General features: G+C 41.1%; 1 protein-coding gene and 1 long non-coding RNA gene across 13 annotated transcripts; both read left to right on the plus strand.

Moving 5' to 3' along the window:
* Nucleotides 1-8,562: 8,562 nt before the first annotated feature.
* Nucleotides 8,563-188,145, plus strand: LOC135233742 (formin-binding protein 1-like). Of its 12 annotated transcripts, none has more exons than XM_064297570.1 (18): nucleotides 8,567-8,869; nucleotides 49,816-49,931; nucleotides 90,668-90,724; nucleotides 92,998-93,145; nucleotides 97,494-97,556; nucleotides 118,340-118,444; nucleotides 118,732-118,860; nucleotides 131,683-131,829; nucleotides 132,403-132,507; nucleotides 143,484-143,645; nucleotides 147,548-147,754; nucleotides 177,808-177,822; nucleotides 182,687-182,796; nucleotides 183,596-183,728; nucleotides 183,852-183,964; nucleotides 184,405-184,541; nucleotides 184,936-185,094; nucleotides 186,234-188,142. In XM_064297570.1, the coding sequence occupies exons 1-18, from the start codon at nucleotides 8,837-8,839 to the stop codon at nucleotides 186,239-186,241; spliced, it is 1,947 nt and encodes a 648-aa protein (XP_064153640.1). In that variant the 5' UTR covers nucleotides 8,567-8,836; the 3' UTR covers nucleotides 186,242-188,142. The 12 variants fall into 12 exon arrangements, with proteins under 12 accessions (XP_064153652.1, XP_064153649.1, XP_064153651.1 ...); XM_064297572.1 differs by having other exon boundaries at nucleotides 8,568-8,869; nucleotides 147,578-147,754; XM_064297571.1 differs by lacking the exon at nucleotides 177,808-177,822.
* LOC135233769 (uncharacterized) lies at nucleotides 98,195-103,370 on the plus strand. The gene is made up of 2 exons (XR_010323926.1): nucleotides 98,195-99,476; nucleotides 99,692-103,370. It is a non-coding gene; the product is annotated as an uncharacterized LOC135233769 (long non-coding RNA).
* Nucleotides 188,146-288,358: the final 100,213 nt, after the last annotated feature.

A 288,358-nucleotide genomic window follows, 5' to 3' on the forward strand; every position in this document is an offset into this window, starting at 1 on the left:
TCAAACATGTATTTTTTCTGAATATTATTATTATTGTTGTTGTTGTTATTATTAATTTGTTATTATTATTTCTTAGTATCTATTCTCAGTAAATTAATTATATTTTCTTATTTTATTCCTACTACATGATCTCAGAGAGTAAGACTTTATCTACCAAGCTTCCCTGTCCGTAAGAATTTGGTGGTGAAAATAACTACAATGCGCTCTGACGCGTGACTAGATGACACACTCGCTCGCAATAACGCATTAGCTATTGACACAGCCTCATTATTTCTTATTATATATTCTCAGTAAGTTAAATGAATTATATTTTCTTATTTTATTTCTACTACATGATCTCAAAGAGTAAGACATTATCTAGCGGAGCTAATGAGTGAATCAATTGTAACGTTAGATGAAATTAAATTGACTGGATGAAATACGTGAAAAAAAACTACAATGCGCATTTGTGCAGGTTACCCGTGCTAACTGTTGGTTGATTCACTTCTCCAACAGCAATCCTTCTCTCATGTTATCACGACAAAGCTAGATAACATGGCTTAAAATGATACACGTTAGAAGTGTTTTATCGGTGTTTTTACTGTCTGGTTAGCTTGCTACAATGACGCGTGACTAGATGACACACTTGCTTGCAATAACGCGTTGGCTATGACACAGCATCATATAGTAGCTAATATCATTAACTCAGATAAAAAAACAAATGTGTGATGCATTCAATCACCATTTTATTTTGGCTGGTTATTTATTTGAGAATACAGCGATGTCCTCTGGAAATGTAGATCCTACGCTGCTTATGTGCTCACTGCCACTTCATAAAGGCTTGCTAGCCAGCTAGCTTGCTAAAGTGAACCAAATATGTTAGCTAGCTCGCTCGCTTGATAATGAGGATTGATAAACATAGTGGTTGTATAAACTCATTTTACTAAAAACTTTCACTAAATATACATACCTTTATTGCTGCAATCAAATCTGTGCAGACAAGTCTTGCAGTGGAGAATATTGGATGAGGCACGAGTGACAAGCGTCTTATTACAGAAGTAGCGGGTCAGCTGCTGCAGTTCACATTTGTATTAGCGCTCCCTCTACTGGATAATTCTAGTAAATAGCAATTACAACGTTCGAATAGACAAGTACAGATAAATAATCAATGTTTTTTTTGTTTATTATACTTATTTAAAAATCGGGACACATCGGCTGCATAACTGCCGATCCCGATGTCGTCAAAAAAGTCAAATAATGGCCGATATATCGGCCAAACTGATATATCGGTCGGGGTCTAATTATTAGTGAGGGTAAAAGCAGGTTAAAGAAACGTGTTCCTAGCTGGGTTTTAACCTAGGACCCTATGTTCCCAAGACTGCAACCTTGCCCACTAGGCCACAGGCAGACTAGCTGTTTAAACTGGAAATGTTTCAGAGTAAAAAGGTATAGGTATTTTGCGTGTGTATGCAAGTTTTTGATTGGGTCGTGTAGGTGAAGATTTGACTGGTGTCGGTAAAATGTCCAATGGGGAGACATTTTGTTTATGGGATAGGTGGCAGGAAAAATAAGAAGAAGAAGAAGAAAGAGAAGAAGGAGAAAACGCAAAATCCCCTTAGTTTGGGGCTTTATTGTGTGGACATGTGAAGTTGTTTATGAAATCTGTCTGCTGAAATGGGGTCAGAATGTACAGAATGTAATGTTTTTAAGGGCTGAGTGTCTGTGGCTGTTGTGGTTATTTCTGTGGGGAACCCTGAAAAGTGCCAAACTCTCGGTGCTGTAGCTATAGGTATGGAGCATGCCCCCACCAAGGCGTAACTTGGCGGGATGGCATATACATCGGGCTGACATCGGCAAGACGTATGTGTGCTATCTGGGAAGTGAGTGCGATGATAAGAAAATTTTCGGTTACGCTGACCTATAAAACGCTATTCCAAAACCAAAATCAGACATGTTATACATCGTTAGAAAGCTTATACTCTCACCTACTGAATAAATGAATTGTCAATCAAGCCAGGCTGTACTAAAAAGGGCGACAATGCCGTAAACAACAGGTGTGGTATTACGCACAGCTATTTTTGAAGGTACCCAGGCGGCGGAAGACCGAGGCCGCAGAGATGGCGACGGGCGCCGACCTGCAGAGCTCGGTGGTGCAACGAGAGAGGGCCCCCAGACAACCAGAGGGAGCCAGTCCTGTTCGACCTACGCGCCCGAGGGAAGCTAGCGTGAGCATGCCAGCCAGCGCTAGCATGCCAGCTAGCATTAGCATGACAACCAGCATGCCAGCTAGCATGCCAGCTAGTACACAGCCGAAGCTAGCCCGGTTCAGTGGAGCAGCGCAGTGGGAGACGTACCTAGCCCAGCTGCAGCTGGCTGCCCGTCACTGCGGCTGGAGCGAGAACCAGATGGCGACGCACCTAGCACTCGCCCTGGAGGGCCCAGCGCTGCAGGTCCTGCTAGACCTCGATGCTGCCGAACAGGGCGATCTTAAGGCGCTGACGACGGCCTTGGCAAGGCGTTTTGGCCAGAGGCGGTCGATGCAGAGCAGCCGGGAGAAGCTCAACAGCCGTGAAGGAAAAGAGAGCTGGGGGACCGTGGCTGCGGACGTGCGGCTCCACGCACGGCAAGGCTACCCGTCCCTCGACTCGGCAGGGCAGGACGAGCTCACGCTGTACGCCTTCCTCCAGACCCTCTCCCCGGAACGGCTGCGCCAGCACGTCATCCTGACCACGCCCTGCTCCCTAGACGACGCTCTCAAGGAAGTAGAGAGGGCGGAGGACGTTCTCTGCTTGGCTCCAGGGCAGACAACCTGGCCCCGCGTCCGCGAAAGCGACTGCTATGAGGAGGAAGAGGAAGAAGTCCGCTGGGTACGCTCACCCCCACAACAGCGGCGACAGCGCCGACCACCAGCACGACGCGGCGGCTGCTATCGCTGCGATGAGCCAGGGCACCTGGCCCGCAACTGCCCAGCACCAGCGCCCAAGCCCCGATCGCCACGGCCGGCGGGAAACGACGCGGGGGTGGCGTTGTGAGGAAACCGCTGCGCCAAGAACCCATCCTCAATCAGGAGCAGCCTGCTGTGCCTGAAACCAGTTCGGTCCCACTCGCGAAAGCAAATATTCCTTTCTGCCTTTGTGAAGGCGGGAACCGAGCAAAGTCCTTCCATTACGAGAGCCAAAAGCAAATTCCAGCCCGCCCTTTTCAGGGCAGGAGAGCAGCCTGCCCTTCTGAGGGCAGAAGAGCAAACCATCCAACAGCGAGTGGGCCGACTGGGGGAGGCGGGCGGGCTATACCTGTATTGTAGGCTGGATGGGCAATCCTGCTGGGCACTGGTCGACACGGGGGCGACCATCTCCCTGGTGCGACCAAGAACGCTCCCCAACACTGCCTGGTCCCCAACAACCACTCAGCTGCAGTCAGTGACGGGGCAGAGGCTCGGCATGCGGGGCAAGAAGATGGTGGGCGTGGAGGTCGGAAACCGAGAGGTGGTGACGCACGAGTTCTGGCTGGCCGACATCAGCGACGCCTGGATCGGCCTGGATCTGCTGGTCCACTGGGGTGCCACGGTGGACGTCGCCAACGCCAGGCTCTCCATCGGTGCCACCACCCTCGCCCTCCACGCCACCCCCAAGAGGAAACGCACGTCCAGGAGGACCCGTCGCCGAGCAGCCTCAGCCCACCCTCACCAGCCGCCACCCCAGCTAACCAACACAGAGCGTGGCTCGCCTGCCCCACTGTCACAACCTGCCCCCCCCTCTGTCGAGACGGTGAGTGCTGTCCGCGAGCTGTGGCGACGCAGCTGCAGCGGCCTCAACCCTCACCAATGCCAACAGCTTGAACGCTTGCTGAAGGACAATGCAGACCTCTTCGCTGCCCGCGATGAGGAATGCACGCAGACTGAGCTAGTGCAGCACGCCATTGACACTGGTGACGCTACACCGGTTTGTCTGCGCCCTCACCGGTTGTCACTCGCAAAGTGGTTGGGGGCAGAGGAGAAGGTTAGAGAGATGGCCGCTGCAGGCGTCATTGAGCCCTACAACAGCCCGTGGGTGGCCCCTGCTGTCCTAGTGCAGAAGAAGAACGGAGAGTGGCGTTTTTGCGTGGACTATCGGCGCCTCAACGCCGTAACGCGCAAAGATGCCTACCCTCTCCCCCGCATCGACGAGGTGCTAGACCACATCGCGGGGTCCAGTTGGTTCTGCTCGCTGGACCTCCGGAGTGGCTACTGGCAGGTCAAAATGGCCGAGGATGCTAAGGCTAAAACCGCTTTCACCATCGGGCAAGGGTTGTGGCAGTTCCGCGTGATGCCGTTCGGACTGTGCAATGCCCCTGCTACGTTCGAGCGGCTGATGGAAATGGTGTTGTCGGCCTTCCCCCAAAGCTGCTGTGTAGTGTACCTGGACGACCTCCTAGTACATGCCAGTAGCTTCGAGCACGCCCTCGCTAACCCCCACGACGTGCTCACTGCGATTCGCCGGGCTGGGCTACGGTTGAATCCCCGGAAGTGCCAGCTGCTCCGGAGGGAGACGCCCTTCCTGGGGCACGTTGTGAGTGAGCAAGGAGTAGCCACCGACCCAGCTAAAGTGACTGCTGTGCGGGATTGGCCGACTCCAGCAAATGTAGACGAGCTGCGCAGCTTCCTGGGGTTGGCGAGCTACTATCGGCGGTTCGTGCGGGGTTTCGCCTCCATTGCCAGTCCCCTCCATCGCCTCACCGACAAGTACCTGCCGTTCGTCTGGACCACCGAACGCGCAGAAGCCTTTGCCCGGCTCAGAACGGCTCTCACGGAGGCCCCCGTACTGGCGTATCCCGACGTGCACCGCCCATTCATCGTCGACACCGACGCCAGTAACGTGGGGGTAGGATCCGTCCTCTCTCAGGAGGACAGCGACGGAGAGAGAGCTATCGCCTACTACAGCGGCGCCCTGAGCCGGGCAGAGCGAAACTACTGCGTGACCCGCCGAGAGCTGCTGGCCGTAGTCAAGGCACTGAGGCACTTCCGACCCTATCTCCAAGGTAGCCACTTCCGCCTCTGCACTGACCACGCTTCGCTCACCTGGCTCCTAAATTTCAAGCACCCAGAGGGCCAAGTCGCACGGTGGCTAGAAGAGTTACAAGAGTGCGATTTCCAGATCGAGCACGGGGCGGGGCGGCACCACACCAACGCTGACGCCTTGTCCCGCCGTCCTTGTGCTGAGCTGGATTGTCAGCACTGCCAGCGACAGGAAGATAAGAGCCAGGTGGAGCTAGCGGTGGCTACCGCTAACATCAGCGAGGCGGGGTGGCTGCCAGTGTCGCAAGAGCAGCTGCGGGAAGGCCAGGAGGCCGACAGCACGCTAAGAAAGGTGAGGGGCTGGCTGGAGGCAGAAACACCGCCGCAATGGGCTGAGGTCTCGGCTGAGGGGCCCGAGCTCAAGACCTACTACGGGCAAAGGAGGAACCTTGAGCTGTGGGACGGGCTGCTATATCGGCGGTGGCAGGCACCCGGGCTTGGAAGCGACCTCCTCCAACTCCTCGTTCCCCGAGCGCTCCGCCCCCAAGTCCTCGGGTTGGTGCATGGCTCGGTGGGGGCAGGCCATTTCGGGAACAGCAAGACCTTGCGACGATTGAGGGGGCGCTTTTACTGGCCTGGATGCCGCCGGGACGTGGAGCTGCACGTCCACTGCTGTGACTCCTGTATGGCATGCAAGGGGCCTACCAAGCACTCCCGTGCCCCTCTGCAACGCTACATGGTGGGGGCCCCGATGGAGCGAGTGGGGGTGGACGTCCTCGGCCCCTTCCCTGTCACCGAGGCCGGTAACCGCTACGTTCTGGTGGCTATGGACTACTTTACGAAGTGGCCCGAGGCGTATGCGGTGCCGGACCAAAGTGCTGCAACAACAGCGGGGAAGCTGGTCGAGGAGATGTTTGCCCGTTTCGGGGTCCCCTTCCAACTCCACAGCGACCAGGGGCAAAATTTTGAATCGCGGGTGCTGGCTGAGGTCTGCAGTCGGCTCGGAGTAGCTAAGACCTGCACAACTCCACTCCACCCCCAGAGCGACGGACTGGTTGAACGGTTCAACAAGACCCTGACTGCCAACACCAACGAGATTGGGACCGCAACCTGCCCCTGGTCCTGTGGTCCTACAGAACTACCGTACAGGAGTCCAGCCTCTGCACGCCCGCCGCCCTGATGTTCGGATGGGAGCTCCGGACGCCTGTGGACTTGGTGTTCGGGGCCCCGCCCGAAAACAGGGAACCAGCCCGTACAGAGTCATGCTACTTTCGCCAGCTGCTGGAACAACTGCGAGTGGCACACAACTTCTCTCGCCAGGCCCAGGACACTGCAGGACTGCGACAGAAGCGCGCCTACGACCAGTGCGGCAAGGGGCAGGCTTTCAAGCCAGGTGATAAAGTGTGGGTCCATTGGCCAGTGCGTAAGAAGGGCCTATCCCCTAAGCTGCAGTCGCATTGGCGCAGGCCTGGCGAGATCTTGGAGCGGCTGAGTGAGCTGACGTATCGCATGCGCATGCCAAATCGAGCCAAATCCACCAAGACCGACTCGCACCTTACCAACCACTCGCCACCAAAGACACAGCTGGCGGACAAGAAGGTAGCAGCCCTGTCCCCTCCCCACCACCGGCAGCAGAGGAAACGGCACAGCCTACCATGGGCCGACCCACTCGGAAGCGACGGCTACCAAATTATTTAGTCGACTACGAGGTAAATCGCGTAGAAATTGTGGGTCGTCGGAGACTAGCGACCCTTTAGATGGGGGCTGTGTGGCGATCTTGCCTGTGTATAATGTAAATAATTGTGTTAACTTGTTAGTGGTTAACTTGTCCCGCTCCGCGATCGTGTAAATACTCGTTTGTCATTTTAAATGTGTAGCCTGCTAGGAATCGCTTACGTAGCGCTAGCAGCCCCTCGGGTTTATGATTTGCACCGTCATGTTTCTGTCCTTAGCCACCTAGCCACTACTGCTGTGTTGTATTCCTTGCCTGTCTCCCCTGTTTTGCGTGTGTCTCGCGCTGCTGTTTCCCGCTGTATGCAAACTGTCCAACCTTTGTGTGATGTGACGTTAAGGCTGTGTGATTGGTTCGTCTACGGTGCTTTGGTAGCCAATCACGGCAACCCGGGGTTTCGATAAAAGCAGGCTTCGCCCAGCTATGATGGTCAGTCTACGAATTGCTGTTTGGAAGATATGTCACAAATAAAGCAAAGCTCCCCGGGAGCGATTCGAAAACAGCCAAGCCCGTCTCTGTCTCTGCTTCCTGGCGAAAGCGCCACAATATTCTGAACATTATGAAGTCCAGACCCTCCCCTCACTGATAAAAACTAGACCCGACGGTGTCGGATTACTTATTTTTCTGGTTACGTCACCATGGATGTCTTCTAGCCCCTTGCCATAATGGAGATTACTAGATGTCGTAACACTTTAGATGTTGAGCTAAAGCTCTTCCGCACCGCAACTAATAAAAAAGTCCAAGGCTGCGTCCGAATAGTCAAAAAAATTACGTCCTATGTCTTTTCATAACCACTTTTCCTTGACCTCGATGGAAAACGTCATGAGGTTAAGGAAAGATGTGAAGGAGAATTCATAAGGACTTAGGAAATGACAACCGCGGTGCTAAGAGAATCCGACTGCACTTACACTAGGCTACGTAATTATGCGACGGCGGATGTTATTGACGTGGGTCTGCAGTGGTAAAACTACAATGTTCCGAAGATGGACTACTAAAAGCGCATTTTAGAATGCCCCGTGCGTTCTTACCGTGTTGTTCCATGCAGGCTATATAAACATGGACAACCTGGTGAAAAATATTACTTCATTACCAAGGTTGTAACTGAAATAAAAAAGGAATAGGATACCAGTCACAAAAGTGAAACAAAATGGTTGTCACATTGAGAATGGTTGCTCACGCTCACCCTCCTGTCCACTCATATTTATCGACATGAATCCCAATTAGTATGATTGTATGAAAATAATTCATTAAATTTAATGCAAGATAGACATAACATGTTAGGCCTACAAATTTACTACTGTACATATCATCATTCATAAGTTTCAAACATTGAATTAAAAACATAATCTGGCTAAAAACGTCTCATATCCCTTTTTCTTGAAAGACAGACTTCTGTGTTATGGTTAATATGCTGATTATGATCTGATTATAAGCCTATGCATATAATAGCTTAAGAACCACGACACAACTCAGTCATGTTGATCGTTTGTTTTCGTGAACGGCCGATGGTGCTTCGCTTTAAATGTTGCTGCCGTAAGGAATTGTGGGACGGCATTATCTCCTTTCCTTTCGTAAAGGACGGTCCAGCTATGCTAAAGGAGATAAGATAGGAAGCAATGAAGCACCTTTCCTTAGCATTTAGAGAATTCGAACAGCTTCGCTGCTTGGACCCTTAATTATATATAATAATAATAATAATAATAATAATAATAATAATCCTAACAGATACAATAGGGTTCCACCAGCTTCGCTGCTTCGACCCCTAAATATAAAGTATGATTGTTTAACTTTATATCCTGCGGAGGGCAGTAATACGCCTAGTAGCGTCTACACTGGCAAAATCCGACAGGAAGAAGAAGAAGAATTACGGAGACTCACGGCTTCCTTAAAGCCCTCGTGGTGCGCGGCGCCGTTGTGCAGCTGTTAGTGAGGAGGCGTGTGCACGCGCTCAGTGGTAATAATGGTCATTTTATATAATGGAGGAGTGAAAGTATGAATCAGTCTTTTCTACCTATAACAGCCACGGCATTGCACGGCGGATTACATATAGTACATTATTAATTTATGCGATACATCGTGAAGTAAAGGGTTAAATCGCGTGGGTATTTTATCGTCTCGCCACGAGAAACTGCATGGAAACGATGAGCTGGGGTGCAGAGCTTTGGGTAAGATTGCTGGCGAGCAGGTCATGTAGCCTTCAGCTATCGTATTTCAATAGCTAATTTAGCATTGCTAGATAGATATTCTGGTGCACGATAGATAACTATAACCAGTGTCGGGATGTGGTTGATCAATGTCTGTTAGCGCATGCAGCACACAAAACAAAATACTAATAGCCAATATGTATGTGGGTCGTCAGCTGGTCAAGTCATTGTATAACGGTAGCGTTAGCTTGTTTCCCCGTTCATGAAATAATTTAGCTCGTTAGCTAGCTGGATAAGTATACAAACATTTTTTAAAATTTATTTAGCATATGGGCTACGGCAATGATTTCTTGCCACATTACATTTAATGACACAGTTCTGTACACTACGTTAAAGTGGATGTTGGCGAGTTAGTGAGACAGACAATATAAATGCTCCTGTTAGCCTATATTTAAGTAAGTGGCTAGGTAGCGTGCTGATATTGTATCAGTGCATTTTCCCTGGTATCATAAAAACCCACCCCTATTCTAAGCGTTACTTAGTTTTATTATCATTCACATAAGAATAATGTCGATGCGTTCAGATTCTGGTAATGTCAGTTGCTGGATGGCTCAGAAAATAATTTCAGACTAAATAACTACGTTGCTACGTTTCTGATTTGTGTACCACAATGGTAGTCAGACAGTAGCCTACATTATGTTGCGTACATCTGTGCTTGTGCATGCATTTGTATGTGCAATTGCAGAGGTGTGGCGGACCAGCGACCTTCCTGACATGTGTTGTACAAGTGTATGACGTGAGGGTTTTTATTCCGGCAGTTCAAAGTTTGCATATTAAATTGTGTTTGTGTAATATTGTTGAGTCAAAACCCCAAACCTCTTTCCACCCTTACATACACACCACCCACCCACACACGCACACGCATATGGATATACGGACACACACACACACACGTGTTCACAATCAGCTCATAATAAGGGAGACTGTCTTTTGCTGTGTATTTCTCCTATATTTGTGTGCAGCATAGATTTATGTGCTGATCGCTAGATGTGTCCTATAATCAGGGGTTAAATTGAGGGTGAACGTGGGTGGACGGCGTCAAAATTATTTATTTATTTACCAAAGGTGGGTGACCTTTGGAGGAACAGTCGTTGACAGGCACAGAAAGAAAAATATTGTTGATTTTATTGATTGTTTGGAAGCGGACGCGGTAGGTAATTTCATTAACATGTAATTTCATCTGTGCAACATTTTAAAGAGAGATGAATGAACAGCCCCCACGAACACCGGCTATTATTAACGGCAACTTTGATTGCTTGAGCAAAATCATCAGGTTGCTGGTCAGCAGCTCAGCTAGGATTGAGTATTTCCCGCATAGCCTACATAACGTTTTATTCAACGGCGACTGGTGAGCTGAAAATCGGTGGGGCGCAAAACTTTCTTTTAAACTAATCATTGACCTCAACCTGTTTTCATTAGTAATTTTCTTTTATTATCAAGCCTGCCAACAATCAGACTAATCAAATGGCAAGTAGTCTAACACACAGCGTCTTCATACCGTGTTAGGGGGATTAAATCATAAATTCAATTTATCCGTTAAAAATCCGTTTTAATCACCAAGTAGTCTATACTTTACAAACAAGATACACCAGTCTGTTATCTACCGTGTCAGCTTTCAGAATAACCAGCAAAAACAAAACCTGCACTTCAGTTTTGTTTACAGTCTACGCATTGCAGATATTTGCCATGAATACGAGTGCGGAGAAAGAAGTGCATGTATCCGCAAATAATGTTGGTTAAGAACGTGCACAATTTTGTACTGCAAATGAAAATAAATGAAGGCAATAAGGCCTAGGCTACTCAATAAAACTGCCAATTTGGGGAGAGCTGGCTATATATGAGTGGCTATATAAGTATTGAGTAGCCTATTTTGTGGATTAACCCCTTTGCGCAAGCCCCCTAGTGGTCGGCACGCAGGCGTGCCCAGATTACTGAACTCAGGCATTCAGTGCTACTGCAACCAAAGTACGACTTAAAAACAGAAACACGTTTTAGTTTCATAAGTAGGCGATACACTATAACTATGCCAAATACGGAGTTTCGCAGCACCACCATTGTGGCTCTGGTCATTCATTTAACACGCCCCCCTCCCTGCAGTCTCATCTACAACTACACCCCCACCTATGACATAATGGACAATATTGTTTATCTTGGCATTCATAAAAATATTCTTTCACCACTAAAAAATCGTATTCTGTCATAGCAACAAGATAAACCTGACAATAGCCCAAAGGTATGCCAATACAGCAGTGAAAACGCTGCTCAATGAACTACGAAATAAAAGAAAAAGTTTTTAAAAATGATACCATGTCATTCTACAGTCAATATCTGGGACTAAATATTGAATAAATATACAACCTTACTGTTGGTTTTACACATACAGATGTCCCTTTTGAGACTGAGTGGTCATATATTGTCTTGGACAATCCGTTTGTGAAATATACGCGCATTTGTCATGCCTGGGTATCGTCCAAAATAGCTGTGCGTAATACCACACCTGTTGTTTACGGCATTGTCGCCCTTCTTAGTAGTCTGGCTTGATTGACAATTCATTTATTCAGTAGGTGAGAGTATAAGCTTTCTAACGATGCATAACATGTCTAATTTTGCTTTTGGAATAGCGTTTTATAGGTCAGCATAACCAAAAATTTTCTTGTCATTGCATTAAATTACGCATTCACTCTGTGGTAGCAGTAAAACAAGGACGCTGCTAATGAAACGTTGTCAACTATTGTTCATAATTTCTTGGAAAATACTATTATTATTGAGGGCTTCTGAGCATAGCCAAGCCATATGTTTGCTGACAGACCTAGCTGACATCATTTATGAGCCCATCATAAGGGGCTCATTAATATGCTTTATAATGGACAAAAAGCATTTTATTCATTTTTGGAGAGATTTTGGATATGTTTCTGGATGCCTAGATATTTTAGACCACTGTACTGATGGAAAGCTTGTAATTTCCACTTGAAAATGATGCAACAGTGAGGTTCTTGAGACAAAACAGTTGATTTGCAGTGAATATGTGGTGATTTACAGCAATGCATAGTTTAGACATTTTGGGTAGATTTGGAGACACTGGGTACACTGCTTAGTTTTTGCTTCATACATTGCTTTTTTATTATTCAGTCATTTAAATGTATTTTAAAACGTATTTTTCTAAGCCTAAATTTCCCACTATAAAAGTTCACCCGAACTGTCTTGGCGTGGTAATGAGAACTGTCAGTTAGCTATGATTGACAGATTGTGCCCCGTTACCATAGCTACCTCCATGATATAAGCTCATCTTCGGAGACTGAGTTTTCACAAGCTAGCTAACTTAGTATATCAAGTATCGACAGCTAAGGACGTTGACTTATATCCAATAATAATTTTTGCTAGCTAGCTAGCCAGCCAAGTTGAGATAAAACCACAACTATAACGTCCTTATGAAAGCAAACTAGCTAGCTAACGTTATTGATAACATTACATTATGAAAGCAAACTGCATAGCTAGCTAACGTTGGCTAGCTAGCTATAAATTAATATAACCAACCAGAGATAGTCTAATAGTCCTTAAAAGGCACTCTAATAAGTGAACCTAACATTAGTCAAATATTTGCATTGTCTTGCCTGTAAGCCAGCGGCACAAACTATGGGTCACGAGTTATCCATTTAGAATGAGCTATCACAGCAATCTGACTGACTGTAGCAAAATGTAGTTTTAGAATGTCACCAGCAGTGTATTCGCGTGAGCTCGACAATACATTTCTCTCAGAAAAGGTAGTTTGTCGCCTTTTTTTTTAGTTCATTACAGTGGTGATAGAAGTGACAATAATTACGTGGTGCTGTGCTGTTAGCCTTTACTGATCACCGTATAAGGTTAATGTGAAGTAGCTAGCACAATCGGACAGCACTAACCCATAAAAATGTACTTTGAATGATACTTGCTCAATCGAAAGGTAGCCTAAATCTGAAAAACATTTGATTATAGTCAGCGGCACACCCTCAATAAATGGCACAAGTCCCAGTAGAAGATTGAATTAAACCTTTTAAAGTTATATATTTTCTGAAACGTTATCGATTCCGCTTGGCCACAGTGAGTGAAACTAGGCGATCTGAGCATATAGTTTTTATGTAAATTACGTCAGAAGGATTCAGCCTTGGTGTTTGCTACCTAAACTTCACAGCAGACTTGTAGCAGGATGGTGTCTCCAGTCAGATTTCTTTACGGGGCGTGGAAAGGGGAGTGGTTACTGTACTTGTGATGCACTAAGTTGATAACATTCTCAACCGGCTGAAAATAGGACGATAAATTTAAAACGCATATTTCTCCAAAAATAAAGAACGGACATATTTCATACTTTACTCATCGTGTTTCTTCAATGCCTCTTGTGCAAATAGCACATAAAATCGAGAAAGTGTGAAAACCACCATGTTACTCCTTGAAAACATTGATTTCCTTAATTACAATTATGTGCACAATACATTAAAGATACAACTATTTTGAGCTGAGTCATTCATTAGTTTGTACCTGTTTTCACCCACCTCTCACCGGATCTCAGGGTCCACCCACCTCCCAAATCCCAATTTAACCCCTGCCTATAATGCATGGATTTAACATAGACCTAACAACAGCAGTTACTAATGTGCGGTACTGATGACTAATACCAATAATATTGTGAACTCATAAAATACAATAGATAAATAAACAAATGATCAAATCAGATAAATATGAAAGGGGAAAAGTGAAAATGAAAAAATCAAAGGTTATATCTCTTCTGAGTATGTGGTAGTCTTGCATAATTGTTAGGCAACTATGCAGTTGTAGGTTTGATTCCCAGGTGGGGCACTGCTGTTGTATCTTTGAGCAAGGCACTTAACCTGAATTGCTTCAGTAGTGAAATGTAGGCCTATGTGAAAAGAATGTAATGATATGGTGTTCCTAACATGCATGGATAGTCTCCCTCTTTAAACTACAGTGTATTCACAACTCCGGTTGTACAGAGTGAAACCTTTGTGTTGTACAGGGCAAAACTGGTCTGCAGTACAGATTGAAACTGTTCTGCTGTACAAAGCAAAATTGGTCTGTTTGACAACTGAAAAAGGGGGACTCTCCATGTAGCTACACTACAATTTTTGCTTAAATAGCCTACACCTTTATGCATTTATATAAAACAATTATTATTTGTATTTGTGGTGGTGGTTTTGTAGACAGCTCTGAGTTCTACTGACCATTGAGTAGATTTATTATAATTATTGTTAAGGAGTACTGAGAGAGCTCTGAGCTCTACTGACCTAGGATTTAAGCATCCTCCCTGAAACTACATTACATTACATTACAGGCATTTAGCAGATGCTCTTATCCAGAACGTCTTACACAACTACCACAGGGATTTGATTTGAGTGGTCTATAGAACAAGGTGGTAAAGGTAAAGGTGGACATTAATTTCACACTGCTAGTTGGAAACATCCCCCCCCCCCTCACAAAGTGTACTGCTCTAGCACATTATAGTGGATAAGATCAAAGTGGAGCACATGAATACAAAGTTTAGCCGATGTTGTGGTATTCTTGGCCTGATAATTGTTAAATATGTTTGAATATAAATTACAATACATTTTCTCAGTGAACCGTGTGTGTTTGTTTATGTATTTGTAGGGCAGAGGTCAATGATGACATTGCAAATAACTATAGCTTTGTTAATGCATCAGCTAGTTCTTTCACCTTCATTCACTTGGAAAGTATGGGTGTCGTGGGTTTTAGCCTGGAGATTGTGATGTCAAGTAGAATCCTCTTCATTTCCAGAGTATTATCCACAGCAGACTGATGAAATCCCCATGCACAAACACACCTGTCACTCCCAGGAAACTGTAACCCCACAACATGCACAGTCTCGCCTCACAGCTGTAGAGTTGAGACACTTCTATAGAATATAAAGGATGCAACAATCAATTCTGTTTCCATGGGCTTTTTACAGACAATCTCTCCTGTCTCAGGTGCTGAGGAGAACAACTAAGCTAAAACTAACATTACCTCTTCTTGATCCGGAAACTAATCCTGCCCCTCGCCCCCCGCCCCTTTCGTGTTGTAAGCCCATCTGTTTGGGTCAAGATTTTCTGTTCACTGCCAATTAGATCCTGCAGTTCCCTGCTGCCACCTCCCAGTAGGCTACAGGCAGAAAGTCCATTGCTCCTGTTAACCCCTTTGTGCAGATTCTAAATCTGGCCAATGCTTGCCCATTTAGGAGTTGTTCTATTTAAGTCTTTTTATAACTTGGTGAGCATCACAGAGACTTGAAAAATGGTTCAAGTGAAGCCAGACACTTGTACCACACGGGGTAATATGTAACGCAGACTTATTAGGAAGATTCATTGAGCTTGAACGACACATTTTAGGTTAAACATGCTGAATTACTTTTTGTCTCCAACGAACATCAGGAGAATTCAATAAATATTTTGGGAGATATTGCCAAAAAGTCTGTTTTGGCTACATGCAATTGCATTTTTTTATCGGAAGTGTTTATTGGCTACAGTATTGTGTGTATATGTGAAGGAATCTAAATGTATGTAGGCTAATTGTAAACAGTCTTTTAGTGACTAACACATCTCATAGTTTTGATATAGCATGCTGTAATGTCGTTTGGACATCTATAGAAATAAACGACATGAATCCGTCGGGTTCTCTTAGTGTCGCGAGTTTATTAACGTTCTCCATAAACCATCTGGAGTCCGCTCTAATGCCAACTTCTGGTAGCGCAGCCTGACATGTGCAGTAGACTACTGAATATATGAATTCCTATTCATTACACATGCTAGAATGCTGGGATTGCTAGCCAGGCAGAAGTGCAGACACCCCCCTGCGGCATTGTTAATTTGTTGTCATTAGACTATTAATTAACCAATTGATTGGATTTATTTAACTCAGATCAGATCTTTGTACATATATTTAACTCAACCTTACCTTTATGCTGTGTGGTGACGTGACATCGACTGATACAGCTTTCTGGATCAAACAGACATTAGACGGGAACCGAAGAATAATGTACAGTCTTGTAATAGATTTTCACTGATACACAGTTGAGGCCAAAAGTTTACATACACCTATGCTAAAGACATTCAAATTCAATTTTTCACAACTCCACACATTTCATGTTACTATACATTTTCTGTGTTAATTCAGTTAGGGTATCTACTTTATTTCCATAAAAGGTCATTTCAAAATAATAGCTTAAGTGACAGATTTATTTCAGCTTTTATGTACTATATCAGATTTTCAGTGGGTCAAAAGTTTACATACACTTTGGTAGTATTTGGTGGCATTGCCTTTTAATTGCTTAACTTGAATCAAATGCTTGGGATAGCCTTCCACAAGCTTATCACAATACTTTGCCAGTGCTTTCCCATTCCTCCTGACAGAACTGGTGTAACTCCATTAGGTTTGTGGGCCTCCTTGCTTGGACATGCTTTTTCAGTTCAGTCCACAAATGGTTTTTTATGGGATTCAGGTCAGGGCTTTGTGATGGCCACTTCAGTACTTTCACTTTGTTGTCTTTAAGCTGTTTTGTTACAACTTTAGAGGTATGCTTAGGATAATTGTCCTGCTGGAAGACCCAGTTGCATCAAAGTTTTAACCTTCTAGCTGATGTCTTGAGGTGTTGCTTCAGTATTTCTAGATAATCCTCCTTCCTCATGATCCCATCTATTTTCCGAAGTGCACCAGTCCCTTTTCCTGCAAAACACCCCCACAACATGATGCTGACACCCCCATGCTTTACAGCTGTGACGGTGTTCTTCGGATTAAAAGCCTAACCCTTTTTTCTCCATACATAGCACTGATCATTATGGCCAAACAGTTAAATTGAGTTAATTCAAAGGCAGAGAGAAGTGAGGATGAAGAATGCCACTGATTCGGCCTCTGATTACTGAGTGATAGCAGACACTACCTGATTTAATTTACCCAGCTGTATGTTTAATGTTACTGTCATGTCAGTTCACCTCATCTGTTGTGATGGACCTTAATCTTGAAGTAAACTTTCACAACAAAGGACTTTACCTTCTTAGTAATACAATTTTATATATGTATATATATATATATATATATATATATAATTTAGGTTACAGGTCAAATTAGGGATGATAATTTTTTAAGTAATTTCCTTGATCGATTTCTGTTACCATTAATGAACAGTCATTGATTAATTGTTAACAATACATATAGGCTATATGTTATGACTAAGACTGGGTGTTTGTTATGGAAACTAATGGCTGAAATTGCAGATAAGTCATGGAATAGTTGTTGAAAACCACGAAAAAATGAAACAAATGTGGAAGAAATTAGGGAGTTTAAAAAAATGTTTATTTATCCTATTGAATGAATTGATCTCATGCACACAAGTGGGAAACGATTGAAATGTGACAGGTGCTGGTGTTTTGGTCCAAGTAGAGCAAGGTCATTTTTTAGTTTTTTACAGATTATAAAAGTGCAGATTGTAGTCTTTCAAATGATGTGTCATACATTGAAATCTGAAAATAGTTGAAGATATGCTTATTTTAATGTTGGTACTCCTTGAAAGATCTTGAAATTTTCACACTTCTCACAGGGAGGGAGATAATGGGTGGGAACAATAGCTGGTTAACTCCACCTCCAACCACTCCCCCACTAGAGTACCTGTCATTATCTGTCAGTGGGGTACCCTCAGGAAACAAACTTGCAGGGCTGACATGTTTAAATTGCTAAATGTACATTAAAATAAACTTTAATCGCAAATGTAAGCACCTTAAAATGTGAAAATGTACGTCTTATATCTAAGGCTTTTAAGCCAAATGTATTAAGCCAAAATGTGTATTAAGTTTTTAAGCCAATAGACACAGTCAGCAAAAATCTTGCACAATTGTGATGTGATTAATGACAGACAAAGGATATAAATTCTTTGTAATTTATTTAAAAAATAACACCATTAACAGATGTGCTTTTCAAAGAGAATAAAACATTTATTTACAAGAGAATGAAACAGCTGGGGCAATACAGTTGAAGTGAATCTAAAATCGGACAGTATTGTTCTGAGGTACTGCACCATTCTCCATGTAGGATTGGAGTATGGACTGGAGAAGATTTTTGCTGATCCTGAAACAATAACAAAAAACAATGGTCTCAGACTGTGGTCCAACTAACTGTGCTAGCTAGCCAACAACCTAGCTGGCTAACAAAGAAGGCTGGCTAACAAAGGCATGGCTCTAACAAAAACAGTCATGTCGATTCTCTGCATGTGTAGCAAAACAAAAAAAAACAATGGTCTCAGACTGTGGTCCAACTAACTGTGTTAGCTAGCCAACAAGCTAGCTGGTTAACAAAGGCATACAAAGGCATGACTGTACCAAAAACAGTCATGTCGATTCTCTGTATGTTAAGCAAAACAAAAAAACATGGTCTCAGACTGTGGTTCAGCTAGCTAACACTTGCTAACTGACAGTGCTAGCTAGCTAACGCTAGCTAGCCAGCCACCTAGCTGGCTAACAAAGGCATGGCTGTGTAACAAGAACAGCCATGTCGATCTCTGCAAGTTTAGCAAAACAAAAAAACAATGGTCTCAGACTGTGGTCCAACTAACTGCGCTAGCTAGCCAACAACCTAGTTGGCTAACAAAGGCATGGCTGTAACAAAAACAGCCATGTCGATTCTCTGAATGTTTAGCAAAACAAAAAACAAAAACAAAAAAAGAATGGTCTCAGACTGTAGTCCAACTAACTGCCCTAGCTAGCTAACGCTAGCTAGCCAACCACCTAGCTGGCTAACAAAGGCATGGCTGTGTAACAAGAACAGCCATGTTGATTCTCTGCTGTGGTCTCAGGCTGTGGTCCAACTAAATGCGCTAGCTAGCCAACAACCTAACTGGCTAACAAAGGCATAGCTGTATCAAAAACAGCCATGTCGATTCTCTGCATGTTTAGCACATAACAACATGAACATGCTTGCCTACATATAGCTAGATGGTCACACAGTCCCTAAACAGGACAGACAGGTAGATTATCAAACTTACCCAAGTACAAAACAGAATGTTTCACGGCAGACAACGGTGTTGTGAATCGTGTACGTCGTTCTGATGCTTTCGTTTGGTAGGCACTTTCTTCGTCGATTGAGTCATTTCTGAATCATTAATGGAAGTCAGTATAGTTCCAAAAACAAGCATGCCCTTGTTGTCTGCTGACAATGAGGCTGTGGTCAGTCTGGATTTGTAGACCAATTCTGTAGACAGTTTTTGGCTACACGAGACAGCCGGTTGTTTCGTATTCTCTTTTCGCCTCTGCTGGCACTTGCAATAAAAGTTATGTATTTTGTCCATGTCCTTTGTAAAATCGGTGGCCCCTGTTACCGCATCAACTGATCTTAAAACCATTTCAATGTCAACAGTCACAGAGCCATAGCCAATGTCCTCTTCATCGCCAGAACACAAACGCGGCTTGATTTATGGGAGGCGGCTTGACCGAAACTAAGTGACAATAGCCAACGAAACCAAACATGCTAATCAAACTGCACCCCCGTCACGCCCCCAAAACCCCACTGTTAGAATCACTAAAACAAGCCGACTTTGCTGACAAATTATGAGTATTTAGCGATCCTAAAAATGTTGTTTATTATATTGAGTGACTTCTTCAGCACTTTAACTTTCATAATGTGGAAAAAAAGGAAAACATTTTTTGCCTCCTAGCGTGATTTCATGATTTGCGACTTGCGGACCTTTCCTCCAGCACCCGTCACAAATAACATGCGCCGTTGTAGCAACCGTAACAAATGCTTGAAATTTCAAATGATCAACAGACAGTAACTGGCTACTAGGAACAAATCGCCTATGTGTATAATACATTGATAGAGTACCGTGAAAAAGTATTTGCCCCCTTCCTGATTTCCTTTATTATTGCATATTTATCACACTGAATGGTTTCACATATCCAGACAAACTGTAATATTAGGCAAAGGGAAGCTGCGTAAACACAAAATGCATATCTTAAATGATCACTTATTTAATGAACAAAGTTATCAAACACCCATATCACCCATGTGAAAGATAATTGCCCTCTTAGCTATGCAATTAACAAAGTTTAATTGATAATTAGATTCAGCTGATCGAACACAGCCAGGCATGATTGCAGCTAGCCCTGTTGAATGTAAACTTCATTTGTATTGAACCTTACCATCAGAATGAAGTAGTTGCCACAAGGTTCTACCAGCACTAGATCAACAGAATTCCAGAAGAGATGAGAAAAAAGTTGTTCAAATATATCAGTCTGGTGGAAAGGGTTACAAAACCATTTTCAGACTCTGAGCAAAGTTTCTCCAAGGGTGTAGCTTATGGTTTCTCAACGGGGGCGTTCTGAGATTGGAAGGGGGCGCTGAGGCACAGTGGATGAGAGGGGGGCGTTGTGGCCATTACGGGGGGAGTTTGCCCAATATTAATGTTAAAAGAGCATATTGCAGGTTGGAGACCCCAGTGAATCAATGTGTAGAAAAATGATGTAGGAACTAGATTTTCATAAAAAATACATTTATATATACACTACACTACAGTGACTTCTGGAGTCGTTTTTGTGAGAGAATTTTACTTCCGCATCTAAAAACGCTAAACCGGAAGTGACGTAACAGAAGGGAGAGTGGTCAAGTTGAACAATAAAGAAGAACAATAAAGAAGAATGGATCTCAACGCTAATTTCGGACACTGAAGAAGTTGCAAATGTTTATGCAAATGCATATGAAGGACCACAGCCTTATAATTATGAACCTGCTAGGCGTCCAAGAGACCAGGAACAGACCAGGGTTAGAAGGAATAACGGTCAGAGGAGAGAAATTGAGTTGTGGTGTGAGGAGAACCAGTGGAGAACTGGGCAGGTGTCTTGGTGAGTCAGCGTTAGCTTATAGATATATCCACATTATATAATACCACTAACCTGTTTAAAGACACTCAATTTTAAAAATAACGTATCCGAAATATTTTGAGCAGTAATACTTGCATAGCAATGATGAAATCTTATGTTTTCGTTAGATAGAGACAGTAAATCAATGATACAGTATCCGCTTCTGTCTTCCTCCAGAAAACGTCGGCTAGGTCTATCAGCAAACAAATGGCTTAGCTTTGCTCAGAAGTCCTCAATAATAATAGTATTTTCCAAGAAATTACGAAAAATTTTGTGAAATTTTTTTGTCATTATCTGTGTCTGTATCTGTATTCGGATAGAAGACTGGAAGTGGGCGTGGTTTATACTGGAAGTCACGTTAAATCGGGCAAATGTTGTATAACCTATTCATTGGCAATTCAATTGTCGTGCCTTCGAAGGATCAAATTAATTTAATATTGGCATATAATTAATTATGAAATATATTTCCACATTCTCATACTGTACTATTCATCTTGTTGAAGGGAATAATTTTAAATTTCAATGATGCTGCGTTCACGTTTCTTGATGTGTTCGCGTTACTGCAGTTCGCTAGGGAAACGTGAATTATTACTTTTCAACAGTAATTACATACCAGTAATAGCCTACACTAACTTTTTTTTGCTTGTTTTAGTTTTATTTATTTATTTTTTTCCCCTACTGAACTAAGTTTGGATAGACTGCAAACCATCTGATGTCCTCATATTTTCCCTTGATGGCAACTGTTACCATGAATGGATTTAGTGTTCATTGTAGCCAAGACCTATGGCTGATACATACAGCATGTTACATCTTAAACGGATGAATATTGACTGAAATACAAGGTAAAACGTTGTTTTTTTCAGTATTCCGACTGGGTTTGGAGGAAATTAACACATACAGCTAAAAACTACAGGCTCTAAGCTTCATTTTGGTTTATAGGTTGTGGGAGTTTGAAATAAATCCAGCTGGCACCCCAGGCTTGTGTCTCGCTAGCTCCCGCACCTCCTCCTCAATGCGAGAGTTTCCCTGAGTGATAGCCGGGAATGGTCAGATCTCAGCCCGCTGCTTGTTGTGCGCTGACTCGGTGGAAACGACTACAGAATATAGCGATCACTTTTCAATAACGTGTAGTAAATAAAATTCTGTTAACTTAGCGTGGAAATCGAACAAACTAACGTCTGCTAGCTTTTGTTTAATGCGATATCGGTGTAATAATGAGGTGCATTGTACCCGGTTGTTACAATGCCCCCGTTAAACTTGCCTTGAAAGCACATTTTCATAGTTGTCCACGCGATGCAACTTTGTGCCAGACATGGCTGGATGTAATCAGACACCCCAACATAACAGCCAAAGAAGTTCACAAACGAGGACTAAGGGTATGCAGTGACTACTTTGAAGGCACCGACTACCAAGGTGACTGTCTGAAGCCTGGAGCTGTACCCACCATTTTCCCATCGTTGGTCGAACCGTTCGAGGTAGGTGTACTATGCGGGCTGGCTAACGCTATCGCGTCTGTCTGTGATACATAGGAGGTCTACCACCAGTTGCCGTTTGTCCAGGGAATAGCCTGTGTTCCTCAATCTCGGTCCGCTCCTGACTCAACAATCCCATGATCAAAAACAAAATCTTCATCCTCAGACATTTTCGGTTTCGCTAGCTAGTAGTCATACAACACTATTTCTAACATAGACATATATATGTATATGATTTCTACGACTGACCTAATGTTACTGTACCCCCACATCAATGATATGCATCCTCGAGTTCGACACTAAACTGCCTGGGTCTACTTCCTGCATTTGTAAAGGAAAACAACAAAACAGCGTAAAATATTAACATAATGAAATAGCTAATTGAAAAATGAAGGGCGACACATTCATTAGAATGACAATTTCAGTCATGAGAAGCAGAAGTGTTATAAAGTGTAATTCCCCTGTAAGACCACGCCTGGAGCTGGAACACTAGAGGAAAAGTTCTTAAAACTTTAAAAGCAGACATCATTTTCTTACAGGAGACTCGTATTAAACAGATTGCAAGCACCAAATTATTATGCATAAGTTGGGCTTCACATATTTTTCAATCAAACTTTGGGGCTAAGGGTAGAGGGGTAGCAATAATAATACGCAAAAATGTACCCTTTGATAACAGGTGCACTATTTCAGATCCCAATGGGAGATACCTCATTGTGTCGGGTGTGATGGACAGTATACCAGTCACATTAATAAACTTGTATGGTCCAAACTTTGAGGACCCATTGTTTTACCAGATGCTCATAAATTAAATCCCTTATAATGAAAATACTAATATCATAATGGGAGGAGATTTCAATTTCGTGCTAGTTCCCATTTTAGATAAACAATCCTGCTCTACAGTTGTTAGTAAATCCAGCACTGTATTGATTAACGCCATGACTAGTTTGAATCTAGTGGACATTTGGAGGCTGTTAAATCCCTTGGGTAGAGATTACTCTTTTTATTCCCCGGTTCATAAATTGTATTCTAGGATTGATTTTTTTCATTTTGGACTAAATTACCCAATGTAGTGTCATGTCAATACCGTAATATTTTCATTAGTGATCATGCCCCAATGTCACTTGACATTCAACTAAATAATGTCGGTAATAGCTATACATGGCGAGTCGACAACTCTCTTCTAAGTGACAGAAGTTTTCTAAAATACATGTCTGATCAAATATGTTTTGTTGACAGCAATGACAAGGCGATGTGAACGACTCACTATTATGGGAATCTATGAAGGCAGTTTTAAGAGGAAACAATTTCATATAGTGCTTCAAAGAGGAAGCATGGCAAATTAAGACTAAAGGAGATTGATGAGACAATATCTAAGTATGAACAGATATATAGAACTATTCAAACCCTGATACTCTGAAATCTATTGTGGCACTGAGACATGAATATAACACAATCCTTTCAGCCCAGATACAGAGACAGCTGTATAGGATTAAGCAAAATTTCAGATTGGGGATAAACCCCATAAACTACTTGCTCGACAATTAAGACAAACTCAAGCCTCACGTGCAATATTAAAGATAAAACTGAAAAAGGTGATATTCTAACAAATCCCAAAGAAATTAACAAACGATTTATGGAATTTTATTCTACATTATATGAGTCTAAATGTAACCACAGCCCTGAAATTATTAATGAATTCATGGCCAATCTGAATCTCCCTCAGCTTAATATTGAAGCCGAGGAAGACTTGGACTCAGAAATTACTAGGGCTGGTGCCCGACTCAGAATTTTCTTAGTCGAATCGGATTTGGCAGTTCAATGCGACAATTCGTTTTATGTATAAAGGTCTATAAGACTTTCTGGCAAAATAGTACATTGGCATGCATTTCAGTGCTGATTTAGACCACGTTACATAGTCAAGTGCAACAAAGTCATATGAACATTTTGAGCATTTAAAATAAAAAATCCGTTAAGACAACTTCATATGAGATATGACGCCAGATGGCTGATTTGAGTTTCCGGCAATTCATTGGCATGCATGCGGATTTGTCGGAATCATGTGTCGTAATAATGAGACTATACACAAGTATTTCTGGTTAAACCTAGCTCTTATAACTTCTTTATTTTGCTTTAAACATTAAAAATGAACAAATAAATGAAACAGTTTAAATAAATTCATGGTATTGTCCGCTTTGAAATAACGGACATTTTCTTCAACATGATAGGAGCCTAGGCTACTTATTTATTTCTCTTTGAATATAAGAAGCCTAATATAGGCCTATACATCTAAACAAACATGTAAAAGAATAAATTAGCAAATTAAGCAATTTAAGCTTTGAATTATTTTAGTTGAAAATAATGCATTTGTAAACAACGGATTAAATTAATGGTATTGTCAGCATTGACATAACTGATGTCTGGTCTTCAATGAGACCCTTTTTATTTCTCTTAAATAGCTTACAAAAAAGTAATACATAAATCTAATAAATGTGTAAAATAATAAATTAACAAATTAAGCAATTTAAGATTAGACTGATTTTAGATTAAAATAAATGCCAACGGTTTAAATAAATTCACGGCATTGTCCGCATTGAAATAATAACTGACCTCTCGTCACGTGGAATATTTCTAGCACATGCAGGTTGCAAGAATATAAACAATAAATTTATAATTACCTTTATTTTATTTATAATTCAATATTATAATATAACCACTGTCCATTTTTGTAAGATTCTGTCTAGGCTATAATGATGTGTTCCGGTATCGTAGTGCACATTGACTGTCTGAAAAAAAAACCGACTGCTCAACTCAAAGAATCTCAGTCGACTGAGGGGTCTCTGACAGATGATTTGAATCATCGACTTTCAGGGGGAAGCCCTAGAAATTACACTAGAGGAGATAGAAGAAGTGATCAAACAGTTCCCCAATAATAAAGCTCCTTCGCCGGACGGCTATACCATGGAGTTCTTCAAAGCCTTTTCCAAATCGCTAACCCCTTTGCTATTATGAATGTTCAAACACTCCACTTCTTCTGGATTACTGCCCCAATCACTGTACAAAGCTAATATTGCACTTCTACTGAAGAAGGACAGAGATGAATTAAACCCAGCATCATTCCGCCCTGTGTCATTGCTCTCAATAGAAACAAAATTGATCGGAAAAATACTAGCTAACCGGCTGAAGAATTATATTGACACTATAGTGCACCCTGGTCAAACAGGATTTATCCCTAATCGTCATATGTTTTCCAACCTGTGATGCTTGTTTAATGTTTTATATAGTAAACATGATGCTGAAACAGTAGTTATATCACTGGATGCCAAAAAGGAGTTTGATCAAATTGAATGGCCATATATGTACAACACATTGGAAAAATTTGGTTTTGGTAATAAATTTATAAATTGGATCAAAATACTATATGCTCAACCTACAGCATGTATCATCACAAATCAGGATGCCCCCCCCCCCCATTTCGGCTACATAGATCGACTCGCCACGGTTGCTGCCTATCCTCTTTTCTTTTTGCACTGGCTATACAGCCTCTTGCTACTAGTATCCAGCAACACCCAGATATAACTCCGGTGGTTATTGAGAGTCAGGAACACCAGATCAGTCTATATGTGGATGATTTACTTTTGTTTATTAGTAATCCTACAGACTCGGTTCAGGCTCTTTTAAAAGTTTTTTGGTACTTTTTCGGGTTTTCAGATTAACACTAGGAGCGCTGTGACAGGTCATTTGACCTGTCACTGAGATATTTCGGAGTTTAGGATTTTTTTCATTTAGTTACTAGCAAGCTACATCATCCGCATTCACTGACTTTTCCTAAATATTTGTTCTTTACGTACCAGCGTAGTAGGAATGTCAAAGTCCCGTTTGGAAAATGTTAAAAGCACCTTATTTCACTTCCGTGTGTGTTATAACAGTGTTGTTAAATTACGGCCGTCTTCAGACTAAGGAGTCAGTTTATCCTTCACCACACCAGGAGGCGCAAGGATATACTTTTCATCGCGGTGGACACGCATTTATATTTGTACGAATGTTTTATTTATTTTGTTATTAGAAATATTTGTTTATGTTTATTTTGAATAATACATTATATAATGTTTTAAATATGTGATCTTAAAAAATATTTTTATAGGCTATTGCGTTCGTTTTGTGATCATTTGTTTATGCCTATGCCTTTCCCTTGTGTTCTGAAATCATAGCCCTACATTTTATTTTTACAGTTATTATACAAGTGGAAATTTCTAAATAAGGGTTAAAATAAAATTGATCCGTCTTCAAATGCATAAACAATTTTTTTTTTTCAATTTTATGCATTATCATTCTCGTGCACAATGGCTGCATGCGACACGTTCACGTACAACAACAATGCTGCGTATGATATCGCAAAAACTAAATCTAAGCTAAAGAAACGACTACAATATAACAAGATAAAAATATATTCGAAGCGCTATTTGTTTCGGCTGTTAATTTGTTTATTCATAGAATGTTACAGTGAATACGTCTTTTTGTAGGCCAACCCGGACATTTCTTCCGCCATGGGTTCCCTCGGCAGATTGCCAATGCATTTTTCCAATAGGGATTTAGTTTTCTTCCGAAAATAAGACCTATGGTTAATCTATGCCTAAAACAGTTTCACGTTTTGTTTTACGAGTTCTATGGGTTCGCCGCTCACTCACGCTTAGCGTTCGACGCTCAGCGTGCGTGCGAGCTAGTAAAACAAGAGTGGTTATTGCAAAAATGTGACCGCTCTTGTAGTTTCAATATATAAACTTAGCCTACTTTTCAAAAGCACATGACAGCTTAGACATCCACGGTTGACAAACAATCGTGAAGCTCATTTAGGCTTACGTTCACCACAAACCTTACTTTCGGCGGAAAACTAAATCCCCACGGGAAAAATGCATTGGAAATCTGATGAGAACCCAATGCCAACTTACTTCCGGGTTTTAGGACTACAAACTGTAACACTATTGCAAAAACAATCTAAAATAAAGAAACCACTACAATACAGCATGATAAAAATATATTTGAATCATAGCGTAGTTTGTTAGTTTATATTTAGTCATGGTTTGTTTCGGCTGTTAATTAGCTTATTTATAGAGTGTTTCAGTGAAGACGTCTTTTTGTACACCAACTCGGACGTTTCTTCTGCCATCGGTTACCTCGGCAAATTTCCTATGCATTTATCCCAGACGGATTACGTTTATTTAGTGCACTTGTTATCAGTGGACTTTCTGTGAGTTCTGATCAAGCATACCTTGCTCGTTGATGTATACACACACACACACACACACACACACAAACATATATATATATATATATATATATATATGCCAAATTACAGATGATGGTGAACGTAGGCTACTTTTCAAAATATGCTAAAAAAAATTATAGCTGTATCATATCCTATTTTCTGTTAGGTAAAAATGTGACGTGACACATTTGGCTTTTGAGGGACCAGGAAATAGGGGACATTCGTTTCAGGGAGTAAAGGTTTTGGGGGGGGGAAATCATTGTGGAAGCACGCGAGTGGTGACACGATGTCCGGTTAGGCTAGGCTTTGCAGTTGCTATTATGTATAACTCCACAATTTTTTAAAAACGTAGTATTAACCTTTAGGCTACTTGAGAGAACAATAAATGTAACTATTACATAGCCTACAATCAAAAATGATTTCTCAAATGTGAAGTGTCTTGTGATGTGTTCGTGTGGTGTATGCTGTTATTCCGTTGAGTAAACTAGTAATAAAAATCATTTTTTAAAAACAGTAAACTAAATAGGAAAAAAAAGAATAAAAATGTAGAAAAAAGTATAAGCAAGAGCGAGAGATTGCTGCGTAACTAAAAGTAATACAAGGCATACTTTGTAGCGTAACGAATTACGGCTAAGCAAAATACTTGTATTATTTTTGAGTCGGCTAACATAACATAATAATACTATGTGCCGGACAAATAGAACATTTTATCTCTCCCTGGAGAGATATCAACTTTCAAACATTCACACGTGGCACAAGTGAACCATTCTCAAGTGGGACATTCACATGTCAATCTAAGGGTAAGGGTAAGACCACTGATCTGTATGGGACATTCAACGCTCACCCCTCCCCCACCCGAGAACACAGAAAACTTCAGATGCTTTAGCGAAGCATGGCACAGCATGGTTATGCTGACCGTAATTTTTCACTTACTTAGAAACGAAAGCACATATTCATGCATGCACGTATAAAGATGAGACGGCATCTTGAGCAATGTGCTATCGACCAAACTTGCAATGTCAAATCACATGATGGCAAAGGCAGCTAAGCTTACAAACTCCGCGGCATATAGGCGACCAGCAGCTCTTTAGTTTGTTGGTCAGTTGGTCCACAAAAGTGTCCTCCTGTGGATGCATGCGCGGTCGCAGCTATTGCGGATTTGGGCTTGTTATTACTGATGTTTTATGTTTACTATTAACATTTAGCCTACTAATGTTTTATATTGATTTTCTTGTTTATTGATTTGATATCAATAAATACATTTTCTTATCCATAGATTGAATGGAAATTTTTAAATATTGTTTTCACAGTTGAAAATGTAGGTTTTGAAAATATAAGTTAGGTCTATTGAGGTGAAGTCTCCAATCGCCATCACTGGTGTCGTGAAGAGGAAGAAAATCACACCCCTCTGCGAAGCTGAACATTCACACCTACTGAGTTTGACTCGGGGCCATAGAGAAAAAACTATCAGCTCTGGTTTCGCTAAAGAATTCAGTATTCTGGTGCTGGGGGAGGGGTGAGGGGGCGATTCAATAGATGAGCGTGAACGATCGTGCGTGAATAGCTGGTCGTTTTTTTGAAGCTATTATCATGAGTAGGCCTTTTAGGCCTACTGAGTAGTAAAAAGATACATGCCCAAAACAAAGATACAAGTGTCACATTTTTACTTGTTTTTTAAGTTTTACTTATTTCTAGTCAGGTTCGGACCTTGTTTCATATTCAAAAATTAGAGCCTTGCACGTTAGGAACTGTGTTAGAAGACTGCTCACGCTGTCTGCGTAGATGCAACAGCACATGCATAAACTATCGGGATGCGTTGCGTGGGAATATAGGCGTCTCTGTGCTTTACCATGTCCACGCAACCATTGATAGGGTTTATGGAGTTTATGAAACTAATTGCCCACATAATTACTATTCCACTTTCAGCAATACATTTACAGTTACCAATCGGGAGAAACAGGTCGCTACCACTAATGTTACTAATGATCGGCACATGTAATGAACAATTTTCTTACACTATCATAGGATTGTCAGCCCAAGCAAGAATCACGTCAAATAACCAGGAATAAATGTATCATTATTTATATTCTTTTAAAATATTTTAAATATTGCGTGTGTGCGCTGAAGCGATAATCAGTTTTGAAATCCCACTTGGTTGCTAAGGTCTTATGTACAGTGCGGTATTATTCAGTGTTACGAATGAGTGTTTTTTGTAATTACGATGAATAAGAGACTTCTTTGGATTTCCAGAGACTTCTTCTGGATCCCCAGTCGAATAGTCACAGCTAGCTAGGCTATGACCTGCTTGCCTGTATAGCCTACATGTTTTCTGGTCACCGGAAAAAACTCGTTTGAACAACAGGATTCTTGCATGTATATATTTGCCATGGTCTTATGTACATTGCGGTATTATTCAGTGTTACGAATGGGCGTTTTTTGTAATTAGCCTACGATGAATAAGAGACTTTGGATTTCGAATCCCCAGTCGAATAGTCACAGCCAGATATGACCTGCTTGCTATGAGTGTAGCCTAGCCTACATGTTTTCTGGTCACCGGAAAAAAACTCGTTTGAACGACAATATTTTTTACATGTATTTTTATAAAACAGAAAAGCCGACCCTAAAATTCGCACGGGTGATGATGCGTTTCCCTCCAACGACAGTGATCAGTGATCACATGCGGAGGGAAGCGGCTAATTTTAAAAATCGTATTACAGTTATATTCTGGCAAATTGGCGATTTATATGTTGTTAGCCTATTTGATTATTAGCATTTATGATATTATGCATGAAGAATAAACTGTCAAATTTGTTTTTTGAAAAACAGGTTTGACCTCCCTACAATCTGTTTATTGTTAGCTTTTCATGACTCATTCTCTTCATACAGACATACTGTTTATTCTAAATACATTTATATTGCAACAATGTGTTGACTAGAATGCCGAGCCGTAACTAAAACATAACTTACTCTGATACTCTGACAGTCTAAAATCTCGCAAATATTTCATTAGGACAATGGGCTGGCAACCTTTGTCAGCTCGTGTCTAATAAGCGCCATCTAGCGAACAATGCGAATATTTCCAGTTTGAAGGCTAATGTGCCATTTGACCCTGGCCGCGCGAAAAGTTATTTGAATGCCAGGAAATGGTCCGGCGCTCCTGGTGTTAACTGGGAGAAAAGCGAAATTATGCCAATTCAGCTGAGGCAGAATAATCCCCTTTTAAACTCCACTCCATTTAAAATAGTGAATGAGAAATTTACTTATCTGGGGATCATTGTCACCAGGAAGCAAAAGTTGCTGCTTCGAGTGAATTGGCAACAAAAAATTGAACAATTGAAGTGGAATATAGAGTTTTGGAAGACACTATGGTGGTTCTTCTGAGGTTCCTCTATCTTTTACAGTTGATCCCTTGCTTTATACCACAAAGCCTTTTCAAGGAAATTGACTCCATCATCATCCCCTTCATCTGGCAATAAAAAACAGCCCGTACAAGTAAAAAACATATTTGTAAAGTGAGGGGGGTTGGTGGATTCGGTCTCCCTAATTTTAAATATTTTTATTGGGCAGCACACCTAAATATACTGTCATATTGGAGGAATTGTACTGGCAACACCACTGAGGAGTCACATGCTGAAGCTAGAACAATCTGCATGCAGAGGGACATCTCTCCCAGCCCTTTTAAACAGCCCAATTAAGATTGATAAATCACTATATGGAGCAAACATCCTGATGCACAATTCACAATTCAGAGTGGAAACAAATTAGAGCACATATAAAAGCCCCAAATATGTACATTGACAGCCCTATTGTAGAGAATCATGCCTACATCCCTCCTAGGGATGATGCCACATTTATACAATGGAACCAACTATGAATCTCCACATTAGCGGACCTATGTGCGGATAATCACTTTGCATCATTTATGCAACTTAGACAGAAATATGAGATTCCAACCTCACATTTTTCCCACTACCTACAAGTCAGGAATTTTATCAGGACACACATTCCAAACTTTGGTAGCAAGCCACACCATCTCACATTAGACAAGATTATTGCCATCAAACCTGGTTCAACTTGTGCTGTGTCTATCCTCCATCAAGGCCTACTAGAATGGGAAGACATTAACACAGATAAGGTTAAAAGAGAATGGGAAACTGAATTAGGTATAGACATTAATGTAGTAGATTGGAAGACATGTTTAAAGAACATACGCCACCTTTCAATTAATTCTAGACATAAACTAATTCAGTTTAAGACTGTTCACAGACTGCACTATTCTAAAGTCACAATAAATAAAATGTTGCCAAATGTCCCAGCAATATGCAATAAATGCAATATGGAAGAAGGTACACTTAGTCACCAATATTTCACATGTACCAAATTGAATTTATATTGGTCATCTGTCTTTGACTTTTTTTCAAAAGCCTTTAAGAAAAAATGGGATCCAGATCCACTAGTGGCCATTTTATGTTGTACAAATAATATTGTGTTGGACTCAGGAAGTGATAAATGGGCTGTGTATCTAGGCATGAAACTAGCCAGAAAATTGATACTGCAATTATGGAAGGCAGATTCAGTTCCTTCATTTGAAATGTGGCATAGAGAACTCGGAGAAGTAGCCTACTCCATTTAGAAAAGTTGAGGTTTAAGCTCTGGGAGACTGAAGTCATTTGATAAAACATAGAGACCTGTTTTCAATTGCGTAAGTGAGGCAAGAGACAACTTTGATTAGATATTTAAAATGGACTTGTGTGACCTGGTTTTTCTTTTAATTCTGTTTTTTATTTATTTTTCTTATGCTTTTCCTAATCTGTACCATCTAATAACTGTATATTTGTGGAAACTTTTTTTTTTTTTTTGATATAGTCATGTGTATGTAAAAATTTGATTTGGTTTTAGGAGATGGGTAAAGAAAATGTGTTGTTTTTTGTTTTTATGTCTGTTGTGTTATGTAAAAAGAAAAATATTGACCGTACAGATTGTTCCTGCAACCATCATGGGTACAATAAAAATGTTTGAGAAAAAAAAAAAAAAGCTGTCTTTTGCCTCAAACCGCATAGTCAACAATGACACCAGAGGGCCATCAGTTCTGGATAATGTTCCAGAAAATTATGTTTTGGGATTTGAGTTTTTCCTGTGGGAAAACCTGGAGAAACCTGTGTCTGTGCTCAGATATCTTACTATCTAAGTAGCAAATAGTATCCTGTGTGGACTTGATTTACAACAAGCTCAACAATGTCTTTGAGCACAAGAAGCACTTCCCATGCTGGGTCACCCTCAGGGATTTTTGGTCCAACCATGAGCGCCAAGAGTCGCAGCAAAGTCTAGTTCTCATGGGCATTCCCGCCAACACTTTTCCATGCAGCAAAGTTTACAGGGACAAGCTGTGGTGCATCTGTCTTGTCTGACCATGTATAAGGGAACTCTTCGATGCATTTGTTCAGCTCTTAAAAAGTGAAGTATTTACTCTGAATGAACACTCTGAGGCACAGTGCCATTTCAAGGGGCACTATACTTTCAAAGGGATCGGGTGGATAGCCAGACAAAACATTGAAATATTTCAGTTTTCTTCACTCCACACACATGAGTCAAACTGGCATTCTCCTGTACAGCCTGAATATGCAGTGTGTGTTGTTCTTTAGTTCTGGGTGGGAATGCCCCTGTTCTCACTTCTTCTATTTGAATCTTTGACTGCTCACCTAGACAAAATCTGCATACGTATGAACAGGAAAAGCTCTCAACAAATCCCCCGATAGAATGGGCCTCGAGATTGTCTGCAACAACACTGAACACTGCCTTTGACTCTTCTGCCCAATGCTGGAACATACAGTCCTTCCTCCTCTAAAACCACAAGATCTTTGAGCAGTGGTTCCAACACAGCACTGTAAACAAATCTCTTCATATCCCCAGCCCTGCACAGAATGGGTAAGAAGTTTGGTAAGTTTTTTCTTAAATTTGTTGTTGAGAAAGGTCCTAAGAAAAGTGTACGTCATATTCGCAGAATTGTTCACATTGGTGTTCTCATAATGATGAATCTCATTGTCTTCATAAGTTGAAAGCGCATGCCAGTTGTTCCTAATTAGCATAGGTAAATGCCCCGCCAATCCCCATAAAAGGGCATGAGACTGCAGGGCCGTGTGCACACACAGAAATTGAAAAGAAAAGTTGAGAGAGAAGTCAAGAATGCTGCAGGAAGTGAACAGCAAACGACCTGTCATATTTAGTAGCGTCAGTAGTGGATATAAAATTACACACTAAAAAAAAGATGCATGGGATGCTATTACTCATTCAGTGAACGCTGTATCCGGAGAAGGGCATTCAAACGACAAAGCGCTTGTCACATTAATACTGCTAATTAAATCAACCGGCAGTAAACTGCATTGGAGAATTTAGCTGTTTCAACCCGTCGCTACACGAAACACTGCACAAAAAAATTTGCCAGTCATTTCGGTGTCACCCCCCTCTGATGGTGTCACCCGGTACGGTCCACACCTCCCTAGTGACGCCTCTGAATAAGTGTTCTCTTCTTCAACATGTCCATGTGTTTAAAAAGTGTTACCTAAGTGCTTAGTTTGTATTCAAAATTTAAACATTTGCTTTTTCAGTATAGACCAAACATTGCATAATTGAAACCCCCAAAAACAAAAGGTCACTACAATAGTTTGATTTTTATAATTTATTTACAGATAAACTCCCGCTGAGACAAGCACCCTCTGAGGCAGAACCTGGCACCTTAATGCTAATGCACCTTAAAATAATGAAAATAATTATTTAAAAAATATTATTGTACTTTAAATCCTATAATATTATACAACTGAAGAATTGAAGAAAATGCAATTACCAATTATTTTGCACAAAAATGTCAGCACAAATGTGCGTAAGTGTGCTCTTGAGTGTGCGTAGATTCTGTTCTTACCTAAGAACAAATCCCAAATAAAAAAACATTGGTGAATGTCAGAATCTTTGTGAAAACTCTGTAAGTGGGTTTTAAGAAGAAAATTCTTCTTAAGAACGGTTGGTGAATGAGGCCCATTGAGTTTAGTGCAGATTGGAGCAATGAGGGGACATCAGCTAACATCCAATACACAGCTGTGTTTTTGTGCTTTTTCCTGGATGTACCAATAGGATTGCATATCTCAAAGTCATCCACATAGAGAATGAAAGCAATGGTAAGGTCACCTCCTGAAAACAGCTCATTGGTTTTGTAATAAGTGCCATCATAAAATGACTTATACAGAGTACTCTGAGCTTCTCCCTCATGCAAGATCAAGTCCTGTATATCTTTCCTACTCAAAACCTGAAGTAATGTCTTCAGAATGGGGACATACTGGAAGGTGTTCTTCTCCCTACTGAGAACATACTCAATGGGTTCAACCACAGAAAAGTTCTCTTTAAAATACGTTCTTATTTTGTAGGCAAATGAAAGACGACCGCCACTACCCAGAGCAGAGCTCATGGGGTTAGCACCACTAAGGTCCTTCACCATTTCTGACACAATGGCCTCATCAATTTCACAGTTGTTTCTCCTCAAGCAAGACTGTAAAATGTCTTTCATGATGGGAACTGAGGCTGGATGAGATATAAAATGCAACTCCCCTACAACCTCATCAATGCATCTTTTGGGTACATTAAAGATGCTCTCTAGTTTCAACATCAAGTGAGCCAAGCTTTTTTCAATCAACTCTGGCAATTCTCTCACATCACCATCATCTCCTCCAATGTCATCAATATCAGACTGCTCACCCTCCGGATTAACTCGATCACTGCAATCATCTGTATTTGAAGGGTTTACATATCTCTTTAGCAAGTCTTCTTTGAACTGATCCAATGAGTGGGGAGTATGCTTGCGACTTCTGTGGGAACCAAACGTTCCATAGATGTTAGTTTTGAAATTGCAGTTCTTGAAAACACAGGTGACAGTTTCTTGCTTTTGCAAATGTCGACCAAGATGTTCAAAATACTCTCTTTTGGTGGAGATTGTGCCTACACTTCAGCACTGGCAACAGAAACTGAGTATTTCAGAAGATCTCACTCTTTCTTGATTTGAGTGTTTTCTTGACAGATGTGAACTGACGCTACCACATGTTTTAAAGGAACAAAAACAATCCAGGTGAGGACATGGCAGAGGTTGCCCACCGTGGCTGTGACCTATAATGTTTCAACAACTCTGCTTTGGTAGAGATCTACAAATTTTGCAAGCCCAATGCATTGTGTTAGATACTTAAAAAACACACCACATTTTTGTTATATATGCCAACTTCACAAAACACTTAACAAAACAATGTATTTGCAATGCAATTACAATGAAGTGGTAGCTAAATTGCAACAGGTTTGTCAGACACACATTTTATGCAAGCTTACCATGAACTGATTTCTATTAAACATTAAGGTCAGAGTGAAACAGGAGTAGTGTGATTTTAAACAATTAAGACCATATTGCTTCAGAACACACTGCAAAATGTAACCATTTAACAATTTGTAATTCCGATTTAAGATTCAGAATCAAATTAATCACATATTAGGCTATTAAGTAACATGTCAAAACATGTATGGTGTGGATTAATGTCAACTAAGCTGTAAATATGTCCAATTATGATGATGATATTTAAGGCTACATGAATGCAGAATGGCGCAAAGGCTATCCTACATGATACACTGAACCTAAAAAAATTCGACAAATTGTATGCTTTGCAACAAAAGACTAACGTCTACTTTCATAATACAGCACTCAATGGATTTATATTCTAATATGTTTCAATTAATGGTTGTTTCATCCCCTCCAATATGCTCCCGTAACATTAATTAAGTTAGTGGTTGTCTTGTTCTCCTTTTTAGCTACAGTAACATTTCAGGGTAGACTTGCCAGAATTTGATGGTTTTTTTTAGCTCACCAGCAGAATTCTGAGTCAATGCAAATAATTTTAAGCATAAAATCACCCCCTTTTCACTCAACGGTAGATTTAGAGCACCTGCTGGTCTTTCGGACTATGGCAGATTTACGAGAAGCTAGCTAATTGGCACAGAGTGTCTGCATTCAACACAGCCGCTAAACGGGCAGTGTATGTTAACATATCACCATCAAAAGGAAAAATACCCAAGTCGTTTTGGGTCGTAAAGAAAATATGTTTGTAATTGTTATAACACTTAGGCTACCTTATGTGAAAAACGTGCTTTGCTTTTTTGCGCTTTGTCCGTGACAGGTACGCTAACAGTAGGCATATATTTGCTAATTTATACATGGGAAATTTTGAGAACAAGTTCTGAATGTTATATATAAACAACACATTCCTGCCACACATTAAAGTCTGGCGTTGGTATATTGATGATATATTCTTGATCTGGACATGGACAGAATCAGAACTCCTTGATTTCAGTTGGTACATAAATAATCAGGATGAGAATTAACATTTTACAATGAAATTTGATGAAACTCAACTCAGTTTCCTGGACATTTTGATCATTAAAGAGAACAACACAATCAGTACTGATTTGTTACGGAAGCCAACAGACAGGAACTCTTTTTTGAGAGGAGATAGTTTTCACCCCACACCCCTTAAAAAGAGTCTTCCGGTTAGTCAGTTCAGTAGGGTAAGGAGAATCTGCAGTTCAGACAGTCGTTATACGAGCCAAGCACAAGAACTGAGCAGGAGATTCAGAGACTGGGGCTATCCAGACAACTGGGTGGAGAAGGCATCTCAGAATTTATTATTATCCTTTATTTTAGCAGGGGGGGACCCACTGAGACCGAAGTCTCTTTTCCAGGGGGGCCCTGCGGCAATACAAGTCACAGAAAAGAAAATTTAAACATATACGTGGGCACATTCATACGTATACACATACGCACACTCACGTGAAGAAAGTGAATGTATCAAAATATACAGTAATAAAAGTAAACTAAAGGCAGCCTTAACCCAGTCAGTCCTATATCTTGGTAGTTTTAAAGTGATCCATTCCTGAGATCTAGTAGTATAATTAGAGATGTTCATTGACAAAAGATTGGTTAAATACAGAAGACGTTAAGCGAGTAGAGCTTTGTAAATAAACAGAATAAGTACTGCTTCCTCCGTAGACCCAGAGAGGACCAACCAACTGAGTGATACAAGTTACAATGATGAGTTTGATACCCGTTGCCCATGACAAAACGCAGAGCACTGTGGTAAATAGCATCCAGTTTTTTTTTAAACAGTGATTGGAGCATGCATATATAATATGTCTCCATAGTCAAAGACTGACAATATCGTAGCCTGCACAATCTTTTTTCTGCTGTCCATAGAGAGGCAGGACTTGTTCCTATAAAGATGGCCACTTTTAGGCTTAATCTTGTTGGATAAATTTGTAATATGTGACCTGAAGGACAGATCATACTCTAACCAGATTCCCAGATATTTGTATTTTTCAACTCATTCAATCTCATCATTGTTAAAAGTAGACAAATGTGCATCAATAGGGTCAGGTTTTAGTATGGAAAAAATCATATTCTTTGTCTTACTGGCATTCAGTACCAATTTAAGACCGGCCAGTGCTCGTTGAATAGTGCAGCCTGTAAATATGAAAGAGCTTGTCTGGTCGAGGGCGCTGAGGAATAAAGTACTGTATCATCAGCATAGAAATGAACACTACAGTTCTCTGTTTTGGTGGCAATATTGTTTATATAAATAGTAAACAATATAGGGCCCAGAATAGACCCCGGAGGTACTCCTTTATTGACCACTAGGAAGGGAGACTTAACGTCATCAGTCACTACAGATTGAGTCCTGTTAGTTAAATAATTTTGGAACCACTTTCAAGCATTATTATCTAACCCAATGGAGGCCAACCTGTTTAATAAAACTGAGTGGTCGACCATATCAAAGGCCTTAGATAGGTCGATGAAAAGGGCTGCACATTTTTTACCTTTATCAATTGTATTTATGACCAGAGAGGCTGCCGAGATGGTACTATGGCCGGGTCTGAACCCAGATTGATGTGGGCTTAAAATGTTATTAATTGATAAGAAAGTGCGCAGCTGTTGATTTACCAGTGATTCCAGCACCTTAAGCTAAATAGGAAAGTTTGGAGATTGGTTGATAGTTATTTACCTCACTAGAATCACCTCCTTTAAATAATGGTAGAATGTGCAGCTTTCCAGACATTCGGAATAGTCCCAGTAAAAAGCGATAAATTAAAAAATATTAGTTACTGGTTTAACAATCAAAGGGGCAGCAAGTCGTAAGATAGTTGATCCTCCCCCATGGATTTCTTTTCATATATAATGAGTAACGTATTTAATACCTCCTTTTCCGTAAATTCTCTGAAGGAGAAGATAGCTCCAATTTCAGATGGCCTAATGGTAGACCCAGAATTGTGGTCAGCTTGTTCTTTTAATGCAGCAGTATGTTTTGAATTCTCAAAAATATTTCCTGCCGCTATGAAGCGATGATTAAAGACACTGCCCATTTCTTGTTTATCAAAAACAGGACCATTATCGGAATGTATGTGCTGGGGGAGGGATGCAGCAGGCGTATGTTTCAGTGACTTCACTATTTTCCAGAATTTTGAGAGATTGCTGTCACTATTAGTTAGTGAAGTAATATAATAATTAGATTTTGCTTTCTTTATTGAGGCAGAGCATTTATTTCTAAATTGTCTAAAATGCTGCCAGTCAGTAAGTTGCCATGGCTTATCTCTGTTGTACATTTCATTAGATAAATCATTTGAAAACCAGGGGTTTGATCTGTTCTTCACACTGAGTCTTTTAAGTGGGGCATGCTTATTTAATACAGAATTAAAAGTTGTAGAGAAGTAACTAAGTGCTAACTCCAGATCAGGGATGTAAGCAGCACAGTTTATGTCACTTGAGTGTAACTCATGTAAAAACCCTTGTTCACAGAATTTCAAAAAATTCCTTTTGATAATAAAATGGGATGGCGCTTTAATAGTTCTTTCATCCCTGATGCAAGCGATAGGGCAATGACCAATCGGGAAAACTCCACTAGAAATATACTTATGTGGTCTGTTTGTTAAAATGACATCAATCAGGTTAGATTTTGATGGGTTTTTTCTATTAGGTCGTGTGGGTTCCGAGATTAATTGTGTGAGATTCAGATCATCGCAAATAATCTTGAGATCATCTGAGGCTCTTGATAGCCAATCCAAGTTTAAATCTCCCATAACCAGTAATTCAGAGTGGACAAATTTAGACAATAATCCAGACAGAAATTTGAACACACCTCCCAATCAGAATGTTTACAAACAAAGAGAGTTGAAAAAACTACTACACCAGTCCAATGTTTCACACAATGCACCCCACTAGGAGTTGAGTTCCAAAACATTTTAAAGAAACATTAGCACATTGTAAATTCTGACCCACTTTAAAAAATATATTCAATGAGCCGCCACGTATTGTTTTTAAGAGAGCACCGAACCTCAGGGATATGTTGGTGAAATCTGATCTGCCACCCCCTAAACAAAAAACTTTCCTCAATGATGTTAAAGAGGGTAATTAAAAGTGCGGTAAATGTGCCCAATGCAATTTTACATACAAATGTAATTCATTCAATCACCCCCATTCAGGTACAAAGATCAAAATATAATGTATTATCTCTTGCTTCACAGCTAATGTCATCTACCTTCTGAGATGCCCTTGTGGTTTACCCTACATAGGCAAGACCAGCAGAAGTCTAAAAACACACATAAGTCAACATAGGAGCAACATTAGGACTAGAGATATAAGAAGTCCAGTAGCTGTCCATTTTATGCAGGCGAATCACAATGTCTAGTCCAATACATAGCTATAGAAAAAGTGAGAATCCCACATAGGGGAGGAGACATTAATAGATTGCTTTTGCAGAGAGAATGCTATTGGATTTATAGATTAAACACACTATCCCCAAAAGGTCTTAACGAAAAGTTTGATATTTCTTTGAGCCTTTGTACCGCTTGCCTGATGTCCTTGCTGTCTTCTATGGTCTTACTCTGAGCATATGTTACTATTTTTACTGTATCTATGAAGCTCCATGAGCTATTACAAGTGTATGTACACCTGATAATATATCTTTAGCTATTATGTAACAGGTATATTTGAAAAAGCATTTAACGAATGTGGAGCTTCCTACATAAAAAATGTAATGTCAGTAAAATTTGACAGTCTTTTTTGTATGTGTTTTTTATATTCCAGATATATAATCACCTGTGTGTATTCCCAGGACTACTTGCATGATGACCGTCCGGTGACCAACATGTATTGTTACATTATCTTGAATTAATTATGAAGGCGTTGCTGACGTGTCACTATTGTCTACTTACACAGGTGTACTCACATGACCACCTTTATCTGAGAAAGACCAAAATGGTCGAAACGCCACTGCTCACAGATTTTAGTTGAATAAATCACTTAGGAGCGTAATAGCAGTGTGCTGGTATTATTTTCTTTTGTCCATAATGAACACCATGTTCGAACACAAGGATGTTCATAAGTGTACATTAGTGTACCAGAACACCTTAGGCCAAACTCTGACCTCAACTGGGGATATTGTTGGAAGATTACATTACATTACAGGCATTTAGCAGACGCTCTTATCCAGAGCGACGTACAACAAGTGTATCAGTTCAAGGTGCAGAGGTGCAGAAAAACACACTAGAGTGAAGTAAAGATCGTAGTGCCAGAAGTGACCACATAGATCAGGACTCCAACCCTGTAGGGTAACCTGTTCATCAAACAAACAAACAATCCTGCCAAATACAAAACTAACGTGATCGCATTAGCCTAACTAGGTACATTGAGCTAAACTAGAGGGTAGGGAGGGGTGGGGAGAGGTGCAGCCTGAAGAGATGAGTCTTTAGTCTGCGCTTGAAGGTAGTCAGATTCTCTGCTGTTCTGACCGCCACAGGAAGGTCATTCCACCAGCGAGGGGCCAGGACAGACAGCAGACGCGAACGGGAAGTACAGACACAAAGAGGGGGAGGTGCCAAGCGTCCAGAGGTGGCAGAACGGAGAGGTCTGGCTGGTGTGTAGGGTCTGATGATCCTCTGGATGTATCCTGGTGCTGACCCCTTAGCTGCCTGGTATGCAAGCACCAAAGTCTTAAATTTGATGCGCGTCATAACAGGCAGCCAGTGGAGGTCAGTGAGCAGGGGGGTGACATGGGAATGTCTGGGGAGGTTGTAGACCAGACGCGCTGCAGCATTCTGGATGAGCTGCAGGGGTCTGATGGCGGATGCTGGCAGTCCAGCCAGTAGCGAGTTGCAGTAGTCCAGGCGGGAAGATTGAAGGAACACTTTGAGGACCTCTTAAATCTGACAAATTCCTACTTTTTGGAGGCTGAGCTAGAGCAATCTGGGGGGATCAGAGTCCATTTGTGTGGCAGAAGTCACTGGAGTGGTTGGAGAACTCCTCAGTGGCAGAGCATCTAGAAATGTTGAAGGCTCTGGATGTTGGTGGAGTGTTTTGATACTAATCCTCAATATCGCGTGAAACTCAGGAACAGGGCCTTTGGAGTGGCAAACCGGGGTGGTGGTCCCCATTTTTAAGAAGGAACACACCCTAATTATCGGGGAATCACACTCATCAGCTTCCCTGGGAAAGTCGATGCCAGTGTTTCTCAACCCTGGTCCTGGGGTCCCACTGCCCTGCATGTTTTAGATGTCTCCCTGCTCCAACACACCTGATTCAAATGAATGGGTCATTATCAGGCTTCTGCAGAGCTTGATGACGACCCATTCTTTTGAATCAGGTGTTTTGGAGCAGGGAAACATCTAAAACATGCAGGGCAGTGGGTCCCCAGGACCAGGATTGAGAAACACTGGTCTATGTCAAAGTGCTGGAAAGGAGGCTTTGGCCAATAGTTGAACCTCAGATTCAGGAAGAACAATGCAGGTTTGGTCCAGGCTGTGGAATAACAGACCAGCGTGATACCCTCTCACAGATATTTGAGGAGGCATGGGAGTTTGCCTATCCAGTCTACATGTGTTTTGTAGATTTGGAGAAGGTATGTGACGGTGTGCCCCAGAGTATCTTGTGGGAGGTGCTGCGGGAAATATAGGGTGCTAGGGTTGCTGTTGGGTGCCATTTGATCCCTGTATACTCGGAGCGAGAGCTGTGTCCGGATTCTCAGCATTAAGTCAAGCTTGTTCAAAGTGGGTGTCGGACTTCGCCAAGGGTGCGCTTTGTCTCCCCTACTGTTCGTGGTATTCATGGACAGAATCTCAAGGCGCAACCGAGGTATGGAGTGTGTCCAGTTTGGGGACATAGGAGTGGCATCTCTGTCATAGGAGTGGCATCTCTGCAGATGACGTTGTTCTCTTAGCCTCATCATACTGTGACATTCCATGCGCACTAGAGCGGTTTGCAGCTGAGTGTGATGTGGTCAGGATGAGGATCAGCACCTCCAAGTCTGTGGCTATGGTCCTCTCCTGGAAAAAGATGGTTTGCCCTCTTTAAGTAAGGGAGAAGAAACTGTCCCAAGTGGAGGAGTACCTTGGAGTCTCATTCACGTGTGAGGGAAAAAGGGATTTGGAGATCGACGGCTGCCTAGGTGCAGAGGGCACAGTAATGCGGGCATTGTATCAGACGGTGGTGGTGGTGAAGGAACTGAGCCAAAGGCAAAGCTCTCGGTTTACCAGTTGATTTTCGTCTCTACTCTCACGTATGGTCACAAGTTATGGGTAGTGACTGAAAGAGTGAGATCGCGAATACAAGCGGTCAAAATGGGGTTTCTCCATAGAGTGGCAGGGCTTACTAGGGTGAGGAGCTCAGCTATCCGGGAGGACCTCAAAGTAGGATAGGGTGCCTTCCTCTGGAGGTGTTCTGGGCTCGGCCACCAGGGAGGAGATTCAGGGGCAGACCTAGGACACGTTGGAGGGATTATATCCAAAGGCTGGCCTGGGATCGCCTGGGGATCTACCCGGATGAGTTGGTGGAAGTTGCTGGGGAGAGGGACATCTGGGCTGCTCTGCTTGCCCCTTTGCCACCGCAACCCTGACTTTGACTAAGTGGTTAGAGAATGGATGGATGGTTGGTAAGTTATAAAACTCCCATATGGGTTGCACCACATTTTGCAACAATAACTGCAACCAAATGGTTCCTGTAATTTAATATCAGTCTTTCACATCGCCGTGGAGGAATTTTAGTTCACTCTTTGCAGAACTGCTTTAATTTGGACAAATTGGTAGGTTTCCAAGCATGAACTGCTCATCGCTGGTCCCACCACGGCATCCATGTTGTAATCAGTTTAAGCCACTCCAAACTTAAATTTAGTTTCTTTTCAGCTATTCAGACATGGGCTTGGTTTTATGTTTTGTATTTCTGCATAGTCTAATTACCCTTCAGCTTCACCTCACAGGCCGATGAACAGACATTCTCCTTAAGAATTTTCTGGTACAGAGCAGAATTCATAGTTCCTTCAATAATGATAAGTAATGATAAAGCATCCCTAAACCATCACACTACCACCATGTTTGACTGGTAAATGGTAAATGGACTGCATTTATATAGCGCTTTTATCCAAAGCGCTTTACAATGGATGCTTCTCATTCGCCAGAGCAGTTAGGGGTTAGGGGTTAAGTGTCTTGCTCAAGGACACTTCGACATGCCCAGGGCGGGGTTTGAACCGGCAACCCTCCGACTGCCAGACAATCGGTCTTACCTCCTGAGCTATGTCGCCCCTGGTGGTATGATGTTGTTACTGTCAAATGCTGTATTTGCTTTATGCCAGACATAATGTCATCATGTCGTTTCATGCCAAGAAAATCAAATTTTTATTAATCTGTCCATAGAATATTATTCCTAAAGACTCGGGGACCATCAAGGTACTTTTTTGAAAATGTGGGACAAGCATTGGCGTTCCTCTTGGTTAGCAGTAGTTTCCGCCTTGGTACTCTCCCATGAATCCCATTTTTGCTCAGGCTCTTTCTTATTGTGGAGTCATGAACACTGACCTTAGCTGAGGTTTGAGAGGTCTGCTGGTCTTTGGATGTTCTCTGGGTTTTTTTTGGACTTCCTGCACCCTTAGAAAAAAATTTGCAAGCTGACCACTCCTTGGAGGATTCACCACTGTTTCAAGTGTTCTCCATGGGGAAATAATGGCTCTCACTGTGGTTCCATGGAGTCCCAGACCCTTAGAAATGGCTTTGTAACCATTCTAATATTTTAAAGGAGTACCATGGTGGTTGAACGTGACACTTCCCAGTTGTCTTCAGGCAACAACAAAACAAATGTGCATAATTTTTTTATTCTTCAGTCATTTCAATGTACTTTAAAACGTATTTTTCTAAGCCTAAATTTCCCACTATAAAAATTCACCCGAACCGTCTGGGCGTGGTAATGAGAACTGTCAGTTAGCTATGATTGACAGACCGTGCCCCGTTACCATAGCTACCCCCATGATACGCGCTCTCTTTGGGAGACTGAATTTTCACAAGCTAGCTTGCTTAGTAGTATATCAAGTATAGATAGATAGCTAAGGTAAGGACGTTGACTTATATCCAGTTATAATTTTTGCTATCTAGCTAGCCAAGTTAAAATAAAAGCACAACTATAACATCCTCATAAAAGCAAACTAGCAAGCTAACGTTATCGATAACATTGCCTTATGAAAGCAAACCTTCTAGCTAGCTAACGTTAGCTAGCTAGCTAAATGAATATAACCAGAAATAATCTAAAGGCACTCTAATTTAAGTGAACCTAACGTTAGTCAAATATTTGCATTGTCTGAACAGCAGGACGGTGTGTCCTGTCAGATTTCTTTACGGGGCGTGGAAATAGGAGTGGTTACTGTATTCGTGACGTAGCAAAATGACAACTTTCTCAACCGGTTGAAAATAGGACGATGAATTTAAAACGCATATTTCTCCAAAAATACAGAACGGACATATTTAATACTTTGCTTATTGTGTTTCTTCAATGCCTCTTGTGCAAATAGCACATAAAACCGAGAAAGTGTGAAAATCACCATGGTACTCCTTTAAGGAATTTCCTTTGATTGTGTCATAGTGTGCTTATAGAAACTTTGTGGTGATTACTTCATTCTGCTGGTAAGGTTCAATATGGGTGAAGTTTAGATTCAACAGGGCTGGCTGCAATCAAGCCTGCATGTGTTCAATCAGCTGAATCTATCAAATAAATTTGGTTAATTGGTTGATTGAGTTACTAAGGGGGAAATTACCTTTTGAAATGGGTGATATGGTTTGATAACTTTTTTATTAAACAAATGAAATTATAATTTTAGATATGTGTTTTGTGATTACTCAGCTTTTTATTTGCATATTTCACCATTTTTAAAGTGACTGTAAAGGTAAATCCGTGAAAGGCTTCAGACTAGAGTGTATGGGAATATTATGGTATGTATTAACCCCTTTTGTGCAGATGGAGAATCTGGGCAAACCCATTTAGGGGGTGTTTTATTTAAGGCATTATAATTCCAGATGTGAGCGTTACAGAGACTTGGAAAATGGCATAAATGAAGCAAGACACTAATACCATTTACAATAATAACATAGATTAGATAATATTAAAAATTTAGGTAAAAATAAAGTGCCACAAATATAATTATCTTCCATCTATCTTTTATGTATACCAACTTCTTATTCGCTCACCATTCACTCACACACTCATACCTATGGGCAAATTAGAGTCTCCAATTAGCGTACCCTACATTTCTTTCGACTGTGGGAAGAAACCGGAGTACCTAGAGGAAACCCACGCGGACACAGGGAGAAACATGCAAACTGCATCACCATGCCCCCCACAATTATCTTGAAATTGCAAAAATCAAGTTGTTCTCCTTGAAATTAAATACTGAGAGGTCATGCATATATTACAGGTAAAACTATACACGTCCTAGATCATAAAGTCCATGACCACAAGTGTGTCTGAGGGTGATATGCAGTACTACTAAACTACTACCTTGGTGTCCCTTAGTCTCCAAATCTGTCCAAAACGTCTAAATTGTGCATTGCTGTACATCATCACGTTTTACAATTATTTTCATCATTATACGAGTCTAAGATATCTAAACATATATAAAACCTCTGGTTTTAGCTGAAACATTGATATCACATTGAAAAATAATGCAAAAACATTGTGACACTGTGGTACACATACGTAAAATGTAATCATTCACTCTTGTAAGTTGTGTCTGTACTCTATAGTACGTAATATTTTGTTGCATGGGGATGGGAAGACAGTTTACAAATGTTACTGTTTATGATAACTTCAAAGGAAATCTTACATTCATCTTGCACATATCAGCACACAGAAAATTGGAATGCATAATTCACATACCCTAAGTGGCATGTGTAGCCGATGGAGGTACTAATACAATAAGATTACAATAGAATAATATTCCACCATCAAATTGAATTTTAACAAAACAGGTACTATGAGCCACTACACTACACTGCCCAGGCTATGATTACAATGTCCCTATACGAACAGCTAGGCCGGTTAATTAACCTCAGTACAAAAGTTCTGAGCATTATTAGGAAAGGCTAACAGTTGTCTCTTATGACTAATGTGAATATAATCAATAAATCAATCAATTTTTATTTGTATAGTGCTTTTAACAAAGGAGCTTTGTCACAAAGCAGTTTTACAGAGAACCGGCCCCCAAAGAGTAAGCCTAGGGCAACAGTACCAAGGAAAAACTCCCTGACTGATAACAGGAAGAAACCTTGAGTAGAACCGGACTCAGAGGGGGAACCCATCTGCCCCGGGCAGGCACCGGTTTGTTATAGAAATGACTTACATGAAAACAGATAAATTATAATACATAAACAGCCAATCCAAAGCTGGTCTAGCTGGTCTAGGGCTGGAGCTCCAGGCCGTGTGGGGGGGGGGGGGTGCTCAGCAAACTTGGACTAGAGCTCCGGGCAGGTGCCCAGAGCCAAGGAAAACGAGAAAAAAACATTGTTAGGGGGTTCAAATGGTAGATTAGCAAGCAGAGCAGAAGAGACAGAGGCGTCGGCATGCGATAAGGAAAACACTGGCAGAATAAGGCTATGGCAGCATAGCTAATGGAAACAGAGGCAGGGGCCAACGCAGTCATGAGGGCAGTGTTGAGACAGTCATCTCCAGACCATGACCGGTTCTGCTTAACACAGCACTACCAATAATGATCCAGTGACAGCACTAACCGCTCAGTCCACCAGAGACTCTATAGCTATGCCCGCCACCCACTCCTGCCCCTCAAATATACGAGAGACTAAAAAGATACGTTTTGATCCTAGCTTTAAATAAGGTGACAGTGTCTGCGCCCCGAACATGGGCAGGCAACTCGTTCCACAGGAGGAGAGCACGATAGGAGAAAGCTATTCTAGGAATAACAAGGAGGCCTGCACCCTGCAAAGGAAGCATTCATGAGGGAATATAAGGAAGAAGTAAATCATTTAAGTACAAAGGGACAAACCCATGTAAGGCTTTAAAGGTAAGAAGTAGTATCAGAGATTAGTATTAGAGATTTCGAGAATAAAGTCGTAATATTACGAGAATAAAGTCGTAATTGAGAAAAAAAGTCATAATATTACGAGAATAAAGTCGCAATTTTACGAGAAAAAATCATAATAGTACGAGAATAAAATCGTAAAATTTTGAGAAAAAAACAATTTTTAGGAAAATATATTACCAGCAACCAACAAAACGGGTGAGAGGACAGTCTAATGGCAGCCTGAGCCTGCAATTAACTCCAAGTCCGTGTGGTTCTTTCTTTGGAATAGACAGTTTCTTGCACAATCTTTTCAATGTCCTGATACTTATGATAAGCCAAAAGATTTTGTTATTTGTGAAACCTATACTAAAGTATAACTTCACAAGATGCTCCACCTTCCTCATTTTAATGCAGGTGGCAGGCTGCTCTTCTGATATTTCCCCTCTAAAATAACACGTAGCCTAAAATTACGACTTTATTATAGTAATATTATGACTTTTTTCTCGTAAAATTACAACTTTATTCTCATAATATTATGACATTTTTCTTGTAAAATTACGGCTTTATTCTCGTAATATTACGACGTTATTTTCTCCAAGAAGCACTGAATACTTTGAACTGCTATTAAACGCATAAGTGCCAATAACAGTTTTCCTCACCGTCACACGCAGTCACATTGAGGCAACCCTCTTGTCCACTGCAGTAAACTCCAAATGAGCGGCTGGGAACTCATGAGTATCCCCACTCCTGCCTGGCGCCCCTCTCCCTGAACAACTCCTGAGTAGGAGTTTGGTTCTAGAGCTATCACTTTGTGTAGAGGTGAGTTCAGCTATATCCAGTTGGTACCTCTCAACCTCACGCACCAGCTCTGGCTCCTTCCCCACCAGTGAGGTAATGTTCCACGTGCCAAAGAGTTAGGGGCTACTTCGCTCTCGCCCCTTGCCCATCGGGCATTGCATTCAACGCCTACCCTGAACCTTGTGTAGTCTTTTTGGTCTAAGCCTGGGCAAGGTATATGGGCTGCCCAGCCAACAGGCACTTGCCTGTGGACACCACCACCAGGGCTGGTTTTAGGGATGTGTCCCGGCAACCCTATTCTGGGCAGGGAAAACTTAGCTGTATTTTTGTTCACCACATTCAGAATGGGTCTATTAGATCATATTTGTCTGGGTCCTCACCCTAAACTTCTTTGCCTTGGGAGACCCTACTGGGGGGGGGGGGGGGGGGGATAAGGCCCCAATGACCTAGCTCTGGTATCATAATACCTTGCGAGCCTTCTGCCACGACAAGGCCATGATCCAGGAAGGAAGGCTAAGGTTAGAAAAACCGTTCAATTCTGTATTACCTCCTCAAGTGGTCAAACTTGATCACAGGATCATGTAGTTGGTGCCAAATAATGATTGTGAAGATGTATGTAAACGTTTGATCCACTGATAATCTGATATAGTACATAAAAGCTGAAATAAATCTGTCTCTTAGCTATTATTTTGAAATGACCTCTTATGGAAATAAAGTAGATACCCTAATTGACTTAACACAGGAAATGTATGGTAACATGAAATGTGCGGAGTTGTGAAAAACTGAGTTTGAATATCTTTAGCCTAGGTGTATGTAAACTTTTGGCTTTAACTGTACCATCCTGTAGGTTTTCATTGCAACCCTAATTTGTCACTTCTGACTCTACTAATTTCTCAATGAAGATCTTTAGCTGTTCAGTGTGGTGTCCTTTGTTAGGGTTGGTGTGAAAACCTATTAAATGGTAGATCTCCAGGAACCAGGTTGGTTGCCACTGTGCTAGACGTTACTACTGTGGGTTTTAGATTAATGTGTTCGTTTTGCAACACATGTCTTTTTTCTAATTTTATACCTGTTTTTCTCTCTGTTCTAGGATCAGTTTGACAGTTTGGAAAAGCACACGCAGTGGGGTATTGAGTTCCTTGATAGGTACACTAAATTCATCAAAGAGAGATGTGAGATCGAAGTCAACTATGCAAAGCAAATTAGGTAAGAGGCAAAAGTCTTTTTATCGTAATATTGCAAAATATATACAAGAGATTGTGTAAATATTCTCCCTCTGACTGAAAGTGCTGTCCAAGTGGTAGTGTTTCTATGGTGCCTCACTCACTGCTATTCAAGGTGACTCGCTGTTATTCACACCTGTTATACAGCTGGTTTCTACTAACAAAGCTGTGATTGTTAACATGAGTACAGCATGAGTGTCCCATCTGGGATTTGAACCTGCAATTTTCCACTTAAAGGCTAAGCTCCTGAATGGTCCCCGGGTCATTGAAAAGGACATTTTACATGAATCCGTGGTTTTCAACTGGTATCATATTTTCATCTTTCAAATGTACACAACATGACCAAAAGTATGTGGATACCTGACATCCAACATCTCACCCAAAATTATGGGCATTAATATGGAGTTGGTTCACCCTTTGCTGCTATAACAACCTCCACTCTACTGGGAAGGCTTTAACCTAGATATTGGAGCACTGCTGCAGGGACTTGTTTACATTCAGCCGGAAGAGTATTAGTGAGATCTGGTACTAATTGGGTGATTAGACCTGGCTCGCATTTGGCTTTCCTGCTGATCCCAAAGACGTTGGATGGGGTTTAGGTCAGGGCTCTGTGTGGGTCAGTCAAGTTCTTCTGCACCATTCTTGACAAAACCATTTCTATATGGACCTCACTGTGTACCCGGTGGCATTGTCATGCTGGAATAGGAAGGGGTCACTGGAACTAAGGGGCCTGGCCCAAACCATGAAAAACAGCCCCAGACCAAAGGGTATCCAGATACTTTTAGTCATATAGTGTATTATTAAAAATGTTAACAATATGAATTATCATGGTGTGTGATGCTGAATGCACTATATCAGGGAAAGTGTTCTCAGTGATCTCTACAGTGTGCCTAATTTTCATCAAACAAGATGACCTCCAGGACCACCTTTTTAACTTTGAATAGGCTCTGAATTGCTTGTAAGTGCAATGGCTGTATGAAGCAAATGACTTTCAATGCAAAATATCAATGCACATTTTAAAGAGCATTGTTTGAACTTAAAGGCTAAGTGCTGTTTCAAAGTGATAGACTGTCTCACTCTGTTCACCATCAGGTAAATGTTCTGAGGTAACAACATAGATTGAGTGGTAGAGAGAGGATGTGTTACTGTGGTAATTGAGATCCATCCCTAGATTCAGTTAACACTTAACCACTTCGCGCGATCCCCCCTAGTGGTTGGCATGCCGGCATGCCTAGATTGCTCAACCCATAAATTCATGGCTCCTGCAAGTAAACTATGAGTTGAAAACAGAAACTATGTGTTCTAGTTTCATTAGTAGACGATACACAACAAATATGTTGAATTTCACAGCGCTCACCATTGTCCCGCCAATCGTTCATTTAACAAGCACCCCCTCCCTGCAGTCTCATCTGCAACTACATCCCCCACCCATAACCCACTGGACAATAGTGTCTATCTGGGCATTCATAAAAATATTCTTTGACCACTAAAAAATCATATTCCGTCATAGAAACACGATAAACCCAACAATAGCCCTAAGATATACCAATACAGCAGTAAAAACGCTTCTCGCTGAATAACGAAATAAATAAGAAAAATTTTTCTAAAATTATACCATGTCATTCTGCTGTCAATATCTTGGACTAAATATGGAATAAATATACAACCTTACCATTGGTTTTACGCGTAAAGATGTCCCTTTTGAGACTGAGTGGTCATATATTGTCTTGGACAATCCATTTGTGACATATACGCTCATTTGTGACACCTGGGTACCTTTAAGAATACCTGCGCGTAATACCAAACGTGCTGTTTATGGTGTTGTCGCCCTTTGTAGTACAATCTGGCTTGATTGACAATTAATCTATCCAATAGGTGACAGTACAAGCTTTCTAACGATGTATAATATGTCTAATTCAACTTTTGGAATAGCATTTTATTAACCTGCATAACCGAAAGTTGTGAATCATCATTGCCGCCTCATGTCTTCAGTCTGTGGTAGCAGTAAAAGACACTGCACCGTTATCGATCAGTTTCATCTTATTTTGTAAAATATAATTATCTTTGAGGACTTCTGAGCATAGCTAAGCCATATGTCAAGTCAGAAGAGGAGACTGAAGCATTGATTCTATGTCTCTGTCTCTATCTACTGCACACAAATATCGTTTCATAATCGCTATGTAAGTATTACTGCTCAAAATATTTTGGTAATTTTTTAAATTGAGTGTCTTTAAATAGGTTAGTGGTATTTTATAATGAGAATATTTCACACTGTAATGTAAGCGTTCGTTGGTAGGTCAGTAGTGTTTGTGTTTCATGCACCAGATATGACGTGAAAGCTGGAACATTGGTGTGTGGTTGAATATTGTTTTAATGTCGTCACATCCCCATACAAAAAAAACATTACATATTGTTGAGTACAAAAATACATACGAGAGTTAATTATTACACATTTAGGTACTGTACCACATTGAGTAAAATGTTTTAGCATTATTTGTTAATCTGATATCAATGTTTCATCTTAAACCTTCATAAGCATCTCATTTATATGCTTTATAATGGGCAAGAAGCATTTTATTCATTTTTGGAGAGATTTTGGGGTTTCTGGACCCCTAGGTATTTTAGACCGCTGCACTTGACGATCTTGTAATTCCCACGTGAAAATGATGAACAGTGAGTTTCTTGAGTCAAAACGGTTGATTTTTTAGTGAAATACATCAATCAATCAATCAATCAATCAAATTTTATTTATATAGCGTATTTTACAACAGTTGTCACAATACGCTTTACAGACAGCCCTAGCCTAAACCCCCACAGGAGCAAGCCTAAGGCAACAGTGGCAAGGAAAAACTCCCTGTGGCAGATGGGGAGAAACCTTGGAAGGAACCAGGCTCAAGGGGGAAACCCATCCTCCTCTGGTCGGCTCAGGGTGCCGACTGGTGACCAGCATGTCAGCCAGTTTATACAGAAGATATGATAAGTGATGTGGCTCAGATGATGGGTGGGGCCAGGTGGCGGTGATGGGGAACAGCAGGTGGCGGCAGATGTGGGCAGGGTGGAGGCAATGACGAAGGAGGGGCTGGACCGCAGAGGTGGGGGAGACCAGACGACTCTCGAAGCACTCTCGAGGGTTGGGGCAAGAGCCCCGCCGGCAGCGTGGGGAAGAGGGTGGAAACAGCAGTTAAGGGATTTGCAATATACCAGACAGTGAGTAAGTGCCAGTGCTATGTATTGTGGGACGCCGCCAGGAGTAGAATATGGCTGCATATCTACTAGGACAGGGATGGAGAGCCCATGCAATCATGAGGGGTAGACAACCATACCCGCCTATCAAGAGCCAGCCCATGTAAAGTCGGGTCACAGCTGATTGACAGGTGACAGTAAGGAAAGGATTGCCACCTAGAAAGCTCTATGACTACAGGCTTCTCGCACCCTGTCTCCAGACTATAACTGATTGTAAGCTTGAGCATAGAGGTGCGTTTTTAATCTAGATTTAAATATTGAGACTGTGTCTGACTCCTTTATAAATAATGGAAGCTGGTTCCACAGTAGTGGGGCCCTGTAGGAGAAAGCCCTACCACCTTTTAGGTTCTTGGAAATTCTTGGGACTACCAAGTAGCCTGCGTCTTGAGATCGGAGTGACCTTGTGGGCTTATAAGGTAGGAGCAGGTTCGATATGTACACAGGTGCACGTCCATGCAGAGCTTTAAAAGTCAGGAGCAAAACCTTGAAGTCTATCCTATACTTAATGGGTAGCCAGTGAAGCGACGCTAGTACTGGTGTAATGTGCTCATACTTCTTAGTTCTGCTCAGGATACGAGCAGCTGCATTCTGCACAAGCTGGAGACTCTTTAACGAGTTATTAGGGCAGCCAGAAAGCAGGGCGTTACAGTAGTCTAACCTAGACGTAACAAATGCATGGATCAATTTTTCAGCATCCTCGACTGACAGGAAATGTCTAATTTTAGCTATGTTGATACATACATGATATACATGATATACTGACCTCTCCTGCTATCAAGCCAGGTGACACCCAAGCATTCAAAGATTTCTCATCTGCTCTGAACACACTAGTGGGGATGATGATCAATATGGATGGTCAGAGCCAAACTGTGGTTCCCATGTGGACACACCCCTCTGCAAACTGCCCACCAGCTACAGAGAGCGGTTTACCAAATATAGTCTATTCAGGGGCAACATCTGCAGCAGTATCAACAAGACTTACATGCTTCCTGACCTTGCCGTGTGGCTTGAGAGGAAGTCACAAGCTATCCAAGTCTCCAGGCGAGTGACTGAGGCCAGCCAATCAGAGCATATACAAACTGAGCACAAGGAACAAAGACCCTCCAAGTCTCAGTAGGCCAAAACAGCTACTGTCTAACTTGGCAGTGATCAAGAGGTCAGGAAACCCCTATGGGCCTCTGACTCTCCCCCCACTGACTCCAGCTCAGGTCAGCCTTCATCCACAAAATGAGGGCGTTTCAAGCACTACTGTCCTTACTGTTCCATCAGAAACATTACCTCAGTGCCTGTGCTGAGTTTACCAATCTCAACACTACTGAGAGGGCAGCATGGATAAAGGAGTAGAAAAGGTGCTGGAGATGTGTACATGGCCACAAGCAAGAGAGTTGTACACTCAAGAAGCCTTGTTCAACCTGTAATGGGCAGCACCTTGTTATGTTGCAAGATGTGGCACTCACAGCCAGCGTCCACATAGTAAGCACCTCAAACACAGTGTATATGGACTAGGCCAGCCACTTAGGACTGCTCAAGGTCATCCCAGTCCAACTCCAAAATGGAAGATGGACCCTGACCACACATGCAGTGCTGGACAACGAACCATACTGCTCCCAGGTGCTGCCCAGCACCTCTGCCTAAATAGAGATGAACTCTTGACACTGAGGACCATCAGACAGGAAGTGGTAAAGCTCTGAGGTGTCACTGTGTCATTTGAAGTCTATGCTCTTTCAATCCCACCACTGAAACACCACATTCAGCGTGCCTTCACTGGCCAAGAAGTCATGTCCAATGGAGTCGCTAAAGAAGAGTATATTCATTTGATAGACGTCCCACTGCAAACATTCAACCAAATGCAGCCTATGCTGCTCATAGGATCCGACCATGCCCACCTAATAACTCCCATACACCCTATAGGTGTGGGACCCCAACCCAGCTGTGTGCACACTGCCATGGGGCTGCCTCATGGCAGTGTGCACACAGCTGGGTTGGGCTATACAGGGACCCACCAACTCCATCATTCAACAAGTGAGAGCTCCTGTCTGAACACATCACTGGTCTCATCCAGTCCCCGTTTGCACCAGCATGTGGAGATATTATGGAAACTCAACACACTGCCATACAGACATGAGGAGGAGGCAACACGTTCAAAGTTGCATCAGGAAGCCGTAGACATGCTGGAGAAAGGGACAGCTCGCCTCACAGTGGATGGAATTTCCCGCTATGCCACTCTACTGCTTCACAAGAAGCTTGCATCAAGCCTTCAAGCTGCTTCCACAGCGGTTATACCTCTCCTGAGTGCCACGGAGTGCCGCCTAGCTAACAGCCCCGAGCTAGCCAGTGTGTAAAACCGGGAGACACAAAAGCTAGAGGATGCTGGCTATGTGGTGAAGATAACCAGCAAAGAGGCTGCCAATCAAGTGAGTCATGGTATATTCCACACCACATTGTGCATCACAATAATAAGGCCAGAGTAGTGTTGAACTGCTCGTTCAGCTATCAGCAGAATTCCCTGAATGGCAACCTGCTTCCTGGGCCTACACTGGGCCCACCATTGCTGGGTGTTTTTCTCAGATTCAGAGAACACACCATCGCCATCAGTAGAGATATACATGCTATGTTCCACCAGATCAGGCTCCTCCCAAATGATCAGCCACTCCTCTGCTTCTTGTGGCGGTACATGACCTGAGATCGTAGTCCAGACATCTATGAGTGGCGTGTGCTGCCTTTCGGCACAGTTTGCAGCCCATGCTGTGCTGTATACACCCTCCAAAATCATGTCAGAAAGAACAGCACTGGCAATGAGGATGTACGTCTGTTCTCACCGGTATTTATGCTGACATATGTCTCCAGTCTCTCCCATCCCAGCAACAACCGAAGCAGCTCATAGACAAGATGAGGGCACTCCTCGCTACTTGAGGGCTTTGAGATACAACAGTGAGCAAGCAATGTGCTAGAGGTGATCTCCCATCTCCTCACAGACGCAAGATCAGAGGGATGCGAGCTGTGGCTTACAGCAGACAGAGCCGACCCCCAGGAGTCACCACTGGGCCTATGGTGGCACTGCCCCACTGACACACTGGGCTATAAGCTCAGTCCAGTGACATCCACAGAGCCGAGGTGCACTATTCCGTACACAATGCAAGCTAAAGTCCTGGTCCGAGGAAAAGAAAGAGGATGGGATAAGCCTATTGCAGATTAACTTCTCCCAGTATGGCAGGTGTAGGAGAGTGAGCTCAGGTGTTACACACCAGCCTGCATGAATTCTAACATTTCAGACCTCCACATCTTCTGCGACTCATGGGAGAAAGCCTATGTGTCTGTAGCCTATCTGCGAGTAGAAGATAAGGCAGGGGGAATACACGTGTCATTTGTCATGGCCAGGTCACGTGTCGCACCCAAATGGCAGCTTTCTATGCTTCGCTTAGAGCTCTGCACTGTGCTGACCAGGGCACTTTTGACAAAGGTGCTATACATTGAGCTAACTTTTCATATCAGGCAAACCACCATGTAGTCAGACTCCACTACTATGCTGGGATGGATCAAGTCAGAGTCCTACCAGTACAAGGCATTTGTTGGGACAAAAGTTGCTGAGATACAAGAGCTAACGAGCATTGAAAACTGGAGGCATGTTGACGCTCATCAGAACCCTGCTGACGATATATTACCCGGGGAAAGACCCTGCTCAATCTGTCTCAGCCAAACCGACAGAGCCCAGGACCAGTATTTCCCACACCAGTCTCCTGATCACTGGCCAGTCAACCCTTTGCTGAAAACAGAAGACGGAAGGAGAAATTCTGTGGTCAGCTTGTAGTCATTAGCCGCGTTTCCACCAAAAGTACCCGGAACTACTTTTCAAGGAACTAAAAGGTTCCTTCAGCCCATTGTTGTCTGCGTTTCCACCGCGGTCTAAAGTCCCGCGAAGATTAGGCAAATTAGCCCACTGACGTATGAAAAAGCGACGTTGTCGTGGGTCCATCTGTCCTATGATTTCTTCTGTAACCCCATACTACCACCGAAGTAGCCTACATTATTTTCTAATAACCGGGACAGCCCGGAGGGGTTTATTCCACTTATATACAACGGATTACCAACAATGACTATATATGGTTACTTTTGTATTTATTGATTTTTATCGATTTAATCACCTGGAATTGAAATATTCTGCAGCCGTTTGGGCATATTTTACCGTTGTCAAGCAAAACTGTCGTTGGTAGTTGAACTTGGACCGTTGATATGCAACAAATAGGATACAACAGACTAATAGTCAGATTGTAACTGTTTTATATACCCTCTCAAACACATTCATTATGTTTTTATGCGAACATTCACTTTCATGTCTTGACATCCGAGGCGACAGAATGCATTCACATTTCCAATATAACTGGCAACAACAGCAGAAAACATGCACACGTTGTAAACAATTTGCTGTTTGATTACTTTCTCATCGTCAATTCCATATAGGCTAATCGCAAAATGACAAGAATAGAACGAAAACTCGGACTTGCGTGAAAATTTAAATTAGCAGTGGTACAGCCACCGTTTGCTTTCCTTCGAAGTTACTGCTAGCCGATCAGCGAAGTGTGCCCTCCAGATGCAAACCATGCACCATAAATTAGTCCATAGTCTTCCTGGTCTTTTTGTGGAATTGAAGAATGGCAGAGTAAAATTACGGCAGTCTGAAAAAGCTAAAGGGACGATTACTAGAATTAATCTGTTATTTTACCCTGACAAAAAGTGCGGAAGGTGATTTCCAGTTTGCTTTTACTGTATCACCAATGTGAATTACGCAGAACTACCGCATACCTCACATAACTGTATCAAACGTTAATTACGAGTCAATTACAACGGGCTAACAAAGAAAATCCGGAAGAAAATATTCAGCAACCGAATTAATCCGTTTGAATGTTTTGGTACGTAATATGCTGTCCCAGCACGAATGCTTAGCATTTTATAAAACGAATACTAAAGCAAGAAAAGAACAGAAGAGCACACGTTATAATTCCAAGACGTTGGCAGGCTATAACCAAAACTAGGCTACTGCGCCGCATAACATACAAGTTTGATTTGAAGTTATTATGAAAATAAATCGGTTTGCTGCTGCATATTTTTAAACATGGCGGTTGAAATAAAACACTGCAAGTAGTCGACCAATCAGAAATTTTCACTGCTTGCGCCCCACCCCAAAGGTTCCGGTACTTTTGGAAAGTACTACCCCCCGAGCAGGAACTTTTTTGGGGATAAAATAAAGCCCCCGGAACTAAATTTAGACCCTAGTTCCTGCGGTCGAAACGCACTGAGTTCCTCAAAAGGTTCCTAGTTCCGGGGTAAAGTTCCTGCGGTGGAAACGCGGCTATTGTCACCTCTCCTGATCCTGGTCAGTACACCACATGGCATGTCAGTCGATTCACGGGGCAGCAGCGCCACTTATGTCTGCCTCCACACGTCTAGACACAGAGGTTGCCCTCCTGAGAAGAGATCAGTCTGAGAGTTTTCCCAATGAAATCAAAATATTACAAAGTGGCAACCCTGCACGCCCAGCCAGCCGTTTGAGTCCATTCTCCCCAGAATATGACCAGACATTGGGCCTTGTCATGGTTGGAGGTCGACTTTGGGAGGCTGAAGAGCTTAGTGAAGACACACTTCATCCCATTGTCCTGGCACCGGATCACCCAATCATGCAGCTCATAGTGCAGGATTATGATGACCGCCTACTGCACGCGAGTCCCGAGCGAGTCTTCATCGAGATCAGAGGACCTATTGGATTCTCCGCAGCCGACAAGCAGTCAAGTGTGTCTGGAGTGTCAGAAGTGGCGCTGCAAGCCTGTGGTCCCGAAGATGGCCGACCTGCCTTCCGCACGGCTTAGACCCAACCAACTAGTTTTCTGGTCTACCGAGGTAGACTGCTTTGGCCTGTACATAGTTAAGCTAGGAAGGCAGCATAGTGTTTAAATAACTTACCACCAGATGCATCCACCTCAACCTGCTTCCTAGTATGGATAGCGACTCCTTCTTGTTAGCCCTTCATCGCTCCATAGCAAGTAGAGGCAAGCTCAATGAGGTCCTGTGTGACAGAGACACAAACTTCCGTGGAAGTGAATGGGAACTCCGGGATGCCTTTGAGGCCCTGGAACCTGCACTTAAAGCTGGAAATTGGAAATTGGATTGCTTTTAAGTTCAATCCCTCTCTCACCCCCCACTTCAGTGGGGCATGGGAGAGGGAGATTAAATCTGTAACGGCCTCCTTCCACGTTATCCTCAAGGATCACACTGTTTCAGAAGAGGTGTTGTCAACTGTCTTCATCAAAGCAGAGGGGATCTTCAATTCCAAGCCCCTAGGGTATGGCAAGCCCCTGAATTATCTGACCCAGATCCCATCACACCCAATCATTTGTTGATAGGGTGGCGGGATGCCTTCTTTCCACAGGTCGTCTATGGTTCCAGTGATCTTTTTGGACGTTGTCGCTGGACGCGCAGCCAAGTGCTCGCTACCATTTCTGGTGTCAGTTCACCTGCAGGTACCTCCCCAGTCTCCAGCTTCGCCAGAAGTGGCGGAACAACACTCCTGACCTCACCATGGGCTAAGTCATCAGACTGATGACGAGGTTTTATAAAATACGATGGCTGTTTTGTCCAAAAACTATTTTAAACGTTGACTCATCGGACCACAAAACAAGCTTCCATAAGAGCTTCCATGTGTTACTGTCCATCTCAGATGAGACCGAGTCCAGAGAAGTCGACGGCGCTTCTGGACAGTGTTGATGTATGCCTTCTGCTTTGCATAATAAAGCCTTAACTTGCATCTGTAGATGTAGCGGCGAATGGTGTTGACTGGCAAAGGTTTACCAAAGTATTCCCGAGCCCATGTCATGATATCTATTACAGATGCATGACGACTTTTAAGACAGTGACATCTGAGGGATCAGAGATCATACGTATTCAGAAGTGATTTTCATCCTTGCCCTTTACGCACTGAGATTTGATCAGATTCCATGGTTGCATCCCAAATGATTCACTTGTTCACTCATTCACTATTCCCTATATAATGGAAAATATGTGGCACACTAGATAGGGAGCGAGCGGCAGAACGAACGTTTGCTTTGGGACACTGTTGTCATCATCCTGCACCGCTACTATCATTAGAATATCTATCGCACAATAATGGAAGTTGCGTTTGTTATTGATGTGGCAACAAAGCGACGTCATCTTCGGTCCCTGATAAAATATTTTTTGAACGTAATCTGTACGTGTATATATGAAATTCTGAAAATATTCATTAATATTGGCATCGACCAAATGTATAGCAATATACCGTTCAAAAATCTTTTATCAGGGACCGAAAATGACGTTTTGCTTGATTGCACGGCTACCGAGATTAGCTAGCTTCTTAGCTAGGAAGCAGCGCTCCAGAGAAAAACCGTTAGAGTGAGAGCACCTATTATTGACCACCTTCGTTTGACAGACAGGAAAACATATTGCAACTATATATGACATAGGTGAAATATTGGTAACAACCTGCACCTAGTTATGTAGGAAAAAATGTCCTTCTTATCCTCCATTGGTTATTTTTTCAGTACTTTCGTGATTTTTTTTTTGTGCCAGCAAATAAGTCAGAAGTGGTCCAGCGCTAGTTTTTGGTTTCTAAGGGGATGTGTATCTACCACCCCATATAAATTAATGGAACTTGATATAAATTTGTTAGCACACTGTACAAGTGTCCTGTCTTGCGTATTTGAGGTTAATATGAGAAAGGGTGGTCGCTATCACCACGTCTAGGAATCCCTACATATTAACTGTTGTAACCCAAGTCGCAGGACGCAAAATAGCCATTAGGAAAGCAGTTTGACATTATGAAGCAAAGTCTGCGCTATTGCATTTAATGGGTCGCCGATGAGATAATTCCAAGCGTGTTGCTTGTCTTAAAGTTGATATTGTAAATAAAGCTGTATTAATACAATTAAATGTATATGTATGAAGTTGGTTTTTTACATTTAGACAGTTTATGTGTATTTTTACAGGACTTACATTTTAATAGGTAACAATGTCCAGTTCTCTATAATAAACGCGAAATAAATACACTAGCGGTTAGGGTGGTCGATACACGGCCCCCCCCTCGGGTGGTGGATAATAGGTGCTCTCACTCTAACATTACACTTGGCACTCCAACGAAAATTGGTGACTTTTTTGTATCGAATATGCAAATATAATTCATGATTTGACATAACTATGGACAACTTGCATTTATACAAGTAGCTACCACTTGCTTGTTCCAACCGCCATCTTTGTTGAAATAAAACTGTAAAGCCCTACCGCAGTGTATTGCGGGATTTTGGGCTTCCGGATAGCATACAGAACTTGTACCCTACATTTTGCAGTGCGTTGTGGGGCAGTAGTTCACTATATAGTGTGCTACAATTTTGTTTCTCAGATGGGACGCACTACAAAATGGCTGGTACCAAAATTAGTGCACTGTATAGGGAATAGGGAGTGAAGGGACGCAGCCCATGAATCTTTTTATTATATTGTGCACTGTAGAGGGTGAAATGCCCAAAATCCTACGGATTTGTCTTTGGGGAACGTTCTCAAAGTTCTGGATTATTCGCTGATGCATCTAGCAAATTGGCGAGCCTCGACCCATTCTTGCTCATGAAGGACTAGGCCTTTCTTGGAGGCTCCTTATATACTATAACACTATTGCCTTACCTGTTTAACATCACCTGTATCACATCGTGATATTTCAACTTGTCACATCGTTAGTAGTCCTAAATTGCCCCTATCCAAACTTTTTTGGAACATGTTGCAGGCATAAATTTTGTAAACGTATATCTTCAAAAAACAATGAAGTTAATTAGGTAAAACATGAAATACCTTGTCTTTATACTGTTTTCGTTTGAATACAACTCAAAGTAAATGTACAAATTACTGCTTACTGTTTCCATTTGCATTTAATTTACCGTCCGAGATTTTTTGGAATTGGGGTTTGTGAGCTACACTGCCGTGCAGGAGGGTGTGACCAGGATTTAGCGGGGAACAGAGTCAGGAACCACGTTTGAACAAAAAAATTGAAGGACTTTTATTTTGAACAGAACGCCCCTTCGCTGGAAACAGAGCAGGAAAAAAAAAAAAACTCTTATTTAGAAAAAAAACGGTCCTCCCTTGGTCTTGCTTCCGGTTTGCGTCCTCCGGTTTCTGCCTTAGGTCTCCCTCCGTGTCTGTAACAAGCGGCCAAAACCAGACTTCGTTTTTGAAGCTCATTTCCTGGTGTTGTAGTTCCTGGTTGCTCACTAGCGCCACTACGGATGGCTCCAGTATAGGTGTTTTCATATCCGGTTTCCATGTAAGTCTACGGTACAAATGCGATCAAAATACAAAGTCAATAATTTTTTCTCAAAAGAACAAATAGTCATAATAGGTGTATTTTATTGGTCTTATGACTGTCCATGGGTCGATTTCATGATTTATTGCGTCATTTGGGCACAGTGCCAATATTTGTTCTGGACCAATGAGGTACAGCTTGCGTCACTTCCGGATTACTGCGGAGGACTCAGCTACAGTAGGGGCTACAGTCTATGGTCACTGGGGTGGGCGGTGGCGCTTCTTGGCCTTGCCATTGCGGCTCCGGCTACGGTCCGCCTGTGCTAAGTCTGAAAATGCAGGCATCCCATTTCGTGGTGATTTCATTATGGCGTGTGCTATTTACAGCTGCTCTAGACGACCATAAAATAATCCTCCTCTTAAGTTTTCGGTATCCGAGTCATTTTTACTATTTCCTTTAGCCTACTTAACCAAATAATTACTTGGCAGAAAGCGTAATCAGCTTGCTATATTTGGTAGTCCAGTAGTAGCCTGTGCTAAAACAGTTCGCAACTTCGGCTACCAAGCCATTTGACTAGCTAGCTAACCTTAACCGGCAAACATTCAATCTGTCAAACGTGTTTGGCGGCTTGTCAGTCGTGTACATTCCGTAAATGTCTACCTGGGCCATGCTTCACGCATGTGACAAAGCTACTATAATCCCGATTTTGGGATAAACACTTTTTCAGTTTCACGAAGCGAATTAAGAGTTTCAAGGTTCATTTGCTGAATATACAACACACGATGAAATCACACACACAGAATTTAACGAAATTAACCATCTTGGCATTTAGAAAGGAACATGTTTTTAGCATTTAAGAGACCGACAAGCTAGGCATTTAAGACAGTGGTTCTCAGAATCGGTTCTGGGGGCTCCTTGCGTATATTGGCTTTTCTCCATTGGTTTTGATGATTTACAAGAAAAAAATAATAGCCTAATAATAATTAGAAATTCAACGTAGGCTACATTATTTTTGTCTTCATGCACCAGGTGGAAAACTTGCCGTACAAAGTGCGTTGTCATATTTACACGCCTGCAGATCAGTTATTAAAATACTTGGTAGATTTGTTAATCACCGCTGAGTGTTAATTTTTGTTCGGTAGAAAGTGCTTTGCGAACGATCGGTCAGCTAGCGTCACCCAGCAAGTGAACACCACAAACGGCGATGGAGTAGCTAGTAGTAGCAGGCTCATTATCTGACTGGCGAAAACCCACGACGATAACTTGCTCGGTTAACAGCAGATCTACCAGACAGTTATACGAAAATTTGCCTAGTCAAATCACCAGTAGCCTACACATCTCCGATTGATTGACCATCAGTGTAGTCAATGTTCTTCCCCTGTGGTTCATATTGCTAACGCGTGAGCTAACCACGGACAGCCTACCTAGCTCACTGGCAAGCTGATATGCTAGCTAAGCATATTCGTTTTGCTGAGAAACATAAATTGAAGATAACTGAACATAGCCTAATTGTATTTTTAATGTCATACATAACGTGATTACATGACACAGTACAGTCACGGATGGAAATTAAACCCCGTAAACATCTGATAATATATTTTAAAACATAACGGCAGACAGTCAGCTAGCCTCGTTCAGGTTGAGGGGCTTTTCCGCACCGGACTGTCAATCAAATTGTAAAAATCACAAGACCGCTTAACTCTATGGTTTTGGCTCCAAATCGAGAAAATGGCCGCGCCCGCCATTGAGCTTCAAAACGTGTTTTAGAGACCCACGGAGAGTCAATGGGTGACGTCACAGTAGCTGTGTCCATATTTTTTTACAGTCTCTGGTCTGTAACGGGAACCAAGAGGTTATCCGGCACAAACGATACGACACATGGAAAGGGTTACGGGGCTCACAGCGCCCGTAGTCTCTGAGGAAAGAAAGGAAAAAAACACAACGTTTTATATTGTGTGGATTATAGTTTCAAATAAACGACGTTCCTGCTGGGGTGAAGTCACCGTCTTTCTCTCTTCACTTTGCGGCTCTCCTAGCCAGCTGTCCTTCCCTCTTCTCACCTGCACTCCTCCTCTTATGAGAGGGGTTGGGCCATTAGGTTTAACTGGTTTCAGGTGTGCGCTGCATTCCTCCCGTGCGCTCTTCTGCCACGTGAAAACAAACCAGCATTTCACGTGGGAAATACCTGTAATCAACGACTTCTCCTAATGACAGGCTTGTCCACGTGTCCGTGGAGCGCCGAATGTAGGTCGGGGCGCCACAGGTTGTACATACCGCTATACTTTAGAAATACGAATGTTGAAATTGATTCTTTTGTGTCCATAGATCTTAGTTTTGCAATATATGATTTTGTTATCTTTATGAAATTTGGTCATTGCTGGTGCAGAAATTGATGCTGTAATGCAGGATTAAGTCTGAGGCTGCTGGACATCACAAAAAACGCGGCCTTTCTAGAGTTAAAACATTATAGGCACACCCTACAGTGGCTCATGTGGCTCTAAAATATCTGACCTGCCCCCCAAAATGCATTAACAAAGGTGATCAAGGTCTGTAGCAGTATCATAGGTACTCAATAGAAAAGTCTGTCTGATTTGTATAACAAGCAGTTGTTAAAGAAAGCAGAATCCATCCTGTCTGACAGCACCCACCCCCTGCACCTAGAGTTTCCGACCTTGCCTTCGGGTTTCTGCTTCAAATACCCATTAGCCAAAACCAACAGATACAAACACTCCTTCATACTGTCAGCCATTTCACTGCTGAACTCCAATAGGAAAAGGTAATACCAGCTGACCACCCAACCAGGATTGATAGTATTATGCACTTTATGTTTTTACAAAAATGTATTTTTATGTTTTTACTGTATTCTATGTTTTTTACTGCATTTTATGTTTTTACTTGTATTCTTTATTTTAACTTTTTATTAGGGGTCCAAGCAGCGAAGCTGGTGGAACCCTATTGTATCTGTTAGGATTATTATTATTATTAGGGGTCCAAGCAGCGAAGCTGGTGGAACCCTATTGTATCTGTTCGGATTATTAGGGGTCCAAGCAGCGAAGCGAAATATATGAATAATTACTTTTCTTTGGCATGGATCCATTTGAAGACAGTATCGGGTGAGTTCGTTTAGTCTTTGAATCTGTCATTATGCTGAGAAATAGCTAAACCATTTTATTGATAGTATTTGAGTTTCTGTGCAAACGCGCGATAACACGCTGGTATAATATAACAATGACGGTAACACATATGTAGTCCGTTTCGTTCCGTTGCTACCATAACATAACACACTATCTTGTGTCTAAAGCTGCAGTTTCTCGCTGCAATTTCTATTATTGAATATAAACAAAAGACCCAATTTATGCTGTAGTCTGCCAATGTCTAAATAAATAATACGGTCCATTTGAAGACAATATCGGGTGAGTTCGTTTAGTCTTTAAATCCGTCATTATGCTGAGAGAAATCGTATTCTCAATTTAATCTCTAAATTGACTGTAAGCTTAGGGTTGTAACTAGGTAGTTGTTTCGTAGGTGACTTAACTCGTCTTAACTATTGCTTGTATTTTTGCATAGACTGCGTTGTTGCTGTTTGTGTTAGTGTTAATCAGTTTAACCTACAGGGTCCAAGTTAAACTATGCGGTTGTTCCCTGCACGTAGAACGGTAGGCTACTGCCCTCTAGGGTTTTCGACACACAGGTGAGAGTATAAGCTTTCTAACGATGTATAACATGTCTGATTTTGCTTTTGGAATAGCGTTTTATAGGTCAGGGTAACCAAAACTTTTCTCATCTGCCAATGTCTAAATAAATAAAACGGTAGGCTGCTCTGTGCGTAGGTCGCGACTTGATATCTCGTCTTTTGTTTCGTTTTTCTCAATGTCGTATTTATTATTTGAAATGTGTATTTATGTGTTATTATTCTATCTGTCTCTGAGGCGCTCTGAAATGTGCATTCTCTGCTAAGCTGAGCCATGGATTGGTAAACGTTTGTGTCTGATGTAGTGTTGCACGGTACACCGAAACTTCAGCACTTTTTCGGTACGTAAAAAAAAAAAAAGAAACGGTTCGGTATTAGAATTTCCGACGTTCCGTAGTTTTGCGTAAAATGTAAAAGCCAGGGAAAAGTGTCTTCCGCATTACCGATTGAGAGGATGAAAAGTGTAATTTGTCAGAATCTTTGCTAGATGGCAGTAGCAACTAAGGTTGCCAAGCGAGGTGACTTGCGCTTGTGTACTCAGCTCTTTGATACAGCGCAAGCTTTGACTCAGTTCACTTCAGTAGCAATAGCTGTTCCAATTTGGAAATATTTTATTATAGATAGATGCTGTATTGTTATTAAAATATGCTGTTTTTAGATCTATTTAAAGGTGAAAGACCTGTTTTAAATATTATTTAGTTTACAACGGTTTAATTTTTGAAATATATTTCACGTATTTTTCTATTGTTCAGTGTTGTAACACTATAGGCCTATGCATATTAATATGTTGACGAGACTTCAACTTAAAGGTTGTTAATGAACCAGGTTGTTCATAAATCATGAATTCGAAAATGAGGTCAACCCTTGTGGACATTACGTTTCTGATCTATTAAGGTAATTTCAGTATCGTTAGGTACCGAGTACTGAATCAGTATCGCTTCAGTATTGAGTATCGTGATACTAAACCTGGTATCGGTATCAAAGTCAAAATTTTGGTATCGTGACAACACTAGTGTGACGCTTTTTTTAGTTGCGGCATGGAAGCGCTGCAGCTGTACATACACACTCGGCCATCTAAGTGTTACGACATGCCATCTAAGTGTTACGACATAGTAAAGGCCTTTACGGGAAGCGGCCAGGACACATCCATGGGGACGCAACTAAGTCATCCACCAGCGTCTCTTAGCACAAAATTGGCCATAAGTCATCAATATTTTATACGATCATCATGATATTCAGTAGATATGTTGGGTGAAGGCATATGATCATGAGGACAAAGCCATTTTAAAATCGCTCCATAGGGGGCGCGATGGTGCCAATGCTTGGACCCCTCCCAACACCGCTTGCGGCTTTAATTATATGTTGTATTTAATTGCCTTGGTACTGTTTTCACTGCTGCACAACCAGTTGCCCCACTGGGACAAATAAAGTTCTACTTGAGTGTTTCTGACAAGCAACTTTTTAGCATAGCAGGTGTCTCCCTATCGCACTAAACAGCTCCCAGCTCCTTTGCAGAAGTGGGTCTTCACAAAATACAACTTGGGGAGGTTTGAGCTAAATAGCTGAAGATGTATTCCACCCAGGGAAGCTTTTAAACTTGATTTGAATGTTTGCTTACCTCAGTGTTATAAAAGCGTGCTATGGTTACACAGTGCCTTCGGAAAGTATTCAGACCCGTTCACCTTTTCCACATTTTGTTAGGTTACAGCCTTATTCTAAAATTGATTAAATTTGTTTTCATTCTCATCAATCTACATAACCCATAACGACAAAGCAAGAACAGGTTTTTAGAAATTTTTGAAATCGTACCAAAATGCGGAAACGTTCAGGGGTCTGAATACTTCCCGAAGGCACTGTATAACACATAGGTTATTGTGTGTTGAGCACAGTTTTAAAAAGAAAATAACCTGTTGTTAAACAGGATTATTATTGATGAAGTTGCAGTGCCAGTGATTATTATGGTAGACCTATTGTGGGTCCACAAGAAAATATTAAATATCAGAAACTTACTTTCACTTGGAGTTTTGTTGGAGAAGAAAGATAAATGCCAGCATGTCTAGTCTCATCATGTCAAATGTCTACATAGAGGTTGACTTATGTTTTGGAACAGCACCCCACAGAGGCTCCCAAGTGCAAATGATGATTTATTTCCAAATTAATAGATATTTGGCGTTATTTTTGTGCATTTTAAAAAAGGATTTTGTCGGTCTCGCAGCAGTTATAAGAGAAACAATGAATATTGAAAATAAAGTGCAATTATTTCATATCTGATTGGCAAAACAACTCTGATTACAAATAAACAATAGTCTTTTTCCCCCTTTGATTGACAGCATAATCTGACATAAAACAGACTATTGTGTTGTTTTTGGTTGTTAATTTATGGGTAGGTACTGATCGTTGGCTGATATATGGATGCATCCCTATATAAGAATGACACAGATGGGTGAGAAATTAAAGGAAAAACATGAATAAATGAGTGGAGAAACAAACCAATTCAGGTGCCTCCATACAGGTGTATTGCATTATGCAATTAAGCAATCAACATCCTATTGTAGGTTACTCAAGATGTTACCAAAAACAGGTAAAATGACCGTTAGCCCAGGAAGAAGCAGATCAAAAGTTTGTAGTAAAAACAGGAAGATTTATTACGCAGCCGGCTACGGGAACAACTCAGCAAGAAAGTTCAAAATAGTATTGGTGGATGATTAGATTTATACAGTTTCCAATAGATTGGTATTGGCATATAGTGGAATTCTATTGTTAGAAGCACTGCCTCTGATTGGTGATAAGAGGCTGTGCTTCCTTCCGATTGGACCATTCAATTCAAACCCATCCTACCTATTCAAACAGGTTCCATTCACATTGAAATTGAAATACAACAGGGGGGCTCGTCCCCTTCCCCCCCGGGGCCCAGCGGAAACTTCCCAAACGCAGAATACACAAAACTGTCTGTTTCCCAACACTATCATGCTCTGTGGCATGGAAAGAAAATGAGCAGGCCCAGCTGACCTCTATTTTGGATCAAGATAGCAAGGGGAAAAGATCTAAGTGACTTTGAAAGAGGGTTTATTATTGGGGCACAAATCTATGCAAGGCGCACTGAATCTGTTGTGGCAGCTTGTGGTGGCTCAGTACCTTACTAAGACACTTCGTGTTGGTTTTTCCTTTAATTTGTCACCCTTCTGTATCTCTAAAGTTGCTGGTAAAGCAAATAATTTTAAAACATCTGCAGGAGTAGCCTGCATACATGCTTGCTATCGAGTTTTCTAGGGACAAATGTGTCATTATAACTATTTACAATACTGACTATTAAATTAATTGATAAATTGTAACATTGGAAGCCCTGGCTGCAGCTACTTCCCGTGTTGGATTGTAGTCTAGTATCTTGTTTTCAACACAGTCTAGCTCAGCATTAATTGTTGAAATTACATTGTTATTAGTATGTGTGTGTGCTCATTTATAATGCTGTTCACATGCTTGTTAGGCAGGAAAGTTATCTAACCAGTGTCTGCTGACTTATTAGCCAAACAAGACCTTAATTCAAAATCACGAACATCAGTTAAGAAGTGTTTAATCAACAGCAATCTGTGAGGAGGCATTCTCATTATTAAAAAGAATCCTTGTATACAGTGCAGTCATAGGCTACACATATAGCCTGCATGTGTAGGCTGCCCCCGACTGCTCTTAGAAGTTTTTCCACAATAGTCTGTCGGCATCCATTCTAATCTTTAACGAATGTGCTAGCTTACAGGGTCAGGGTTCAATCTGACTTATGTCAGACCAAGATCCTCAGCAACACTCTGTCGCTGGACAATAAAACTGGTCTTTAGACATGAGTAAGGGAATATGGAAAACAATCAAACAAGAATTAACTTTTTTCAGCTTCTGTAAAAGGAATCTTATGGTCATAATGTTCCAACTTGTGCTTCTAAGGGCTGAAAATCCAGGGAATAGAAAATATACAGCCTGAAATCTGTGCTGCCTGGGCTGGAAACAGGAGAATTTTATATTTAGCTGCATCTACAAGGCAGTGCCTACGCATTTCCGTTAAAATATAAGCAAGTTTGTTTACTTTTATTCTTCGTTGACAGCTTACACTGACAATTTAACTTAGCTAGCCAGCTAACTCACGAGTTAACAGGATGCACTTGTTTTATTTATTACAATAAAGTTACTTTTTGTGTAGAACTACTTTTAAAACACATCATTAAAACTTACATTTTATTAGGCCTTTTCAACCAGAGGAGGCTGGTCCATAGAGGCAGAGGAGGTTGTCCAAATTTCCTTTTTTCAAATTTACGTTTTTTTATCGAGTAGTAGCTAGCTACTTGCGTTAGCCAACACAACAGTTAGCTTGTTATAGCAGCCCTGAAGGACTGTTAAGCTAACGGGGCAATTTAGGGCAGTGTGAGTGAGGGGGTCACAGATAGAGTAGCCTTGTTTAACAAATAGTCTGATGTCTGTAGGCAATCATAACCTTTATAGCACAAGCTAATTTGTAATGTTTATTAGATCTAATGATCAATAAGCTCGTTAGTTCTTAAAATATAGGCTATTGCTGGTTCTGCTCTATCATAGCTTAGTCGTGTTTTAAAAAACAAAGTCCATGGCCCAAACTGTTTGTTACTGCTGTTTGTTACTACTGCTACCTATTAGCCAAAAGCTTACCAACGTAAACGTCGTCCTAAAACATTAGTTTTAAAACTTCGTGCATATAATTCATCCTACATTAGGTTGCTTTAAAAAGGGACGTAGGCTATACGTGAAAATAAGAATTACTAACAAATGGGTGGAGCTACATTCATTAGATATATTGCAGCTCTATTCTGTAGGCCTAGTTTATATAAATATATGTCAGGCTCTTTGCGTTATTTAAAACAAATGTTCATGTCTAATAGCCTATTTTTTTTGTTAATGCCTGGAGACATAAAGATAAAAGGATTGCCAAAAATGCAAAATCCGCTTTTCTTGAAACCGTTGCTCGTGCTCGTATGGCGGTTTCAGATAAGATTTCATTGTAGGCCTTATCTAAGTAGGCTAACATCCTGTTAAAAAGTTTGTGACAATATCATAGCGTATCTGGAAAGATTCCTCAAATTGTTGAAATTAAAAAACCCGTCCCCTCAAAGCATCCCTCCCTTCATGGTCTCCCGACACGCGTCACATGACAAACCGCAGCCTACACCACACCCCTCACCGAGCCTCTGCGGGACCTGGAAGATCTGACAGTTGCCAGTCCGCTCACAGACTCAGGACATAGAGCAGCTCACACTTTTTGCTCTCTCAACAAACTACGGACTTCTATCCGAAGAAGGCTTTCCACAGAGAAAATAACGAAAGAAAGTTTTGCTCGTTTCTGTATCTAAATGTCTCTTCTGTTAGTTTTAAAAAAGAAAACTCTTTTCACACATAGCCTGATAACTGACACCTGTCACGCTTTGCATTTGCTTTACAGACAATGCTAAGATGTAACTATTTGCTAATTTCACTTGTTTTACAATTTTAACACGCTTTCGTTTCGCTTAAAACCTATTTTACACAAAACGAATTCTCATACACACAGTGCCGTCTCCTCATCTAACTAATAAACTAATCTACTTTACGAACCAACTACAAAACTTTTCTAACATAATTTCCATTTGTTTTAAACATTTTTAACACATGTAACCCTATTAACGCATTTATTTGCCTGATGTTCATGTATTTGGTGGCGGATGGTGTTTCAAAACAATAAAAATAATAAAATGTTTTAAGTTGCTTAAGCACTTTTACACAAAACTCCCCTTTTCAAACACCTTTAAAAAGCACAAAGATCTTCAACACTTTCCCACACGGATTCTTTTAAAAACAAACATTTCCATTAAAATAAAATATAAACCAAATTAACACGTGCTATGCTAAAAACCAAAAACCCTAAATAAAAAACGAAACCTGAATATAAAAACAATATTAAACAATGACTACATAATATATATATATATATAAAATTACAAAATGAACAACTCCGCAAAGGAACAGGTTCCAGGGGGCGGGGTTTGAACTCAAGTGACCTCGTCAAAAACCGCAGGGGGCGGGACAAGGGTTGGGGTTTCAATCCATCAAACTTTTTGACATTTACCACATGCCATATATATATATATATATATATATATATATATGGCTTCACACGATGATCTGCGTCAGCACTTTATCTTATGAGACATTTCAGTGCAATGATAGATGGAATGACGTCTGCCGCAGTTGCTGCGTGTAACGTCTCACTGAGATTGCTGGACCCACTTTAAGAGTTGACAAGGCAAAAGGGTTCAAACTGAGGCTTTACTTGAGAAAATGAAAATGCACTCACAAGGAACAAAGAAAACAGAGACAAGGCTCTTAAAAACTGAGAATAGCAAATACTGAAAACAGAGTGCTCGAGAAACTGTGTGACATAGAGTATCCATAGAATATCAAGATCAAGCAAAGAAACACAAAAAAGGCAGGGTTTAAATACTGTAACTAATGAGGGTAACGAGTCCCAGAATGAGGCACAGGTGTGGCACAGACTTCTTCGCTGGTGCACTCCCTAGGATGAACTGCATTCTGCTGCCAGCCGTCTCCTGGGATGCCTCATGACACTACGGAAGAGTCATTTTCTCTAGTAAGCTCTTCAAAAGATGCAGGTAAAATCAAGAGTGTTTTACCTTTAACTTATTACCTTTCTAAGATAATGGTGAAAATCTAAATCCTGAACATGTTGCACTTGCTAATTATTCATCAGAATATTATGAGGATGTTATTGAGCCTCATCACTTTGATGGGCAACTATATTTATTTGAACCAGAATAGACAGACAAAGAGCAAAATTAAATTTGTGTAGGCACAGAATAGAATAGCTTACGATCAATTCTTCAAGTTTAACAAGAATTGTTTTTTATTTCGGCAAATAACTTTCAACATTCACATTTTCACTTCCCAATAACAGGTTTAGATAAACTGGACTTGCTTGAAGGTACAAAGAACCTGAAGCCTATCTTGATATGCCCCATACACAATGTGGTGAAGCTACTGGCATAGGAAAAAAAAATTCTAAATAGACGAAACTTGACAATGAAGCAGGTAAATAAAATACTGTCAGAACCGATAGGATTGATGAAAAATATTACGAAAAATAAGACCCAGGTTTAAAAAACAGACCTTTAGTGTCCACTTCACATACTTTTTTGTGGCCAGACGGCAGACGTTTTGGGAGAGATATAGCAGCAATCCTTCTAATACAGCTTGCGCATGTTCACATTTCTAACATCATAAAACTTTAGGTTACTATCATAACTCCGGTTCTCTGAAACATCGAGTGGAGAGATCCACCTATGGGGAATGACATCCGGTCATGACTCCTCAGAAGCATCCATTTGGAACAAGTCTGGCTTTGACAGACAGTAGCGTGTCCAATGCTACAGGAGGCACTGTCCTCCTATAAGAGCATATAGGACGCTGCAGCGCTACTACTCATCAGTGAACATATTCGCTTCTCGTGCGTGGCAAGCAGGGCAGTCTTGGTGGATTCCACTCAATGTTTCAGAGAACCGGGGTTACGATAGTAACCTAAAGTTCTCTTTCATCATCTCGTTCCGAGATACACCTATGGGGAGATATGGACAACTCCCAGATTGCCTTATGCTCACAGCTGAGAAACTGTCAGGCCAGCAAGGGCAGCCTCCACCCTTGAGGGGAGGGCGTGTCTGGAACATCCTATGTAAGGAAGTACTGAACACAAAGCAGGTGAGATGCGTGAGCTTCACACAGAGCTCACCCCCAGAACTGTTTGGGCTACCGGAGTCTGGTGACGTCCAGGTGGTAGAACCTTGCAAAGGTATGTGGAGAATCCCAGCCTGCAGCTGAACAAATCTGCTAGGAGACCCCACAGAATAGGGACCACGATGTAGCTGTAGGATATGTAGTGTTTAGATTTTGGCCTTAGAGAGGAAAACAGTAAATAAGAATGTGGCCTGGCCTCCCCGTCACAAGCATCAAAGCAAATGTAATTGGGGCAATTTGAAATCAAGTCATGCTGGGTAAGGTATTTAAGATTGGCACAGGAAATGTTTGTTGTGTTGCGTTGGTGTCGGAGCCTTGAAGAAGAAGTTTTCCTCTTTTTATTTTGGTGGTGGTTCCTTGGTTGTGTGCTTTTAGCTGGTTTCCTTGTGGCGCTTATACTGGAAGTGGGTGATGCTTTGGCAAGGTCTGGTCAATCCGTTTCTCTCTCTCTCTCGCTCTCTCTCTCTCTTATCCGTCTCTCTCTCTCTATTTTCTGGTATTTCTAGGTTAGTTGTTTAATGTTTTGCTGTATGTCTTCTGTTGTGTAATTTAGAAGTAGAGTGCCTGCATTCAATAAAGAATGTATGTTTTCAATTCATTAATATAATTGACTGCTTCTTATTGAATTCAATTATTTAATCTTAAAACCTGGCATAGAGCTTGTTTTGACTTGTTGGTTGATTCCACCAGTTTTCTGTAGACTGACCTATCAAATAATTTGGCAATTTAATTGATAATTCTAATAATTTTAAACATAATTATCAAATTAAATCAAATAAAATATATTTTACATGTAGGTTAAGTGAGGGGTTCTAGCATGCAATATCACTTGGTTCAGTATTCAGAGTGCTGAACATTTTAACAAGGACATTGATTGTTGGAACCGCTGGATTCAGAAAATAAACACATTTTTAATTAATCCTTGCTTGTCTGTCATAGCCATGCCCCTCTTAGAATGTGCCCTCAGGCCCGAGGGGCGTGTTATCCCCTTTGAGTCATATGCCATAGCAATAGCTTCCACAAGCCAATGGGACAGCCGCTGCTTAGATATGGCTTTCCCTTTGCAGGGTGGGCCCCAGGCGACAAAGAGCTGGTCGGTCATTCTGAAAGCCTTAGTCCTTGTTATATACGTGTGGAGAACATGCAGAGTACATAGCATATGCAGCCTTTGATCCTCTTAAGAGGAGTAAGGTGGTGGGTGAAAAGCAGCAAGCTCCAACACCGCATACCAGAAAGCTGGGAAGCTTTTAGGCATGAAGGCTGGATTGGGCTTAAGAGAAACCCTATCCATATTAGGGGAGAACATTGCACACGAGGGATGCACTGAAAGCGCATGGAGGTCACTGACTCGCTTAGCCGAAGCGAGCAGCAATGCTGTCTTGAGACACAGCAATTTTAACTCTATGTCATTTATAGGCTTGAATGGCCGTAGAGACAGAGCTTCCAGCACCAGTGATAAATCCCAAAATGGGATGGGCTTTTTAGCAACAGGCAGAGAACGGAGACCCCCCTTCATAAACCTGCGAATGAGGGGGTGTTGCTCCACTGCATAGTCTTTGAAACCAACGTGACAAGCAGTGATAGCTGCCAGGTAGACCTTAATGGTTGAAAAGGATTTCCATTTATCCATAAGGTTCTGCAAAAAGCACAGCACGTCAGTAACAGAGCACTGGTAAGGCACTGACTGACGAGAAGCACACCATCCATCAAATACCTGCCACTTATTTTCATAAAGTGACCTGGTAGAGGGCGCTCTCACGCATTAGATGGTAGCAGCCACATGACAGGGGACCCCTAATGCAATAAGGTTATACCTCTCACGGGCCAAGCCCAAGGAGCTATTCGCTCCAGGAGGGGGTGGTGTATTTCCCCGTTCGCCTGAGACAGTAGGTCCAAGCGTAATGGGAGTGCGCATGGCTATGCATAAAGGAAAGGGATAATCTCTGCCAGCCACGGTGATTTCGGCCACCTCACCTGGCTAGAGAGGGAGAGATGAGTGCGAGGGAAGGAAACGCATAAAGGGGCTGGAGGGAGCGCATGCCACCTTGCCAATTGACATATGCAACCGCAGTTGTGTTGTCGCAGCGGATTAGCATGTGTAGCAGCCAATAATGTAATAACTACCGTTAATGTAATAAGTGCCAATAACGTAATAATTTTTCTGTTCTTAATGTAATAAAAGCCGATAATGTAATAACTGACCAATAATGTAATACATTTTCTGAACCAATAACGTAATAACTTTTTGCATATAATGTAATAAGTTATTACATTATTGGCTGGTTATTACATTATTAGCTGGGTTTTTAAATAAATCACAAAAAATGTAATAACAGGAGCCGATAATGAAATAATATACTTATATCGCTTTAAGTTTTATTTATTGGCTATAAAGTGTCACACTTCTATGACACTTACCCTTGCTTCCTATTTCAAATAGCTGCTCAAAAACCTGACCACACACGCGCGCGCGCACACGCACACACACACCTACTCTCTCTCTAGGAATTATGACTATTTATTTGTTTGTGGTGCTTGGTTAGACTTATCTCCAGCCCTGCCTTCTACTCCTTAACCATTTGAGTACCAAATGAAGTGCAAGCACATATGTTTGCAAGCACAGACAATTACTCTTATGTTATATAATATGAAATCTATACCTCTTTGAAGATGCTTTGTCCACGAATACAAAGACCGCCATTTCTTTTCATGAAAAATGTCATCTTTAATTAAATGTATTTAAATAACTTTTTCAAGCAAACTGTTTCAACCACACTATTATAGCTATTCAGCACTCTCTCTCTCTATGTATATATACCAAACCTGACTCCTGAAAGGTTACATGAAAATGTATTACCAAATCAGAATCCTTGCCCTATTGACATCCCTGGCTATTTGAATACAGTCATGACAAGCTCAACAAAGAGTCTAAAACCCGAAGCAAATGATATCTATAGTTCATTCTTTTTTATTTTTGCCATTTTCTCCAATTTTAGTTGTTATACCAGTTCTCTGTGTGTATCACGGTCCTGGTCGATGCGCTATCCTCTGTTGGTCTGGGGAGGGTGTAGACTACCACATGCCTCTGATACATGTAGAGTCGCCAACTGCTTCTTTTCACCTGACAGTGCGGCAGAGGTGGGAGTAAGTCACACTTGTGCAAGTCACAAGCAAGTCTCAAGTCTTAACCTTCAAGTCTCGAGCAAGTCCCATGTCACTGTGTTTAGACTCAAGCAAGTCAAGTCGAGTCACCATGAAAGAAGTGCTTAAAACAAGAGAGAAAGGGACACAAAGGCAAGCCATGTCATAAGAAAACTGCACCTGTTCGTGAGTTAGTTAGTTTCTACAACTAGGGATGGGCATGGTTCGGATTTTATCAATACCAATACCACTATTGATACTGCTTATCAATACCAATACTTATCGATACTCTTATCGATACTTCCTAATTTGGTGTGCAAAATACATGTTTTTAAAAGAATTATCAGTACTACTTTTATATTAGTTTGGGCAAAAAATGTTTAACAAAGTAGTTCTGTTGATAAAATGAAACATATTGTTTTCTGAGACAAAACATGATGCTGGGACCAATGGTATAGATACTGTAAATGTAATGTGTATCAAGAGAAGTTTAGTTCTTTAAAAAAAGGGACGGTAAACCATCCTTTATTATTATGATACAACTGAAAGATGTGTTACCAAAGTTATCTTTGTAGGTCATGTTATATACTATATTTTACAGTTTAGAATTTTGCATTAAGAGGTTGAGCACAAGGGATAATAGTGCCAGTTTGGTTGAAGAAGTTATTTAAATACACTTGATTAAAGATTATATTTTTCATGGAAAGAAGTTGTGGTCTTTTTTATTTGAGAACACAGCATCTTCAAAGAGGTATAGATTTCATATTATACAACATAAGAGTAGTTGTCTGTGTTTGCAAACATGCGTGCTCCCACTTAATTTGGTACTCAAATGGCAAAGGAGTATAAGGCAGGGCTGGAGATGAGTCTAACCATCAAGTTACACAAACAATTAATTCCTAGAGAGAGAGAGAAGGTGTGTGTGTGTGTGTGTGTGTGTGTGTTTTCTCAGAGTTAGGACTAAGATTCAGGGGTCAGGATTGGCCTGGTTTTTGAGCAGCTATTTGAAAGAAGCAACAGTAAGGGTAGGCCTAAGTCTTATGGAAGTCTGACACTTGATAATAAATAAAACTTATACATAGTGATACAAGTATATTATTACATTATCGGCTCCTATTATTACATTTTTAATGATTTTTATTAACCCAGCTAATAATGTAATAACCAGTCAATAATCTAATAACTTATTACATTATGTGCAAAAAAGTTATTACGTTATTGGTTCAGAAATTTTATTACATTATTGGTCAGTTATTACATTATCGGCTTTTATTACATTAAGAACAGAAAAATTATTACGTTATTGGCAGTTATTACATTAACGGTAGTTATTACATTATTGGCTGCTACAGCATGATATCCCCTTAGTAGCTCCAAATAATTGATGTGAGCTGAGCGTTTTTCAGATCGATTGATGTAAACCAATCGTTCTGACGTATTGAGCGTAGAAGAGTGCTGTACGTTAACATTTTGAAGTTGTATTGCCTCAAATGTTTGTTCAGCACCCTGAGATCCAAGATCGGATGTAGGGATCCGTCCTTCTTTGGAAACAGGAAGTAGCGAGAATAAAAGCTGCGTTGGGCTTGATCTCACGGAACCACAAGGATCACCGCTTTGTGTAAGAGAGAACAGATTTCCTCCTCTAAAACATGGGCCTCAGAACTCTTTGGTTCTGAACTGGAGTCTGTAGCCGTTGGCTATTGTGCTCAGGACCCATTCTGGGGCTGACGCAGCCTGCCAAGGTACGAAGTGGCTTGTGAGTGCCCCTGGAGGACCGTGGGGAAATTTGGCCGGGTGATGCCAAATCGAATAATGGTGTTGGCGTTCTACCTAGTGGCGAAACCAGGGGAGGCCTCATGTGTTTGAGAATCTTTTCACATGGTTTTTTATTTTTTGGCCTTTCAGGGTGGAAGCCTTTATTAAAAATGGCCTGGTGTTGTTCTGCGCACTGAATGTGGGTAACACTACCTGTGTGGCTAGAACAGAGTCTCCCTCTCGGGACATTGAGAGGGGGGACTGAGGCTGGGGGACACGGGAACTGGTGCCCTGACCACAGCGAATATAGGGGTGGGAACCCCTGGGGGGAGAGGGACCGTCCCCCTGAACTTAAAGTCTCCTCTTCTTGGAGAGGGGAGACAAACTTGTGTCCACAGGGCTGGTCGCCCCAGAACATGGACTTAGCCCCCCCAGCGGGGAAGCTGGGCAGGCAGGGCACTTCCACTTGCGGTCAGCGAGGGTGGGTGATGGTTTCTTCACTGCGGCCGCAGCGAAGGTAATGTTACCCTAAGGCCTGGGAGGGGGGTTACCCTGCTGGCCTAGGGTTTTTCCCTGGGGCTTGGCTCTGCCCTAGCCCGGTTGGGCACAGCGGTTCACAGCTGGAGGCTGTGGGGGTCGCATGGGAGGAGGCGGCTGAGGCGTAGCCCTGCGGGGGAGGCAGAGTTTGAAGGCCTCATCCTCTTTCTTTTAATCATCGCACCACTGCTGCATGAGAGTCAGCGCAGGGCAGAAAAGAGGCTGGCCTGGCTCAACTGGGGCACCTGCGATGCGCCTCTTCTCACTGTCCGGCAGACCAGAGAGATTAAGCCACAGGGTCCGCTCACCAGCTACAGCCAGGGCTATGGAGCGACCACAGGCCTGGACACACTGGCAAGCATTGCGCAGAACCAGGTCGTTAATCGTGACAATCTCTTGCCACAGTATGGGGGAAGGGCTCCCCTTCTCGAGCTGTTTCCCCATCTCCTCAATCAGCTTGGCTTGGTAAACCGAGAATAGAGAGGAGACACTGAGGGCTTGAATAGTGAGAGCTGAGGACCTGTAGGAAGCCTGGTGAATGGAGGTTGTAAAGCGGTCCATCTTATTTGGTAGGGTGGGCTTTGGTGGCGCCAAAAGCCCTCCCTGCTTGGGGTTCAGGTGTCGAGCTATGGAGGGTTCGACAGCAGGGGGTTCCCCCATGGCATAGGCAGCCATGTCTTTGACTTCTAGGCCGGAAAAGCCGTGCTTGAAGTCAAGGGGGTCCTTCCAATGGTGCCTTGTGTTTAGCACAGGCAGGAAGGACTGGGAAAAGCTGTCTCCGAGGGCTCGGGGGAGGGCCTAGGAATTTCCCGTCATAAACATCCCGCTCCTCAACGGTGGGGTTCTGGAGAGCTGGCAAAGCCGGGCAGTGGCTGCAACTCTCCGGAGTGTCAAGGGCATCCTGGGCATGTTGAAAACCCAAGCACATGACACAGAGAGGATGGGTATCTTTGGCGGCGATGAGAGCACCGCAAGCTGTCGGGCAGGCTCGCGAGCGTAGCTCTTCGGAGAATTCGAGAGAGACGGGCTTAGGAAGAGCCATGTAGCAGGGAGCTAGCAGTCTGTTTAAGCGTAAAAAGACAGCGTGGGCAGCTGGCTTTAAGTACTAACAGGCTAGCGTGGTTAGCTAGCAGTCCTGTTCGGAGTTCGTGCGAGCAGGGAGGTGCATCGAAGGCGTGGGCTGCCCGATACAGAAGGGAGCTAGCGAGTGCGAGCGGCAAGCTAGCGAGCTTTATAGAACTGATTGAACTCTCGAACCTTTCATGTCCGGCGGAGGCTGATCCGATATGTCCTCCTGCGGATAGTTAAGTGATAAGGTTCTTGTGAGATGCAAGGTCGAGGCTGTGAGCTCAGTTTGGATGATCGCGAGAAGCAAATGTCAACTGATGAGTAGTAGCGCTGCAGTGTCCTATATGCTGTTACAGGGGGGCGGTGCCTCCTGTAGCATTGGACGCGCTACTGTCTGTCAGAGCCAGACTTGGTGCAATTGGATGCTTCTGAGGAGTCACGACCAGATGTCATTCCCCATAGGTGGATCTCAAAATGAGATGATGAAAGAGAACCGGAAAACAGATAGGCCAAAATAAAAATAAACCTGCCATTCACCAATTGCGTATTATGGACGAAATACCAGCCGGTACACCCCTAATGAAAAGGCAAATATGTTTATGCTGCATAAAGTGCCCCCTTTAATCCCATCTAATCTGATTGGTTAAATACTGACCAGATGGTGAAGACCATACAAGTGTGTTCTGCCTGTGTTACAATGAGAGGGATCTACCTGACAACAGAACAGGGAGCTCTTGAACTGTGTCAAGACAGGGAGGAGAGGAATGTGTTTCTATTCTGAATCCAGTGGTTTTAATGGCTAACACGCTCATTTAATATTTGAACGCAGGTGCATCAACACTTCCAACATATGAAATATATTTATTTTTTATTTATTATGCTGTACTCTTACTATTACTTTAACATTCTATTCTGATGAGCATTGTTTATGTATGAAGCTAAAGGTTGCTATTTTGTATATTATTATTTAGTTTAGCTTTGGAGCAACACAGTTTCTTACCATATCGTTATTTCTTTGCTGTTGATTCATTACTCCTGTCTTATGAGATAGATTAATTTGAAATCTTTACAGCTAAAGAATCTGTAAGAGTACAGGATCAATGGGAGTACAAATGCTTTACTGTAATTGATGAGAGTACTGATGCTGTATTTGGATCATAACATAACATAATGACGAGAACAGGCCATTCAGCCCAACAATGCTTGCCATTTTACTGACTAAATTAGTGCTGTGATTACCAACAGACTAGATTGTATCTAATGCCGTATCAAGCCTAGGCCTAAAAATTCCCAGTGTTTCTGCCTCAACTACGTGACCTGGCAAGCTATTCCACACTTGGACTGCTCTGTGTGTGAAGAAATTCTTCCCAATGTCTGTATTGAACTTACCTTAAGATAATTTCCATTTATGTCCCCGCATTCTACTATGATCAGTGGGCCTTCAGAAACTCTCCTGGGATCAGTGGGACGCCTGATGCTGTACTGGGATCAATGAGATTAATGGTGCTGTACTGATATCAATGGGTGTACTAATGCTATACTGGGATCAGTGAGATTTCAGTGAGTACTCCCACTGATTTCAGTACAGAGGGCTGATGCTGTATTGGGATCAATGGGAGTCATTTTGAAGTACTGGGATCAGTGGGAATACTAATGCTGTACTGGAATCAGTGGAATTACTGACGCTGCACTGGTACAAGTCGCTGTGTTGTGTAGTTAGAAAAAAAAGCGATAGTAAGCTAACCATTTTTGTGCAAGAGAGATCCTTGAAACCCTGCAAGAGAGATTGAAACCCTGCAAAAGAGGTAAATGGTAAATGGACTGCATTTATATAGCGCTTTTATCCAAAGCGCTTTACAATTGATGCCTCTCATTCGCCAGAGCAGTTAGGGATTAGGTGTCTTGCTCAAGGACACTTCGACACGCCCAGGGCGGGGTTTGAACCGGCAACCCTCCGACTGCTAGACAATCGGTCTTACCTCCTGAGCTATGTCGCCCCTGGTCCAATGTGCAACTTGAGCGAATGAAACTAGCTTGCGAGAGGGATCCAATGAACAGTGTGCACGGTCCAGTGGACAGTGAGCACGAGTGAAAGTGGCTTGTGAGAAAGGTCCAATGGACAGTGAGCACAATCCTGTGGATAGCATGGGTGAATGATACATAGCAGCCAGTTAGGTGACTTCACATCAGTTAGCTAGATAAAAACCTAGTATCCTGAGTAGTATGACTTATAGATGCTATGTATGTGTGAGTAACTTGCCATTTTTGTACGTTGAAACCGTGTTTTTCATCAGATATTATATCTTTTTGTATTGTGTTTGTTATGAGTTATAATACCAACAGTGATAATAGGAATTAATCTTTAAATGTAGGCTATAAGAGACATGCATACACATACATGCATGGTAACGCACATTCTAGATGAAAGAAACACATAGGCATGGATTCAAAAAAATTATTTTCCTTGACCGTGAATGACAAATAAATAAAATTGTACTGTATGTCAGGGGTTGCCAATACGTCGATCGCAGAGGCTATGCTGATTGATTGCAGTGTCGTTTTAAAAAATTCTTAATTCTTCCCGTTTTCATCCCAGTCCCTACAGCTTCTGCCTGAGTGACAGGTATGCTTGATTGATGTGAAATGTGGCCAATCTCCTGCTGTTGAGCACTTTGTTACATTAAACGTGCCCATTCATGCACAATAAAGCGGGTCTATTTTAGGCAGGGAACTTTGCTTGAAATATCCGACGGATGACAGTGTGAATGTAAAAGCTGGGGTTTTGTCCAGATAGGATATTGGTGTAATGAATTTACTTTTATGCCAATACAGGTTTCCATACAATTTGGCTGATATTGAATAACGTAACGAACTTTGGCAGTGCAATTGGTACAGGGAAATCGTGGTGGTGACACGATGTGGTCCATTTTAGGTTTTGCTTTCAATATCCGATGGACAATGGGGTTTTAAATGTAAACTTGGATTTTCTTTGTCAATAAATGATGCTGGTCTAACAAGCTTACTTTTATGCAAATACAGCAAGTCTACAAGTGTAGCTACTTGATTTTGGAAATAGAAAGTACACACATGGTAATGGAAAATGTAGGCTAGTTAAGCTAGTAGCTCTGCCCAACACTACATATAGAACTGTAGTACACACACACACACACAATGTTGGATAGTGATTGTACGCAGTATTATGAAGTAGACTGATGAAATAAATAGTTGGATTTAGTAAATAAATACAGTTGTTGGATTTGCTTAAGAAAATTGTAGACATGTTGCACACGATGAAGTAGCCTATTATGTGATGTGCGCAACTGAATTAGTAGTCCTACTGTTCTTTTAATAACATTGCGTGCAGTCACTGTTCAACGTTTTTTCTTTTCTTTTTATTTTAGTTGTTACACTACCACCCCACAACCGCTGCGACATACCTGCCATGAAAAGTCATTATTTTGCACCAGTTTCTATACGACCGGTAGCGTTACTTACCGGACTGAAGTGCATTCTGATTTTAGTGCTCATTAATTTCACAGCCGTCTGCAATACTAATACAGACAGTCTGTCGTGTTGTTAGCAAGGTAGCTAATGTTAAACTAAACTAAAGTTTGTAGCTTTATTGTGTGGACCTGTGAAGTTGTTTGTGAATTCTGTCTTTTGAAATGAGGTCAGAAGGTACAGAAATTAATGTTTATAAGGGCTGCGAGTTTGTGGTCATTGCGGTTATTTCTGTTGGGAATCATGAACAGTGCCAAACTCTCGGTGCTGTATAGGTATGGGGCATGCCGCCCCTCCAAGGCATACCTGACATCCAAATGACTAGCATTATTTTTAGCTGGCTGGCTTGCTAGATCCTGTCTGTTGATTTGGCTACTACTGAGCTAATGTAACCATGTTATAATAATTATATGCTAATACAGAGTATTCTGTGATTTGGTACACTGCATCATCAAAAGTATGTGGACAGCTGACAAAGGTGTTGGATGGGGTTGAGGTCAGGGCTCTGTGCAGGCCAGTCAAATTCTTTTTCATTCTTCTTGACAAAACTACAGTTGAGGCCAAAAGTTTACATACACCTAAGCTAAAGATATTCAAACTCAGTTTTTCACAACTCCGCACATTTCATGTTATCATACATTTCTTTTGGCAAGTCAGTTAAGGTATCTACTTTGTTCACATCAGAGGTAATTTTAAAACAATCGATTAGAGACAGATTAATTTCAGCTTTAATTCACTGTATCAGAATTCCAGTGGGTCAAAAGTCACCAGGTTGACTGTCTCTTTAAACAGTCTGGAAAATTCCAGAAATTGATGTAATGACTTTTTAGAAGCTACTGATTTGCCAATTGTCATAATTAGGAGATAACTGGGAGTTAATTGGCTCCTGTGGGTATATTTAAGGGCCTACATATAGAGCCACTACCTTTTTGCCCTTGATACCATGGGAAAATCCAAGCTACACAGCCACAATTGTGGACCTCCACAAGTCCGGTTCCTCCTTTGGAGCAATTTCAACTGAAGGTATGACACGCATCTGTACAAACAATTGTATGCAAATATAAAACTCTTGGGACCATACAGATACTACATTGTAGTACATTGTCTACATTGGAAGGAGGCACACATTAACTCCCATGGCTGAACGTACTTGGTCCGAAAAGTTCAACTGAACCCCAAGACAACAACAAAGGAACTGGTGAAGGAGTTGGGATCAGGTACCAATGTATGTACATCCACCATTTAGACAATCCTACATCGCCATGGCCCGAAAGGCTGTCGCGCAAGGAAGAAGCCCCTACTCCAAGGCCGGCAAAAAAAAAAAACCAGAATGAACTTTGCAGGTGATCATCAGGATGAAGACCTAGCCTTTTGGACGAGTGTTCTCTGGTCAGATGAAACAATTGAACTGTTTGGCCATATTGATCAGCGCTATATATGGAGGAAAAATGTTGAGGGTTTTAATCCGAAGAACAACATCCCAACTGTGAAGCACGGGGGTGACAGCATCATGTTGTGAGGGTGTTTTGCTAGAAAAGGGACTAGTGCACTTCAGAAAAGAGAGGCCCCTTGAGGTAGGCGGAATATCTAGAAATACTGAAGCAACACCTCAAGACATCAGCTAGAAAGTTAAAACTTGGTCACAACTTGGTCTTCCAGCAGGACAATGGGCCTCATTCACCGATATCTTCCTAAGTTTTTTCTTAAATTTGTTCTTGAGAAGGGTCCTAAGAAAAGTCTACCCGTGTTCTTATAATGATGAATCCCATTGTCCTCGTAAATTGAAAGCGCGTGCCAGTTGTTCCTAATTAGCATAGGTAAACACCCCGCCAATCTGCATAAAAGGGCATGAAACTGCAGGGCCGTGTGCACACACAGAAATCACACACAGAAAATGAAAAGAAAAGTTGAGAGAGAAGTCAAGAATGCCCAAACGAAAATCTAAAGACGGTGGAGCACCGGACTCCAAACGTAAGAAAAACTTCAGTAGTGCAGTAGTGGAGGTACTGCTGCAGGAAGTGAACAGCAAACAACCTGTCATATTTAGTAGCGTCAGTAGTGGATATAAAATAACACAGAAAAGATGCATGGGGTGCTATTACTCGTTCAGTGAACGCTGTATCCGGAGAAGGGCGCACAACTGTTTGAAGTAAAAAAACATGGTTTGATGTAAAATCTGAATGCTGGTGGGGGTGGGCGCAAGGAATAGCGTGTTATGCATTCAAACAACAAAGCGCTTCTCGACACATTAATACCGCCAATTAAATTAACCAGCAGTAAACTGCATAGGAGAAACTAGCTGTTTCAACCCATCGCTGCACTAAACACTGCACAAAAAATGTATTGCCAGTGATTTTGGTGTCACACCCCTCTGATGGGGTCACCTGGTGCGGTCCAAACCCCTCTAGTGAGGCCTCTGAATAAGTGTTCTCTTCTTTAACATGTCTATGTGTGGAAAAAGTGTTACCTATGTGCTTAGTTTGTATTCAAAATTTAAACATTTGCTTTTGCGGTATAGACCAAACATTGCATAATTGAAACCCCCAAAAATAAAAGGTCAATACAATGGTTTGATTTTTATCATATATTTACAGATGAACTCCCGCTGAGGCAACCACCCTCTGAGGCGGAACCTGGCACCATAATGCTTTGTAAAATAATGAAAATAATTATTAAAAAATATTATAAATGGTAAAAATATTATTGTACTTTAAAGTTACAATCTCGAAGATTTCCGTTTTGTTCTCTTTGGCGGTACCAATGGCGAGAAGCGGTAATTGCAGGTGTGTTTTTGGACCTCACTTCCCAACCGGATCCAACCAGTGTCGCCTGTGTGACGTCAGTCAGTTGGCACCTGGGCCAGGCCAACTATAACTACTATTTACTGAATAAAAAATGGTTGTTATAAAAGTAACGTTATGTACATATTCATTCATTGTCTAACATTAGGCTAACTTAAGCTGTCTTTACACTGCTGAGCCAGGTTAAAATGCTGTAGCGGACCTGGGGTAGAATTAGTGATGATCAATTTACACAAACGTTCTTTATCCACCTTTTGCCCGGTATGAACGTCTTTGCACTGCAGAGAAGAATTTGCGGGATTCGCTGTGGTTCGTGCAATTATTTATCTCGTGCACAATAAACAGTCTTTTTCGCGAATGATTGTTGCGTGATATTTTTGAAACAACCGCCTTGCAAAATGTTACCCTTGGTGTTTCTGGTTTTACTAGCTGTTCGAGGATAAAGCTGAGCTGGGTGTTAAGCAATCAGAACAAGAAGAATAAAACAAAAGAGATTTCATCAAAAAAGGGCATCAAGGCTGAAGGAACATATGAGGAAGCGTAATAAAATAATAACAACGCTAATCCATACTGCCGTATTCTTTTATTTAGTTTTCTTCGGCTTGACATCATTACACAGAAATCAGACCCGGATCTGCTCCACCTATACCCCGGCTTTATCCCGATCATTATGAACTTGATGGAAATGTAAATAACGGTAATGTTAAGGCCAGTTCAGATCAATGATTCACAACGAGACGAAATGGTTTCAGAATGTTGCAGAGAAAATTGCAGTGGTGTGAATTGGTTAGTTGCAGAGCGTCTGAAGCAGAGACTGTGACGTCACCCATTGACTCTCCGTGGGTCTCTAAAACACGTTTTGAAGCTCAATGGCGGGCGCGGCCATTTTCTCGATTTGGAGCCAAAACCATAGAGTTAAGCGGTCTTGTGATTTTTACAATTTGATTGACAGTCCGGTGCGGAAAAGCCCCTCAACCTGAACGAGGCTAGCTGACTGTCTGCCGTTATGTTTTAAAATATATTATCAGATGTTTACGGAGTTTAATTTCCATCCGTGACTGTACTGTGTCATGTAATCACGTTATATGTATGACATTAAAAATACAATTAGGCTATGTTCAGTTATCTTCAATTTATGTTTCTCAGCAAAACGAATATGCTTAGCTAGCATATCAGCTTGCCAGTGAGCTAGGTAGGCTGTCCGTGGTTAGCTCACGCGTTAGCAATATGAACCACAGGGGAAGAACATTGACTACACTGATGGTCAATCAATCGGAGATGTGTAGGCTACTGGTGATTTGACTAGGCAAATTTTCGTATAACTGTCTGGTAGATCTGCTGTTAACCGAGCAAGTTATCGTCGTAGGTTTTCGCCAGTCAGATAATGAGCCTGCTACTACTAGCTACTCCATCGCCGTTTGTGGTGTTCACTTGCTGGGTGACTCTACCTGACCGATCGTTCGCAAATCACTTTCTACCGAACAAAAATTAACACTCAGCGGTGATTAACAAATCTACCAAGTATTTTAATAACTGATCTGCAGGCGTGTAAATATGACAACGCACTTTGTACGGCAAGTTTTCCACCTGGTGCATGAAGACAAAAATAATGTAGCCTACGTTGAATTTCTAATTATTATTAGGCTATTATTTTTTCTTGTAAATCATCAAAACCAATGGAGAAAAGCCAATATACGCAAGGAGCCCCAGAACCGATTCTGAGAACCACTGTCTTAAATGCCTAGCTTGTCGGTCTCTTAAATGCTAAAAACATGTTCCTTTCTAAATGCCAAGATGGTTAATTTCGTTAAATTCTGTGTGTGTGATTTCATCGTGTGTTGTATATTCAGCAAATGAACCTTGAAACTCTTAATTCGCTTCGTGAAACTGAAAAGTGTTTATCCCAAAATCGGGATTATAGTAGCTTTGTCACATGCGTGAAGCATGGCCCAGGTAGACATTTACGGAATGTACACGACTGACGAGCCGCCAAACACGTTTGACAGATTGAATGTTTGCCGGTTAAGGTTAGCTAGCTAGTCAAATGGCTTGGTAGCCGAAGTTGCGAACTGTTTTAGCACAGGCTACTACTGGACTACCAAATATAGCAAGCTGATTACGCTTTCTGCCAAGTAATTATTTGGTTAAGTAGGCTAAAGGAAATAGTAAAAATGACTCGGATGCCGAAAAATTTAAGAGGAGGATTATTTTATGGTCGTCTAGTGCAGCTGTAAATAGCACACGCCATAATGAAATCACCACGAAATGGGATGCCTGCATTTTCAGACTTAGCACAGGCGGACCGTAGCCGGAGCCGCAATGGCAAGGCCAAGAAGCGCCACCGCCCACCCCAGTGACCATAGACTGTAGCCCCTACTGTAGCTGAGTCCTCCGCAGTAATCCGGAAGTGACGCAAGCTGTACCTCATTGGTCCAGAACAAATATTGGCACTGTGCCCAAATGACGCAATAAATCATGAAATCGACCCATGGACAGTCATAAGACCAATAAAATACACCTATTATGACTATTTGTTCTTGTGAGAAAAAATTATTGACTTTGTATTTTGATCGCATTTGTACCGTAGACTTACATGGAAACCGGATATGAAAACACCTATACTGGAGCCATCCGTAGTGGCGCTAGTGAGCAACCAGGAACTACAACACCAGGAAATGAGCTTCAAAAACGAAGTCTGGTTTTGGCCGCTTGGTCTGAAGCCGTTGCCTGGGGTCTCAAAAGACCCACCTTGTCAAATTGCCAAGTGCAGTTTCAGAACGTTTACAATCAGACGTCTTGGAATTTTGCAAGTTGCATCCAGTCTCGTTGTGAATCATTGATCTGAACTGGCCTTTAGTTAGCTACACTGCAACGTTGCACAAGGTAGCATTGCATTCGAGAGACGGTTTGCGAGGTCGGTACCGGTCGGTAACGTTTTTTTATAATTGTTAGCTGACATTAGATTGTGTTATTTACATTAGCTAGCTAGCTAATGCAACTTTACCTGATATGAGAGATGGATACTGTACGCAACGTTGTCTAAACTAATTTTGCCTTTCTTGACATGGTCCGGTAGCTAGCGTTAGCTGTGCAAATAGCTATGTAATTTAGTAACGTTACAGTATTGTGAGAAGCTTGTTTGAAGGCTACCCCAAGCGTTTGATTCAAGTTAAGAAATTAAAAGGCAATGCCACTAAATACTTACAAAGTATATGTAAACTTCTGACCACTGAAAATCTGATATAGTACATAAAAGCTGAAATAAATCTGTATCTTAGCTATTATTTTGATATTACCTCTTATGGAAATAAAATAGATAGCCTAATTGGCTTAACACAGGAAATGTATGGTAACATGAAATGTGTGGAGTTGTGAAAAATTGAGTTTGAATGTCTTTAGCCTAGGTGTATGTAAACTTTTGGCCTCAACTGCATTTCTGTATGGACCTCGCTGTGTGCCCAGGGACATTGTCAGTAAGGATATATCGCACTGTTTTAGAAGAATTAGTAATTGCTGAAAAAGTTATTTACTAAAGTTTTTTACAAAAATTGTATTAACAAAAAACTTTGAATGATATGGATTTAATGTGGCCTAAAACTGTGAGCAGACATTAAGTTAGGGAGGCATCACTGGTGGCAAATTGCATGCAAGGCAGTGAATTTTATTGCATGCTGTAGGTTTTACATTCTGAACATATCAAAATATATCTGACAGGTCACAATGTTAAATGCAGTAATATTTTGGCATCTCCTTCTCTTGTTTATTCCTCTTCTTTTATTTCTAGTCCTTCTACCTCTATTCACCCCTCCTCCTCATTTCCCTTTTCCTCCTCTCATCCTTTTCACTCCTCAATGACTGCAGTTTTGTTTATTCAGGAATCTTTCAAAGAAATACCAGCCTAAGAAGAGCCTGCGAGAGGAAGAAGAGAGCAAGTAAGTTTGAGTTGAAATAACTTTATTAATTAATTTAAACCAAGCCAGAAATAAGCTTGACAAACAACTCTATACCAGCCTAAAATTATTATTTTTTAACTACTTTTTCAAAAAAAACTGGCCAGAAATCATAAACATGCATATTTAACATAAATAATTATAAAATAAAAACTTCAGTCTTTGTGAAATAACCTGTTTCAAAATAAATAAATAAATAATAGTAAGCTGTTTCCCTTTTTTGGCTGAATTTCTTTACCAGTTCTGCAGCTTGTAACCTACAGTAACTGTAAACAGTAAGCACTGAAATTTTTTCTTTGTTAATAAACAAAAAATAAATGAATAAAAGAGATTAACTGTATAACTGGGGGTGGCAATTTCTGTATATTTATACTCTAAATATGACAGAAATACGATGCACTATATAAAAATATTCTGCTAAGAATAAATAATATGATAAATACTATGCCTTTCACAAATATAAAGTATAATAGTTTAAAAGTGCAGTCCAATCCTAATGAATGGCCTCCAACGAAGCAAAGCACCCTCTATAATTTTATTTTCTTTGCTCAATTTAACACATTTTAAGGTATCTGTTATAAATTTATACATTTTTGTTCTGATTATTTGTATTAAATAAGAAGTAAATTACTTTATTGTTTTTTTTTTGTTATTTTTTGAAATAACAGTAATAATCAGTCAATGTATGTACAAATAAATAAATAATCTGATTATTGTACTGAATATATGTTTCTATGAAACAATGTTTTTAGGTGTAAATTGACAGGGAGGGAGGACAAAAAAGATAGTGGGGTGCTGACTAATGCGAAACAATTATGAAAAGAGAAATAGAGTCACAAACTCTACTATGCTCCAAATATATTACAAAAAAAATCTACACCCTGAAGAAGAATGTGAGTGTCAAAATGTGCAAAATGTTGTGTAATAAATTACTTGGGAGCATAGTAGAGTGTGTGACAATTTTTCTGTTTTTATGAGGTGGAAATTGGAAATGTATGTTTAAAAGGAATTATATTTTGATAAAATACCATACTTAATAACAGAGCTCCCTGATGTGAAGTATGGTGAGGTGGGAAAAGATCTCATATAACCATAAAACATTTTATAGAAATAAGGGCAGCACTTTGAAGGATGACAGGGTGACTGGTCCTATAGTGGGCATTGCTTGGAAGAATGATGCTTATGACAGATTAGATCTATTATCTGATCTAATGGTGCAGCATGGGTATACAAAAAAATTAGCAAAATCAGAAGAGCTAGGCATGTGCCATCTTCACATAGTTTAGGCATTTTAAAAACGTTTGGACTAAACGTGTCCTAATGAAGCATCTAAATAATTTTTCTTAATAGGATTGACTGATTTAAAACAATTTATAACAAATATAAACAATGTTAGAAAATATTCATAAATGATTGACCATGAGTTTATGCAACATGAGAAATTAGTTTATGCAATGTTTGAGAGCAGTGTAAGCAGTGTTAAAACAATGTGGGAAACCTTGGAAATGACCACTTTTGATACCTTAGGAAGGCCAAACAAATGGCATTTACAGTATAGCAGTTTATTTTGTAGCTGGTTTTCAAATGTGCTTTTCTATGTGGCTGAATTTAAATAGAATGTATGTTATGTAATCGGCCTATTAAAAAGTTACAGGAGAAATATACATGCTGTTAGGCTCATAGTACAGAATGATTGGCTGATGGTGCAGTATGATTGGCTAACAACTCACTGTGATGGTGCATGCTTCATCCTTTTGAAAGATAAAAAAGGAAAAAGTTGTACAGAAGACAATGATTACAAGTAGTTGTACAGAAACGGTGCTTTATACCGTTAGGGAACAAGTGCATTCAGTTCAACTTTCCAATACTCCCGGCATATTTAGAATACTAAATACTGATACTGAAAGTCCAGAGCTGTCTGATTGCTCAATACTAGGGCTTCATGACAGGAGGTTGTTTTCCACAGAACAGGCAGTTAGACACACACCAGGCTCCTGTCTCTATCTGCTTAAAACATGCAATATGTTGTAGTGTAATTGTAACCCTGAAAAAAGCTCTCCTCCTACATATAACTAATACTAATGAATTAGATCACCATTTTATAGGTCTCTGTTTCCTCAGGTTGATAAGTGCGAGTGTCTTTAATAAAAGGTTTTTTTTCTGTGAATATGGGGGCAAAGTGGAACCTGTACAGTGGGCTCCTCTAGTCATTTACTGTGATGTCAGTGTTCTGATCACGTCACTTTCTGTGGCAGATACACATCATGCCGGGCATTCCTGGCAACGTTGAATGAGCTGACCGACTATGCTGGGCAGCATGAGGTCATTGCCGAAAACCTCACTGCCAAAATTGTCTCAGAGCTGGGGCGCTACATCCAGGACCTCAAGGCCGAGAGGAAATCGGTGAGATGTAATTTGGTGTTTTCCATAAGCCCTATGTAACATGACGTGACATTTCGAATTTTGTATTTTGAGGACTGTTCTGTAAATTGAAACCATTGTTAGATGCCTTGTATCACAGTACATGAGAACATGTGATCTAAGCCTAAAGTGGTATGTGATACAGGGTTTCCCCCAGAAAAGTTGTTAGGCCCAGTGGCAAGTATCTTTTGACAGGGCCCGGCGGGCCGGCGTGGGCCGGCGGCCAAGTGTCTTTTTTGATGGGGGCCCAACGGGGGCCCGGCGCGGGCCAGCGACAGACTGATGGCAGCATTAAGGTACGGCCCTATTAGTTTCTGTGATAACAGAATCACGGACGGAATCGCGGAATTGAGAATTTAAAAAAGCTATAACACAGATTCCATAGGGCCCTACATTAAGTCAGTGCTAAAAGCTGACTGGAGATTAGAAAATATGACTATGTAATGTGAATGTTGTTATAAATAAGTCATTTATTCAACACACATTTAAAAAAATCAGCAACTATTTACAGCATAGCAGAGTCTTATAAAGAATCTGACAACAATGTACAGTCTTGGAATGCTGTGTTTTCAACAACAACAAAAGAAATTAAATTAAATTAAAATAAATAATATCAAAGTTTTTGCACTCTACAAAAAACTTGAAAAAAGTCCTGATTGGCTACTGATTCTTACAGCCTTGGAATGCTGGGCACATTTCAACAACAACACAATAAATTAAATTAAAATATATTATATCAAGGTTTTTGCACTCTACAAAAAACTTGTATTCAAGTCCTGATTGGCTGCTGAATCATACAACAAGCCTTGGAATGCTGGGCACATTTAAACATTTAAAAAACTGTCTAAGTTATTGGTATTTCTAGATATAGCCTAATTTTGGTGCTGTCTTAACACATTTCTACGGTTGCCGGTCAGGCACTCTTCACCATAAGAAGAAATTTTAGGATTTTTCCGATATTACTTGTGTCGAAAGTGCTGCGACGGAAACAACGATTGATTTACTCTGTAGCCACATCTGTCCAAAATGTAAACAAGTCAGGCAGTTTTCACGGTGGGGAAAAGTTTTATGACAACGTTGTCGTGCACATCAATGTCATCAAGCTAACGTTATTAATAAACAAGTGAAGTCGTTATTTCGATGGCGATTAATAAGTCATGTAATGTTACAATATATCGAACGTTACATTCATGCTACTAGTTTAACGTTACCTACACACTGCTTAAGTTAATATAAAAAGAATGTACTTACTGACGAGATTAAGTGATAACGCAGTTTGTAACGAGGTTAGTTAGCCTACTAAATAAGAAATGGTGGCTTGCTAGGTAACGTAAGCTTGTGATAGTTGGAAGTGTCAAGTGCTGAACGTCATTCTACGCACAATGAGGATAAAGAACACTGATCTCAGACCTGCTGTTTTCCTATGCATTCACGTTTTAACCAACAGATGTCGCTGGTGAGCTTTTCAGCCGAGCCGCCACACTGTAACTGTAGTTTAAAAAACATCTTAAAAATACATTAAAAAAAAAAAAATTCCCAGATGCTAAGGCCCGGCGGGGGGTCAACTTAGGCCCGGCATGCCGCCGGGCTTTCAATACACTGGCGGAAACCCTGTGATATAAGCAAGTGTAGCACATGACATGACTTATGTGGTGTGCACTAAATTTGATGTAAGCATACAGTAGCATGGTATGTGTGATGTAAATGTAGCACAATATGTGATGTAAGCATAGTACTGCACTAGTGATATAGTTGCATACGTGTGATAAAAGCATAGCACAGTATGTGTAATGAAAGTACAATTGGCGATGTAATGTAAGTATAGAACAGTATACACGCTTTAGTGTGGTACATGCAACCAAAGTGCAGAATGTGTTCAATTTAGTCAATCTAGTATCAATTTAGTACAGTGCGATGTGATGTAATATGGTTTGTGTGAAGAAAGCGTAGCGTATTACGTATAATCAAAGTGGTGCATGATCTCAGTGATGTAAAATCAGCTGCCTGGGGCTTTGTTCCGGAGCCGCCATTCTGGAATTTCTGGCCTCATGGGGGAGGGAGAGAAAGGGCCAGTGTGTGTCTGTCTCTGTCGTTCTTCAGTATGGTGAAATGCAGGGGCTGATGCAGGACAGAGGGGCAGGTATTACAGCAGCTCCCAGCTGCCTCTTACTCCGGGCTGGGGCTGAATAAATGATGGGGCTCCACATTGTGCAGTACTGTATTCAGCTGTAAAACACGTGACTCCTCGGCTTGCTGGCCTTTTAGAGGTCTTTAGTCACTGTCCTGCTCTCTCAGTGGAACGTGCCATTGTAGGTCATCCCGACATAGAGAGCAGTGTGTTGGAATGGTGCTTCCTTCAGGTTCCACTAAAGCACTTCACTTTAGAACTTAGGCTGTCCTGCTTAATAACGATGCTACAGAACAGAGGCTGACCTGCAAAACCACTGAGATATAGGACACAGGCTATCCTGCTAAAGCACTGTGCTTTATAACACAGGCTGGCCTGCTGAAACACTGTGCTTAATAACACAGTCCGACCTGCTGAAACACTGTGCTTTATAAAACAGGCTGTCATGCTGGAATACTGTGCTTTAGAACACAAGCTGACCTGCTGAAACACTGTGCTTTAGAGTACAGGATGCCCTGCTTAAACACTGTGCTTAAGATCACAGGTTGCCCTGTTGAAACACTGTGCATTATGACACAAGCTGTCCTGCAGAAATACTGTGCTTCAGAACACAGTCTGACCTGCTGAAAAACTGTGCTTTACAACACAGGCTGACCTTTAAAAGCACAATGCTATAGAACACAGGCTGACCTGTAGAAGCACTGCACTTTAGTACACATGTTGTCCTGCAAAGGCACAGTGCTTTAGCACACAGGCTGTCCTGCTTAAACACTACTTTATAACACAGGCTGGCTTGTTGAAATACTGCACTTTAGAATACAGGCTGTCCTGCTAGAGCACTGTGCTTTAGAACACATTCTGTACTGCTTATACACCATCCTTTATAACACAGACTGACCTGCTGAAAAACTGTGCTTTATAACACAGGCTGTCCTGCTGAAATATGGCACTATGGAACACAGGCTGTCCTGCTGAAATACTGTGCTTTAGAACACTGGTGGACTGGCTGAATAACTGTTGTTTATAGCATAGACTGAACTGCAAAAGCACTGTGCTTTATAACAAAGACTGTTCTGCATAAACACTGTGCTTTAGAATGCAGGCAGTCCTGATTACACACTAGACTTTAGAACACAGGCTGTTCGGCTAAAGCACTGTGCTTTTTTGCACAGGCTGCTCTGCTGAAATACTGGGTTTTATAACACAGGCTGTTCTGCTAAAGCACTGTGCTTTATAACATCGGCTGACCTGCTGAAATACTGGGCTTTATAACACAGACTGTCCTGCTAAAGCACTGTGCATTAGAATACAGGCTGTCCTGCTTAAACACTGGGCTTTATAACACAGACTGACCTTCTGAAACACTGTGCTTTATAACACAGGCTGTCCTGCTGACATACTGTGCTTTAGAATATAGGCTGTCCTGCTAAAGCACTGTGTTTTAGAACACAGGCTGTCCTGCTTAAACACCATCCTTTATAACACAGGCTGACCTGCTGAAACACTGTGCTTTATAACACATCCTGTCCTGCTGAAATACTGCGATTTGGAACACAGTCTGTCCTGCTGAAATACTGTGCTTTAGAACACTGGCTGACTTGCTGAATAACTGTTCTTTATTACATAGGCTGACCTGCAAAAGTACTGTGCTTTATATCACAGGCTGTCCTGCTTAAACACTGTGCTTTGGAATGCAATCAGTCCTCCTTAAACACTAGTCTTTATAACACAGGCTGTTCTTCTAAAGAACTGTGCTTTATAACATAGGCTGACCTGCTGAAATACTGGGCTTTATAACACAGGCTGACCTGCTGAGTAAATGTTCTTCATAACACAGGCTGACCTGCAAAACCATTGCGCTTTAGTGCACAGGTTTTCTTGCTAAAGCACAGTGCTTTAGAACAAAGGCTGTCCTGCTGAATCACTGCGCTTTAGATCACAGGCTGACCTGCAGAAGCACTGTGCTGTAGAACACAGGCGATTCTGCTCAAGCACTGAGAGGCAAGGTGATTCTGCCGTATTCTGCCAACCACATCTGACTTCTACATAATACAGTATACATTTTCATTATTCTTATACATATACTTAACTGGGGTCAATCAAAATCACAACTTCTTGATATATTGTTGTGATTATCTGTAATGAGGTGAGACTGGTGTGTGTAAAATTCTGCATTTGTCTTTCCTTTATTTCTTCCCATAGCATTTCCATGATGGGCGAAAAGCACAGCAACACATGGAGAACGCCTGGAAGCAGTTGGAATCGGTCAGACTTCATCAACCCCTTCGCGCACATGTCAGATCTGGCTAATCCTTGCCCATTTAGGGGGTACCCTATTTAAAGCTTTATAACTCCTAATTATGGCAAGTGGCTAATCAGAACCTTCTAAAAAGTCATTACATCAATTTCTGGCATTTTACAGACTGTTTATAGAGACAGTAAACTTGGTGTATGTAAACTTTTGACACACTGGAGTTTTGATATAGTTAATTAAAGCTGAAATAAATATGTCTCTAATCTAACAAAGTAGATGCCCTAATTGACTTGCCAAAAGAAATTTTCTTACTTCAAAAAACTATGTCAGCTAGGTCGATCAGCATACATATGGCTTAGCTATGCTCAGAAGTCCTCAATAATAATAATATTTTCCTATAAATCATTGATAACATTTCGTCGGGTGCAGCGTCTTTTACTGCTACCACAGAGTGAATGCGATGATTTGAAAACGTTTGGTTACGCTGGGCTATAAAACACTATTCCAAAAGCAAAATTATACATACATTGTACAGTATATACATTGTTAGTAAGCTTATAATGTCACGTACTGAATAAATTAATTGTCAGTCAAGCCAGATTGTACTAAAAAGGGCGACAATACTGTAAACAACATCTGTGGTATTACACACAGCTATTTTGGAAGGTACTCAGGCGTTACAAATGCACGTACATTTTCACAAACTGATTATCTCTATGTGTAAAATCAATGGTAAGGTTGTATATTTAATCAATATTTAGTCCCAGATATTGACTGCAGAATGACATAATATAATTTTAGAAAAATTTGTCTTGTTTATTTCGTTATTCTGAGAGTGGCAGTTTAGTATAATGGCTAAGGAGTTGATCTTGCAACCTAAAGGCCGCAGGCTCGATTATCCGGTAGAACAATGCCGTTGTACCCTTGAGCAAGGTACTTAACCTGCATTGCTCCAATATATATCCAGCTGTATAATTGGATACAATGTAAGTCGCTGTGGATAAGAGGGTCTGCTAAATGCCTGTAATGTAATGTTATTCAGTGAGCAGCGTTTTCGCTGCTGTATTGGAATATCTTAAGTGAATGCGATGCTGAGAACGATTGCGGGCAGAACAAATTGTTTGTTTTGCTGAAGACAGTTGCTAGCGGCCGACGGCTTTTGGTGGAGAGATTGCAACGTGCAGCTGTAAATTTTCCATCATTTCGGGAACTCTTTTATGAGCTTGGAAGCAGTCACTTTGATTGTTGAAGTGTAGTCAGAAACTGTACTTCCCTGTTCTTCTTTCCTGGAAGCATATCTGTTGCATGGCTTCGGCCATGGGGGGGAATGGGGCGAACCAGGGCAGGGAAAAAAGTGGGAGAGTGTTCTAAATCAGTGGGAAAGCGAGATAGAGCTGATGCTTTGTTGGAAAAGGAGGGAAACAGGATTTTGAAAATGGCCATGGCATGGAGGAACATAGAGTTATTCTCAAACTGAAAGACCAGGTTGGGGTAGGGTTTAAAGCACTGAATCTTTTGAAAGTGGCGGTGTGTTGGTGAAGGGCTAGATGCTCGGATTCTCCCTAATGGGGCGATACTAGTGATTTGTAAAAGTGTGGATCAACTAGGAAAAATAAAGAGAATTGGGAAGATAGGAGGGAAAAAAGTGGAAGTAGTAATTCCAGAAAAGAAAAATGTGGTAAAAGGTGTTATCTATGGAGTTTGTGCTGACATCACAGAGAGAAAAATTAAGGAAAATATTAAGGGAGGGGAAGTAAATGATGTGAAGAAGGTGGAAATCCCAATGCCCCAGTTTTGATAGCCTTTGATGGAAATGTACTCTCAGCAAGGGTGTTCATAGGATGCCTATCTTTTCAAGTTAGGGTTTATCAAAGACCCCCACTACGTTGTTTTAAATGCCAAAGATATGGGCATATGGCTGCCAGAGGTGGGTAAACCGGCTTCAAAGAGTAAAAAGACTGACCATGTATTTGCTCCACCACCATGCACTAAACAAGCTGACTCTAATTAGCATAACTCTTCAGCATGATAGGAGACCTCATTATTGTAATCAGCTGGTTTAGTGCATGGTGGTGGAGCAAATACATGGTCAGTATTTTTACTCTTTGAAACCGGGTTACCCACCTCTGATGGTTGCATCGTGCAGTGGTAGCAGACCGTGTGCAAAATGCGGAGGAGATCATGACATCCTGAACTGTAATTGTGGGGGAAGTCATATGGTTTCGTTTTGAGAATGCTATCACTTTGTCAAAGCAAAACAAGTTCAGGAGGTCAGAGATCAGCACAAAATCTTGTACGCAGAAACCCTAAAAAAAAGTGGAGGGATCTAGTGATTCAGGGATTCTGGAAGAACACCTAGGGGCAGATCCTTGATGTCTCATCTGCCTTCTTCTGTCATGTCTGATTGGGAAGTAATAATCAACAAGGAATCCTGTCTTGTGTTTATGGTTGATGTGATCTATGGTGTTCGCAATAACAAAACAAGGTCTGATATAATTAAGTTTGTGTCTGAAGCAGTCAGGTTCTTGAGTCTAAAGGATTATTCTCCCCAGTCTCTACATGAGTTTATGAGTGCAAGCCAAGCAACAACAAGCCATGCTGAGAGGGGGGATGGGATGGAAGAAGGAGTGGATACGGATGAGGGTGACCTCCTTGATGATATTGATGATGTTTAAAAAATTTTCATGATGATCGGCATCCTTCAATGGAATGCAAGAAGTCTTATTGCTAATGGTCACAAATTTAAGAAATTAATTCAGGATTGTCAGATTAAACCTGACTTTTTATGTGTTCAGGAAACATGGCTAAAACCTTGCCTTGATTTTGTAATTCCAGGTTATGTATATCTGCACAAAGATAGACCTGATAGGTCAGGTGGTGGGTGTGCTACTTTTATCAAGTCAGGGATTCAGTATAAAGTTTGTGAGTGTGAGGTGTCTATTGAATGCTTAATAGTTGAAGTGTGGAGTTCTCAGGTTAAAATAAATTTAATCAACTTCTATAATCCGTGTAAGCCTCTAGTTCTGTCTGAACTTCAGGATATAGTAAATAAATTTGGCTCCTTTGTCATCTGGGTAGGTGATTTGAATGCTCATAACCCCTTGTGGGGAAGTCAGGATATACAGTGGGCTCCAGAATTATTGGCACCCTCAATAAAAATGAAGAAAAAAGGTTACATATAATAAATCACACAGATAATAATCTATATGTTATGGTCAAACATATGGGAAAACTATATACTTTTATTTCAATACATTTACTCATGCTTCAATGTTTTTTTTAATTAAGTAATCTAATTTTTTTCTGAAAACCATAAGTGCCATAATTATTGGCACCCCTAACAATTATTGTAAGTAAAATCAAACAAACTGAAATCGGCAATACAATTTTACTTAATTTAGTTAATCTCATCCTAAAGGAACTATTGTGTCATTCCATCACTTCCAGTTTCACTAGAGAATAAAAATGAGCATAAGCATACAAAATCCCTTTGTCATCCATCAGCATGGAAAAAGTCAAATAATTGTCAATTCAGAAGAGACCGATGGTAATTTACCGTCACAAGTCAGGTAATGGGTACAAAAAAGACATACACGGTTAAACATACCACTTAGCACTGTACGGGCAATAATAAAAAGATGTAAAACATATGGAATGGTTGCAAATTTGCCAGAAAGAGGAAGCAAGTGCATGGTGTCCCCACGGACAGTGAGGAAGATGGTGAGAGAGGCCATTAATAACCCAAGGATCACTGTTTAAGAATTGCAGAGATTGGTTTGTTTCTTGTGGCCAACAAGTCTAAAAAAAAACATAAAATGGCACCTCCATACCAACTAACTCTTTGGAAGGGTGGCACGAAGACAGCCCTTACTGAGCACAATAAACAAAACCAAGAATCTGGAGCTTGTCAAACCTTACTGGATTTATGACTGGAAGAGAGTGCTATTGTCAGATGAGACCAAAATTGAAGGTTTTGGCCATACACACCATCAACATGTTTGGCGGCAAAAGAGGAATGCATACAAGAGAAGCACCTCATACCTACAGTCAAATATGGAGGTGGGTCATTGATATCTTGGAGGTGTTTTGCTGGCAGTGGTCCCGGGGCACTATTTTAGATCAATGGCACAATGAATTCAACAAAGTACCAGGAAATTCTGGCAGAAAATGTAGCTGTCTCTGCTAAGAAGCTAGGACTTGGTCATAGGTAGATTGTCCAGCAGGACAATGACTCCAAGCACACATCAAAATCTAAACAGAAATGCTTAAGTGAAATCAACATCCATGTTTTCCAATGGTCATCTCAGTCTCCAGACTTAAATTCCATCAAAAACCTGTGGTCTGAACTGAAGAGGGGGGGGTCCATAAGCGCAAACCCAAAGATATCAATGATTCTGAAAAGTTCTACATGGAGCAATGGTCAAAAATCCCTCCAAATGTGTTCTCTAAACTTATGAGAAATTATAGGAAAAGACTCATGGCTGTCATCTTTGCCAGGGGTGTTTACACAAAGTATTAAACCAGGGGTGCCAATAATTGTGGAACCTGTTTCTTGGGGAAACATTTTTTTTAAATTAAAAAATGTAAGACTTTGGTTGATTCCAATGAATCATTAATCAAGCACACTAGTTCACACATGTTGTAAAATAAAGCTTATGTCAATAACTATTATTTTTTAGTTTAGTAATGTTTTTTAGCATTTTTGTGCATATTTATCAAGGGTGCCAATCATTCTGGAGCCCACTGTAGATGCAAACGGTGTTGTGATTGAAGAATTTTTAGATATTGGTAATCTAGTAATTATGAATGACAGCAGACTAACTCGATTTGAAATTAAGTCTTCTAAAATGTCTTGTTTAGACTTTACGCTAGCTTCACCAGCCTTAGCAAGAGTTGGGGAATGGAATGTCCTGGGAAAAGACTCAATGGGTAGTGATCACTTTCCTGTTCTGAGCCATTTTGGAAGGTCCCTAATTAGGGATCCTGGGGACAGAATTAAAAGATTTGATATTTCCCGAGTTAAATGGGACAAGTTTAAGGAAGGTACAGTAGAAGGATTAGGGGAAATCAATAGTGATGTATCAATAGATTAGTATAATGACTCTTTAATTGAAATGATTTTGAGGGTGGCCTCAGAGGCAATCCCTTGCAGAGAGGCCCCCAAGGATCGTGTTACTGTTCCATGGTGGAATAGGGATTGTGATAAGGCAGTGAAGAAGAGGAAGCAAGCATTTAGAAGTTTACGTAGGAATCCTACTCAGGAAAATGCTATTGAATACAAGCGATGCAGAGCATTGGCGAGGAAAACTATTAAAGATGCAAAAAAGAAATGTTGGAGGACATTTTGTGGAACTCTAGGTTTGGATACACCAATCAGGCGGATATGGGACAGAATCCATAATATGTCTGGAAAAGTTGTTAAGACAGCAATGCCAGTGCTGAATGATGGTTGTACTGAGGCAGTAAATAGTAAAGAAAAAGCAGATATGTGTGTTAAGATTTTTCAGGATGTTCGTAATTTTAAGCCACTAGAAGAGGGCTTTAGGATAAAGGAAGAAGTCTTGAAAGTAGAAAAATGGAAATTAAATTATGTATGGGAAGGAAACAGCTCACATAATGTGTTTTTCTCTTTGAAAAAGCTTAAGGATGCTGTGCAGGCGGGGGCAACTACCACTCCAGGCCAAGATAAGATGAGCTATGAACTGCTTAAACATCTAGATGATATTGTGTTAGAAGAAATTCTTGTTCTTTTTAACTATATCTGGGGGATAAATTACCAACCAAATGGAAACATGCAGTAGCGTGTCCAATTTTGAAACCAGGAATAGACCCATCCTGTCCATCGTCTTATCGACCTATAGCGTTAACATCTGTTCTGTGCAAGGTAATGGAAAGAATGGTCACAAATAGACCAGTTTATTTTCTTGAAACTAATGAATTTTTTGTGTCCTATCAAAATGGGTTCAGAATTGGAAGAAACACTATAGATTCCATTGCAGTTTTAGACCAGGATATTAGGAAAGCTATTATTAATAAGGAAGCTGTAATTGGGGTATTCTTGGATATTGGAAAAGCTGGAAAAGACTCTGGCTGTGCCCCAAACCGCATACTTCCATGCTCCGAGTGCGCATAGCGAGCATGCCTCCATCTTGGAGTGTGAGTCCAAACCGAAGTTCGGTAGTGCGGAGCATGGATAAAGTACCCGGATGCACACTCCGTTTGATCAAAATTTGAAGTGTGCATCCGTGCATCCCCCGACTGAGAAAAATCCCGTAATTCCTTTTGAGAAAACTGTCAAGAACAACGGTAATGGCGGATGACAGTAGTCTATTGCGGTCGCTGCCTCTCGGATTGGAAACTGAAATCATGCCATAGGAAAATGGTAGTTTGTATATAAATAAAGTGGTAGGCCTACAGTGTTAATGAATAACACAATATGTAAAGTATGAGTTGTTGTTTTTTTGTTTAAAGATATGTACTTTTAACGAGTGTAGCGAGCTATATTGACTACATTGGTGCTGATCGTCGGGTCCCGTTTTGAATTATAAACTGCCGTCTTATCCTTGCCACTGCCCATCTTCTTTTCATTTAATTTTAAATACACCACCCGCCTATGGAGTAGCCACCACAAACATGACAAGCTCCATATCTGTTGCCTAACTGAGTACCCAGTTGTTCGCACACAGTTGGTATACAGTGTGAAAATAATGAAAAATCAGACACGACTGTTTACAATGAAATGGCAACTTTATTATGGGGTTGACAGTTCACTGAAAGCTATCCAAACAGCTATCGTTGCCTTCCACTGCTCTTCTGACAGCAAAAAGGAGAATTCAATTGTGGCTAGCTCGCAAAAAGTTGCTGATATCACTGGTTAGTCTAGATCATAATATTTCAGTAATATATAGCCTACTACTTAGAGTGTGAGCATCTATCGACCGGGTTCGTTCGGTACACAGGAAAACGTAAACAGATTTGCAACTGTAGTCTATATAAAATAGGCAAAGTATAGGCAACAACCTGTACACGTAAATTGACCCTGTTCTACATTAAAAGTTTACATTTTTTGGACGGGATGCAGTGATGTAATTCATATTGTTTTAACTTGATCGCTTCCCGATGGCCGTGTCTAGAGTTTATTGCGCTGTTGCGCAAAATTACGTCATTTAAATATTGTTAACTTTTGTGATGTAATCAGGTTATCCATTGGGTGGAGCTCTAGGCTTTATCTACTGTATTGCACTAGCAGTGTAGAGCGGGCAGAGAAGAAGAATCAATAAAGCGTAGTTGATTACCTGGGGCACGTTCAATCTGAAAACGGTGTGCACCGTTTTGCTACGGTTTCCGGGTTGAACGACATGTTTCCTCGAAGGTACGTTTTCTCTCATTTGGTGGGTGTGTCAGAGGTGTTACCCAATCAGCAGCGATGTGTGCATAAACCCGCCGTATTAAAAAGGCAGTGCGCACAGTGGATCCAACTGAAATCCTTTATAAAATGCGTCCACTGCAGTTTGGTGTATGCAACAATTGAAGACATTAGAAGTAAGTATTTTATAGTATTAAACATGTATTTAAACCGTTTTCATCAGGCTCCGAAAATTCTTCGAAAAGAACGCAAAGAATGGCCTTCTCAGCTGTCAGTTGCAACGCTTGCGTAACAACAAGGTGTTCAACGCACCACCATTTCCGTTTAAATAAATGTTTCGCTGTTTTGTCGGGGCTGAATGCGCCCCTGGACTCTATGTTCGTTCTTTTTGGGGTTACAACAACTTTTTAATAGATTTTTCTTATTTATGTTAACTTTGAATGTATGGTTTAATAGGCTAATTCGGAAAAGTAAAGCAGGATTTCTGCAGACATTAGCAAGTTAAATTTAAGGCTTTTTAGACATTTTAAATGTTTCTTAGAATAACATTTAAGACAGTTTGCCACATAAGTAAGCACAGGCAAGTTGTACTCTTAGCTACTTGACATTTTTACAATTATATAAAACCACAACATTGACATTTGTCCAAATGCTTATTTTGGTCCAAGAAAAGGACACATTGCAGGCTTTCACCATTCAAATACAAACACATTGTAACCATTGTAACTTGGAATACAGTCACTCTTGTCTCAGGCATGTCTTGACTGGGGCAACAGTCATAAGGCCATGTGTGGGAGCTGAAAGGATATGAAATTGGACCAAGTAAGAAAAATAAATTGAGTAACACAAGCAGCAGGCTAAAATTGTAATTCTGTTTTGACAATGACAAACAGTCAATGAGCAAAGAGCTGTTTCCATATAATATCCATAACTACCTTTATTCTGATCTTGTGCTCTAGTTTCCATTTGAGCTGTTGCGCCAAATGTAGAGAACTCTGCAAAAGAAAATCAATTTAAGTCAATATTTGGTGAAAATACAGAGAAATACTCTTGATTAATATTGATTACACAATGCACTGGCGCGAAGCCAAAGCCAATTTATTTATTTTATTTCATTGTTTAAGGCCACGATTACACCAGGTATAGAGTAATAGTGCTAGATGATTTGGGGAAAAAAGTTGAGTTTTTGTATTTCTAATGGGAATAATGTTTAGATAAATGCTTTCAAAAGAGCGCAAAAATAGCTTCCAAAAGAGGCGCCAACAATGCTAGCTTGAAAAGGCTTGCTAGCTCCAGTTAGTCAAACACCAAAAACCAAATGATGCATATTTTAACCAGCATGTTGATATCTCATTAGGACATGGACAAGGTGAATTACGGCTTTCAAAAGAGCGCCACATACGTTAGCTTTCAAAAGAGGCGCCGGCAACAATGCTAGCTAAAAGGAAATGAACAACGGTGCTTTACGGACCCCCATTCATACATGTTGAACTAGCTCAATTGTTAGCTAATTAAGCAGGTCATCACTGAGATCAGCTAGGTAATGTTAGCTGGTCTTACATTACATTTGCACTGGGCTATTAGCGTTAAATACTCAAACTAGCAAATATGTTATCTAACAGAACACTAACTCAAATTAGTCCCAGAACAGACGCCAAGTCTGAACATCACAATTTCACCAGCTGACTTAAAGCATTAGCAACATTCAGCTAGAATTGCAAACATGCATGCTGAAAGTAGGACTCCAACATTACATTGCAAATACTACTAACTGAAAAGGTCTGCAATACATTCAGTTCTTCTTCTTGTTAGTTTTTTACGGCGGTTGGCATTCAGTATTGTCGCATTAATATATTCAGTTAAAAATATAAAGGCATAATGAAACACTTACCTGCTCTTGAACGCCGATTTTCCCACGGAGAATTTGAAACCACAGCCACCTTCTTCCAAGAGCACGTCAGCAATATGCGCATGTGATTGGATATAACGTCTTCTTCTTCTTGTTTTACAGCCGGTGGTGTCCAGCTTATTGGTGAATTACCACTACCTTCTGCTCCGGAGTGTGGATCAGACAATAGATTTACACTCTAAATCCCTTCACCCTAAACTATATTTCATCATCCATGCTTTACACCTAGCCCTACTATAAAACCCCTATCCATGTCAGCCACCCTAGAACCCTATACCTGCTTTTCCATCATATCCTATAAAAAATAAATAAATAAATAAATAAATAAAACCCTGCATTGGATATAACGTGTTTACTGTCCAAGCGTAAACACGCAGACAGATAGACAAATAGATATTTTAATGTAAACCAATACTTCATTTACAAGCGTTCTGACAACCTACCAGTAACGTTTCAAATGGAGAAAGGATGAGGACTGTGATATAACGTAATTGTTACATTATTAAATTACATCGTATTTGCGTCATTTTATAACGTTACTGCAATGTTGCAGAGGACTGGTTATTTTGCGACCATAGAGCAATGTTGTCACAACGTCACCTGTTTGCAATGTTGCGATTTACCAAATTATGACCAAAGTGCAACGTTGTCATTACGTAGTGTGTTTGTAGGGAATTGAAGCCTGATTGTTCAATAAATGAATTTCAAATTGCACTTGTTTTCCCTTGTTGGCCAATTTACATAAATGTGAAAGCATTAGGCCTAGATAGTAGCCTAATAGATATTTTTACAATTAACTGTTTAGCTATACGGGCCAAGGTGGCTGCAGATGAAAAATTAAACCAGCCACGGATTTTTTACCAGCCAAATTATTGAAATTATTGCAACATCTTAATGTTTGTGGATATGGGTTTCCTTTATGTAGGCTAATCTCTCTACAGTCTGTGCAGCGCAGAAAGGTAGGCTTATTGGGATTTTTAGACGCGTCATCAATTACCCATTTGAAATGAAACATCAGTCAGCCTAACATAAAACAAGTGATAATCACGTCGCGAATATGAGCACCGCTCATGTTTATTTTTTGTTTAGGCGATGACTGCAGATTAGAATCCAGATCACGCAAATGTAACGGTACCCGCGGTTATAATGTATAGCACGAACTGAATTCAATAAGGTTGAGTCGAGTCGACCATATGAAACAGATGGTGCGATGGCTATCTGTTTTTGAAATAAAGTAGGCTACACCAAAACAAATACTTAGTTAACATTTTAGAAAAAAAAGATGTTTTGGTGATAGCACAATATATGAGCATTGACAGCGATATCATTTACACGGGTAAAATTCTCACACAGATTCTCAATACATCGTTCAGTGAACAGTTTATTAATAAAACATTTAGCCTACATGCATAGGCTGACTTAGGCTACACTCAACATATATTGTCAGCTGTGAGCGTGCGCCAAAAGTTGGAGCCTTTAGCATGAGCAGATTTGAGAAAGGCGGGTGGCGCGTAGCCTAGGCTAGCCTGCTGTGCAGACATCAAATCAGAGCTGACGCGGCGCAATGAATCATATCGGTTTAAAAAAATCTACCCGCATTTTCGCTTGTGTGTTCATTTCGGACCCTATTCTTACGTTAGATTTTTTATTTTTTTGGGAGTACTCAATAATTTAATGCGAGTACTCGAATATGGAAATTACTTAAAATGCCCATCCCTAGTATCGACCACCCCATAGAGATTAATGGAACTTGTCTTTAATTGAGATCATATTGTAGAAGTGTCCAGTCCTGTGTATTTCAGGTTAATATGAAAAAGGCTGGTCCCAACTAGCATTTATAGCGATCCGTCACATATTCACAGTTGTAAACCAAGTTGCAGGAAGTAAAATAGCCATAGGGGAACAGTTGGAAACTGTGAAGCTGCATTTGCACCAATGTACTTCGCGATTAAGTAATTAATTAGTCTATAAATTGATATTATAAAATAGGTTGTATCAATATAACTAAAATGTATATGTAGGCCTATTAATTTGGGTTATTTTCCATTTAGACAGTTATGTGTAATTTGTACAGGACTTGCAGTTGAATAGGTAACGGCGTCCAGTCCGCTTGAATAAATAGGAAATAAATACGGTAGCATTTCAGATGGTCGATAATACCGTCTCACGTTATGGGACTCCCGGATGGGCGTGGTTTTGCGGGACGCAGCAGTGCACGCTTCGGCGAGCGGTGAGCTCCGTGACTGTCTCAGCCCGTGCTCTGAGTGCACATTAGAATGTCATAACATGTGCCCCTTATCATGTGCCATGAAAATATTGGATGAAATTTACTGGCTAGCTAACGTTAGCTAACTGTTAACAAGCTAACTTTTAACAGGTTTCCTTTGTACGTTAAACAAGCCTCAGCCTCACGTGCGGAACTTGGTAATGTTTGCCCCATGGAGCTATAAAGAATGAAGTCACCCTAGCCTATTGTTAACATTAAATCGGTTAACCCTAACGTTAAATTATATAATCCTAACGTTACCAGTTTGTCAACAAATTTAAAGTGAATTTTATCATTAGCATCGTTAGCTGTTCAATTTTCAATCGGCGAGTGAATGTATGATAGCTGAGTTATGTGTGTGAGAGAGTGAGAGTGAAAGTAAAATCACAGTGTGTTCGGACAGTAACGTTAATCTTTGCTCTATGGGTTAACGTTTTAGTTGTACATATTTTCCAGTATAACGTTATGATGGTCAATTTGAGAATATATCAACAGTCAGGTAAAAGTCATCAGGGTTGTATTGTGCTTTCAAGTGTGTTTTTGATATTATTTTGGGATTTTTGTTTAAACAAAACCCCCATATCACGTAAGGTAAGACAGTTTTGCTTCTAAGGTGAAAGTTTTTGTTGCCATTAGGGGACAGGGGGGGCTTTTCCACTTTTTTCCTCCGTTAAGCACTTGGCTAGCAAACTAGCTGGTTAGATAATTCGGCCTCCTTCTTGATGAACACAGGTTTTTTCTGTGGTTTTTGAACCCCCCAGGAGCAAAATCGAAATATTATTTGTCTAGTCTAGTCTAGCCTTGTCTAGAATTCTTGATCTTTTTGTGGAACTGAAGAATCGCAGAGTGAAATTATGGCAGTCTGAAAAAGCAAAAGGGACGATTACTAGAATTAACCTGTTATTTTACCCTGACAAAATGTGCGGAAGGTGATTTCTAGTTTGCCTTTACTGTATCCCCAATGTAAATTATGCAGAACTACCGCATACCTCACATAACTGTGTCAAACGTTTTGTCAATTATAACGAGTCAATTATAACGTAACAAAGAAAATATTCAGCAACCGAATTAAACCGAATGTTTTGGTACGTAATATGCTGTCCCAGCACGAATGCTTAACATTTTATAAAACGAATACTAAAGCAAGAAAAGAACAGTAGAGCACACGTTATAATCCTCAATCTTAATTTCTCATCTGTTCCAAGAAGTTGGCAGGCTATAACCAAAAGTAGGCTACTGCGCTGCATAACATACAAGTTTGAATTCAAGTTATTATTATGAAAATAAATCGGTTTGCGGCCGTAGATTTTTAAAAATGGCGGTTGAAATAAAATAGGCTACTGCGAGTAGTCGACCAATCAGAAATATTCAGCGCTTGCGCCCCACCCCAAACGTTCCGGTACTTTTGGAAAGTACTACCCCCCGAGCAGGGACTTTTTTGGGGGTAAAATAAAGTCCCCAGAATTTAGACCCTGGTTCCTGCGGTGGAAACGCACTGAGTTCTTCAAAAGGTTCCTAGTTCCTGGGGAAAGTTCCTGCGGTGGAAACGCGGCTGTAGCCTACTTTCCAAAAGTACCGGAACTTTTGGGGTGGGGCGTAAGCGCAAACATTTCTGATTGGTCGAGTAGCCTACTCGCAGCATTTTATTTCAACCGCCATTTTGTAAAAATCTGCAGCCGCAAATCCGATTATTTTCAAAATAATAACTTGAATTCAAATTTTTATGTTATGCTGCGCAGTAGCCTACTTTTGGTTATAGCCTGCCAAGTGCCAACGTCTACAGATGAGAAACTAAGATTGAGGATTATAACATGCATGCTCTTCTTTTCTTGCTTTAGTGTTAAGTCTGTTTTATAAAATATTAAGCATTCGTGCTGGGACAGCATATTACGTACCAAAACATTAAACCGGTTTAGTATTTTTTTTTAATCTTAATTTTCTTTGTTAGCCCGTTATAATTGACTCAAAACGCTTGACAGTTATGTGAGGGATGCGGTAGTTCTGTGTAATTTACATCGGGGATACAGTAAAGGCAAACAGGCAAAAAAAACCACCTTCCGCACTTTTTGTCAGAGTAAAATAACAGGTTAATTCTAGCAATTGTCCCTTTTGCTTTTTCAAACTGCCATAATTTTACTCTGCGATTCTTCAGTTCCACAAAAAGATCAAGAATTCTAGACAAGGCTAGACTAGACTAGACAAATAATATTCCCAAACGGCCGCGGAAGATATTTCAATTTCAGGTGATCAGTCGATAAAAATCAATAAATACTAAAGTAACTATATATAGTCATTATTGGTAACCCGTTGTATAAGTGGAATAAACCCCTCCAGGCTGTCCCGTTATTGGAAAATAATGTAGGCTACTTCGGTGGTAGTATGGAGTTACAGAAGAAATCATAGGACAGATGGACCAACGATGACGTCGCTTTTTCATACGTCAGCGGACTAATTAGCCTAATCTTCGCGGGTCTTTAGACCGTGGTGGAAACGCAGACAACAATGAGCTGAAGGAACCTTTAGTTCCTTGAAAAGTAGTTCCTGGGACTAAAAGTTCCGGGTACTTTGAGTGGAAATGCGGCCTAAGCAGTGAACACAACAGAAGGGAGAACTAATATAGGGATGAACACAGGTGCAAAGAATCACAAATCAACACAGGTGAAAGCAATAAGTCAACGGAACACAAAATACAATGACAATGTCGACCTCTGGCGACCCGTGGAGGAAGTGGCAGCCAATGATTATGTTGCCCTCTGGCGACCAGTAGAGGAAGTGGCAGCCACCCTCCTTACAGTAATTGACATTCTAATAAACATGAAAATAAACAGAATAACAAGACTTCAAAGCCAGTTTCAAGCTAGTATAAGCTGTAAGGTAAAAAAAATGTCACTAACTCTAAATGACAAATCTCTTAAGTACATTTTTTAAAGTGCAATATGATTCAAAACCAAAACAATCAAGCAAAAGTACAACAATATTTCTGAATCCTGACTATTGAAAACCCAGCAGCTTTAGAGTTTAGAACATATCTTTTCACATCTTGTATCTTATATCTCCTTCTAAAAGAAAACATGACATGAGTGTGAAGTATGACAGATCACAGATTTTTTGCCAGGAAAACCAGTTTATCTACTTTATCTGGCTTTAGAGTTGCCCTTTGGCATGTGACAATATTGCCACCAGTGTTGAAGACTCTTTCTGAGGGAGCACTTGTTGCTGGAATGCAGAAGTACTTTCTAGCTAGTTGGCCAACCCTTGGAAAGCTTCCCTTGTAGACTTTCCACCATTCCTGTGGATCCATCTTGCTGTCTGCATTTGGTGTGGACAGGTAGGCCTTCAATTCCCCTCTATTGGCTCTTTTAAAGATGCGGAAGCAGATGTGGCGGCTGCAGCAGCACCTGAGGTTTTCAAAAAGCTGGTGTTTTCTTGGCTTTCTTTGGTGGTGCTTGTTACATTACATTACATTACATTACAGGCATTTAGCAGACGCTCTTATCCAGAGCGACTTACACAACTTTTTTTACATAGCACTTTACATTGTATCCATTTATACAGCTGGATATATACTGAAGCAATGCAGGTTAAGCACCTTGCTCAAGGGTACAACGGCAGTGTCCTTACCCGGGATTCGAACCTGCAACCTTTCGGTTACAAGCGCAGTTCCTTACCCACTGTGCCACACTCCGTCCTTGTTCTGCCTCAATGCTCTGTGATGTGGAGGTAAACGGTCTAGGCTGAGCCGATGCTGTTGGATGCTGTGCTTGTACTGTCAGGAGGGACTCCAGCTCAGACACCACTCTGACTTGTAATCCCTCTGTCAACAAGTGAAGCCATATCCAGCAGGTCATAAGTGGTGGGATCCTGATATTTGGCAGTGAGGTAATCTAAATGGTTGTCTTCATTGTTTTTGTCAGTTCAGTGTCATCGTCGTCCAGGTGCAAGATGTTGACTTTCAACAGGTGAAGTACGGGCTTGATGTAAGACACACTTATGTAGTCCTCACCTGAGAGTGCATCTGTGAAGTCTTTTAGTGGACTCGGGGCCTTCTTAACAGAATCCAGCACATCAATTTCTTGCCATGAAGGCACCAAATGCCTCGTCTTCTTGTCTGCCTTCAAGACTTGAGAAATTGCCTTTTCCTGGTCCAATACTCTCTCAATCATGTTGAGTCTGGAACCCCATCGTGTTGGTGACTCAGTGATGAGCTTCTGTAGAGGTAGCTTCAGCTCTGTCTGCGCTTTACTCAAGTCCCTCTTTTTCTTCCAGCTGAAGGAGAATGTACTGACCACTTTATTGCAGAGAGATGTTGCACGATCAACACGAGGGTCTCTGGCACTTTTTTCTAATAAAAAGAAGAATAAGATTTAGAAATTAAATTTAACCTAAATCATACTGTACATTTTAATTCATAACGGTTTATATAAATGGTACTATTGTATTAAAACTGTCTGTTTTAATACAATAGTATCAGTAAGTCTGATTAGTCTACAATACTATATATATATATATATATATATATATATATACACACACACACACAGTCTTTTAATATAATAACATTTAAATTATATTGTAATAATGTATATTGTAGACTAACTGCATCATCTTACTCTGTTCTGTGTTCTTACTGTAATTTATAGTTATTTTATTAATATAACAGCATTGTTATTGTGAACCAACTGGCCTTATCTGAATGCCAGTAACAATATTTTATTTTATTCTGTCTGTGCCCAAAGCACTGCAGACGAGTCCAGCTGTTAAAATCCTAGGCCCTCACCATATTCGCCCCACTGTCTGTGGTCATTCAGGCCATGTTCTCCTCTTTTAGTCCCCAACATGCCAGTGCTTCCCTCAGGCCTTGTGCTATGAGCTCCCCTGTGTGGTCTTGTGGGAAGTATGTTGTTTGAAGACAAGCCCTGCACAGCTTCCAGTCGTGAATGAAATGAATGGTCAAACTCAAATAAGGTTCTGAAGTGCGGCTCGACCATAAATCACTTGTTATAGCAAAAAATTGGACGTTTTTAATTTTGTGTTCAATCTTGTCGCGGCATTCGGAGTACAGCAGTGGAATGGCGGTGTTGGAAAAATATTTGCGGCTGGGTAACTCGTAACGTGGATCAACTGTTTTGAGCAGTCTTTTGAACCCCTCATTTTCCACGGTTTTTAATGGAATCATGTCTTTGGCCAGGTAAAATATCACTGCATCAGTTACCTCTTTCCAACGCTTACTGGACTTCTCATACGGAGTACCTTTCGCAAACGCCTTCGTCAGGGTTGTTTGTTTTGGCTTTGTACCGCTACCGCTAGCCTCTAGCTGGGTGGCATGAGATCCCCCGATTGTTAGGCTTTCTGTGTGCTCTTTGGGGTGCTTTCTTTTGAGGTGATTAAAAAGGTTTGTCGTGTTGCCACCCGACGTACAAACATTTTCTTTGCAAACTTTGCAAATAACTTTGTTTTGCGCCATGTCGGTTTCGGAAAACCCAAACCAGTTCCATATCACCAACGTCAAATTTTTTTTAGGGACAAACTCCTCTGTGGTGTCCACCATACCGCTATGTTGTCAAATAAAAAAGGGGGAGGAAAATAAATCCAAGGCGCTATGTACTGTTTGCTATTATTGGTTTATTGGTGTGTCCGTTAGGGGAGGCGCAACAGGGACTAGTGAATAGTGTGATTTTAGGTTTGGCTGAGAAAACAACGTTGGATACCGTGTATGAGCGTTGTCAGTGCAACTGATAAAATGTGCAGTTTCACTGTAGCCCAATACTCCCGATCTCTCTGGAAAGGTAGATCGTGGAGACATTTTAATTGTTCACAATCTAATATCGTCATATCGCCCACCCCTAGATCCAGTGGTCATAGTTCACGTAGGAATCAATGACATAGGTAAAGGTAGGTTTGAGGTTCTGCAGGACAAATTTGTGGAGTTAGCGGAAAGGATTAGGAGCAGAACCTCCACGGTAGTTTTTTCTGGAATACTACCGGTAGCATGTGCAAATAGAGGAAAGCAACATTTTATTTGGAGGTTTAATACGTGGCTACAAACCTGGTGTAGGAAAGAGGGGTACAGGTTTATGGGGCACTGGGATTTCTTCTGGGACAGGGGTGACCTACAAGCACGACGGGCTGCATCTGAACCGGAGGGGTACTGCAGCACTGGGCCAGCATATGCTTAGGGTAACACAGGATTATTTAAACTAGGGACTGGGTGCAGGGAGGTCAGAGATGGAAAGGGTAGGGAAGAGCAGACTGCCAGGATGGAAGCTATCAGGGCTTCCTTTAATAGTGTGAACACTAATGAAGTCTTGTTAAAGCAAAGTTGTAGTAAGTGTGGCTTGGGACGGCGGGGGGTGAGGGAACGGGAGAGGATGTGTAGAAGTAACAATCTGAAATGTCTGCTGAAATGCTAGAAGTATTTTTTTTTTTTTTTTTTTGGAACTTGAGGCTGCTATAAATAGGGTGTTTATGACATAGTTGGGATTACAGAGACATGGCTTAGAGATGAGTATGGGGATGAATATAATATAGAAGGGTACAAACTCATTAGGAAGGATATATCCAGTAAGAGAGGTGGGGGTGTAGCTCTCTATCTAAAAGAAAATTTTAATGTGCAAAAAATTCCAGAAATTGACCAGCTTGTGCCTAGTGAGGATATTTGGATAAAGCTCATAGGGGAACATGAAAAGGCCCTTATGGTAGGCCAGCTTCAAACAGTAGTGTGAACTCAACGCTCTTTGGAAAAATAAAACAAGCTTGTCAGGATTGTGAGACTGTTATTATGGGTGACTTCAATTACCCTGCTATTAATTTGGAAATGATGACAGGGCAAGGAAAATGTCATGAAGAATTTTTAGTTTTTTGTTATAAATGAAGTTTTTTTGGCACAGTATGCACAGTATCAGCCCAAAGAGGGAAATAAATTCTGGATCTGGTGTATATTCACACGGGACTAGTATTACCTGGGGAACTCTAGTAACTTGTAATAATTGCGGAGGTCGTCTGTGATCTTAATCCCGTTCGAATCTGCCATGTCCATAATTTGTAAAGTAAAAATTCCACCGCAAATTACCTACCATATTCACCAAACACAGGCCATGTCCCGTGCGATTAGTCCCGTGCGAATCGGCGTCTCGGTGATTTGGGGTCGTATTTTACCGTTACGCAGAGCAGAGCCTTGACATTTCCAATCATATCCGGGGAGATAATGTCAGTAAATTCGAGCAAAATACAGAATTCGCTTATCCCGTGCGAATGCGCCGCATGAAACACAGACGTGGGGGGGTAATTTCTAAATCACATGGGGTCTCCGGGTAACACTAGTCCTGTGCAAATAGGGCTTAAGAAGTAAATCCCAAACGTTTCCTTCAATACTGTAGTAGGAAAAGGAAAGTCAAAGAGGATATCAGGTGCATCAAAAATGAAGAATTTATTGCTTTTTAAGAATAAAGATACTGATGATGCCTTAAATAGTTATTTTGCTGAGTTTTACTAGAGAAGAGGTTACTGGAAGGCATATTCAGTACTCAGAAAGTCTCATCAGATATTTAAATAGAGAATAAAGAAGTCCTGCATGAATTACTTAAACTAAAGGCAAACAAGGCAGCAGGTCCTGTTGGCATATACCCAAGAATACATTTTTAAACCATTGGCAGGTATCTTTAGACAGTCCTTAGAAACTGGAGAAATACCTGAGGACTGGAAGCATGGTAATATAATACCAATATATAAGAAAGGGGACCGTACTGATCCAGGAAACTACAGGCGTGTAAGTTTAACTTGCATAATATGTAAAATACTGGAATCTATTATTAGAGACAAGTTGGAAGTATTTCTTGAAAATAGCAACATCCTAAGGGATAGCCAGCATGGTTTTTGTAAGGGAAGGTCATGTCTGACAAACCTTCTGGTACTCTTTGAAGGAGCTACCAAGTGTTTTGATTATAGCAAGGTGTATGATATTATCTACTTAGATTTCCAAAAGGCATATATGAGAGACCTGTTAGTAAAATGAAGATGGTAGGAATTAGAGGATGTATTTCAGAGTGGATTTAGAACTGGCTACAGGGTAGAACACAAAGAGTAGTAGTAGGAGGGATATTATCTGAGCAGGGAGGTGTTAGAAGTGGAGTCCCACAAGGATCAGTGCTGGGACCACTGCTCTCTCATTTATTTCAATGACCTCGACAGGGACATAGAAAGTACATTAGTCAAATTTGCAGATGATACAAACAGGGAGGCCCAGCTAATAGGTTGGAAGCTACTAAAGTAATCTAAGAAGATTTAAATAAAATCCAGAGGTGGGCGGAAACCTGGCAAATGAAATTTAATATAGCCAAATGTAAAGTGGGAAATAAAAACATTAGACAGGATTACTTTATGGGAGGAACAAAATTGGAATGTGCTCAGTTTGAAAAAGACTTTGGAGTAATGCTGTAGCAGTAAAAAAAATGCCAACAGGATGCTAGGATATATAGCCAAAAATATTGAGTATAAATCCAAGGAAGTTATACTTATACAATACATTTGACCACACTTGGAGTATTGTGTGCAGTTCTAGGGACCGTACTACAAGAAAGATATATAGGCTCTGGAAAAAGTTCAAAGAACAGCGACAAAATTGATTCCTGGTACGAAAGATAAAAACTATGAGGAAAGACTTAAGATGCTTAACCTCTTCAAGCTTAGTAAAAGGAGAATCAGTGGTGATTTGATTAATAAAGGGGATCAACGGAGTGAACTACAAGAGATTCTTCAGGTTGGACATAAAGGGCACATAAAAGCGAATTAAGAAAAGGTAGATTCCATACAGACATTAGGAAGAATTTTTTCATGCAGAGAGTAGTCAATGTGTGGAATAGCCTGCCAGGTCAGGTAGTAGAGGCAGAAACTCTGGGGATTTTTAAGACTAGGCTGTAGGTTTTCATTTCGACCCTAATTTGGCACACCTGATGACTGATTAGCAGCTCAGTGAGATCTCTAGCTTTTCAATGAGGTGTGGTTTGTTAGGGCTGGAATGAAAATCAATAGGATGGTAGATATCCAGGGTCAAGGTTGGTTACCATTGCTCTTGAAAATCACGAATTACAGGAGTGCAGTCTGACCCATCAGACTCCAGACTGATTTATCAAATATTTCAACTGAGCTCAGGGCTCAAGAGTCAAGAGGTGTCTCTGAGTAAGTGCATGTTTGAGATGGACTGTCTCTGTGTCACAGAGTAAACACAGGTTTGGGAAGGACTGTGTCTGTGTTTCAGAGTAAACGCAGGTTTGAGAGGGACTGCAGAGAGGCAGACAGGGCGCGGCAACATTTTGAAAAGATGGATGCTGACATCAATGTGACCAAGGCTGACGTTGAGAAGGTGAGATAATAAAAGATTGAGATATCACAGATAAGGAACATTGATTTGCCAGATATGGAAACTATAATTATGCATATTGTACGTTTGCGATACGTTTACTAACTTGCCAGTCCTACTAACTAGCTGCCACAATACTTGTTAGCCAAGACACAGCTTTTTGTTGTTACAGTGGGATTGCGTGTGTTCTGTGAGTGTGTGTGTGTGTGTGCATGTGTGTATGGTGTGTGAGTAATGTCAGCAGTGGGGCAGGGCATGGTCTGCATTGCATCTGTGGCTACTCTGCACAGGCAAGGCTGCAGGCCCAGATGAGAGCCCAGATTGCAGAAGACAGCAAGAGCGAGTATTCCTCTTGTCTGGAGAACTTCAACCAGGAACAGAACCAGCACTACCACACCCTTCTCCCGCTCATCTTCCAGGTAACACCACACCCTGCTACCACACATCTCTCGGGTAATAGTTCAACTGTTATCAATCACCTTTCAGGTGCCACCACACACTTCAACTTCACATCCTTTGGAAACCACCTTATAAAGCTTTTTTTTTTCCAGCAGCGGCTGCAAAGTTTTGTTCTGGTGTTTCACAGGACGGTACCCTGACTATTCTTCTCACTCTCCTGAACTTCAGAGACAGTAGCCTGACATTCCTGCTGATTATGCTATATACTGTGCTGAGCTGCAGTGGGCCTCACAGCAAGAAGGTTGTGGGTTTGAATCTCGGTGTGTTCGCGTGGGTTTCCTCTGGGTACTCTGGTTTCCTCCCACAGTCCAAAGACATGCAGGTAGTCTAATTGGACACTCAAAATTGCCCATAGGTATGAGTGTGTGAGTGAATTGTGTGTGTGCCCTGCGATAGATTGGCGGCCTGTCCAGGGTGTATTCCTGCCTCTCACCCAACGTATGCTGGGGTAGGCTCCAGCACCCCATGCGACCCTGCTCAAGATAAGCGGGTATAGATAATGGATGGGATGTGCTGAACTGGTAGGTTAATGGCCACAACATAAGCTCAATGCTCTGTGCTTAAGGAGCTAATAAGCTTAGTTTCTCTTCCAGCTAGCTTGCTTTGGCATATAGATATTATCTCTCCTGGTCTAGCATATGTTTTTATTTTTGAATTTTATTCAAAGGAACATGGATTAATTTTTTATTTATGTGTACTGTTCAAATATATACAGACGAGTGGCAAATTAAAGGGAAAACCAACATAATGTGTCGTAGTAAGGTGTTGGGCCACTACGAGCCACCAGAACAGCTTCAGTGCACCTTGGACCATAGATTCTGCCATTCTCTGGAACTCTATTGGAGGACGGAACATCATTCTTCCAAAAGGTGTTTTGATGATGGTGGTGGAGAGCACTGTCTCAAACGTTGGTCCAAAATCTGCCATAGGTGTTCAATTGGGTTGAGAACTGCGAAGGCTGTACCACGATTCACATAATTTTCATACTCATCAAACCATTCATTGCCCCCTCGTGCCCTGTGGATGAGGGCATTGTCATCCTGTAAGAGACCACTCCCATCAGGATAGAAATTTTTCATCATAGAATAAAAGGTGATCACTCAGAATAACTTTGTATTGAGTTGCAGGGACCCTTTCGTCTAAGCGGACAACTAGACCCAAACCATGATAGGAAAATGCCCTCCAAAGCACAACAGAGCCACCTGACCCTCACTGTACGGGTCAAGCATTCAGGCCTGTACCATTCTCTTAGTGTATGCCACACATGCACTTGCCACATGTCAAGAATATGGTGAAGGATGATTCATCTGATCATATCACTTTTTCTACATCTCTGTAGACCTGTGCCTATGGTTTCTACACCACTGAGCTCTCAAATGTGCATTTGCGTTTGTAATGAGGGGTTTATGCACTGCAACCCTACTATAATATCCCTCTCTATGTAGTTGTCGACGGACTGTTCTCGCTGACACAGTCTAATCACGTCCTGCATTGACATTCTCAGTCACCTGAGGAAGAGCTGTTCTTATGTTTACTTCTGTTCTTATATATCACACTAAGGCACAAGCCTCACCGGTCATTGAATTGCCCTTTTGACCACTATTTCCAACCCTATTTACTGACGTTTTTCCCATTGATCTTAATGTTGTCACTGTTTGTATTAAAACACTAGCCAGTTGAGCAGTCTTTGTGACTAAAACTCCTGCTGGCTGTGCCCCAACAGTGAAACCAATTTCTAAGTCACTTAAATCTTTTCCTTTTGCCATTTTGATCCAGAATTGAGGTCAACTGGGCCTGCTTGACATTTTTATGCATGCCACAGAGCATATATAAAAATGAGCATCAGATTTTAATTGCTTGATTGTATCCTGCAGTATACCTATATGGAAGTATCTGCCTTCGTCATGTTTCTCCACTCATTTATTCAGATCCTTTCATTTGTCACCTGTCTGTATATATATCAAGCATACCATACACTACTCTGGGTACTTCAAGAGAGAAATCGGTTGGCAGATTTAGTCAGTGATTGCAGCAGTGGTGTGCTAACGCTAGTTCTACTGTAGGAGATATTTGGCTTTAAATTAAAGCAGCGCTAAACTTTTTTACCAAGAGAGGTGCCTGGTCAAGAATGTTAATCCTGCGACACTGAAGTGGAAACTGATAATGAACTACTGTCAAAATTTGAGAGAAAAAAGAAGTTTGACACAAATGTAAATAAATACACGCCCCCACTGCCAGACAATATTGATACCAAAGTGAAAATGTATCTGTCACTCCTCTGGCCTGCTGTTTAGCAACTGAATGATGTAGGAGGGGAGGAGGGATATTATTTTCTGATTCTTCTTATTCTTTCAGCATCCAAGATCAGTGGAATAAGCTAAATTTAAATTTTAGGCTACTGTCAGCTATTGTGCTACTGTGGAGAAATCAACGAGTGGTTAGTGGTTTTATTATATAGGCTAAGGGAAAAATGTATCAAGGCATATTACTTGCACATTCAGAAAAGTACTAAAATGTGCAAAACATGACAAAACTCAAAATGGACAAAAATAGTAATAGTAAAAAAGAAATACATATTACTGTTTTTTTTTGTAAAGTAATACACAGGTCAATTGCATTTTAGCAGTTGTCATGTTGTCTGCTCAGTTTAGTCTGTCTCAATTTCAGTGAAAAACTGAAAATATGTCTGAGCCATTACCTCCACAGGGTTCTAAAACTATCATTTATGTAACTACAATGCCCAACGTTATTCATCTCCACGCTAAATTCTTTATCAACTTTATCACATGATTGCAATGAATGAATTTAGTGTGATTATAGCTACATGTGCAAAACAATTAGAGCAAATTGTATCAAAGTGCTGGTCATTCAGTTTCTCAATAGCGTACCAGAGGAGAGAGCGACACATTCACACCTGGCTGGGTACCAAAACCTGCTGCCCATTTTCTTTTTGTGAGGGATTTTTGTGAAGAAAATGCCACAAAATGCCTGTATTTCTTTACTGATTCATTTTTTTTTTCATTTTAAAAGCAGTAATTTTAAGGACAAATATTTTGGGGTTATGGAAGGAGGAGGGTATAGATAAGGCATTTAGAGTGTTGGAGTCATTTTAATTATTAAGTCTAAAAGTCTAATGGGGTCGCCTCTGCCTTTCTAGTAGGGTTGAGCCGAATACTCGGATGAAACGAGTATCCGGTACGGATAATGTACTTTTTACGAGCACGAGTACCATCCGAGTAAAATGTGTCAATATCCATACTCGTGATGAAGGAAAATCCTCATTGGGTAGCTGTGTCCAGTGTCCACATCGTTCCGTGACAGGCCAGCCGCACACAGAGCTCCTCCTCTACACAGAGCCTATACAAAGTTCACTGCTGCTGCGCCACACAACAATCTTGCCATCGTCACAGCCACTCTGTCCAAAGGGATCTATTATCTATTGTCATATATTCTGAATAAAATAAAGTTTGCAATTCTCAGATTCGGCTCAACACATTATTCTCACCATAGCTAAACACACATTTACTGGACATTCACACGTAAGCTCATATTACTGATTACAAACTGACATTTCTAGCTTGCTACTGTTGGGCTAACTAGCTGCTACAGTGTGGCTAACTAGCCAGTTATCTAGCGACTACATGCATGCACTTGTACATTTAGCGATCTCATACACACACTCTACTAGCATCATTGACATCCTAGCATTCTTATACATCCACTGTACTAATGCAATATCACTTTTGTGCACATTTAGATGTCGTCACTCACCTGAAATCACAAGACATACAGTACATCGTGGTTAGCCAACTGTAACCTGGCGCGCTCTGTCTACTACTGTCTTCACACCGTCAGCTCGTTCAAAAAAAAAAAAAGAGTACCGAGTACCGGCATCTCTTTTACTGCTGCCACAGAGTGAATGTGATGATAAGAAAATGTTCGGTTACGCTGACCTATAAAACGCTATTCCAAAAGTAAAATTAGACATGTTATACATCGTTAGAAAGCTTGTACTCTCACCTACTGAATGAATTAATTGTCAATCAAGCCAGTCTGTACTAAAATGGGTGAAAAACGCCGTAAATGACACGTGTGGTATTACGCACAGCTATTTTGGAAGGTACCCAAGCATCACAAATGCGCGTATATTTCACAAACGGATTGTCCAAGACAATATATGACCACTCAGTCTCAAAAGGGACTTCTCTACACGTAAAACCAATGGTAAGGTTGTGTATTTATTCCCAGATATTGACTGTAGAATGACATGGTATCATTTTTTAAAATTTTGTCTCGTTTATTTCGTTATTCAGTGAGCAGCGTTTTCACTGCTGTATTGGCATATCCTAAGGCTATTGTTCGGTTTATGTTGTTGCTACGACGGAATACGATTTTTGAGTGGTGAAATAATATTTTTATGAATGCCCAGATAGACAATATTGTCCATTATGTTATGGGTGGGGGGTATAGTTGCAGATGAGACTGCAGGGAGGGGGTATCTGTTAAATGAACGACTACTAGGGGCTTTGCACTAAGAGGTTAAAATACCAACTTCCGGTTTAAGCCCCGCCCATTCCGAGTACGGATACGGATACAGATCATTTTGTTGGTTAAACAGATACAGATACAGATAATGGTGTACTCGCTTATCCCTACTTTCTAGTACTTGCCATCTGATTGTAGTGGTGGCTGGGTTTGGTTCTGCCCCATTTCATCTTTTACGTGATTGCTAAGAAACTGCGCAATAATGACAGCATTTTCAAATTAGCAACTTGACACTGTCTATTAACTTTTGGTGATGATTTAATTCAATCACTAATATGACACACACATTTTGACTTCAACAGAATATGTTCAAAGGAAAAACTGCTCCTCTGGGGTGCTTGTGCTCGTAGGTGCAAAAAAAAACAAAAACACATATATTGGGATGGCAGGTATGCCATCCCACCAAGTTACGCCTTTGCAGGGCAGCATGCCCCATGCCTATACAGCACCAAGAGTTTGGCACTTTTCAGAGTTCCCCACAGAAATAACCACAACAGCCACAGACACTCAGCCCTTAAAAACATTAAATTCTCTGCATTCTCACCCTATTTCAACAAACAGAATTCATAAACAACTTCACATTTCCACACAATAAAGTCCCAAACTAAGGGTATTTTGCGTTTTTTCTCCTCCTCCTCCTCCTCCTCCTTCTTCTTCTTCTTCTTCTTGCTGCCTAGCCCACAAACAAAATGTCTCTCAATTGGACATTTTACCAACACCAGCAAATCCTTCACGAGCCAATCAAAATCTCACATACACAAAAAAAAAAAAAAATAGACATATCTTTTTACCCTAAAACATTTCCAGTCTAAACAGCTAGTCTGTTCGTGGTTCAGTGGTCAGTTATTCAATCTATGGATCATAGGTTCCCAGGTTCAAGCCCTGCCTGGAGAAAGTTTTTTTAACCTGCTTTTTCCCTCACTAATAATTGTCTATTACTTCTCAATTATTGCTTTTGCACCACATCGGCTGCCATTCACCGAACGTATACACTGCAATATGATGTACCATCTACATGTTCAGTTAACCGGCTACAATATTGTCAGGCCATATGATTGAATGGGAGCTCGACTGTGCATACTGGCCTGTCTTCTTCTTTAAAACCACGGACACATTTGACCAAGACAATTCACGTACTGAACAGCTATATCATGGTGGCGCATTGCCAAAGTTACGGACTGGAGAGTATGAGGTTGAAGGATCGACTACCACCTCACCCTAACGCAGATCTTTTCATATTTTACACTAACATTTTCTTACACTTCTATTATCACCCAATAAATTTCCCAGCTAGTCCGTTTGTGGCTTAGTGGTTAATGTCACAGCCTATGGATCGTGAAGTTGCAGGTTCAAGCCCTGCTGGAAGCAAGATTCTTTAACCTTGCGTTTTTTTTCAGTAATATTGTCTATTACTTCTCAACAAGCTCAACATGTTGGTCTTAAAATGAGGTGTGGTCAGGCGCATTGCTATCTTGAGGCAGCGGAAAGTGATTGCGCGATTGACCAACAAAAACCTGGTCTTAAGGGCACGGTCACACATACGCAAAATGAACCATATACCGTGCACTTACATTCTACGCAAGCGAAGGGGTGAATAAAACATTTGCTTCTGTTGGCGACGCAAATTTGCGTCTTCGATTCACGAGTTCAACTTTGGTGAACTTTGACCGGCGAATTCGCAGCCTCAACCAATAGCAAAGTAGTGTGTGTGGTTGACCCCACTTGGCTGTAATTGGCTGTAGTTTTCTTAGTGACCCAGGATGGAGGAGACTTTGATTGTTGCTGTGTCGAACCAGCCGGTATTGTATGATCTTCAGTATACATTTTCCCGCAAAACCACAAAACCAACAACCGCTCATGTGATATCACAACCGCTCATGTGACCAACAACCACAACCACTCAAACGGACTACAAAACAACAAACTGATTTCCATGTGCATCACATCCTGCACTGCCCACATTCAGCACGACAAGATACGAATTTCACCTCGGCAGGCGATGGTCATTCACCTGCATTCACACGTGTGACCGCGCCCTATGTCAATGGCGCAGTATTTTACTGTTATTTTAAGGGCGCATTATTAAGATAGTAATATGTATCTACATAGGTGGGTGCACAATGCGTGATATTTTAAAAAAATACATGTCATAATGGTTAGTCATAATTAGTCATAATGGTTAGTCATATTATATATATTAACATAATATTCATAATATAATATTTGGTGGAATCCTGCTGTTGCCGTAGATGGTCTGCTCGCGTGCTTCCACTTCGCGCACGAGCAGATCCGTTTCTTCTGCAGAGAAACGTTCTTTCCTACCACTTGGCAAATCTGCCATTATTATAGCAATCCGCCAAGGTGCAAGCACACCTGGCTTTTAAAGGGAATGGGAGATGACACTCTGATTGGTTTATTTCATGCCAATGATTAATTAAGAGACTAAGTACAACCCCTTTGAACCAGGCACCTTACTTTGCACTCAGATTATCCACCGTTAAACTAGCAAAAGTGGATTTGGACATGCCCTAAATGCACTTGCGCCATGCACTTTAAACCGTGTGCTTATATCATTAAAATAGAGCCCTAAAAGTGCATCTCGGAGCAGGACAGAAGGGTACACAAGTTGCGACCTTGGGAGCTTTAATTCTACGAGCTTGCTGATAATCATTCACGCAACAGAAAGGCTGGGCAGCTAAATACATACATACCAATACAAATTGGACATATTGACGCCTATTCAATCATTCTTGACTCTCACAAACCCATCCACATTTATGTTTGGCCTGTCCAAGTACTGTATGCTTATACACACAGGGCCAAGTGACTTGAAACAATTGAGGAAACATTGCATTACATTACATGACAGGCATTTGGCAGACGCTCTTATCCAGAGCGACATACAACAAAGTGAATAAGCACAACCAGGAACAAGTGTGTCGAAAAACCTAGAGAGAAGTACCGTTCCAAGTGCAGGGAACAACCACATAGTTCAACTTGGACCCTGTAGGTTAAACTGATTAACACTAACACAAACGAGAACAGCAACAACGCAGTCTATGCAAAAATACAAGCAGTAGTTAAGACGAGTGCATTACCTAAGTCACCTACGAAACAGCTACCTAGTTACAACCCTAAGCTTACAGCCAATTTAGAGATTACAGGGAGTTAGGGAGGGATGGGGAGAGGTGCAGCCTGAAGAGGTGAGTCTTCAGTTGTCGCTTGAAGTGGGTCAGTGTCTCAGCTGTTCTGACCTCCACGGGGAGGTCATTCCACCATTGTGGGGCCAGAACAGACAGGAGAGCGCAGGAGCGAAGAGGGGGAGGTGCCAGGCATCCTGAGGTAGCGGAACGGAGGGGTCTGGCTGGCATGTAGTGTTTGAAGATCTTGTGGAGGTATGCTGGGGCTGATCCCTTGACTGCCTGGTATGTTTTAAATTTGATGCGAGCCATAACAGGCAGCCAGTGGAGGGTAGTGAGCAGGGGAGTGACGTGGGAGTGTCTGGGGAGGTTGACGACCAGATGAGCTGCAGCATTCTGAATGAGTTGCAGGGGTCTGATGGCAGATGCTGGTAATCCAGCCAGAAGAGAGTTGCAGTAGTCCAGGCGGGATAGTACCATTGCTTGGACCAGGAGCTGGGTTGAGTAGGTGGTGAGAAAGGGGCGGATTCTCCGGATGTTATACAGGAAAAATCTGCATGCCCGGCTTAACGCTGCGATGTTCTTGGAGAGAGACAACCTGTTGTCTATCACCACTCCGAGATTCTTGGCACAGGGTGATGATGTTACTAAATGGAAAATGGAAAAATGGAAATGGAAAAATCGAGGAGGGGAGAGGTTAGAGCAGGAATAAAGATTAGCTCTGTCTTTCCTGGGTTGAGCTTCAGGTGGTGATTGTCCATCCAGCTCTGGATGTTCCTCAGGCAAGCGGAGATGCGGGAAGGGACCTGTGTGTCCGATGGGGAGAAGGAGAGAAAGAGTTGTGTGTCGTCGGCATAACAGTGATAGGACAAGCCATGAGCAGAGATTACAGGGCCAAGGGATCTGGTGTATAAGGAGAAGAGAAGGGGACCGAGGACTGAGCCTTGGGGAACTCAGCGGCGATACTTTATCAGCCCAGGCAACCTGGAAGGAACGATCGGAGAGGTAAGACTCAATCCAGTCAAGGACTGTGCCGCAGATCTCTGTTGCTGCCAGGGAGGACAGGAGGATGGAGTGCTCCACAGTGTCGAATGCAGCGGAGAGGTCTGGAAGAATCAGGACAGAGGAGAGGGAGGCTGCTCGTGCGGCGTGGAGTGACTCACTGACCAAGAGGAGTGCAGCCTCTGTCGAGTGGCCAGGCCTGAAGCCGGACTGGTGGGGGTCAAGCAGGTTATTCTGAGAGAAGAAAGCAGAGAATTGGTTAGATGCAGCTTGTTCAAGTGTTTTGGATAGAAAAGGAAGGAGAGATACCGGGCGGTAGTTCTGGATGACTGAGGGATCTAGTGTCGGCTTCTTCACAGTGGGGTGATGTGGGCCCTCTTGAAGGATGAGGGGAAACATCCAGAAGATAGGGAGGAGTTCACGAGGGAGGTGACAAATGGGAGGATGTCGGGTGTGATTGCCTGGAGGAGAGATGAGGGGATAGGGTCTAGGGCGCAGGTGGTAGGGCGGTGGGAGAGCAGGAGCTGGGAAACTTCAGAGTCTGTGAGGAGAGAAAATGTGGAGAAACAGGGCGCAGAGGGAGCAGAGGAGGCGGAGGTCGCAGAGGGCGCAGAGGGGGCAAAGGAGCTGCAGATGTCTGCGATCTTCTCGTCAAAGAATGCTGCAAAGTCATCTGCAGTGAAGGAAGACTGGGGTAGGGGAGGTGGCACGCTGAGGAGAGAGGAGAAAATAAGAACATTTGATGAGGGTTAGAAATGGAGTTACGAATTTTAGTTTGATAGAAATTTGCCTTAGCGGCAGTGACAGCGGAAGAAAACTCTGTCAGGAGAGACTGATAGGCTGAAAAGCTACATTGGGTAGCATTGCTTTGGAATACAGCTTATTTAATTTTGGTGAGGCAAGATAGCTTATATTGTTTATAGTACAGTAACTTGGCATCATTGTGATATCAATACTTTTAATGGCAGGCCTAGATTTTGCCAGTTTGAATGAATGAGTTATAGACAGTGTATGTCTTCTAGGTGTGAGTAACTTGCCATTTTTTAAAGTTGAAAACATGTTTTTTATGAGATATATACACAAAAGTTTTAGAACACCTCCATTTTTCCAGTTTTTATTGAAAGTTACACAGTTGGAATGGAAATCAAATATTGTTCGGAAAGATCTTCCCAACACTGTTGCAGAAGTTCCCACAAATGTGTTGCACTTGTAGGTTGCTTTGCTTTCACCCTTCTGTCCAGTTCAACCCAAGCCAGCTCGATGGGGTTTAAGTCGGGAGACTGTGCTGGCTATTCCATTATTTGAACGCTACCGTCTTGTTCTTTTGTTCTAAGGTAGTTCTGACATAGCCTGGAGGTATGTTCTGGTTCATTACCTTGCTGTAGGATGAACCCCAGACCAACTAGGTGTTGACTAGAGGGTATTGCATGGCGCTGCAAAATGCTGTGGTAGCCCTTTTGGTTCAGGGTGCCAGTCACTCTGTGCAAATCGCCAACTCTGTATCCAGCAAAAGAGCCCCAGACCATCACGCTTCCACCTCCATGTTTGACAGTTGGTGTCACATACTGAGGAACCATCCTTTCACCTACTTGACAGTGTACAAAAACCCTGCATGATGAAACAAAGATTTCAAATTTCGATTCATCGGTCCATCAGACCTTCTTCCAGTCTTAAGTAGTCCACTGCTGGTGCTTCATGGCCCAGGCAAGCCTCTTTTTCTTATTTAGCCATTTTATTAATGGCTTTCGTACTGCCACTCGACCTGTCAAACCTGCAGGTTAAAGTCTCCTCTTCACAGTTGAAACTGAGCCTTTCTTACTTTGACCACTGATAAGCTGTGCTTGAAGCTGTTATCCTGTGAGCCGTCTATCATGTAAGCTGTTGACTCTCAGAAACTTGTCTTCTGATTCTGTTCCGGCTTTGGGTCTGCCGGACCTCTTCCTGTCAGAGTTTCCTCCAGTTTCCAAGTGCCTTTCGATAGTATAGGAAATTGTACTCACTGACACCTTGGCTTGCTTTGCAATTTCTCAAAAGGAAAGACCTACACTTTTAAGGGTTATAATGGTCTGTCTGTCTTTCTTTGTTAATTGCCCTTTTCTTGCCATTATGATAGCAATATACTGCTTCCTGCAGTGCAATATTGTCCATCTGTTCCAACACTGATTGTATACAGCCAGAGGGTTTGTAAGTAATCAACAAAAGTTGAGACACCTGTAGGAATTGTTTGCATCAACTTTCAAGGCTTAATTTTCTTCCATTACTGCAGAATAGCTGTAAGTTGTTAACCTATGACTTGTTCCCTGAAAAAGGCCTTTTTTTATAACTCTGAAATTTACATTATTTTTCAGTTATTGGTAACCAAACCTTTTTTTATTTTTTTATTTTTTAATTTATTTTTTAAACCTCTGGCAGTTTACGACTTACCTTTGTACCATTTCAGGTCATTCACTGGACTTGAAAAATTGGGGTGTTCAAAACTTGTGACCGGTAGTGTATATACTATATGTTATGGTGATTCCTTTGTCGTCACCATGTCCCGGCAGGGTGGATTCTCAACGCACAAATAATGAACAGTCCTAGATCCTTCGTTTGAATAAAAGTTACGTTTCTTTTATTTCAGTTGCCACGACGGTAATTCACAGACAATAAATCATAAATTTCAAACTTGCCCATGTCTCAGATAGCAAACCTCCAAACACTCTGACTGCCATTCGTATGACATGGTTGAAAACCGTATGCTTCCTGCCAGAACATCCGGGGAATTGCATACTCCCCGTTTTACCCCCAGGAGGTAAGTGTAGGATGTTATTTTCTAGTTTACGGTTCACACACTTTCTTTACATCTTTTGCTACTGATATTTGTAATTATTAAATAAACATATTTTAATCTATTTCAGTCTAATAAGAACATAATAAACTTAAATGAAATATGGCTCCAACACTATAGGTGGGGTCATTTGCGCCCCTTACCTTAAAGTAAACAAGAAAACAGAATAAGTGATTTATTACCTTTTTAAAATCATTGCACGTTAAGACATGTTTTCTTGACCTCTACCAGTAAAAACAATTGAATACAAAATCTAACTAGTACTCATTACAAATTTTTATTCAAAATATCGTGGTGTTAGGTTTCACTTGCCCCTTGCTCGCTGGCTTCTCTTGTCTGCGCACTTCTTAACCGGCTCTCTCAAAGGTGCTTTGGAAAAAAAAAAATTCTACACATCAATATATAAAAAATAATTGTTTATTTCAATAATTCAATAATTTCAGCTACAGTCTATTTTCCTTATTGGATAAACAAGGAACTAGATTCTGACAGTAAAGGCACGATGGCAATTTTTTTGAATAAATTCAAAATTAAAAACAATTTTACTATATACTTATTGCACAGTCGGTATAAATGTAACAGGATTTTGCTCATTTACTCAGAAAACATTTAGCCTAGCACTATGAAATTTAACTTCAAACAACTGACATGTCAATAGTCATTATCGTTTCAATTATGTTTATAACTTAATTGAGTTGGATAAGTTATTGGAATTTTTCAACCATTACTGTAAATTACTGTAGGCTGCGTCAAAACTTCCAACTGTTCCAAGTTTCTGCAAAATGGTATGAGGACTAGTTATGACGTTATGTTTAGACCATTTCATTTTGAACAAGATTAGGCTATCTTACATGAAATAAATGAAAAGATAATTTGGCCATAGCAAATGTATGCATTAAAAACAAACACAAAGCCGAATGGCAAACCACACCTACCAATCCGGTGTGTGATTATTATAAATGCATGTGACAGGTGGCAGTTTCTTTTCCATGAATCATTTGGTAAAGGTCTGAATTGCATGTGTACTATCCTGAAATGGCTAATATAGCAGCATTGTACAAAAAGTTATTGGCTGTGTTATATGTATGATGCGTTACATTTATACCTACTCCCTAGTGAAACCCTAAACCACTATATATGTTTAATAGGTGTTCCTCTAATAAAATTATTCTTTCTTATGTACTGAAGTTGACAGCCTGTGAATAGTGATCTGGTGTGACCCATTGGAAGCTTGTCCAGTTTAACTCAATAACTCCCCCTTCCCTCAGAGGATCCAGGAGATGGAGGAGCGTCGTGTGGAGCAAGTGGGGGTGTGCATGAAGACGTTTGCGGAGGTAGAGCGGCAGGTCCTCCCCATCGTGGGGACGTGCTTGGACGAGATGAGCCGCGCTGCTGAGAGCATCCAACCCAAAGCCGTAAGTTAGAACCCAGCCAGTGCTATAAGTGTTGGCTTGTTTAGACTGCACTTCCTCAGCTGTCAGTAGATTTATTGAGAGCTGTCTTTTGTGGTCTCTACAAAATACTGACATTACCTGATGACAGGTGTGTGCCAACAGCAGCTTGGAACAGGAAACAGTCGTAATGATCGGAGCGCCCGCCAGATAGCTGGCTTATCCTGCGCTCTCGCTTGCCAAACCCACAATCAAAGCAGAACTCGTATCGGCTATCGAGACATTTTGGACTGACAAGCTGACCACAGAGCTCTACAACAGATACATTGATCATCTGAACAAAGTGTTGTGCCGAGTTGTGGAATTGCGAGCAGGACCAACTGGAATGTAGCCTTTGCAATTTAATTGGAGAAAATTTCATCCCACTATCTGTGGTCTGGTGTTGCTGTTTCAATATCATTAAAATCCTTTCCCCTCAAATATATTGACTTGTACACATTTATTGTCAATTTATCCTCGTTAGCACTGTATCCTACAGTAGCCTACAATGTGAATATAGTTTATTCCACTGATAATGTGTGATGTTTGATCATTCAGTTGCTAAATAGCCTGCCAGAGGAGAGACGGACACATTCACACATCCGCATTCTGCATCAACACCTGGCGTCTGGCAGTGGGGGTGTGAAGACAAGCCAAACTCAAGTAAACTGCCCTAAAATTAAAAGTCATCCTTTCAGACTTGGCTGATATTATTGAGTTTGTTTGTTTAACACCCATATGTACACCCAACTCCTAAAAAAAAAAAAGACAAACGTTTTAATTAGTAGGCTAGCTGGCAAGTATTAACTATCACAAACAAGTATTAAATATGAAGTCTCCATTTTCACCGTAGCCTAACTTGTTTCTGGGTAAAGGGGTAATACCTCCCTTATCGCCTATATAACAAAAATTCTACATTTCAGAAATACAACTATTGGAATTGATCCAGCTGTGTACTTTATTTCAAGAAAATAGTTTTGCAACATACCCTATTGTTTCATAATACGCCTGAACTTGTTGTGGGAAGTAACAGAAGTAATAAAAACACAGCCTTTTAAATGTTAAATGACCACATATTTGTGTAAAAACACATAAAAACATTTTTTATGTTCTATTTGCTCGAAGATTTGTAAGAAAGCAAGTGAAATCTCCGTTCACCCGGCAGGTTCCTTTTGTTTCGCAAATGAGTAATTAGAGGCGTAAATTGGACAGTCTGTTATCAAAGAAATTGATTAAGATTACATTAGGTCATCTATCGGTCATGGTCATTACCTAAGCTTCACCAAGGTCATGTCTGCAGTGTGGTATAAAGCATTTTAGTTTTACAAATGGGTGTTTTTTATTTTTTAATTACAGTGAAAAGGAGACGCGTCTTTTCGATTCCCAGTTCCAAACCTGCTGCCGGTGTGCAATGATGCATATAGGGAGGTCAAACCAATTTTTCAGAAAACAGAGTTTGACAGTTTATTTTTAATCCATAATAGCATAAATGCTACAGTATAATCAAATAATAATATATAAATCGCTGACTTTCCAGAACATAAGAAAATAGTTTTCTTTAATACGATGTTTAAAAAATTAGCTGCTTCTCTCGGCAAGTAATAACTATCGTTGGGGAGAAAGGATCTGTGCACTTTTTGCTATCGCTATCGTTTTCCGTTTCAGGAACAGAAATTTAAAAAAGCGAGAAATTAATGGGTGTTCGATATTCATTTTAAAAACATAAATCTAAAAACGAGAATCAATTGGTTATTCGTGTTGCTGACTGATATTAAACATATAATTGCATAAACAGAACTAGCTCTCGATTTTAAAATTTATTTATTTATTATTTAAAATTTACTGATACCAGCCCAATATTAGCTGGTATTAGGGCTTTATTTTTTCCCAAATTCTAATGTTATCTTAAAATCATTCAACTCATTAACTAAACTCATTTTAAGATTGTGAATCACCCTGAAATGCAACGCGGCGTGACGTCAAGTACAATGCAGAATGGTGGAGTTACTTTTATGTCTTTATTATGCAATCAAACAGATTAGATTTGAGAACAAAACTTTCGACACTGCAATAAAAAAATGTTTTATTGCAAGTAAAATAATTGTGTGATTAAAAATGTATTAATGCGAATCAAGAACTTTTGTTTGCAAATCCAAAGTTTTGTTTACAAATCCAAAAGTTTTCTTTGCGAATCCAAAAGTTTTCTTTGCAAAGCCAAAAGTTTTGAACGCTGTTTTTTGAGAATCCAAGTTTTGAACCCTGTTTTTTGCGAATCCAAAACCTACACTGAAAGATGTAAGACTATTGGCCAGTCTCGATCGTAGTGACAGCTTGGCAACATCCACAGTTAGTAAACGAGAGAGGGAGTTTTGAACATTTATAGAGTTTAGACATATATAGAGGGTATGCACATGACGTCACAGTAAGTGGAAGTCACTGCGGTTACACCCACTGAGTGGCAGAAAGACTACTGAGTTAAGCCGGACACCCACCGCGTAACTGAGGCGTAGTTGAAGTACTGTTATTACAACGGCAGCGGGCGACGTCCTCTACACCAGATGCGAATGCGTCGCGAACCGGCTGCGAAGCTTGTGCAACACAAGCGAACTGAAGCGTAATTTTTCGCTTCTGTTCTATTTTTTCGGCTTGTCACGCATCACGATGACCTGTTTATACACAGAAATATGCTCTAAAATGCTATATATGCTCTGATTTATATTTCATCCTTATATTAGGCTACTGGGGGTGTGTCCACAGTTCCCTCCCAGATATTTTATAAGCAGCTAAAAAAATACAAGCCTTTTTTGTATTGTCCTTGCAGAAAGAAAAAAACAACTGGAACCTGGGGAAAAGGCAAACTTAGTTTCGCTATCTTATTTTGCGGAGTGGTTGGGGTAAATTTGAAAATACACCACAGAAAGACGTAGTCTATTGAATGATGTAGAAGTGAATGCACCGGGCAGAGGTTTGTTAGCTCGAGTGTTGGAAGGTAGTTTTTAACCAACCATTGCTCAGCCTATTTGACTTCTCCGATGTCTTTGTTCGTCGTGCTTTCAAAAAGGGCTTGTTAATAAAAATCAGATAATCCACAGAGCTTTAAAAAATCAGATTATTTAGTGGTCTTGTGGATGAAAATGCACCTATTTTATAAATGAAATTGTAGGCAAGCCTTTATTGCACTTGTAGGGAGACCGGGGGCAATTGTAACAATTTTTGGTTTTGATGTCATTACTCAAAAACCTCTTGAACTATTTGGATACAAATTTTATGTAGGTAACTTGTATCTGTGTTCTACTTGTTAACAGTCATCAAATGTTTTTACAGGCAATGTTAGAGTCACAATATTGATTGAAAGACTAGAAGTCAAATGTTACATCTGCCCCCACGTGCGGGGGCGATTGTAACAGCATATGGGGGCAATTGTAACAACACACATAATACCTTCATATAAATACCAAGGACCACAATAAACTCCCAAGAATATTGATATAGTTAAAACAATTTAATATTCATTGAACAATTAATTCCAGTTTAATTAAAACAGTATAATCATATATTATACAAATATAAAACCTATAACCAACAGTTATAAAAAAACAACAACTGGAAAACAGACAACTGACAAAATGGGAACACAATCACATGGGAGTTAAAACAAATGGAGGAACTCTTATTCTTTTCTGAAGAGAGGTTGGCAGGGCACGTCTCAGTTGCTTTCACAGTTGTGGCACAAATAGTATTTGCTCCCATCTGTGCATTCTTTATGGGCCCAGGAGTGGCACGATACACAGGATATCCAAACCTCCCTTGATCTGGAGTAGCTCTCCAGGCAGACAATGCAGAATGACTCCTCTACACTTTCCTTATCATCTTCTCTTCTATTATTCACTTTCTTCTTCTTTGGTTTGTGTTTGGATTCAGTGAAATTCATCTTCCTCTTGCACTTTGATCCAATGGCTCTGTCCCTCTCCAGCTGCAGAGAGTTTCGGACTGGTGTATCGGTTAGGACTGCTGTGGTTCTTCTCCTTTTCCTGACGCTCACTTTGCGTGGAGAAGCTTTTGGATGAGGTCTGATTGAGACAGGTGAGAAGACAACCTCAGATGATTGCCCTGGTGTTGAAGTGGAAGGAGCACAAAGGGGCTGAGATGAAGAGGTACGATCTATAGGCAGAAGCAGAGGAGTCTGAGATGGGGGAGCCTGGGGCAGAGGAGCCTGAGATGGAGGTGCCTGGAGCAGAGGATCCTGGGGCAGAGGTGCAGACTCTGAGGCAGAGGTTGAGGGCTGTGGTGGGCATGGACGGTCAGTGACATGTGAGGGGGCATATTCCTGGTTGGAGAAAATATCCCTGTTTAAAGGCCAGATTCCTGAGCACCTGAAGCCTGCCTGGGCATTTGTGGTGGTGGCAGCCAGTGGCAAGGCATCCTTCACTATTCCAGGGAGGTCATAGATGCTCATGGTGTGCCCAGGGTGTATCTTCATCCATTTGTCCTGGAAATGGTTGACATATTTCTTCAGCGAGCCATAAACACTGCGGTCCAGAGGCTGAAGTTTATGTGAACAATGAGGGGGGAAAGATAAGAGCACAATGCCATGTGTCTTACAAAAATCAATCCCCTCCACTGACAGATGGGAGGCATAGTTGTCCAGAATCAGCAAGACTTTAGCTTGAGGGCTGGATCTTGTTTGAACTTGAAAGTGGCGCAGGAAGACAAGGAAATCTTCTTCTTGCATCCAGCCGGATCCATTCGCCGTCCCAGTAGATCCAGGTGGTCCAGTGAAGATGGAAGTTCTTCCTTGGGAAGATAAAGTGGGGAGGAATAGTGTTACCCAAGGCATTGATGGCTACCATCGTGGTCACCAGAGAACCACGCTCCCCAGAGGTCACAGCTCCAACCTGTTTGGCACCCCGTCTTGCCAGTACCCTGCCGGGGTTCTGGACTGTAGTTATACCAGTTTCATCTGCATTCCATATGTCTTTTGCACTGAAACCGTATGTCTCCACAACCTCTTCCAGATTACTGAAGAACCTTCAAACATTGGTTTTGTTAAAGCTTGTGGCTCTGGCAAGGCTTGTAGCCTGGGGACTGCGGAAAGTGTAGGGTGCCTCTGAAGAAAGCCAGTGAGCCAATCTGGCCCTGCCATCTCATTGGCACTCCATGAAGCTGGGAACTTAAGATGATATGCCACAGCCAGTTGGTAGGCAAGCTTGCGGGTCTGGGGGGGGGGGTTGTATGTTAAGCATGGTTTTTGGTTTATGAAAAAAGGCTACTAAATGAATTTACTGTTACATTAACTATATGAATGCAATGTAATATGAATTATATGAAAACAAACACACACAACCACACGCATGCTTGCATGCGCGCGCGCGCACACACAGCAAAATAATAAATAGCTTATAAAATGCATTGTGTGGCCTCCGGCTCTGTGTAGACCTATTGTACTTTACCTCTTTAGGAGACAACCCATAATACAGGTCTGTGCCTCCTTCAGGTACTCCACCAACTTGATCTCCTGATCCACTGAGAAAACCCTACTAGCTGGGTTGTAGCCTGCAGTTGGGGCTGCTGTTCCCTGTCTTTCTCCTGCCTGAAACTTCTCCTTCTTTTTTATGAAGCGGTACAAGGTCACATGACAAATGTCATAGGACTTTGCCACAGCTCTCACTGAGTTGCCCCTGGACACATCATTAGAGGCAACCTCCAATATAGACAGTGGCACTCCCCTTGCTGTTTTTCTTGGTTTGAACCTAGGCATGCTGTGAACAGAGTGTGTATAGGCCCTACTCTGTAAAATGTGTAAAAATTAAATTGTTCCAACCAGGTTTTGAATCTGAGTTTCAATACTACTATTACAAACCAAAAATAATAGTTGAAAAATGTTAATTTTCAGCCAATATGGCAGTATTTAAAGTTAAGACAACTTCTGATTCACAGACATTGAAGATTTTGAAAGCATGAGAAATTGGCTCTTAGTGGGAATTGAACCTGGGTCACCAGATTGAGAGGCAAGAACTCTAACCTCTGGACTATGTCACTGTAGCAAACTGCGTGCCACCACTCGTGTCAGAGATGAGAGAGACGAGAGTTTATTTTTGGACGCGAATGCGTCTTTTATTTTTACTGCCGCCACGCGGCTTTTTGTTTGGTACACAGACACACAATTCCCGGCTGACCGTCCGTCAGGCCTTCCTCCGTCTCCAGTCCGTCCTTTCCGTCTCTGTAGACCGGCTTTTTAAGCGTCCAGGCTGACTGTCGAGGTAATCAGCACATTGTTCATTAATCAAACAATTAACCATCAGTGCTGATTAATAATCCCCAACAGCTGTGGCGCAGAGTTCCGCCTCGCCCACTCTCTCTCTCTGCAGCCAACACAAAACCACGCCCACCCTACCACAGTCACTAAGCATATTAATAACACAGTATACATAATATAGTAGGTTATAGGTCATTCATATACATATTTAAACTGAACACAAAACACTTTTCTGATGTTATTAGAAAAAAACAATCGGCTATTTTGATGTCATTATTAAGCCAGACATCATTTTGATGGTGTCACGGGCAATTGTAACTTGCCCCCAACCGTACCACCCATGACACAAGCTACCCTGCTAGCTACGAACAACGAAGCTAGCTTACATTTATATCAAATTTTAGCCAGCAGAATGGTCATCAAAACTAGACAAATATAAATTCATAGACATTAAAGGTTAAAACAGTATGAGGAAAATACTGTAGATGAAAAAAATTACTTTCAGACCTCAAAAATGAGTCTTGGCAGAAAAACTTTGAGAAGTATGAGACATCAGTTTGTCCTTTGGCAGGCAGAGAGGGATCATCACAGACCATGTGCATAATGAGTTTCATGGTTCTGTCTTGTTTCTGATTGGTGCAATTTGAGATGTTACAATTGCCCCTTGTTACAATTGCCCCCGGTCTCCTTCAAAGCTTCCGGTGTTCATGGCGTCGTGGTGTTCATATCCCTTCAAGATTAAACTGTTACGCTATCTTTTTAATGATTAGCTGATTTTACTAAATCTGATCCTATAAATGTTTTGACGTGAATGACAAGACAACACGGGAATTCCCGATGGTTGATTACGGATTATTTATTATTATTATGATCATTACATATTCTTCATGAAATTGGCACGCTTGTTAACCAAGCAAATAAATTAATACAGTTTGAGATTGATTATTACGCTACGCGTGCGGTGGGTGCCCAGCGTTAGTTCAGCTTGAATGCGTTACAGTGAAGCCACACTATACGCGGCGACAGCCGCTGGTCGCCGCGCCGCGTCCCCACAGTCGGCTGTTTGTGGGCGTGTCACCTATTTTTGACAGACAGTTGTGTTCGTTAAATGTTTAATATCGTGTTTCATATTCATTATCCTGTCTGAATAAAAATCATTTTTGCAGTAACCTAGATCTGAAAGATGTTAGTTAGCTGCCTAGCTAGGCTGTTTACTATCTAGCTAGTGAGTAACAACCAACAACAAAAACATTGTCTGGCTAATTAGCCAGATAATGCCTTCAGAGTTACATCTGGTCAGCTAGCTAGGTGGCTGGTAGAAACTAACAACTTGCAACTAATACATTAGGAAGATTTTTTTTTGTTTGTTATTGTTTGTTGTTACTCACTATAGCTAGACATTAGACAGCCTAGCTAGGCAGCTTATTAACATTTTTCAGAGCTAGGTTACTGCAAAGATTTTTATTCAGACTGGACAGTGATAGTAGCTAACGGCCATAACTACGTTGCAGAGCCACCGACAATTTCAGAGACTTTTCCCCACGCTGCGTTCCTCTTATCAATGTCTCTGTAGGAGATTTTATTAAGTTGGGAAACCCAATACGGAAATTACGAGTTAGGTCCTCCATTGTGGAACGATAGAATGTGGAACTAAAATTAGAAAAAAAATAGGGACAGTTTACTTGACTGATCATTAGATCAAATCAGATTGGTTACCGCGGTGTGGCGAGGGGGTCAAAGTTGAATTTTTGCCATCTCCCCCGCGGCCTCGCCGCCTCTCGCCCAAGAGGCCAAAACCAGACTTCGTTTTTGAAGCTCACTTCTCTGGTTAGATGCTAAACTGCATTTCGTTGTCTCAGTACTTGTACCTTGTGCAATGACAATAAAGTTGAATCTAATCTAAATATCAGTCATGCCAGCAACTGCTCAATTTAAGCCAAGAAAGAAGTTTGGTGTAATAGTACAGAATGTACAAGGCAACCAATTGCATTCAACAAAACATTTTATTATATAATATGTCCAGGGAGAGGGTAAAGGTCCAGTCTGTTCCCCCACCCATGGTCTTCCACTCCTGTTGTTGGTAGTGCTAGATCCGGGCCTTGCTGTCACGACTGCCGCTGACAAACCTCAGACTGGAGACACACACGTCATTATAGTGGTTAAAATATAAAATATCCAAATTATTCAGCTCCTGCACATTTTATCGTAGAAAACAAAACAGGGAGATAGCGAGTTAGTTGATCATGCTCTCTACAACAGCACACATCTTGTATCTCTTCTCTTTTACCACCCCAGTTTTCTATTTTACTTTATTCTATTTTATCTAATTACTAGATTCATTTTCTATTCTATTGTTAAATTCACCTTTATTATATTGTATTTATCTAATTGTTAGCTTCGTTCTGGAGCTAGGCACCTAAGAATTTCACTATACATTGCACTGTGTATGTGACAATAAAACTTGATTTGATTTTATTTTCATTTGATTTGAATATTTTAGAGGGTTTAGAGTTCACCCACCACAGTTTCAGAAATTTCTGTGGGAAACTTGGTATTTTAGTATAAATATCACATATCTTACAGGGATTATATAAGCAGAAATTGTTTCAGTGTCTAACTGTATCTTCAAACATCTTCAACTATTTAAGTGGCATTGGCATTAAGTTTTGGATGATACAGATATAACCAGGGGTTAAATTGGAGGTGGACGCGGGTGGACAGTGTCCACCCACCTTTAGTAAATAAATAAATTATTTTGACTGGCAGTTTTAGAAATAACTATGACAATCCAGTCCATTTTTCGTTGCTCCAGTCCATGTGTTCCCTCTAGCCAGTTACTCGCTCAACCAATCAAAAATCTGAAGAAAAAAACTCAGGAGAAACAGTCGATTATATAGACAGATACAGAAAGAAAAATATTGTTGATTGTCTTGATTATTTGGCAGCGAACGCGGTAGGTAATTTCATTAACATGTAATTTCATATCTATGCAACATTTTAAAGAGAGATTAATAAACAGCCCCCACGAACGCCGGCTATTGTTAACGGCAACTTTGATTGCCTGAGCAAAATCAGCATGTTACTGGTCAGCAGCTAAGCTAGAATTGAATATTTCCCACATGCATAACGTTTTATTCACCGGCGACTGGTGAGCTGAAAATTGGTGGGGCGCAAAACTTTCCTTTAAACTAATCATTGATCTCAATCTGTTTTCATTAGTAATTTTCCTTTATTATCAAGCATGCCAACGATTGGATTAATCAACTGGCAAGTGGCCTAACACACATACATATACCGTGTTAGGGTAAATCAAATTCAATTTATCCGTTAAAAATCCGTTTTAATCACCAAGTAGTCTACACTGAACAAACAAGATACACCAGTATGTTATCTACCGTGTTAGCTTTCAGAATAACCAGCAAAAACAAAACCTCAATTTTGTTTACAATCTACGCATTGCAGATATTTGCCATGCATACGAGTGCGGAGAAAGAAGTGCATGTATCTGCAAATAATGTTGATTAAAAATGTGCACAATTTCGTGCTGCCAATGAAAATAAATGTAGGCTATAAGGCATAGGCTACTCGCTAAAACTGCCTATTTGGGGAGGGCTGGCTATATATGATAGTATTGAGTAGCCTATTTTGTGGATTAATTGTATTGATACTGAAGGAAAATCATGGGAAGATTCTTCCACTGCTTAGTGATTAAAACTGATTTTTCTAAATCGCATTTATCATTTAATCTCCCTAACACAATGCGAAGAAGCTGTGTGCCCCTTTCCGATTGATTAGTCAGATCGTTTGCATACTTGTTAATCACTGAAAATTAATTAAAACAGTTTGAGATCAATAATTAGTTTAAAGGAAAGTTTTGCGCCTCACCAATTTTCAGCTCACCAGTCGCTTTTATTTCAATTCGACAGTTTAAGAAAGATGGATAAAGGAGGAAGAAAGGAAGGACAAAAGAGGAGGATAACCTATTATTTTCGTGGGTAAAAAAAATTCTCAGCATTAATGACACTCAATAAACTTGAAATATTTATGTAAAAGCTTGAATCAATAGACATTCTTTTTAAAACAGTGTTTTCCTTAATTACAATTATGTGCACAATACAATAAAGATACAACTATTTTGAGCTGAGACATTCATTGGTTTGTACCTTTTTTCACCCACCTCCCACTGGATCTCAGGGTCCACCCACCTCCCAAATCCCAATTGAACCCCTGGATATAACTGACAATTACATACCTTGTTGCTTTTTGGATCCTTTATAGTTAGCTGGCTTGCTAGGTCATCAAAGTTAGTCTTCCATGCTTTCACATGTCAGGCCTTCAACAGAATAATATGTGAAGTAATTAGCTACCTGCAGTTATACTTTCTTTTTACTGTGATCATCCACATTTATGCTGCTGATCTTATCACCTGTCATTGATGCACTGCCTAACAAACGATGTGTGTAATGACTGAATTAACCAAGGAACAACCTTGCTAGATACAAACTAGCCATGTTATCTAGTTCAGCTAGCTACCATTCATTGTAATCAGATGTACTAATATGGTCGAAACTAAGTGTTGCTAACTTTAACAATAAATCTAATAACCGAAGGTGAACTTTGTATGCCAACGAACACCAATAACTGCAATTAATTTGAGGTAAATGCAGGCCAACTGACATCTGGTTATGGTAGCTAGCGAAGTGTTGCTTACGTTAGCTAACTGCATTTATAAACTAACGAGCTATTATTTTACAATAAACATTAACTAAAGCTGGCTACATAAAATACCACTATTGACTAAATTGATGAAAGGTCCGCTAATGCGTTAAAATGTCAAAAAATGCAGTCATTTCATCAACTTTCCAGCGAGCGTGCCTCGGAAACACTGAAAATGAATGGAGTTCAACGCTGGAACTATACAGTGTTTGACTCTATTGAGGCTGGCCAATAGAGACGTGCCTTACATCTTTCATAGATGGTCCTGCCCACAAAAACTTTTGGATTCGCAAAAAACAGCGTTCAAAACTTTTGGATTCGCAAACAAAAGTTTTTGATTCTCATGAATACATTTTTAATCACAAATTTATTTTACTTGCAATAAAACATTTTTTGATTGCAGTGTCGATAGTTTTGCAATCAAATCTATTTTTTGATTGCAGTGTGGAAAGTTTTGCTCTCAAATCTATTCTGTCAACTGAAACCAGTTTCATCACTGTACCATATGATGAAAATACAGATTTTGTTTCCTTGTGTGATGTAACGATGAAATAACATTGCTGGGGAGAGAGTACACATTTACTCCCTTGTACGATGTGAATTGGAGTGTCCTGAGGACATTGCTGGTCATAGAATGAATACATTTTAAAATGTATTCTGCCCACAGGACTCCCAGCAGGTGGTGGAGTGCTACAAGTCCGGGTTTGAGCCGCCTGGGGATGTTGAGTTTGAAGATTACGGGCTAAAGAGGACAGCTTCAGACTCCAACCTGTCTCACACACGCAGCAGGAGCAAGAGCAAACTGTGGCCATTTATCAAAAGAAACAGGGTAAACACAAAAACACTGATCCCAGAACAGCCCCTGCCATTAAGAGAAACAGAGTAAACATACAAAAACACTGATCCCAGAACAGCCACTCTCATCGAGAGCACACCATAACTCCCAGAATGTCCCTGCCTTACTTCCTGTTGCACGGTCTGCCTCAGTTATTTTGTGGTTGCATTTTATTTATTTTTTTGCTTCTTCTATTTTTTTTATGTAAACTATTTTTCACCCAGTGTTAGAATTTTGATTACTATTCAGTTTGTTCATGTCACACACACACACACTCACACACACACCATTGTTTGCGTGAGGTCTGCATATGTGTAGTCAAATAGCTGTTAAACTAAACCAGCTCTCCCTGTTTGTACCCCCTCCCCTGCCTGGTCCTTTTTCCAAAATCCTATGTGTCTGATCCGCTTGTTGATTTTTGAGTTGTAGTGTATAATGAGAGTTTCTGGGGTTTTCCTTAATGCCCCCTGAATAATAAAACTGCTGGTGCTACGGGGAACGCACAGATACCTCTGAGTGTTTGTGTGTGTATGTATGTGGAGGTGAACCTGAGTATGTGTATGTGTGTAATGTGTGTTTGTCAATGTAAGAGTGTGCATGCATCTGTATATGTATAATATATATAGTGCAGGGCAGGCCCGTGGCATAAACGCTCTATACAGTTGTTTAGGGCCACAACCGCTAGGGGGGGCCACACGATCCAATGTTTATCTAAGGTAAATAACGTTATTTTCGTATTTACGCTATTCATCCCCTATCACTGACCTAGCGGTATAAATTTAAAATGGAACGGCAACAGAACATTTCATGAGAATGTAATGTAGTAACCCCCCCCCCCCCCCTGCTAGACAGGCTTGTTTAGGGTTTAGGGATACCAAAATCCCAAATCCTACGGCCGGCCCTGATATAGTGTGTGTTTGTGAACAGTGTGTATATTGTCTGTGTATTTTGTGTTTGTAGTGTGTGTATAGTATGTGTGTCTGTAGGTCTTTAGGGATGTATGTAAGTAGTGTTAACTGTGCTATAAGTGTGCTGCATGTACACTACCGGTCAGAAGTTTTAGAACACCCCCATTTTTCCCATTTAAGCAGTTCAAGTCCAGTGAATGACCTGAAATGGTACGAAGGTAAGTGGTAAACTGCCAGAGGTTAAAAAAAGTTTAGGTTACCACAAACTGAAAATAATGTCAAATAATGGGTTATAAAAAAGGCCTTTTTCAGGGAACAAGTAATTGGTTAACAATTTACAGCTTTTTTGCAGCAATAGAAGTAAATTAAACCTTGAAAGTTGATGCAAATAATTCCTACAGGTGTCCCTGTTGATTACCTACAAACCCTCTGTCTGTATCAAATCAGTGTTGGAACAGTCTTTATTGCTACACCCTCTGAAGTATTATTTGGACAATATTGCACTGCAGGAAGTAGTATATTGCTATCATAATGGTGAGATAAAGGCAATTAACAAAGGAAGACAGACTATTATAACCCTTAAAAGTGTAGGTCTTTCCTTTAGAGAAAATGCGAAGAAAGTCAAGGTGTCAGTGAGTACAGTTTCCTACACCATCAAAAGGCACTTGGAAACTGGAGGAAACTCTGACAGGAAGAGGTTCGGCAGACCCAAAGCCACAACAGAATCATAAGACAAGTTTCTGTGAGTCAGCAGTTTACATGATAGGCGACTCACAGGATAACAGCTTCAAGCACAGCTTAACAGTGGTCGAAGTAAGCAAGACTCAGTTTCAACTGTGAAGAGAAGACTTTGAGCTGCAGGTTTGACAAGTCAAGTGGCAGTACAAAAGCCATTGCTAAAATGATTAAATAAGAAAAAGAGGCTTGTCTTGTCCATGAAGCACTGGCAGAGGACTACTGAAGACTGTAAGGTCTTATGGACTGATTAATTTTTAATTTTAAAATTTTAAATCTTTGTTTCATCACGCAGGGTTTTTGTACGCTGTCAAGTAGGTGAGAGGATGGTTCCTCAGTGTGTGACACCAACTGTCAAACATGGAGGAGGAAGCGTGATGATCAGGGGGTCTTTTGCTGGATCCAGAGTTGGCGACTTGCACAGAGTGACTAGCACCCTGAACCAAAAGGGCTACCACAGCATTTTGCAGTGCCATGCAATACCCTCTGGTCAATGCCTTGTTATGCCTTGTTAGCAAGATAATGACCCAAAACATAACTCCAGGCTATGTCAGAACTATCTTAGAAGAAAAGAACAAGACATTAGGCTTCAAATCATGGAATGGCCAGCACAGTCTCCAGACTTAAATCCCATCGAACTGGCTTGGGTTGAACTGGACAGAAGGGTGAAAGCAAAGCAACCTACAAGTGCAACACATTTGTGGGAACTTCTGCAACAGTGTTGGGAAGATCTTTCCAAACAATATTGGATTTCCATTGTTGAACAAATGCCACGAGTATGTTCAGCTGTTATATCTGCAAAAGGTGGCTACTTTGATGAGTTCAAAAATTAGAATAAATTGTGTTAAACAGAATGATTCCAAGATTTCTTTTTTATCTCCAATTGTTTATTCATTCTATGCTTTAATTTCAGAGTACATTGAATGAACTGCGTAATTTTCAATAAAAACTGGAAAAATGGAGGTGTTCTAAAATGTTTGACCGGTAGTGTATGTGTGCATACTTTTTGTGCATGTAGCATCTCTGTAGGTATGTGTTTTTCATGTATGTAGTATGTGTGTATGTGAATATTGTGTGTGTGCGTGCCTGTCTGTCTGTCTGTTTGTAGTCCTGTGTATGTACCTGTCTGTCTGTCTGTCTGTCTGTAGTGGTCTATGTATGTGTGTGTCTGTCTGTTGTGGCATGTATGTTTGTGTTTGCATTTTTGTGTGACTCATCCTGTGCATTACCTGTAAAGTATATTTCATTCTGAGCTCTGCAGGTGTGCGAGATCAGCCTCTGTTTGGGGATGAAGGAGATTTTGGTGGTACAGAATGGTAGAGTTTATAGATGTTTCAGACTGAAGAATGTGGGGAACAAAATGATCCGGAAAATGAGGTTGCATTGGAACCAGGGGACCACATGTCTCAGTGTGGCCTAGTTCCTGTGCCAAGGACACAGGAAATCACAGGAGATTGTGGGATTGTGTTTGACTTTGGGAAGAAAAGAACACAAGCAGTGTGTGGCATTAATGGAGCAGCCATTACCTGCCCTTGCACAGTGGGCAAATTGCTTTTGTGAAGATTATCTGTTCCATACTGGACCGTCATAGTGAGAGAGTTTCTTTGGAATATCACATTCCAAAATTCTGTATGCTGCTGATGTGGACTACAGTGGACAGTCTAGATGTAATGCAATCTGATAATTATTTCTCTGGAAGTACTTTGAATTTGTCGAGTTCATAGCCATTATTATTAATCTGGTTTGGTCCTGCTTAAGTAAGTAGGATCAGTATGACCTGCTGTACTCCCTCCCTGACTATCAGTTGCCTTATTAGAATGACAAGAAGGCAGGAAACCAACTGACCTGCCGGTATTTTGCAGTCTGACTTTAAGTCCCCTGTCAGATACATTCCACACCCAATTGATGTTCATATCCGATTGCATTATCTTTCACATCAGATCACACGGTTTTACACTATATACTGTTGGATAGGGATGGGAATGTGGATTTCAATTTAAGCTACCATTTTCCAAAGTTTAGCCCTGACATCACCAGCTTCCATTTCAGCTTGGAAAGAAATGTGCTGGTTACTCAGGAGAAAGGGCTAAATTTCAAATATACTTTTCATGTGAATCAGAAAAAAGATAATAATAGGAATATGTAACATACTTATGGCCTTGTCAGTGTTTTCTAACTCCTGACTAACTTTTGTTGAGTCTTACTTCTCTCCTTTGTGTTTCTCTCTGCTGACTCCATTTCTCTGAACAATAGCTCATGTCCCTTTTAACCTCTCCTCGTCAGCCCCCCCCTCCCCCACCCTCTTCACCGCCATCCCCTGATCTCCCTAATGGCCCCCACTCACCCAAACCACAGAGAGAGCCTCTTTCACATCGCCTTTCCGAACTCATCAGCTCCAAACCCAGAATGCATTGCAGCTCCAAACCCAGAATGCACTGCTTGCGGAGCCTGAAGCGTGGGGTAAGTCATTCTGAGGGCATGTTCCCATAAGCGTGAACTCGTGAGCATGTTTCTCACTCTCTTATTCTCTGTATGGGCGGTATCAAGGACCTGTCAGAAATTAAGATAATGATGATATTGAAAATGAAGGAGAAAAGGTGTATCTGTCCACCAAAAATAGGAAGCAGAATTCCTACTTCAATTGTTTCATTATTTTTCAGTCGGAAAATTGACTCTGCACAATTATTAGATGTCTCTTCCCTCATAACTGATATTTTTTGTCACGCTTGATTCTATTAAAATGGCCACAGAATTAAAAAGATGGGTAACACTTTACAATAAGGTCACATGAATTGGCATTAACTAATGTAGTTGTAAACTGCTAACTACTGAAAAGTTAATCTGTACAGCTTTGTTAATGTATTTGTACATCATTAATTCATGTTAACTACTACATTTGTTAATGCCAATTCATATTGTTATTAAAACAGTTCATGTATTTGTTAATGGTTAACCAATTATAAATTTATCCTGTTTAGATAATGTATAAATAATCATGTAACTATTACATTAGTTAATGTATTTGTTAACTACTATCTAGATTTCATGCTTAATTAATGTATTTGTTCATCATTAATTCATGTTATCTCCATTAATTAATTATTTATTCTGTGCTGATTCTGATGGTGTCTGAGTTCCCTTCAGCTTTCTTCACCTTTTTCTGCTTGTTGCATGTTACCGTAATCCCTCCTTTTCGGCCTCGGTTTTGTTTTAATTTTTTAACTCTTTCACTCAGGAATCCTCTTAACACCTTTCACCTCCTGCTTCTGATTGAATACTTCAGGTCACATGATCTTGCAGTGGCTGACTTGTATTCTTGAGATTAATGAGTGGAGTTATCCATTTAGCAAAGATTTTGATGCACTGGTTTTGAAATGCTGGCAGCCGTGAGACCCATAATACTACTTGCTGTAATGCCATCCTGTATCCTTTAACTTTCTTAGGAACGTGTAGTTTTTTATTAGTATCCCCTTTACCACAACCAGTATTTCCTTCCCATAGCCAGTACATCTTTATTATAGAAAATATCCCCTTCCCTTAACCAGTTTCTTCTTCTGCATTGTTTTTATTCAATTTCCAGTTTAAAATCTGCTGTATGACCATACATATAGCACTCAAGTTTGAGTATTTGTGAAAATGGTGTATGTGTGTGTGCTGGATATGAGTGTGTGTACAGTAACACCATGTAGTAGGAAAAGACTTCTTTGTCTCAGAAGTTGCTGTTAGTGTAATAAAAATAGGGCTTCTTTAATTTAAGGACCAGTTGTCCTTCTCTTCTTTTTGTCTGTCATTAATTTCCATGATTCATATTCATTATTATTGATCTCTTCTATTTTGAATTTGAATTCACTGTTTATTTATTGCATTTTTCAGGTGATATGAACTGAAAAATCAGTGATCATCTCTTATGTTGGATAGGTTGATGTCTGGGAGGATTATTCTTTTAGTAATTCTTTACATAGTAACTCTTTGTGTTAGTATCTGTAATACACACTATTTCCTTTAAGCATGGGACTGTGTGTCGTCTAATTAATAGGTCATTGAGACTAGGTTGACATAAGCAACAGCAGGGCTCTCATGAACAAGCTCCTATGTGTCTCCTGATAGTCCACTGCAGAGAACTCTCTCTGGTGTTTCTGTGCAGCAGGTGGCAAATGTTTCAAAAAACCTGTTCATATCAGATAACTCCATATTTTATAACAATTTACTCCACTTTCCCCTTTTAATGAAACTGCCTGATGATACTGTGGCAGAGTAAACTGATTACTCTACTGCTCCGTGTGTAAATTAAAGCTTGAAAACACTGAGAATTTTTAATTTTTTCACATTGTAATCGTTGGTTCCATCGCCTTCACCGCACATAGTAAGATTAAACAAGATTTACTATATATATAAGACCATATTTACAGGTGGCTAGCATTTTCATTCCTTGAAATTATTGGGTTGTGGATTGTAGAAGTTCTGAACATACAGAGTTGGCTTGTGTTTTAAATGAACAGGAAGTTGCATTGAACTGTTGTGAGAGACAAAAATGAAGCTGAACGGAATGTCTGCGTCTCTTGTTAAGGGTACTCTCATACAGGAAGTAGACATAGCTAAGGAAATAGGAAAACCTTTTTTGAGCTCTATAAGATTTTATTTTTGAATGGTTTGTCATTTGTGCTGATGAGGTATAAACATAAAAGGTAAACCCATATCCACATGGTGCAGTTACTAATACCGAGGCAGTCATAAGCCAACTCTGGGGTATAGTGACGTGTAGTATTCTTTAACCTCCACAGGTGTATAGTAGTCTCCTGTAGTATCAAGCTCTTCTCAGATACAGTGGGGTACATTGGTATTAAATAACCACATCTGGTGTACACTGGGGTACAGTAGTGTTAAATAACCCCTTGTGGTGTACACTGAAGTATAGGAGTATTCAATATACTCCTCTGGAGCAAAGTGAGGTACAGTAGTGTTAACCTCCTCTGGGGCACAGTGGGGTACAGTAGTATTAAATAACATCCTCTGGGACATAGTTTCCTGCAGTAGTATTAAATATCCATCTCTGTAATTGGTTACAGTAGTATTGAATAACCTCCTGTAGTGTCCAGTGGGGTACAGTATTATGTAGCCTTCTCTGGGGCACAGTTGAACATATAAGTATACAGTATACCCATAAAGGTACCTCTGAAGTTGTGTGTTTTCAGTGCATTTGCATTTGATGTGGTAGGGGTAAGTGAGTATAGGCTAAGGACAACCCTGTATTAGTAGAGTGTATTGTGTGTGTGTAGGCTGAGGTAAGTAAAAAGTATGGCTCTGTGTTCATTCATTATTAATTTAATACATTTTCTCTTTCATCATCTGCGCTGTAGCAGTCCAGCAGCGATAACTATTTTGACAAAGAGCTCATGAAGAGGACTTTAGGCAAACCAACATATGCCTTCGAGGCCAGACAATATGTTGTAAGTGTGTGTGTATTTTTTGTGTGTGTGTGTGTGTGTGTGCGTTTGTGTGTGTATCTCTATGTTTTTGTGTATGTGTTTCTGTTTCTGTGTGTATGTGTGTTTTTGTTTCTGTGGGTACATGTCTAAGTGTGTGTGTGTGTGTGTGTGTGTGTATACATGTGTGCATGTGCTTCAGTTTTTGTGTGTTTGTATAAGTGCGTACATATGTGTATATGTTTTTTTTTTGTATGTGTAGCAATATTCTATGTATGTATGTATTGTGTGTGTATGTATATATATATATATATATATATGTATGTATGTATGTATGTATGTATATATGTGTGTATTTATGTGCAGTGCCCATCGTAAGTACTGGGAAAGTGAAGTTGGTTTGCATGCCCAGTATTATTTACATTTTTAAGATTAACACTGAATATTTCATACTTTTTATTTCCAAGTGCTAATTAGATCCAGTGGCAGTGTACGAAGATAATAAGAATTTGTACAATTTTTGAAAGGTAGCTCCAAAACTTTGTTCTACTCCCTTTGTTTTGTAGATGACATAAATTATAAATGAGTTACAGTATGAATGGATGAATTAAGTGAAACACGTCTGGATCTTATGAATTCACATCAAGTGGAAAATCATTGAGCAAGGATTTATTCAGCTCAGAAACATTGAATAGCACACTACTACAGCAACAAAGCCATTGCAAAGCATTTCAAATGAATAAACAAAGGGTTTGGTTATGTCAATGAAATGTGCAAAAGAATGTGCAGTGGAGAATATACTTCAGCAGGCTGTAAATAAGCCCAAGTTAACTTGTTCCAATGTGACCTGAAATGGTGGATTGGATAAAATGGGTCCTGTTATTTTAAAATGGCAAAATATGCATTTCTAGAACTAGCCAGAAATGAAATGGCACATCCTGTACTTGCTCTGCATAAATTCATTATTTTTATCACACACCCCAACTGCTTAAGCACAGAGCAGAAATAAAAAGTTGCAGTAATTATAATGGAGTAATTATAATGGGTTCTGTTTGTATGTGTGTAATTATGCATGTGTATTCCTTTATGTGTGTGTGAGAGAGGGAGAGAGTGAGTGTGTGTGAGTAATGTGCTAATGTGGTTTTATGTCTGTGCCATATGTATGCACTTGTTTTTGTGAGTATGCATGTGTGTCAGTGTGCATATGTCTATATGTATGTATGCATTTGTGTTTTTTTTGTATTTATGTTCATGTTTCTGGGTGTGTCTGTGAGACACACATAAGCATATGTGTGTGAGTGTGAGAATGTGTGTTTGTTACTGTGTGTATTTTTCTGTGTGTTTGTTTGTGTGCGCACGTGTCTGTCTGTCCCAGGTTTTCTGTATGTGTTTGTATTTATGTGTGTATGTGTTGATTGGTTGACTAGAGATATAGATGTGCCACACAGACACTATCCTCAGGCAAAGATGGTAGAGGTGTCCAAATCTCTGCTACTGTATGTGGACGGCTCCACCCGGCTGATCTCAGATCAGTGCACTCTGTCCTTCCATTCAGAGCACTTTAATGGTTTTCTGCTCTGAAATTGTGTCATTCCATGGTTTTGCATTGATTTTTTATTCTATCTCTACCTTTTCTGAGAAAAAATATTTAAGAAACCATTTATAATAACAATATCAAACAGTGAATAGTTGCATATAGTTGTATGCTTTGGTGTATATATTACCAGAAGAGAAGCTCAGTTTTTAACTTAAAATGACATCTGTCAGATGGGGCTAGTGTCTTGGGCTACAGCCACTGCCATAGCTTTTGGTCAAATTAGCTGACAGATCACATGATCACACAGTCTTTTCTGGAGTCCCCTATGCTTTTGTGGCTGAGCTGATGATCACTGTAACATGCCCATAGTCTAGATATCTTCTCCTTATTCACATAGTAAGGGGTTCATGTACAAAGTGTCGCAGGTACAGAGGCAGAGAGGTAAATGTGGTGGGGGGTGGTGGTAGGGACAGGGGTCAGATTCACAAAAAATGTTGTCCAATTCAGCTGGATCTATCTTTGTGCTGGTGACACTTTGGAATGCTGAGAAACTGAGTTCTCCTGTCTAGCTCTGCCTGTCCCTGTCCCATCAATTCCGAGTCATCTGGGACCAACAGCCTTTCTTCTGGCCTGTTCGTTTGTTGGTGACTAGTGCTATGTTGTATGTGAATCTTGTGTATAGGAGCTCCTGGAGGCCCCAGAGCTGGGACAGAGACCCCTTCTCATCCGATTCATATGTTTGTGGAGCTGGGGCACAATAATTGCAATTAATCAACTAATGCATAAGTGGAACAAACATTTTGGCGAGATCTTAAGCCCTTCATACAAGCCCTCGAGTGGCCATGATGCCGGATTTCTCAACTCAGACATTCAATGCTCCTGCAATCAAACTATGAGATGAAACAACAAACTCTGTGTCCTAGCTTTATTAGTAGACAGTACACGACAGACTTTCTAAGCGCTACCACAGTGGCGTAGGTCATCCATATAACAAGCACCCTCTCCCTGTAGTCTCATCTGCTACTACACCCCCCAAGCATGACACACTGGACAATAGCGTCTATCTGGGCATTCATAAAAAATATTATTTTACTTCCAAAAATTCGTATTTTGTCATAGCAACAAGATAAACCCAACAATAGCCCCATATTGCCAATACAGCAGTGAAAAACGCTGCTCACTGAAAAACGAAATAAACAAGACAATTTTTCTGGAATTATACTATGTCATTCTGCTATGAATATCTGTGACTAATGTGGAATAAATATACTATCTTACCATTAGTTTCACATGTAAACAGGTCCCTTTCAAAATTCAGTGGTCACTTATGAGCAGTGCGCACAAAATGCCCAAAGCAAGTTCAGCCAGCAAACTCAAAATTGCAGCCGAAAAATTGGTCGGCCCCATTGAATGCATCCAATTGCATACACACAACATTCTGCTCTTACCCGTAAAATCACAGGCACACAATACCAATTTTTAAACCTTTTTGAAACCAACATTCAGTCCTCTCAGTGCCGCTGCTTGCCTTCTCGGCTTTGCGTGCTTCACTTGCTGCTGTTCAGAATTGCGCTCCTCAAAAAATTGCTGCTCTTCCAATCGCTGCTCAAAATATTACTGCTCTAACAATCGCTGCCCAAATAATTATTGTTGTAACAATTGCTGCTGAAAGAATTACTGCTCTAAAAATCGCTGCTTAAATGGGTATAGGCTATAGCCTACCTGCTGGATAGTTAGAGCTGTGTTTCCTGCATGCTCCGTGACATTTGATGACGCCAACTTTTGTGTTGTGAGTATTGTACCATATCGGACCTGTGTTTTGTAGTTGTTCCAATGACCTTCAATATGCACTTATTGTAAGCCACTTTGGATAAAAGCGTCTGCCAAATACATGTAAATAAATGTAAATGTAATGTGTCGTCCGGCTACCGTTGTTGAACTTCTAACTCGGTTGTACCTGCCATATGACTGTAAAGAGAGCGTTATTTAAGCATTTGGTTTTAATGAAACCCTGTGTAACCCATGCATTTCTTATCGTCCTTGCTTGGTTGTTGTAAGATTTTTCCAACTGGTTGATAATAGCACCAAAGCATTGCTAGCCAGCAAGGGCTGGCTTGCAAGAAAGAAACTTATTTATTTTCAGTATTAACGTGACCGTTGTTATGGAAGACATGCTCTCCGTCAATTGCCAGTGTATTTTCAACATTAAATGATCAATTCTGTCTGGTATAAAAATAAATGAATAAACAAAATATATAAATACTACGATTTGAACTTGCATTACAATAAAGTCCTGACCAGTGTTTGGGTGTTTAGGTGGTCAGCATTGTTGGCACCGAATGAGTATCTTGTTGCTAACGCTTATATAATCCCTCTGAAGCCTAAACTAATCAATGCGTTCTGCACAATCCGTTTGCGTCCCACTGGGAAAAATTCCAAGAATGGGCCTTGTTTAGTATTTTGGTTTTTTCCATTACCTGTTTGATTCTCCTGCCAGAGATTAATAGCATTTACAGCTGCTAACACGTAAACTGTCTAATATTCGTGATATCATGATCGTATAACTTTGTATCACTGCTGGTAACTGGTTGTTGTTCTTCTGTGGTGAATTGCTTGGATTAGACCAGTTTGTTCCAGAAGTGCGAATACATGATTGTATAGAACACCTCCTGAATGAGAGAAAAAAACATTCCCCTTAATTTTATAGCAATCCAATTCTTGCAATCATCTCTGATTCTTTTGGACTATTCTGCTGTCTTTTGGTTTCTGCATTTTGGGTTACTTTGGAACAAAAGCTGTGATTTGGTGTCTGCTTTCATTTATTTCTTATGTGACTGTTCTTGTCAGTAACCTTTGTTAATTGTTTTAAGGTAGTTGAACCTCGTCTATAGATTAGACATGAATATTTGTTGTAACTTAATAAATTTCTTAATTTTTATTTGTTGTGAGTTGTACATTTTGATAAAGGTTGATCCAAACAGTTTGCTCTGCCTATCAATGAATTTGGCAATTTGATTGATAATTCTTATCTTTGATAATAATTACCAGATTAAATCAAGTAAATATATTTTACTAGCTATATCTATACCAATTGGTCCCATCATCATGTTTTGTCTGAAAAAACAATCTATTTCATTTTATCAACAAAACAATTTTGTTAAATATTTTTTGCCCAAACTAATATAAAAGTAGTACTGATAATTATTTTAACATGTATTTTGCACTCAAAATTAGGAAGTATCGATGAGAGTATTGATAAGTATTGGTATTGATAAGCAGTATCAATACTGGTATTGGTATTGATAAAATCCTAACCATACCCATCCCTAGTTGTAGAGACTAACTAACTAACTAACAGGTGCAGTTTTATCATGACATGGCTTGCCATTGTACCCCTTTCTCTCTTGATTTAAGCGCTTCTTTCATGGTGACTTGACTTGTGACTTGCCTGATCTGAGCAATGACTTGACTTGTCGTGCTTGACGTTTAGCAGTGACTCGACTTGACTTGCTTGAGTCAAAACACAGTGACTTGGGACTTGCTTGAGACTTGAAGGTTAAGACTTGAGACTTGCTTGTGACTTGCACATGTGTGACTTACTCCCACCTCTGGCACAAATGAGCACAAACAAATGCAAAAACCTTTACCCGTCACCCTCATGGGATCTGGGCAAAAACAATAAACTAGAACAACAAAGAAAAAATAAATTAAATTATACCCGGTCGCTTTTCAGCCTTTTTTCGCAGCCTGTACGTGCTCTCTCTCGCCGTCATGGGGATCCCAGTCTCAGGCGCCTACTGTGGAAATCCTGGGCTGATTCATAACACAATCCATGTGTGTGCCTACTTTACCTGTAGGCGTGGTCCTCTAATTGCCCTGAATTCCTCTCGCAAATTGAGCCCTGCCACACTGATGTTCAGTATCTTAAAATGAACTTCATTCCTTTTCTAGAAGTTACAGATTTGGTAATGTGTTCCAGCTTGCCATTTCTTGAAACCATTAGCGTTCCCTGCATTTAAGTGGTGCTGCATTTGGGTATAAGGAAAACTACTTTGACAAATGCTTTGTGGAGTAATTGTGCTTTTGAGCTGAAGGACAATGTCTTCTGGAGTATTTCTGGACATTTTGTTACAGAGATGTTCTTTAAAAGCAAGGTAATTAATAATTTAACTATTTTTACAGCCTGCAATTATGCATTATTTGTGGCTATCTTTATCCTAGATCAATGGAGTGCAAATTGTGCAGCTTTATTTAGATTTTTATTAATCTTGCTTTTGCCACAGTGTACCAAAAACAGAGAAGTAATCTGCGATAATACCAAAGCCTGTATTACCTGTCGGGCTAAATTTGACAATTTTGAGCATATTTATTGTTGCAAAGCTTATTTCCCATTTCGCTAAAGTATTAGTATTACTATTAGTAGCTTATAATTTGTAATGCACATTATTAGTGCTAACAAGGCTCTGCGTTAGATTTTACACCTACATTTTTACACCTAAATCTCACAGCCCTATTTTTTTTTTGAGAAGTTTCCAATCTGCCTCCTGCAGTCGCATTACCATTGTAGGACAACCAAAAAAAAAGAATTCCCTTCCTTTTCTGCTCTCCTCTCTTGTTTTCTCTCTGTCTGAGGACATAAAACACCATATCCCTTTGTAAACTCCCAAATGACCCTGTATCTGTTAATTCTAACATTCCGACCTTATCTACTACTACTACTACTTCCCCTCTTGATCTCCCATGCCAGACGCCCTTAACTGAAGAATCAAAGGCTATTGATGACACCGGGGGGCTTACAATCTATCTACATATGGTAGAGACATAGGAACAGATGTTCGTGCCTGGCGAACCATGCATGAGGTGCGAACTCTCTCACAGCCTGATAGCTTCGGACCACGACAGCTTGGCGCCTGGATAATTGCGCTGCACTCCCACAGAACGCTACTGATGACTAGCGGGCACCCTAGGTATTTCAAGGCCGCTCCATCTACGTAAACGAATGGACAAAAGTAGGTTTAGATTAAAACCCAGTCCTCATTGTTTAGCCCTGACGAAGGCCGTGTGAGGCCGAAACATGTTGGTGTAGTTTTTAAATGTTTCTATATGAACTAGCCCTTCATTAAAGGCTTTTTATTCTAAGAAGAGTGCCTTGGACTTGCTGTACTCATTATGTTGTTGGTTTTTTCCCCTGATTTTTTCCAAAGAGCACCTTCACAATACTTTTTTCGGCTTTTCCCTTTCTAGAAGCACCGAAGCCCTCTTTTTGTTCTTTTGGTCTTCCCGATCGTTCAGAAAACAGCAGATTCTCTGCTGTGCACATAGTTTTCTATCACTATTACAATGTTAGCATGGCCAACGCCTGATCCACTATCTCAGCTTGCGTGCTGGAGGGATATCGGTATGGTCTTCCTGATCATTCAGGAAACAGCAGGTGCTCTGCTGTCCACATAGTTCACCATCACTATCACATTATGCTAGCATGGCCAATGTCTGATCCAGGATAACAGCTTGTGTTCCTCCTCTGAGCTGGAGGGGTATCAGTATGGTCTTCCTGATTTCAAGAAGCAGCAGGTGCTCTACTGTATACATAGTTTTAGTCTTTGTCTATTGGATGATCTTGTCAGGGTTTTGGTGGGTTGGACCCAAGCGCAGAGTGAAAAAAGAGACTCAAAAGGTATATAAAACAAAGACTTATACTTATAACAATAAACAAAACACTCAAACAATAGAAAAAACTTGGAACAAGAAAACAAACGACAAGGACAAAAACAGTGAACAGAAACAGGCAGGCAGAACACAGGCAGGCAGAAACACAAGCAGGTCAGAACACAGGCAGGCAGAAACACAAGCAGAACACACAAGCAAAAATACAAAGACAGAAAGGCATCTAGAAACACAGGCATAAACAAAGTCAGAAACACAAGAAACCAGCACCCCAGTCAGGGAGACAAAGGACTGAAATAGACTCAAAACTGACAAGACACAGGAGGGCACAATTAACAATTAAACCAGGACAGGGTGGGAACAACGAGACACAAGCAGAAACAATAATAAAATAATTGAAAGCAATAATACAGTTATCCAACAGGGGAACGAGCAGGATACAAAACAGAAGTACCGCCATCTGGTGGCCCAACAAGGAAAACGAGAGACAGAAACACAGAACCATGACAGATCTGCTGTTTTGGGGGCTTTCCTGTATTTCTCCTGTTTAGTAGGGGAGATGTATAGTACTCCCTGTTCGATAGGGTAATGCACGCTGGTGCATGCACTAATACCTGAAGCAGATCCATTCATCACCAAACCAAAAAATGTATTTAAGTATTCAAGTAAATATTTTAATAAGTGAGTTGTCCTGACTGAAATTGTCATGAACAATCCGTTTGAGAAATAAATAAGCAAATAGAAAGCAGGGGTAGATATTTACAACAGCCATTTGCAAAACACCACTCCTAATTTAGACTAATGTAACAGTTCATTCTAGATTTAATGATACCTCTTTTATCCAGTAGGAGACAGTATAAGCTTTCCAACGGTGTATCGCATGCCTCATTTTATTTTCTCTAGAAGGGTTCAGACCTGTGCAACCGCTTCAACTTTTGCTTCATCACTGCATTGTGCAGTAAACCATAACATTACACAGTAAAATACAAGCACTCATGACGAAAATTCTAGGGAGAGTTCAGAAAAGGGGGATGCAGTCTAGTCAGGATGCATACGAACATGTACATATTACTGCTTGTATTCAATAATTAACCCCTTCGCGCAAGTCCCCTAGTGGTCGGCCGGCCGGCCGGCGTGCCCAGATTACTGAACTCAGACATTCAGTGCTAGTGCAACCAAAGTACGAGTTAAAAACAGAAATGCGTTGTTTTAGTTTCATAAGTAGACGATACACTACAACTATGCCGAATACGGAGTTTTGCAGTGCCACCATTGTCGCTCTGGTCGTTCATTTAACACGCCGCCCTCCCTGCAGTCTCATCTACAACTACACCCCCCACCCATGACATAATGGACAATATTGTCTATCTTGGTATTCATAAAAATATTCTTTCACCATTAAAAAATCGTATTCTGTCATAGCTACAAGATCAACCCGACAACAGCCGTAAGATATGCCAATACAGCAGTGAAAACGCTGCTCACTGAATAACGAAATAAATGAGAAAAAGTTTTTAAAAATGATACCATGCCATTCTACAGTCAATATCTGGGACTAAATATTGAATAAATATACAACCTTACTGTTGGTTTTACGCGTAGAGATGTACCTTTTGAGACTGAGTGGTCATACATTGTCTTGGAAAATCCCTTTGTGAAATATACGCGCATTTGTGATGCCTGGGTATCTTCCAAAATAGCTGTGTGTAATACCACACATGTTGTTTACGGCGTTGTCGCCCTTTTTAGTACAGACTGGCTTGATTAACAATTCCTTTATTTAGTAGGTGAGAGTATAAGCTTTCTAACAATGTATAACGTCTAATTTTGGAATCGCGTTTTATAGGTCAGCGTAACCGGAAATTTTCTTATCATCACATCCAATTACGCATTCACTCTGTGGTAGCAGTAAAACAAAGACGCTGCTAACGAATTGTTGTCAACTATTTTTAGGAATTTCTTGGAAAATACTATTATTATTGAGGACCTCTGAGCATAGCTAAGCCATATGTTTGCTGATAGACCTAGCTGACATCGTTTTCTGGTGTAAGACAGGAGCGGATAGAACTATATAATTGGTTTCCTGTCTCTGTCTTTATCTACTGAAAACAGATTTCATCATTCCTATGTAAGTATTACGTTATTTTTGAAATTGAGTGTCTTTAAATAGGTTAGTGGTATTATATAATGTGGATATTTCACACTGTAATGTAAGCGTTAGTTAGTAGTGTAATAGTTTTTGTGAAGCATGCAACAGTGATGACGTGAGAGTTGGAGCATTGCCAAAACGTGGTGGACGGTTGAAAATTGTTTTCATGCCGTCCCATCCCCATACAAGGAAAGATACGAGAGTACAGAGTATAGAAATACATACAAGAGTTAATTATTACACATTTAGGTATTGAATCGCATTGTGTGACAATCTTTTTGCATTATTTTTTAACCTGATAGCAATGTTCCATCTTAAAACTTCATAAGGGGCTCATTTATATGCTTTATAATGAACAAAAAGCATTTTATTCATTTTTGGAGAGATTTTGGATATGTTTGTGGACCCCTAGATATTTTACACTGCTGTACTGATGGAAAGCTTGTAATTCCCACTTGAAAAATGATGCAACAGTGAGTTTCTTGTGACAAAACAGTTGATTTGCAGTGAAACACGTGAATATGTTGTGATTTACAGCAATGCATGATTTAGACATTGAGACGCTGGGTGCACTGCTTAGTTTTTGCTTCATAAATCTATAGTAGTTCTACATATCCACCCTTAGATTTTATGAACTTGTGGTCAAGAAGTTTTTGATCCAGCACATGTATACTTTAACCTTCTGTATATATGCAATCTCTCAGTATTTCGTTGCAAACTAAAAAAGTGCAAATTCATTTTTGATTTTTTGTCTAGACAATTGCATTTGCGGAACTTTATTTCTTCCAAAATTATGAATATAAACTAATTAGTATTGTAAATTGTACAATTGTCCTGCTTAATTTAAGACATTTTTCAAGTCTCTGTGGTGTTCACATAAGGCTTTAAATAGGGCACCCCCTAAATGGGCAAGGATTGGCAAGATTTGGCATGTGCGCTAAAGGGTTAATGTTGTGTCATATTTTTGATATTTTTGTATTTGCATTGATCATAAGAGACAACTATTAGCATTTGCAAATAATGTTCAGAACGTATTGGGAGCTAACAGACCTAGGTGTTTGCATACTAGCATTGTTGGCATATATTGGGCAGTGTCAGTGGCTCGTAGTGTAGTGTCTCATAGTGTCCTGCTTTGTTTGAATTCATATCATTCACATTAAAATTAGATGTTTTTCAAGAGGTTCTCTAATGCAGGGATTTCACATGCTGTAGTGTCAGTGTTCATAAGTGGTTCAGTCATGTGTTATGTTTGATGCACAGATTTAACGTGAATCAATGTTTCCTTTTAAAACATTGTAAGAGACAGATTTCTATGCCTTATAATGGACAAAAAGCATTTAATTCATTTTAGAGAGGTTTTGGTTTTTGGCCCTAGATATCTTAGAACCCCATACTAATGAATAGATAGTAGTTCCCATGTGAAAACGATTCAGAAGTAAGATTCATGAGTCAAAACAGCTGATTTGTTGTTAAATATATGTTTATGTTGTGATTTACAGCAAAGTTAAATTTAGGCATTTTGTATAGATTTGGAGATACTAAGGGACACCAGAGTACACTGCTTACCTTTTGCTTCATAGACCTTTAGTAGTTTCGCATATCACCCTTAGATTTTGCACACGTGTGGTCAAGGAGTTTATGATCCAGGAAATGTAGTTTTACTTGTTACATATACATTATCTCTCAGTATTTAATTTCAAACAGTAGGAAAACAACTTCATTTTTGCATTTTCACCAAGATAATCGCCACTTCTGTCATGAACAAGTGTCACAAGTTTGAGACCTTTAAAATTTTGTGAGAAATTCTAATGCAAGATTGAACTTTTTTCACTTGTATTTCAGTCTGTATTGGATTATGTAGTTATGGGTCCCAATATGTCACATAGGAACCATTCATATGAGGTGTTGTATTGCACACGGGGAAACAACAAAGGGTTGGATTAAGTGCCATGTGCTTGCGGTCGCGTGCTTGATGTCCGTCCTCAATATAAGGTTTTCATTGTACCTATAAACATTAGAACAGATTATATAGAATGATTGAAGTGGGGTTAAAAAATGCTACAGTAAAACTGCTTACAAATTGGATAATCCAGTAAACCCAAACCCTTTCTGCCATAAACAAGTGTCAAAAGTTTTAGACCTCTTAAATTTGGGGAAAAAGTCCAATCCAAAATTCCACTTTTTTCCATAGCCCTGTACCAGTTTACATATAAATTTTGGAGTGAGATTATTTGAAAATGCTACAGTACTTTTTAATTTTGTGGAGAAGTTACAATCCAAATTTTCACTTTTTTCAATAAACCTGTATTAGTTTACATAGGCAGTTTGAAGTAGAATTATTTTGAAACACTACAGTAAAATTTCACAGAAATGGGTTAGAATGAAGACTATGAGAAATTCAGTCCAATCCAACTTTTTACTTTTTCCAATTGGCCTTCATTGGATTATACTGAAGGTCTGGATTGGGATTTTTTTTTTTAAATGCTTCAGTAAACATTTTCCAAATCAGGTCAGTGCCTCTTCACGACCTCTTCTGTCATAATCAAGTGTCAAAAGTTTTTACCTAAATTTCAGGGAGAAATTGCAATCCTTTTTCAATAGGCTCATATTACTGTATTGGTTTACACAGACAGTTTGGAGTGCATTTACAAACGGTGGAGCAATATTTTATCCACACCATTTCAAATGTACATTAATTTTTGCTCTCATACACACAATACAATGTTGAGACAATTAGAATTTGGGTATAAAAAAATTGTGTGACACTTAGGTATTGGATCTTTACATATTGCAGCCTTTAAAATAAATGCAAAGTAAACATAGCCTAAATAAAAATATAAATAAAACATTTGTCACAACCAGTATTAGTACCAGTTCCTAATCTTTCTGAACTGAAATATGAATGTGGTCCTGGTGAAACAGTCCTTCTATCAGTATTTACACCACATAATCCATTCACTATAATTCTAACATACACTCTATGGCCAAAAGTATGTCGAAACCTGACATCCAACATCTCATCCAATATTATGGGCATTAGTATGGAGTTTGTCCACCCTTTTCTGCTATAACAACCCCACTCCATTGATCCCAAAGATGTTGGATGGAGTTGAGGTCAGGGCTCCATGCAGGCCAGTCAAGTTCTTCGACATTGTCATTGCTGAAACAGGAAAGGACCTTCCCCAAACAGTTGGGGCAGCACAGATTCATCTGGAATGTGATTGTATGCCATATCATTACGATTTGCCTTCACTGTAACAAAGGGGCTTAATCCAAACCATGGAAAACAGCCCCAGACCTTGGGGTGTCCAGATACTTTTGGTCATGTATTGTAGCTGAAAACTGTGAAGAAAATTTGATTGTAAAAAAATTTTTTTTTATATGCTGGTAATCTGTAATACATTTCTAGTAGTGTTGGGCATTTGGATTGAAATTGGGAATCAATTCCAAAACTGGTTTCTCTTGAAATGCTGTAAATATATTGCTATATTAATTAGGGACTTCACTTGCCATTTACCACAGCCCAAGAATAAGTGAGTTGTGTCAAGTCAGTTCACTCCAATGCTATTATCATCACTATTGATATTATATAATGATAATAAGAAGATAAGAACACTCACTTAGTGGTAATTAGGCTAGCTATAAAGTGTAGCCTAGACCACACATTCCCAAACCTTTGATCGATATAGAATGGAAGGCGTATTTTTTAATGGCTGATACAACTCTAGATAGTCTAGTTCTGTTTCACCATACATGTAACTGCATTTGCTGAAAATAACAAATATTAAAATAGCAGAAGTGTTAGTTAGAAGGCATATTGCCTCACACTTTGTTAATTCAGAAATATACTAAAGTTAACCACAAGAGTGAACCAGCTGCCCACGACCTGGCAGAACATGCACTAGACACCTACATGATGGAATGGCTAAAAGATGGTTAAATATGCTGAGAAAAAGTGTTTTTATTCAGCAGATATCTTAGGCGCAACATATTACATATAGCAAAACATTTTTGTGGTTAGGGGTGCGGTATTTATTCAGTCGGTAAATATTAAGGTAGCGTAGTTATATAGGACGGAGTGTAGCACAGTGGGTAAGGAACTGGGCTTGTAACCGAAAGGTCGCAGGTTCGATTCCCGGGTAGGACACTGCCGTTGTACCCTTGAGCAAGGTACTTAACCGAAATTGCTTCAGTATGTATAAGAGCGTCTGCTAAATGCCTGTAATGTAATATAATAGGCTAGATTAAAGTGACACAGCTGACTGGCTTCACTATACCAGTTGATGAATGCAGTTTTCAAGCAAAGACATGCCAATCTGCAATTTAATTGCAATTTAAATGTATGATACCTATCTGTTGTGATACTATTGTTACATTGCCATTATTTAAGGAATTTGGTTGTTATGAATACGCGTGGTGGCTTTCTTTCTGTGTGTCCGATTGGCTGAAATAGCATCACGTGCTATTTCTATGTATCCTACTGGCTTGAATAGCATCACATGTACTAATGGTTCAACATTTGCCATTGTTGCAATTTACTTTTCATTTCCCATTCATTCTCGGTGGTAATTTTTTCCCAAAAAACATTTGGAAAACTATTTTTAAAAAGTTTTGAACAAGCACACTACTCTGAATCAAGCTGAATATTATGAAGTTGGAAAGGCTTGTCCAGCTTAAAAGCTGTATGAGGAGCAGCGTGCAGAAATTTAGGTGGTAAGGAAATAAGAAGAATAAGAATAAATATAGCCGCAAGCGGCGATTCCGGGGTTCAAGCCAACACTGACCATTAGAAGGTGAAAGCTGCGATGTGCAATAAGAACTAATCAGAATCAGAGTAATTGTAATAGTCAAGTCCATTTATACATACAAGGAATTTGACTTGACACAATGGGCTATATTCTAACGATCTAACCGCATGGTCTAAAGCGCATGGCGCAAGTGCATTTAGGGCGTGTCCAAATCCACTTTTGCTAGTTTAACAGCGGATAATCTGAGCGCAAGGTAAGGCGCGTGGTTCAAAGGGGTTGTACTTAGTCTCTTAATTAATCATAGGTGTGTTTTGGGCATAACATGAAATAAACCAATCAGAGTGTCATCTCCCATTCCCTTTAAAAGCCAGGTGAGCTTGTACCTTGGTGGATTGCTATTATAATGGCGGATTTGCCAAGTAGTAGGAAAGAACGCTTCTTTGCAGAGGATAAATCAGTAACAAGGAACAGACGAGACATATTGGTAATTTTACACTTTATTCATTGAGCAAACAGTCAGGAGCCTCAGTAGCGGGTGGAAAAACCAACGCAACCACGTTGGCTGACCTGCGACAAATCCTGGTTGAGGAATGGAATGCCATCCCACAGCAACGCTTGACCAGGCTGGTGACCAGCATGAGGAAGAGGTGCCAGGCTGTTGTGGCTGCGTATGGTTCTTCCACCCGCTACTGAGGCTCCTGACTGCTCCTGACTGTTTGTTCAATGAATAAAGCATAAAATTACCAATATGTCTTGTTTGTTTCTTGTTACTTGGCACCTTGGCACCTCCCCCTCTTCGTGTCTGTACTTCCCGTTCGCGTCTGCTGTCCTTCCTGGCCCCTCGCTGGTGGAATGACCTTCCCGTGGCGATCAGAACAGCAGAGAATCTGACTACCTTCAAGCGCAGACTAAAGACTCATCTCTTCAGGCTGCACCTCTCCCCACCCCTCCCTAGCCTCTAGTTTAGCTCAATGTACCTAGTTAGGCTAATGCGATCACGTTAGTTTTGTATTTGGCAGGATTTTTTTGTCTGTTTGCTGAACAGGTTACCCTACAGGGTTGGAGTCCTGATCTATGTGGTCACTTCTGGCACTACAATCTTTACTTCACTCTAGTGTGTTTTTCTGCACCTCTGCACCTTGAACTGATGCACTTGTTGTACGTTGCTCTGGATAAGAGCGTCTGCTAAATGCCTGTAATGTAATGTAATGTAATAATATTTATAGAGAGTTCAATCATCCAATCCCCCAAATAACTCAAAACAATAGAGTCAATACCAACAGAAGAATACACTGTTTGACATTGGCAGAGAAATTTGCCACATTTCACTTGGGACTCTACCCACATAATCAGCTGTGCTGCTCATCCCACAAATGCATGATCCCTACAAATGGGGAATCATTGTAAAGGGAAATGAACAGGCTTTCCAATGATGTAAGATACAATGCTAATAATACAGTAACAACAGAGACATGATCGACCAAACACAAATTTCCAAACTTTTTTTGAGGAGTTTATGTTGACAAAATGCCACTTTCCTTCCATTATATATACACTTAATAAACACGACTCTACCATCTTCATCACACCCTTTACCAATAATGGTTATTTTAAGTGTTTTACATGTTAGTATTATTACCTCTTTTGTTTTATTTAAAGCAGAAGAGGAAGCACACACTTTATAGTGGTGGTTTTCCAATCTACTAACATCCTTTCTAAGCAGATGTGTCTCCTGGAACATAGCTAAATCAATCTTATTTCTCGCTAGTAAGTCTAAGCAGGCTGCTCTTTTATTAGGACAGTTAAGGCCCTTCAAGTTGCAACAAAAAATATTCAAACTAGCCATAGGGTTTTAGACCCATAATGTTTACAAGAAAGCAATCTATTTTTACCAAAGGTTGCAAACAGTAAAAGTACAGATTGAAGACACTCACAACTTTAAAGTGAGTCCTGACTTTATATTTGCACACAAAGAAAGAAAAAAAAGAGAAGACCCTATGCTACCCCCCACCTCCATCCCCCTCCCCACATACACACCTTCCCTACATCCCAACCAGTTACCCTCCCTCCCTCCCACTTGCCCTCCCCCCCATCCCCCCCGTCCCCAACACCCTACTTTATCCTTGCAGGGTTGAAGCATAGCGGCGATAAGATAACCACTCCTGACAGATCCTATACTTTTCATATTGGACTTATTCAAATATACATTTATACTTATGTTAATTCAAGGTCAAAAAATTAACAAGATGTGTAGAAATAGGATAGAAGAACAATAAGAATAAGTAAACAAAATAGATAAATATACTACATTATGAAAAAGGAGAAAAATAATACATGAACACAAATTATTAACATAACATAACATAGTTAACGAAGAGAATGAAATAAAATGAAAACACAACCTTGCCTTAGACAATTGCTTGATCCTTCCAAGTTCGCTCCAAAGAATTGCCATTAATAAACATTTAAGGAGCTATTAGTCCATTCTAAGGTTTATAAGTCCACATGTAGTGTTCATCATTAGGCTACACCATCAAATTATTCACTCCATGGAATATATCACTCCTGTGATCACTCAGTTTCTTCGTCCAGGTTGGATTTGATATTTTTCCCATAGAATTCCGGGGCTTCTTCTAAAGAGGGAAAGGTGAGTGTCTTGTCCTGAAACGTCAGGATCAGCTTGGCCGGGTTGATAAATCCATTTCTTATGCTCAATTTTCGCAGGTTCAATCTCAGCTCCTTGAACTCGTCTCTCTGTTTCCTGGTATCTGCATTCAAGTCTGGATTCTTTTGCCCCTGTACATCAAAGGCGCATGTCTTGCTGCTAAACGAATAATTGTCATTTTCAGCTCAGAGCTTTATAGTCGCACAATCATACAGCGAGAGGTCTTGTGTGGTGGGCCAGTACAGTGAGCAGTAACTGCTGGTGGTATGGGCCCCAATTTCACCTTCCCAAGCAGCTCACAGAGAAAGTTTTAATAAAGTTAGTTGGGTTATCCGCCTCAATGTTGTTCTCCAGACCCAGAACTCGGATGTTACATTTACGGGAGTGGTTCACGAGCTGATCAAATTTTAATCGCAAGGTTTTATTCTCATTCCGTGGAGTAGCCTGATCGATTTTGAGTTGTGAGAGCCTTTTGGCTGATTCGTTAGCAAAAGATTCAAGAGTTACCAAACTCCCCTCACATTTCTCCACTTTTGATTTTAGACTTGCAATTAGCTCATTCACAGGTTGCAACTTTGTGTCAAACGCTTCAGATATTTCTTCGCGAACAATTTCGTGCAGTGTAGTTGCCAGTTCAGCGTTGCACATTGTTTGTTAAACTTTGACCAGATCTTCGTAAATATATTTGACTCAACTTTAACTTTAGGCTACATGGTGACATGTGACATCAATTGATACAACTGTTTGGATGGAACAGGAATTAGACGGGAACCAGAAAATAATGTACAGTCTAGTGATTTTCTAGATTTTCACTGATATAGGTAGGCCACGAAAAACATGTAAACAGGGAGTTTGTTCTACTACTGGTGAGCTAGGGTGGAGAAGCTCTGTGATAGAGAGGAGTGAGAGCCATTTACTCGGATGGCACGGGGTGTAAGTTGCCCTGCGGAGTGGTCGAGCTGGTGTGTAGGATTGAATCGTGTCCTATAAGAAGGCAAGGGCTGCTGGCTGCAGTGTAGGCGAGGGTCAGGACTTTGAACCTGATCCTGGCAGCAACTAGTGGAGTGCCCTCAGCAGGGGAGTGATGTGAGAGAACTTAGGAGGGGTGAAGACAAGTCAGGCAGTGGCTGCATGGCACAAGCTGGCAGGCTTGCAAGGAGGGAGTTTCAGTAATCAAGACGGGAGGTCACCATAGCCTGGACAAGTAGCTGGGTGGAGCATGTAGTCAGTCCTGATGTTGTACAGGAGGAATCTGCAGGACCATGATTTTGCCTTGTTGTTCTCTTTGAGGTCCAGCTGGTCATCCAGGACCACCCCCAGGCTTTTTGCAGAGTGAGAGGCAGCCACTGTGGTGCTATCAACAGTGATTGAGAGCTCCTGTAGTAGGGAGGTCTTGTAGGGGATGAACAGCAGATAAGTCTTGTTGATGTTGAGCTTCAGGCAACGCCTGGCCATCCAAGTTGAGATGTCAGTCAGGCAGGAAGATATTCTTTCATTGATCTGTAAGGCAGAGGAAGAGAAGTTGTTGTATATGATCTGCATAACAGTGATAAGAGAAGCTATGTTTACTAATTACTGAACCAAGAGATTTAGTGTATGCAGAGAACAGCAGAGGCTCCAGTACAGATCCCTGTGGGGCTCCTATAACAAGCAGGTGAGGTGCAGAGACAAACCCTATCCAGGTGACCTGGTAGGAGCTATCTGCAAGATAAGAAGCAAACCAAGAGAGGGCAGTCCCAGAAATGCCCATCTCAGCCAAAGTGGAGATGAGTAGTTTGTGGTTGACCGTGTCGAATGCTGCAGACAGGTCTGGGAGGATCAGGATAGAGGAGAGGGATGAGGCTCTTGTAGTGGCAAGTGCCTTCGTCAAAGCCAGGAGGGAAGTCTCGGTTGCACGGGTCAAAAGCCAGACTGGTGAGGGTCAAGCGGGTTGTTCTGATGGAGAAAAGAGGATAGTTGTTTAAGCACTGCTTGTTCAAGAGTTTTGGACAGAAAAGGCAAAAGTGATAGACAGATAGTTCTCAAATGGGAGACGAACACCTCCTCCTTCATCAAAAGGGTTCACAGTGGGATGTTCTTTCTCAGGCAGCTACTGAAACTCAACGTCTCCCGCCCAATCCTGTCTAAATTATACAGAGCCACCATTGAAAGTGTTCTCTCTTCATCCATCACTGTGTGGTTTGGCTCAGTCTCCGCCCTTGCAAAAGGTAGACTGCACCGTATCATGCGCACAGCAGAGAAACTGACAGGACAACAGCAGCTGACACTCAATAAGCTGTACAACGCCAGGGCCAGGAAGCAAGCAGGAAAGATCGCCATTGACCACTTCCACCCAGGAAATCACCTGTTCAGAAAACTCCCCTCAGGTAGGCGGTTCTGTGCTATCAGAACAAGAACCACACGCTACCTGAACAGTTTTTTCCCAAGGGCTATTTCTCTTCTCAATAAGTCCCAGAACATCAGCAGGAACTGACCCCCCCCCCTTACGCTTGGTACTTCATTTTAATTGGACTCAAATCAGACACTTATATTATTTTATTCTGATTCTGTTTTTAATTTTTATAAAAAAAGGTTGGCACCTATTTCACCTATTTATTAATATGGTGCGTTTGTCCCGCCATTTCTTGTTTCTGTCTTTTCCTGTTCAGTTATACTTTGTCTCATGCTGATCTGCCAAGACAAATTCCTGTGTGTCTGTATGATACATTTGGTGAATAAAAGTGATTCTGATTCTAACATCAGAGGGGTCTAAGGTAGGTTTCTTAAGGACTGGGGTAACACGAGCCATATTAAAGTCAGAGGGAACATAGCCAGAGGCAAGGGAGGCATTAATGATAGAGGATAGGTAAGGAAGGATCTCGCTGGATATAGACTGGAGGGCTGTAGATGGGGTGGGGTCTAGTGGACAGGTGGTTGCATAATGAGTGGTCATGAGTACATCCGAGTCCTCCAGGCTCTTGAAAGAGGTCAGTGTAGTCATGGGTTTGTCCTGGGGAGTAGGGGGCATCACTGGATGAGTGAAGGAGTTCCGGATACTAGCCACCTTCCCCTCAAAGAAGGCCAGAAAGTCATCTGCAGAAAGGGAAGAGGGAGAGGGCAGTGGAGGGAGAATGAAGAGGGAAGAGAAGGTGGAAAACAGTTTGCGTGGGTTAGAGACACATGATCTTAGACTGGAAAAATGAAGTCTTAGCCAATGTGATGGCAGATGTGAAGGCTGCCAGCAAGGTGTGGTATGAACAGCTGTACTGAGAATTGTAGCAATGTAGTGAACTGGTCTGGTCAAGTCTGACTTTGATCATCATTGACTGGGTGAAGCAATTACACCATTACTGGCCCTGAAAATCACCAGGTGGAGCTAATTTGACTGTTAGGAGAAAGTGTTTCAAGTGGCATAAGATGCTTGTAATAATGCACATTTTTGGAAGTAAAATGCGTTTAAGGTGTAATTGTTACCTACTTGGTATTCCATAGCAAAGTGCACACACACACACGGCGTGCGCGCACACATGGCTGATTCTTGGAACTTCACTACAGCTGATTCGTACCTCAGCTGATTCACCGATGTTCATGCTAGTGTCTCAGATGTTGCAGATTACAACCTGACTTAAAAGTGAAAGTAAATCAGTGCAACCATTTACACAAATTTTATGCTTGTATATGAACAGTATGGCAAAAGATGTTCTACTGATAGTATTGTCTAGGAAAAAATGTTTTACATGATAACACAGGCCACAGTTTCACTTGTTTGTTTCAACAAAGATATTCTGAGCCAAATGACCCATTTGCCTCAAAGCATAGCTTGAAAAATTCTGGCAGAAGAAATTCAGCAGTGGCTCCTCTATGCAGGGATAACACTGAACTAGGCTAAGTTTGAACTTAGTATGAACAAATCCAGCCTTGTCCTGATAACCAGAGAACTGATTTTGTATTACATCTGGTTGTTAATATTTTTTCCATTGTAGGGAGATGACCATAGCCCTGGACCCCAATTATCACCCCCTTCCAGGGACACATTTGTCAGCTTTTGAGAAGCTCAAGAAGTATAGTAATGTTCTGGCAAAAAAACAAGTCTTTAAGTCTTTTCACATCATGATTCTTTTCTTGCACCAAATTATGGAGAATAGTATAAATAAGAGCATTGATATCAATACCAGTATCAATAAGCACTGTCAGTATTGATATTAGTATCTATAAAAATTGATTGATACCCATCCCTAAAATAAACTAAAATAAATGACCTTCCTAGGTTGATTGCTGGTTTAAGCATCTGTAGGAAAAAACACCTCTACGAATTGTAGAACAGTGAGGATAAATTATTAAAACCTGTCCGTTTTAACAATCCTCACAAGTAAGCACCACAGAATGCACAAAGTTGAAATATATTACCTCATGTGATGAAATGGTGTAAAAGTATAATCAGTCTTTTAATTAATCAGTCTCATAAAATTAATTAAATCGTGATTATGAATTTCAATATTAAATATTAAATCAATAACCAATGATATAACTTGCGTAAGTTCTTTGAGGTCAAGTATTTATCCAAATAATTATCAGACCGACGACAAGGTTTTATGAAATAGAATTTAATAATTAACATTTAATCTACAACCCCAATTACAAAAAAGTTGGGACAGTATGGAAAATGCTAATAAAACAAAAAAGAGTGATAATGTAAATTCTATTCACCCTGTAATATATTGAAAACACTACAACAGAACATTATTTGATGTTTTACCTTGTGAATTTAATTGTTTTTTGAAAGTATACACGCATTTCAAATCTGATGACTGCAGCACACTCCAAAAAAGTTGGGACAGTCAAGAGTTTACCACCGTGTAGCATTGCCATTTCTTTTAAGAACACTAATTAAGCGTTTGGGCACTGAAGACACTAATTGGTTAAAAAGCATGCGGAATTTTCCCCCATTCTTCCATTATGCAGGTCTTCAGCTGCGAAATTGTACGGGGCCTTCATTGCCATATTTTGCTCTTCATAATGTGCCACACATTCTCAATCGGAGACAGGTGAGGACTGCAGGCAGGCCAATCTTGCACCCACACTCTCTGCTTACGCAGCCAAGCACTTGTAATCCGGGAAGAATGTGGTTTGGCGTTGTCCTGCTGGGAAATGCAGGGACGTCCCGGGAGAAGAGTCTAGATGGCAGCATATGTTGCTCCACAATTTGTACATATCTTTCTGCATTAGTGGTGCCCTCACAGATGTGCCATGGGCACTGCCACTGACACACCCTCATACCATGACAGATTGCTGGATCTGACGCTGATAACAGCTTGGATGGTCCTTTTCCTCTTTGGCCCGGAGGACACAATGGCTGTTTTGTCCAAAAACTATTTGAACTGTTGACTCGTCGGACCACAAAACACGCTTTCACTGTGCTACTGTACATCTCAGATGAGACCGAGCCCAGAGAAGTCGGCAGCGCTTCTGGACGGTGTTGATGTATGGCTTCTGCTTTGCATAATAAAGCCTTAACTTGCATCTGCAGATGTAGCAGAAAATGGTGTTGACTGACAAAGGTTTATCGAAGTATTCCCAAGCCCATGTCATGATATCCATTACAGACACGACGACTTTTAAGACAGTGACATCTGAGGCATCGGAGGTCATGCATATTCAGAAGTGATTGTCGGCCTTGCCCTTTACGCACTGAGATTTGACTGGATTCCTTGAATCTTTTAATTATACTGTGCAGTGTAGAGGGTGCAATGCCCAAAATCCTATCGATTTGTCTTTGGGGAACGTTGTTCTCAAAGTGCTGGATTATTCGCTGACGCATCTGTTAGAAAATTGGCGAGCCTCAACCCATTCTTGCTCATGAAGGACTAGGTCTTTCTTGGAGGCTCCTTATATACTATAACACGATTGCCTCACCTGTTTAACATCACCTGTATCACATCACCGTGATTTAAACTTGTCACATCGTTATTAGTTCTAAATTGCCCCTGCCCAAACTTTTTTGGAACGTGTTTCAGGCATAAATTTCATAATAAACGTAATCTTCAAAAAACAATTAAGTTGATTAGGTAAAACATGAAATACTTTGTCTTTATACTGTTTTTGTTTGAATACAAAGTAAATTTGCAAATTACTGCTTTCTGTTTGTATTTGCGTTTCATTTACCGTCCGAACATTTTCGGAATTGGGGTTGTAAATTAAAGTAATTATAGGCTAAATAGAAAATGAAATGAAAGCGGCACTAGACTGTTTTGCATATGTCTAGTCATGTGTGTGTTCACCAGCACACGTGGGGCAGGAAACAAAAGCTCCTCTGTTCATGTGAACTTATGAATCATGTGCTGCTAAAAGCTGGCCTGGAATTCAGGGGAATGGCATGGATAAAAGGCTACGTCTAGCTAATTTTGGAGTACCTTTGAATTCTAAATATACGAGACCATATATCGAATGAGTATGTTAGTGCATGAGAGATCACATGCACAGATCTTGGTTAAAACGACGGCGGACTGTTAGTTAATGCTAGTAAGAGTATTTACATTAGCTATGCAGGCTAGGCGGCTGTAGCTAATTAACAAGAGACACAATGTAATCTAAACACAACATTATATACAATCAATGACACAGTTCCTTAAAGACAAAGAACAGAGATTTCCTAAGCTAGTTGATGCTTGGATGTTTGCCAGTCATACTGCTTGAGTGCAGATGGTTCCGTATGGTGCAGGCTTGTCCAAGGAAACGCGACTTAGGCACCTGCTGTGAATCAGTTGCACTTTAGAAAGGCCGGTCCTCGTCTTTGTTCTCTTTGTCCTGGAGCTGGAATTTATTTTTGCTTTCTGTGGCAGGAAAGTACATGGATGACACGCGTTCAACTTCTTTCACAATGATAGCAAGTGTAAAGTTGGTAAAGGAATTGATCCATTGATCGATCAGTTTCCTTCGCTTACTTGCATTATAGCTAACACATTCACTTTGAGTTATAAACGCCATGGCTTTAACCCGAGAGAGCAACCCCAGTGCATCTCTCCATGTGTTCCTTTACAGGGAAGCCTTAGCTTTCTTTAGGCCTATGTCCTTAGAGAGTGCCTTGTGCACATCTCTTCAATTGAGCAGCGAAGAGCAGAAGGGATGAGGATAGACAGGAAACGCACATTTTACAGGCAGCAACAGGAAGTACCCAGTTCATGTGATCCTGTGATGTGACGTCATTTCACTAAAATGGCGCCCAGTCCTTACACATCCATGGAGAGTATACTCTTTGATCCAAGAGTGTTTTGTCCTGGAAAATATTGCAGAAATTAGTGAATTATGCAGTTATTTTTCTTTGTTAAAATTGTACCACATCTGTTCCACACATAACCTACTTTACAACTGAAACACCGGACAACATTTAACCTACATTTGATTAAATTGTAGGCTAAACAGTTTGTGATCACCTCAAATGTAAAGTGTAGCAGACAAGTGTATACCCTTTGTAGTGGAATTTCACAGCTTTTTATTGCATTACCTTTTCAAAGTGAAAATTTCCTACTGTTACAGTAGCACAATTTTATAGTCATGTCTATCGATCTTTACTACCCCATCAGAAAATACTTTAGTAGCCAAAAAAGTATGGTAGGCCTTTGTACCTTATCAGAAAATGATTCTAGGCTAGTTACATAATTATTTTGATTAATACATCCATCAACAGTCTCAAAAATGTTTTGGCGTCGGTTTCCCAGCGACTTTGTAGCAAAAAAGCCAAAGGCTATTTCTTTCCTCTAATCTCAACTCTCTTGACCACAAGAGAATGCTTCCCAGTTCCAACATAAAAACTACCATTTATCTTTCAGACAAATATTGTAAATAGTGGCACATTGTCCTTAAAACAATAGGCAGCATATTTCAATGGCATAATTTGCAGAAAATCTCAAAATCATACCATTGGTGTTTAATATGAATTATCAATTCAAACAACCTGACTCCATAAAGTACATAAAAGATCCAAAAACAGCAAGATTGTGCTGCCTTATTGTTTGAAACAGGTATACATGAATAAGGCCAACAGCCTGACATGGCTTGTAGAGAGTAGCCTATGATGTTACACGCCATCATCACCTAATGTCTGCATGCAATGGTAGACTTAAAACAGATCATGACTCAAAACTAACTTTACTTATTTGCCGTATGGCAGTATAGGCACACTTATATGGTACTGTATCTTTACCTGATAAAGTGGCCAATTCGTGCATGAACATCACTAATTAAATATGCCTTAAAGGACTTGCTTAAACCTATTGGTGTGTTAGCTGACTTCAATCAATGTTTGGTGATTTGGATAACAATAACAATACTGATAACATTTGTATAATCTAGTTGAACAGAGCTTGAATTAACATGACAAATGGAATAAAAGCTTATGAAAAACCACACTAATGATGAAAAACATGCAATTAAAAACCTTCGGTTAAAAAACCGGGCAGCATACATTTATGGGTGTGCCGCTGAACACAAGAAAAATGACGGAATTGTGATGTGCACAATACCCCCTGGTAGGACAACTTAATTGGTAGGATGAAATGTCAGAACACCTGTTATCCCCTACATTTACTTCTAACCATTGCTCTCAATTAGTGGCTATACTAGCCTACTACAAACGGATGTATCTGGCTAGCTAATATTTGCAAATTAGTAAAATACTAAAAAGTAATTGAAACTGCTAATGTTGGTCTGACCTGGCAACCAGTTAGCAAAGAAATGTAGCCAAAACTGCTCAATTGCAATGCAATGGTAGACCGTGGCTACTGTTAATGTTGAGCCCTGTAATGTAATGCATGTTTATGATGTGATATGACTACGCTGGTAGCTATGCATTGCATGAAACAAGATTGTACAACCAGTAGGCTAAACTTTAAAAGCTAGCAAAGAAGCGATCTGCTTACATTTACTATAGGTTATTTCCTTAGCCAGCCAGTTAGCAAATACGCATAGCAAACTTGTTATGGTTACCTATTTCATGATTAATATTGAGTCTAATGATAAAATAATACTATCCATTCAATTGGCCTACCATTAGAAATCCACCTCACTAGCTATTAGTGATATGTAGTTCGCAAACGATTTGTTTGAATTGATCACTTTTTTTACTCTGCCTACTCTGCACTCAGCGTCCAATCAACATGTTTTTAAACATGATAATTTATCACATTGTGCAAAAGCATTTAAATGGACACGATGCTGCAGGACATAACATTGTAAAACCAAAAGTAAACCCATTAGCTGCTGACTGCTTAAACTCGTATTTCACTCAAGTGAACGAATGGGATTACCCTAGGCTACTGAACAAAATGAACAATAATCACAACTCTTTCGGGGCTCGAAAATAATAACTCTTTTGAGTTCTTCTAATCGGGCACATTATCTAGTCATATTTTCCTTCAGACATGCATTGCAATGGTTTAGCACTTTTGGTTTTGGGCCAAGTTAATATCTATCACACCAGAGAACAGCTGAATGAATAAGACATATCTGAACAAATTACTTCGAGAACAGTAAAGGGAACTCTGAACAGGAATCACAACATTTTCAAATCTTTGTTCACCGATAAGGGGGTTCCTATGCACTTGGGGAAGTGGAGATTACAGAATCAATTGAACAACTTGAAAGATTAATTCTTTTCACTGAACAAATCTTTCGCAAACCAGTCAGGAAAAAGAATCAAACTTCCTATCACTAGCAGCTATATCAATGGAGTCAGTTGATCAGTTCTGAGAACTTCTGTCCATTCTGAGCCATGGCTGTTTCAGAATTTTGTCTCCGTATTGGCTTTAGTACATTAAATCCTATGCAGGATTTTTTTAGCCACACCCCCTGCATCCCCCAAGCTCCACTTATGCATTCTATGTTTGATTTAATTATAAATGAATAACCATCTCATACAATTTAAGCAGAAGCCTGCTATCCAGGACTTTTCATGATTACACTGCTGTCCTTTGTGGTACTGTTGTTTAATGGAGAAATTCAGCCCTCAATGTATTTACTCATTTCTTAAAACACCCTTTGGTGGCTATGTGTGTGTTTGGTAGGGCTGTCTCTCCCTTTGCAGGAAACATGCCTTCTCTCATCTGCCTCTGCCATGTATGTTTTGTATGTGTGTGTGTGTGTGTGTGTGTGTGTGTGTGTGCGTGCGTCGTCTGCAGCTTGGTTACCTGGTGAATGTCCCACACAGGTGGGTCGCAACAGGACATACAAATCTGTGACCTATCTGTGCTTAGACATCATCCATACCGATCAAGCACTTCTTGTGTGGCATATATGCAAAATTGACCTTTTATCTTTTTTTTCTTCTCTCTCAACTCCCGTTTCCTGTTTGAAGCTCTCTCTGAAGCTGGTAAGCATTAGCCTTATACGACTCGTATGTTTATCTGAGCCTGACATGTGCCTCATTCCTAACACACAGAACATAGCCTGCTGTGCTCTTCATACAGCTCTAAAAACCATCAGTGGGGGGCACTTGTGGATTTTGCATGTTTCTCTTGTTGCTGTTGTTGTTGATGTGTTAGTTTCCTTTTTGGCAGTTGTGTGTGTCCGTTGAGCTCACTGTGTCTGTATCCTGTTTTTTTAATGTGGTCTCTGGATTTTTTCAGAGTTGTATACGCTGTTTTTATTTGTTACTTCTTTTTTTAATTCTTTTTTTATTTTAAGTAAGCAAAAACAAACAAAACAAAAGGGCAGAGGAGGTAACAAAATCATAAAATAAACAGACCTAATCAAACCAGAACAAAAGAAGAAGAGAAAGAGAGAAAATAAAATTGTAGTCATAAATGCTACAGGCACGCACACCCACCAGACCCCCAACACCCCCCACCCCCACACACACACGCACCCAACAGCCCCTCCCCCCCCCCCACCCCACAGCACAACCGCCACCCCCCCAACACAACCCACCCGGAGCCAATCGCAAACCCACCTCCAGCTCCACCAACTCCAGCTGCTTGGGCTTCATTGCCTGGGATCTTCACAAGTTTCTATGGGGCCACAGCCCAGCCTCCCAGGGTTAGGTCAGAGGGCTGGATCATGTGGCCAATGCCATGCAAGTCCATATCAGCTTCCATCTGAACAGAGCTTTCCCCATCGTGGACCTTCACATCATTTAGCCATTGGAGCTTCCACTGTGATTGTGGGTCCCTTGGGTCCCCCAAGGGTTGGGTGGGGCGTCACGGGAGCCTGGGTGTAGCCGGGTCCCCCAAAGATCGGGCAGGGAGTCACGGGAGCCTGGGTGTAGCCGGTTCCCCTTAAGGTCGGGCGGGGAGTCAAGGTAGCCTAGGTGTAGCAGGGTCCCCCAAAGGTCGGGTGGGGCGTCACGGGAGCCTGGGTGATTCCTGTCTTCCCAGGAGTTGGGCGGGACTTCACAGGAGCCTGGGTATAGCCAGGTCCCCCAAGGGTTGGGCAGGGAGTCATGGGACCCTGGGTGTAGCCGGGTCTCCCTAAGGTTGGGCGGGGAGTCGAGAGCCTGGGTGTGACAGGGTCCTCCAAAGGTCAGGTGGGGAGTCACGGGAGCCTGGGTGTGGCCGGGTCTTCCAAAGGTTGGGTGGGGAGTCACGGGGGCCTGGGTGAAGTCGGGTCCCCCGAAGGTTGGGTGGGGAGTCACGGGGGCCGCACCGCGGAGGGGGGGGAAGGGGGAAGGGGGAGGAAAATGCCGAATGAGCGTGCGAGAGGGAGAGAAAATGCCCGGCAGGTGCGCGCGCCCGCAGCACCCACGACCACCATTGCCATGTCCTCCACACCTCTTAATAACAACAAAAATAGTAATGGAGGTAATAACAATAACAGCAACAAAAGTACCAATCAATCAATCAATCAATCAAATTTTATTTGTATAGCGTATTTTACAGCAGTTGTCACAATACGCTTTACATACAACCCTGGCATAAACCCCCACAGGAGCAAGCCTAAGGCAACAGTGAAAGGAAAACAGTGGCAAGGAAAAACTCCCTGTGGCAGATGGGAAAAAACCTTGGAAGGAACCAGCTTCAAGGGGGAAACCCATCCTCCTCTGGTTTGCTCAGGGTGCCGACTGGTGACCAACATGTCAGTCAGTTTTACAAGGTTTATGATGTGGCTCAGATGATGGGTGGGGCCGAGTGGCGGTGATGGGGAACAGCAGGTGGCGACAGATGTGGGCAGGGTGGAGGCAATGACGAAAGAGGGGCTGGACCGCAGAGGTGGGGGAGACCAGACGACTCTCAAAGCACTCTCGAGGGTTGGGGCAAGAGCCCCGCCGGCAGCATGGGGAAGAGGGTAGAAACGGCAATTTTCAAGAAGAGATAAGAGCAGGTTAAAGGGAAAGTGCTAAACCCTAATAGCAGTAGTCTTAGCAACTATATTCCATATTTGTAGTGCCTAGCTAGTAAACTCCTGCTAGTCTATAGAGAGAAAGTTCATTGGCAATTGAATGTGGGCCATTCCCAGGTTTTTTTTATTTTAAATCCAACACAAACTGTAATTATACAGTTCACATTGGCCAGCAAGGTCATAATAAAGGTCAGAATATTTCATTTCTCATTTCATAATAATATTTAATTTCTGCAGCAAATTTCTTACTGACAGCTGAGAACATTTTATGTACCTAATTTAAAAAAAATAATAATATTGAGGTTGATTGAGACTTTAACTTATATGGGTTGTGTGACAGCAAATGCGGCTTTCAGTAGGATTGCTCAGTTAATAAATATCTTTATATATATCTATATCTTTGACTGCACTGTGATATTCAGCATACAAGAAAGTGAGGCTATGCTGAGGTTGCTGGACTGTGCGGCTCCTGGCTTTCTCTGAGTCACCACCCCCTCAGTCCACACTGCAATGATCAGAGCTGTCAAAATACAAAGTGACTTCAGTTTTAGGATTAGGTGCTCTATTTTCCGTGCATGGAGTATTGCGAGCTGTCGCACTAGCAAAGTGGTATTTTCATCATTGACTTTGATGCGCCTGAGCTGTTTGGTCATTTTGTGACTTGCCGTGCGCCGAAGTGGGAGGAGAGTCGCTGTTGGGAGTGAGTCGGTCAACATCAGGCAATGCATTTTAGTGCAGCTCGTTGCCATTTCCATGTCCATCTAGTCTGGGACTGGCCCCCCAACGCCTGCCTGCTAAGACTAGGTCTACGGTGCAAACTGCAGCCCAGCATATGGCGGATTGCTAATTTTCGGTCTTTCCCATGCAATGTGTTTATGATCTGGAGGATATGTAGTGTTTAGATTTTGGCCTTAGAGAGGGAAACAGTAAATAAGAACACAAGCATCAAAGCAAATGATGGCAATTTTAAATTCCACTGATACCCAAATCTAGGCTGACAATCTATGGGTCTCACCTCCTCAGAAAAGACAAACCAGATGACACAGGACACCATATCGGGGGTTGGAGACCCTGCATTCTTATCATTACCCATTACTTTTAGTTTGAATGCAATCTTTAGGTAGGCCAGTCCTTGCCATAAATTAGTCTGACCCCCCTTCCCTTCTCTCCTAAACCTTAACTCGACATCACCCAGTCAGGGCAAACATCCTAAAGCCATGCTGGGTAAGGTATTTAAGATGGCCACAGGCAAAAGTTTGTGTTACGTTTGGTTCAGAGCCTGGAAGAAGAAGAGTTTCCTCTTTTTATTTTGCTGGTGGTTCCTTGGTTGTGTGCTTTTAGCTGGTTTCCTTTCATCCTGTGGCGCTTATACTGGAAGTGGGTGATACTTGATGGCAAGGTCTGGCTTATCCTTCTCTCTCTCTCTCTCTCTCTCTCTCTCTCTTCTGGTATTTCTAGATCAGTTGTTTAATGTTTTGTAGTATGTCTTCTGTTGGGTAATTTAGAATTAGAGTGCCTGCATTCAATAAAGAATGTATGTTTTCAATTCATTAATATTATTGACTGCTTCTTATTGAATTCAATTATTTAATCTTAAAACCTGGCATAGAGCTTGTTTTGACTTGTTGGTTGATTTCACCAGTTTTCTGTAGACTGACCTATCAAAGAATTTGGCGATTTAATTGATAATTCTCATTTTCAATAATAATTATTAAATTAAATCACATAAAATATAATTTACATGTAGGTTAAGTGAGGGGTTCCAGCGCGCAATATCACTTGGTTCAGTATTCAGAGTGCTGAGCATTTTAACAAGGGCATTGACTGTTGTAACCGCTGGATTCGGAAAATAAACATTTTTAATTAATCCTTACTTGTCCAACAGATCATAGCCTATTCAAAAGCCAATGAACAGTTTCCATTTTTAATTGTTTCTGGCTGTTCTTGTACTGCATTGTGGTCCCTGGGGTACCGTATTTAGTTATTTCTCTTACATCCGACTGTAATGAGAAGAGTGACAGTAAACAACTTGAACATTCTTTTCATTTTAATTGACTGAAGTTAAAATGATACAGCTACAGTATTAGCGCAAATTATGGATATGCATTTTTAAACACTTTGATGATTACTGCAATATTTTGCAATAATCTCTTTTTGGCATAATAAATGTAATCTGTAATAAATGTAATATCTACATAAAAGAAATGTAGAAATTATTAGCATTTGTATCAAACAAGTAATAATCATTACAAATTCCTGCATGCATTAGTTCACACCAGCATAATTGAGCAGTGTAATGTATGTACATACATGTATTGGGTTGCAGAGAAAAAAGAAGAAGATTTTTTGGCTTGTATACTTAACTTTAAATTACTAATAGTTACAGAATGTCATTACCACTCGGGGTCAATAATGTATTTTGAATAGGGGAGAAAGAGTATTCATCACCATTTGTCTACTTTGTTGAATGGTCCTACTGGTAGCACAAATCTACAGGCTTGTCATATCTATCAATCTTACTGCCCTATTGGACAATGCTACTGCAATTAAATTGGTAGTATTTTGCAGGTAGTATTTTGAGTATCCTGCAATTGGCTAATTTCATCAGACTACTTTGACCTGAAGTTGTTATTGGCAGATGTTGCTAAATGACCAGTGGGGTGAATTATTGATTGTGGGACTGAAGCACTTGTGATGATGAAATTGACAGGAAAAAACCAACAAAAAAAACAAGTTTGGGGCTTTATTGTGGGCACATGTGAAGTTGTATCCTGGGGGACACACCCAAGCCTGCTCTCTCCTAGATGCACAGGCCTGACTGGTTTCTCAGGGGGGGTACAACTCTGACTGGTGTCTCTGGGGGGAACAGCACTGACTCTTTTGGCGCATGTCTCCTGTAGGGATCAGGATCAGAAGACCTAAGCCACCTGCCACCAGAGCAGCGGAGGAAAAGGCTGCAGGCTAAGATCCAGGACATCGGCCGCCACCTTCAGAAAGAACTGGACGAAAAGTACAGGAACAAACAGAAGAGAACATGCAAACAGAATAAAATAAATCTCCACTGGGGCAATTTGATTGCCACCACTAGCCACATTTTTACATGCTATTACAATTATAACACTGGAGGAATATAGCTATAGTGGCTTGTCAAAGCATTCAGACTCTTGCATAGTTATCACCAGGTCTTAACAGTTCTTTTATATGATCCTATACAAATGTATTTTCCTTTTGCCCACTCAGCCACTAACTTTAAAAGACACTGAAATAATTGAAACCAACTGAAATAATAATGAAATAGTATTAATAATATGTACTCACTTGAGTTATATATAATGTAAAGTACATAATTTTACTTGTTAGTAACTTTAATAAACTAGCCCAACCAAATCAGTTCACCAATTATCTTGCTTATTGAAGAACTCATGAAATCATAATATTAAGGCTAACATATTGTTCATTTCCTGGCTATCAAGCAAGCTATGCTTGGTATGCTTAATATTATTTGAAACTAAGCAGTGATGTAAATTTAAAAACTCAACTGTATCCACATTTTTGTAATTTGTATAGTGGTCTAACATAGGTAGACTACTATATGCATATGCTGGCATAGCCAGAGAAATATTGCCGCAGACATGTTTTTTATTCATCATGCCTTACGCATGGCCAGTGATCAAGCTAGCCAGTATGACAGAATCTTTCATTAAACTCATTTTCTATAAATGCTAGATATGATGTTATCAATAGCTATAGAGATTATGATTTTGTTGGTGTCATGAGATCTGTTACTGAGGGTGATTGGACCATTTCAGAGAGGCTCTGACCAAAATGAAGGATGTTTACCAGAAGAGCCCTCAGATGGGGGACCCCAGCAGTGTGGAACCGCGATTGGCTGAGATTTGCGAGAACATCGATAGACTTAGACTTGAGGCCCAGAAATTTGAGGTAGTGTTAGATTATTCCAGTATTTCCAAGAAACATTGCTTTCTTGTTCCTCTAAAAAGTCCAGTTAGGTCTAACTGGGAATATGCGCGCGCATGTTTGTCTGTGTGTGCTTGAGTGTTCCAGGGCTGGCTGGCAGAGGAAGAGGGGAGGTTGCCAGTGAAGTCTGATCCCCCCAGAAAGCAGAGTGGACCATATGGGACAAAGAACAGCAGCAGCTGTGGGCAAGATCGTGAGAGGTAGCGTCACCTGCAACCACCTGAACTGTACCACCTGCACACACACGCACACACATACACTCCTCAGTCATCCTACCCACACCTGAGCTGTACCTCCTGCATGCACACACACACACACACACATACAAAATACAGACCTCAGCCATTCCTCCTACACACACCTGTGCGACACCACATACGCACACCTAAGCTACAGCTCCTAAACACACCTGAGCCATGGCTTCTATTCACACATGCATACGTATACAAGCCACACCTCCAACACTTGCCACACCCATGCCTCCTACTCAACCACACATACCCTAGTTAATTTCTCCTATTTAGTGTTGCCACACTGCGTAACTTAAGCACTTAAGAGATTTTTCACCATAAAATGAAAAGTGCTGTTTAAAAAAAAACATATCATTTTTTTATAATTGTGACGTGCTCCTTCTGAGCAGTCCAGATGGCAGTTACACCGAGGATCAGAATTTAGAGATGCAGCAGAGGAGTCAGAGCAACGAGATGGCCGACAAGTTTGAAGATGAGGAACCGCTGCCTGCCATCAGCACCTGCAAAGTGCTATACCCTTTTGAAGGTAATGCTGCAAAAGTGACACTGTCACCTTACCCTGTAATGTTGTTATAGTAACAGGGTGTTGTGACAGTGTCATGGTGATGGGGTGGGCTGCACTGCATTTTTTTGAAACGAAAGGCATCTCTGTGCAGCACAACTCAACCTGTTGCTATGACACTGTCACATGGTCTTGTTGCCAATACAACATCACAGGGGTAAGAATTATAAAGGGATACCACACTGATAAATAAAAGCTAAGTCTTTTTATTCGTACAGGTAATTATTTTAGGCAAGAATTTGCTGGTCACCTAGTCTCTCACCATCCAAACTTTTACTGCCGTGTCAGTGTGAGGTGGCTGCAGTGTAGCTGTGATTAGGCTGTGATGAATCTTTCCTAATGTGTTTTTGTGTCTCAGGGCAAACTGAAGGCACCATGTCTGTGTCAGAGGGCGAACTGCTGCATATGATCGAGGAGGACAAGGGCGATGGCTGGACACGCGTGCGCAGGAATGATGAGGAGGAGGGATATGTGCCCACGTCCTACATCCAGGTCTTCTTAGACAACAGCGGCCAAGGTGCTGTCACATATTTCTAACTTCAACCGGGAATAAAAACCCCTTTTCTTCTGTTCTGGTCCTCATGCAGAATTTGGGGGGGGGTTAAGGGCATGATCTCATCGTGAAGTCTGAAGCACATCCATAATGTGGGCTGGCCAGCTGTATGTAAGTGTATATGCTGTGACATACTTTTACACATCTCATATACCTGAGGGTTCTGAAATGTGTGTGGAGCTCCAGAAGGAATCTTACTCCTGTTTCAGTCTGCTGCTCTGGGCCTCATTATGGAAGGAAAATATCCTACACTGTGTCGAACAAGTGAGGATTAATTAAGACCATGTTTATTTTCTGAATCCAGCAGTTCTAACAGTCAATGCCCTTGTTAAAATGTTCAGCGCACTGAACACTGAACCAAGCAATATTGCGTGCTAGAACCCCTCACTTAACCTACATTTAAAATATATTTTATTTGATTTCATTTAATAATTATGTTTAAAATTAAATACCTGATTCATTGATAGGTCAGTCTACAGTAAACTGTACTTCTAAATTACACAACAGAAGACATACAGGAAAACATTAAACAATAAGCAATTAATCTGGAAATACCAGAAAAGAGAGAGAGACAGAGAGAGAGAGACGGATAAGCCAGACCTTGCCAAAGTGTTACTCACTTCCACTTTAAGCGCCACAGGATGAAAAGAAAACCAGTTAAAAGCACACAACCAAGGAACCCCCACCAAAATAAAGAGGAAAACTCTTCTTCTTCAAGGCTCCGAAACCAAAGGCAACACAACAACTTTTGTCCTGTGGCCATTTTAAATATCTTAAATATGTTTGCTGTCACAGCACCGTGCTTTCTCCTATATAGCAGACATTATGTGCAAGACTGCTATTGTGCAAAAGTTTAGTTTTACTGTGTGGTTGAGTGTATTATGTTATTGTATTTGAAGTGTGGTTGAATGTATTATTTTATTTTTCAGTTTCCATGTCAGTCTAATGTGATATTAAAAAACTTCTGCGTGCACTTTTTTAGCCATCTGGAAAATGTTTTTTCTCCCTCTCTGCCCATTGGAATCTATCCATCTGTGTGTATTTTTCTTGCATTCTCACTAACATTCTTTTTTGTTTGTTCTTTTATTTTATTTGTATTGCAGATTCCTAAGTGTGTGGCTGGAAGCCAGGCTGCAGTGGGAAACGGTTCCTGAAAGGGAGTTAGACACAGACTCAGAGACGCTATGAGGCATTTCACTACTCACCTCATCACCCTCAACACTCTAGTACATTACAGCCTCTTTCATTACCCCAGCACTCAAATAAATTACAACTTCATGCATTACCGACAGCTCTCAAATACAGTACAGTTTCTGACTCTCAAATACAATACAGGTTCTTTCATTACCTTCAAAATTCAAAAACATTATAACCACTTTAACTGAAAACTCAAGTACAATACACAGCCTCATTCATTACCCTCAACACTCCAATAAATTAGAGCCTCTGTCATTAGCATCAGCACTAAAATACATTACAGCCACTTTCATTATCTCATAACTCAAGTACAATATGGCCTCTTTCATTAGCCTTAACCCTCAAATTACATTACATTAACTAGGGATTAGGAACGAATGATTTTTCATTTAGTTCAGTTCCGAACAAAAATGGTTAAATAAGGTTTAATTTCCAGAGTTCAGCCCACAAAAAAGAATGGAATAATAGTTAGAACGAAGCATAAAAAACAGTTAGTTATGTTCTCATGATAATTTCACAATGGCATCTAAACAAGGAAAGTGCAACAGAACTGAGTTGACAGTAACAATAAACAAGACACAAATTCAGAACAACTTATAATCATTACCTTGTTGAAAGGTGCTTTCTGTGGAGATGGTGTTCTAACATGTCATCCAACCTATTGGTTTTTGTCCTATTAAGGAGTATTGCGCATGAGCACATCACAGTTACTTTGTTTTTCTCACATTTAGCGGTGCACACAAAAATTTATGTTACTTTCACCTGGATTTTTGACCGAAGTTTAGTATTGCATGTTTTTCATCATTAGTGTGGTTTTATTAAATTATAATTCCATTTGTGGTGTTAATTTAACCTTTCTTCAAGCATATTGTACAAAACCAACTTATTGTTCTTCAGTTCCTTGATTTTGTTTGTGTTATCCAAATGGCCAAACGTTGATTGTCACTAATGTAACCTACTTGCAAAATAAATGATAAATGTCAAAAGGCTGGAAAACTTATTACTGCAGTGCAGATATTACAGTGTATCAAGGTAAATGTGTACAGTAACATTTTAGAAGCAACTTGTTATTTAAAGTTAATTTTGGGTGCAATTGATTGGCTTGATTTCTCACAAATTTAGTAATATCATTCAAATAATTTACGAATGGTCTCAGATGGTGGTGATCATGCTGTGGATTTTGACTGTGGATGCTGTATGCCATCACTTGTTTACTCAATCACCTTTGTAATATGAGTGAAGCTGTTCTTTCCTCATATTTAAAGATTAATGGTGGGCTTATGTTGGTAGAATTTTCCAATGAGTTTATTTAGACTGTCAAATTATGCTGCCTATAGTTTTTTGTTCATAGCATTTTCTGATAAGGGAAACAAGACTATCAAAAAGATAATTTGTAGCATAAGTAGTTCTTACATATTTTTATTAACCTGCTTTTTACATCTCTCCTATAGCTACAAAGTGCTTCATTTTACAAATTTATTTTCCTCACCAGAAGATTGAATAGCAGTCATCATTATCTCCATCAGGCGAGAGCCTGGAGGAGATTATGCGTTTGGTCGCGTGTGTGTGTTTGTTTGTGTATCTGTCCGCAGCTTATCTCACATACTACTGGGCCGATCAGCCTAATATTTGTTGTGCATGCTGACAGCAGCCCAAGGACCTGAATTCTCGAATGTTTAGCAAATCGGTCAACGACAAGTATGAATAAATTTCCATCATTGTCCATTGAAATACATTGATCGCTAACTCCTCACTCCTCCTAACCGGCCGGTAGGGGCCGCAAGTGATCAACAACTGCTTCCGTTTGAAATGAAAGACCAGCGATGTAAAATGTCAATGTCAACGTTAAAATGCCAACAAAATAATCCGCCAACTAATGGGGTACGTTAATGTTTGAATCTGTGGCAATTATTTTGTTGGCATTTTCACATTGAAACTGATATTTTACATTGCTGGTCTTTTGGAATTGTTCATGTCCAGATTTGAAACGAAAGTGCCAGACTACAGTATAACGTCAACGTTAGCTCTGTCTAACACATCGTGGCTGATATGAATGAAATTAGCTAACGTCCCCACCTTTAGCGTTACTTCACTGAATTGGCGTTTTTGGGATTTTCAGTGGCACATGGTAAAAACTTGTAATATTGTATTTGTCTGGTTTCATTGATTGTGTAGCCTCTATTGTTGCATCAGCAAAGCTAACACGCCTGGCAGAGATCTGCACTCTACTGAGTGCACTCTTCTAGTTGTTACTGTGTTGCGGTCATGCAAGAGAGTTGCAATTACAGGAAAGGAATTGGTCTGCATTTGGCTACGAAGTCTCTGGAAAACTGTGGCCAGAACTTTTTTGAGATTGTGGTACAAATAGGCCAGGCTACCGACTTTTTTGTGTACAGTATCACAATTTACTTGCAGTAGAATTTTCCAATGTCACTGCTTTTGCAGTAGGGGTAGCCCCTCTAGTGTGCTGATGTGGCATTTATTCCAGAAAATAGCCAGTAGTTGGGAAGATAGTGTGCAAAATATATGCCGTAAGTCATCCATATTGGGGTAGGCTAGCTATACTATTAGGCTATGTGGCACTATATTACACTAATTACTTAATCATTTGACATCTGTTGACAACGATATCCCTGAATGTGTAATATCCTATTTTAAAAAAAATATTTTTTCTAATTTTACCCTACTGTTTTAGCACACAGTAAAAATGGAGGTTAAATTTTTTATAATAAAGCAACACAAAAAAATCCAGCATTTGATTTGGAAATAGCTAAGTGTTAGCTAAATCGCAAAAAACACGTCATGTACAGTGAGCTCAATAATATCTGGGACAAAGACATTTTTTCTTGATTTAGTTCTGAACGTTCAAATGTTAGATTTGTAATCTAACAATTCACATGAGTTTAAAATGCAGATTCTCAGCTTTTATTAAGGGGCATTTTAGTTGTCGAAATTACAGCACTTTTTATACATAGCCCCCACATTTAAGGGCATCATAATGTTTGGGACAAATGGCTTGACAGTTGTTTCTGATTAGTCAGGTGTGTTCAATTGCTTCCTTAGTGCAGGTATAAGAGAGCTTTTAATACCTAGTCTTGATTCTAGGCTTTTGATTGCCTTTGGAGTTTGTTGTTGGCATTTGTCAACAGAAGGATCGGATCTGTGCCAATGAAAGTCAAATACGCTATTATGTAAAATAAGAAAAAACAGTCAGAGACATAGTCCAAACCTTAGGATTACCGAAATTAACTGAATCCAATTAGAACATCAATCAAGAAGTATGAGAGCACTGGTGAGCTCAGTAATCACAAAGTGCCTGGTAGGCCAAGGATGACCTCTACAGTTGATGATCAAAGAATTTTCAGCATGATGAAGAAAACATCTGTCCGGCAGATCAGAAATACTCTTCAGGAGGCCAGCGTGGATGTGTCAATGACTACTGTCTCCAGAAGACTTCACAAGCACATGCTGTATGAGACCAAGCTTTAGTCATAACAGTGATGAAAGAGAATGTATGTATGCATACAATTGCAGTTATTTCTACATGGTGAAATTGAAATGTATACAAAAATCCTTAATCAAAGCTGAGCATGTGCACTTCAACCACATGTGAAATGTTTGATTACAAATCAAAAATTGTGGATTACAGACCCAAATTAATAAAAAATATGTATTTTTTCCCCAAACACCTGTAATATCAGCTATAATGGTGCACATCAGGCCACATATTTTATGAGAAATAGATTAAATAAAGTTTTGTATATAGCTAAGCTTCCATCAAACCAATGTAAAACTTGTGTACATGAAGTAGGCTTCTGCTTTGCGTCCCTTTCTGGTCTATGTAGGCTATATACCAATAATAAGAAATTATATTAACCTACAGCATTATCAGAGTACCTTTATAATATCTAGATTGATTTCATTTGCAATCTAGCAATGGTTAGCAAATTGTCAACCTTTTCTAGATATAGCCTTTTGTTTTAATGGAACTAAAATATCAAGACGCAGCCATATCATGGTGACAGTGTGCTTTATTTACTATTTGAAATTACATGATACTGAAGAAAGGGCTTAAGCAAGATAGTTTACAGAAATCTGGAGCTTGCCAAACCTCATTGGAATTATGACTGGAAGAGAGTGCTATTGTCAGATGAAACCAAAATTGAACGTTTTGGCCATACACACCATCGACATGTTTCGGGCAAAAGACGAATGCATATAGGAGAAGCACCTCATACCTATGGTCAAATATGGAGGTGGTGCATTGATATTTTGGAGATGTTTTGTTGGCAGTGGTGCTGGGGCACTATTTTAGATCAATGGCACAATGAATTCAACATAGTACCAGGAAATTCTGGCAGAAAATGTGGTTGTCTCTGCTAAGAAGCTAGGACTTAGTCATAGGTAGATTGTCCAGCAGGACAATGACTCCAAGCATACATCAAAATCTAAACAGAAATGCTTAAGTGAAATCAACATCCATGTTTTCCAATGGCCGACTTAAATTCCATCAAATACCTGTGGTCTGAACTGAAGGGGGGGGGGGGGGGGGGATGGGTCCATAAGCGCAAACCCAAAGATATCAATGATTTTGAAAAGTTCTACATGGAGCAATGGTCAAAAATGTGTTCTCTAACCTTTCACACATAATTATGGGAAAAGACTCATGGGTGTTGTCTTTGCCAGGGGTGTTTTCACAAAGTATTAAACCAGGGGTGCCAATAATTGTGGAACTTGTTTTTTTGGGGAAATATTTCTTTTTATTTAAAAAATTTAAGACTTTGGTTGATTCCAATGAATCATTAATCAAGCACACTATTTTACACATGTTGGAAAATGAAGCCTATGTCAATAACTGTATTATTTTTTAGTTTAGCATTTTTTGTGCATATTTATCAAGGGTGCCAATAATTCTGGATCCCACTGTATATCCTTCCTATGTAGCATTGTACTCACGCAGCAGTAACAAGGCAACTGCCTTAACTACCAGCTTGAGCGAATGACGGTTTCCTACATTGAAAATAAACAAGTTGACATTGCTTTAATCATTAGCAAGGGCGTTTCAGTTCTTTAATGTTAGCATTCAGCACTCGGTGGCCATCACACTGGAAAGCTTGCAGTATTCTGTATTTAACTGTCAGCAAGATGAGGATTAATTTAAATATGTTTAATTTGTCGAATCTAGCGGTTTTATCCATTAACACCATCGTTTGATGTCCGGCACTCTGAATCCCGAACACAAGCGCATCACCCTTTAAAACACCTCACTTACCCACATGTAAAATACATTTTATGTGATTTAATTTAATTATTATTATTTAAAATGAGAATTATCAATTAAATCACCGAATTCATTGATAGGTCAGTCTACAGTGCACTGGTGGAATCATCAACAAGTCAAAACAAGCTCTATACCAGGTTTAATATTAAATAATTGAATTCAATAAGAAGCAATCAATTATATTAATGAATTGAAAACATACATTCTTTATTGAATGCAGGCACACTACTTCTAAATTACACAACAGAAGACATAATACAAGACATTAAACAATTAATCTAGAAATACCAAAAAAGAGAGAGAGGGACGGATAAGCCATACCTTGCCAACGTTTCAACCACTTCCAGTATAAGCTTCACAGGATGAAAGCAAACCAGCTAAAAACACACAAACAAGGAAGCACCACCAAAATAAAAAGAGGAAAACTTTTCTTCGTCAAGGCTCCAAAACCAACACCAACACACAAACTTTCTCCTGTGGCCATCTTAAATACCTTACCCACCATGGCTTGATTGCCCTGATTGGCTGATGCCGAGTTAAGGTTTAGGAAAGAAGGGAAGGGGGGTCAGACTAATTCATGGCAAGGACTGGCCTACCTAAAGATTGCATTCAAACTAAAAGTAATGGGTAATGCTAAGCATGCAGGGTCTCCAACCCCCGATATGGTGTCCTGTGTCATCTGGTTTGTCTTTTCTGAGGAGGTGAGACCCGTATTGTCAGCCTAGATTAGGGTATCAGTGGAATTTATTCACTGTTTCCCTCTCTAAGGCCAAAATATAAACACTGCAGTACATATCCTACATACCAATTACAGGATACTTATTATTTTCATTTAAGCATATTTTTGTATGATTTTCTCTCCTTTTTCTAATTCTCTCATTTTGAAATTCCCTGTTGTACTCACAAGCCACACTCCTAGATACAACCACCAGGCAAGCTTGTGATCTCATCTGAATGGGAAGTCAGCTGCTGCTTCATTTCACACTGCAGTCCACATGCAAAGCTTACATGGATGTCAGTTAGAAGAAGACAATTAATGTTCAGCTTGAGCAGCCAGAATGCGGGCATCCAATTAGCCAGTGGGGTTGCTGGTGAACGACATCGCTGCCAAGTGGACCCCTCCCTCTCTGAGTGACTTTATGGCCAGTTATCACTTTATCACTTCATGCCAAATTTGATCCGGGCTGCAAAAATGATCCAGGTGATGTAATGACATTCTAAAACCATTGTGACGTACTTAAAGTGTCGTTACTATGCCGACGCTGCGAGCCTTGCTACATTCCCTGATGACAAAGATTCTAAGGCGACTCAGAAATTTATCTCGTTCAATGGGTTATTTTCCAGCCTGAAATGCGATCGTATTATTGAACGGCTACACATGTCATCTAACTTGCAAATAGTTGGCTATCTCCCTGAATATGAATTCAATGTTTTTAACAGAAAAAAAATAAATTATTAATAATAATAATAATAATAATAATAATAATAATAATAATAATAAATGCAATTTGATCCACGGAAATAGCTATATAAAAAGGCAAAATAAATGTTGTGTTTGCGATCACCGCCATAGACGTCAGAAGGAAATGTCACTGACAAAAAATTAAATGAAAAAGTTGGCTCTCTTTGCAGTGGTTTGGCCTGGAAACAAGCTAGGCCAAACCACTGAGCGGAATAAGCGCCCGAAGTGAAGCACAACGCTACCTACTGATCGTAGATAAGATCGCTGTGAGGTTGCTTTCAGTAGATTTCAGCTGCATGCTCCCATATTACTAAAAATGCTGTAGCGGTGGCTAGCTATTAGTGCATACTGGCAAATTAATGCTGTGTGTGTTGTGTTGATCATAGCGTAGCACTGAACTTCAGCTTACATTTTCTGAACCTCGGTGATACAGTGGTGTGAGTAGTAGGGAGGTCAAACCTGTTTTATCGATCTTTCAGAAAACATATTTTGATAGTTTATTCTTCATGCATAATGTCATAAATGGCACAGTATAGGCAAATAACAAGATATAAATAGCTAGTTTGCCAGAATATAGCTGTTGTTTCCTATAATACGATTTTAAAAATTAGCCGCTTCGCTCCGCATGTAATCACCGTAGTTGGAGAGAAACCTGTGCGACTTTGAGGTTGGGGTTATCTGTTTTCCTTCAACTACCTGAACCAATATTTTGTGGTATTCGTACAGTAAAATGAATATACTGTACGCATTTACTGGTATGTTTTGTTATGGGATGCGTCATTTAATGAAAAGTGTACTCTCAAAACGCAATACGTGCCAAAATGTCTCCGTTTCAAACAGCGGCCCCATGGCTTCAAAATTCCATTGCAGTTGGGGAGTGAATCGACCATGCTCATGTCCCCATTTTCACCCTAATAAAAAAAACACCCATTTGTAAAACTAAAATCCTTTATACCATGTAGACACGGTCTTGGAGAAAAAAAATATGTAATAATATTTTTGTTCAAATGAGTTTTCCCGGTGACCTAGCCACCAGAAAACGTACACTGGCAACAAAATATTATTTGAGCTGCCCGGGATTTGGATTCCTGAGGGTTGCACATGTCTCCTTATCACCATAATTACAAAAAACAACCATTCATAAAACTCAAATGCTTTATACATTACATTACATTACAGGCATTTAGCAGACGCTCTTATCCAGAGCGACTTACACAACTTTTTTTACAAGTCCAGTTCCTTAACCACTGTGCTACACTCCGTCCTCCTTTATATTACAATGTAGATAAGACCTTGACGAAGACGTACATGTAAGGATTGTGTTGTTCAAACGGGTTTTCCCAGTGACCTAGCCACGAGAAAACATGTACACTGGCAAGCAGATCATAGCTAACAGTGGCTATTCAAGCTCCTGGGGATTCGGAAACCAGAGACGGCACATGTCTTCTTTCATCGTAATTACAAAAAACACCCATTTGTAAAACAAAATACTTGTAAGAATCTTGTTGTTCAAACGAGTTTTCCCGGTGACTTGGCCACCAGAAATAATCCACAAGCAGCACGTTATAGAGTATTTACAGAACTTTATTGATTATATAACATTTCACAATACATCAAAAAAGAGCATACACAAATAGATTACATAACATACATCCCTTTACAAATCACACAAAGCTATATCTCGATTTTAGCCCATTCCAAATCAGTGCGTTTTCCTTCTCAAGGCAGTTACAATTTGTTTAAAAACAGTAACACTTTTTATGAAGACACTTTCCATTGTCATTTTACATCTGTTTTTCCACAATTTAACAGTGGTGCAAATACACAACCAGTATAGTTTCCTTTTTTTGTCATTAAAATGTTTGTCAAATCTGGCAGTAAAGATTTTTTTCCGGTCACATATTATGTCTAGCCCAATTCTTTTTAACTTGCCCCACACTTCCTTTGACCTCAATCAATTAAAAGATGTCCTATAGTTTCTCTCTCGGTACACTCATTGTGGCAGGTTACTGTTTTCACAAAACAACTCCACTTTACCACTGCTCTTATGGGGAGTCTGCCATTCACTGTCAACCACATTTTATCATGCATCTCCCCTGATATATATTTATCGTTTAAAAGTTTTATCAAATATTTACTTTGTTATTCTGTACAATCTCTATAAATAACAAATCCACCATTTATATCATCATTAATTAATTTATGTAAATGGACTGCATTTATATAGCGCTTTTATCCAAAGCGCTTTACAATTGATGCCTCTCATTCGCCTGAGCAGTTGGGGGTTAGGGGTTAGGTGTCTTGCTCAAGGACACGTCGACATGCCCAGGGCGGGGTTTGAACCGGCAACCCTCCGACTGCCAGACAATGTCGCCCCTATGTATAATGTATGTATGTATGTAGGTTATGTATAACCTTATTGGTCTTATTGGTGTGCCCCAGTTGATACCTAACCCTTATGCTTTTCAATAAAATCACTGTATATGAGTTTATAATATGGCAAGGCCTTCCTTTTCGAGCCTTTTTTCTGTTTCCAACATTCTATATCTACGACCCAGGCTGATTTTCTTAATATTCCGTTAAAAATATTTTTACAGAATGCTATTTTCAGTTCGCAACCGATTTCTATTGCTCCGAGACCACCATATTCTGTGCTCTTGTACATTAGTTCTCTTTTTGTTACCTCTCTATTATTTCCCCATATTCATTTTACACAAAGTTTATTTATCCTGGAAATATACTTGTCCGGTGGAGGAAAAACTGTCGCAAGGAACATTAATTTGGACAAAATGAAAGTTTTCACAATATCTACCCTAGATTTATAAGAGGTGTCCCTATGTTTCCATTTCTCTGTTTCTTCTGAAACCTCAATCTCTTTCCTTTCCCAGTTTTTATTAACACAATTGTCCAAACTTATATATAACCCAAGGATTTTAATTTCATCCTTGTCTTTGATAGTCAATGCAGGCTTCTCCCCTTTCTCACCAATCCAAACACACTCCGTCTTTGCATGATTTAGTTTGAAGAACAAGCAAGTCAGGACAGCATTTTATAGGGATCCATTTAAGTTTGTTAAAGGAATGTTCAGCCAAGGAAAGGGAGGGCAACTTAAAGCTTCAAAACAAGATAGAGGAATATTTTTAAAAGACTTACTCAGATACAGGAAAGAATAGAGAAATGGGACTTCCTCCTGATATACCACCGTTAGGATTGATAGAGTATACGATGGATATTAGGCCACCTAATAGGTGGAAAGACGTGGAAGCTGTAGTAAGGCGTACAAAAGCTTTTTCAGCCCCAGGGCCAAATGGAGTCCCCTCCATTCCGCCCTGGGGTTTAGTAAAAAAGTGCGCCTGATGTACTTAGATTCTTGTGGAGGTTACTGAGAGTAATATGGGACAAACAGGTTATACCAAGAGCTTGGTGTAGAGCAGGGAGAATCCTAATTCCCAAGGAGGAAGAGTCCTCAGTTTTAAGCCAGTTTCGGACCATATCCCTCCTGAATGTAGAAGGTAAGATTTTCCACCAGTCTGACCTTGACAACTTTGGGACTAAATTGGCTCTTGTTTTATTTAATAACACTAAAAGTAAAATTATTACCTGTGTGCCTTGATAAATAAAGTGGTTATATTCAACCTTTTTTCTCCTGGTCTTTATTAAAAATAGGTCATTAAAAATGATCAATAATTATCGACATCGACTGAAATGAAACATTTTTATCGTGATAAATATATCGCCCTATCGCCCTACTTCCAAGTCCAATAAACTCAGTATAAAAATCCTTTTAAAAATGGGTCACCCCACAGAGATAGGGGCTAAATCCCACTTCTGACACCAAATGTAAAAAGGCTTAAAAACAACCGAGTAAAACAAGACTTTAAAAAGACAAATAATTTATTTTAAAAATACCAGCAGTACAAATGATCGTTGTGGCTCACCTTCTTCCCCTCTGCCCCTACTGACAATCTTTAAATAGCTTGAGCTAATCAATTGCACCTGGTTTCAATTGCCTCAAATTAACAAATTACATTAAATTAAATCAATTAAATGATAAATACAATTAAATAATTAACAGGCTAGTGAAGGGCCATTCCTTCACATACCTGATGACAAATGTTAGCAACCTTGAGATTGAAATGAGTCCACTTGGGTGCATCATAGGTCAATTGCCAACTGTTTAGACAGCCATTTTGAATTCCTTCAATAGCTCACTTCCTGTTTAAGAATATTTGGATCTCCCAGGGGACGTGTGCCAAATTTCATGCTTTTATGAAATCCTTTAGGTGCCTTTTGAGTCAACTGCCTACTGTTAGGCGGCCATTTTGAATTTCTTCAATAATTCACTTCCTGTTTAATATTATTTTGGGAACCCTTTCTATGATGTCTTGGGGTCGCCCAAGGGGCATGTGTGCCAAATTTCATGCTTTTATGAGGTTCTTTAGGTGCCTTTTGTGTCAACTGCCATCTGTTTAGGTGGCCATTTTGAATTTCTTCAATAACTCACTTCCTGTTTAAGATTTATTTGGGCACCCCTTCTAGGATGTCTTAGGATCACCCAAGGGATATATGTACCAAATGTCATGCTTCTATCCGCCACATAATGACTTTTCGCATAATTCCCCCTACTATTTAGTATAGTGGCACAGAGGCTAGCAAACTATTTAGAAAGGAATAGTTTAATAGATACCACAGTGCAGAAAGCAGGAAACCCAGGTTTTGCAGGGTGCATAGAGTACACTAGCATGATATGGCACCAGATTCAGGCAGCCAAGATAGAGAAAAGAGATAGAGAAATGGTATTTTTAGAGCTGGAAAATGCGTTTGGTTCGGTACTGCATAGTCTTATTTGGAGTGCTTTTGATTTCTTTAGAGTGCCAGGGGTGATTGTAAACTTGGTGAAATCTTGGTGAAAATACTTCCAAGATATTAGAATGTGTTTTAGTACTATAGATTTTACAACAGTATGGCAGAGACTAGAGATAGGCATTATGGCAGGGTGTACTATTTCCCCACTAGATTTCACAATGGCGATGGAAGTAGTTATTAGAGCATCAAAGTGGGTGGTAGGTGGGGAGAGTCGGCAGGGCGGGCTGCGCCTCCCACCAATTAGGGTGGGAGGCGCAGTGTCACCAATGACAGTGCCTTGTACAAAAAGGTTACTAGAGAAGTTAAATGAGAATCTCAAATGGGCTAGGATGAAGATTAAGCCTAGTAAGTCAAGAAGCATTTCATTGACCAGAGGGAAGGTAATAGAGAAAGTTTTACGTAGATGAGGAAGAAATTCCATCTATAAGGGACAAGCCAGTGAAAAGTTTTGGTAGGTGATATAATGGGGGGTTGAATGACAGTAAACAGACAGAACAACTTAGGAAAGACATCATAGAGGGGATAGGAAGGATAGAAAAGTCAGGGCTTCCAGGCAAGTTGATGTTATGGTGTTTACAGTTCGGTTTATTCCCTAAGTTCATGTGGCCACTGTCAGTATTTGAAGTGCCAATATCAAAGGTGGAAAGGCTTGAGAGGTTGATTAATTCATATACTAGGAAATGGCTAGGAGTTCCTCGGTGTATTAGTAGTCTGGCATTGTATGGGAAAGGCATTCTCCAGCTATCAGTAACTAGTCTAACCGAGGAGTTTAAGTGTATGAAGGTGAGAACAGAGTTGTTGCTATCAGGGAGCAAAGATACAGTAGTTAGTAACTTGCTCCCAAATCCAACTAGAGGGAGGAAATGGAACCCAAGACAGGCAGTACAGGAAGCAAAGGCAGCTCTTAAGCTGGTCACCCACCGCACATGTAGCGTAAGCTACACGTAAGCAGCACGACAAAGAAGCACGGCGCGGCGCACCGTGTGTCTACACAGTCCAAAAAACGCAGAACAGAACTAGGGAAAACAAACAGGCAGGACAAAACTCACAGGGAGATACACAGGGCAAGTCGCACAGGCAGAAACACAGAAGTGTAAACACATGCGAAAACACATACGGAAACACAAGGAACTAGCACCCGAGTCAGGGAAGCAAAGAACTTAAATAGACAGAACACTAACGAGACACAGGAGGGCACAATGCACAATCAGACCACAGAGGGAAGGGATAACTAGACACAACTGAAAAACAATAATAGAATAATTGGAACCAATCGTACAATTAAACAGGGAAAAAGGAACAGAACTACTGCCATCTGGCGGCCCAAAAAGGAAAAAACAGAAAACAGGAACAGAAACCTGACAGAAGTCTGTGCTGAAGCTACCGAAACCTGATGAAGCTGGATAGGGAAAAAGATTGCTTAATTCAGATCAAATCAAAAATATGTAAACGCTTTAAAGAATTACCATAAGCTTAAATCGCAATGTAGCCTACATAATAATCAGTCTCAAACTGTATTCATTTATTTTCTTGGTTAACAAGCGTGCCAATTTTATGAAGAATATGTAATTATCATAATAATACTAATAATACTACTACTAATAATAATAATAATAATAATAATAAATAATCCGTAATCAACCATTCCAGGAATTCCTGTGTCATCTTGTTATTCACGTCAAAACATTTAAATAATTTAGTAATCAATCAGATTTAGTAAAATCAGCTAATCATCAAAAAGACAGCATAACAGTTTAAACTTGAAGGGATACGAACACCACAACGCCATGAACACCGGAAGCTCTGAAGTACAATAAAGTGCAATAAAGGCTTGCTTACAACTTCATTTATAAAATAGGTACATTTTCATCAGCAAGACCACTAAATAATCTGATCTTTTAAAGCTATGTGGATTATTTTATTTTTAATAAAAGCCCTTTTTTTAAAGCACGGTGAACGAAGACATTGGAGAAGTCAGATATGCTGAGCAATGGTTGGTTAAAAACTACCTTCCAACACTTTGAGGTAACAAACCGCTGCTCAGTGCATTCACTTCTACATCATTCAATAGGCTACGTCTTTCTGTGGTGTATTTTCAAATTTACCCCGCCCCCTCCGCAAAATAAGATAGCGAAACTAAGTTTGCCTTTTTCCCAGGTTCCAGTTTAATTTTGTTTCCCCCAGGACAATACAAAAATGAAAAGGCTTGTATTTTTTAGCTGCTTATAAAATATCTGGCGTTTATATGGTTTTCTCTTGTTCTCCATTACTGCAAGAGGGAACTGGGATCACACCCCCAGTAATATAAGGATGAAATATAAATCAGAGCATGTATAACTACCATTTTAGAGCATATTTAACAGGTCATCATGCTGCACGGCAAACCGAAAAATAGAACAGAACGAAAAACTACGCTTCAGTTTGCGTTGCGTTCGCGGCTGGTGTAGAGGATGTCGCCTGCTGCCGTTGTAATAACAGTACTTCAACTAGGGACGTAGTAAGCATGTCGTGCGCTCGCAGCCGCTACGCGTGCGGTGGGTGTCCGGCTTTAGGCATACAGACATTGTAGGTAAGGGGGGCTTAGGGCTCAGCGCAGGGAAACCAATATGGAGCAAAGCAGGCCCCACAGAAAAGAGGAAGCTGGTAGTGGAGCAGGTACGTCAACATGAGGAAGTAGTGAGGTGTACAAAGGCTGTGGCCCAGGCTAAGCAGGGACAGTGGATGAACTGGGAAAGTGTAGAGAAGAGGAAGCTTAGCTGGAGGGACCTGTGGAGTATGGAGGAATATTGTATAAAATTCCTGATAGGGGCTACTTATGATGTGCTGCCATCACCACAGAACCTAAAACAGTGGGTAGATAGGGGCCCGTCGTGTCCACTGTGTTCAGAGACGGCAACTTTGAGGCGTATTCTGTCAGGCTGTAAGACTAGTCTTTCTCAAGGTTGGTATACATGGCGACATAACCAGGTTTTGAAAAGCTTAGCGGCAGGAATTGAAAGCAGAAGAGTACAGGTGAATTCAAGATGTAGTTGGGTAGAGAGTGCAGGGAGAGAAATGTAGAGGAGGTAGGTTTTTAGACAGGCATGTGTCAGGCCACCTAAAGGGAGCTAATGTTTGAGAGATGCAGGTAGATTTGGGAGGAAAACTTGTTCCACGAGAGATAGTTAGCACTAACTTGAGGTCTGACCTAGAGTTATGGTCTGTGAGTCAGTGAATAGTTTATTTTATAGAATTGACGGTGCCCTGGGAGGATTCAGTGGAGGAGGCTTATGAAAGGAAAAAGCTTAGATATGCTGATTTGGTAGCAGAAACTGAACAGCGAGGATGGAAAGTTTGTCTGGTAGAAGTGGGATGCAGAGGGTTTATAGCTCAATCGACTATTTCGTTATATGAATTCATTTACATTTATGTACAAGGAAATTTTCAATCTGTTTCTTCACAATATCCCACAACTCTACACTGGACTTTGTTAAACATTTAATTGTTTTATTCTTTGAATTTCTAGTTTTAATTCTGCAACCAAGGATTGATTTTTCAGACAATTTACATTTAGTTTCCAGTAATGAATTCTTTCATCACCTTCCATTATAATAATGGTACTCCTCACAGAAAGGTGGTCTGAATTTACGCAGACCTCCGTTGAGTACGACCTCAGCTGTATGTTTTTTGAGACATAAATCCTGTCTATTCTCATCTTGGTCTTTTTGTCAAACCAGGAAAAACCCACATCAACCGGATATAAAGTTCTCAAACAATCCTTCATGTTAAAAGCTTCACACGTTTCTTTTAGTATCTGACCAACCCAAGTCATTTTAAAAACTGATGATGCTATTCAATCTTTCTCTTCAGTTACTACGTTGAAATCACCTGCTAAAATAACATTCTGACCTGCACACAGCACTTCTTTCAATTTATTAAATATTTTAATTTTCCTAGGTCTGTCTGGTGTTGTATACGCGTTAATTAATCAAAGTTTTTGCATTTCTAGAACACAGTCCACTACTAGAAGTCTTCCTGGTATTAATTCCCTTTTCGTAATTTCGTAATTTCCACGTTTTGTGATTTTAAAAGAATACCCAAACCATCTGCACTGTCACAGCCAATAGGTACCTCAGAAACCCCTTTCCATAAACGTTTCACATCTTCTATGCTATTTAAATGCTGCTGTTGTACAAATATAATATCATCTTTCAGCTTGGATAATATACTCATTTTCTCAGACCTATTTTTGGCAGACTGTATACCGCTTACATTTAAAGTTAAAGTGCTGTATACCCTAGGCATGACTAAGAGAAACAGAAGACAGAAGATCATGTTACCTTAAGCCGCGTTTCCACCGCAGGAACTTTACCCCGGAACTAGGAACCTTTTGAGGAACTCAGTGCGGGACCGCAGGAACTAGGGTATAAATTAAGTTCCGAGGACTTTATTTTACCCCCAAAAAAGTCCCTGTTCGGGGGGTAGTACTTTCCAAAAGTACCAGAACTTTTGGGGTGGGGCGCAAGCGCTGAAAATTTCTGATTGGTCGACTAGGCTACTCGCAGTGTTTTATTTCAACCGCCATTTTTAAAAATCTGCAGCCGCAAACCGATTTATTTTCATAATAACTTGAAATCAAACTTGTATGTTATGCGGCGCAGTAGCCTACTTTTGGTTATAGCCAGCCAACGTCTTCGAATTATAGCATGTGTGCTCTTCTGTTCTTTTCTTGCTTTAGTATTCATTTTATAAAATGTTAAGCATTCGCATACGGTTTAATTTGGTTGTTGAATATTTTCTTCTTTTCTTTGTTAGCACGTTGTAATTAGCCACGTTTCCACCAAAATTACCCGGAACTAGTCCCAGGAACTACTTTTCAAGGAACTAAAAGGTTCCTTCAGCCCATGGTTGTCTGCGTTTCCAGCGCAGATTAGGTCAATTAGCCCACTGACGTATGAAAAAGCGACGTTGTCGTCGGCCCATCTGTCCTATGATTTCTTCTGTAACCCCATACTACCACCGAAGTAGCCTACATTATTTTCTAATAACCGGGACAGCCCGGAGGGGTTTATTCCACTTATATACAACGGGCTACCAACAATGACTTTATATGGTTACTTTTGTATTTATTGATTTTTATCGATTTAATCACCTGAAATTGAAATATTCTTCTGCAGCCGTTTGGGCATATTTTACCGTTGTCAAGCAAAAATGTCGTTGGTAGTTGAACTTGGACCGTTGTTATGCAACAAATAGTATATAACAGGCCAATAGTCAGATTGTAACTGTTTTATATATCCTCTCAAACACATTCATGTTTTTATGCGAACATTTGCTTTCATGACTTGACATCCGAAGCGACAGAATGCATTCACATTTCCAATATAACTGGCAACAACAGCAGAAAACATGCACACGTTGTAAACAATTTGCTGTTTGATTACTTTCTCATCGTCAATTCCATATAGGCTAATCGCAAAATGACAAGAATAGAACTAAAACTCGGACTTGCGTGAAAATTTAAATTAGTAGTGGTACAGCCACCATTTGCTTTCCTTCAAAGTTACTGCTAGCCGAGCAGCGAAGTGTGCCCTCCAGATGCGAACCATGCACCATAAATTAGTCCATAGTCTTCCTGGTCTTTTCGTGGAATTGAAGAATGGCAGAGTAAAGCCGCGTTTCCACCAAAATTACCTGGAACTTTCAGTCCCAGAAACTACTTTACCAGGAACTAAAAGGTTCCTTCAGCCAATGGTTGTCTGCGTTTCCACCGGGGTCTAAAGTCCCGCGAAGATTAGGCAAATTAGCCCACTGATGTATGAAAAAGCGACGTTGTCGTCGGTCCATCATATGATTTCTTCTGTAACCCCATACTACCACCGAAGTATAAAAACGCATAAAAACATAATGAATGTGTTTGAGAGGATATATAAAACAGTTACAATCTGACTATTGGCCTGTTATATCCTATTTGTTGCATAACAACGGTCCAAGTCCAACTACCAACGACAGTTTTGCTTGACAACGGTAAAATATGCCCAAACGGCCGCGGAAGAATATTTCAATTTCAGGTGATTAAATCGATAAAAATCAATAAATACAAAAGTAACCATATATAGTCATTGTTGGTAACCCGTTGTATATAAGTGGAATAAACCCCTCCGGGCTGTCCCGGTTATTAGAAAATAATGTAGGCTACTTCGGTGGCAGTATGGGGTTACAGAAGAAATCATAGGACAGATGGACCGACGACAACGTCGCTTTTTCATACGTCAGTGGGCTAATTTGCCTAATCTTCGCGGGACTTTAGACCGCGGTGGAAACGCAGACAAAAATGGGCTGAAGGAACCTTTTAGTCCCTTGAAAAGTAGTTCCTGGGACTAAAAGTTCTGGGTACTTTTCGTGGAAACGTGGCTTTATGTCCCAATTTTTACTCTTTTTTCTGCTGATGTTACCCTCCGCTGACAGGGGTCTCTTTTCTTTGGGTAAATTATCACAAGGTATCTCCACAGGGGAGGAGTCCAGAGAAAACAAGGCCATACTTTCCTCTGACTCTGAGCCGCTTTCGAACTCCTCTTCTCTTTCACCGTTAGTGCTGTCGTCATTGCTGTCATCCCCTTCATATTCACTAAGCTCCTCTGCTGCTCCCACTCCTGAAGATGTTTCTGTGGAATTTTTAAGAGTTCAATTTATTCCGCCGTACTTTTGTAAGTAGAAAAATAAATGCAGGCACGTCTTCGTTTCAAAATATGTAGTTTAATGTAGCAAAGGAACTAGTGGGTCTGTTACCCAAGTATAGATAAACAAAGAAGCAACAAATGACGGAGACAGTGAATACCCTGTTCCTTCAAGGAAACAAAGGGCCAAATGGTCATTGCCTTAAATAAATACACATCACAGGAAAAGGGGGGTAATCAGACTTTTTGGGGGAAGAAACAAGGTGTGGGGGAATTGGACAGAAGTGGGGATTAGAGGATAGCACACAAAGGTACTACATAACAAAGGGAGTGAATTTAATTGGATTAGGTGGTAGGCAAGCAATTTTATCTGCAACTGGCCCACTACAAGGTGAGAAACCTCGGGGGGGGTGGTTCCGACTGCTTCTCCATGCCCCTGCCCTGGTTCCTCTGCTGCTCCGCCTCCTCTAGAGTCCGATTTAATTCTGCAGCAGGTGCTTGTTGCTTTGGAGGTTTGGCAGGATCTCCTTTCGCTTCCTCTGCATCCCTTTCGGTCTCAGGCTGCTCGCTGCTGTGAGCCCTTTTCTTTCTCTCTGCTTTCTCTCTGAGCCAGGACATCCAGAGTACGAGTGTCCCACTTCTTTGCAATAGTTTCAGATCCCCTCATTGAAGCAGTGTTTATCTTTGTGCCCGAATTGCCCACACCTCCAGCACTTCAGTAGGTTGCAGTCTTTCACTTGGTGATCAGGGGAATTGCAGCCGTGGCACCTCTGTATCTGTCTGACATATGTGATTTTCCCATTGTAGGGACCCATGGATATAAAGTTTGGTAGGGTAACAAGCCGTAACGGTGCAGCTTAACTTTGTATCTTCACACTGTACCAGATACCAAATTGGTCAAGGGGTTTCTCGCGAGGGTGAAGAATTCCGCAGTACCTGCGAAGATATTAAACTTCCTGGAGAAGAAACAGACAGGGTGATCAATTCTTTCCGCATCCTCTTGCAGGAGCACTGCACCAGCTCCCAGGGTACTTGCATCTACCTCTAACTTAAATGGTAGTGCGAAGTCTGGAGCAGTGAGCACAGGGGCACTACATAACTAGTCAAAGGGGCGACAACCACAGAGAAGTTTCTACAAAAACTTCAATAATAACCTGCCGTTCTGAGAAAACGGCGTAGTTCACGCCTTGTGGTAGGCGCAGGAAACTCAGCGATGGCAGCAACCTTCGCTTCAACTGGACGGACCTGACCTCGACCCACCTGCTTCCCCAAGTAGGTTACGGTCGCTTTATCAAATTCGCACTTGGCCAGGTTCAGGGTGAGCGTTGCTTTGGCCAACCTGTCAAACACTATTCGCAATACTTGAATGTGATCGGACCAGCTGTCCGACTTTACAACCAAATCATCCAAATAAGCATAGCAATTAGGTACACCAGCTAGGACTGTATTAGCCAACCGCTGAAAGGTGGCGGGGGTGTTACGAAGTCCAAATGCCAAAACATTATACTGCAGAAAGTCATCTGGGGTGACGAAGGCAGAAATTTCAGAGGCACGGGGTGTCAAAGGAACCTACCAATACCCCTTAAGTAGGTCGAGTTTAGTCACAAATTTTGCAGAACCAATGTTATCGATACAGTCCTCCATCCTCGGCAGAGGGTAGGAGTCTGGCACTGTAACTGCATTTACCTTGCGAAAATCTGTACAGAAATGCGCTGTACCGTCGGGCTTTGGAACGAGAAGACAGGGTGAACTCCAGGGACTGGAGCTGGGCTTAGCCAATTCATTGTCTAAGAGATACTGCACTTCCTGTTTCATAGCATCCCGTTTTACAGCATTGACACGGTATGCATGTTGTCTAATGGGAACAGAGCCATTCACATCAATATCATGCTGCAAGGCAGTTGTCTGAGAGGGGATGTCACTGAAAAGTGACAGATACTCACCAATTAACTGAACTATATCACAGCACTGATGAAGTGATAAATGAGCCAGATGAGAAGACAAGTTTAACAAGGTCTCAGAATTTGTTAGTCTAGCGCACTGTTGAGGTGCGTTCTGAAGCACAAGACTATCTTCATCTTCTGCACGGGAGGATATTAGGACAGGACTAGCAATAGAAACAGGCAATACCTTCTTCCCGTCCACTGACGGGGGTGTTTTTCTAACATGATATGTCTTAAGCATATTGATGTGGCAAACTCGCGACTGGCGCTTGCGGTCTGGTGTTCGAATTACATAGTCAGTTTCACTAAGTTTCCCTTCCACAGCGTACAGACCAGAAAAGCGAGCAGACAGAGCAGATCCAAGAATAGCCAGCAACACCAGGACCTGATCTCCTGGCTTGAAAGAGCGGACTACAGTCTTCTCGTCATAACGTAAATGCCTCTTTGGCAAGCGAGCAGGCATTGTGTAAACGCTCTTTAAACTGACTGGCACAATCCAATACATTAGACTGGGAGGTCGAGTCATCGGACATAAACTGTTCTTTTAAAACCTTCAAATGTACAAACACCAGTTCAGCTGGGCTGAACCCTAACGATTCTTGCACCGCTTCTCTTAAAGCAACCAACGCAAAGGGCACAGCGTCATCCCAACATGTTCTCGTCTCCAGACAGTATTTGCGGAGAGCCGACTTGAGTGTTTGGTGCCACCGTTCCAGTGCACCCTGCGACTCTGGATGATACGCACTAGAAACCCGATGCGTGATAGACAGAGAATGTAAGAACTGTTTAAAAGCCTTGGAAAGAAAATGAGTGTCTTGATCTGTCTGAATGACCTTTGGGAACCCAAATGTAGAGAAAAATGTAGTCAGTGCTTTAATCACATTTTTAGCGGTAATTGTACGCAGAGGAATAGCCTCAGGAAATCTGGTTGCTATACACATAATTGTAAGGAGGAATTGTTGACCAGATTTTGCCTTGGGGAGGGGTCCCACACAATCCACAATTACATGCTGGAAGGGCTCACCCATTACAGGAATTGGACAGAGAGGGGCAGGAGGAACAACCTGATTAAGTTTTCCAGTGATCTGACAAACATGACATGACCTACAGTGTTTCGCTACAGACACAACAGTCCAGGCCAAAAAAAGTGCTTTAACACACGGTTATACTTCTTTGTAACACCCAAATGACCAGACCATGGGTTTTCATGTGCCAATGATAACACTTGCGGTCGGTAAGCAACGGGCACAACAATCTGATAAGTCACGCCCCACTCCATACCAGCAGCAACAGGAGAAGGTCACTTCCGCATCAACATACCATTGTCCACAAAATAAGCTACAGGCATCTTTTTGGCCGCTTCAGGTGTGACAGCTGCCTCAAAACACTGATGGAGTGACTGACCACTCTGCTGAGCTGAAACAAGATTTTCACGAGTGACAGGCAGTACAAGAGAGGGCAATTCTGACTAGTCGATTAGTCGATTGCCTTTCCTTCGCCTCCTGCAGCTCACTCTGTAAGGTCTCAGTTTTAAGCATCTCACTATGTAAAACTTTAGACTCCGTTTCTGACTCATCAACATCACAAGGGGGTGCTAACACAGACTCTGATAAATTAATCTCTTCTTCCTGCTTCCGTGCTTGGGCGCGAGTGAGCACACAGGCCGGAAACACCTCAGACATGGTTTGGGACATAAGACATGTTTTGGGCTGTTCTACAACCTCTGGCAGAGGTCGCACTTTGCCACCAGCAATATCGTTTCCCATAATAAAGGTTACGCCTACGACAGGCAGAGCAGAACACACAGCAACATCGATCCTGAGGCCAACTCAGTGTCAACCTGCACTCTGTGTAATGGAACAGTTTTATACCCCATCTCAATTCCCTGAACGATCACATTAGCGCCACTGGAAGTTGCTTCTGACATGGGCAACACATCAGCCAACATGAACGACTGTGACGCACCAGTATCTCGGAGAAACCGCACAGATTTTTTTTACCGGTCAGCGCACCAGGAAGAAATATCAGACCGTCGAAAATGAACGGCTCATAGCCAGAGTCAGTTTTCTTATCAGGGTCAACCAGGGGAGATGTCTGGGAGACTGTTCCTACAAAGCCTGTGGGCTTTAGTGCTTTGGATGTCTTATTTTTGCTCTGCCATGCCCTGCAGTCAGCAATACGGTGACCAGGCTTTTTACAGTAAAAACATAATCGCTCCTCTCTAGGATTTACAGATCCACTGCCAGTCTGTTTCATGACTCGCGAGCTAGAGTGAGCCGAGCTTGTAGGCTTCTCACTCTGGGTGTGAGGACCATTTACACGAGGCCGAAAACCGCCAAAACCATGCTTGTGGCCATGTAACAAGCAGCTTCATTGGAAGAAACATCACACAGCAAAAAATGATGTAGTTTTTTTTATTTGACTCAGAAGTTGCAAGTGGGCTTATATGGTACGTGGGTTTAATAGGGACGTTTACCCAAAGTGTTACGACATGCCATCTAAATGTTACGACATAGTAAAGGCCTTTGCGGCAAGCGGCCAGGACACATCCATGGCGATGCAACTAAGTAATCCGACAGCGTCTCTTAGCACAACATTGGCCATAAGTCATCAATATTTTATACAAGCATGATATTCAGTAGATATGTTGGGTGAAGGTATATGATCATGAGGGCAAAACCATTTTAAAATCGCTCCATAGGGGGTGCGATAGTGCCAATGCTTGGACCCCTCCCAACGCGGCTTGCGGCTTTAATTAGCCATCAGAAATGGTGACCTGCGTTGCTGGCTCTCTGCTGATCCCAGACATGAATACCTTTGTGCAAATGAATGTGAGAGGATGACACATCACCTGAAAACATTTTGTTTGGTGTTTGACTCATTTATTGTGAAGGTACAATGGGGTCACATATTCTGACAACTGCACATGGGTACCCAATGTGGTGGTTCATCAATTAGTGTTTATTTTTATGTTTCCTTACAGTAAAATCTGTAAAACTGTTATTTAAATAGTATGTGCTAGTCTAGTTTAACAGTTTAAAAACAAGTTACTGTAGGCCTAATAAAGAGTTTTAAGATTAGGTAATGCAAATGTCACACTGTGCATGCAGGCACAAATAAACACATTTTTAGAAACTGTTTATAGTTAATTTCATAAAATGTAGTAATAATAAAAATAAAACAGTTGTTTCTACAACATTTTTTAAACTTCTTTTATTTACTTTCTACTGACAGATACCATGCTTGGGGTGGCTAGTATGATCTACCAACGTTGCCTCTTTCTCCATTGGAAGCAATAAAAACCAGCGATTACATGCACTGGACAGGGAGCGATGGCAATCCAATGTTTAGGAGTAGCTACGTATACGCTGTTCTTCATGCCCGTTCTCGACAACACACATGCAGAAAATGTGCAACAACGGCCTCTGCGGTCACAGATTTTGGTGGGTCACAGATTTCGGTGTAACACCGGATTATCAGTAGCTGGCTTTGGTTAGGATATAGCCACCGCCGGCCTCTCGGCAGTCTGATTTTTGGTACTTCTCCAGCGTCATACACCTTGCTATCGTATAAACAAAACTAGTTGATTTTAAAGTGTTATTTAAACTAACTGTCTTATTAAAACTAGCTTAATTTAGATACTCCCTGTCGGTGGAGGTGCCACTGAGAGGGGGTGGGCCTTGTCTGTGAAAAGGCTGTAAGCCAATCAGGAACTGATGATAGAAACTGCCTTCTGTTTCAATGAAACTACTGTGGCAAGCTGAGTGCCACTGCTCGGTTAACAGACGAGAGAGACGAGATTTATTTCAGGATGCGAAGGCGTCTTTTTATTTTCACGGGCGGCACGCGGCTTTTGGTTTCGTACAGAACCCGTGTTCAGCAGTTGTCTACGATCATGAAAATGCACTTTTGTACGTCGCTTTGGATAAAAGCGTCTGCCAAATGAATGTAATGTAATGTAAAACACAATTTGTGCTACAGACTCTTAGTCAGCACTTCCTCTCCAGTCAGCCCCCGTCTGCCTCCATAGACCACCTTTTAAGCGCCCAGGCTCACTGTCGAGGTAATCAGCACATTGTCAATCAATCAAACAATTAAACATCGGTGCTGATTAGCAATCCCCAACAGCTGTGGCGCAGAGTCCAAGAGCCTAAATACCGTACCTCCGCTCGGCCAATCGCACACTTCTTTGGGTTAGCCGTGAGCCCCGTCTGCCTCAAGGACTCGAGCACCGCCCCCACATGCCGCATATGTTGTGCCCAGCTGCTACTGTGGATGATAACGTCATCCAGATAGGCAGCAGTATACGCAGCATGCAGATGCAGCAGCCGATCCATCAGGCGCTGGAAGGTGGCTGGGGCCCCGAACAACCCAAACGGAAGTGTTCGGAATTGGTACAAACCGTCCGGAGCGGAGAAAGCTGATTTCTCTTTGGAATTTGCAGACAAGGGAATCTGCTAATAGCCCTTAGTCAAATCCAGAGTTGAGAAAAAACTAGCCGTGCCCAGCCGATCCAGGAGTTTGTTGATCCTAGGCATACGATAGGCATCAAAACGTGACACAGCATTCACTTTCCTATAGTCCACACAGAACCAAATAGAGCCATTCGGCTTACTTACCAGCACGATGGGGCTATTCTAGGCACTGTGAGACTCCTCTATTACTCCCAACTCCAGCATGGCCTTTATTTCTGCCTGCACCAATTTCTTTTTGTGCTCTGGCAGTCTATAGGGATGGGAACGTACCGTCACTCCCAGGGGGGTGTCGATATGGTGGTGTATGAGGTTAGTGCGCCCTGGTAGGGGAGAAAACACATCCACAAACCGTTTTTGCAACAGGGCAAGGTCTGCTCTTTGACTTGGCGAGAGGTGGCTATCTGAAAGGGGTGGGGTCTGATTGATTGAATTTGATACCTCTGACCCCAGCTCGTCCCTCTCCTGAGCCACCGTTACCAGAGAAACAGCCACCATGGTTTTAATAAATTGAGGCGATAAATCTGTTTCGCTCCCTCTCTATCAGCACGCTCCACCTCATAGTCAACCTTCCCAACTCGTCGTGTGACCACGAAGGGCCCTTGCCACTTGGCAAGTAATTTTGTACTGGAGGTTGGAAGTAATACCAGGACTTTATCTCCCGGCAAAAATTGTTGTAGTTTCGTCCCTCTATTGTAGTGCCTCTGCTGACGTTCCTGAGCCTCGAGCAAATTCTCCCGTGACAACCGACCCAGTGTATGGAGTTTCTCTCGCAGGTCCATGATGTATTGCACCTCATTTTTGCTGGGGCTTGGACCATCCTCCCAGCTTTCTTTAACTAGGTCCAATATTCCCCAAGGTCTTCTACCGAATAATAGCTCAAAGGGAGAAAATCCTGTGGAGGCCTGGGGAACCTCCCGCACTGTAAATAATAGAGGGACTAACCATTTATCGCAATTTCGGCTATCGTCGTGAATGAACTTTCGAATCATGGACTTCAGAGTTCTATGTTCTAAGTTCTATGTTCAGAGTACTGCTCCACAACCCATCTGTTTGGGGATGGTATACAATGGTTCTAATAGAGCGAACGCCCAATAATCTGTATAGCTCATTTAGTGTACGTGACATAAACGAAGTGCCCTGGTCAGTCAGAATCTCTTTCGGGATTCCGACGCGGGAGATAATTTGAAACAGAGCCTGTGCAACACTCTTAGCTGAAATATTGCGCAACGGCACTGCTTCGAAATACCGGGTCGCATAATCCACCAAGACCAACACGAAACAGTATCCCTGGGTGCTCCGTTCAAATGGCCCGATGAGGTCCATAGCGATTCTATCAAAGGGGACCTCTATTAAGCGCAAAGGCGCTTTTGGGGTGGCCGGGGCGTTCACTAATTGACATTTGGGACAGGACACACACCACCGACGTACCTCTGCCTAAATGCTCGGCCAGTAAAACCGAGCCATTATTCGGTGTAGTGACTTATCATACCCTAAGTGTCCCACCATGGGGTTGTAATGAGCTGCCTGGAAAACCATTTCCCGGCGGTTTTTTGGTACCAACAACTGGGTCGTTTCTTCACCTGTCTGAGCGTCACGACACACTCGATACAACCTGTCCCTAATAATAGAAAAATAAGGGTGCGAGAGTACTGCATCGGGGCGCACCTGCTGACCATCAATGCACATCACTTAGTCACAGGCAAAGCGTAAGGTGTCGTCCTGAGACTGCTTGAGTGGGAAATCCTCTGCGGGGTGGAACACAGGACCCCGGGGATTCTCAACCTGAGGCTCGCCTGGGTCCCTCCCCACCCCGGCTGTGTTGGACGGCCCTGCGTCACCACCGTCAACAGCACACACGTCACACTTCCCTATCCGTGATCGCACCCCCAGCATGTTTCCCTACCCGTGATCGCACCCCCAGCATGTTTCTAGAAATCTCTCTAAACCCCACCCAATCAGTACCCAAGATTAGGGGATGCGAAAGCACGATATGCGTTTTTCCCTGGTAACAAATTTCCAGGGGCACTACTGGATACTTGTGCACATCTCCATGCACACACCGAATGGAAACCCAGGGTGCCTCTACCATTGCCTTGGTTCGAAGCAGGTTTTGCTGGATCAGGGACTGCCTAGCCCCTGAATCCAGCAGCGCCCGGTGTTCACTCTCTTGCACCCTTACCGGGATGCAGTACGGTCCCTCCTGATCGGGAGCGGAAGTGGGCGGCCCGACCACCCGGACCACCTGCCCCACTTCCATAAGTGGACAGTCGCGGCACAGATGACCCGGCTGTCTGCACCGCCAACACCCCGGTCTGAGCGTCTGAGGAGCCCTCTGCGAGCCGAAGCCCCACGCCACTGAGCCTGGCCCTGGAGAGGGAATCAGAAAAGAGGGGGGATTAGTTTGAGGAAAGGGAGGGGGCAGAGCCCTGGGGACAGGAGAGGGGCCAGTATGAGGAGGGGGTCTCCTTGGCCGTGCTTGCTGCTGGGTGCTGGGGTATAGCGCTAGGTGGTCCTCAGCCAGGGTGACCACCCCCTCTAGGTTGGTCGAGCGATGGCACCGCACCCAATTGGCCGTTCCCTCCGGCAATCCGTCCAGGAACTGCTCTAGGATGACCTGCTCCACCACGCCCCCGGCGGACCGAATCTCCGGTTGCAGCCAACGCCGGGCCATATGTGTTAGCCTTTGAGCGTACGCGAAGGGACGGTCGTCCGCCACCAGGTTTGCTGTCCGGAACCAGCGCCTGTAATCCTCCGGGCTGCAGCCCAGCCGGTCCAGAATCGCCCTCTTCACGGTCTTGTAGTCTGCCCGGGCGCCGGGTGGCAGCCCATGCACCGCCTGTTGGGCTTCTCACTTAAGAGGGGCAGGAGGTGTACTACCCACTCCTCGTGAGGCCACTGGCACGCCTCCGATGCCACCTCAAAACTTTTGACGAATGCCTGGATGTCGTCTTCTGCGGTCATTTTGGGGAGGTGGATCCGGAGAGGGGATCGGGACGGCGGGTCCTGGGAGCTTGCTTCCCCGGCGGCAGCCAGCTGTCGCAGCGCCTGTGTCTGGAGGGAGGCTTGTGCACGCAGAGCCTCCATCTTCTCTGCGTGTACGGCCGTCTGCCGCTCCTGCATTTGGGTCATCCCTTCCAGCATCCGCGCCAGCGCTACGAGAGGCTACGCCGTCTCGCTCCAGTTCGGGTTCGGATCCATCTCTGATTTAATTAACGCTGATCTACCTCACTCTCTCTCTGTTTCCTGCCGTCCCCCCTGCACGGGCCACCACTGTGGCAAGCTGACTGCCACCGCTCGGTTAACAGACAAGAGAGACGAGATTTATTTCAGGACGCAAAGGCGTCTTTTTATTTTCACGGCCGCCACGTGGCTTTCGGTTTCGTACTGTTAGGAAACAGATATTTTTGTGTATTCTGCATTTGGGAAGTTTCCGCTGGGTCCTGTGGGGGGGAGGGGGCGAGCCCCCTGTTGTATTTCAATTTCAATGTGAATGGAACCTGTTTGAATAGATAGGATAGTTTGAATTTGAATGGTCCAATCGGAAGGAAACACAGCCTCTTATCACCAATCAGAGGCAGCGCTCCAGTTCTGACATTATGCAAAATGTACCCACTGAAAACTGTATAAATCTAATTACCCACTGGTACTTTTTTGAACTTTCTTGCTGAATTGTTCCCGTAGCCGGCTGCGTAATAAATCTTCCTGTTTTTACTACGAACTTCTGATCTTCTTCTTCCTGGGATAACGGTCATTTTACTTGTTTTTGGTAATGTCTTGAATAACCAACAGTACAAAACACAATTTGTGCTACAGACTCTTGGTCAGCACCTCCTCCGTCTCCAGTCAGCCCCCGTCTGCCTCCGTAGACCATCTTTTAAGCGCCCAGGCTCACTGTCGAGGTAATCAGCACATTGTCAATCAATCAAACAATTAAACATCGGTGCTGATTAGCAATCCCCAACAGCTGTGGCGCAGAGTCCAAGAGCTGCCTCGCCCACTCTCTCTCTGCAGCCAATGCAAAACACCCTACCACAACTACTTTCCGTTTTTCAATCAAAATTCTCTCAAACACAGACACTCAAACTTTCTCACACATACTAGTATTCTCTTGCACACGGACAATCATACTCTCTTACACATACTACTATTCTCTTGCATACTAACAATCAAACTCTCTCACACATACTATTCTCTCTCACATACAATCAAACTCTTTTACGCATACTACTATTCTCTCGCATACTGACAATCATACTCTCTCACACATACTACTATAACCTCTCACACATACAATCATTCTCTCTCACACACTACTATTCTCTATGGTGGTGTATTCTGAGAGAGTATAATGATGTGTGTAAGAGAGTATAATGGTGCATGTGAGAGAGTATGATGGTGTGTGTGAAAGAGTATAATGGTGTATGTGAGAGAGTATAATGGTGTGTGTGAGAGAGTATGATGGTGTGTGTGAGAGAGTATAACGGTGTTTTTGAGAGAGTATGATGGTGTTTGTGAGAGGAAGTAAGATTTATGGCCTAAACAACCTCTCATAGCCATGCTGGTAGATAGGCGTGTCGTTTTAAAGAGTGCTGAGTTCTTGCCATTTTCATCCCATTCCCTACGGCTTCTGCCTGACAGACAGGTACGCTTGATTGATGTGAAATGTGGCCAACATGCTGCTGTTGAGAACTTTGTTACATTAAGCGTGTGCATTAGTGGTATGGTAACTTAAATGTCAAATATTACTTGACTTCAACACGATTACTTGCATTTTCTATGGGGCAGAGCCGCTGTGGTAACAGGATAAATAATGTCCATTTTAGGCAGGGAATTTTGCTGTAAATATCTGATGGATAATGGCATGAATGTACAAGCTGGGATTTCGTCCAGATATGACATTGGTGCAATTAATTAACTTTTATGCCAATACAGGTTTCCATACAATTTGGCTTACATTGCATGTGATAATAACATTGGCAGTGCACTTGGCGCAAGGAAATCATGTTAACACGATGTGGTCTATTTTAGGTTTTGCTTTCAATATCCGATGGACAATGGGGTTTTAAATGTGAACAGGGATTTTCGTAGTGAAGAAATGATGGTGGTGTAACGAACGCACTTTTATGCCAATACAGCTAGCCAACCATTTTAGGTACTTGATTTTAGGAACAGAAAGTACACACATGGTAATAGAAAATGTAGGCTTAAGGTAGTAGCTCTGCCCAACAGTCACCTACACGTGTAGGAAATGTATTACACACACGCAGACACACGAAATGTTGGCTAGTGGTTATATGCAGTATTATTTAGTAAACATAAGGAAGAAATAGTTGGATTTAGTAAATACAATTTTTGGGTTTGCTTAGTGAAATTGTAGACATGTTGCACACGATGAAGTAGCGTGGTTGTGACGTGTGCAGCGGAATGAGTTAGTCCTACCGTTCTTTCTTCACAACATTGCGTGCAGCCACTGTCCAACACTTTTGTTCTATTTGTGTGGTTACACCACCACCCCAGACCCCGTGCGACATACCTGCCATGAAGAAGTCAGTATCTTGCGGCAGTTTCTGTTCAACCAATAACGTCACCTGAAGTGCAACGCTGAATTTAGTGCTCATTAATTTCACAGCCGTCTGCAGTAGTAATAGTCTATCTGTAGTGTCGTTAAGCAAGGTATTGCAAACGTTAAACTCGGTTAAAATGGCGAAAGCAAAACTGTGCAAAGTGAGGGTATGTGTATTTCAGAAATATGAATTCGTTTCCTGGAGAGATTATACAGATGCAGAAGTGTTAATGTTTTATTTTAAGGAGTGAAATAAAGGTTTTCATGAGTCCGAGTGGGGCTCGAACCTCGCCTGTCAGTCATGCACAAATGTTGCAGGCAGGTGCAATTTTTTTGGGGAGAAAGATGTAAGTCCATTTTGCATGTGCATGTGACATTTTGATTGGCTGGTGTTGGTGAAGGATTGCCTGGTGTACATAAATTGACCAATGGGGAGACATTATTTGAGGGCTTGGAGCATTGATGGTGTAATCTGGCAGGAAAAATAAGAAGGAGAAATGCAAAATCCCCTCATTTTGGAAATTTATTTGTGGATGGGTGAAGGTGTTTGTGAATTTTGTCTGTTCAAATGTGGACAGAACAAAATGCTTTTAAGGGCTGAGAGTCTGTGGTCACCGGTTATTTTTGTAGGGATCCCTGAAAAGCGGCAAAGCATTTGAGTTTTACAAATTGGTGTGTTTTTGTAATTATGGTGAAAAGGAGACATGTGCAACACTCTGGTTTCCGAATCCCCAGACGCTTGAATAGTATTCCATAGCCAGCTATGACCTGCTGCTAGTATACATGTTTTCTGTCGGCTAGATCACTGGGAAAACTTGTTTAAACAACACTATTTTTACATATATTTTTTTCTCAAAGATAATGTCTACAGTATGGTATAAAAGATTTCAGTTTTATAAATGGATGTTTTAAAAAAAAATGTATTATTAGGGTGAAAATGGGGACATAAGCCTGGTCGATTCCAGTGCAATGGAATGGAATCCACGAGGCCGCTTTTTTAAAAAGACATTTTGACACATATTGCGTTTACGACGCTGAAGTAGGCTCCCGATTTGCAGCTCCCGATTCAAAAATTGCGGTCCACCTTAAATTGGTTGCATTATATGATTTGATAGTTTTGTGGTCTTCCTTATGTTTTTACAAAGGCTATAATTTGCTTTTAAATGAGAGATATGGCTCAAGAGAAAATTCCCCATTTCTGTGGAATTTTTCTGAAGCGTTTGTGAATATTCCTATTTAAAACCTTCCATGTAATTCAATACAGACTAATCTAAATAAGTGAAATTTTGGATTGAAATATCTCTCCAGAATAAAAAGGTCTCAAAGTTTTGACACCGGTTCATGATAGAAGGGGTCCTGTTCTATGTCCTACCCAGTTTCTGTGAAGATTTACCGTAGCATTTTCAAATAAACCCACTTCAAACATTCAATGTAATCCAATGCAGGCTAATATACTGTAAAAGAGTGAAATGTTGGATTGGAATTTCTCCCCATATTAAAAAGGTCTCAAACTTTTGATACTTGTTTGTAATAGAAGGTAATGGTCTGCATTTATATAGCACTTTTATCCAAAGCGCTTTACAATTGATGCCTCTCATTCACCCATTCACACACATACTCACACACCAACAATGAAAGTCTGCCATGCAAGGTACCAATCAGCTCGTTGGGAGCAGTTAGGGGTTAGGTGTCTTGCTCAGGGACACTTCAACACGCCCAGGGCGGGGGATCGACTGCCAGACAAACACTCTTACCTCCTGAGCTATGTCACTGGTCCTGGTTCTGTTCTACATCCTAGCCCGATTGTGTGCAGTTCTACTGTAGCATTTTTAAATAACCCACTACAGACTTTCTATGCATGTGAATACAACCATATTGAAAAAAAACTGATAATTTAATTCTGGAGAGATATTTCAATCCAAAATTTAATTTACTTAGATTAGTCTGTATTGAATTACATGGAAGGTTTTAAATGGGATTATTCTCAAATGCTACAGAAATATTCCACAGAAATGGGGTAGGACATAGAACAGGACCCCATCTGTCATGAACAAGTGTCAAAACTTTGAGACCTTTTAATTTTCAGAAGATATTCCAATCCAAATTTTCGCTTTTCTCAGTTTGCTTGCATTGGAATACATTAAAGGTTTGAAGTGAGATTATTCAAAAATTACATTACATTACATTTATTTGGCAGACGCTTTTATCCAAAGCGACGTACAGAAGTGCATTTCATGGTCATGGACAACTACAAAACACAGGTTCAGTAAGATACAATACTTATTTCGTACAGCTATTTCTAGCCAAGAACACAGTTTAGTTCACACAGTGAACACTATTCTGACCTAACCTCTGCCAAGCCAACTAGACAGAAGAACAAGCTACAATATTAGGACAAATACAGATTACCAAAACGTGCTGGAATGGGGATATACATGTAATGAGTGTGATGAAAGGGGGGGATTTAAAGTGAAATGATATACATTACATTACATTACATTATAGGCATTTAGCAGACGCTCTTATCCAGAGCGACGTACAACAAGTGCATAGGTTCATGATGTAGAGGTGCAAAAGAAACACTAGAGTGAAGTAAGGATCGTAGTGCCAGAAGTGACCACATCGATCAGGACTCCAACCCTGTAGAGTAAGCTTGTTCAGCAAGCAAGAATCCTACCAAGTACAAACTAGCACTGGAATCACACCTAATCATACAAAAACAATCCTGCCAGATACACTAACATAATCAAATTATCCTAGCTAGGTACAGTGAGCTGAACTATAGGCTAGGGAGGGGTGGGGAGAGGTGCAGCCTGAAGAGATGAGTCTTCAGTCTGCGTTTGAAAGTGGCGATTGGTGATATACAGATTGGTGGTAGTTAGTCCAGGTATAGTCTGAAGAGATGAGTCTTCAGACTATGGCGGAAGATGGGTAGTGAGGGAGAGGTTTGAAGAGGGACAGGGAGTTTGTTCCACCACTGGGGAGCTAGGGTGGAGAAGCTCTGTGATCCCTTTACTCTGGGGGAGGGGGTACAAAGCACCCTGCTGCTGCAGAGCGGAGTGGTCGAGCAGGCGTATAGAATCGAATCATGTGCTGCAAGTAGATAGGGGCCATCCTGTTAACTGCAGTGTAGGCGAGGGTCAGGACTTTGAACCGGATCCTGGCAGCGACCAGTAGCTAGTGGAGTGACCGCAGCAGAGGAGTGACATGGGATAATTTGGGAAGGTTGTAGATGAGTCGGGCAGCGGCATTTTGAATCATCTGTAGTGGCTGTATGGCACAGGCTGGCAGGCTTGCAAGGAGAGAGTTGCAGTAATCAAGGTGGGAGGTCACTGTAGCCTGGACAAGCAGCTGGGTAGAGTGCGTAGTCAGGTATGGTCGAATCCTTCTGATGTTGTACAGAAGGAATCTGCAGGACCGTGATGGTGCCTTGATGTGCTCCTTGAGGTCCAGCTGGTCGTCCAGGACCACCCCCAGGCTCTTTGCAGAGTGAGAGGCAGTCACTGTGGTGCCATCAACCGTGATTGAGAGCTCACGTAGTGGAGAGGTCTTGTATGGGAAGAACAGCAGCTCAGCTTTGTTGAGGTTGAGCTTCAGGTGGTGGCTGGCCATCCAGGTAGAGATGTCAGCCAGGCAGGAAGATATGGGGGGGGGGGGGCTCTCTTGGTATTGGAATCAAATGTCTGTTAGACATGTGTGTTATGATGTAAGAATGTCAACACATGTTCTGGACATACAGTAGGCTAGCTCTTTTCTCAGAAACTTTTCACTACTAACTAACGCTTACATTACAGTGTGAAATATCCACAATATATAATACTACTGACCTATTTAAAGACACTCAATTTCAAAAATAACATATAACTGAAATATTTGGAGCAGTAATACTTCCATAGCAATGATGAAATTTTATGTGTTCAGTAGAGACAGAGACAGTAAATCAATGACCGTTCTATCCGCTTCTGTTTTGCTCCAGAAAATGATGTCAGATAGGTCTATCAGCAAACATATGGCTTAGCTATGCCCAGAAGTCCTCAATAATAATAGTATTTTCCAAGAAATTACAAGAAATCATTTACAACATTACATTAAGTGCAGCATCTTTTACTGCTACCACAGAGTGAATCCGTAAGTGAATGCGATGACAAGAAAATGTTCGGTTACGCTGACCTAAAAAACGCTATTCCAAAAGCAAAATTAGATATGTTATACATCGTTAGAAAGCTTATACTCTCACCTACTGAATAAATGAATTGTAAATCAAACCTGACTGAACTAAAAAGGTCGACAACGCCGTAAATAACACGTGTGGTATTACGCACAGCTATTTTTGGAACCGAGTCAGACTCTACTGCAGACCCCATGATTTTTAAAAAACTGTAGCGTTGACTGGAGCCGACCAATGACTGGAGCCAAAACCGACTGAGGTTACGTAGCAATTATGTAGTGATATTGAACAAAAACATTTGTTATAATGAATTGAAGCGTTTTATAAATAAAAAAGGTAAATTCATTTTTAAAAAAAATTTTTTTAAAAGATGCGTCAGTTTAAAATATTGATGTAGACGCATTTTCAGCGTCAACGTCATCGATTACGTTGACTAATCGCGGCAGCCCTAGTTGAATGCTGCAGACAGGTCAAGGAGGATCAGGACAGATGAGAGGCGTGAGGCTCTTGCAGTGGCGAGTGCCTCTGTCACAGCCAGGAGGGCAGTCTCTGTTGAGTGCCCGGATAGGAAGCCAGACTGGTGAGGGTCTAGCAGGTCGTTCTAATGGAGAAAAGAGGTTAGTTGTTTAAGCACTGCTCGCTCAAGGGTTTTGGACAGAAAAGGTAGAAGTGATACAGGTCGATAATTCATTACATCAGAGGGGTCTGAGGTGGGTTTTTTGAGGAGTGAGGTAACGCGAGCCTTAAAATCTTACAATCAGAGGGAAAATGACCAGAGGCAAGGGAGGAATTAACAATGGAGGACAGATAGGGAAGGATCTCGCTGGAAATGGATTGGAGGACTGTAGATGGGATGGGGTCAAGTGGACAGGTGGTTGCGCGATGAGAAGTGATGAGTTGCAGTATATCAGAGTCCTCCAGCATCTCGAAAGAGGTCAGTGTGGCCGTGGGTTTGTCCCGGGGGGTTGGGGGGCTCACTGGATGGGCAAAGGAGCTCCGGATTGTAGCCACCTTCCCTTCAAAGAGGGGAAGAGAAGGTGAAGAATAGATTGCGTGGGTTAGACACACATGCACTGATCTTTGATTGGAAAAATGATAGGGTTGAGCCGAATACTCGGATGAAACAAGTATCGGATAATGTACTTTTTACGAGTACGAGTACCATCCGAGTAAAATGTGTCAACATCCATAGTCGTGGTGAAGGAAAATCCTCATTGGGTAGCTGTGTCCAGTGTCCATATCGTTCCGTGATAGGCCAGCCGCACACAAAGCCCCTCCTCTACACAGAGCCTATACAAAGTTCACTGCTGTGCTTCGGCCACACAACACAACACAATCTTGCCATCGTAACCGCCACTCTGTCTACAGGGATCTATTATCTATTGTCACATATTCTCAATAAAATAAAGTTTGCAATTCTCAGATTCGGCTCAACACATTATTCTCACCATAGCTAAACACACATTTACTGGACATTCACACGTAAGCACATGTTACTGATTACAAACAGACATAGCTTCTAGCTTGCTACAGTGGTGCTAACTAGCCAGTTAACTAGCTGCTACAGTGGGGCTAACTAGCCAGTTAGCTAGCGACTACATGATAAAGCATGTACTTTTATTTCCTAACATTTAGCGAACTCATACACACACTCTACTAGCATCACTGACATCCTAGCATTCTTATACATCCACTGTACAAATGCAATATCACTTTTGTGCACATTTAGACGTTGTCGCTCACCTGAAATCACAACACATACATTACATTGTGGTTAGCCAATCGTAACCTGGCGCGCTCTGTCTACTACTGTCTTCACACCGTCAATTCATTAAAAAAAAAAAAAAAACCAGAGTAACGATAACAGCGTCTTTTACTGCTAGAGTGAATGCGTAAGTGAATGGGATGATAAGAAGATTTTCGGTTACGCTGAACTATAAAACGCTATTCCAAAAGCAAAATTAGACATGTTATACATTGTTAGGAAGCTTATACTCTCACTTACTGAATATATGTATTATCAATCAAGCCAGACTGTACTAAAAAGGGCGGCAACGCCGTAAACGACACGTGTGGTATTACGCACAGCTATTTTGTGAGGTACCCAGACATCACAAATGCGTGTATATTGCACAAACAAATTTTCCAAGACAATGTATAACCACTATGCGTAAAACCAACAGTAAGGTTGTATATTTATTCCATATTTAGTCCCAGATATTGACTGTAGAATGACATGGTATCATTTTTAAAAACTTTGTCTCGTTTATTTTGTTATTCAGTGAGCAGCATTTTGACTGCTGTATTAGGATATCTTAGGGCTATTATCGGGTTTATCTTGTTGCCATGACGGAATTCGATTTTTGAGTGGTGAAAGAATATTTGTATAAATGCCCACATAGACAATATTATCCATTATGTCATGGGTGGGGGGTGTAGTTGCAGATGAGACTGCAGGGAGGGGGTGCGTGTTAAATGAATGACCAGAGTGACAATGGTGGCGCAGCAAAACTCCGTATTCAGCATAGATATCATGTATCGTCGACTAATTAAACTAAAACAGAGCGTTTCTGTTTTTAACTCATACTTCGGTTGCAGTAGCACTGAATGTCTGAGTTCAGTAATCTCGGCGCGCCGGCGTGCCGACCACTAGGGACTTTGCGCTAAGAGGTTAAAATACCAACTTCCGGTCATGCCCCACCCATTTCTCGTTTAAGCCCCGCCCGTTCCGAGTACGGATACGGATACAGATAATTTTGTTGGTTGAACAGATACAGATAATGGTGTACTCACTCATCCCTAAACATGAGGCTTTAGCTGATGTGAGGGCAGATGTGAAGGTTGCCAGCAGGGTGTGATATGCGGTCAGGTCATCAGAGGATCGGGATTTCCTCCACTTCCTCTCTGCAGCCCGCAGTGATGTTCTGCTGGAGCGTAGTGACTCAGTCAGTCATGGGCAGGGGGTGAAGAGCATGCTGGTTTGGAGACAAGAGGACAAAGTGAGTCGAAGGACTGGGAGAGGCAGGAGTTGAAGGTGGAGGTAGCAAGGTCAACTGGCAGGTTAGAGAAAGAAGCAGGAGGGGGAAGTGTAGAGAGAGCAGTGGAGAGGAGGGAGGATTGTGACAGAGAAGATAGATTTCTCCTGAAAGTTACTGTGGGTGAGCTGTTAAATGAATTGTGGAGGAGTAAGTAGGGAGAAAGAAAGAAAGAAAGAAAGAAGTGGTCTGAGAGATGGAGGGGCGTCACTGTGAGTTGGGGAATGGAGCAGCTTCTGGTGAATACAAGGTCTAGTTGGTTACCAGCCTTGTGTGTGGGGGGAGAAAAAGACTGGGATAGGGCAAAAGACTGGAGGAGTGAGGCAACCCTGGATAGTTGGGAGGTCTCTGGTGGGAGGTTGAAGTCTCCCAGTAAAATAGCAGGAGTGCCATCCTCAGGGAGGGAGCTCAGGAGAGTGCCCAGCTCATCCAGGAAGCAGCCGAGTGGACCTGGAGGACGGTACAGAACAATAATGTGAAGTTTTGAGGGATGAGTTACAGTAATTGCATGGACTTCAAAGAAGGAGGGAATAAGGTTAGGACTGGGGAGGACACAGAACTTCCAGGACAAGGAAATGAGCAAACCAGTGCCCCTGCCTTGGCCAGAGGCCCTGGGGGTGTGCGAGAAGGAGTATCCTGCAGACAGTGCAGCTGGGGTGGCGGTGTTGTCGGGAGTGATCCAGGTTTCTGTGCGAGCCAGGAAGTCAAGAGACTTCGTCTTGGCAAAGGCAGCAATGAAGTCAGCTTTCTGGACATCTAAACTAACACACAACTATGTTCTCTAAATAGTAACAGCAGAAACAAATTAAGTTAAGATACGCTTATCTGAAACGCAGAGTAGAAGTGACGACACAATCAGATGCGCACTAAATGAACCGTGGATGAACAAAAATGCTACAGTAAAATTTCACAGAAATGGGGTAGGTGGTAGACCAGGACCCCTTCTGTCAGGACCAAGTGTCAAACCTTTGAGACCTTTTAATTTTCAGGAGATAAGTGCAATCAGGATTCAGCTGTGCAGGACCCGCAGAAGTTCTCCTAGAGCGGGCTAAGTATCTGTTTTTTGCCATTAGTGTAGCTAGATTAGACTTCTACCTGTTTGGTAGTTTGCCCAGCATTAGTTTTGGTGTTTGTTTGTGAAGTGTAGTACCTTATTAGCCTCATTTGCTCTTAACTGACTGCATCAAGCAGGTATTGTGTGGAGCTAGTTAGCTGCTGGTTTGTGGGGCAATTGCTTAGTCACCAGCTGCTTTTCATTTGCTAATTAGGGCTTGTAGTCTGGCTTGGAGCGACGCTATATTAGAACTGTTTGGAGTTAGTTGGTCAGAAAGTGCAATCAGGATTCAGCTGTGCAGGACCCGCAGAAGTTCTCCTAGAGCGGGCTAAGTATCTGTTTTTTGCCATTAGTGTAGCTAGATTAGACTTCTACCTGTTTGGTAGTTTGCCCAGCATTAGTTTTGGTGTTTGTTTGTGAAGTGTAGTTTGAAGTGTAGTACCTTATTAGCCTCATTTGCTCTTAACTGACTGCATCAAGCAGGTATTGTGTGGAGCTAGTTAGCTGCTGGTTTGTGGGGCAATTGCTTAGTCACCAGCTGCTTTTCATTTGCTAATTAGGGCTTGTAGTCTGGCTTGGAGCGACGCTATATTAGAACTGTTTGGAGTTAGTTGGTCTACTGCAACTCGCTACTGGCTGGTCTGCCAGCATCCGCCATCAGACCCCTGCAGCTCATCCAGAATGCTGCAGCGCGTCTGGTCTACAACCTCCCCAGACATTCCCATGTCACCCCCCTGCTCACTGACCTCCACTGGCTGCCTGTTATGGCTCGCATCAAATTTAAGTCCTTGGTGCTTGCATACCAGGCAGCTAAGGGGTCAGCACCAGGGTACATTCAGAGGATCATCAGACCCTACACACCAGCCAGACCTCTCCGTTCGGCCACCTCTGGACGCTTGGCACCTCCCCCTCTTCGCGTCTGCACTTCCCGCTCCCGTCTGCTGTCTGTCCTGGCCCCCCGCTGGTGGAATGACCTCCCCGTGACGGTCAGAACAGCAGAGAATCTCACCACTTTCAAACGCAGACTGAAGACTCATCTCTTCAGGCTGCACCTCTCCCCACCCCTCTCTAGCCTATAGTTCAGCTCACTGTATCTAGCTAGGATAATTTGATTATGTTAGTGTATCGGGCAGGATTGTTTTTGTATGATTAGGTGTGATTCCAGTGCTAGTTTGTACTTGGTAGGATTCTTGCTTGCTGAACAAGCTTACTCTACAGGGTTGGAGTCCTGATCGATGTGGTCACTTCTGGCACTACGATCCTTACTTCACTCTAGTGTTTCTTTTGCGCCTCTACATCATGAAACCTATGCACTTGTTGTACGTCGCTCTGGATAAGAGCGTCTGCTAAATGCCTATAATGTAATGTAATGTAATATTCTAATTCAAATTTTCACTTTTCTCAATTGTCTTGCATTGGATTACATTGAAGGTTTGGAGTGGGAATATTAAAAAATGCTACAGTAAAATTTCACAGAAATGCGGTAGGTTGTAGACCAGGACTCCATTCGTCATGAACCAGTGTCAAAACTTTGAGACCTTGTAATTTTCAGGAGATATTTTAATCCGAATTTTCACTTTTCTCAAAGCTACCGTGACGTCACCCATTGACTCTCCGTGGGTCTCTAAAACATGTTTTGAAGCTCAATGGTGGGCGCGGCCATGTTGTCGATTTGGACCCAAAACATTGGAGTTTTACAATGTGATTGACAGTCCAGTGCGGAAAAGCCCATCAACCTGAACGAACGATTGCAGAACGAACTCGAGGCTAGCTGACAGTCTGTCGTTATGTTTTAAAATATATTATCAAATGTTTACGGAGTTTGTGAGTTTGTGAGTACCGTCTGTGACTGTACTCTGTCAGGTAGACCTGCTGTTAACCAAGCAAGTTATCACCGTAGGTTTTCGCCACAGTCAGTTAATGAGCCAGTAACTGCTACTCCATCGCCGTTTGTGGTGTTCACTTGCTGGGTGATGCTAGCTAACCGATCGTTCGCAAGTCACTTTTAAACAAATAAAAATTAACACAGTCAGCAGTGATTAACAAATCTACCAAGTATTTTAATAACTGATCTGCAGGTGTGTAAATATGACAATGCACTTTGTAGAGCAAGTTTTCCACCTGGTGCATGAAGACAAAAATAATGTACATTGAATTTCTAATTATTATTGTTATTTTTTTTTCCCTTGTAGATCATCAAAACCAATGGAGAAAAGCCAATATATGCAAGGAGCCCCCAGGAGCGATTCTGAGAACCACAGGCTTAAATGCTCTTGTTGGTCTCGTAAATGCTAAAAACATATTCCTTTCTAAATGCCAGTCTTACAATGATGGTTAATTTTGGTTAAATGATGGTTAAATGATGGTTAAATTCTGTGTGTGTGATTTCATCGTGTGTTGTATTGTGGGCAGGAGGAAATGGGCCCCTGCCTGGGCCAGAAACGCCAGGGTCGCTCTCTTCCACACTGTTGAATACTTCTTCAAAGTATGCACACTTCACAGAGTCTGATGTAACTGGGTTTATTGTTGGTGAATCAAAGATTACATACAAGAACCCGGGCTGATCTGCGCAGTTCAGTACAAACAACAGTCATTCACAAAGTAAAGACAATACATCCAATCATTCCCTAATCACTCACCAAACTCTCTCCAGACACTCTTCAATCCCTCTTCAAGCACTCTCCAAGCACTCAGCAAACACTCCAAAACACACTAAAATCCCCCGGGGCTAAGCGCTTCTTTTATCCATTTTTGATAGCCCCTCCTGTTGTGGAGCTTCAACTCGGTACTTCCCACTTATTTTTCTTTGTTTCTTAGGTCTTGTTTTTGACGCCATTATCTCCCAATTCTCAGACACCATTATTTACGAGCCCTTTCCTTTCTTTATTTAAAAAAAAATAGTGGCTCCCGTCTCCCATCTAAATCTCCCTCCCCCTTCTATCACAAATCATGTATTCTGACGACACATTTGCGTGAAAGGCTTAATTTGCATGACAGAAGCTGCGTTCGCATTACATATATGTTTTTACTGCATGTGTTTTTGGTGTGTAGTGCTTACTGCTACAGTTCATAAATCTTATGGCCCAGGTCGACCTTTGTCAGCTTTGCGCGCACTTCCTTTGCTGGCCATATAATCCATCATGGAGGTGGCGGCTGGTGCTCTCGAATACATTCCTTTCCCATATACATTGGGCTAGTGCTCTTTGAATACATTTCTTTCCCGTTACATTGGGCTAGTGCTTTTTTGAATACATTTCTTCCCCACAGTATGTTATCCAGGAAATACACCTTAAGACTCTTAATTCGCTCTGTGAAACTGAAAATTTTGCAGTGTTTATCCCAAAATCGGGATTATAGTAGCTTTGTCACATCCGTGAAGCATTTAGCCTACGGAATGTACACTATTGGCAAGCCGTCAAACATGTTTGACAGATTGAATATTTGCCGGTTAGGGTTAGCTAGCTAGTCAAATGGCTTGGTAGCCGCAGTTGCGAACTGTTTTAGCATAGGCTACTGGACTACCAAATATATCAAATAAGCGTTAGCTGATTACGCTTTCTGCTAACTAATTATTTGGTTAAGTAGGCTAAAGGAAATAGTAAAAATGACTTGGCTACCGAAAAAACTTCAGAGGAGGATTATTTTATGGTCGTCTAGTGCAGCTGTAAATAGCACACGCCATAATGAAATCACTACGAAATGGTGGACCGTGGATGATGAGTCAAAGCCGCAATTTCAAGGCCAAGAGGCCCCACCTCCCACCCCAGTGACCATAGACTGTACCCCTACTGTAGCTTAGTCCTCCGCATTAATCAGGAAGTGACGCAAACTGTACCTCATTGGTCCACAACAAATATTATAACAGTGCCCAAATGACACAATAAATCATGAAATCGACCCATGGACAGTCATAAGATGAATGAAATACAAATATTGTGACTATTTGTTCTTGTGAGAAAAAATTATTGACTTTGTATTTTGACTGCATTTGTACCGTAGACTTACATGGAAACCGGATATGAAAACACCTATACTGGAGCCAACCGCAGTGGCGCTAGTGAGCAACCAGGAACAACAAGACCAGGAAATGAGCTTCAAAAATAAAGTCTGGGCTGCGTCCGAATAGTCAAAAAAATTACGTCCTATGTGTTTTCCTAACCACTTTTCCTTGACCTTGATGGAAAACGTCATGAGGTTAAGGAAAGATGTGAAGGAGAATTCAAAAGGACTTAGGAAAAGACAACCGCGGTGCTAAGAGAATCCGACTGCACTTACACTAGGCTACATAATTATGCAACGGCGGATGTTATTGACGTGAGTCTGCCGTGGTAAAACTACAATGTTCCGAAGATGGACTACTAAAAGCGCATCTTAGATACTTCGCCCCGTGCGTTCTTACCATGTTGTTTCATGCAGGCTATATAAACGTGGACAACCCGGTGAAAAATATTACTTCATTACCAAGGTTGGAATTGAAATAAAAAAGGAATATAGGCTACCAGTCACAAAAGTGAAACGAAATGGTTGTCACATTGAGAATGGTTGCTCACGCTCACCCTCCTGTCCACTCATATTTAACGACATGAATCCCAATTAGTATGATTGTATGAAAATAATTCATTAAATGTAATGGAAGATAGGCATAACATATTAGGCCTACACATTTACTACTGTACATATCATCATTCTTAAGTTTCAAACATGTTGCATTAAAAACATAATCTGGTTAAAAACATCTCATATCCCTTTTTCTTGAAAGACAGATTACTGTGTTATGAATAATATGCTGATTATGATCTGATTATAAGCCTATGCATATAAGAGATCAAGAACCACCACACAACTCAATCATGTTGATCGTTTGTTTTCGTGAACGGCCGAATGGTGCGTCGCTTTAAATGTTGCTGCTGAAAGGAATTATGGGATGGCACTATCTCCTTTCTTTTCGTAAAGAACGATCCAGTGTCCCCTATGCTAAAGGAGATAAGAAAGGAAGCAATGAAGCACCTTTCCTTAGCATTTAGAGAATTCAAACAGCTCTCATCACGGCTGCCACTTAGATACTTCTGGGTCATTTCATTCAGTTAGGAACCTTCCTAAACAAAAAAGACTATTCGGATGCAGCCCTTGTTTTGGCCGCTTGGTAGCAGCGGGACGAAAAAGTTGAGCAAAGCTCAACTTTATGCAAATAAATCCGTTGAGCGCGTTCCATTGAGCCAATCAGGTGAAGGCTGTGCTGCTGTTTCGTCAGCCGGCTAGCCAAAATCTTGTTCGATAAAAAAAGTTCCGCACATTTTGAGGATGGAGGAAAAACTGATAATTTCTGTAGCTGCATTCCCGGTGTTATACAAGGTACAGAGCAGCTCTTACTAGCTTCTTGTTGAGGTCCGTGGCGGGTTTACGATATATTGTGATGTTATCTGGATTTTAAATTGGTGGCGAATTATCCGGTTTAATATGTGATAGATAGCTAGCTTGTTAACTTGGCACTAACTCCGCTAGCCCTAACCCAAAAACATAATTTAAAAAAATTAAGTTAGTTATACTTGGAGAGTAATGTTCATTTTATTCACGCAATGTTTGACACTGCAAATCTTAACCGATTTTAAAAACGTGGGAGACCACAGACAGATTTAACCGATTTTTATTATTTTAATCGCAAGAACGCACACACCAGACGATTCAGTCAAGACGCAGGACCACATACTTGGCATTTATACTACACGATTTCAGAGTGGCGATTCCAGGGCCTTTTTTTATTTCCGCAAGCTGATTCCCTGTCTCCATGGAGACCACACTGCCGGCAAAGTTACAATAATTACATAATACATAATACAATACATAATACATAATACAATAATATTGATGCAACATGCAGTTGCCTAACAGCATTGAGTATAAAACAATTTCGTCTGTAGAGAACTTCTTCAGTTTTGGCAAGCAGAAAAAAATTTGGTTGATGACGCTTCCCGGTCAGCTCGCTCTCATTGGCTCTTGTGGGTTTATGCTCAATATTCCATCGCTGTTCCTTTCACACTACAAGATGTCAAGTCATGATTGATATTTACGATTCGAGATCGGGGAGACTCCGATCCAGTCGGTAACATTAAGATTATGTCTGTAAACACCTCACAATGCAGGATCATTTGGGCAGATAATCGGTTCAGACTAGCCTCAAATCGGGAACGCCCCTGCGATTGTCGGGAAGAGCGAATCGGGCACAAGTCGGCCCAATTATCCTCTAGTGTGGGGCCAGCATTAGCTACCTAACCAGTGTTTTCTTGCAAGTTTTGATTTTGAACGAATTAAACTGAACATAACCACAATAATTTTAACCTGGCAAGCTGGCTAGAAAGTAATGAATGTATTATTAATTTTAGCTGAAACGTTTTTCATTTGAACAAGCTTGATTTCATGCTATGTGCTTGCTAGCTAACTTTACAAATTGAATGTCATAAAAAGTCTGTTTGGAGAAAAACACCAATATAGATGAAAATCTTGATTATGGGCAATTTAGTTTATATGATTTCATATAAGTCTCAGCTGTCATAGCTAGCTATCCAAACAGCTAATGTTAGCTTTTAAAAATTGTTGGTCATTTTAGCTAGCTAACTAGTTAATGTTAGTGCTATATAAACTAAAAATAAATTGAGCTGTTAAAAATAAAGTGAGCTATTGAGAGCTAGCTAGCTAACCTAACTCCACATTATATATCTAGCTAGCTATTTACCTCAGCTAGCTAACATGCTGGATAAAGACAGTTAGCTAACGTTATCCAAACAGCCAGCTTTTTAAAAAAATGTTGGTAATTTTAGCTATAGTAGTAGATGGCATTGTGGCGAAAAACTAGGGTCCTAGAAATGTGGACCTAGGACTGTGGTCCTAAAACTGCAGCCTCCGCTACTGCAGGAACATGCTACTCAACTAGTTAGCTCTCAACATGTTATAATGGTCAAATACAACCAAAACAATTGTTCAGTCTTACCTGTGAAATGTAATTCCCCGAGATTTGGTTTGGATTGTGCGACGGTTTGTACAGCCCCAAGCTGCACACGTCAGGCATCTTTTTTCCAGTCCAGTCTTCTCAGTCTTCTGACACATAGACATATATACATGTCTATGTTCTGACAGTTATGGCCAGATGGCGGCAAGTTGCCTGGAATGGTTTATGGTCTTTTTCAAAACTTTTTTTCTACTCCACGTAGATCATAAACCCTTGAATATAAAAATGACTCATTGAAATTGGTTGAGAAATGTAAGTGCTAGTGCTTTTTATCCATAAAAACTGCAGCTCCCCCCTGTTTACTTCTATTTGTTTTCAGGCCAGTCTTGCCTGGACCAATATGGCAGCGACGTTGACGTACAATCCAAAGGCCAATGCAGCGTCTACGTATATATGTTTATGGTCTTATGTGTCTGTAATTCTCCGGGTTTGCCGGAAGTACGGCTTTATTTAGTTAACTTTTTTACTGCATTTTTGTTGCCTTAATTGGGAAAATAAAACCAATCTTCCTGACCTCCAACTGCCTAAGCCTCTGAGTGTTCTCAACCATCCTCCTCACGACGCCTGGTCTAATCTATCTTTTTACATTTGGTGGCAGCGGTGGGATTCCAGTGGCTAGTAGGAGGCACTCAGAATTAAAAATTTTATTTTATTTTTTTTAACATCATGGCAACACAAGGCAGACAAGGCCAGCAGGGAAGGGTCCCAAGAAGTGCGGCAGGAGCTGCTGCAGCACCATCCTCTGGTGAAGAGGAAGATGGGGCCACAGCCGGGCCGCAATCGGCAGCCACAAGCAGGCCGCTGTTGGCAACAGCGGACAGAGAGGCTGGAAGCTGCGTTTACGTCCTTCATGCAGCCCCAACAGGCACAGCAAGACCATTGGGAGGCGGAGACACGTCGGCAGAGACCAAAGGTGGCGGTCGCTGCAACACCAGTTCCTGCAGTTACAGACCTTGGTGAGCACAGAGCGACTGGATCAACAATCAACAAGCCAGGCATCTACACATCTCCAAGACGCCATCTTCTTACCCAACACCCATCCATCCACTAGACCTAGGATCATCTGTCACAATCGTGCTCAGCCAGGTCATATTAAACCAGAATATCCAGTAGCTAAACTGTCTGAGTCCAGCCTTTGCTATATCCCAGGCGCCAGTAACAACAAGCCTACACATAGCTTCACTGATGCTACAGTTCCAGTATGTGTAACTGGTAAGACATGGCAGGCACTGATAGATTCTGGCAGTAGTCATACCCTTATACGCAGAGCATGCTTAAACCCAGGCAAGCTCACTACTGCAGGTAAAATAAGAGTTTGTTGCATTCATGGTGAGGAAAATGAACATCAGACAGTGAATGTAGTAGTGGAGATTAATGGACAGAAGTACATGTTAACCCTCTGGGGTCTGAGGATAAACTGAGGAACATTGGTGATTGTGCCATGCTCTGACATTTGTGTAAATTTCATCAACTTTATATGCAGTGATTACAAAGTGTTTCATATCTATGTTTTCAGCACAAACCCAGCTACAATAATAGGGTAGCAGTAAGTAGGTCATAACCATATGTGGATTGTAAATTGCTCTAAAATCACACAAACTGTAAACAGTAGTTTTGAACATGCACAGGAATGTTGTAATAAAACACACTAAACAATTGTATCAAAGTTTTTGGATCACTGAAATGTGTTCACCAAGATCTTGGGTATCAAAAGGTGACAGAATATTTTAGCAAATCCAATGAGAACTATAAAATAAATTGCTAAAAGTTAGTGTTGTGACTACTATTTTTCAACCCCAGGTGAGAATTGGAGGGCAAATGGCCTTTCTATAATGAATATGCATTGGGCAGGAGGACCTGCCAGCTAAGTAAGCTATTCACACCTGCTGCATGCCTCCCCATCACTAAAACAAAGACTCGGTGAGCCATTTAAAAGAGAGAAACAAAGACATCTTTTGATTTTGGAACATTTATTGAAGTAAACTATATGCATGGGAGATGAGATGAGACTGGTGTACTCTTGCAACGGCTGGGTGGCCTCTTAGCTAGTGGTGAACTAGGCCGTGTTTCCTGATCAGCATCTCTGTAAATATAATAAAAACAAAATTGTTAGGAAATGTGACATCAAATAATACTTCATTTATACAGCACATTTCCTTCAACAGGTGAAAATTAAATGTGCTTTACAAAAAAAGGGACAAACCACTAACTAATGAAAACAAAACTTTGGAAATGTGACATAGTTACATCATATACCGATATTGACCAAGATGGCGGCGCGTGCACAACGCGAGGCTCAGCGTCTCTCCAGTTTTCGCAAATTAGCGGTTATCTACTTAGTCGTTTTAAGTCTGTTCACTCAGAACAGTTTTGCATACGTATCGTACACCCAACAAGAACTTTTGGATATAGGATTATTCAACTCGGACAACTTTATCAGCGATCTCCGGCTCTAAACTGAGACCGTCAGGACACCGGAGGCTACCAACCCGGCTCCGCCGGCCGCAAGTACTCGCAGGCGGCGTCGAGACCGCAAACAAAAGCGGGGGACAAGAGGAGGGCTAAGAGCCAAGCTAAGGCTATCTCCTCATCGGCTATCTCTACCCAGCATTTTCCTCGCCAATGTACGGTCCCTGGCGAACAAGATGGATGAACTGCGACTGCGGATCACCACTCATAAAAGAATTATGGACTGCAACGTCATGATTTTTACGGAAACTTGGCTTAACAGCGGCGTTCCCGATAGCGCCATTGAGCTACCTGGGCGCTACATCCTCAGGGCAGACAGAACAGCTGATGACTCCGGTAAAACCAGAGGTGGGGAATTGTGCATTTATGTCAACAAAGCTTGGTGCACAGACAATGCCATTATCGAGAGTCACTGCTCTGCTAACCTAGAACATCTCATGGTTAAGTGCAGACCTTTTTATCTGCCCAGAGAGTTTACATCTGCTGTTGTGACTGCAGCATACATACCCCCGGACGCTAATGCTAAGCTTGCAATGAAAGATCTGCAGGCCGCCATTAGCAAACAACAGACTACACACCCGGAGGCAGCCTTTATCATTGCAGGAGATTTCAACCACTCCAACCTAAAGACTGTACTCCCCAAATTCCATCAGCATGTCTCCTGCCCTACTAGAGGGGACAAGACCTTAGACCATGTTTACACTAACATGGCTGAGGCATACAAAGCCATTCCCCTCCCCCACCTGGGACAGTCTGATCACCTCTCATTGTTCCTACTCCCTAAGTACACACCACTCATCAAACGTGTGAAACCGTCAGTTAGAACAGTAAAAGTATGGCCAGAGGGAGCAGACTCTGTCCTACAGCACTGGTTTCAACACACAGACTGGAGTATGTTTGCCACTCAGGCCACCATGGATTCCCACACAGACATTGATGCCTATGCCTCCTCTGTTTTGGACTATATCAACGCTATCATCAACAGTGTTACCACCCACAAACAGATTACAACATTCCCCAATCAGAAGCCGTGGATGAACAGAGAGGTCCGCCTACTGCTGAAGGCACGCGACGCTGCTTTCAGATCAGGTGACGCACAGGCCTACAGTTCAGCCAGGGCTAACCTGAAAAGGGGCATCAAGAGGGCCAAGCACAGCCACAAGCTAAGGATTGAGGAGCACTTCACCTACAACTCCGACCTCCGACGCATGTGGCAGGGCATCCAGTCCATCACGGACTACAAACCCAGCTACACCTCCCCCCCAACCAGCGACACCTCCCTCCCTGACGAGCTTAATAACTTCTACGCTCGCTTTGACAGGGTCAACCAGGAGGCGGCCATCAAGGCTGTACTCCCAGCAGACCACCAGCCCCTTACACTCGCACCCACCGACATGTGTGCAGCACTGAGCAGGATCAATACACGCAAGGCTGCTGGCCCTGATGGCATCCCCGGACACGTGCTCAGGGCCTGCGCTGGGCAGCTGACTGAGGTCCTGACTGACATCTTCAACCTGTCACTGGCCCAAGCAGCTGTCCCCACATGCTTCAAATCCACCTCCATCGTGCCGGTGCCGAAAAACTCCTCTGCAGCGAGCCTAAATGACTTCCGCCCTGTTGCACTCACCTCCACCATCATGAAGTGCTTCGAGAGGCTGGTCCTGGCTCATCTCAAATCCTGCCTACCACCCACACTGGACCCCTTCCAATTCGCCTACCGTCAAAATAGGAGTACGGAGGACGCCATCTCCACAGCGTTACACTCCGCCCTCTCCCACTTGGACAACAACAACTGAGGAGACTGAGGAAAGCCCATCTGTTTCCTCAGATTCTGATGAACTTCTACCGCTGCACAATTGAAAGCATCCTCACCAACTGCATCACAGTTTGGTACGGCAGCTGTTCTGCCTCGGACCGGAAACCACTTCAGATGGTGGTGACAACCGCCCAACGCATCACCAGCACTGCACTCCCAGCAATTCAGACTGTCCAGCACAAGCGGTGTCTGCGGAAGGCACGCAGCATCGCCAGGGACACCTCTCACCCCAGCCACAGACTGTTTGCCCTCCTTCCCTCTGGGAGGCGCTACAGGAGCCTCCGTTCTAGGACCAGCAGGTTCAGGAACAGCTTTTTACCCTCAGCTGTCACCTTGCTGAACTCTGCACCACGGTGACAGCCCCCCGGATACCCCCACCTGGACCCCCCCCAGCCCCCCCCCCCCCACTCAACTTACTCCAGTGACTGAACCTTGCACTGCCGCACCTTGCTAATGATATATTTATCATATTTATACCGATCCACTGCCTATATTGTTTATAACTGTCTATACTGTTTATATCACATTGTATTGTATTCATATTTATCAATATTGTATTCATATTTATTCACTTATGTACATATACCTTACTGCACTTTACTGCTTCTTTTGCACTTCTGGTTAGATGCTAACATTTCGTTGTCTCAGTACGTGTACTCTGTGCAATGACAATAAAGTTGAATCTAAAAAAAAAAAAAAATCTATACAAACAAGAACCAAACAAACACAACCAGATGCAGAGAGGTAGCCTATAATTTTGAGACGCAATGGTTAGAATCGTTCGTAGCCTATGGGAATTTACAAACGCACATATTAATGAATATTCCTACAAACACACACAGAATGTAATACAGCATAGCCTCAATCTGAAGTAGGCTATAGGTCTGTTTAGCTAAGTGGTTATTTTATTGCTATTTCCTGAACTTACATACAGTATGCTAATATCGATTGTGCGAGGACACTCAGTTTTAGAATTCTAGCCACGCCACCACGCCAGGCATGGGCTATTTATTATGATCGAAAAAAATACAGTCTACCTGCTTCTTCTAACACAACCAGATGCAGAGAGCCTAGCCTATAATTTTGAGATGCAATAGTTTGAATCGTTCGTAGTGTGGGAATTTACAAATGCGCATATTGCTGGATATTCCTACAAACACAGAGATACGTTGTAATACAGTACATATTTAGCAATATGATCATAAGAAATATACTTACTCATGAAGTTGATCCTAAGCTGGATCAGTTCACTGTTCGAAATGATGCCGCTCTCCAACAAGGCATGAAGCAGGTCGAGTCCAGTCATCCGTGCCATTTTCCAAAATTAAACGAAATGTTTACTTCAAAAAAGTGAATTAGGCTATGCTTTGACATTCTATCCTGCTTTCGCAGACTTGGCATTTCTCACATGGATCTTGCATCGCCCCTCCCCTAGTCCCCTTCTATAGAGAGTAATTATAATCTCATAAAAACACGTTTTCAACATACAAAAATGCCAAGTTACTCAAAAGTATTGATATCAAAATGACGCCAAGTTACGGTACTATAAACAACATAGTATATCTTGCCTCACCGAAATGACATAAGATGTATTTCAAAGCAATGCTACCCAATATTTCCTCAGTTCTTTCAAGTCACTTGGCCCTGTGTATAAGCATGCACTACATGGACAGGCCAAACATATGTGTGGATGGCTCTCTCACAGTCAAGATTGATTGAATAGGCGTGTATATGTCCAATTTGTATTGGTATGTATGTATTTCGCTGCCCAGCCTTTCTGTTGCATGAATGATAGTATGTTTCTTGGTGTGTGTTCGTAAATGTGAATGTAACATGCTGCGAGGGAAATGTCCCCATGGGGATAAAGAAGTTCTCTATGTATGTATGTACAATATGCATTTTACATGCAGTATTTATTGTATGTAACAAATATACAATAACTTGCACATGTACTCATATAAAATTCAGAAGCAAGTATAAACATGTTTTCTGGAGAAATATGCTTCCTGTAGTTACTCAGCAGCAGTTTTGTGCATTAATTTCAGTGTGTTCCATGAGGCAATTCGAAATATTTGACTCTTTGATTTGACAAAAAGTTTGCATGACATTGTAAAATGGTAAGATTACAAAACACAGGGCCAAGTGACTTGAAAGAACTGAGGAAATATTGGGTAGCATTGCTTTGAAATACATCTTATGTCATTTCGGTGAGGCAAGATAGCCTATATTGTTTGTAGTACCGTAACTTGGCGTCATTTTGATATCAATACTTTTGAGTAACTTTGCATTTTTGTACGTTGAAAATGTGTTTTTTTATGAGATATCATTTCTTTTTGCAAAGCGTTTTATTATGAGAGTGAGAAACCCTGTAAGAAACGGTTGTGGATTATGGCTATCGTGTGAATTTGTACAGTCTGATGAGCGTGTACCGTTCGGCAGTTTCGGTTTGCTATATATGTAAAACAGTGGCTGTGAGAAAGAGTGCGGTGGCGTAAGCGTAAACGCATCAGAAACGCAGATGAAATATGGCCAGTGTATGTACTCACGGATTTGACGTCCATCCAACGAGCCTTCACTGACAAAAGAATCAGCAAGCCCGTAGAATTATAACTCCCTTGGTCGCAACTTGTGTAGCCTTCTGTCCTGCTCCGTTGTCTGTTATTTCGTGGAGATGCACTTTTAGTGTTTGTAAGGTTTATCCTTCTGTCCTGCTCCGTTGTCTGTTATTTCATGGAGATGCACTTTTAGTGTTTGTAAGGTTTATAAGGCATTTTGATAGGCTTATCTGCAGGTAGGAATCCTCTTCGCTGTTTTGCTAAACTAGAACCGGAAAACATGATAGTGGAGAATAGGAGCAGACGCATATGTCCCAGCAGGCTTTGCATATGAGAAAATAACAACAGGGTGAGAGAAATTAGGATGAAATTATGAAATTGCATAGTTGAAACAATATGTTTTTAGCAGAATGGGCACGTAGGTGAAGGTTGACATGATCACGTAGTATAGTGCGAAGTAAATGGAGTAACCATGAGCGAGCTTATATTCCTTATCGAATGGTATATATAACAGTCGCTATAAAGCGCTAACCGTTAAAGTGGAGGGTTAAGTAACGTGTGAAATCTATTGCACTGCTGTGTTTTTTTCATGTTCAGTACTAGTAGTTATAATTATGAGTGAATCATGATTTTAAATGTAATGTTTTAATGGGGAGTTGCAGAACGTACATACGTAGTAATTGTTTGTATGTGGCTAGATAGAGAACAGGGCGAGGTAACATGAATGTAGAAATGTGGCGTTTGCTGATAAGAAGGTTTTGTACGGTAGCCAAGTGAAGAAATGTAGTTAGTAGAAATGGCACAGCGGTGAACTGGTGTAACTTTTTAATAAAAGGAATACATTTGCCGTCATGAAATGCATATGGGTGGCCATGAGTGAGTTTTGGTAAAGCAAATATAAGCGTAAGAGAACGTTAGTGTAAAAGAGGAAATTATCTGCCTGAGGACGAGGCGGGATTCAATCGTTCAACCGGAGGTTTACCAGTCTGAGCTCCCGTTGAATCCATATGGCTTTGCAACATTGTAGCCAGTTAACAATTGAACGTGCAGACGGTACGTCATAATACAGTGTATACGTTCGGGGAACGGCTGGTAGATATGGTGCAAAAGCAATAATTGAGAAGTAGTAGACAATTATTAGTGAGGGTAAAAGCAGGTTAAAGGAGTAACATGGTGGTTGAACGTGACACTTCCCAGTTGTCTTTCGGCAACAACAAAACAAATGTGCATCATTTTTTTATAATTCAGTCATTTCAATGTACTTTAAAACGTATTTTTCTAAGCCTAAATTTCCCACTATAAAAGTTCACCCAAACCGTCTGGGCGTGGTAATGAGAAATATCAGTTAGCTATGATTGACAGACCGTGCCCCGTTACCATAGCTACCCCCATGATACGTGCTGTTTTTGGGAGACTTTTCACAAGCTAGCTAGCTTAGTAGTATATGAAGTATCGATAGATAGCTAAGGTAAGGACATTATCAACAGTCGTTCACAAACGTGAAATACATGATGTAATCCCACTGCAGACTGCGAGAGCTACTATGAATATAGAGCTTTAAGTCGTTTGTGTCGCGCAAAGGCTTGCTTAAAGCTCTATATTCCTAGTAGCTCTCGCAGTCTGCAGTGGGATTACATCGTGTATTTCACGTTTGTTCACGACTGTTGATTATGGGTAAGTGAATACTTGGTGAGAGACCTTTTTCAGTCTGTTAATATGGTAATATTTTTTAACACATGTAAATACGTGAGAAAGTAAACGCTTTCAATAATTACCATAAGCTTAAATCGCAACGTAGCCTGCATAACAATCAATCTGAAACTGTATTAATTTATTTGCTTGGTTAACAAGCGTGCCAATTTCATGAAGAATATGTAATGATCATAATAATAATAAATAATCCGTAATCAACCATTGGGAATTCCCGTGTTGTCTTGTCATTCACGTCAAAACATTTATAGGATCAGATTTAGTAAAATCAGCTAATCATGAAAAAGACAGTAACAGTTTAATCTTGAAGGGATATGAACACCACAACGCCATGAACACCGGAAGCTTTGAAGTACAAGTGCAATAAAGGCTTGCTTACAACTTCATTTATAAAATAGGTGCATTTTCATCGGCAAGACCACTAAATAATCTGATTTTTTTAAAGCTCTGTGGATTATCTGATTTTTATTAACAAGCCCTTTTTGAAAGCACGGCGAACGAAGACATCGGAGAAGTCAAATAGGCTGAGCAATGGTTGGTTAAAAACTACCTTCCAACACTCGAGCTAACAAACCGCTGCTCGGTGCATTCACTTCTACGTCATTCAATAGGCTACGTCTTTCTGTGGTGTATTTTCAAATTTACCCCACCCCCTCCGCAAAATAAAGCCGGGCACCCACCGCACGCGTATCGACCGCGAGCGCACTACACGCGTATTACGCGCGTAACTGAAGCGTAGTTGAAGTACTGTTATTACAACGGCAGCGGGCGACGTCGTCTCCACCAGATGCGAACGCGTCGCGTACCGGCTGCGAAGCTCGCGCGACACAAGCGAACTGAAGCGTAGTTTTTCGCTTCTGTTCTATTTTTTCGGCTTGTCGCGCGTCACGATGGCCTGTTTATACACAGAAATATGCTCTAAAATGCTAGGTATACATGCTCTGATTTATATTTAATCCTTATATTACTGGGGGTGTGTCCCTAGTTCCCTCCCAGACATTTTATAAGCAGCTAAAAAAATACAAGCCTTTTCGTTTTTGTATTGTCCTTGCAGAGAAAAAAATAACAAACAAAAAACTGAAACCTGGGGAAAAGGCAAACTTAGTTTCGCTATCTTATTTTGCGGAGGGGGCGGGGTAAATTTGAAAATACACCACAGAAAGACGTAGCCTATTGAATGATGTAGACGTGAATGCACCGAGCAGCGGTTTGTTAGCTCGAGTGTTGTAAGGTAGTTTTTAACCAACCATTGCTCAGCCTATTTGACTTTTCCGATGTCTTCGTTCGCCGTGCTTTTAAAAAGGGCTTATTAATAAAATCAGATTATCCACAGTGCTTTAAAAAATCAGATTTAGTGGTCTTGCCGATTAAAATGCACCTATTTTATAAATTAAGTTGTAAGCAAGCCTTTATTGCACTTGTACTTCAAAGCTTCCGGTGTTCATGACGTTGTGGTGTTCATATCCCTTCAAGTTTAAACTGTTACGCTATCTTTTTGACGATTAACTGATTTTACTAAATATGATCATATAAATGTCTGGACGTGAATAACAAGACGACACGGGAATTCCCAATGGTTGATTATGGATTATTTATTATTATTATTATTATTATTATTATTATTATTATTATTATTATGATCATTACATATTCTTCATAAAGTTGGCACGCTTGTTAACCAAGCATATTAATGAATGCAGTTTGAGATTGATTATTATGTAGGCTACGTTGCGATTTAAGCTTATGGTAATTCTTTAAAGCGTTTACTTTCTCACGTATTTACATGTGTTAAAAAATATTACCATATTAACAGACTGAAAAAGGTCTCTCACCAAGTATTCACTTACCCATAATCAAAAGTCCTGAACAAACGTGAAATACATGATGTAAGCCCACTGCAGACTGCGAGAGCTACTAGGAATATAGAGCTTTAAGCAAGCCTTTGCGCGACACAAACGGAACCAGTGGAGACACGCTACGCGTCGCGCCATGCTGCTTCGCCGTGCTGCTGACGCGACGCTTACGCGACGCGTGCGGTGGGTGCCCGGCGTAATAAGACATTTGTCACTTGTGCCTCATCCAATATTCTCCACTGCAAGACTTGTCTGCACAGATTCGATTGCCGCAATAAAGGTATGTATATTTAGTGAAAGTTTCTAATTAAATGCGTTTATACGACCACTATGTTTATCAATCCTCATTATCAAGCGAGCGAGCTAGCTAACATATTTGGTTCACTTTAAATAACCAGCCAAAATAAAATGGTGATTGAATGTATCACACATTTGTTTTTTATCTGAGATAATGATATTAGCTACTATATGATGCTGTGTAAATAGCCAACGCGTGATTGCAAGCGTGTGTGTCATCTAGTCACGCGTCATCGTAGCAAGCTAACCAGGCAGTAAAAATGCAGATAAAACACTTCTAACATGGATCATTTTAAGCCATGTTATCTAGCTTTGTCATGATAACATGAGAGAAGGATTGTTGTTGGAGAAGTGAATCAACCAACAGTTGATAACAGCGTGGGTAACCTGCACGAAAGCGCATTGTAGTTTTTTTCACGTATTTCATCCAGTCAATTTAATTTCATCTAACGTTACACTTGATTCACTCTTTAGCTTCGCTAGATAATTTAATTATTAAATAATGTTTTTATAGATGGCTGGAAAAGAAAGGAGTAAAAGCAAGGTGTGGAGTTATTTTGATTTCACACACTTAAAGATGGTGTTAATATATAAATATATATATATTTAATTTAATATCATCTTTTACTTTTTTATCTAAAAAGTTATTTGTGTGTATTTTTATTTGTTTGCTTATAAGTTAAATGTTCTTAAATATAGAAACTTTAATAAAATATAAGTTTTTCAAATTGATTTGATAATGTTGCACTTTTTGACAAAATATCGGCCAAAACATCGGTAATCGGTTGGCTAGGACTCTCCAAAATCGGGATTGGCATCGGACCCAAAAATCTGGCATCGGTCGGGCTCTATTCAAGACACCAGATGAGGCAGAAAAGACAATAGAGGATGGGAACTTGTGTTTTATCCAGAAAGAGGGAAAACTGTTCAGTAAAGGCCAATGCAGAGCAGTGAGTGGTCCCTGAAGTTCTCAGAGCTAAAGTATTACACTTAGGCCATAGCATTCCCTGGGCAGGGCATCTCGGTCAGGATAAAACTGAAGGAAGAATAACAAGTAGGTTCTATTGGCCAGGGCTGCACAGGGATGTAGTTGGCTATTGCAAGTCATGCTTAGAATGCCAACTCACAGCACGCTCAAAGAGAGGCACCAAAGCACCACTAGTGAGCCTTCCCATCATAGACATTCCTTTTCCCGTATAGCTATGGATGTAGTAGGACCCCTAGAGAAGAGCAGGGCAGGTCACCACTACATCTTAGTGATATGCAACTACGCCACACGTTATCCAGAAGCTTTTCCCCTCAGAAACCAGACAGGTAGCCAACTGCCTAATTCAGTTATTTTCACGGATGGGGATCCCCAAAGACCTGGCCCAGGCACAGTCACGCCAATAGTCCTGGAATGGTCAGAATGCACGCAGTCCCACCTTTGACCCCGGACAGAAAGTGTTGCTGCTGCTACCGTCATCCGAGAGTGGACTGCTGGCGAAATAGCAGGGTCCGTATGTGGTGCTTTGCAAACTGGGTGAGGTCACGTACGAGATTGCCATGCCAGATAGACGCCGACCTAAGCAGGTATTCTACATTAACCTGTTAAAACAGTGGATCGACCGACCAGAGACTGTCAGCGACTAGATGTGGGCTCGTTCAGTGGAGGAGGAAGAGGAGCTAAAAGAGCAGTATTTTCCCACTGTTGGGGGGGAGGCCTCTCATCCCTCTGTGGCCCACCTGTCACCCGAGCAGCAGGAGGAGCCCATGACCTAAAGGAGAGCATGTGTCACAGCCCGGTCCTGCAGAGCCAAGACTTCCAACTGTCCTTCACGGTCCAGACCGATGCCTCTGGATTGGGTCTGGGGGCTGTGTTGCTGCAGGGTGAGGGAGAGGACAGGAAACCTGTCCAGTACATCAGCCGTAAGCTTTTTCCTCGTGAGACCAGGTATACGGTGGAGAAGGAGGGCCTGGCTATCAAGTGGGCCTTGGACACACTAAGGTACTATTTGTTGGGGAAAGAGTTTGTCCTTGAGACGGACCACAGAGCCTTGCAATGGTTGCATCGCATGAGAGACAGCAATGTAAGAATTACGTGGTGGAGCCTTACAGGTTCACTGTAAGGTACAAGGCTGGCAAGGACAATGTGACTGCTGACTTTCTGTCCCGCCTTTATGAGGAGGGACTCCCATAAGGAGGGGGGTTTTTGACGGGGAGAATTCACACACCGTCATGGCAGTTAATACCGCCACTGAATTCTTTGTTTGCGTGTTTGTTAAATGTCTGTATATGGTTGACAATTGGTTTAATACCTTCACAGCACCAACATTCACCTGGCTAGCTCATCCATTCACTTTACACCACCTCCATAACTCCCGTAGTTCATACCAGTTTGTTTAAATGTGTGCACCATTTAAATAAATTGCGCTGCGGCGAGAACAATTATCCCTTATCCATACAGTACAAAATACCCTCCGTTTGCTCGTTTAAATGTTCAATCATCTGAACCACACAAAAAAACACTACACCATCTTGTTGTTTGAAGGTTTAGTTTATTTAACATTAAGGTTGTGGTAATATCTTCCCATCTTCCAGTTTGTCGGAGTGGGTGTCTTATGTGTCTGTAATTCTCAGAGTTTGCCGGAAGTACGGCTTTATTTAGTTAACTTTTATTTATGCTGTTTTGTGCCATTTTGACTCAGTCATTATTTAACTTTATTATTTATAATAATTATGAATTTCTTCTCGTGGTTGATTTTTAACCTTCTTTGCAGTTTATTTGCGTTTTTTTTTTATTTCACCCCAAATCTCCCCCTGTGATGTGGTGAGTAATTGGTTTAGTCCAATCGTAGCGGGAGTGAGGGGTTTATTTAAGCACTTCAATTCAGTTGCTCAGGGTTGGAATGACTGCAGATGTCTGCTTTCTGGCTCCACCTCAGTTGTGTGAGCAACAAAATCGTCGACTAGACAGAAGTCTAACATTAAGTATTTTCCTTTAGTTGCATATTATTTGCTTATCATTGTGCTCTGACTCTCAAGTCGTTTTCTTTTGCTTATTGTATATATTTTTACACTTTTGCTTTATTTAAGCTGTAATTTTTTTTCTGCATTTTTGTTGCCTTAATTAGGAAAATAAAACCCATCTTCCTGACCTACAACTGCCTAAGCCTCTGAGTGTTCTCAACCATCCTCCTCACGACGCCTGGTCTAATATATCCTTTTACAATGTGATGGATCTGTCAGATATCCTACACATGTGACATGGCACATTATGTAGAGCGTTTTTTTTATTTAAAAAAAATTATTCCTGGGGGAGCATGCCCCCAGGCTCCCCTACCATTTATATATATTGAATAAACAGTGAACATTTTGCTGTGTATTCAATGCACTAAACGGGAGTTTAAAAAAAAATGTTTTAACTGTGCTGTTTAAGCTCTGCTTCATATGCGAATAGTAGATGTGAATAGTAGGCGGTACCATTCAATGATTGCATAATTAGCTGTAGCCTTAGCAAATAAGACATTAATTGCAGGCAGACTGTGAATGCAACGCAACATACCCACGTCAGCCCACAATTTATACTGTGAGTTTTTTGTACGTAAAGCAGATTTTTTAAAATATTGGTACAAATTAATTCTGAAATAAACATGATATAGTGCTGCCACACGGTGAAATGTTCACTACTACTCCTACTACTCCATGGGAATGATTTAGGCCAGACTTACAGCGTACCTGCTCTCTCTGCAATACACATACACACACTCACACACATACATGAACACACACACACAAACCTGTCCCCTCTCTGCCACACACACTCCTGCCCTCTCAAACACAGATGGATCTGTGCTCTCTTTCTACCACACACAGTACTGCCTTGCCCTGAGTCACAGACACATGTGCACACAATCTCACACACACCCCTATCCCTGGTCACACACATACTCTGCCAACAGTACTGTCAGTTTTATAAGCTTTCCATTATACCAGTGCTGTACATTCAATTTCAGTTCAAGTAAATTTTATTTTTATCATGCGCAGACACAAAGACCCTTAACATAAAAAAGGAAACAGGAGAATTGGCAATGCCTGAGCCTTAACCCCCAAAACACCAGCAAGTGAGGCAAAAATAATAAATATATAAATAAACCCCAAAGAGAAGCAGCTGAGGATGGTGCAGTCCTATGATCCTGCAGACCGTGTGGTCCTGTTAGTTTTGTGGACACACCTCAGGGCCAGTCATTGACCTCTTACAAGTGTGCAGGTCCCCACTGACGCAGATCCCTTTCCTGTGCGGGTCACATTTCTATTGTTCAAGGATGGGTGCATGTATCTAATTCAGCCAGCCACTTCCTGCTTCCTGCTTGACCGGAAATGCTTCTCTTTGCTTTCTCCAGAACAAATCTGTAAGTGCAGGATATAAATGAAACTGGATTAGTTAAGCTTTGATTTTAAAGACAGAAAATATTTTAGTAAAAAGTAAACCCCGTAACCTTATCCTCCTGTCCTAGCTGAGAAAGTTCATACTAGTCAGCAAGTGATTGTTGTCATGGTGCTGTATAATCTAGACAGCAGCACAACTCCTGTGAAAATACAAACTGAACGTTGGCTTCTAAATTGACCTCTATCTAGTAACTATTTGTGTCTTCACCAATCATGCCCCCCTGTCTTAAGCCACAAAGTAAATTGTGAGTAGCAATTTGTGGTTTCAAACTGTGTGAAGCTATGCTTTGTATTACAGTTCTAGCCTGGCAAAAATCAATTTACATTTAATGCTTTATTGATGTTGCACTTAAACTCACTCATCTGGGACTGTTGTTCGCCAGGTCTGACACTGTGGCTCACATAAAGGGAGATGCACTTATGCTCTCTTTCACTGTAAGTCACTCTGGATAGGAGTGTCCTGAATTAAAGAAATGTAATTCTTTCCATCAAATCATCAAAACAATTTGTCAATTGACTGTAGAAGCTGGCAGTCATAATATTTCAATTCAATAGGGAGCCATTTTACTTTAGTGAATTTTGGAAATTAAATTATTAAATTCAATGTTATATTAAACAGAAGAAGGAAACCTTGGTGTTTTTCGTGGGCAATATGGATATATTGAGAGATTGAACCATGTAAGTGTGTTGAACTGGAACTGCAGCAATTACAGAACCATATAACCATTGTTTGGGAAGGGAACCACTAAGATATTGACAGTTACTGATCTGATTAAGTGTTCCAACTGAAACTTATTGAATGTCATGTGGGGTGGCATGGTGGTGCAGTGGGTAGCACTGCCGCAGCAAGAAGGTTGTGGGTGAAAATCTCTACTTGGGCCTTTCTGTGTAGAGGCTGAATTGGACGCTCTAAATTGCCCGTAGATATGAGTGTGTGAGTAAGTGCTGTGGTGTGTGTGCCCTGCGATAGATTGGCAGCCTGTCCAGGGTGTAATCCTGCCTCTCACCCAGTGCATGCTGGGATAGGCTCCAGCACCCCCGGCAACCCTGCCCAGGATAAGCGGGTATAGATAATGGATGGATGGATGGATGGATGGATGAATGTCATATGTCTTTTTTTTAAAGGCATGAAATGACTGGTCAATTGAAGCTGTACTTAGTGCTACACGAATAAACAATTATCTTATCTAGCTAGTTCAAAACACTGGAAGACTAGGAATGCATGTGTATTAATTCTAATGAGCAACACTGACTTGTCATCAGTATGGTTAAAAAGAAGAATGAATACTAAATGTGGCTAATATGATCAGCCAGACAGTTTGATTTGGACAAATGACAACTTTTACATATCTTTAGGAAAAGGCTTATTTTGTTTTAGTGCATGTCATTGTCAAAGACTCTAACAATACTTTGTGGGAAGCAGCCAAATGGTTCATAAGAGGCAGTACATCTTTTACCTGTAATCCCTTCAAATACCGCTATTAGAATGCAATGTATGTAAGAACACAGATTAGAAAAATTAATGGTTAATGTTCTTCAATCACTCACAGCCAAATAAAATGATGTGACTAAGAATTGTCACTTCTCATAACAAGGCAACTTATTAGTTGATACTAAGCTCCTGAAAATGAAACAACCTTAAAACTTTTAATGTACATTAAGTGTATGTTAGGGGAATTACCCCTAACATTCCACATTAATACAATGGTTCAATAATTTTATTCCTGGCTGTATAAATCAGCCTGTAAATCAGCCACAGGACATAAATGGAAGGGGACACAAATGGAAATGAAAAAAGGTAGATTCCATACAGACATTGGGAATAATTTTTTCACACAGAGTAGTCAATGTGTGGAATAGCCTGCCAGGTCATGTAGTACAGGCAGAAACTCTGGGGATTCTCAAGACTAGGCTTGATACAGTGTTAGATGCGATCTAGTCTGTAGTTAGGAAAATGGCGAGGTCTCGTCATTATATTAGGTTATGTTATGTTAAGTAAATGTCTTTGTAAAACCTCTGAATTTGCTGTTCCTGCTGTTCTCTCTAGCCACACAATGGGACACATCAATTATCTTTGGAAGACTTGTAAACATTTCTTGTTGCTTGTAACAATTGTGTTGTATTTCCAAATTATTTGAGCTTTCCTGAAAATGAACAATTTTTAATACTTTTCCACACCCTGGATCGTTTACATTGAATGTTTTATCAGAGGATATTAGTAACAGTCCACGGTGTTGTAGGCTGTATGATGCAAAAATGTATACATCATAATTTACTTGGGAACATAGAGCTTGTAAGTGAAAACGTCACCAAGCCACTCCCCTCGTTTTCCTGAAAATTTGTCAATGGGAAAATGAATGGGGCAATTTTCAATAAGCGATATTTTTAGTTACAAGTCGGGAACCAGTTAGCTATTGGTATGCGGTACTCATGACATGTATGACTCATGAAATATAATATCAGCAGCATGATTGACCCATGAGAAGTACAAGGCACAACGTTGTGTACGTTTAGTACGCTTAGGAACTACACATACCGGTACTGTGCTCACGACGCACGCTTATATCGTCACGGCTCAGCTGGAACACGCTTGCGTCCTTCTACTTCTAGTGTCACTTTGATATCATATTTCAATTTAAAATTACTGGAAATAACAGATTTGTTACTATTAAGTTATATTGTTTATTTCACATCATAATTGTACGGTCGTGATGACAACAGGATTTCCTTTCAGGGATCTATAAAGTACAGCCACAGACCGTATAAAAGAGTACAACCTAACCTAACTAACTTAAGACGTAATTTCAAATGGAATATAACGTCATATATATTTTTATCACAACACAACAACAATATAGCTAGCCAGCAGTTAAATTACCGACAATATATTTACTACTTACTGTTTTAATAAAACTATTTATTAGAAATTGTCTATCTCTTGCCTACTGCACCTGTCTTGTCTAAGTGCACCGTGATTCTGATTTTCACAATGTGTGTAGGCCTATTCCTTTGTAAGTGCTGTGAGCAGACTGAAAGTCTGTTACACTGAAGCCTTGCGAAACGAAGTTTCGTTACATTGTGCACTGTACAGCATATGGTTTGTAATGACAAATAAACCTGACTTTGACAGCTAGCTAGCTACCTGCTGATCCAGCCATTCCTAACGTTAACATTAGCTGACCGAAACTTTATAAACGATATCTTTCATGCTGGCACTGACAGTTCCGCTAATCTACACTGGCTGTATATGACCTGCTCTACATGGTTGGATTTGGAATGATTTTCTCCCTTCTTAACTTAACATTATTGTCCTGACCATTGAAAAAATGCATTAAGCTAACCAGTGACACCGCATTTGTTGTGGGTACAGCTAGCCAGCCATCGGTGTTGGGTACAGTTGGCCCTATCTGCTGGTCCTGAGTCAGTTATTTTCTTCTCCTACTAATGGTTAAAGTTAGGACCTGGGAAGGGAAATCGGATCCCAGACCAGCAGTTAGGGGCAGCCAAGGCACCGCACTTAGCGGGTAGACTTACAAGCGCACGTGGTTGTGACGTGTATACGTGCGATTGATTGATTTAGTGTAGTTCAGGACCACCAGCACATCGTAAATTGACATAAATCCGTTTTTTCCCTCCAGAGATTGAAATAAATATAACCAAGCACATGCTACGGTAGAGAATGACGGTCCCAAAAAAACGTGAGAAGTATTTTATTTTTAATCGCTATAGATATTTTACAATCAATGATTTTTAAAATAGGATTTTAACATTGGGCTGTGACATCACGAACCAGACGCCCCCTGGAGGCAATTTGACTTACAAGCTCAATGGCGGAGCAATTACATTACATTTATTTGGCAGACGCTTCTATCCAAAGCGACGTACAAAAGTGCATTTCATGGTCATGGACAACTACAAAACACATGTTCAATAAGGTACTTATTTTGTACATCTATTTCTAGCCAAGAACACAGTTTAGTTCACACACTGAACACTATTCTTACATCCTACTCAGGTATTTAGCTAGCTATTAAACTTGGTATTGTGGATAATGAAATACCAAGTAATGGATTGCTGGCAGAGCTAGGTAGGTAGGTAGCTAGCTTAGCTAACGTTAGCTATGGCTGTTAAGGCTGTTTTATACTTTTGCATAGTTTGCGTTGTGTGCGGCACTCGCGAACGGGCAGATCATTTATACTTGTGGGGCAAGTTGTGCAGGCCACGGAATTAGATTTTGTTACTGACCATTTATAGTTCAAAAGAAAATACCTTCATTCATATTTCCAAACCTACTAAATACTGCACCAATGACCACAAAAATGCTCAGCTAGATGTAACTTGTTGCAACAAAGACATTCGCCTGACGAAATCGCTTTTAGCCGCATATTTAACGTTGCCTATCGGTTTTGTGAATCAACTGTTATAACCTGTTAGCCAGAGCCGTATGTCAGTGACCAGCAGTCAACCTTTACTGTTTGCTGGCACTGGTAACTGCTAACGATGCGCTTTTAATTTCTTGAGGAGGTACTTGCCTCAACGTTAAATATGCTGCTAAAAGCGCTTTTGTCAGGTGAATGTCTTCGTTGCAACAAGTTACATCTAGCTGAGCATTTTTGAGCATCTGCCCGTTTGCGAGTGCCACACACAACGCAAACTACGCGAAGTATGCAGACTACGCAGAATTATAAAACAGCCTTAACCATAGGCATCAACAACCATAGCTAACGTTAGCTAAGCTAGTTAGCTACCTACCTAAAAATGAAGATAAAGGTATGATAGCCTAGAGCTAGCTGTTTACAGCAACTCCTTCGGTATCCGCTTGACTAGACATTGTGAACAGCTGGATATATGACTGTGCTAAATTGTTAACTTTAGTAACTTAACCAGAGATTCGAATCTCTTTGTGCATTGCCTTCAGTCAGGGGAGCTAAAGATGGCGCATTCCAATGACGCATTTGTCCGAGTGACCTTCACCCCGCCTCACGTCAAAATCGTGCCAAAAACCCCAAGCGCGAGAAAAACAGAAATCGTACTCGTAAAAAATTAAATGGTAAACGAGTGAGAAAAACAATTGCAATTTAATTTTTTACATTTTTGAACATAACTTTTTCGTTTACAATTCAGAAGAATGCGTTTGATTTTTTTTTTTTGATCACAAGAAACATTTCCACATCTACGCCTACAATTTTTTTTTACGCCTGCAATTTTTTTTCCTATGCGGACAATACTTTTGGCACAATTGACTCCATACATTTGTTGTAAAAAAAAAAAAAATGAACTAAATAAATTTAAAAAACATTTTTGAAGTCATAAATGAACAAGAAGATCCAATAAGACTAGTTTTAGACACTTGGTTTCATAAGTAATTGAGAAATTCCCCAGGCCAGCCATTGTTTGAGGCAGTTTTTTCTTTTTTAAAGGTTTTGTATTTATGTATACTTTCATATCAAGTCATTAACAATATATTTTAAAAAATGAAAGCAAATTAATTAACAGAAAATTTATTTTCAGTTACCTTGAATTTAACAAATATTAACATAAATAATAAACCAGATATTGCGCATGACAAAGGATTACAATAAATGATGTATCATTTTGATGAGAGATATTGAAATACAGCTTTTTTCCAGGTATGTCATTACAACTGGCTCCTTTAGTTTTTGAGAATAATTATTGTCAACTAATGGCAGACAATCATTCCTTATATTTTATCATTTAAGGACAAAATATTCTAGATGTTTTGATGAAGAGCACTGGTGAAAGACATTAATCATTTCACTGGTGATGTTTCATGAACATATAATACATTTTGTTTCTATGAAAAAGAATTTGCATAAATTTGTTCAGATTTAATACACAGTGAGCTCCATGTTTAGGACAAAGATTTTTTTTCTTTCTTGATTTGGCTCTGTACTTAGATTTATAATCATACAATTCACGTGATAGTATGCTCATTCTCAGATTTTGTTTAAAGTAATAATCTCAAAGATTTTCATTAAAATAAATGTCTGTTAAGTCACTATCTATCGCCAAATTAGGTAAAACAATGGTGATTAAGCGTATTATTATTATTATTATTATTATTATTTATGATTAAAGAACTGGGTGTCTGTGGCGACATTCCCGGGAAAAAAATCACAAGCGGCGCATAGTTAGTGATGCATTTTCCATCACCCATCAGTGGTTGGTCCGCCAGAGAGGGTAGGCAGAGCTAACGCAACAGGCTCGCTCTTCAAATCACTTGTGTGTGAGCGGCGTACTGTTTTTTCCGGTGTCTGCCAGCGTTACAATAACAGAGAAGGGGGCAGGGGGTTGGTTATGGAACCCTAAAAAGATTTTGTGTAATATGAGAGGTCATATTATTTGTTGATGTACATTTTGTATTACATTTGATGATAATGTAACGTTACTAAATTACATAGCTATTTGCACTGCTAACGCTAGCTACCGGACCATGTCAAGAAAGGCAACATTAGTTTAGACAACGTTGCGCACAGTATCCATCTCTCATATCAGGTAACGTTGCGTTAGCTAGCTAGCTAATGTAAATAACACAATCTAATGTCAGCTAACAACTATAAAAAAATGTTAGCTAACGCTACCGACTGGTACCGACCTCGCAAACCGTCTCTCGAATGCAATGCTACCTTGTGCAATGTTGCAGTGTAGCTAACTAAAGGCCTGTTCAGATCAATGATTCGCAACGAGACTGGATGCAACTTGCAAAATTCCAAGACGTCTGATTGTAAACGTTCTAAAACTGCACTCGGCGATTTGACAAGGTGGGTCTTTTGAGACCCCAGGCAACGGCTTCATACGCTCTGCAACTAACCAGTTCACACCGCTGCAATTTTCTCTGCAACATTCTGAAACCGTTTCGTCTCGTTGCGAATGATTGATCTGAACTGGCCTTAACGTTACCGTTATTTACATTGCCATCAAGTTCATAATGATCGGAATAAAGCCGGGGTATAGGTGGAGCAGAGCCGGGTCTGATTTCTGTGTAATGATGTCAAGCCGGAAAAAACTAAATACGGCAGTATGGATTAGCATTGTTATTATTTTATTACGCTTCCTCATGTTCCTTCAGCCTTGATGCCCTTTTTTGATGAAATCTCCTTTGTTTTTGTTTTATTCTTCTTGTTCTGATTGCTAATTTAACACCCAGCTCAGCTTTATCCTCGAACAGTTTAGCTAGCAAAACCAGAAACACCAAGGGTAACATTTTGCAAGGCGGTTGTTTCAAAAATATCACGCAACAATCATTCGCGAAAAAGACTGTTTATTGTGCACAAGATAAATAATTGCACGAACCACAGCGAATCCCGCGAATTCTTCTCTGCAGTGCAAAGACGTTCATACCGGGCAAAAGGTGGATAAAGAACGTTTGTGGAAATTGATCATCACTAATTCTACACCAGGTCCGCTACAGCATTTTAACCTGGCTCAGCAGTGTAAAGACAGCTTAAGTTAGCCTAATGTTAGACAATTAATGAGTATGTACATAATGTTACTTTTATAACAACCATTTTTTATTCAGTAAATAGTAGTTATAGTTGGCGTGGCCCAGGTGCCAACTGACTGACGTCACACAGGCAACACTGGTTGGATCTGGTTGGATCTATGGGAAGTGAGGTCCAAAAACACACCTGCAATTACCGCTTCTCGCCATTGGTACCGCCAAAGAGAACGAAACGGAAATCTTCGAGATTGTAACTTTAAGGATATTTTTATACACTTTGGTTTCACCATTTAGAAATCACAGCACTTTTTATACATAACTGTATTTTTTGGGACGTATTAATGTTATTTATATAAAATTAATGAAAGTTGTCATGTTTAGTACTTTGTCTCATATCCTTTGCTGTCAGTACCACGGGCTGAACTCCCCCGTTTCTGTTTGTTTTCCTCCTGTCTGTCTGTGTGATTGTTTGTGGGTGAGAGCATGTGCTTGTGTTTGTTTACAGAGTCCATGTATGCCTTGGCCCCGCCCACTTCTCCAACTTCAGGTGCTGTCAGCCATTTTGCCACACCCTGCTCCTGATGTTATTATTCAATCAAGCCACAGCCACTTACCTCACCTGCAGCTTATCTCCTCATTCTGCCTGCTATTTATTCTCCACTGTTGTCTGTGTTCTGTGTCAGATCATCAGTTTGTCCCTTGTGTTCCTGCCAGTTCTTGCCTGTTAGCTTGCGCTAGTCTGACCTGTTACTACCTTTGCCTGTTTTAGACCAAGTTTTTTGCCTGCTGTTTTTGTATTGTTTGCCTTCTTGTCCTGAACTCCTGTTATGAACTCTGCCTGTTTTTTTAAATTAAGATTCTGCTTGCTGTTTTTGGATTTGTTGCCTCTGATCTCCTGGTTGTGAACCTTGCTTGTTTTTAGGATTCTGATTTTTGCCTTTTGTTTGTTTTGAATCTTTATTAAATCCATTTTTTGACTTCACTCTTGGTCTGCATTTGGGTCCATACTACCACACCCCGGACATTTGCATGCAATGACTGCTTGAAGTCTGTGACCCATAGACATCACCAGGTGCTGAGTATCTTCTCTGGTGATGCTCTGCCAGGGGGCCTGTTGCTAATTAAGTTTTTTGTTTTTAGCACACAAAATGCATGTTCAATCAGATTCAGGTCAGGTGAATGATATTGGCCAGTCAAGAATTTTCCAGTTTTTGACTTTGAAAAACCTGACTGTCCTGTTTTTGCGACTAACTAGTGGTTTGCATCTTGCAGTGTACCCTCTATTGTTGCGCTTGTGAAGTCTTTTGTGAACGGTAGTCACTGACACATCCACGCTGGCCTCTTGAAGAGTATTTCTGATCTGTCGGACAGGTGTTTAGGGGTTATTCTTCATTATGGTGAGAATTCTCCGGTCATCAACTGTAGAGGTCTTCCTTGACCTACCAGACCCTTTGCTATTACTGAGCTCACCAGTGCTCTCTTCTTAATGATGTTACAATCAGTTAATTTTGGTGGGCATAAAGTTTGGCCAATGTCTCTGACTGCGTTTCTCAGCCTCATAATGGCTTCCTTGACATTCATTAGCGCTGTGGTCCTTATGTTGAAAAACACCAATATCAGACTCCAAAGGCAATCAAAAGCTTAGAATCAATACAAGATACTGACAGCTCTCTTATACATGCACTAAGGAAGCAACTGAACACAACTGACTAATCAGAAACACCTGTGAAGCCATATGTCCCAAACATAATGGCATCCTGAAACTGGAGGACTGTATAAATAAAATGTGTTGTAATTTCTACATGGTGAAAACAAAATGTATGAAAATACCCTTTCCAGGGTTCGAACGGTCATGAAAAACCTGGAAAAGTCATTGAAATTTAAAATGCAATTTCCAGGCCCTGGAAAAGTAAATAAAACGTAAATTGGCACGTAACCTTCGCGGTATTTTGGTGGTGTGAGAAGTTAATTCGGTCCGGCTCAGTCTGTTTACGGGCACGCCTCTGCTGATGTAGCAGTTAGTAAACGTAGGCCCTACTGTGCCGACAATATGCCAGGGAAGTGCAGCTTCAGTAATATATCAGGGCTCGAAATTAACTTTTTTACTCGGTAGCACTGGTGCTCCCAACTTCAAAAACTTAGGAACACCCACCGAAATGTAAGGAGCACCAACAATATATGCAATAGATTTTTTATTAATAAAAAACGACAATATAACAGTACGGTTTACAAGTAACAGTTAAACTGTCATAAAATGTATCGACTCTTCAAGGAATTGCGTGTTATGCATTCAAACGACAAAGCGCTTCTCGTCACTTTAATACCGCTAATTAAATCAACCGCCAGTAAACTGCATCGGAGAAATTAGCTGTTCCTACCGGGTCGCTACACAAAACGTCCGCTTCAACTTTTCAGCTTTCGATAATGCTAATAAATTGAACATAAACTTTTGTCTTCAGGTAACATTAGTTAACGCGTTAGCTCTCTGTGTCGCGTGACAGTGGAGTGCAGCGAAAGGAAGTGATTGAAGGCTAATATTAACCAATTTAAAATCAGCATTAAAGGTAAGAATGTCAAGCTCGCGATTGGTTAGAAGGGTCACCGTCAGTTTACAAGGGACAAGCACAAGTGTACTAACTAGCGAATGTACAGAGAAAGAAACGTTCGACTGGAAAAAGAAGAAGAAAAAAAAGGTCTCACCAGAACAATTATTTGCACTCGCACAAATGCTCCCAATTATATTTCGAGGTCGCACAGATTAAATTTCGGGAGCATATGCGACCAAAATTGTCGCAATTTCGAGCCCTGTTTGAGACATTGACAAAAATGTTAAACTATTCGAATTAAAATATGAGAGAATGTATCTAAGTGTGTCTGTCTGGTGTTTATTTGTTTTAGAGAGGCAGCATATGTTTCAGATGCAGACCTAATTACTTAGTGTTATTATTTATTATTGACCTTTCAGCATATTACAGGTTCATAAAGACAGTTGTCATTAAAAACACTGAATTATTTCTGTTACAATAAATATTGCAATTATCTAAGCTGAGATCTAATCTTGTATCCCAATTAAAATTTAAAATCGCTGTCATTTAGGAGTCTGCACATATAGGGATGGTGATCTCCTGTATCCTAGTCGACATCTTGGATGCCAGTTGGTTAGAATTCCTTGTCTGACGACCTGCGAGCTCCTCCTGAGGGAGTAAACAGTCACTGTGGACTTAGCAGCTTTCTGAAGCCAAGACACAGTTGAGTGCGTCTCTCTAGAGTGCACAACCGAGAGTGCAGAGAGCCTCTGATACCCTGAGTACCTCTGGCCAAGTATGATTTACAAGCCGTTTCTGCGTGCTTTCCACCTTTAGCCTGGTCTGTAGTCAGGAACTGTGCCAGACGGGGACTGCATACTCCAGCACCGGCTATGTAGCCTGTGTAGATGGAAACTAGTTCTGGGTCTCGACACCAAATTTTTCAGGCACGCAGAGCAAAAAGCTCCTGTTCGCTGAGGTCAGCATGTGGTCACCTGACTGTCCCAATGAAAATTACTCTGGATGGTGACCCAGGACTTGACAGTGTCACAGACTTCCAGGATGTTCTGGTCGTGGAGAAGCGGCAGGGCGGGTGATGCCTCATGTGGGTGACATGTAAAACTTTACATTTATTTGGGTTGAGTTTGATTTTGTGCTCCTCTACCCAGATATCAAGACCATTCAGGGTCTGTTGGAGGGTACAGGGTAGTTGGAGCTGTTACACTAAATAATTTTAAATCGTCCCGCTGAGATAAAGTCATTTGTTTTGGTCATGGAAATTCAGTTAAAGGTTGTGGAGAAGCCATGGAAAAGTCATTGAAAATCATTGGTGAAAAAGCGTATGAACCCTGCCTTTCATAAAAGCTGAGGATCTGCACTTTAATTGTGTCAATTGTTTGATTACAAAGCTAAATTTGTGGAGTAGAGCCAAATCATATATTTGTTTTTTGTCAGGGAATAAAAACATGACAGTCTTCTACAATGGATAGTGTAAATTAAGCTTAAAGTCCCGTGCAGCCTCCCTTTTCTTACATTTAAATTGTTGCTTTAGTTACTAAATTACAATATATATGTATTTATTCTACTTATTAGACTTTGAAAAGATAAAAAAACCTGCTTTGATGTAAAACCTGAATTTCTTAATATAGCAGACTCAAGACTGGCTGGGCATGTCAGTTCTGTCCTCATTATTTATGCATTCACGTTTGATTGACAGCTCGGGCCGCTCACTCCCACTGACCTGGATCAGTGTTCACTCCAGTGCTGCCATATTGGGCATATCCGCCCAATTGAACTCCTCTTGATTATGTTGGGCGGGGGGAAATTGCTTTGGGCTGGTAGATGAAATTTGGGCTACTTTTATAAAAAATTAGGCGGGTTTTTGAAAATATTGTGAAAGCAATATTACCAAACAAGTAGCACTGATTTACCAAACTGATGCTCTGATTTAATTAGCGGTATTAGCGGAATGCATAACATGCAATTCCTCGCGTCCACACCAAGCAGCACCCCCCCTCCCCTCGACCACAGCCCACCTATCTAAAACAGGCAGGCCCTGTTATGACTTGGGCTGGTTTTCATTGAATTGGCCGGGTTTTACGTTGTCATTAGGCTGGAAACTGTCAATCTGATCCGGCAACACTGCACTCCACGTAACGTCAGTCGTTAGCTAACGTTAGCTAGATATCATACGACCGTAATAATGGATAACGAGTACAGCATTGTTTATTGAGTCGTATATGTATGAGCCCATCGCTTACAGCCTACATTATAGGACCCTAACGTTATAGGATAACCTACATTAGCACATAATATTATCAATTGGTTTTTTGCGGCAGTAACGTTATACCAGTCTGGAGAATAAAGTAACGTTACACTCGCCAGCTAACGTTAGCTATATTTACACAAGATAAGTACAGCTCATTGCTACACTAGCAAAATTATTGATAGCCAGACAGCAAGTAAATTGGGGAGACGAGGTTGTAATGTTATAGTTTGTAGGCTTGATTAATAGCAGAACGTCAACTAGCCCGAACGGATGCTTGCCGGAACTGGCCTGTTCAACCGGCTTTGAACTTGGGAGCGCACACTACATAAATATTCATACTGGGTGAGTGTTTTGGCCATAGACATATACAAAGACGCCGCATTGGCCTTTGGATCGTATGTCAACGTCGCCGCCATATTGGAGCGGCCAAGATTGGCCTGTAAACAAATACAAGTAAACGGGGGAGCTGCGGTTTTTCTGGATAAAAAACACTACAACGTTCACATTTCTCAACCGATTTCAATGAGTCGTTTTTATATTCAAGGGTCTATGATCTACGTGGAGGAGAAAAAAAAAGTTTTTCTACTCCACCTAGATCATAAATCCTTGAACATGCCTTGCGGGGATGTGCTGCCACCTCTCATTCGGCGGTGTCACGTACAGTGGCTTCACCATCAGTTAGTGTTGTATTAGCTAGCAAAAGATTCGTCTTTCTCTCAAATTCAAATACGTTTTATTGGCATACATATTGCCAAAGCATGAGTACAATAAACATATGAACAAAATACAAGTTTGGGTCTGTGTGTGTGTGTGTGTGGTATTTGTGTACGCTCCGTTAGCTTGTGTGATGTCATGTAAATTAGGTGAAACTGAATGCTTTGCTGGCTAACTACAGGACTCATTGTGGCTATTTCTGATATGGTTTATAACATTTCTGCAAGTAAAAGCAGTGGTGGACAAAGTACACAACTCCATTACTTGAGTCAAAGTATAGATACCCCTGGTCAAATATTACTCCACTACAAGTGAAAGTTGTTCAGTCAAATTTTTACTTGAGTTAAAGTACTGGAGTACTTACTTTTTAAAATACTTAAGTATTCAAAAGTACATTTTCTTTATAATGCCAACGCACTGTTGTATTGTTTCTATGATGCATTTACAGAAGCTCATTTACAGATGGATTTGTACTGTTATTAGATAGCAACACATGATAGACAGCATTGCCTGAAATGTGAAACAGTTGGATGACCCTTTGCTCAAATTCCATAAAATTTCATCTGACCAAACCTAGCATAAAAACTGCAACCACTACAAGCTCAGACAACTTCATAATCAGCAAACGTGCTACCGTTAGCTAACGTTTACATACCTCGACATCAGGGGTTAAATTGGGATTTGGGAGGTGGGTGGACCCTGAGATCAATTTCATGGATTTTATACCTGTAACATTGTTTATTGACTTCACACTAACATGACATTGTGGGTAACAGTACACTAGCTGAAAGGAATGAGAAATAAAAAAACAACAACAGAGATAAGACCGCAAATGCATACTTTTCGTCAGTTGTTTCTTTCGACCCAATTCAGTGTTTCTTCCGTCCCCCGCAGCAGGGACGAAAGAAACATTGCACTCATCCTGTTTGCGGCTGATATATATCCGACTCGTTTATGCTAGAAACAAAATTCCAGTTGCTATTAGTGAAGGACACATACAAGTTGTTTGTCATGAATAATGGCATCTCAATCTCTATTAACTTTCGAATAAACGGGATAAAAGTGAAAAGTTTTTCTTTTGTCCCGGTTCTCCCCTACCATTGATGCAAGCTTTTACATAATATATTTCAAGTTTATTGACTGTCATTAATGCGGAGAATTTTTTTTTACCCATGAAAATAATCCTCTTGTCCTCACTTTCTTCCTCATTTATCCATCTTTCTTAAACTGGTGAGGCACAGAACTTTCCTTTAAACTAATCATTGATCTCAAACTGTTTTAATTCATTTTCAGTGATTAACAAGCATGCAAACATCTGACTAATCAATTGGAAAGGGACACATCTTCTTCGCATTGTGTTAGCGAGATTAAATGATGAATGCGATTTAGAAAAATCAGTTTTAATCACTAAGCAGTGGCGGAAGATTCCGCCGATTTTCACTGAGTATCAATACAATTAATCCACAAAATAGGCTAAGCCTACTCAATACTATCATATATAGCCAGCTCTCCCCAAATAAGCAGTTTTAGCGAGTAGCCTAGGCCTTATAGCCTACATTTATTTTCATTAGCTGTACAAAATTGTACACATTTTGTTTGCGGATACATGCACTCGTATTCATGGCAAATATCTGCAATGCGTAGATTGTAAACAAAATAGAAGTGCAGGTATTATTTTTCTGAAAACTAACACGGTAGATAACAGACTGGTGTATCTTGTTTGTTAAGTGTAGACTAGCTACTTGGTGATTAAAACGGATTTTTAACGGATAAATTGAATTTATGATTTAATCCCTCAAACATGGTAGGCTATGAAGACGCTGTAGCCTATGTTAGGCTACTTGCCATTTGATTAATCCGATCGTTGGCATGCTTTTGATTATAAAGGAAAATTACTAATGACAACAGGTTGAGATCAATGATTAGTTTAAAGGAAAGTTTTGTGCCCCACCAATTTTCAGCTTACCAGTCGCTGCTGAATAAAATGTTATGTAGGCTATGCGGGGAATAGGCCTACTCAATCCTAGTTTAGCTGCTGACCAGCAACCTGCTGATTTTGCTCAAGCAATCAAAGTTGCCGTTAATAATAGCCGGCGTTCGTGGGGGCTGTTTATTCATCTCTCTTTAAAATGTTGCATAGATAAAATTACATGTTAATGAAATTACCTACCGCGCCCACTTCTAAACAATCAAGACAATCAACAATATTTTTTTTCTGTGCCAGTCTATATAAACGACTGTCCGACTGTTTTTTTTCTTCTGATTTTTGATTGGTTGAGCGAGTAACTGGCTAGAGGGAACACATGGACTGGAGCCTACAAAAAACTGGACTGGATTGTCATAGTCATTTGTAAACCTGCCGGTCAAAATTATTTATTTATTTACCAAAGGTGGGTGGACGCCATCCACCCGCGTCCACCCCCAATTTAACCCCTGCTCGACATGCTTTCTCAGGTTGGACGGCGAGTTTTTGAATGCAGCGATGTAGTTTGTGTGCGGTAAGCAGAGAAAACATTTAAAACAATATGAATCTTTTTGAATTTCACAAATCTCAAACATGGACTTGAGATATGGCCATGGGTGCTCTGGTGGCGAAGAATCATCCTTATCTTCTGCCGTCGCCATCATTACCGCTGCCAAGTTCAAATTGAACTGTTCAGTCACTGGTGCAATAAGCAAGCACTTTGAACTTGACCGACAGCATGTTAGGAGTAGGCTACTGTGATTGGTTGTTCTCCTGTGAGGAACACAGCGTGTGGCCAATCACATTTTATAAAATAAAAAAAGATTCAACTGCTGACTTCAAAGCTATGCTTCAAAGTAACGAGTAACAACAACCTTCATAGAAATGTAGTGGAGTCAAAAGTACAATATTTATCTTTCAAATGTAGTGGAGTAAAAGTCATAAGTTTCCAAAAAAATAAATACTCAAGTAAAGTACAGATACTCAAAAAATGTACTAAAGTACAGTACTCAAGTACTTTGTTACTGTCCACCCCTGAGTAAAAGTAATAAATAAGGCAGTCGATATTTTTATAGAAGCATTCGGCAAGACTGTACATTACATTAGCTAGTTAGCTAGATACGTTGTCTACTTATGAAAAAGCTACGCCGAGCTAGCAAGACTGAAATGCAGTGAGAAGTTCTGGTTAGCTAGCTAACTAAATAACTATTACTAGCTCTCGAACTGTCTTACTGACTAGCCACAGCCAGTTAGCTAGACAGTAGAACAGTTGTAGATGGCTAACGTTTACATTTCTCAACCGATTTCAATTAGTCGTTTTCATTCAAGGGTAATATGATCTACGTGGAGGAGAAAAAAAACTTTTTTTCTCAAAACTTTTTTTCTACTCCACGTAGATCATAAACCCTTGAATATAAAAACGACTCATTGAAATCGGTTGTATTTGTTTACAGGCCAGTCTTGCCCGCTCCAATATGGCGGCGACGTTGGCGTATGGCAGCAACGGGCCGAAGCGGTCAATGTGGTATCTATGTTTCTATATCCATGGTTTTGGCCACCGCACATTGGTCAATGCAAATTAGAAACATTCGCAACGTCACAAATTTGGTCTCAAAACCACCAATACCAAATACTCTGCTAGGCGGCAATGTCGAGCATTGTATAGTTTTTAGGGGAAAAAATCTAATTCATTACATACATGAATGAAATACTTTTAAAATCAATGTGTAAGTAACCTTATAGACTTTGGTCAAAATATAAGCATTTTAAAATCATGATTTTGACTGCACAGGGTCTTTAAGTCTATCACCTGGATTTCAAGTATATTGGGACCATTTATTTTTCATGGAACTATAAATGATTGTGTTTGACCAATCTTTAACACAAAGTTGTTACAACACGTAATGAGTGCCAGTACACTCACACCATTAATATATTGAGTATATATTAAGAGTAAATGTATTCATTCTTCATATATAACAAGATATAGGTGAATTTATAAATATCATTTTCAGGACTTGTTCATAAATAATAGCCCTTAAATTTCATAATTATGCCATGAAGTGAAGGAAAACGTTTTTGGGTAAATCTAACATGAATGAATGAATATATATTTATATATATATATATGTATTTTTTTTAATGCTGTGCTTTACTTATTAAGCAATGGGGAAACACTACAGGGACTTATGCCCCCAGGTGCTCAAAATAATAAATCATCATACAAGGTTGTGGTACTAGGCTGGACAGCTCTTGTGCTGAAGTTGTAACACTGCCTCCCATCCTCCGCAGGGTCTGCTACACAGGAGCTATCCAGTGCTGATCCATAATGAAGAAGATGAAGAAGACCTTTACATTTCAATACTTAAAAACGCAAGAGAGCTGCTAGTATCAGTTCAGATAAACCAACCTCATGAAGGCTAATAAACATGGTGGTGCAATAAGTGTAGAATGGTGCCTGTCTGTGATACTTTAGAGGTTGCAATAACTTAACATATTAAATGTGGTCAATTGTTTAGACCAAGATCTTCACCATTGTTATTAATGATACCATGATTTCAACAGAATAGGTGTTAATCCCAAGGTTTAATTTCCCAATTTAGCACCTCAAGATACCTATATGTATTTGGGTATAACATTTTAATCATTTCAATTTCCAACCTTGTGAGGAGAACTGAGTTATGAGTTGACCACCCCGCTTAAATACAAACATGACGCAAGAGAAGTGACAACATACTCATCACATTTTTCTTTCCTCTCAGGGCCTTTGGAAAAACATCTTAAGGTTGAATGTACAGGATTCGCCGATGTAACCTTAAATCATAAATTGTGTATTCACCACACATGCCACTTACACACATGAACAAAATTGTACATGCAGAAACATGGCCACACAGAAAATCTATCACACATACACATTTCCATGCACACACGTATGAACACACATTAGTGGCCATATCATTGATGCGCTACGTTTTTAAATCCAAATATATGGAAAGGCGATTCTAGTTCTTGATTGCCCTCAGCAGCTTCGTGTATGACATTATAGCAAATGTTTGTACAGTGGAATTCTACACTGACTCTTGGTCTTAGTTGATTTTTTAAAAACGGACTGTTTTTGCATTCCCAAAATGTTCACCAATAATTATTGGTCTTAACGTTTATTTCTAAAAACGGTTGACGGGTGGTCAAAATGAGGGCTCTGCTCTAAACGTTTAGAAATGACTGTAGCTCTGCTGTCGTGCGCGGACAGCGTAAGTCGTGTTGAAAATGTGATTCATTAGGCACTTTAAAGCAGAATGGCGGATGTTTGTGCTGTTTTTATCAGCTGGAAACACTCACGGGAATTCCGGTTTGCAATTGTCCGTCTTATTCTTAACTTCCTCAGGAAAGCTAACACAAAAAGAAAATGAGAAGGGTAGGGGTGATTCATTTCACTCTAACAGTATCAGTGTATATCGAGCTGCAACAAAAACTTTGGAAATAGTTCCAAATTAAATGGAAGTATTCATTGACGCTCTCCGTGCCCGCTGCTTCGATAGGACATCGGGAATCTTTAAAACTGGAGGTATGTTAATTTCTATGAAAACAAAAAATTGCATTGTTGTAATTCAACTCTTCAGAATGGATATAATTATTATGCAAGTAATAATACATGAACATATCTACCGTTCATTTTCAATGTCGACATGTCCCGTACAGTATTCTATACTGTAACATTGTGGTTCTGCTAAAAATGATATGTAGCCTATATAGGACACTGAATATAACTATATAGAATATCTCTGCCACGTTATTCTTGTTTAACATTAACCTTAACATTAACATTAACATTCAACATTAACCCTGCGGGTCTGAATAAACCCTACGTTTTGTCGACCCGTGTCGCCTTGAGACAGCTGGCTGTTTCTATTTTAGGCAAAATCGCTGCCAAGAGATAAAAGGGTCCAGCACCGCTGCGGAATACGCCCATATACGCTTTCGGAAATACCAACCGCGGAAAATCCGAACTCTTTTTTAATTAGCAAGCGCAATAGGGCTACTACTGCACAAAGCATTTGGCTAATGCGTTATGAGCCTTATAGTAGGTCTGCTTTCGCTCTAGGTCTAATAGGCTAGCCTATTTGATATTAACACAGACACATCTGAGTCAACAATACAGACAAGTAGTGCCCAATTAGTCGACCAGTTTCCCACAGTTTTTCTAGGACCGGTTTTTGTTAGTGGTGACATCACATTTAAATTTAGCAGACGCGGTAATAATAATAATAATAATAATAATAATACTTTATTTATATAGCACCTTTCATACATAACATGCAGCTCAAAGTGCTTCACATAAAATGAAAATAATAAAAATATAAATTAACCAAAAAAAACAAGAACACAAATAAGATAGTGAAGAAATGAAAAGCAAGCTAAAGGTATAAAAACACAAATAAGATAGTAAGATCATTAAGAGCAAACTCGGGATAGGCTAGGGTAAAAAGGTAAGTTTTGAGCTGTTTTTTTTATTTTATTTAAATCATCCACAGATTTTGCTTGTGGGATATGTACTGGGAAGGGACCCAAGCGCAGAGTGCAAAAACACAAACTCCAAAATGGGGAAAACAAAAGACTTTAATAAACTCAACTGGGAACAAAGGGAACCAAAAGCCTCGCAGGGCGGTTTAACAAACACAACGAGAATCCAAAAATACGGGAAAAACAAAAGTACAAAAACTCCAAAAAACATAGAGAAACAGGCTGGCAACAGGCAGGCTACTAACAAGCATGAAGGTAGGCAAAAACCACAAGCAGGTAAGGGCAGGAACAGAACCGCAAGAATCCAGCGCCTGAGTCTGGGGAGAGGGAGACTTAAATAGAAGCGACGCAGACGAGACACAGGAGGGCACAATGAACAATCAGGCCACAGAGAGGGAAGGGAACACGAGACAATGGGTAACTAATAATGGGGTAATTGGAAACAATGAAACAATTAACAGAACACAAAGTAGGGGTGCCGCCATCTGGCGGCCCAACAGAGAACAACAAGGGGGGAAGACACAGAACCCTGACACTGGTAAGATGTTCCATAGCTTTGGGGCACAAAACTAAAAGCTGCTTCACCATGTTTCTTTTTAGTTCTTGGAACAGTAAGTAAGCCAGTATTTGATGATCTTAGCATCCTATTTGGAGAATAAAGTGAGAGACAGTCTGCTATGTATGATAGTCCATTGTAAAAGAACTTTAAAATCAATCCTAAAAGATACTGGTAGCCAGTGTAGAGAGGCTAGTACTGGGGTGATATGTTCACTTTTCCTTTTTTTTGTCATTACTCTGGCTGCTGCATTTTGAACAAGCTGAACTTTACTAATCCATTTTTTTGGCAGTCCAGTGAGCAAAGCATTACAATAATCCAGTCTTGAGAAAATGAAGGCATGAGTCAATATTTCTGCAAATTGTAATGACAAATATGATCTAACTATGAGGACGGAGTGTGGCACAGTGGGTAAGGAACTGCACTTGTAACCGAAAGGTCGCAGGTTCGAATCCCGGGTAAGGACACTGCCGTTAACCTGCATTGCTTCAGTATATATCCAGCTGTATAAATGGATACAATGTAAAAGTGCAATGAAAAAAGTTGTGTAAGTCGCTCTGGATAAGAGCGTCTGCTAAATGCCTGTAATGTAATGTAACTATTGATATATTTTTGAGAAGAAAGAAGACATTGATATTGCCAATTTGACTTTTGAAGCTTAGCTCTGAGTCAATAGTGACTCCTAGACTTTTCACGGCTGGCATGACTTGTAAAGCATGATTCCCTAGCCTGCTCAAGATTTAGTTTCTTTTTGCATCTGAGCCTATCACAAGTATCTCTGTTTTATCTTTGTTTAGTTCAAGGTAGTTCTCATTCATCCACTTTATAACACTGGTCAGACAGTTAGTTAACTGATTTAAGCTCTGAGGGTCATCAGGCTTAAGAGAAACATACAACTGAGTATTGTCCGCATAGCTATGGAAATTGACTCCATGCATTCTAATTACTTCACCAAGTGGCAGCATGTACAAAGAACAACAAAGGACCAAGTACGGAGCCTTGTGGCACACCATAAAGAGTATCATGTTTTTTGGACGCATGTTCCCCTAGGCTAACGAAAAAGTGACTATTAGTTAAGTACATTTTAAACCAATTTAGAACAGCCCCTGAGAAGCCAACATAATTTTCAAGGTGGTTTATGAGAATCTTGTGGTCAATGATATCAAAGGCTGCACTTAAATGGACACATTGGGCGTCATTCACCAACCGTTCTTAAAGGAGTAACATGGTGGTTTTCACACTTTTTCAGTTTTATGTGCTATTTGCACAAGAGGCATTGAAGAAACACGATGAGTAAAGTATTAAATATGTCCGTTCTTTATTTTTGGAGAAATATGCGTTTTAAATTTATCGTCCTATTTTCAGCCGGTTGAGAATGTTATGAACCACTCCCCTTTCCACGCCCGTAAAGAAATCTGACTGGACACACCGTCCTACTACAAGTGTGCTGTGAATTTTAGGTAGCAAACAACAAGGCTGAATCCTTCTGACGTAATTTACATAGAAACTATGCGCTCAGATCGCCTAGTTTCACTCACTGTGGCCAAGCAGAATCGATAACGTTTCAGAAAATATATAACCTTAAAAGGTTTAATTAAATCTTCTACTGGGACTTGTGCCATTTATTGAGGGTGTGAAAGAAAATTTTGTTGCCGCTGACTATAATCGAATGTTTTTCAGATTTACCGTTCGATTGAGCAAGTAGCATTCAAAGTACATTTTTATGGGTTAGTGCTGTCCGATTGTGCTAGCTACTTCACATTAACCTTGTACGGCGATCAGTAAAGGCTAACAGCACAGCACCACTTAATTACTGTCACTTCTATCACCACTGTAATGAACTAAAAAAAAAAGGCGACAAACTATCTTTTCTGTGAGAAATGTATTGCAGAGCTCACGCGCATACACTGCTGGCGACATTCTAAAACTACGCTTTGCCATCCGTACAGTCAGTCACATTGCTGTGATAGCTCATTCTAAATGGATAACTCGTGACCCATAGTTTGTGCAGGCAAGACAATGCAAATATTTGACTAATGTTAGGTTCACTTATTAGAGTGCCTTTTAGGGACTATTAGACTATCTCTGGTTGGTTATATTAATTTATAGCTGGCTAGCTAACGTTAGCTGGCTATGCAGTTTGCTTTCTTAATGTAATGTTATTGATAACGTTAGCTAGCTAGTTTGCTTTCATAAGGACATTAGTTGTGGTTTTATCTTAACTTGGCTGGCTAGCTAGCTAGCAAAAATTATTATTGGATATAAATCAACGTCCTTAGCTGTCGATACTTGATATACTAAGTTAGCTAGCTTGTAAAAATTCAGTCTCCCAAGATGAGCGCGTATCATGGAGGTAGCTATGGTAACGGGGCACGGTCTGTCAACCATAGCTGAAAAGCATAACTGACAGTTCTCATTACCACGCCCAGACAGTTCGGGTAAACTTTTATAGTGGGAAATTTAGGCTTAGAAAAATACTTTTTAAAATACATTTAAATGACTGAATAATAAAAAAATATGCACATTTGTTTTGTTGTTGCCTAAAGACAACTGGCAAGTGTTACATTCAACCACCATGCTACTCCTTTAAAAAGAATGTTCTTCTTAAAACCCACTTACGCAGTTTTCACAAAGATTCTGACATTCACCAATGTTTTCTTATTTGGGATTTGTTCTTAGGTAAGAACAGAATCTACGCAAACTCAAGAGCACACTTACGCACATTTGAGTGCTGACATGTTTGTGCAAAATAATTGGTTATTGCGTTTTCTTCAATTCTACAGTTGCATATTATAGGATTTAAATTACAATAACATTTTTATCATTTCTAATATTTTTAAAAATAATTATTTTCATTATTTTACAAAGCATTAAGGTGCCAGGTTCCACCTCAGAGGGCCTCAGCGGGAGTTCATCTGTAAATAAATGATAAAAAACAAACCATTGTAGTGACCTTTTATTTTTGGGGGTTTCAATTATGCTATGTTTGGTCTATACTGCAAAAGCAAATGTTTAAATTTTGAATACAAACGAAGCACTTGGGTAACACTTTTTAAACACATGGACACGTTGAAGAAGAGAACACTTATTCAGAGGCGTCACTAGGGGGATGACAGCAAAATGACTGGCAATACATTTTTTGTGCAGTGTTTTGTGCAGCGACGGGTTTACTCCGATGCAGTTTACTGCCGGTTGATTTAATTAGCGGTATTAATGTGACGAGAAGCGCTTTGTCATTTGAATGCATAACACGCAATTCCTTGCGCACACTCCTATCAGCATTTTTCTTTTTTTTTTGCCTCAGATTTGACATCAAACCACTTTTTTTTAACTTCATCAGTTGTGCACCCTTCTCCGGCGTTCACTGAACGAGTAATAGCATCCCATGCATCTTTAGGGGTCCAAGCAGCGAAGCTGGTGGAACCCTATTGTATTTGTTAGGATTATTATTGGGGGTCCAAGCAGCGAAGCTGGTGGAACCCTATTGTATTTGTTAGGATTATTAGGGGTCCAAGCAGCGAAGCTGGTGGAACCCTATTGTATTTGTTAGGATTATTATTAGGGGTCCAAGCAGCGAAGCTGGTGGAACCCTATTGTATCTGTTCGGATTATTAGGGGTCCAAGCAGTGAAGCTGGTGGAACCCTATTGTATCTGTTCGGATTATTATTATTATTATTATTATTATTATTATTATTAGGGGTCCAAGCAGCGAAGCTGGTGGAACCCTATTGTATCTGTTAGGATTATTATTATTATTCTTATTTTTTTCCGCTAAAAGAGTCTGAGGCTCAGCAACCGTAAGTCCTGGAGCAACCAAATTTGGCAGGTGGGTTCCTATGGCCCCCAACTACTCACTAACAACTACGCACTAAAAATCACGTATGTCAGCCAGATGGTGGCGCTATAACAAAGGGTAACGCGTAAAAGCCCATAACTCCCACACCATAAGTTAGATCAACACAAAACTTAATCGACATATGTATCTGAACATGCTCTACAACTTTGCCATTGGCCCCACCTATGTCCGCCATATTGTTTGCCCGCCATTTAGACTTTTTAGTTGGGGCGTGGCAGTTTTCTCAGCTAAAATGTCTGAGGCTCAGCAACCATAAGTTGTAGACCAACCAAATTTGGCAGGTGGGTACCTATGGCCCCCCACTACCCGGGCACTAAAAATTACCTATGTTGGCCAGATGGTGGCGCTATAACAAGAGGGTCATACTTTAAAAGGCCATAACTCCCACACCATAAGTCAGATCAACACAAAACTTCATCGACTGATGCATCTGAATGTGCTCTACAACTTTCCTATTGGGAGCACCTATGTCCGCCATATGGTTTGCACACCATTTGGACTTTTTCATTAGGTGGAAAAAGCTGGAGCTCCAAATCCAAACGGTTACGACATCGAGTAAACTTCTTTACGGCAAGCGACAACCATGGCGACGCAAGTAATCCGACACCGTAGGTCTAGTTTTTATCAGTGAAAGTACGGTCTGACAGTGCCACCTAGCGTGCATGCTAGGATAGGCTACCAAAAGTTTTTCAGTAAAACCTGAGAGGATGAATAATTACTTTTCCTTGGCATGGATCCATTTGAAGACAGTATCAGGTGAGTTCTTAAGTCTTTAAATCTGTCATTATGGTGAGAAAAAGTTAAACCATTTTATTGATAGGTTCTGAGTTTCTGTGCACACGCGCGAAAACACGTTGGTATAATAAAACAATGACGGTAATACATATATAGTCCGCTTCGTTCCGTTGCTACCATAACATAACAGACTATCTTATGTCTACAACTGCAGTTCTCGCTGCAATTTCTAACATTGAATATTCACAAAAAACGCAATTTATGCTGTACTCTACCAATGTCTAAATAAATAATACGCTACGGTAAAGCTTTGAGAGGATGAATCATTACTTTTCTTTGACATGGATCCATTTGAAGACAATAACGGGTGAGTTCGTTTACTCTTTAAATCCGTCATTATGCTGAGAAACAGCTAAACCATTTTATTTATAGGTTCTGAGTTTCTGTGCAAACGCGCGAAAACACGCTGGTATAATGAAACAATGACGGTAGCCTAATACATATATAGTCCGCTTCGTTCGGTTGCTACCATAACATAACGACCTACAGCTGCAGTTTCTCGCTGCAATTACTAATATTGAATATAAACAAAAGACGCATTTTATGCTGTAGTCTCCCAATGTCTAAATAAATAATACGGTCCATTTGAAGACAATATAGGGTGAGTTCGTTTAGTCTTTAAATCCGTCATTGTGCTGAGAAATCGTATTCTCAATTTAATCTCTAAATTGACTGTAAGTTTAGGGTTGTAACTAGGTAGTTGTTCCGTAGGTGACTTAGTCTTAACTCGTCTTAACTATTGCTTGAATGTTCTCATAGACTGCGTTGTTGCTGTTCTTGTTTGTGTTAGCGTTAATCAGTTTAACCAACTGGGTCCAAGTTGAACTATGCGGTTGTTCCCTGCACTTGGAACGGTAGGCTACTGCCCTCTAGGGTTTTCGACACACTTGTTCCTGGTTATGGTTATACACTTTGTTGTACGTCGCTCTGGATAAGAGCGCCAGCCAAATGTCTGTAATGTAATGTAATGTTATATTTCGTAGCAACAAGATAAACCCGACATTAGCCCTAAAATATGCCAATACAGCAGTGACAACGCTGCTCACTGAATAACGACATAAACGAGACAATTGTTCTTTAATTATACCATGTCATTCTACATTCAATATCTGGGACTAAACTTTGAATAATTATACAATCTTACCACTGGTTTCACACGTAGAGATGTCCCTGTTGCGACTGAGTGGTCATATATTGTCTTGGACAATCCGTTTGTGATTCCTGTTGCTTACGGCGTTGTCACTGTTTTCAGTACAATTTGGCTTGAATGACAGTTCATTTATTCAGTAGGTGAGAGTATAAGCTTTCTAACGATGTATAACATGTCTGATTTTGCATTTGGAATGGCGTTTTATAGTTCAGCGTAACAGAATGTTTTCTTATCGCATTCACTTGCGCATTCACTGTGGCGTAGCATTAAAGACGATGCACTTAACGAAACGCTGTCAACGATTTTCATAATTTCTTGGAGAGTACTATTATTATTGAGGACTTCGGGGCATAGCTAAGCCATTTCTTTGCTGATAGACCTATCTGACATCGTTTTCTGACGCAAAACAGAAGCGGATAGGATAGGACAATATCTGGGACTAAACATTGAATAAATATACAATCTTACCATTGGTTTTACGCGTAGAGATGTCCCTTTTGCGACTGAGTGGTCATATATTGTCTTGGACAATCCGTTTGTGATTCCTGTTGCTTCTCATCTGCCAATAAATAAATAAACGGTCGGCTGCTCTGCGCGTAGGTCGCGACTTCATAACTCATCTTTGTTTCGTTTTTTCTCAATGTCGTATTTATTATTTGAAATGTGTATTTATGTGTTATAATTCCATCTGTCTCTGAGGCGCTCTGAAATGTGCATTCTCTGCTAAACTGAGCAATGGATTGGAATATGTGTCTGGCGTAGTGTTGCACGGTATACCAAAACTTCAGCACTTTCTCGGTACTTAAAAAAAAAAAAAAAAAAACGGTTTCGTATTTGAATTTTTCAACGTTCGGTAGTTCTGCGTCAAATGTAAAAGCCAGGGAAATGTGTCTCCCGCATTACTGATTTAGAGGATGAAAAGTGTAGTTTGTCAGAATCTTCGCTAGGTGGCAGTAGCAACTAAGGTTGCCAAGTGAGGTGACCTGCGCTTGTGCATTCACTTCCCTGATACAGCGCAAGCTTTGACTTAGTTCACTTCAGTAGAATATGCTGTTTTAGATCTATTTAAAAGTGAAAGACCTATTTAAAGATTATTTAGTTTACAATAGTTACATTTTTGAAATTTATTTAATATTTTTTCTATTGTTCAGTGTTGTAACATGATAGGCCTATGCTTATTAATATGTTGAACAGGCTTCAACTTAAAGGTTGTTCATAAACCAGGTTTTTAATAAACTGTGAATTCAAAAATGAGGTTAACCCTTTTGGACATTAGGTTTCTGATCTATGAAGGTATTTTCAGTATTGTTAGGTACCGAATATTGAATCAATATTGTTTCAGTATTGAGTATCGTGATACTAAACCTAGTATCGGTATGACAGTCAAAATTTTGGAATCGTGACAGCACTAGTGTGACGCCTTTTTTAGTTACAGCATGGAAGCGCTGCAGCTGTACATACACGCCGGGCCATATATGTGTTACAACATCCCATCTAAGTGTTACGACATCCCATCTAAGCGTTACGACATAGTAAAGGCCTTGACGGGAAGCGGCCAGGACACATCCATGGCGACGTAACTAAGTCATCCGACAGCGTCTCTTAGCACAAAATTGGCCGCAAGTCATCAATATTTTATACAATCATCATGATATTCAGTAGATATGTTGGGTGAAGGCATATGATCATGAGGACAAAGCCATTTTAAAATCGCTCCGTAGGGGGCGCGATGGTGCCAATGCTTGGACCCCTCCCAACGCCGCTTGCGGCTTTAATTATTAATTATTATTATTATTCTCCGCTAAAAGTTTCTGAGGCTCAGCAATAATAAGTCCTAGAGCAACCAAATTTGGCAGGTGGGTTCCTAAGGCCCCCCACTACTCAGGCACTAAAAATCACCTATGTAGGCCAGATGGTGGCGCTATAACAAAGGGTTATGCATAAAAGGCCATAACTCCGACACCATACGTTAGTTCAACACAGAACTTCATCGACCTATGCATCAGAACGTGCTCTACAACTTTGCCATTGGCACCACCTATGTCCACCATATTGTTTGCCCGCCATTTTGACCTTTTCGTTGGGGTGTGGAAGCTTTCTCCGCTAAAATGTCTGAGGCTCAGCAACCATAAGTTGTACACCAACCAAATTTGGTGAGTGGGTTCCTATGGCACCCCACTACTCAGGCACTAAAATCACCTATGTAGGCCAGATGGTGGCGCTATAACAAATGGGTCATGTTTAAAAGGTCATAACTCCCACACCGTAAGTCAAATCAACACAAAACTTCATCGACCGATGCATCTGAATGTGCTCTACAACTTTGCTATTGGGAGCACCTATGTCCATCATATTGTTTGCCCGCCATTTTGACTTTTTTATTAGTTGGGGTGCGGAAGAGCTGGAGCTCCAAAACTAAGTGTTACGACATCTAGTAAACTTCTTTACGGCAAGCGACATCCATGTCATCCGACACCAAAGGTCTAGTTTTTATCAGTGAGGGTAGGGTCTGCACGTCGGAGAAGCAATGGAAGACAGTGCCAGCCAGAGTGCATGCTAGGATGCTAGGCTATTAAAGGTTTGTTAGTAAAAGCTTTTTGAGAGGATGAATACTTTTTTTTGGTATGGATCCATTTGAAGACAGTATCGGGTGAGTTCGTTTAGTCTTTAAATCTGTCAATATGCTGAGAAATAGCTAAACCATTTTATTGATAGTATTTGAGTTTCTGTGCACACACGCGAAAACATGCTGGTATAATAAAACAATGACGGTAATACATATATAGTCCATTTGGTTCCGTTGCTACCATAACATAACAGACTATCTTGTGTCTGCAGCTGCAGTTTCTCGCTGCAATTTCTAATATTGAATATAAACAAAAGACGCAATTTATGCTGTACTCTGCCAATGTCTAAATAAATAATACGCTACGGTAAAGCTTTGAGAGGATGAATCATTACTTTTCTTTGGCATGGATCCATTTGAAGACAATATCGGGTGAGTTCGTTTAGTCTTTAAATCCGTCATTATGCTGAAAGAAATCGTATTCTCAATTTAATCTCTAAATAGCTGTTTCATAGGTGACTTAGTTAATGCACTCGTCTTAACTATTGCTTGTATTTTTGCATAGCCTGCGTTGTTGCTGTTCTTGTTTGTGTTAGTGTTAATCAGTTTAATCTACAGGGTCCAAGTTGAACTATGCGATTGTTCCCTGCACTTGGAACGGTATTTCTCTCTAGGGTTTTCGACACACTTGTTCCTGGTTATGGTTATACACTTTGCTTTACGTCACCCAGGATAAGAGTGTCTGCCAAATGCCTGTAATGTAATGTAATATTCCGTAGCAACAAGATAAACCCGACATTAGCCCTAAAATATGCCAATACAGCAGTGAAAACGCTGCTCACTTAATAACGAAGAAAACGAGACAAATTTTCTTGTTAAATTATACCATGTCATTCTACAGTCAATATCTGGGACTAAACATTGAATAAATATACAATCTTATCGTTGGTTTTGCGCGTAGATGTCCCTTTTGCGAATGAGTGGTCATATATTGTCTTGGACAATCCACCTGTGAAATATGCATACATTTGTTATACCTGGGTAGGCTAACTTCAAAGATAGCTGTGCGTAATACCACACCTGTTGCTTCCGGCATTGTCGCCCTTTTTAGTGCAATTTGGCTTGATTGACAATTCATTTAGTCAGTAGGCGAGAGTATAAGCTTTCTAACGATGTATAACATGTCTGATTTTGCTTTTGGAATAGCGTTTTATTGGTCAGCGTAACAGAAAATTGTCTTATCATCGCATTCACTTGCGCATCTGGGGCAGCATTGAAAGACGCTGCACCTAACGAAACGTTGTCAACGATTTTCATCATTTCTGCGAGAGTACTATTATTATTGAGGACTTTGGGGCATAGCGAAGCCATATCGTTGCTTATAGACATATCTGACATCGTTTTCTGACGCAAAACAGAAGCGGACAGGACTTTGTCATTGATTTACTGTCTCTGTCTCTATACTACTGAACACAGATAACATGTCATTGCTATGTAAGTATTACTGCTCAAAATATTTCGGTTATACGTTATTTTTGAAATAGAGTGTCTTTAAATAGGTTAGTGGTATTATATAATGTGGATATTGCACACTGTAGTGTTTTTGTGATGCAGCAGTGATGACGAGAGTGTTGGAACATTGCCAAACGTGGTTGACGGTTGAACATTGTTTTCATATAGTCCCATCCCCATCCGGCATTATGCTCAGATACCATCAATAAAAATGGTTTAGCTGTATTTGAGTTTCTCTACAAATGCACGCAAACACGCTGGTATAATAAAACAATGACGGTCAATATAGCCTATATATATAGTCCGCTTCGTTCCATTGCTACCATAATATAACAAACCTTCTTGTGTAGCTGCAGTTTCTCGCTGCAATTACTAATATTGAATATAAACAAAAGACGCAATTTATGCTGTAGTCTGCCAATGTCAAAATAAATGACGGTAGGAGAGTTGATATTTCGTTTTTTTTTTTCAATGTCTGTTACGTCCCTCTATTTTGTATTAGCACTGCTTCCTTTTTCCTTTTGGTTTTGCGTGCTGCCGTGCCTCTTTGTGTGTCCCCTTTAAGTGGAGATGACGTCATGGCCCTGCTGGAGCGAGACACGTGGTTTCCAGGGGGACCCTGCTGTCTACGTGACGCGATGAGGACATCGCTGGGCAATGTCACTGGGGAGACACATGTTTACAGATTCTGACTACCGTCGCCGAGGAGAATCTTTTAGGAGATGCCGGACTATATATAGCTGTTGCCATCTGAATGCCATCAGTTCCCTTTACGACATTGTTAATTACAGCTTTGTTAATGCGTTACTTTGTTTGACCGCCTAGTTGTTAATTAACTATTATAATTAATTATTGTTATTACTAACCGTAATTAATTTGGGAACTCCGAGGAGAAGACCTCCCCTGTCATCTTCGAGGGTCTGGAACTGCTAGCTGGCTGCCCGGTGAGACCTCGCAGCCTACTACTGTCTTTTAAAGGACTTTAGTTATAGATAGAGAGAACTAATCATTAAATGTGTACACATTAATAAATATACGTTTAATCATTTCTATAATACTGCTTCACTGGTACTCCTTTCGGGTTGTGGTGGTTGATTAAGTGGCTTAGTGTTACGTCTGATATTGTACGCCTGGTTATCGCAACGCAGGTATATTTCATTCCGTAACAGATGGGGGCTCGTCCTATTTGAACCATAGATCGCAGATTTCACTCTGTTTTCATTCATGCTGTTAGGTTACTTTGGGAATTAGCAGTGTTACTTTGCTTGGTACGATTTTTCGTCCCGCGGGGATTACAGTAGTACCAGTTTTGGATTTTAGTAACAGTGTTATTTTGCTTTTTGCAACATTGTGTCCCGGCTGTAGTAAATAGTTTTGATATATCTTTTGATTACGCTATTTTCTTGGTAGCGTTTGTATTGCCATTTACCATATACCCATACCAGTTTATTTTCGGTATTTCGTTGCCGTTGACAGCAGTGGTAGAACGTTCTCTTTTGAATTGAACTGCGTTTTTATACGTTGCTATGGAGTTCGAACTTGACAGGTTCGTTGATGACCCGACGATCGAACAGCTGGAAAGCTGCATGAAAGCTGACCTTCTGTTGATCGCGGAGCATTTTAAAATCGAAACTGGCCCTCAGAGCTAAGATTACGACCGGTGTACTTGAGAGTAAGGTACTGTCTGAGGAGGACGCTGTCCCTGGAGTATCCAGCGTTAAGGTCGAGAGCCCTGACGTTACTAAAAACCAGCAATACGCTCTGGAGGTGAAACGGCTAGAGCTGAGGGAGAAAGAACTAGAATCGAGAGGTAGAGAGTTGGAGGCTCAGGTGCGTTTGAAGGAGTTAGAGGTGTAATCTATGCGGGTTGGTAGCAGGGCACAACCAGCTGAGTTTAGTGTCAGCAGGAACGCTAGCTTGGTTCCTCCCTTTCGTGAGGCTGACGTGGATAGATATTTCCCCATGTTCGAACGCGCTGCCATCTTGTTGAATTGGCCCAGGGAAGCCTGGCCACTGATGCTACAGGGCGTGCTGGTGGGTAAGGCTCAGGCTGCTTTGTCGTCGTTGTCGTTGGAGCAGTCTCTCGATTACGACACGGTGAGAGCTGCAGTCTTGAGGGCTTACGAGTTGGTTCCGGAAGCTTATCGTCAAAAGTTTAGGCAGTATCGTAAAACCGACCGTCAGACTTTTGTTGAGTTCGCCCGTGAGAAGGAGAACTTATTTGATCGCTGGTGTACTGCACAGGGAGTTGAGACGTTTGGGCAAATGCGTGATCTGATTATCATGGAGGAGTTTAAGAATTGTGTGCCTGAACGTGTTGCCCTCTATCTGAGCGAACAAAGAGTTACTCAGATCGCTCAGGGTGCGATACTGGCGGATGAGTTTACCATTACACGTAGGGGCGTGTTTTCGGAGAAATCTCCACCGCGTAATAATTACGTCACTTCTCGGAGGGATTCCTCAAATGGCTTTGCCGGTCCGTCTAAACCCAGTTCTCCCGTTCCTGGAAAGCTGGAGGATTCGGAGGCGAAACCGAAGCTTGTGTGCAATTTTTGCAAGAAGCCAGGTCACATCGTGGCTGATTGTTATGCCCTGAGGAGGAGGAACGAATCTTCGAAAAGGGTTGCTCTTGTCAATACGTCTTTTCCTAAGTTTGAACTTGGCGGTATGTTACCCCTTAAAAGGGATAGTGCTCTTAAGGATTTTGCACCGTTCATTATGGATGGTCTTGTGTCGTTGGCTGACGAGCCTGGGGTTTCTAAACCAGTTAGGATACTGAGAGACACAGGTGCGGCACAGTCTTTTATTTTGGAGGATATTTTGCCCCTATCTGAGAGGTCCTCCATTGGCACGAGTGTCCTTGTACAGGGTCTTGAAATGGGCTACCTTAACGTGCCGTTACATGGTATTCTGTTAGAATCGGATCTTGTGACTGGTCGCGTTGCGGTGGGTGTGCGACCCAGTCTTCCTGTGGAAGGAGTGTCCTTCATTTTGGGGAATGATTTAGCAGGAGGCAGAGTTTTGGCTAGTCCTGAGGTAACACCCGTTCCTCTTGTCAATGATCCTGATGAACTTGCGCAGAAATTTCCTGATGTTTTCCCCTCTTGTGCTGTCACCCGTGCTATGACTAAGCGATCTGAGAATGACGATGACAAGTCTTGTGATGTTCCTGTGTTAGAGGACGTTTATGACTTAAGTGACTCGTTCTTTGGGAAGCTGGAGCATGGAGTGCAGTCACCCCCTACTGGGGTAGACGGGGATGACAAAGCGTTTGCAGTTGTGGACACAAAGGTTGATTGTGTCGACGCGCTCGAGAAGCTGTCTCTGGCGCAAGATCAGTTGATCGTAGAGCAGAAGAGAGACACAGATATATCTGCTCTCTTTGAGACTGCAATTCCCGAGGTGGAAATTGAATCAGTGGCCTCTGGTTACTTTGTCAGGGGTGGAGTACTGATGCGTAAATGGACACCAGTTGACGCTTCAGTTCTGGACGACTGGCGCACTGTCCATCAGATTGTGGTTCCGTCTGCTTATCGCAAGGAGATACTTGGCTTGCTCACAATAGCTGCCTTGCTGGACATTTAGGCGTGAATAAGACATATGACCGTGTGCTGAAGCACTTCTTTTGGCCTGGGTTGAAGAAGGACGTTGCCAGATATTGTCAGACCTGTCCGGTGTGCCAGGTTACGGGGAAACCGAATCATAAAATTCCCCCAGCCCCGTTGTACCCCATTCCGGCAATCGGAGAACCGTTTGAAAGGGTACTTATCGATTGCGTTGGTCCATTACCACGGACTAAGACGGGTAACCAATATCTCCTCACTGTAATGTGCGCATCTACCCGTTTTCCCGAGGCGATTCCATTGCGGAAAATAACGGCGCCAGTTGTCGTTAAAGGACTCGTTAAGTTCTTTCCTTGTTTGGGCTTCCTAAGACTATTCAGTCTGATCAGGGATCAAACTTCATGTCTAAGGTCTTTGCTCAAGTTCTTGAGCAGCTTGCGATTAAGCATTGTACTTCGAGTGCTTATCATCCCGAGTCACAGGGTGCACTTGAGCGTTTTCACCAGACACTCAAGAACATGCGTACGTACTGCCTGGAGTTTGAAAAAGACTGGGACGAAGGCGTTCATTTAATGCTTTTTGCAGTGCGGGAGGTTGTTCAGGAATCCCTTGGCTTCAGCCCTGCTGAATTAGTTTTCGGACACACGGTAAGCGGTCCTTTGAAGCTACTTAAGGAAAAGTGGTTAGCTAACGGAAGTGCCACGAATCTGCTAGATTATGTGTGCAATTTCCGTTTTAAACTGCATCGGGCTGGTGAGCTTGCTAGGGCAAATCTCGAGTCCTCACAAAGGAAGATGAAATCGTGGTTTGATCGGCGCGCCACACTGCGTACTTTCTCGCCAGGTGATAAAGTGTTGGTGTTATTGCCCGTCCCGGGGTCCGCGTTACAGGCTCGCTATACGGGGCCATACATAATAGAACGCCGGGTGGGTGACCGTGACTACCTCATTCGCAGGAAGAGGAACCGTCTTCGTCACGTTAACATGCTTAAGTTTTACTGGGACCGTCAGGTCGATGAAACGCATGAGGTGAGGGGCGTGGTGTTGTCTTGCGTTCCTGCATCTCCCTCCGATGAACATGAGGGAGACGGGGATGTGGTTATGCCTCCAAAGAGTGTAACAGAAGGGAGGTTGCGGAATTCAGAGTTTCTGGAAAATTTGGAGGTGCATTTGTCTCATTTGTCGGAATCTGAAAGAGCCGACATTACTAAACTTATTCTTGCACACATGTCCCTGTTCTCTGATGTGCCCAGTCGCACTCACCTGATAGAACACGACATTGACGTGGGTGTTTATCTTCCAATTAAGCAACACCCTTATCGCGTGAACCCAGAGAAACGTGCGCAGTTGAAGAAGGAGGTAGCTTACATGTTGGAGAATAACATTGCTGAACCCAGTTCGAGCGATTGGAGTTCTCCCTGTCTGTTAGTTAACAAACCTGACGGAACTTTTCGTTTTTGCACGGACTATAGGAAGGTTAACACAGTCACAAAGCCTGACTGTTATCCTCTCCCAAGAATGGACGACTGTGTGGATCGCGTGGGTTCTGCTGCCTTTGTTAGCAAATTCGACCTGCTTAAGTGTTATTGGCATGTTCCCCTATCTGAGTGTGCTAAGGAAATCTCTGCGTTTGTGACACTGGATGACTTCCTGCAGTACACCGTTATGCCGTTCGGGATGAGAAACGCCCCTGCCACTTTCCAGAGGTTGGTAAATCTTGTGGTGTCTGGGTTGCCAGGTTGTGAGGCTTACTTAGATGATCTTGTGATTTACAGTGAGTCTTGGTCCCAGCATGTGGAGCAGATCGAAGCTCTTCTCGATCGTTTGTCTGCTGCTGGCTTAACGGTGAATCTGGCTAAGTGTGAATTCGGCCAAGCCACTGTCACCTATTTAGGGAAAGTGGTGGGGCGGGGACAAGTACGTCCAGTGGATGCAAAGGTGGAGGCGATCTATCCATTTCCGATCCCCAGGTCCCGGCGCGACCTGCGGAGATTTCTCGGGATGGTAGGCTACTATCGCAATTTCTGCAGAAACTTTTCCGCAGTTGCCTCTCCGATGACAGACCTGCTCAGTACTAAAAACACCTTCTGTTGGATGGAGACATGTCAACGGGAATTTGACAATGTTAAAGCTCTGCTGGTCAGCACGCCTGTTCTCTCTGCACCTGACTTTACATGGCCATTTAAACTTGCCGTCGATGCAAGTGAGTGCGGTGCTGGTGCTGTCCTCTTTCAGGAAGACACTTTTGGGGTTGATCATCCCGTTTGCTACTTCTCGAAGAAGTTTAATCGACATCAACGGGTATACTCCACAATTGAGAAGGAGACACTAGCTCTGGTTCTTGCGTTACAGCACTTTGATGTGTACGTAGGCTCCACTTTTCGTCCCTCAGTGGTGTTGACTGATCATAACCCACTTGTTTATCTTAACCGCATGCGAAACAACAATCAGCGTCTCATGCGGTGGAGTTTATTTCTGCAGGGTTATGATCTAGATATTCGACACATCCGCGGGCGTGATAACGTTGTCGCGGATGCCTTGTACCGGACGTACGAATGTTACGATAAATAAATTATCACGTTCAGATTGATTGTAAATATGTTCATATACACGTACAGTATGGGTTTAAGAGACCGGAGGTGTTTAATTTATTTATTGTCTTAAGGGTGGGAGTGTTACGTCCCTCTATTTTGTATTAGCACTGCTTCCTTTTTCCTTTTGGTTTTGCGTGCTGCCGTGCCTCTTTGTGTGTCCCCTTTAAGTGGAGATGACGTCACGGCCCTGCTGGAGCGAGACACATGGTTTCCAGGGGAACCCTGCTGTCTACGTGACGCGATGAGGACATCGCTAGGCAACGTCACTGGGGAGACACATGTTTACAGATTCTGACTACCGTCGCCGAGGAGAAGCTTTTAGGAGATGCCGGACTATATATAGCTGTTGCCATCTGAATGCCATCAGTTCCCTTTACGACATTGTTAATTACAGCTTTGTTAATGCGTTACTTTGTTTGACCGCCTAGTTGTTAATTAACTATTATAATTAATTATTGTTATTACTAACCGTAATTAATTTGGGAACTCCGAGGAGAAGACCTCCCCTGTCATCTTCGAGGGTCTGGAACTGCTAGCTGGCTGCCCGGTGAGACCTCGCAGCCTACTACTGTCTTTTAAAGGACTTTAGTTATAGATAGAGAGAACTAATCATTAAATGTGTACATATTAATAAATATACGTTTAATCATTTCTATAATACTGCTTCACTGGTACTCCTTTCGGGTTGTGGTGGTTGATTAAGTGGCTTAGTGTTACGTCTGATATTGTACGCCTGGTTATCGCAACGCAGATATATTTCATTCCGTAACAATGTCGTATTTATTATTTGAAATACATATTATTATTCTATTCTATCTGTCTCTGAGGCGCTCTGAACTGTGCATTCTCTGCTAAGCTGAGCAATGGATTGGAATATGTGTCTGACGTACTGTTGCACGGTATACCGAAACTTCAGCACTTTTTCGGTACTTAAAAAAATTAAAATTAAAATAAACAGTTTGCTATTAGAATTTTCCGATGTTAGGTAGTTTTGTGTCAAATGTAAAAGCCAGGGAACTGTGTCTCTCGCAGTCCTGATTGAGAGGATGAAAAGTGTAATTTGTCAGAATTTTCGCTAGATGGCAGTAGCAACTAAGGTTGGCAAGTGAGGTGACCTGCGCTTGTGCATTCTTCGTGGTTGATACAGCGCAAGCTTAGACTCAGTTGACTTCAGTAGCAGGTGTTCTAATTTGTAAATATTTTATTATAGGAAGATGCTGTATTGTTATTTAAATATGCTGTTTTTAGATTTATTTAAAAGTGGAAGACCTGTTTAAAGATAATTTACTTTGCAATTGTTTAATTTTTGAAATATATTTAATATAGTTTTCTATGGTTTAGTGTTGTAACACTATAGGCCTATGCTTATTGATATGCTGAACAGGCTTTAACTTAAAGGTTGTTAATAAACCAGGTTTTTAATAAACCGTGAATTCGAAAATGAGGTCGACCCTTGTGGACATTACGTTTCTGATCAATCAAGGTAATTTCAGTATCGTTAGGTACCGAGTATTGAATCAGTATTGTTTCAGTATCAATTATCATGATACTAAACCTGGCATCGGTATCAAAGTCAAAATTTTGGTATCGTGACAACACTAATATGTGCGTTACGACATCCCATCTAAGTGTTACGACAAAGTAAAGGCCTTTACGGGAAGCAGCCAGGACACATCCATGGCGACGCAACTAAGTCATCCGACAGTGTCTCTTCGCACAAAATTGGCCATAAGTCATCAACATTTTATACAATCATCATGATATTCAGTAGATATGTTGGGTGAAGGCATATGATCATGAGGATAAATCCATTTTAAAATCGGTCCATAGGGGGCACGATGGTGCCAATGCTTGGACCCCTCCCAACGCCGCTTGCGGCATTAATTTTTTTGTGTTATTTTATATCGACTACTGACGCTACTAAATATAACAGGTCGTTCACTTCCCTCAGCAATACCTCCACTTCAGAACTACTGAAGTTTTTCTTTCGAGTTTCGGTTTCGAGTCCGGTGCTGCACCCTTAGATTTTTGTTTGGACATTATTGACTTTGTTCGCTCTCAACTTTTCTTTTCTATTTCTGTGTGCACACAGCCCTGCAGTCTCATGCCCTTTTATGGGGATTGGCGGCGCGTTTACCTATGCTAATTAGGAACAACTGGCACGTGCTTTACAATTACGAGGACGATGGGATTCATCATTTTAAGAACACGTGCAAACAATTCTGCGGTTTAAGAACACGTCGTGAACCTGACGTAAATTTTTCTTAGGACCTTTCTTAAAAACGCTGCACCTAACGAAACGTTGTCAACGATTTTTCGTAATTTCTTGGAAAATACTATTATTACTGAGGACATCTGGGCATAGCTAAGCCATTTGTTTGCTGATAGCCTAGCTGAGTTTTCTGGAGCGAAACAGAAGCGGATAGGACTGTGTTTTACTGTCTCTCTCTCTATCTACTGAACACAGATAAAATGTTCTATTGCTATGTAAGTATTACTGCTCAAAATATTTCAGTTATATACGTTATTTTTTAAACTGAGTGTCTTTAAATAGGTTAGTGGTATTATGTAATGTGGATATATCTATAAGCTAACGCTGGTCACTCACCAAGACACCTGCCCAGTTCTCCACTGGTTCTCCTCACACCACAACTCAATTTCTCTCCTCTGACCGTTATTCCTTGTAACCCTGGTCTGTGCCTGGTCTCTTGGATGCCTAGCAGGCTCATAATGGTAAGGCTGTGGTCCGTCATATGCGTTTGCATAAACATTTACAACCTCTGGTGTCAAAACTAGCGTTGAGATTCATTCTTCTTATTGTTCAACTTGACTGCGCTCCCTTCTGTTACGTCACTTCCGGGTTGGCGTTTTTTAGATGCTAGTAAAATTCTCTCACAAAAAAATGACTCCAGAAGTCCAGAATACCGCTAATTAAATCAACTGGCAGTACACTGCATCAGAGAAAGTAGCTGTTTCAACCCGTGGCTGCCCACCCAATCAGAAGTTAGAAACGGTACTTGTATTTTCTGTGCTATTTTTCCATTGGCTGAACAAAAATTTTTTTAAACTTTTTTTTTCTTAACTTTTGATTGGGTGGGCAAGACGCCCGTTTGTGTGGGCTGAGCCCACCCCTGCCCATAGCTCCCGCCGGCCGTGCTTGGGACCCCACCCACACAATCAGCTGTGCGGCTCATCCCACAAATGCATGATCCTTACAAATGGGACATCATTGTAAAGGGAAATGAACAGGCTTTCCAATTATATAACATACATTTTTGAGGAGTTTACAATGTGATTCAAGAAACTGAATGATATATAGTGGTATGTGAAGTCATGTTCTAATAGATGTGTGAAGAATCTTAACTAAATTTGTAACATTTTCTTTCATTCGTTCATACCATCAATATAGTTGTTTTATAATTATATTAACTTTTGGCATCACAATTGTGGCACACATAGTGCTTATAGCCCTCAGTGCAGGCTTCGTGAGCCCATCCCACACAGGACAAGCACTCCGTAGCGTCGCAGGAAGACGTGACTGATGGATAAGGTTTTGGCAACTCCATGAACTGCCATCCCTTTCTCCACATCTCTGGCTGTTACTCAAGTACCTCCCTGGCCACTCCTCTGTCAGTTTTACGTTGCCTATTTCTCATACTGTGAATAAAAGTAAAGAAAAATTGCTATTCTCTCTTGTTCATTGAAGGTGGGGCACGTTGGTACACGGCGTTCCAACGTGCCCCGCCTATTGGAGACTGCATATTTGGCTAGCTGTCACTCAGTGCTATGTAGCATGAAACATGAAAACTATTCTATCTTGTAGCCACTACAATAGTGATTAAAATGATATATATTTGGATTTTGTGACATAAACAGTCTTGATGGTTTCAAATAATCGCACCGTCTTTAGGATTGGTGGAAGTCACGTAGAGAGATGTGTTCACAAAAATACGTCTGTGTTGCTGCAGCACATCTCCTAAAACGCCTGTGTTTCTATGTGCCCCGCGGTCCAACGTACCCCGCCCTCCCCTAGTAAATCGACCCCCAACCGCATTATCTAGGTATGTTAGTCCGACTCTGAAAAAATCGATTTAGTATGATTTCAGTCGGACTACAGTGTACATGATTTTAAAAAGTCCAGTTTTAGCCAGACTAAAACAATAAAAATCGACTTTTTCAAACATGTAAACCCACTGAGTAGGCCTATTGGTTTTTTGCCCATTACTACAACTGCAAGATATTCGAACGTCGTGAACTTTCCAAAAGCAATATTTTTGCAACTTAGTCCGCCTCCTTTCTTTCCTTCCCTGAATGAATAAAAATAATTGTACCCCGGAGGACACATTTCGTTCATCACGGCTGTAGGCCTACCACCCACACTTAACCAAGTTTCAGTTAGAAACATACAATCGAGATTATGCTTAGAAATAATATAATTTATTAAAAAATGTCTAATTAGTTAATGCTCTGACATTAAAAAGCGCCATATTAAACGAGTTTGGGCGACAAGTTGGGCTAGTACACCATGAATTACATGGTGGTATCCCGAATGAATTACAAGGAAGCAAATTTAAAAAGACCAATTGTAAACTGGAGAACACAGAGACAAAAAATCAGAAGCTGAACAACAAAACTACAGAAAAAGTTATTCAGAACCCAGCATTTCCATTTGAAAGGGGTGGTCTTTCTTTAAACATTACAAAAAAAAAACCTTAAGTGCCTACTTTTTCTGAAAATCATTTTCATAGTTCTGAACTTTATTGTCTTAAAAAAGGCTAATAAATGTTAACCTCTTAACGCACAGTTCTGCTTAAAATGAAAAGTATCCGTGTACGGCTGCCACAATCCACGTGGAATCACATGTGGATTATTTCGTCAGCCTCATGCAGTGGTCACAAGTGCGAGGCCTCTGGGGAGGAGGAATGGAGGTGCACAACCCCCAACAGTTGTTGAAAGAGAGCTCAAATTTGAATGTCAAAATTATAGACAAAACGTGTAGCCTAATTAAACCGAGAACCTCCGCGTATAAGTGTATTGTACTCTATTCAGCGGCTTCCGATACGTTAATAAATGCAGTTACTTAACAAAGTTTGAGAACGAATCCAAAAGGTTAACACAAATTTCAAACCTTCTATCAATTCAAATAACATTTAAATTAAGTTTATTGTAGTGCAATGTATTTCAACTACCATATAAAATGTATATTTGTAAAATCTGGATTCGAGTGATTTTTAAAAGGTTACTTTGAGTAAGTATTCAAACAGTTCGAAAAAGAAAAAAATAGCAACATAATGCTTTCAATAACTTACAATTTGTATTTAAGGCCAGTTTTCCTCTTAGGACAACTG

This window comes from Anguilla rostrata, chromosome 10, assembly GCF_018555375.3.
Source record: "Anguilla rostrata isolate EN2019 chromosome 10, ASM1855537v3, whole genome shotgun sequence".
Classification (NCBI taxonomy): Eukaryota; Metazoa; Chordata; class Actinopteri; order Anguilliformes; family Anguillidae; genus Anguilla; species Anguilla rostrata.

Excerpts from the sequence above, each read along its gene's own strand:
- LOC135233742 (XM_064297570.1), top strand. The coding sequence starts at position 8,837 with ATGGAAACGATGAGCTGGGGTGCAGAGCTTTGG. Across the intron at positions 8,870-49,815 it reads GCTGGGGTGCAGAGCTTTGG|GATCAGTTTGACAGTTTGGA; the intron begins GTAAGATTGCTG and ends TCTCTGTTCTAG. Across the intron at positions 93,146-97,493 it reads TCAAGGCCGAGAGGAAATCG|CATTTCCATGATGGGCGAAA; the intron begins GTGAGATGTAAT and ends TTCTTCCCATAG.